The 243,793-nt window shown below is 39.8% G+C and overlaps 1 protein-coding gene across 3 annotated transcripts; it reads right to left on the bottom strand.

Moving 5' to 3' along the window:
- Positions 1-2,302: 2,302 nt before the first annotated feature.
- Positions 2,303-209,598, bottom strand: TMEM132C (transmembrane protein 132C). 3 transcript variants are annotated; one of them, XM_030500747.1, is made up of 9 exons: positions 209,095-209,598; positions 149,934-150,822; positions 96,146-96,292; positions 57,708-57,891; positions 32,316-32,459; positions 15,983-16,188; positions 15,239-15,512; positions 14,000-14,191; positions 2,303-5,336 (listed from the first exon to the last, which is right to left on the bottom strand). In XM_030500747.1, exons 1-9 carry the CDS (start codon positions 209,168-209,170, stop codon positions 4,137-4,139), a joined length of 3,312 nt encoding a protein of 1,103 aa, XP_030356607.1. In that variant the 5' UTR covers positions 209,171-209,598; the 3' UTR covers positions 2,303-4,136. The 3 variants fall into 3 exon arrangements, with proteins under 3 accessions (XP_030356607.1, XP_030356609.1, XP_030356608.1); XM_030500749.1 differs by lacking the exon at positions 209,095-209,598 and adding an exon at positions 174,236-174,252; XM_030500748.1 differs by lacking the exon at positions 96,146-96,292.
- Between the last annotated feature and the right edge of the window lie 34,195 nt (positions 209,599-243,793).

Genomic DNA, 243,793 nt, shown 5'->3' with positions numbered 1-243,793 from the left:
TATATATATTAAAAGTCCAGACTCCTGGGCCTTGTCAATTAGCATGGCTCTATACCAGACGGTTCAATGGAGACACACAGATTTTCAACAGGGGCGGATCTCGACAGAAATGCTGCAGCTGTGACCAACAAAATAGTTGAAGCCTTGGGACTGGAGAGGCTTCCCAAGCCCTCCTCCCCCCAGCCATCACAGGCCTTGTTTTATGTGGGCCTGTTAAAGACATCATGCCCTGTCTGAACATGTTTTCCACATTTCAACTACTATCACATATATGTTACAGAACCTGGAGCAGTGGTTCTTCTTCTTCACTATAGTTTGATGTCATATTACGATAGGCAGTACGTCAGGTGTCTTCCTCTTACAGCTTTAAAACCCCACCGTGTTGCCAATGTGGAGATTAGCTGAAGTCCATTAGTTGATAACTCAGGAACTAAAAGACATCAATAACAGGCATATGTTAGTAAAAAAAAAACACCAGAGAAAACAATTTTATGTGCTTCAGGGATGTTACGTTGCCATTTAATTTGCTTTGGCCAAGTGGCTGCACTGACTGCCCCGAGTCCTGCAGCATTTAAGAAACTGCTGCTTAAGCTTCTCCCTCTGGCCATGCATGTGCTCTTGTTGGCAGTTGTGATTATCAGCGTTTGCAAAGTGATTATTATGATACAAACAAGATACAGAGTAAGTCAGAACTGTAACAAATGTCCATGGTAATCTGCAGCGTGTGTGATACGCTGTATGTATTTGTGAATGCAAGTGTCCAGCCCAGTGTTACAGGCTGCTGCCTACGGACTCTACATGTGCAAGCCTCTGAAACCACCCACTCTGGAGAGACTTGATAGAGACTATATTTTGTAATTTAAATATAATGCCAAAATACTGTCACTGAGAACTGACACATGGCTAATCATCAGTGAAATCTGGCTCCCAAGGAGGCATCAGGGGTATATTGGCCCAGGTCAATATAACAGAGAACTATACATGCAGTCCACAAATAAAAAGTGAAAAATAGTGATCATTTCAGTGAATACTGAAACAATGGGTAAGCTATAACTTTCCTATTCATAACAGAAGAGCTCTGCTCCTCTTTGGGAATGTTGAATCCAATCTGAGTTGCATGAATACAGGAGTGTGTCTTTCAACAAAAATTTACATCACTGCTTCTGAAAAGGAATTGCAAAATAGTTTGTCATGGGAAACTGATTTTCCCCCACTTTTAATTTCAATGAAGACACATTTTTCTTTCTTGAAAAAAAAAACACTTAAGCTTTTGGAGAGGAATAGTGTTTTCATTCACTATGGAATTCTTTTCTTAGATAATGTTGTGAGATAGCAAGACAGACATGCACATCATATTGAAAATACAGAGCAAGATGAATTCTCCTCACAAGGTTTTCTCTCAGTAGCCAACTGTTTATGTTAGATAGAGATACCCTTTTCTCTTGCGATCCTATAAAGCCTCAGCTGCCAAAAGCAAAGAGCAAAGTCACGGTGTATGGACTAGCAACACCGATGTAGTAATTACCCCTTTCCTCTCCAGCCAGTGCTGTACCTGTATCCCAGAAAGTGCTTGGGAGCACTGAGTTACTGGAGATGCCATTCACACGTTCTATAAGACGGGTTATTCAGCACATTACAGCTTTCTTAAAAATGCACTTTGAACAATCATATCCTGTGCTACCATGGTGTATTATTTTTGCTCCATCCTATTTCTCTTGTTCCTCTGCTGTCGTACTTTGCAGCTCCGTGCTGTAAATGCCTTTTTCACCTCAGAGACACCTGCGTTTTCCCAGGAAGATATACTGATCCCTGAGGTGTGGCTGATGCATCACTGTGCTTAGCTTGTAAAGTAGCTTGAGGTCCTCTGGGATACAGGGTGCTTTGTATACGTCAGTTGTGATTCAGTGAAAACTTGCTTCCATCTGAACCTACTGTATCAATCAGAGAAGCAACATAATTAATTATGACTGGGCTGCACCAAAGTTGCACACAGCAGAAGCAAGAGTCCTGGAGTTGTTCGTGCTGATGGCAGGCATGAAGATGAACAAGATGAATAGTGACACTGCCCTGAACTGTGCCTGGCTGCTGTCTTCTCCTGCCATCCATCATCATCACCGCATGTTGGGTGGAAAGGGGAAGCGGTTCACAAAAGAAGGGTCAGAGCAGGGAAAAACCTTCATACACCTCTATTCTCTCTGCAAAAAGTGGCTTAAAGTTTTGTTTCAGCTGTTAGGCAGTGGATGCAGTACTTCAACACCGAAATGACAGAAGGAGCACCCTCCCCTCAGAAAAGAGAGCTTCATTTGTCAAGCCATGTAAAGCATTTTAATTACAATTCGTATAACATGTATAAATAAATATTACATTCTTTCAGTCTACAATGCATACTAGGCATATCTTGTTAAAACGTCCATCTATGTTACTGGGTGGCAGGATTGATTTTGTCCAAGTAAAAAAAAACCGAACTACTGAGTTTAGTAATAAAAAAAAAAAAAAAGAGAAATACATGGTAAAGACAGGACAATGCAAGTGCTTCTGGCTAACAGTCAGAACATAATACTGCTTTCCAAAAGGCTGGATATACCATCTTCCTTTTAGTTACAAAAAGCTTTGGATGACAGTGGCTTCCTTGTATAGATTTTGATCTGTGTCCTCCTTTAGTGTAAACTGGCCCTGAGTCAACACAGTTCTGCCACTTTACACAACGAATCTACGTCTCTATTTTTTATTTGCTTCAGATTTATTACTGCTTTTGTATTTGCTTATTCAAAACATCAGCTTTACAATCTAGTCTAAAATCTGCAGTCTTAGCTGGTCCAATGGCAAAAAAAAAAATTTCTATAAAATAGCTCCAGATATTTCTTGATCTTGCTTCTGCAATATTTCCCTCCCAACAGTCTGTCCAGAGGCCAGCTCTCCCAGGAAAAGGAAATAAAAGTTTGGGGACAATGTCTTTCTGTCCATTCTTCTTCTTGCTTTCAGAGTTTGATGAGAGCTGGTGACATTAGAATAAACAGAAAATTACAGCACAAAATGATGAATTCATGGACTTCGCAATAAAAAGCCCCCCAAATCCAGGCTCTATGTATTTGGCCTGTGATGGTCTCAGTTCCCGGTACATTTAAAATGCACCAGTGGGGCACTCCCATCGGTTGTTGCTTCTAAAAGCTAACATAAACAGCACCTTCTTCCCTTGGTGAAACATGGGAACTTTGGTTGTGGAAATTCAAAACAAACAACTAAATAAACAATCCAAACCTGAAAGTAAAATGAATACTTCTTCCAAACAGAACATATTTCTAGCTAGAGGGAAACAATGGAGGCTTAAACTTTCAGAAGAAACACCACATGGAAATTACTTGTCAATACTTATCCCCTGAATTCTTTAAATGACAGGAGATTACTTATAGCTGATTAAGAAACAAAATATTCTTGGTCCACTGTGAACTTCGTGAATTTAAAATTCTTCTGTTTTCAAGATATTTAAAGGAAAAATACAAGAGCAAAAATTCTTCTGTTTCAATGTACAAGACAAAGAGGAAAGTAAAAATAAAAAGACTGGGTAATTTCTTCCTCCTTCATATGTAATGCCAAAGACACATCTTCTCTTCAAATGAAGAAATAAAAGAAACACCTTGAGTATCAATCTAAAAAGTCTCCTTGTGGGTCATATGTCCATAATTATGATGTTTTATTAGAAATACAGTAAAATTGTTGTTTGTCTGTTGCTCATTCTTTTCATGCTCTTATATTCTCTCTTTTCTTTTTACAAATGTTTTTGGTACTTTGAAGCATTACTACCGTTATCTGTATGACCCATAAAACAATTTTTCACAACCTCATCTTGCCCAGTTCATCATACTGGTCATACCATTTCCTTGTTCCTTTCTATTTATATTCCACTTCCTAAATCCATGAATAGCAGAATAACTGCTGGAAAACAAAACAAAACAGAACAGAACAAAGCGAAACCCAAAACCAAATCATGGACAGTTTGGCAAAATTCTTTCCCTGATTATAAAAACTGCCTCATCATTTCTCCTGGTGATTCCTTCCCCTCCCCATCTTCTGTCCCAATATATACTGTAGAACTGAAGGCATCAAGGTGTGGTTAAACCCAGAAAACCAGCAAGGAGCTACACTTTGTCTTTGAATTTCTCCATGTAGTTTCGTATCTCTTTGGAGTCCCCCAGGTCCATATCCTGGCACACCCACTTAATGTCATCGTCATTGCTACTTAAGATTGAGTTGACAGTAGGACAACCATCGTCAGGGGGGATGGTAGTGAATGTTGTGAATTTTACCCGCTTCCGTTTAGATGTTGGCGAATGTAAAGGTTCAGATTTCTGTTCCTTTCCGTGCTTGCCCCCTGAGTCAGCACATCTGTGAACCTGGCTCTGGATGTTCTTCTGAGCGCTGCCATTGAGGAGCTGGTTGCTCTCCTCGCTACCCGAACCTCGGTCAATAATAGTTGTGTGCTCATCCTGCTGAGGTGATGAATCTGCCGTGTTCTCCAGCAGTTCTGCTTCATTTCCCAGCCAGACCCAGTCATGGGAATGAGTCATGGTGGCCTGTCCTTCCACCAGAACCTGCTTGTGACGGTACTTCAGTGCAAATGTTGCACAGTTTATTAGGAAGACTAGAATTGCCAGGCAGAAGACCCCTAGCAGAGCATACATCCCAATCTCCAAATCACTAAGGCCCCTGGGTGTCTGCACCAGGTCATTTTCCTCCATGCCTGCATTGCCTTTTGGTAGGTCTACTTGAGCAGGGAAGTTGGTGAAGTCTATGGGAATGTTCTGCAGCTGGCTATCATCCGAGAGTTTGCCACCATCCAGCCTACTGTTTTTAATGACTTTATTTTTTATCACGGATTTTGCTGTGGTGCTGGCTTTCCTGATGGCACTTTCCTCTCGCTCTGCTGAAGAGCTACCATAATAGCGTCCATCCTGGCCATACCGCTCCTGATCCAACACTTTGTGCCGCCGGTCACTAGCATGGTTTTCAATCTCATCAGCATCATAATCTCCACCCGTATCGGAGTCTGCATCATTCTGGCCAAACTTGACTTTGATGTTGCCATTCCCCACAGCCAGGACACTTTTCCTCTTGGACTTTTGGCAGGCTTCAGAAATCATCATGTCCACCTTGATTAACATGCCTTGACCTTCACCTTCTGCTGCCACAACTGGCCATTTTAAGGCAGCGTTCTGGTGGACCGAGACAACAGCTTCGTCTAATGATACAGCAGAAAGGGAGAAGTCCTTAGAGTCATAAATGTCCAGCGGAGTAACAGAGCTGTCACTGAACTGAATCCAGGTGCTTACTACAGCTTCCTGAAAGGAGAGGGATATGGTTAAAGACAGGGTCTTAAATAAAACAGCTCAAACCACTGCAGCTCACCAATCTCTCAGCTCTGAACAGCAGCTGGAGGAAATGGAAGACAATGGCTCTGCACTGCATTTAAAGCAAACCAAGCTTCAACTGATGGTGCAGAAAATTGGTCACATTTTTCACTACAGGTTCCACTGCTATCCTTCCTGCTAATGTTTTGCAAAAGAACATATAAAATAATCTATCTGAAATGTCCGTAACACCAAAGTGTACCCATTAACAAGCCACAATTTACATGATTTATAGAGAAAGTCATTCCTGTCATACAAAAGCTGAAAGAGACACACCAGAAAAATTACTACAGCCATTTGACAGAACACTTATTTTCCTCATGTTCTCCATGCACAGGTGTCACAGGGAGCTGCCAAATTAAGCAAGGCATAAATATCTTAGCAGGAATAAGGAGCTACCACAGTATCTTGGAAATGGTTGGAGCAGAAGATTCAACTGAAAAGAAATAGACTCATGGAACAATTACCATTTTGCTGGAGAAAGGTTTATTTTAAGTAAAACACACTTCATTCTGGAGATAATTAAAAAGTCCACCACATTTCTGTGACACAGAGAGGAGGCCGCGGGTTCTGGTATGATGTCTATGATAAAAATACAAATGGCCTAGATTTAATTGGACTGTCTTTGTTCTCTGCAGGTAGCACTGTTAGAAGTCATCATTAGAAGAAAACACAAAGCTAGAGGTCAGCTCTTTGCCATTTGAAATCCCATCCAGATGATATAGATATTTACTTCTCCACGTCTCAGTAGCTTTCTTTGCAGGAGATTTCTTTAGTGTTTCATTTGCTCTATGCCTTGCCTGTTTAGCCAGCAGTCGTGCAGGCAGATTGCCCGAGTGCAACTTCACACAAACCTGAAGTTCTTTTCTTCCCAGACTTAAACTGCAGATGGCCCTAATAACTTTACACTTGGGTACATCAGAACAACTGGGCTGAAAATCACCATTGGGGAAAAACATTGCCACTCTCCTAACAGCCAGTCATAATGCAAATTTACAACCTAATATGGTTTTCAATTGGCTACAATTTGTTATGCTATGGTTATAAACAAAGAGAATTGCTACCCTTCTAGTTAAATTTAAAGCTCTTCAATGAAAACAGCAAGGGGCATTTAGCTGTGCAGAAGGTTGGGCTATACCGAATATTTAATTTACAAAGCGCTATCGGCAAGTTCTTGAGGGACTGAAAGCAGGAAAATAAGTTGGCACAACAGGAAAGAAGGCAAAGTTCTTGGTGATTCAAATGCACTTCAAGCAGCTGAAACAGAGCCAGGGTAGCTCAGAAGCTGTGAAGGGAAGGGTGAACTGTGTAAGGAAATTAAAACTGCTGATCTTTCATTAGAGAAACAACCCTGAAATGGCTGAACAGACAGAAACATAAAGCTGCAGGACACAGCTTAGATTTATATCATAGAAATCTATAGTAGAGCAAACCCAGTCATGGGAAAGTAAAGGATTTTTTTTAATGGATATGTGTAGAGATGCATTTCCTCCGGCAATTCAACACCCTGTTGCCTCCCTTCTCCCTAGAACAAAAGGAGAGCCTTGCACACCACTGGGAAGGTACGTAAGATACACTTGCTTTTCATCAACCTATGGAAGAAAAAACACCGGCATCATTTCAAGCACATATCACAACAGGCTGCATATTGTCTGCCAGCGGTGCTCTCTTCCGAGGAGCAGAATGAGAAAATAAGTGCAGAATTCTGTACAGTTAAGACTGGAAATTACTGAGGCCTGTGCCTCCTCCCATCTCCGCTGGGGGCTTCCATAGTTCCACATCTTTACAAAAGGGTTTACTTTACCAAATCCTTCGTGCATTCTTTAACAGGCAAACACAGCATACCTAGCACTGCAAAGCTCCACTATGGCCCTCCACTATGTAAGAAGGTTTTATTGGTGGTAGAACAGCACCTCTGAGGAATCCAGGGTCCCCACCCAGATCCTGGAGAGGAAGATGCATGAGAAGCCATACATTTTTTCTTGTCTTCAAGATACCCACATCCCTGTTTGGCTTTCTTATCTCGATGCCCTTCTGCTTTAACAGCCCTCATGCACCTTTCACGTTAAGAGGTAGCCAGCATGGAAAAAGTCATCCCAAATGGCTAGAATTTGATGAAGTTGTACGCAACTTCAAAACAACTTTTATTCTTTACACTATTTCTCCACTATTCTGCATTCCTGGTTTTCATACAGCAGAGATAGAGAAAAAAGAAACAGCAAGTCAGCTGAAATCTGCAGGTGTGCGTGTGATTTACTATAGGTAACAGAGGTGTGCAATAGCTTAGCCATTATTTTCAACCAGCATTGACATTTTTTATTTCCAAGAGACCCTTTTTTTTGTAGGAAGAACCAATTTTTTTGTAACACAACACAACATTGTCACACATATATTACGGACAACATTAATTAAAGGGAAAGAAAACAAATGAGAGAAAGAGGGAGAGAATTTCAAATCTTGCCAAAGTATACTGTATCAGCCAAAATATTCTATTTGGCAAGAGATCCCCTCCTCTCATTCACATTGCTAAAGGAAAGCTGAACGCAGGGGAAGGAAGTGAATTTCCCACATGATTATAAATTCTGAAAAGCTGAAAAGAAGAAAAGAAAGAGAAAAGAAATGATTTAGTACCATGTCCTTCAAAGAGCTGTTTCTGCAAATCCTATGTACCGTATCAGTAAATCCCCTCCAAATCTCTGACAAGGTCCTCCAATTACTATCAGCAGATGAAGATGGATTGGAGCCTTCTTACCTGCAAAGTTGTTGCCCCTAGCCTGATGTCCTCAACACTGAGGTGTAAAATAGTTTTGTTCACTAATTATCAAGCATAAACAATTACTTCGAGGGATTATCTGCCTCTCCAGTCTTTCATTCCTCCACTTTTCCTCTCTTTCACATGTGCACACAGACACACACACACACTCAGCTGCACTCTCAGAACAAATGAACCACTATTACCCATTAGTGCCAGTGTCTCTTAGAGAACAGATGGTTTGTATGGTGACTGTGATGATGTGAAGTGAGTCAGATGATGTATATTAAATCATGTTAATGACAGCAAAATCCAGTCCAGAGGAGATGAAGAAACTGATTCCCACAACCACTGTCAATTACCAAATATCATACTTTCCTTATGCACATAAAAAACTTTCTTTATCAAGACACATTTTGTCTACATTTTCCCTTGTGCATTTGCTGTTTTCTTCCTCTCTTCCAGGTATAACTTCAGCAAGTTGGCCAGCTCTTGATCTGTTGCAATTCCACCACCTTTTCTGGCCTTGAATTACATTGCTGCTTATCAGTCCAAATATGCAACTCAATACATTTTCTTGGATGCTGCATTTTGCTTTTTGTTAAAATGCAAACAATATCTCCCTCATTATCCACTTGTTACATTTAGGTGGGTAAAACAAACGGGAAATTACCAGGGTACAGAAGTTACATGGCACTAATGGAAACCAACAGTCCCCAAGGAACTCTGTATTGCCTGACCTGGAATACTTCAAACCCTGCTGTGTGAGTCACCACAAACACTATTGTTTGCTGTCTCTGTCTGTTCCACCTAGATAAAACAAGGAGGCTCACACTCCAAAAGGCAACCTGAATGCAGGAAGCAGAGCTGGTTTGGAAGCTCAGAAGAAAGCCCGTCATACAGAGATCTAACGAGTCCCTTTGTGCTGGGACTCGCACAAGTTGCCTGTGAAAATCCGGGAGCCACAGTGGTGATTATTCTGCCCTCTAAATCACCATACAGCATTTGAAAATCTGCTTGTCCTACAATGTTCCACTGAGCCCATCTGTAGCATCACAGTCAGTGATTACAAAGTGTCCTTCAACACCTCCTCAAAAAAGCGGGGGTCAGCTTGATACCAGGGCATGCTATTTTGTACTCTTCAAGCTAAAAATAGGGGTATAAAGTGTGTAGGACCGGTTGTATTTTAGAGAATTCTGCTGCTTAGAAACACAGATGTGAGGACTTATCAGTATATTTGATTTTATTCCATGCTCAGAATAAAGAGGCCTTTTAATGGTCTTCATTCTCTAAAGCACAAATAAAAGTATTTGTGAATAAGCCCTCAATTGCTGGGGTCAGCTGCAATAGTCCTGGAGTGAGGCAGGACACTGAAGGAAAGAAATGGATGGCTGGATGGCTCTACAGAAAACAAATACATCCCTCTCTTGAATAAAGGCAAGGGAATACTGTTCTCAGCAGCTTCTATTAGACCAGCTCTGATTGTTCTGTCTGGGGACCTGAATGCTGAAATGGGTTTCCCTAACAATTTTGTCACATGAAATATCAAAGTATTACATGTGCATTTATTTTTAAGCCTGTGGGTTGTGTGGCAAAAATTGGGCTTGATCATTATGATGTGGAAATGAAAGGCAGCCAAGACTCAGATCTTAATTCAAACCATGCATTCCCCTACTGTGTATTTCTTTCTCTCCTTTTTGTCCAATCTGCTAATGTGACATTCCTTTCCAGTGGGAATTTGCTTGTATTTGCAAGGGAAGAATTCAGATTCTTATCTAACAATACATCCTTTCTCCCTTTCCCATGCTGCTTAATTCCTTTGTCATCCTTGTGAGCCATTACACCGCCCTGTCAGCTTACAGAAGATATAGATACAATGTAAGTGTAATTTATACTGCCAGAATATGGCAATGAATCCACACCATAAAAATACTCCTAATATCTGTTACTTAACTGTGTGATGCCAGTGAACTCCCAGAACTAGTTTGTGTGAAGAACATAAGCTAAAACAGGACAGTACTGCATCAATCCAAAAGGCAGGGACATGCAAGTAACTCTAGCTTGTCTTCCTGATTCAGGTAATGGTGCTGAGCACCTTCACCTCCTGTCAGAATGAGAGCCGACCTCTTAGAGGACACTCCCTGAGGTTACAGATGACCTCACAAGGTTGGGTTTTGCCACTGATGTCAACAGGAGCTACACATGTGAAAGAGAAGAACTTGGCCTTTAGGAAGCACTAGCATTGCTCTTTTCCCCAAAGAAATGGTCTGCAGTTTTCCAGTAGCACTGAGAGATACATTAATGCACACAGCTGTTTATTTTAGGCTCTATTTTTTCTTTCTTCACTCTCCCATATCAGCTCATTAGACCACATGCAATACCCTACAGTGATGAAAAAGCCATGATATGGCTGTGAGTTTCCCTGCAGAGCCAATTGAAATTTGAGAGTCCTTGAAGCTCACTCAGATCAGAAAACACTTAAACACTAGCTTTCCTTTTATTTACATTTTGGAGAAGCCTTTAGGACAGCAGTGCTGATTATAAGAACCATCAGCAAGCCAAATGGAACAGCTTTCCTACCTGAGCAGACAGACACTAAAAATAAGACTGCTCACGGACGCAGCTTCCAAATTTTCAGGAGATACATCAACTTTGCTATTTAAAAGTTGCTCAACCTGCATGTATTTTTAGGCACTTAAATCACTGATCCACTTTCCAGTGCCAATTGGCTCAAAACAAAAAATAAAAGGAAGTATGGGCTCAGCATCCCTCAAGGTCATCTCAGGTAGTAAGTTGCCCAACTATAGATAAAGTTAACTAACTTATGCAGACATGGTGCGGTCATTATAATCAAGGAACTAATCTAGTCATTAGATTCACTGAAAGAAAGTCACAACAAAAACACTGAATTCATTTCTATGATATTGAAAGATCTGTAATAGCACAATCCGTGAAATGCTTTATGCCTTCCATTGCACTCTACAGATGTCCTGCTTAATCTGCTAGGGACAACACTGTGCCTGCCAGAGTACCCGTTACCCAAGGACATTCACTAATCTGTATTGAAGCGTGGCTATTGAAGGTGCTAAAGTGAAGCCAAGGAAAACATTTGACTAAGAACACATTGACTGTTTTTTTCCATATAGCAGTGCTGAGACATACACAACCATTCCTGAGAAAAATAAAACCTTCAGCTATCTGAACTGTCACGTTGTTTTTCAGTTGCGTTAGTAAGGTTTGCATGAGTTATTTGGGCCTTTTTATAAGCTTGTTTGAGAGTAAAAGACACAAATAATGAAATCCCTGCAACATTCAAGTATATGCTTACTTCTGGGCTGTCTCCTTGGAAAAAATCCTCTTTCAAAAGGGCTTGATTTTCAGCAAACACTCAGCACTTGCCTTCTGAAATTCCAGCTCAGTAAGGATCTCAGCTGATACACTCCAAATCATGAGTCACTTCTTGCAAAATTTAGCCACAAGCATTCCTACACTTGCATTAATTAATCTAAGGGTAAGAGACTTAAATCTTATACCCTTCATTCAAACTGCAGATTAAAAAATGTATGTGACTCTACAAGTGACTCGTGTGCTAACACTGTTTCCTTTGATGCATTTTCCACTGTGAAATCTATTCCTGTCTTATTATTTTGGTGGTGCAAATGCAAAGTCCCTAAGGTCTCTTTTCAATGCCTTTCCTTGGGCAAACCCTGGCTGAGTAAGATTTAGGCCTGAGAACAAATGAGTGTCTTACAATAAGGTAGGAAGTGAATTGTACATTACCTGGGATTACTTCAGGCCTTCGGGATGAAGGCATTGCCAAAGTGCCCCAGTAACTAGGGACTGTGCTCAGGATCCACACTGACCTGGCATAACTAGGATCAAGACTGCAAACACTCAGCGCCTGAGCAGGCACTGACCCTCACAAATTCCCCACAGTAAGGAGTGATGCTCCCAACAAAGCCCTCAGCTGGGAAGCAGGCAGGACACTTCCCTTACTCCTGGTGAAGAGGAGGTGGTGGGAAGACAAGCACAGGCAATGGGGGTGGGCAGGCTCCAGACTGGAGGAGCTAGAAGGAGAGGCAGAGAAAGTGGGATTCCACAAGAACATGCCACTGCTCTGTGCCTGCGAGAAACTGGGACAGAAGGCTCCGTGCATTGAACGAGTGGGAAAAACTGACTAACCTGGGACTAATGCTAACCAATCAGACTTCCCTGGGTGTTCCAGAGCCTGGTGTAGAGAAGGTTTTCCACTGCCTTCTAATAAAGTGTAGTCTCAGAATGACAGCCTGATATGCCCAGACACTTCAGTATCAGAAATGTGCCATTCTGAGGAAACTGAAATCGTCTCGCAACATAGTGCCAGGTTAAAAAAAACCAGTCACTAAAATTGTTCCATAACGCAGATGCTGGGAAAAATAATTCCAAAACAAACCACATTTACACATTTTTACTCTTTTTTATTACTTCATAACTTGCCAATTGTGGTGATACATAATGACAAGTCATATCATATTGCCATGCCACAATACAATAGATGTCATGTTGTGCACTACTGAAATGCCCTGTCATAATATGGCATAACCTGATGTTGATGAATATCTTTGCATACTCGGGACAGATCATCTATAAATCTGAGAAGCTGACAATATATCTGTGCAACCTTTCCAGATTCACAAGCTCTTTTATCTGCAATCAAAGCCATGATTCTTCCAATCATGCTGCAGGACAAATGGTGCCCTGTCCTACATAACAGAATTGGGTTAGGCAGGCCTTAGCTTCTGCTTTTACAGTCTTTGTCTAAAGACAATATGTCAAACATGGTTTCTAAGCCCCGGAGAAGGTTATAAATGGGTTAATTACGTAAGATTCTTATGTTTACAGGATGCAGTAAATGGAACAGATGGGCAGCATGTCCTTCTAGTTTGGACATTTTCCTGTTACTAAGTTATAAAACAGTCTGAATTATTTTTATGTTACAGAAAATTAGGTAGCAATAATAATGAAAATGAGCCATAAAACTTGAGATTTCTTCTATCTATGTGAGATGAAATACAGTTTCTGTGAGAGGAGTAGCTATGGACAGACTTAACTGCATGGTCCCCAGTCCCACTCTTCAAGTTAACTGACTGAAAGAGCAATGAACATATAGCTTGTTCCACTGCTACTGACCCTTGGTTTTAATCTGTTCCAGAACAACTGTTTGCCTTGATCTGTGGGTGTTCTCCAATCTTCTTTTCCATGTGGGTTGTGACCTGAAACATGCTGCTTCAAAGACTCCCTTTACAGATACAGGAATTTGCTGGCTTAAATTAAGTAGGATCGGCACATGAACTGAATGACAACCCCCCCAAAATCCATCTGAAAAATAGGAGAGAGGAGCCTGGCAGTCTGCTGTGGCTCCAGGAGGGAAAAGAAATGTATTTGGCTATCTTCTGCCTCTATTTTATAGCTCTTCAAAATATTAAGTTGTTGTGACACAGAGAGCTCTGTGCTCTCTGGCATGGAAAACAAGGACATGCTCATATAGCAAACAGGGATCACTGTCCAAAGACTGCCTGTGTTGTGAAAATAACAGATGTTGCATCATCTAAAGAAAGGGCATTAAAAATTTAAATAATATAAACTTTGGTGTAGCCAGAAATTTTACTGCAGATTAAGTCCATATCTGAAGGGAAGACATGAGAAGACAACTCCAGGGTACCTCTAGAGGAAAGCAATTGACATGGACATGTATTTTAAGTCTAACTTCTAAACTTCTTATGAATTATCATCTGTACTTCCCATCGATAAAACATTGCCCCATCCCGAAAGACAACAACAGTAAATATGGAGTGTACACTACCTGCTTAGGGGTATGAAGCAACTCTTGGGCAACGGTTGTAGCCACAATAGCCCTATTACTTGATGCACTTGGCTGAAGCAAGAGTGAAAGCCCAGCCACCATCTGGACTCCAAGGTCTGTTATGGTCACTTTGTCATCTAGCACAGTCACTGTCTTCTCTGCCAGGATGGAGTCAGACAGAGGAGACAAAACCTTTGGAGAAACACAAAAGAGTCAACTTAGGAAAATTAAAAACCCCTTTCTGAAGGTCATCATCCCTTCTTGTCTCCAAAGCTTTATGCATAGAAATGAAATGGCAGAACACACTGAAAATGTAGTCTGATTTCATTAGCAGGGTCAGAAACACATTCAGTAGAGAGGTTATGGCCAAGAACATTGCATCCAGTACTGAGAGCTGTACTATCTCAGTTGTGTTATTTGCATCACTTCACTTGAGGAGTCGATTTAAAACTTTCTTCCTCTGTTATTCTGTGTCCAAGTATGGATAAGAACATTCATTTTCAACCATTTCAAATGGAGATTAGCAACATCTAGGATTTGTCCTTCACTTCTCTGCTTGGAAATTCTCATTTCTCTGTCTTTTCTATTTCTGATGGACTATCAAGGTAGTAGGATACCTTTCCCTTTAATGAAACTAAGAGCCATATTGCTGTCTTTAGGAAACTAAGGATAGCCACATGCACATGCTTGTCTTCTCCACCTTCCTCATCTCAGATCTACAGTCTACACTAGCTATGCATTTATGCATTGGCTTTACTAAGGATTCACCAGGGGGAGAACTGAGACATGGTTTTGGCCACTTGTGCCTTTCAGGGTTATTAAGCAGGTTGTATTTTTTTCCCCCAAATTAATGTTTAAATAAATCGAAAGAAACTTGGCACAATCTAAAGATCTCTGTCTCAAAAAGTCAAAATGGTGCCCATCAGCTGACTGGTGGTAACTTGCATCCATGTGGGGCAAGAGTTCTGACTTCTCACTGTGCCTGGAAATGCTGCCCCTCCTTAACTATTCTGAAGGCTTTATGGCTTCCAGCTTTTGGCCATGCTGCATGCCTCGGACTACCTCTAGCTTGGATCACTGTCACTGGGTAATGCTCTGTGTGACACTCTAGAAGATCATGGAGATGCAATGGAAAATTACCCTCTTTCAAGATAGCAGAACATTCTACTGGATTTAGTTATACCCCAGACACTAGTTCTCTACGGGAATGGCGGAATGTGGCAGTTTAGAGCACAGTACCTGCATCGTTGTCATTCCCACTTCCCGTCCAATCAAAATCCTGCCTTCCTGCAGCTTGGCAATGTGAGGATCCTCCAGTTTCATAAAATCCATCACCAGGTCTGTAATGTCAAACTGCCAATCTGAGCCCAGCAGGTAGTTCAGCTGACCCCAAGGGCTAGAATCCTCAGCTACAAATTGTGTGAGGACTCGCACCATGGCATGCTGGTACTGCAGAGTGCATCCTCTTCCTTTCCGCTCATCTTCATCCTCATCATCACTGTCTCTGGTGGGTCTTTTTTCATAAGAAAATGAAGCACAAATAATTGTTTTCAAGAATATTAGTGAAGACTAATATTAAGAGTGCTAATGGAGAGTACCCCGTTAAATAACAGCCCTCCCTCTGTTTTTTTGGACCATTGCTGATTCATGGCTATCTAACATGATGAAGAACCATACAAATGGACTATACCACTGGTATATCCAAACAACAACTACTCTGTAAGTGGACCTTACCAGAGTCCTACACTGTACTCTGTTGCACAGGACAGACACATGAACAGAAGCAAAACTCCCACAGATTTTAAAAGCTTTATTTCATCTGCAGATGTCCAGTGCAAAGCTGGGGATTCAGTACTGCTGTTCCTCAGGGGAAGATGCTGCATTTTGGGTGCAGATGCTGCAGCTGTTCTTGCTTGGTAAGAGTTAAAATCAACTTCATTCATTTTACAAAAACATCCAAGAAATTTAGCAACTCAAACCCACCTTTTGTTGGAAACAACTGGGACTCGCCAGCCTTTTATTTGGCTCAGTTCTGTGTCCGAAATGTCGATCTGAAGCGGCAGGCGTGGAACCCAGACTGTGATTTGCAGAGGAGCACTCAGATACTGATACGTGAAGTTCACAAGTGCATTCACCTTGCCTTTCATTTCTTTGCCATTGACAAAAACATAGTCACATCTGTCAGAAACCTAACGGGGTAAGGGGGAGGAGAGAAAGCAAGAAGAAAGAGTAATCACTGTGGCAAAACAAGCTCAAAGTGTAACCCTGGCATCTCAAAACCCAAACTAAACAAAAAATGCTCCCTTCCTTTTATGCATGTTAATGATGGCCTTTTACAATGGGAGCAGCTGAACACAAAAATCCTTCATTGACTCAGGAGACATAATTATGCTGGAGATGCCTAAAGACTGGATAGTATTTATGAAGCTGGTGTTTGATTTTCTGTTTGTTATGCAGTGAGCCGCTAGCCAATCGTAGTGCTGTGGAATTTATACTGAGCAAGGCTCCTTCATGGCTTGGTCAAGAGGAACCCAACAAACCAAAACGGGTCTCAATAGAGGCAAGCAGCAAATCAAAGCTCTACCCTGATGAGTACCTTCATCAGGGGTGACACTTTCAGTCATCAAGACTAAGCTGGCTCTGGAGTGGATTTCATCCACTGAAGAGTAACAGAATTCTACTCATTTCCTCCACAATAAACATTATCTGTTTATAAATGTTTACATTTTGATTAAAGCTGTAATGTATTTCTGAACACTGCAGCAGATTTATCATTAACATGTAAACGATGTCCTGAAATATAAGCAAGCATTATCATAGTCATGTAAGAGTTATATCCGTAATCACTTCTTTAATCAATGTTGTAATTTACAGACCATTGAGTTTTCTCATTTGTTACGTTACTGAGTACTAGTGATAAAATCACTCCTGAATATATAAATCATTAGGAGAGATGCAGATAGTATGAAGTGACTCCATGTGATAAAGTCATTGTCATATCTATTCCTAAGGGTGTCATAAATGTCTGGGGAAATCCTATGGCACATTAATCATACATTAAGTGGTGCGCAATGAGAGCTGTAACAGTACTAAATGAGCTGGTATGTCTGCAGAAATTAACAGTAAACCCAGCAGATCTCAACTCCTGCTCTTGCTCCCACCCTGTCAGAATTCTATTTCATCACCCATAACGAATATCATTAGTGGTAGCAATGCGTCTCCCCACCTGAACATACATTTATATTATCATCTGCTCCCTTTCATCCCCACTCCCACTCCCAATATAATTTTATTCAAAGTAAGATTATTGGCTGGAAATGCTTATGTCCCCAGGCTAATCAAACAGATGGATGTCCTCTGTGACCACAGACACAGAAGCTAAACTGTTCCCAGTCCCATTTGTATCCTCTGTCAGGTTTAGGCACTGCTCACATTCTGACAAAATATGTGGTGGTGAGATTGCAAAAGGAAACTTCAGAGAACACAACACAGACATTTCTATGACTCATTCCCTAGGAGGGTTATGCTGTAACTAGGCTTTGTTGACTGAAAACAGTACTACGCACTACAATACATGACCCATCTGTCTGGTTAGGTTTCTCCCTCACACCATCTACGACAGGTCTAAAAGTCTGAATGTGGCAGAAATGTCTTCATTTTATCAGCATGAATGGCATGACCTATTTTTACATGTATTAACTTGAATGGCAATACAGAAAAAGGTTTAGTTCACACTAGGCTGTTTAAGAATGACCATTTCATCTCATCTAAAAGTACTATGAAGCAAGGTGCATAATATAATACCATGCAGTAATTCAGAACAGTTTCATAGATGGACTGCTCTTTCTTTCTATGGTGCCATTGCATCAGCTTCACCCTGAGAAAGGAAACATCATGAATATGTTTCTCACAAAAACTCCAACTGCACAGGCAAGCAAGGGCTACATGTCAGGAGTTATAGCCTTGGCTTCCTGATCATGGAGACATTTCTGCCTACAGCAGTATACAGCTGGTAAGACATATCGGGGGCATTCAGCTCCTGTATTTGAGCTGCTGATGTCTAACACATGCCTTGCTGCTGTCTCAGTTGCATGGAAACAGGAATGACCAGGGGGTGATTTTCCTCTCTTGGTGCTTGGCAGTGTCACTACTCTCCCTGAAGCTGCCCATGTTTCTCTACCAGAAATGGAGACCCTACGAACTATCTTAGACCACATACCTAAATCTTAGATGGCTGAAATTACAAAGAATTCACATCTAAATAATACACCACATATGAATGTTACCTATTGCACGACATCCTCAATGAAGGTCAGGTACAAGGAAGTCCTGGCTGACACAGAGTCTAATTTCTGTTTTCCTCTGTAATCTCAGGAAAGCCAATTCAATTTTCTGTCCATCTTCCCCCACTAGTGTAAACAACACAATCCAGGGAGCCTTGGTCAGCAACAGAGAACTGCACTGCACTTGGAGCACAGAACAACTTCTAGAGCCAAATGGGAGGTTGTGAGAAGATCCTATGACTGGAACATTTGACAAAGCAGCTTCAGGTATGGTTCTTCGTTCTTTAGCCCCTCTTCCCCAAAAAGCAGAAGCTTTTTGGAGGCTTGTCAATAAGATCTATTGCTGGTTGGAGCAGCAGCCATTGCCATCCTGCATCGGGGTCCATCCCATTCATTTCTACGGAGTTCATCCCAAAGACAAACGAACCTTCTGAGGTAGTTGTACAAGTTGCTTATTTATGCACATAGTAAACCACAGGCACATACTGATAAAACAACATAACATACTCAGCTTCAGACTGACCAGGTCTGGTCTAGATGTATGATTTAATATTATCTAAAGCCCAATGTTGTCAGAAACAGAACAAATGCAACTGTCAGGGAAAAAAAACCACAATAACAATAGTAGTAAAACTGCAATTCCTAAATGGTTCTGGGCTGAGATCCAATCTCCATCTGTATTTGTAAAGCTGCTATATGCCTTCATGGGTATGTGACAAATAAATAGCTAAACAAATATATACAGCATCCTAAGGAGGTGGCTGCTGTAACTACCATGCAGCCTTTAAAATGACTACAGGTTAATATTTATTACTGGACATGCATCAGCCACAGTGGCAGGTCTTTATGGGTTGCACTGAGAAAAACATTACTCTCTTCCTCAAGTACAAGCATTGCTAATGTCCTTACACATGCTTTCTTCTGTTCCTGTATTTCTAATGAAAAGGTAGCACACAGAGAGTACAGGAGGAGCAAAGCTTGTACTGTATTGTATTGCTGTATGCATTTTAAGTGTTGTGCTTTTGGGTATCCATTCTTGAAGCAACACTGATAGCTTTTGACAAAGAAAGGTAACAGACTTCCCAACTAGTGCTATGCAGGGCATGAAAGGGAGAAAGTATCTCAGTGTCTAATTCAGATTGTGTGTGTGCTCCATATGTACAGGATTAAGGATACTCCTTCTAAAGAAACGTTCAATTGAAGCTTTTCCATAGTCTACAGCTTCTGTAAGCAACACAGCTAAGGTTTGCTATAGCAGGCTAGCAGAATGAGTGCATGTGGGTTTGCTTCCCTTGACCTTGTCTCACACAGTGTCACTTAAAAAATAAATAAAAAGGATTTCTCAGCCTTGGAGAACAAATCCAGATGTACCCATTCTGCTACAACTTTCAACCTCAGCAAGCCACATTTAAGGTCTGATTTGCTACGCAGATGCCCCTCAGAAAAAAAAGGGTAGGGGTTATGTGGTGCAACGACAGCCCCTCTTAGCTCAGATTAACTCAGATGGAAATAACATCACAGCCAACTTGGGTTTGGAGTTATTCAACACAGGCTTGGCAAAACTATTTTGATCTGTTCTCATAGGGGGTAGAAGAGAGAGAAAAAGAGATAGAAACACAGGACTGGTAGGGACAACCTAAACCACAGTCATATGGAATCATGGAGGAAGGACAGAAGGGAGATTAAAAAGAGTAATAAATTAAAATGGATCATATTAGAACTCCAATTCTGTTAATTAAAAAGGTGTATTTGTTTAAGCATTTTTGATAGAGAAAGGTATCTCTGTTTTCCTCCAGGGTTTTGCCAGGCTTCTCAAAGGTCCAGTGACCAGCTCTCACCTGTGAGCCCTGCCCACAACAGTCTAAGGAAGTTTCTAATAGGAGCTGGAGAGCATGAGCAGTGATCTCTCTCCCATCTCCTGTAGTATTTCTGCTTTTACTATGAACACATCTTCCCTCTGAAAGTACTGTTTATCTTTGGCATCAGAAGAAGTGAGAGATGATGAAGGGAAAGCCTGCTTAGCCACCACCTTTAAGTGGTGGTTGTTTTTCTACTCTGCGTAGCAGATCAGCAAGAAGTTTTGCATTTTAAAGAGTTTTCTGATGCTATTTCAGCAGTTTCTTTCATTATTAAGCTGTATTCAGCTACTTCCCCCCTTTTTTCTATTTCCCTAACTTCTCTTGCCAGATTAAAACTAAAATAAAGATGCCAGACAGCAAAAGACAGGACTAAGCACAATTCCCTAGAGGCTTCTTCTTTGTCTTTCTTTTTTTCTGGCATTATATTTTTGTGCCCCTTTGTAACAAAGGCCATTGCCTTTCCAAATGACTTGGATAGGTTCTCTCTGCAACAAATCACATTTTATTGAACTGACAGAGAAAACTACTGCCTGGAAATCAAGAGAGAGTCACTCCTGAATCACTACCTATGACACTATGTGACTTTGTGATCTGGGGAGTGAATGCACCTTTCCATCTGGTAACAAATGGACTAGCTGCAGTGAATATTAAGGAGATTATTAGTACTGTTACCACTTAAAGCAGAACCTCTGGGTCTTTCTTTACTTACTCCTTTCAGATTAAGGTCTTGATCCCACCGTGACCTCTGTATTGCAGAATTGCAAGAAGGGGGTATGAGCTGCTTGAGGTCACCACAAAGGATGTGACAACATAGCGCCTTGGAGTCTGCAGCCATCAAAGGGCTGTTGATATTTCTTTAAGAATCAGTTTTGCTGGGTTAAATTTTACAAGAGATTCCCAAAAAATCTTCATTCAGCTACTGGTGGAGGCAGACAGTTTACAAAAGACAAATTTCATGTCAAATATAAGCTAAGACTGTGTTTCAAAAGATGAACTCTAAACACTGTCTGTTTTGTTTCCTATCTGTTGTACACAGGAGTGGAAAAAACAACAAATATAAGACCTAAAAATAAACGAGTGGTACTGACTGTGTGAGCCTGGTCTAAGCTTGTTTATTCTCCTGGTGGTTTTTCACCTCTGGAGATATCAGCCCAGTCTCTGAAGGACAGTTCAGAAGGACAAAAAGAGAAGTTTTAATATGGCAATCCTGTCAAGTTTATGAACACTGAAAATTGGTGAGGCATCAGTCCATTTTCTAGGTAGAAGTCTATGTGGTTCGCCCTTAATTCAACACCCTGAGGTTTCAAAAGTCTCAGAAATTTAAGACTGAACATAAATGAGGAGATACTATAATGGTAGATGTCCTGCTTGTATCCATCATGTTCAAAATCTTGTATTTTGGTGTGTAAACTCATTTGTTCATTTCTGTTATACAAATGTAAATGTTGCTAAAATAGTCAAAGGTTACATAAATGTTTAAATAATTACAGAAGCACTACTAGGAGCAAAAGGATTTTTTCCAGTATCTCCTAAAGGAATCTCAATTTCAATGAAAAACTTTACAGGATAATTAGTAAAGAATAGTGATGTTCAGCACTTTTCAAATATGAAAATAATCCTAGTATTTCAGCTCAGCATCATCACTCTTACACACCAGAAGGGCAATTGAAGCTCATGGAGGTTAAGATTTGTGAACAAAGTCATTCATTCCATTAAGGAATACAGAACAGTGGAATGACTTATCCACTGAATATACGTAATATATAGAAAATATTAGACAGTGATAATCATTTCACAAGCTTTTTGGACAATCCTTTAGAATTTTGTAATATTCATGTCCTGGCCATAGAATTTCTTCTAAGATTTTTTTTTTTTTCCCAACATCCTCTGTAGAAAGGGAATTATCCTCTATTAAATTCTAGAGGTTTTGAGAGAGACTCTATATAGCTCTCTAGCCTTGATTCCAATTAAACACTATGGTTTTATACATAAAGGAAATCCCATGCTATGTGAACAGCAGGCGATGACAAGGATTTGAAAGCCTGGCTACATAAGCCTGAATAATCAGTAACCTGCTACTGGAAAATGGAAGCTGTTCCAAGGCCCATAAATAACATTATTTCATGTTAAACTGTTTGAGTCTATAAGAGTTAAAGCTTCAGAACTGAGCAATTCCAGGATCTCTGAAATTATATTTACAGCTTTGTGACACTGTTTGAGCAGCCTTTAAAATGGAAGTATCCATTATAAGAGTTGCTAATTGCTAGTGTGACTTGTCTTGCCAGAGTCACCCTTCACTCCCAGTGACTACAACTGGAACTGTACTCAGTGACTTGGAAAGTGAAGCCAAAAGCCCCCCTCACAGGGTGACCATAAAGGTAAATTCAGTAATGCAAACTTAACACTGATAAGACTGTAATCTTAATAAATGAAAGGTTTGATTTTTCACATTAAGTGCAAGAATAACCCTGAGAGTTGTTTTTACCTATCACCCACCAAAAGCAAAAGAATCAATTTGTTTCTTGAACAGTTGAGGAATAATTATTCCCATTCTGGAAGTAGTGATGAGGGAGCAGAGCAGGTATTGCACTTTAATAACTGATTTAAGCCTTATTCTTCCTCGCTTAGACCTAACTGTCCAGAGCTTTCAATGGATAACACAGCTTGTGCGTTGGTGTTGCTTTGTGCTTGTAAACAGCTGCCACATTCCAAATGTGGTTTCAATCCCTGCAATCAGTCCTCAGGCAAAGTTCCCAGCAACCCGCACTAATACCACCGGGATCGAGCCCTGAGTGTTGGAAAACTCTGTAAAATCAGGACCATAGTTTAGAAGCAATTTGGCCTCTCTCTGCTGAGAAGGGTCTGCGTTTTCAGCATCAGCAGCTAGATTAGCAAAACCACGTAGAAAACCCCCAAAGCTAGAGAGCATTTCTTAGGGAAAAGGCTGTACGTTATCTAATCTCATTACAAAGATTTTGCTGGCAGCTTTACAGAGCAGAAGCAATACATTTAACTAACTGAATCTCATTCACTACGACAGAACTGAAAGAGTAAAAGGGGCACAAAATGCCAGCTGAGACTGGAGGGCATCTACTTGCTCCCAAATGACCAGCTTTTGAAGCTGAACTGTAGCTGCACTGAGCCACAGGAGCTCTCTGCAGCTAGCATTATCACGTAAACCAAAATCTGTCTTGTTTTGTGCACTCTCGAGTCAAGTAATTTCTGAAAATGGGTCTGAACAGAGAGTTTGGCTCCTACTCACTAGGGATATGCCAGACTATATATGCAGCATGGTCCTAAATATCTTGCTTGGCAAAGCAGGATAACAGGGTGAATGCAGGGACTTTTAATTCCATCTACACACTTTGGACAGTTAGTTGCACATTTGAGAGCATCACAATGCTTTAATTTTCTAACTTGATATGTATCTACAATATACAAATGCACAATATGTAAATTACAGCTATCAGCAGAAAAGGAAAGAAGTGAACAATTGTTTCTTCTGACTGTGTTACTCCAAAGGTCTGGATAACACTGCTTATCTTCCCATCATATCTATAGCTGTCACAAGACCGATGTTATTTCTTCCATTTACTTTCCCAGTCTTTATCTTGCAGCTTTGAAGCTGATTTTGAAGCACCTTCTGTGGAACTGGGGGCACTGTTCTTGCCACTCCACTTTGATTTTTCATTTGGGGTGTATTGGTTCTCCATACTGACATCAGTAACACAGGTAATGAGCTGGGTGAAGGCATGTGATGATGGGGAAAGAAGTCTGCAAGGATACGGTTTAGAAGTCTCTTTAGCTGCCCTTGAAATTTTTGCATATTATGTGATGGCAAAGTAGTTACAACTTTTATTGCTGAATTTGAGTACCTCAGACCATGCTGATTTTGAGTTTCAATCTCCATAAAGGCTGACTGCTTGAGGAGCAGTGGTATACATTAATGATACATCTTCCAAGAAATCTCCATGTATTGCTGGCCTATACACTGTATTTGCATCTGACAGAAGTGTATGCTAAAGCTTCACTTTTCTAGAGCTCCTCTGAAGTTTTTCCTCTCAACTGATGCATATTGATCCCAGTAAATCACAGGACTATGAAAGTATGGAGGAGTACAAGGAGGTGGACTTTCTACTTGCAATTCTATTCAGCAGGTAACGTAAGCGATTTACCAGAAGAAAAGCCTACAAAGTCACAGGTCTTCAGAACAGCAAAATGATGTAATTTCCATGCTGTCACTTTCTTTCCTGTTTTTAAAGCTTTTCAGTTTCACACAAATCACAGGAACACACAGTATCAGAAGAGGAAAGAGGAGCCATCAGAGAAACAGTTTGCGGGGTATGGACTCACAGAGATACAGCTTTTGCTTTTGAGGGCTTTCAAGGCTATATTGGGGTATGGTGAGTAGGAACTGTATTTGCAGTTTATCAGCTACTGAACATAAACTTCAGGAAGGTAATTTGTGGTGGCCCCGGGGGGTATCTGCACCATGAAGTGGATGTGATAGAGAACCCACGCTTGTTCTGAGCCTGCTAGCCCTGTGCAGAGATCCTGGCTCAGGACCCAAAAGCAGCATAGCTGAGAATGAACACACAGGCGCCTTATGAGTAGTCCAACTTTTCTACATTCCTTCTAGAAAGTTGCACAACTACTTTATTTATTAAAATGAGAGCACTGCTACAATTTTGACTGTGTGGGCTGAAGTATCTGAAAGAAGCATCAACCCTCCACGATTAGCTGCCTGCGTATTACAGTGGAGGAGGACTGGCAGTAGCTGCTGTTGTTTAGATTGACCCCTCATGCTCTCACTGAATCTTGCAGGACTGCCATAAAACCACAGAAGTGAGTATTACATTGGAATGACTGCACAGAATATGGCCTGTCTATTATTAGACCATACTGGATTCCTGGAAACCTGGAAACTTCTCATTTCTTCCTTTGTTTTGTAACATGGTTGAGTTAGGAATGAGACATATTTTAATCAGAAGTTTATCCACTTCCTCATTATTCAGCATGCTCATCTCTACAACAGTTGCACCCAGCTAACAAACTCCAAACAGAGTTTTATTTGACCTAAGTCAGAAATGAGCGATAAATCAACTGCATTATATTCACTGAAGGAGCTTTCTATTGGAAGTTAGTGTTTTTCCTTGATCAAAATAGCTGGTAGAAACAACCAGATCTTTCTAGACAAACCCTTATTTTTATTTTCTCCTATAACCTCCACTAAAAGCATAATATGAAGTCTTAAATCCTCTGAGTCTTGAAGGCTTTGCAGTAAAGCCCCATACAAAGAATATATGTGTATGCTGAGGTGCAGAAATGTGATGCAAGTTTGGACGCTTACCCTGATGTATGCAGCAGGAGTTGAAAGGTATGAGGGAAAACGTAATATGCCTGTGGTATGCCAGGGTTTCTAATGGGATGAGATCTTCTGAAACCCTGCTTCCCCTTGAAATCACCATCTGCATCACACTTCATCACAACCCACCACATCATTATCTACCTCCAGATGCTGCTGGTGAGAAAGGCACAGGGAAGAAACCTTAGACGCCCTGGGAAGGTTTGTTTTGAGCAGACTTAGCTTTCCTGACAGACACTTACGAGATGCCTTATTTTTATATTTGGCCATATCTGCTATAATGTTTTGCTGAATCAAGTACAATTACCTCCAAGCTATGGTTAGGACCAGAAGCATTGATTCTCTACGAGATCAGTTCTGCAATACTCATGTAACATCTTAATTTCAAGAAGAAATGGACCAGATCTTGAATTAGCCCTGTGGAGAGCAACACACCAGATATCTAGGCCCTTCCTTAGCAATCCTGAGCATTTCCATATACTGCAGCACTGCAGTACACCAGGTAAGGACAGACACACCCTGATTCCCATACATCTTCATACAGGTTTTGACAGACCAATGCATTTTGGTGCTAGCACTTTCTTTAACATAACACTTTACACCTTTCCATCATGCCAATGTTTCTGTCATCACCTGTCCCCATCTCACCATTCCCTGGATACCTGTTTTATTCTCTCTTGGTTGCATGTCTGGAAAGTTCAAAGGGATCCGGGGACCAGCTGAGCCCTTCCAGTACGTAGATCAGGAAGCAGAAACTGGTCCTGCAGCAGGGTATTATCACACATCAGTCCACCAGCTGCGGGGAGAAGCCGATCCCCACTCAGGTCAATATATTTACAGAGTGTGGGGACCTCTATCCTTCCTTATGCATGGATAACTGCACTTTTCCAGGCAGGGCTAATACAAATAACAGGCAGGATGGTTTCCCTTAGTGGTGGAAATGTGTTTTTGAATTACAAAGTCTGGCATCCAGCCCTATACCCGGAAAGCAAGTGATCATGTTGCCCAAGTATACAAGTATATAGCCACTGATTCAAGTTATCATCTTTCTATTTGGTGCCTAAACAATACGATGAAAGGACATCCATAGATCTTATTTTTGTTAAGGCTTTTTTTCTGGAATTGCCATAATGAAACATCAAGAAGCCTGAGGGAATCTCCCCATACCATTAAAATTTCAGGGTGAGCTTTCCTGATGGCTTTTAATGAGGGCAGCACTTTAATGAGTGCAGGATTGAGGCTCAAGAGTTCGATTCTTTAATAACTGCCTGTAGCTCGGCAACTCTGCTTGGAGCTGCATTCAACCTATACCAGCAGAAAAATGCATAACTCAACTGTTAATAAAAACACCTATGCATGCTGCTAACTAGTGGTTCCTCTGCTTATCAAAGAGAAAACAGTGCCTCTATATTCAATTTTAAAGTTTTAAGTTTTGCAAGTACTGGAAAGCAAGGAAAAGCAGTGAAATTTCTGCTCTCGTGAGACCTCACTTGGAGTACTGTGTACAGTTCTGGTGTCCTCAACACAAAAAGGACATGGAGCTGTTGGAGCAAGTCCAGAGGAGGGCCACGAGGATGATAAGGGGGCTGGAGCACCTCCCATATGAAGACAGGCTGAGAAAGCTGGGGCTGTTCAGCCTGCAGAAGAGAAGGCTGCGTGGTGACCTCATAGCAGCCTTCCAGTACCTGAAGGGGGCCTATAAAGATGCTGGGGAGGGACTCTTCATTAGGGACTGTAGTGGTAGGACAAGGGGTAATGGCTTCAAACTTAAACAGGGGAAGTTTAGACTGAATATAAGGAAGAAGTTCTTTACAGTGAGGGTGCTGAGGCACTGGAATGGGTTGCCCAAGGAAGTTGTGAATGCTCCATCCCTGGCAGTGTTCAAGGCCAGGTTGGACAGAGCCTTGGGCGACATGGTTTAGTGCAAGGTGTCCCTGCCCAGGACAGGGGGGTTGGAACTAGATGATCTTAAGGTCCTTTCCAACCTGAACTGTTTTATGATTCTATGATTCTTTGTGGTTAAATAAACAACCAAAGAGGTTGAAGCATAGCTATTTGTGTAAGATTACAAATAGCAAAGTAGCATCTAAATAATGAAGTGCTGATGACTTTTCCCTAGTAAACAGGGTATTGTTGTACAGTTCTAGAAACACAATTTCAAAAAGAAATTACTACTATTAGTATCCAACTATTTATTCATCTCTTATGAATATGTCCATATGTTAGCTCCCTTATTGGCAAACTGCAACATTCCTGCATCATGTGTTACACCGCATCCAGACTGACCTTTCATCTGAACAGATTCAAAAATGGACAGCAGACATTTCACCACGAGTATGTGTCTATTTGCTAAGAATTAATTTCATTTCCTAAACTGTTTCCACCACAAATGGCAAAATCTCCGAAATATTTACAAATGCTACAAGACCATTTCATGTGAGCATCTTCCCTGATGTCAGCATACTCACAGTAAAGTTACTCATGTGTGTGAATAATTACTGGATTGGCTCTTTAAACAAGATCTGTAACCTTGACAGGTATCTGTAAGTCCCATCACTATTGCTTTGAAAGTGTTGATTCCAGCAGTAGTTCCAGTCTTTTCTAGCTATTAAGCTAGAGTTCAACCATAAAACCCCCTAGCCAGATTTTCAGCCCCCAACAGTTCACTGTTGCTTTGATCTGGGATTTTGTTTCAAGTTCCTGTGATAAGAGAGGGTCAGCTGTGACACTCTGTCCTGGATCTTAGCTCTTCACAGAAATTCCTACCATTTTTGCAGTGGCCTTTACCTATGGTGAATGTCATCCTTTACTCATCAGTCCTAATGAAACCAAGATCCCACTGTTCATTAACAACTACTGAGGGACATCTGAAACGTAAGATCTGTGGTTCTGTTTCCAGTGACAACCAGAGCAGCTGCATATGTGGACTATTGTTATCTGAATCCATGTTTTCATCTGAATACATCTCAAAGCTGTTAATGCATTTTAAAATGAAAAGAAGCTAGTAAATAAGGTCTTTAGTATGGTTCAAGGCTAATACTCTGAGACTAAGTATCTAGCTTTTAATTTGCCAATCATAAATAACAGCAATACAAGAAGAACACATTACCAGGTACACAGCATCCCCTCACGTAGCAATGGGATAAAAGCTAGTACAAGAATGATGAATTACAAACCCAAAATGTTTACAGTAGCTTCTGAAATACACATAGCACTGAAGATTCCTGATTTTCATTCTCAAGTTAATAAGCAAGAGTTTTCAAACTGGCAACTTCACAAGGTATTGAAAGTCTCCTGAAATCGTCCTCTAATTCAGAGTATGAAACTTCATTTGTCCTAGAAGCCACGTAACCCAGGAACATGGAGCTGCATTTGCTCTTGAGCAAACTGCAAAAAAGCACCAGCAAAAGCAGCCACATTCCACTTGAATTTCCAGGAGATGAAATGCATGCAACTGCAATTACTATTAATGGATCCAGATATATGGGTCCGATTGGTAAATTCGAGCTTAGCCAAGTAAAATTTGGCTGTTGTTTCATTTTTAGTGCCATAATAAATTATGTGTCCATTTTTAAAAGGTTGGACCACTGTGTGAAGGCCTACAGCATTCAAAGACTTTCAAAGTTCATGAAATCAACTGTAAATTTGGAAGCGAAGCATTGAAACTATGAGACAATAAAAAAAGTAAAAAGAGTAGTAGTCAGCAGATTAAGACAGGACACAAACTATGCACTGAGCTGCCTCGAGACCATGCTTATCACTGGGGAAACCATTACCTGTTATTTGCAGATATTTCTTAGGTTTAGACTTCCACTGGGCTCTGTTACTGAGAACAATGTAATTGCAGCCAAACAAGGCACTTTAAAAATTAATATAAATCAGCTTTTATCTGATGGCCATTCAAATTGCTGGGCAAGAAACATTACCTTTAGGCTCTTTACATGAACCATACAAATAGACACTTATTTACTCCACTAACTATAACAAGCCAAGTGCTAATAGGCACCAATCATCTTCAACTTCTAGCCTAATTCTGTTATGTTTGCCTGAATCCAAAGTCATCAGGAGTTCCACACAACTGAAATCTGACACAGATATCTGTGTGAACCCCTAGGTGATAATGAGTCTAAATATTAAATAGCTGTCATCAATAACTCCTTTTTTTTCTTTGTTTGTGGTTTAACTTATTGTACAGGTTTTCATACCTGTAAACATGTTTTGGTTCTGCTGTGACAGCTATGCTTGGGAACATGAACTGGAAACGCATACGAACATTCTTAGTTTAACATAGCATGACCTGCTCCCAACAGATATCATTTACGATGACTGGATTTTAAAACAACAAACCAACCAAAAACCAGAAAGGTTACTTCCAACAAGGTCTCTAAAACTGGTTTTACAAAGGAAGATGATATATATTAAAAGAATTTAACATAAAAGCTTGATGAGGAATTTCAAAATGAATTAAGGATGAAAGGCCTTTGCGTTCCATCTGAGGCTGAGTGCTTTTTAAAATCAAAACCACTATGAACATCCCAATTTGACTTGAACCCCAAACTTCATTTCTCCATGTAAAGAAATCTTCTGGAAATGGGAACATTCTAGATGAAAAAAAAAGCCGTTTTTCCCTCATGATGAGGTGATAAAACCTTTTTGTTCAAAGCATTTCACTGAACTCTATTTTTTAAGTACCTGTACGTTTTATAGCAGTTAGCAGTCATGTCACAGATGCACTCCTCTAGAGATTCTGCATATATTTCTAAATACATGGAAAATAGTTTCTCTATTTATCTGAGTAATTTCAAAACATTTCTGAAGAGAAAGAAATTACACCTGAAAAATTTCTCTATCTGATTCTAATAAACACTGTGTGTTAGCCTCCAGTTATTTGTTTCACTTCAACTTCAGAGTGGCTAGACAGGGAGGCTTCTAGAAGCCACTTAAAAGTGTTCCGCTAGTGCAAAAAGGTTCCATTTTAAGAAACCCTTTTAGTGCAGATAAATTATTTCTGTAGAAAATAAGAGAGGAGCACAGCATGGTCCCAAGTGCTAATCAAAGGACATAGTGCTTCAAGAAAACATTCTTTCCAAACAAATTGTTGGAGAACTGGAATAGTCCAGGCTGTACTGCAATTACTGCAAGAACACTTTCTTTGTAAGGTTTGGGAATTTCACTTCTCCTTGATCAATATGCTCCAGAGCTATGAAACCCAGAAGCCATTTTTGCAAAGGGATTTTTATTTGGGAAATCACTGCGCTGTCACTTTCCATGCATCATCTGGTGATGTATAACAAATGCCCACCAGATATACTTTTTTCCCCCTGAATGGAAGAACTTAACGCTGGTCATTTTCACAGTTGGAAAGAAGGAATTCCCATAGGGCTGGAATGATTTGGTGAAATTCTGTAAGCTGTTTAAGCAAGATGGCTAAACTGGATGATCACAGTAGTTCTTTTCTGAATGTATTTTTTTTAGCTTGTGAATGCTATCTTGAATTTTTTCTTACTTGGGAATGTGGTTTCCAATAACGTTACAATCAGGATGATCCCTAAACTAAATTTCAGCTTCTACTTTGATTTGTAGTTAGGTGGCTCCCTTAGGAAAAAGGTTAACAGGAATTCTTTGAGATTAAAAGCTCTGTAAAGCAGCTGATATATGGGAGCACTTCAAGCTCCAGCAAACTGGAGAGATTTGTTTGGCTCTGAAGGATCCACTGAAAGTAAAAAGCTTTCTGTAAAAGTCTTCTATAATGGCTTCATTAGTTCAAAGTATGACTGTTTTTCCCACCTACTTGGTTACTGGTATAATAAATGCTTCTACACAAATTTTGCAATAGTGCAGCAAACTGTTAGATCCTGCAAATTTACCAGAGTTTTATTGCTTTCCATGAACCTACAAACCAAACTGACTGTAATACATAACACTGCAGCAATAGTATTTGTATACTAGACATCAAGAGAGCTGATGGCATATTAAGGACACCTAAAGAGTATCATCACAAAGCCCACTGTACTATATGCTGTAAAATAATGTAATATAATAAAATCCCTATCCAAAAGAGCTTATAGACCAAGGGTAAAACCATCCTTGCTCAAAGACCACGTACCATGGAAGTCCTGTGTGGAAAGTGCAACAGGATTCATGCAGGGTATTGTCTTTGTACTGATTCCCTGCACAACTGTGAATTTCCTTCAGGGCTTTGACTACATATTTATAGCAGAAAGGGAGCTGTGTTGCCTTAAGACAATACTACCCCAGTGGAGTTTGTTACTATGCAACATTAAGCTGCTGGTGCTAAATTGATGGACTGGTCACGTGAATGCTTTCTAGCCACTTCTGTGCAGAATCAAGTTGTTAATTCAAAACAGCTCTCAGCAGAATGTGAAGTCAACCAGGATGACTTTGCATTGCAGTTGCTGGGGAACACTCGTCCAATCCATTTCACTGCTGCAGCTGTGCAGGTGATAATCACAGCTGGCAAGGTGATAAGAAACATCTGGAGACACAGAACTAACAGAAGAGCTGTTTTTGCAATGAATTAACTCTGTGCACAGAAGACTTGAGGTGACATTACCAAAATCTAGAATTCGGACACAAAAAATAAACACTGAAATGCTACTGAAACTCAGTGTGGTGGCTGTACTGTTGCACCTAACTCTCTCTCTTCTTAAAAACCCCTCTCCTTATGTGTTTGAAACAGTAGTACAATTAATTTGCAGGTGCTGAATTAGTGGTTGTTCCCAGGCTGTTCTCCTTTTGTGTATAAAAAGACATGAAATTTCAGAAGCCAATACATGGCATGAACTTACTTTAATGACGTCTTCATCAGAGGATTTGCACTCAACTGATTCAGAGATGTCTGTCACAGCGCTGTTCTCCTCAATGGAGATCACTTTGATGGGCACTGCCACTGTTTTCCCTGTGAGAATCGCGGTGTTCAGGATTTCCATGTCCTGCACACAAAACAAAGCACAGCACTGTTCAGAGATGGCCAAAGAGATTTCCGAAAGGCAAGCATCAGCTCTTCAACTGGACTTATACTTAAGAAAGATGCATCATTTCTCAGTGGCTGATGACCTAATCTCATCTTCAAATAGGTGAAACTTGGTAAAACATAGTAACCCCAATTCTATTTTATCTGCTACACAAACACAGCTGCATTGCATGCCGTTAGGGAGCAACATGACTGCAACTAAACTCAGTCCAGGCAAGCACACAACACAGGTACCTTCTACATTTTCAGTATGTGGGACTTTTCCCAATATTTACTTTCCAAAACATGAGTTCAGAGTATTTACAAAACTGGATTTGATTGGCAATGTTTGGAACAGGATGCAAAAGCCTCGAAAGTAATATTGCTCTTTGAATCTAAGCCCACTGTAAAAATGGAGCCTCTCTGTGAACTCAGTGTCTGGAACAGTTTCAAGATTGTTTAATTTCCTTTGATATGGCCAATGAAGCAATGTAAGGAGTCCGGAAGGAGTTAGTGATGCTATTAACTGCAGGGAAAATAACAAGGAAATTTGAAGTTTAAACTTGGGCCGTGGCATATAAAAGCCCTTCAAAGCACCATCAACTAAGCTAACTCTTCTTACCCCTGAACTGTTTCAGCATCGCTATATTCCCAAGATTCCAATGCAGGAAGAACTTAGATATTTACTCCAACTTCCAGCTCTATAAAGTGTATAAAATATTCAGCAAAATCCTCAGCACCAAAGCCATGAAGACTGCAGCCACTGATGTCAACAGCAACAAAATGGGGCATGGATGCTTTTGGTACTGTTTTCAATTCAAGTTTAGCGAGTTTGAAATCTGGGTCATATTTTCTTTTCATCTTGAAACTTGTTATTTCATAGGCTCTCCTACAGCTCTCAGAAGAAATCCCTCCAAATCTAAAAAAAACCCCATCCTGTTAGAAAAGTAAAACCCCTAAATAATTCTTATGGCTAATATGAAAACAAAGCTACCCAACATAGTAAATCAGAGCCAGGTTTATAAATAACATTATTGGAAAGCCTAAGGCCAATCTTGGGAACCCCTGATTTTCGAAGGTGGAGACCACCACCAGCCATTCCCCACACAAATCCTGCCAGGTATACAGCATTTCTGAGCAAGGGTGCTGTAGTGAAATGCATGGCTTTTGGAGCCTGTTCCAAAAGTATTTATTTCCATGCATTGGCATTTTGATAAGCCCAGAAAAGGATGCAAAGAAGCAGATCTCAACATTTGTGAAATGAACTCAGTCACAAACCCAACTACTCTTCTCTCTGCAATAAGCATTGAATAACCCACATAAGTTCACTAAAAGCAGGTTTAAAGATACTTTCTGTTGTGTATTTGGCTACTGCAAGTGCTGTATGTCCTTTTAAATTAACCTTCTGCCTCAATCCCTTAAAGCCTTATATTTTGTGACTCTGAGTGTTAAACACTGTGAACTAAGGACTCGAGGGCAAAGGAGCAGCAAGGAAGTTTGTGGAAGTGACAGGGCAGCTTTTCAGGCTATCTTAGCTCTGTTTTGCAATGATTCTATTCAGATCCAATTTTTCCTTTTTTTTTTCAGATCCAATACGTATTACTGATAGAGAAATCTAATTTAAAGGGACAAGTGCAGAGGAAGAGAAATCCTATAAATAGAAACAAGTTTCTGATACAAAACCTACCCTGCGGCTTAGGGATTTACCTATATTTGCATTTAATGGTAATTTATTAAGTTCAAGACAAATTAGAAAATCATGCCCACATGAAACAGAAAAAGAAGCAAGCCCTGTGCCACTGTCAAGAAGATAAAAACAAAGACCTGATTATGCAATGAGGTGAAACTTTTGTGCCACAAGCAGCTGCATAAATTCATCATTCAGGTTTAGCTTGCAACAAACTGCCTGGGAGTCACTAGAACTCCCTCCAGCTCAGCTTCCCTCATGCCTGCAGTGTTGAGAGATCAGTGGCCTCAACATGAAGTGAAATATTAAGAAAAACTGGAGAGAAGACAAGTGGGAAGCCCAGCAGACAAGACCACAAGGCACTCTGGCATGCATGAGGATCCTGCACTCTGGATTTCCCAGCCCTGTGTATCACCAGGACAAGACCAGCTGCTCAATGCGCTCTGGCGTCACCCTAGGTGATGGCGAGACTGCCAGCAGCATCATCTAAATCATGTTTGCTGCACCACCAGCCAAGGCTGCAGCTAAGCTCTCAGGCTACACCACAGCACCACAAGAACACCAGAGGATTAAAATCTGGTACTGGAGATAGGGTTTAAAAAAACAGGACGCAATAATGTTAAATGCAAATTGCTTCTTTTCTGTAGGAAGAGTTGATCTGATAAATACAGGACAGAAAAGATTCAATAGGAAAAGCTGCTCTCAGAAAAGCATTTGGTGAACAATAGTAGATGACAAACTGAACATAAGTGAGCAATTGCATGCTGCTGTGGTTAAAAATCAAAACCAAATCAACCAAAGAACCCTCCTGTGACAAATTGTATAAAGAGGATCATCACCTGTCAGATGCGAGGTGCTCCTAGTCAGCACTAGCAAGGCTGCAGCTAAAAGACTATGTCTGATTCTGAGAACTGTACTGCCAAGAAAAACTTTCTCAAGTGAAAAGAATTAAAAAAGAACAAGGAGAATAAATCAAAGACTAGAAAATAAGATCCATGAGGAATGACTGAAAGAATTGGGATTGTTCAGCCTAGAAAACATTATGGGGAAAGAAGATTACTGTCTCCATATACATAAAAGTCTTCAAAAAATGGAGAAGAATCAATTATTTTCCATGTTCATGTATGGGGCCTGAGGTAATGGTCTTAAACTGCAAAGAAGATTTGTTTGACATTAAGGCAGTCTTTTTTATAAAAATGATAGAGAATTGACAAAATAGGCTGGCTGTGGCAGAAGAAAATGCACAGACTAGCCTACTATCTTCGAAGAACTAGTTATAGACATGGTTCAGAAATAACATAGGTTCCTTGAGTCAGGTAGAAGAGGAAAGGGAACAGATGACCTCTTGTGATTCCCTCCATCCCTTTATATCAGTCTCAATTTTTTCCAAAATTGAATGATAACACGATTACCTATGTATCTTGAATTTGAAATAACCCTATCCTGCTTCTCCCATCCCAAATAAAATGATCCTTCTTCACTGGACAAAATGATCTGTATCTTCAAAATGGAAAAGCCTGGAAGGCAAATGTCACTGATATTCCTGCTTTCTGCACTACACAGGGCACAGCTGATGTACCAATTGTTAAGTAATAATCTCTCACTTCTATTTCTCTCTTTCCAATAGGTCATTATTGCTGTATCTGAATTCTAAGTGGCTTTGGTATAAAGCCATTATTAAAAAGGTTAAGAAACCTTTTCAAATTTCCCAAGACCTTTCTAGAGAGAAGACAGAAAATTTGGCTACTGGCACATTATCAGCAATTAGAAACCTCAGTCTTCTGCCCTTTGCTAATGGTTTCATTAAAGGAAGTAGTATGCATTTGAATGAATTTATTTCAATTAATTACTTCAGAGGTGCATCTCCCCCAAAACTGTAAAAGGCATCGTTGGTCATGATTAAGGGCTACAGAAATTTTACATCCCTTCTCTGTAGCCCGATATGAACTTCAGGAATTTCAAATTCATGACGTGCACAAAGGAGATGGAAACATTGCGGATATTATCCTATAGCCTCATAGCTAGCACCATCACAGTTACTAGAGATCCGCAACACCGGGAAGCAATCAGTAGCCACCCAGCTACAGCTTTGAGCAGAGATGGAAACTTCATATTTCATCTCCACTGAAAGCACTCATAACTCATTGGTACTACACAGATTAAGAAATACTGAAGTATAAACAATTAACATATCACACTATGTTAAAAGCAATCTTCAAATCTATCACTTCCCGTACTTAGTCTGTAAGCGCCCCATGCTATTCAACTGTGATAGGTAAAAATAAAAGCCAAAGAACCAAGTCTTGATTCTATTGTCTTTTTGCTTAGAACTAAAATAGAAAAATGTGTCCCCTATATCCCTGTATATGGAATAGCCTTATGGCACAACTTCTGCCTCCTCTGTGTTTCCTTTATATTGCTGCAATAAAGCCAAAGGCTTTAATGTAACAGAGAATTGACCCATTGTCTGCACCCATACACAAGCTGTTAGGCAGAAAACTCTAAATAATGTATGAAAAGATCCATGGTCCAAGACTCCTCAAAAGCTGAACTGAAAGTCAAAAATAAAAGGAGCTTAAATAGAACTCGATCTGTTTGTCTGCCCTGCAATGCTGAGCTCTCTGAATGTGCACCACAGACAAGAGGGCTCTGATTCAGCACCGAACCCATTTCCCTTGCATTCTGCACCTCCTTTAAGACCCTTGATTATCCACTGATAAGCAGAAACAGTAGTTGAACCTCTAAGGATATGTCAAGCAACATTAGGAAAACAGTTGTTCTCACATTAGAACAGGAAATACAACACGTGATATAGGTGGTGATATTTATGTTTTATTTTTAAACACAACATACTATTCTGTTTGCAAGCTAATTTGGGAGTATACAAACAAGATTACTAAGAAACCTTTGGAGAGACTAACAAGTCATTTAAAATGCAGGTGCTTTTCAAAATCATACTATCTTGGCCATTTCCACGTTCTTTAATTTTTAAAATCCCCCAAGAACTAATCTACTTTCTGTGCAAGCAGCAACTGAAGTTTTAAAATCAAATCTATTTTGTGTGACAAAAGACTGAAAGCATCTGATAGCAATGCTTGGACTTGTTTCCAACAGATTAAAAAATAGGGAAAGTAGTGTAAATTCAAAAAACCCAGAAAGAGGATGAGTTATAAGTCAGCATCAATATCACAGTTGGAAAGAAGTTCCTGTAAGCGTATTACAAACTTAAAAAAGCAAGGGTTGTCATTTCAAGTCAAAATGGAGAACTGATATATAATTCCTATTGACACAGGAGGGAAATTTGAGCTCTGAACTTCTCTGGAAGCCTCAAACTGTCGTTGCATCACAATGACCAAATCCCAACAACATCTGACTCTGATATTGCAGAGACAGCCTTGGTTTTCTTGTATGAAGGACTACCTACTCCTGATTAGAATGATTGTTTCCTGTTACCAGGGCATTCCTTCAATTAATACAGCATATGAAGGAAATAATTACTATTTAAACATATTTAATTAGCAAACAGTAGCACTAAATCTTCTTGTTCCTCTAATGGTTAGAGGAAGACTTTAGAGGTTAGACGTAAGGTTTTAATCAAAGAAGATATTCAAAAGCAAACCATTGAACTGTAAGAAATTAAATTTCTTACTGTAAAGAAATTAAAAGTTTATTGATAAGTTTTAACATCAAGCTAGATCTCACAAACAAAACTGAGTGTCTTTACCCAACATAGCATTTTCCTTATCCACTAACAAAATATCTACTCTTTCCCAGCCAGACAATATTTTGTGTACTAGCTCAAATCAGCACTACATTTGCTTGCTCAAAACACCAACCTTTTGCAATGGACACGAACCATCAGACTCTGCATCGAGGACACAGAATTACACAAACCTTCAGCATGCTTCAGAAATGAAGCCATGAGGCCACAACCTGATACCTACTACAGATAAATAAAAGCTTCTCTGCTGGCATATTTATACAGCAAATGTGGTACTCAATGTTCACAGCAGGAGCAACTTCCACTGCTTATCCACCTTCCCCTGATTAACAGATAAAGAAAGTAAGAGGGCTGGGCAGCTTTCACACCTCTTTATAGCTAAGCATTTGATAAACTGTGACTCAAGTGCAACTAATAAGGACAAAGGGGCATGCCCATTCACCTCCCTGCATTCCTGATTCGGAAAAACAAAACAAAGATTTAAGCAAGAAGCCCACAGGCTAGAACTGGTGAGTTCTATCAGTCTAGTGGTTTGGAACTCCCCTGTGTGTGCCTGTAGCAAGTTACCACCATTACAAATCTTGCTTTTACATTTGAGTAGATCAGGAAAAGAATTAATTGCAATTTCAAAGAAAATGGTGAGACTGGAGTCAGGCAGGGAGTCAGACACTACATTATATCACATTGAGACCTCAGTTCAGTGAGACAGCTATACAGAACTTGATGCAAGTATCACCACTCTACAGGAAGTCTCTGAGCTTTCCTGCTTGGAGTTGATGTTACGATTCAGAGTACCACAAACTTCTGTTCATAGTCTGGTCTTTGTTCTATCAGGGTTAATTTGGATGAAGTCCACTAGCAGTAGTATTGGTCTAAACATTTTCCTCCACAGCTGCACATATTGTGCTACTTCACCAAAAACTCAGCAGAAGTGATTTTCAGAAAAATCAGTACTTTTTTAGAAAGGCAAAATAACACCCATAAAGCTAATGTATTCGAGACAGAGCTGAGGAGAAGCGTGTGCTCACATTTGGTCATTTGAAGTTAGGGAATGCTATGGTTGACTCTGCAGGAATCTCACATTTTATTCCTTCCTTGTTTCAGTCATGGAACTTCCACCGATGCCAGTGGGAGCTCTGTGCAAAGAGCAAGAATAAAGGATACAAGCCTTAGTTGCTTGAATTTAGCTGAAGAGCAAACCTTATGTTCATCCAACCTCTCAGTTGTAAGAAGGCAAGCATTCAGCCATGACTAATTTAGGAACTAATTCAACATTAAATTGCAGCAGAATGAGGAAGCAAAGTGACAGCTGTTTAATTAAACTGTAAATCCGATTAGATGGTGTTATCAAGAGAAATCCATGGGAGCCTGAGGTCATGAGAATGGTCCTGTTTACAGGATGAAAATTCTCCTAGTAGAATCTCATAGAATGATGTTAATCATAGCTTAGCATTGTGATTTCTCCCTCACACAAACACACCGCCCCATGAGTAACAAACTATGCTGTAGACCTGAAGGAGTGACACAGTTATGCCACATATGTTTTAATTTATAAGGAAAGTTTCTTGAAAAAGTTTGTGGAAAAGAGGCAGTTGGGCACTGCCTGCCTTAAAATCAAACCAGTATTTGTCTTAGGGAAAAAGGACAGAAGCAGCAAGTCCTTGCATGCTGCTGACAGCACTTGAATCGGTGGAGACAATGCCTATGCAGGAGAGCTCCAGGAGCTGTACTGTGCTTCCAACTACCGTTCAACCCATCACCCTTGATGAACAGTGACATCTTCGCAACACATTTACAAGAGAAGAAGATGGAGATGTGGGAGATATAGAAAGTAAACTCCACATGCGCCAGTTGCAAACACCATAAATAGTCTACTGATGAGCACTAAGTTATGCATCACAAGTTTCCAGGGCATCCTAGTTAGAGCCATGCACAGAGCTGTACTGCACTGCAGACAACTGTTAATGCTGATTTGTGAGTCTGGTAACACAATGGTTGTAGATTTGAGTTATTAATGCTACTAAGATTACAGCTGATTAACGAAATAACATTGTTAGGCAGCAGACAGTTTATCTACATAATCCTATGATTAAAAGTGAATTATACATTGTGCTTTCTGCCAACTGGATTCTCTGAAACTCCACATTCATGGACAGTATATACAAGAAGGGAAAGAAGCTGACATTCTGTTTTTGAATTCTTAGCACACACTTCAGAAGAACAGGATTGTTTCTACAGACCAAAGAGTCTGCATGATTGAGGACCCCCCCGAGGCAGTCACTCCATAGCAGGCAGTATGGAAAGGCAAAATCTGTTGGTGGGAATTTGATTTGCTCTTCTTTCACTCAAGGTCCTTTCCAACGTTAACTATTCTACAAGTCTATGATTCCAGTGCTACTGGCCCATCACATGTAAATCCTGCTCTGCTTCCTTCATCAACTTATAACATGAGAAATTTTACTTCATGAGTACTATCACATTGCAAAAAAAAAAATGGGATAATGCCGTTAAGCAGTAAAACCAAAGGGGAATAACCTGCTTACTTTATACATCCCTCAATATTCAAACATGGATCTAGATGGAATCCAGGTTACTCCATGACTCTCAGGTTTATATTGCCAAGGAAAATGTAAACTAATGAACAAATCAAACAGTGGTGAAAAATTAGGCCATTCAAAATCTATATAAGAAGCAGACTTATTCAATAGAAGTTGCCGTTTCTGCAGTCTGTTTCTGATGAGGACAGCAGAACAAAGGATCCCAAAGTTTCTTTTGGATGCTAATTCTTTTCGACACATGACAACACTGCAAGGTATCTTCTCTTTATTAAATCTTTGTTAAATGGCCAACAATGTACATGGCACAAAAATTAAGGACAATACCTGCCCTGAAGAACAAATAATGCAGAAGTCAAACACAGATTAAACATCACCCATGGAAAGACCCAAAGGTGGATGTTGGCATTGTTCTGTCCTTAGCATGCACAACATTTGTTTGAAGACCTTGATCAACATGATGTCTGTGGGTCTCAAGGAGTCTTAAAGAAGGTAAATGGAGGAAATGTGGAAACAAGGATATAAGGAAGGGATTCAGACTCAGTTCTCACCTCCCAGAAGAGTGGCTTTGACCATCGCCACTACACAGGTAAAGCCCATCAGTGAACAGCCTAGGCTGGGCCCCTCACCCATTTCTCCTGGGGCTGGACCACTGCAGGGAAAACAGTAGCAGATTCCTGGGGCCAGAAGGAGAGAAAGCAAATGGCACTCAGCTGGCATGGAAATGTCCTGGACCCAGTACAACCTTCCCTGTAGTTTTTGTGAACCATGTAATTTATGACAAAGATCTGAGTGTCTTCGAAATGGGAATTCGGTGTTCTGCAAATGCAGTGTCTTTTTAATCAATGATCTTGTCTCTGTTCAGTCTCCATATTGAGATAAATCTTACATACTGGCCCCCTACATTAGCAACAAACTGTTCCATTTGCTTCCTTGTTTGTGCAGTTTTCAAATACCCTGCTAGTGGAATTTTTGAATTCTGATAAATTATGCTGTGCAGATAGAAAAGGGGGACGTAGAATCTATTAACGGATAGGGATGCAGAAAAATATCTTTGGATTCTTGGATGACTAATCCACACTTTCCTGCAGTGAATCTACCCTGTTAGCATTTAAACGTGCAAAAGGGAACATAGCCAATGATTACTTCAATTTAACAGATGAAGGCTGCATTGCTAAATGTAATTCTATCATCACTCAAAAGTGAGCATCTCTCTTTAAAAAGTAAGGAGAAGCTGAACAGAATTAACCATGCCTTTAATTGCTTTGTTCTGTTTACAGTCTGTAATGCAAAATGATGGAAAAAAGTTACAAAGCTGTTACTCAGATCTGTGTATTGGTACAAAGGCCACATTGACTTAAAGTCAGGTACAGAGGTCTGGGCTCTACCCAGATAATTATGGCAAGAGGATTTCACTTCTTACTGCTTGTGATTTTGAATAAAAAAGTAAAATCTTAGCAGCATAAACTTCCCATTTGCAAAGTCCATGAACAATACTCTGGTTAGCAGAAAAACGAGCAATAGACATACCCTGTTTATAATAAGGATGAACCCTCCAAAAAGGACAGCAAGAAGCATTTTGCTGCAAGCTGCAGGCTAATGAATGCCCTTTCTTCAGAGCTTATGGAAACAGCAATTATACTAACAGACAAGGTAGCTTTCTGTGACCTGCTGAAGAGCGATAACCAGTCTCTTTCTCTTCATTTCCAACGTGTTTGAAACTACGTGGAATGAAGAAACCTTATTAGCTGGTAGGTCCAGAAAGGTGTAACACCCCTGAAGGTCCTGTCACTACTTCTGCTTCTGACCAACTGAGAATCAAATTCAGATTTCTTTAAAAAAAAATTGTTTCTGAACTAAATATTTCCTTTATTGTATTTGTTACACTAAGTTTATCACATCCAGTTCACAATACCAATTCAAAACTTCATGTCAGAGCTGTAATAGTTTGTCACGGGCACTGAGACTAACCAAGAAATCTTATTTCCTCTCCCTTATGGAATCAGGATCCAAGCACTTCCATTAATATTTCTACTAGTAAAGTTCCACTGCCTGAATATTAATGCTACTTGTATTTATTAATTCCCTAAAAGTGACCCCATTCCAGCTCCACATGTAGCTGGATGTCAATATGCTGAGCTGCAACTGTAAAAAGAGACTGTTTCTACCCCAAGGAGGAAAAAAGAGCAACCAGATCAACTGATTCTCAGCATATCTTGGTGAATAACTGATTCTTGTTTTCTGAACAGATCTGGGAATGAGAAAAATCCTTCCCACACCATCTGACGCAGTTTGGGTTTGGTTTTCTTGCTGAATAAAATACTGAAAAAATACTGAAGTGTTCTAGTTTTCTATTTTATTTTCAAAAAAATATTTGGGGAAATATATAGTCCCAATGTTATATATGTGTGTATATATATACACACACACATGTATATGTAAGAAAACCAAAATAAAAAATCAAATTGCTTTTATTTATAAAATATGGACTCTCAAATACCATTTTGGCTAAATGGGTCTTGATTTGATCCCTTATGGCTGTTTTAATTATTTCATAAATAAACCCTTTGTTTTGTCTTATCTTAAAACCTGTCTTTACCTAGCATAAAGCAAGGTGGAATGAGAAACACATGGTCCTTTTCCTACAGAGAGCATCCATGAAGGAGCTTAGCAGATCCAGCCACCTAAATTGTGAGAGACATTCCCTACAGCAGCAACAACCAGCAAGCCTTCTGCAAGGAAAGAGATGTCAGGCAGATTCCCAAGACTGAAGACAGCAAATAGAGTGTCCGAAATTCCTTCTTCCACCTGTCACAAGAACTGCTACCCTGCTTGAACCAAGCAGAGTAACATGCTTAGCTCACACATGATGATGTATTATACCTGCATCAGGTATAATTGGTTGATTATACCATCAACATTCAAAGTGTTGATGTATTCAACACTTTGAATGAGTCAAGTCCTCAAGAAATAACTTCAAACCACCCTAAATTACTCCAACAAGAAATCTTATCAGATAATCTAACCCCCTAGGTGATGGAAAATGCAAATTAGTAAGGACATGAAATAAAATCAACTGAACATTTTCATGCTTGTGTCTTCCTTTACCATCTTAAAAGCAGTAAATGTGCATAGTTTGTCTTTTTTAAGTGTCTGTCGTGATCAATGTGTATCAACAGTGACTGAGCCTCTGGCTGGGGGCCTCTCTGTTTCGTAGAAGCTAGAACACTAAATTCAATTAGGAACAGCTCAGGTATTATGTTAAATCTGTCTCTATTTCCTGTTGACTAGAGCAGATCTGTCAGGATCCAGTGGCCAATATGTATTTTCAAAGAAAGATGGTGTTTCCTGCTGGGTGCAGGAAGAGTCTGTAACTGAAAGTGACTTCAAAATGAACAATTCTGGAACCACTTAAAATGTAGGAAAAGTTTTAAGGACCACTGCAGGAGACAGGAAGCAGGAGCCCACATTTTATCTTTCTATAACCACTTAAAATACAGAATAAGGACATAAAGGTGACTGGAGCAGATGGGAAGCAGAAGCCCACATTTTATTTCTGTATACCTAGACATACATGAAACAAAAAACCTTATATTTTTTAAATATGCATATGTGTAACACAGGAAACTACCTGCTCCTCTTTGTGAAATTTCATTCCTTACTTTCACTATTTGGCTAAATTGACTTAGAAATGAAAGCACTTACATAGGAAACACATTATCTAGAGAGCAAAAATTGTAGTTATGGATTGAAAAGTGAGTGATTACCTGAGATATTCCAACTCCAGCATCACTATCAGTTATTTGGAGCATATAAAATGCAAATAGATGAAAAACTGTAAAGTGACAGGTTAAAAGCCCTTATTCTGAGACAGATATACTTGAGAACCACCACTGCTGTTGCTTCAGAGCATTGCTACTTATGGATATAAGTATACTTACAGATACTTATGAATACATTGACACCTGATGAAGACAAGAAATAAACTGTCCTAAGTTCTCTTGAAAACTAATTTGTTTATACATTTATGCAGTGCATAAATTATACATTTTCATCTGCAGTAGACATACGACATCTACAATACGCAGTCATATGAATCATCTTTTAACTAACAAGCACTCTTAGAAGAGTAGCCACGTGCTTGAAAAATCGAGAGAAACATATTAAGACTATTAGTTCAGTGACTGTAGATACTTACAACATTCCCAGGAAAGGATAAATATTTGCTACAGATACCAAAAGCTATGTCAATAAAATGGCCTCAGAAACTGCAACACATTCTATCCTTTGTAATCACAAAAATAGCTTTTCATTTACTGAAACATCTAAGGAATAATTGACCGAGAAAGCCTTCAGCTATGATGAACACCTCTCATGTTTTCTCCAGTGCTGAACGGTCCTATTAAGTTTATCACAGCTGGGAGTGGGAATATTGGTAAAGCCTGAATGGGAGAGAAAGGCAATAGCCACCTGGTGATCTTGTAATGGAATAGTTCATGGATGCTTAAGCAGCCATGGATGGAGCTGTATAATATTTTCTTGCTGAAATAATTTCATGGCTTACAGTTCTCTTTTGTTGCAAAAGGACTAATATGTGAAATTTGTCAATTCAAGGGGATTTTCTGGGCTCAAGATCAGTCAGTCATTTACTTTTCATGAGTCCAAGGAAGTTATTTGGAAATGGACCCCCAGTTAAATTGGGTTTGCTCCACCATTAGGCGGAACCAGCATAGCTCTGGTGATGTCTCCTGTCTGTGATGACTGTGGGAATATAACTGGTAGTAAAAAGGCAATTTTCATTAGCAATTTGAAATTCTTCCCATGTTCATTTCAATTAAATCTGCGGCCCTGTTATATAGTTGGCTATATATCTGTAATAATATTGCTGTAATAGCTGTAATCAATAGACAGTTGCAGATCAAAAATATACAAGCATATTAGGACATACGCATGGATGCACACACAATTACACACTACATGTATATATGTGAGTAATCTATATGCACACAAATACATACACAATGATAACAGAAATGAGATTTGGAAACATTTCATGTTAATAGAAGCCACATACTTGATTATAGGCCGACAAGGGAAGTACTTTTCATTTTATATATAACTCATTTCTATCCTCAGAAAAACCAGATTGATTTAATTGGCTGTTATGCTAATAAGATATGACAGATACAAAGGGTTTTCCACCACTTAGTGGTGATCTGGATCACACTGATACTTTTGTTGTTGTTTATCCCTTAGCATGTTGCAGATGTTCACTGTGGTCAGTATGAAACCAGCATCATCACTGGCACTGGTGGAGCCTGTAGAGACGTAGTGCACAACGGCAGCACAAAGTCACGCTGGGCAGCAGAGATGGAAATCTTAAAGTGGTTTCTGAATGATGGGAGTCAAGAAAAGCTTAAAGAAGCCTTACAGTGAGGGTCTGATGTTTACGAATAGTTCTGTACACTTTTTACTTGTTTCAGTTTGTAGTGCTGCATTGTTCATCAGTAGCAGTAAAAGCTGTCAAGGAAGCATAGTTTGATAAATTAAACTATATGCTAAAGAGATCCACATAGATGAATTTTTAGGGATGTGCTTCACAACAGATTCAATTCACAATTTGCGGTTCTGGGAAAAGATTGAAGTGCACATGAACAGAGTGCCATTTACATGCTCTGAGGTATCATGCCTGGCCTCCAGATGCTCTTCTGTAAGGGTACAGGTCTCCTGTAGGTCCTGTGTCATACCTGGTAGTTCTGGATGCATGGCTCAGACTCTATAGCATCTTTAATGGAATTAGACACCCGGATCACCGCCTTCTTCCTTCTCCGCGGATTAACTTGTGCAAGTTCAGTTTCCAATCTGCCTTCTTTGTGCTTCTCATTTACAGAGGGGCAACTGTCCTTACTCCATTTGCTTACAGCGGAAGTAGAAACTCAATGAAAATATGGTGCCTACTCCTCGAATTTCAGGTGGACTCCCCAGATTCTATCAAAGTTGAACCAAGTTTTATATAGTGCTACAAGCCTACACTGATGATGAATAAACTGTTCAGTTCAGAAAATCGAAGTAAAATCTTATCTAGCCTCATTGTTTCAAGGGAATGGCACAGTACTGCTCACTGTGTGGGGTGGCATGCAGTGTGTGCACCTATACAGTCTGTAGGTGAAGCAATTTTAAACGCTTTATGGACTTTAAGGATTAAGTCCCAAGGACAATTTCTTTTTTTTAAGAAACTGGGGTACCGCACATGATACACAGATGATTTTTATGGTGCTGTGGAGGCTTGTGAACTTGTTTTATTTGTGTAGATTAATATGTCATGGATTATTAATGAGTTACTTTCTCCTTCTAATAGGCAGTATTCATCTTCTACAAGCTCTGTAAGGTCCTCAGTTTTTGGCTGTAGAGTGCAGATGAGCACTCAGCTCAAGTTTGTGGATATCAGAACTATTTAAACAACAGTGGAGGTGAAGCAGGCAGCTTCTGCTACTTGATTTTGATTTAATTTAGTCTACTTTCAAATCAGGCAGAGAAAATTTCTTCTTGCTCTTTTCTTATTTTGGGAGTAGAGTTTTAATTTTTGATAAGCAAAATGTGTAAGAAAGACACAACAAAGATTCTTAGGGTCTGCTATGGAGAAGTAGTAATAAAAATACAGAAAATAGTCATTATTATTTCCTACCCTTGCTAGAATGTTATTGATTTCACTGACTTCATAGCAGGTCTGCGTAAGCAAAGCACATAGAGGGCAGGAACAAGCTTATTACATTAATGAGAGCAGATGCTGTACAGACATCAGAAACTTAGTACAGTTAAAAAGATGAGAGAGTGACACAGGAAAATTAAATTATTGATCAGACGCATGTCTAACAAGCTAGTGGGCCTTATAATATATAGGAACTAAACCCAGCATATATCTAGAAGGCGGCAAAGTAAATATATAAGGTATATATAACCACAGATTAAATCACTTCCTCCTTACTCAAGAAAAAATATGTTTTACCTTCAGGGGTTGCTTTGCAAGATCATGCTGGCTAGAGGGTTGTGGCTAAAGAAACATCCTTGAAATAGGTTGTTATGATCATTGTATAAGTAAGTCAGTAATATGAAGGACAAAGGGATCAAATCCATTTGTTTAAAGCAGTATTTTATTTTCTAGTATAACCTGGAGCAACCACAGTGACCATTATCTTTATCTGAACATCTCACAGCAACTTACAACACTGAAAGGGCCTTGAAAAAAAATCTGTGTGCTTGAAAGCCTGGCTGCTTTTTCTAACTCTATTGGATAGCCTAATAAAAGACATTACCTCTAGCCACAAACCTTGCTTCACTTACATTTTTACTCTTCTAGACAACATTTTTACTCTTCTAGAACAACATTGCCAGTATTGAGTAGGGGAGACTAGCATTCATGTTTAAGCAGGGAATAGTCCTTTTTAAAGAATCAGCAGCACAGAATGATCCTGTAAGCCAAATAACTTTGGAAATACTAACTACTGTGCCCATTGTAAAGATGAGTGAACTGCTGTGGACCTGAGTATTGCCAAAGATTCAAAAGAGGAGAAACTAACTCCAGACATGTGGCTCCCGGTCCATCAGACAATTCCTATTTTTGCGTATCGGAGTCTCCCAGTGCTTAATGAGCAGTCCATAATTTGAATGAGGTAAGAGCAGTGAGGAGGAATTACTGAGTCTCAAATGACTTATTTATTACCACACGAAGCTCACTCCTGAAGCTTCCAGGCATTCTTAAAACATATGCCGCAGGATACCTCGTGCCAGCTGGCAGCTCCACTGTTAGTCACTGCTTTTCAATGCCTGCAATTGACATTTTGTCCCAGATCCAGCATCTAAAACATAGTCTTCTCTGCTGGCTCAATTGAAGCTTCAAGCCATATAAAAACTTCTTGGTATTGGCAGACAGATGCGTAGTACCCTATACAAGATGATTCCAAAGTACATCCAGGTCTTAGACTGATCGCTTTACTTTCTTCTACTGACATAATATATGCAGCAGGAGGCCTTCTACCTTCTGTTAGCTCTCCAAAATGAGAACTCAAGATCACGAAGAGGTTATAGCAAGCCTTTTGGATTTCATTCAGTTGTGCACTGTTTCAGGACATAAAAGGAAAGGAATTCACCTTTAACTCACACAAGGTGATTTTGTTCCCATGCTCTTTCCCCAGCTAAACCCTGGTAAAATCTGGTTTATGAAAATGAAAATAGAAGTGTTACGCCAAGGTAAAAAATTTCCACATTAAAGAAAAAGAAGAGATCAAGTAGTTCTCCCTGCAATGGCATATTGAGAGTAGAACTCAATAAGGAACCTGAAGGTTTGAACTGTCAAAAGTAGTTTGGGGTAGAAGGTATAGATAAACAGGCTACACTGCAGAACCATATTCCCCGTAAGCACATTATGTGGTGTAGTTACACACACACTGATGTGATTTTCCAATATGGAATTTAAAGGCTAATGTTTCCCTCTATCATTTTCTCGAACTCTCCAGTGAACTTGAATTACTTTTTTACACTTATTTAGTTTAATCGAAATACTAATTCTACCACCTCCAAAACATTCACAGCTCTGGTCCTATAGGGCCTTGGAGAGCAGAGTACAACATAGTCACTAATCCTGGCAGTTGCAGTCACCATTCAATACTCAACTACTGTAATTAGTAAAACTGTGCTGTTGCTATTTTTCAGTAATAGAGGATTTCCAAAAGCAAATTACAGCCATCAATTACATCATTACAGCCTAGATTATTGTTCTGTGAGGTAACAAATCTTGCAGAAAGACAATCAGCTTTGCTAGAGAAAAAAATACAGAGGACAAATCAGATGACTAAGACCTGATTAATGTCAGTGCTACTTCTGGTTCCATTTGCTGCTGAAATTCCCTCTCTCACCAATGTGCTGGCTTGCTGATGCTCATGCTATGGTGCTGGTGCTTTAAATATCAGGCATGATTTGTTTCTGAGTGGAAAACCAATCTTGATAGGCTCACAGTCTGTGCTGATTCACATTGCCAGGCCCTGCAGTTTAACTATGGTCTAAAGCACACACCACAGCAATGGGGCGCTGCCACAGTGTGGAAGTTTTGGTCTGTTAATTCATTTAGCATATGTGCATCAATCTGGGGAGCTCAGGCACTGCAGAAAGACCTCTGAACACAGCCTCTCTAGCTTAGCAAAGTAGACTCTGTTAATAGTCCAAGCTCTGGTACACTCTTTGTACCCTTTTGGTGCTGGGATAATGAACAGTTCAAATCCCATTGCCACTGCTGCTCCCCATGTCCTTATAGCAGCTGCTACACAAAGAGAAAGAGCCAGAAGCACAGTGCTAGCTTTCTCTCCAGGACTGTACTGAGCCCTGTCCTAACTTTTAGTGTTTTATCTCCCTCAAGCAGAACTGCTGAGTTTGAATTAGTGTCCTAATGAATTCCATGACAAACATCCTCCGTGATGAGAGTCTGGCTGGCTAACAGAACGTAAACGGAAAGCAGGGTAAGGCAAACATGCATCTATAGCAAACTGAAGGTGAAAAGTTGCTAGCTTCTTAATGCTTGAGGCAGCTCATTATAACACTGAGGCTTATAAAAGTCCTGGTGATTTTTATTTTCCCCATGCTCACTCATTATCTTCCATTAGAGTAAAGCACCTTCGTGTTGTCTAGACAGGTTCACTGTCCAAGCTGCAGCACCTCAGAACCTCATTAATTAAGAGTCCAGCCTAAACAATTCCTGATTCTGCTAGGTGAGTATTTCACTTGATTGTGAAAAATGAGGTAATCCCCAGAAATAGGGAAATTCTTTATGGATCAAAATCATCATTAGAAGCTGCCAACTACGAGAAACTGCTCCTGTTCTTCAGCATAAGTCACAGCTAACCCACTTAATGCTCAAGCTGGCTGTTTGCAAACATACCTGGTCTGCTCTGGTAGATGTGGTTCAGCCTGTCACTCTTCTAAGTGACAGCATGCGAACGTGGAAACCATTTACTATTTAGTGTAAACAAATGTTTGTTGTCTGGAATAAGTTTGGGCAGTGCCTGGACTTATATTTATCAGTTAAGACAACTGATTGTTAGCTAAAGCTAAAGAGAAAGCACTAGTTCAGATGAAAACTAGGTCTTCCGTAAGTAACCTTCCATAAGACAGGGCATAATCCAGCAACTGAGACTGCTGAGTTCAATTCCCCTTCCAGTTTTGCCAGCGCCTCATGCACAAAGTCGTCAATGTTCTTCCACCTCCCTTCAAGTCCTTCACAGCAGAAGTACGGTGCTGTGGGAGGTTCGGAATCAGGTACAGCATTTGCCCCATTGCTGGCCATGGTCAAAGTCTGAACTGCTTAACGTACACTACAGTCTTACAAATTGGTAACTTCTCTGCCTTGAAATTCCAGTTCTGTTTCAGCTGCAAACTTTTGCAGAATATCAAAATAGATAGCCTCCGAAACTGGTCTCTGCTCCTGCTGAGAAGTGTTCTCTGTCCTCCTCCATCTGATCTGGCAGTGAAGGCAGCAGGAGAGAGCACACAGGGTGAATACAGTCCTTAACAGCTACAGCATCAAAACACACAGCCCTGAAATGTCCCTCTCAAGCACTATCATCTGGGTCCAGAGCTCGCTTTCTGCTGGCTCGTTATTATGGCTCCTCATGGGCTCTGCTCACGTGTGTGGCAGCTGTGAAGTTGCCTTTGTGGTTATGTTAGACAATGACAATTTTAATCAGCTGTCATTTCAAATATAAACTTGTTATTTAAGATGTCTTCTTCTGATGGAGCAGTGTCACAAACCTGAACCAATACTTAAAGCAGTCCAAAATCCTGCCCAAGAAATCACAAGGACAAAAGAATCTCCAGACAATGCAGTGCCATGAACCAATACCAAAATTATCTGCAGCAGAACGTGGACTTGACTCAGGCTAACTTGCAGTGCTGAGAATCAGCATGGAAGCACCTGGCTATCTCCATGCAGCCCTGCACTGTGCCACGCTGTCAGAAGGAAGAGCCCACAACAGTACCCTGCTAACACGCACAAGTGATCAGCATCAAGCATGGACCGGCTGGGGGATCTCATATAACTATGCCCGCTATGTGGGATCCTGTGCTCCAGTGTCAGCTGAGCTGTCCCTTCTTTCCCATTCATGGAGCTCAGCTTCATCCAGCCTTGAACAATGCCTTGACTTTGATCAGCTTGGTTTGCAGACTGAGAATTTTCTAGAGGTTTCTGACTTGTCTGTCATCTGTCTGTGCAGCATTTAGTGCTGTGAGACACTCCTCTTCAAGGGGAGCATTTAGGTATTACCACAACACTAAGCATCCAATAACCGAGTTGCTGGCTGTCTCATGCACATTATCACTGTTCTGTAATTTTGTGTTTGGTTTGCAGGAATTCTCTCCCAACAAGGCTGAGAAGCATATATATTAAGGTTCACATTAATATCTCTCTACTACAGGCAGGAAAATCAGCAAAGAAACCCCAAAGTTTTCTATATGGCAGGGATCTTTAAAAATCTGGAAGCTAGCTGACCCCAGCTCTCCTCAGCACTTTAAAAATCTCAGAATAATCCATTCAACAGCATTGTCAGATATGAAGGATGCTGGAAGAGGAAATTATACATACTGTTGTGCTGCACAGAAAATGACATACAACTCGATCCAATGGAAAAATTAATTCCAGCCAGCTGAGATAGCCTTATTGATCCATTCTCATTTCCTGCGAAAGGTAGGACTAAGTGCGACTGTAGTAAAGAAAAGGAAAACAGAAGCTAGAAGCAAAAGCGCGGGGGTTGTGGAAATGATGAGTGGGACTTAAGGCACTGTTAAATTGAGCCATATTGAATTCTTTATGTTGTCTGCATCTTCTGACCACTTAAAGATCAATGAACAACAGTTTTTTTTTTTTTTTTTTTTTTGCTTTTGTTTCCTGATGGGCAGACAACAAAAAAGCCAATTCTTAACAGATAAGATTAATCAATAAACATTGCTAGTCACAGCTCAACGCACTATGTGAGGCAGCCAATTTATAAGCAGGTGTGCAGGATCCTGAGTTCATCTGGTATAAATATAGTGCAATGACACAAACTTTAGTGAAATTCCAACCACCATAAAACTGAAGGAAGGAATGCTATCCTTATTTAAACAACTGCAACCTGCCATGATGGAAACTGTAGGTATATAAGTGATCTCGGTTACTGCTTCTCCCGTAACATCAGAAGATTGGAACTCTGGTCTTTCATGCAGAGCACTCTGTCTTGTAACTGAACTATAAAACCTCTTGACTTCATGGTATTATTTAGGGCTTCACAGTTCATTTAAATTGTCCCAGTTATTAATAATAATAGCATAGTTTTACATCAAATAAGTTTCCTTCAACTCACAGTGTTTATTTGATGCGATTCATAATTCAATTATCTGACACAATACCTGTCAGCTGAAAAGCTGACATGTAGGCTATCTGTTTGTTTGTTTGTGATAAGCAAATCAGGAAATGGATGGGTTTACATAGCCTCAGCTTTTATCTTCTGGAATGCTCCCAGTGCCTGTTGCACCCTGCTTAATTCGAGATTGAAAGATTAACAGGAGCGAGAATTTTGCACCTCTGTGACCTTGAAACAGATAGAGCTTTACAGTGGGAAGTCAAGAGTGTGCAGGGATAAAAACTATTTATTTAGGTCTGTATTTTAAAACGGTATTACAGGGACTTCATTACAATGAAATACCTTAAAAAATCTTTACCTTAGGGAGTAGGATAAACAAATGTGTATATAAAACAAACATTGCTTTGGGAGCTAAATATTTGATCCTCTGTGTTTTAATGGAAAGCAAGTTAACAAGCATACATAAAAATGTCCAAAAACTGTTTTGGCTGAGTCACAGCTCTGCATCTTTCATGGCATTCGCTCACTTCTGCAGCAGAACTGTCAATACACTGAGTTCTGAATATAAAGAAAGGTACATGGAAACCAAGCACTTGTTTGAAGGACTACTACTTCAGTTTTATATACAGGGACCCAGATGGTCTTGCATAAATATTCAACCATTGATTCCCCATCTTGCTCCCATGAAGGAGTTATCCTTTAATATTAATGTATCTTCCTGGCATCAAACAATGAACTTACACATAGGTATTCTATCTTGTTCTATGCCAAAGCAAAATTTCATAGTATTAAAAATATGTATTATCCATTTAAAGCATGGAATTTCTTGCTAAATTTCCTCAAACACGGTCTCGTGTTGGACACAAACATACAGACTTCTTCAGTGGGATTTGTGTGTGTGCACGTGCTATAAAGGTGAACAATTTTGGGTATGTTTTTTAATCTAGTCAAGTGGTAAAATCAATACAGTTGGCTACACTGCTTGTGACAGGATAGAAACTTGAGGAACATGTGGAAAGCAAGTTAACCTGCCTTGTACACCTTAACTGGCAAGTTCTGAGTTGCTTGTGATTAATTGAGGAGGTTTTCAAAAGCAGCTTAGCAGACGATTAATTAAGTTCCTATGAAAGCACTTTCCTAATTGATCCTGCAGCAAGTAACAGGAACTAAAAAATGCCAGAACAGGGCACAACTCAGACAGTAGATTTTCTCTATTGGAAGATTAAATCTTTGGGGTAGATTTTTCCTGCCAGCAGACAGTGGGATATATTTTCCATTTTGCCTCAAGAAATCTTCTTATTTTCTTATTTAACTCTCATACGTGATGAATTTTACTATCCTCAGTTTCTGTAGCTGTTGTATCTCACACCTGCTATGATTTAAGTGAGTCAAGCAATCTGTAGGAGGGACTGTGTGCCTGAAAGAGCACCCATCTTTCTCCATGTGTATCAGATGGTCTAATAAATGACATTACCTCTTTACAAATCTTGCCTCAGCTAATTATTGCTAGTCAGTGATGGAAATATAACACATAAATCTAATCTTTTAGATCTGTACTTTGAGTGAGACACATAGAATCTGAAACACCCTACATGAAAGAGATACTGAGTGGATGGTTGCACCAAGTGCCATACTCAGGAGTTTGGTAGTGAGAGTACTACATATGTCTGACTAGGATCTATTTTTGATACATCACTCCCCACAGTACTTACTTAACTAAAATATTAGCAGTTAGGAAGCAACAGAATCAGTTAGAATTACATTTTTCTAACTTTTCTATCTCATTTTTCTCCCTAAATACCTTGAAGGGTGAAATGTCCTCCAAAATTACTCAGACTGATTAACTTCCGAGCTCAGGAAAAAAATATACTTACCTCAAGTGTACACCTGTTGTTTTTTTTTCCTGGCAAGAAGTTATTACACTTATTTTCCACCCAGTAGTTTCAATATCTCTTGCTCCTTTTATTTCACAGTGTTCGTTGTAGTAGCATCAATGCATTGTTGTTTCTTGTATACACTATTTAGTGTAGTAGTTGGGAACACAGAATACAGATTTTACTAAAACCCTCTCTTTTGACTGTATGATACATTCCCATTGATACTTCAGCAGCTGCATCCTATCACTTGCTCCACTGATCCAAGTAAGGCTCTTATAAAATTCCAGCTTCACTTCTCACTGACAATGTCAATTCTCTAATATCTTTCATTCCAAAATACTGTAGCAACAATTGCACTAACCTTTTGAAGACCCACTTGTTTTTCATCTTACTACTTTTTTGTAATGTAATCAGGCATAGGGCAGTAAAAGATACACGATCTTTCAAGCTTCATAAGCTTGGAATGGCTCACAAGAGACACGCTTTACTTTGAGAGCCAGAGACAACCTTTATGTTATACTCAAACCAAGCAAACATTTGCTGCTTTCATCCTCAAAAGACTGAGTAGGATACCCGTCAGGCCAATGGCAAGAGACTCAATCAGATCCCTCTATCCCAATATAGTACAATATCTCTGAGCAGCTCCTTCTTTCCCTTTATTTGGCCACGTTTAAAAATTGTGAGTATCAGATCTTACTTTTGATGTTAGCAGTTTTGCTGTAGGAACACTCCCTGCTTAAATCAACAAATCTACTTTACCCTCTAGAGGATTATGAAACACACTTGCTGATAAACGCTGAGATCTAATTTCTGTGCAAAATAATGTGCTGTTGCTTTACAGTGTGTAGTTGAGATAAAAACTGTAGTCTGACTTCTTTTCAGATACAGTATCACCCTCTCTCTTTTCAGTGTGACTCTTGTTTCTGAACAGGAGAACTGCCAGGTAAGCAGCTCAGCCAGAGATTAATGCCTAAATGAAGAAAGCACCCTGGCTGGATATGCCGTGTTAGCTAACAGAAAACTCTGAAAATTCCCTTTATCTACTAATATCCTGCTAGCAAAGCCAATTTTGCATTAGTATCCCATCTGACTGGATTCTGTTAACACAGTATATTTTGGCTCCAGCCAAGTGTTATCACAAGGTACAGAAATGAGATAAACAAACGCAAGAAAGCTTTGCGAAGAGAAAGGTTTAATGATTTCAGTAGTTGAACCCTTTGCACAACCCAGGGGGCCTAATGGTACCTCTGTTGGGAATAAAGGATCTTACCTTACAGGACTTAAACAATGCTAAATTAATTCATTTAGACCTCCAGTTCTTAAAGGAGCCCATGTATGTAGGAGAATTTTATTCTAGAATAGACACAAGTCTGCAAGTAAATCTTGAACCTTCTATGCAAGTGCGAAAGCATTACATCCTGATAGGAGATACTAAAAAAAGTAAATAATCTTGATTCCCTCGGCTATGGAATATGGAGAAGAAGATGTTAAGTCTGCCAGTAGACAGGAGTCGATCATTTGGTACTGGAAGGCACCTATCTCAAAATAACGTCTGACCAGAAAAGCCTTCCTTATGCATGTTCTCAAGTCTGTAGAGGACAGATGCTCAAATATGTATTCCCTGTTCAACTCCACAGGTAATGAAGACAATTATTTCCCTCTCAGATCTACAATGTAGCACAGGCTTTCTGCTGACTTAACAGACTTTGGATCAGGAAATTGATGGGCATGATCTCATTTGATACGAGCAGCAGTTTTACTCTTCAAAGGGAAAGAATATACTGAGACTAGGACTTCCAGGAAATAATACTCATCTAATTATCTGCTGCAAACCACTGAACACTGTTCAAAGAAAAGACTGCCAGAATGCCCCCACCAAGATTATGCACAGCAGAGGCAAAATTCAGAAGCGAGACATGTTTAACTCCTCTTCCAGATCCTGAGCTCTAACATCGACTAATGGTAGCATGCGCAGTTCCTCTATTACTTGCCACTTGGTGATGTTCTAGGCAGATTTGCGCTTCTCCCTTTCCTGAGCTTTGGCAGGACTTCCAAAATAAATGCTCAGTGCCTACTTCACCTGTGAGCATGGAAAAAGTTCCCAGCATGTACCTAAATCCCACAGAAAATAAGATGCCTCCCTAACAGTGCACCTGAGACGTTGGAGACTCCAGTGAAATTTCTTGTTTGTTTGACTCGGAGCAGGAATATAATCCTAGGTTGTTCACTCTTGAGGGGGCCCTAAATACTAAATCTCAGTGCTCCCACTGCCCCAGAGTTGCTTTGCAGAAGTAACTGCATCTTCACTGGGCCAGAGGAAGAAAAGGTGACACTGCTTCCAAAAATCACCTTGTAAAGACAGGCTGTACAATTTCACAGGGAGGTAGGTCTCCCACAACTGGTGCTACAACATTGAGCAGAGCACATATCTAACCCAAGGCATTTTTCCATATGAAAGTCTATACTACATTTTTCTTAAATATATTATTGAGCCTATTATTATTTTCTGTTTTCCTTAAAGCCACAGATTCTTACACTATTAGGGAAACAGCCAGCAAAATTGCTGGCTCCTCAGCCTACTAAGGATCAAGCATCTTAGGCTTTAGCAGAAGGTGCTCCAGGCCCTATAAAGTTTCTCCACAGCTTGCAAGTTCAAGCCATGTAATGTCAATTAGAAATGGGAAGGTAAATCTACTTGAGTTTTTGTTACCAGCTGGTGGCCTGGAGGGAATCAGGGATGTCAGAAATTCAGGATTTGAAAGTCTGAAAGAGATTTTTAAAGTGGTAGCATCCCTTTCCTCTGTGGTAAGTTTATAAGAACTGAAATTACGTGATGTGTACAGACCATTAAATGAGGGAATGATTTTAGCAAGCAGTCCTATACTGCTATAAAATGGAGAGGCAGGGGAGACAGTACTCCTTTGCCAGTCTCTTTGAGGCCTGGTATATGTCTTCTCAGACCACATACAGATCGGATGGAGCAACATGCTGAAACAGTTTCTTACCATTGCCAATGGAACAATTCCAACAAGATCCTTCTGGCAGATGAAGATTTCAGACAAGGTTATGTCTGTTGTCCCCTTCCGAGGGTATTCCACCTGCCAGGTGATGGGCTGCGTTCCAGAGAGGCTGCTGAAACTGGCTATTTCAAAGTTCATCTGCACGACCTCATTGAATAAACTGTTACTTCTGAAAAGAGGAAAACAGGGAAAGGGAAGAGCTATTACTTTCACTGAAGAAGGCAAATGAAGTGAATCATATTAGCTACTGGAAAATGCAGCTATTTATATGCAGATATAACACAAGGCCTTTTCCAATCTACAACTTCTTCAGAGCATACAAACTGGAATTATTCAAAATGAGTCAGCTGCTCTTACTATGAACACTATCTGGAGGGATAAAATCCAGAATATTGTATCAGAGGAAAGCAAAATATACTTATTCCATTACACGTTTTTTATGATTTTGCAAGTATGAGTCAACCCAACTGCAAGGTAGATTTGACCCAAATCAACCAAAGTCCAGTGCAGCTCATGAAGACTGAAGAGCCCAGAATTAGCGCAGCCAAAAAGAAAACCAAGATACATTATGTATATATCCACCATCAAAATCATATAAAGCCTTAGCAATGAAACTCAGCGTAACTGAAGCTCATATATGCTGCATGGAAGCTGTTTAAAAATATTAACACGATTAAATAGCAAAATGACAAGATTAGTCTAAACTTAGAGGTAAGCTCTGGAATTCATAAACCCAGACAGCTGAGACCAACTAGAAAGAACAAAGCTATGGCAGGTAAAATACACTATGAAGTCAGGAGGCATAAGATAATTTGAATAACAAATATGAAAAGAGATGTTGAAATTTCTTTATCAGAAATAAAAAGAATATATGGAAGAAATTGGCCAGACTATCTGCCAGTTTAATTAAAAAAAGCCCAAACATAAAACCCAATGAATTATTTGCATCAGAAATTATACATGGACTTTTCTGGAACTTTCCAAAAGTCTTTCCACAGTGTAGAAAGTCTTAGTATTTCACAGAATATTACTTCAACCTAACTCTACACTGTAGTACTTTTTAAATGAAGAGAAAGACAGGCATCTTCCTAGCTTCAGTAACCCAATCCCAGCTTCATCACACCTTTGGATGCATTCATCATATAACAGCTTCAATTTTCTCTCTTTTTTTATGTACAATACACAAAGGCCCATTTCTGAGAAAATCCATCAAGAACTGATCATGTACAAAGCACTTATATCCTCAAGTGCTAGACTTTCTTTTTACCTCTGAACAGAAATCACCATTTTTTATTACTTAAGACATATTCTGTGCTTTACTTTGCATGATTACTTTGAAAGCAAATGCGTTCCCCTGATAATTATTATTTTGATTATGGGTTTTCATTTGGATGGCTTGCTCTGAAAAGTCTTAATACTGCCTAATGCTTTAAATTTATTTCCTTGCTGTTTTCTTGCTGTGTCAAAAAAAGAGACATAGGAACACATCTGCAATAGTGGTCTACTTCCTCCATGCATTTAAAGAGTGATTCTGTGTAGTGATTTGATAGATGGATGGGTTTAGCAATTCATAACTCAAGACCAGCCTATTCCCATTTGAAGAGTTCCTACTAAATAAATCTTAGAGCTTGTAAATACAAGGCAACTGTGCTAACCGTAGTTTACACGCTTCTGGGACATCTCAAAATGAATACATACTGGATTGAACTTTGCAATTTATTTGAAAGCATGATTATATGCAAAGATACCTGAATCACCTGAGCTACAGTGTTCATTTAGCTGTTAAAGGCACCATTATGCCTCAGATTAATGACACCTGAAATGCCATTATTTTCACCATTTCTAGATCTGATGCTTAGTAACTGACAGAAAGTTTTTACATGTGATTGACTATCTCAGGGCTTTCACTTACGCTAAATAGAGAATATATTTTTGCACATATCAAAGCTGTTCTAAGAGAGACTATATGTCAGGCAAGTTTTCCTGATCAAGAAGTCTACACTTCTCTACATAGGCTCTGAGCAGATGTGAAATGTGCAGCTTTACAACAGAGGCCCCACAACTCTCCTGGCAGGATGAGAGCTCTAGGTGGGAAGCTGAGGCTCATTTCCAGCCAGCCTGCTGATTCCTGATGCTCTGACTTAGGTGAGGACTCATCACTTCCTTCTGGATCCCAGCTCTCGATTCATACCTAATTTTCCCTGGTCCTTCAGACAATTTCTAAGAGTTGCCCAGTGTTCTGCTCATGAGCTGTCCATACTGTTTACCTTCAGCACATGCCTGAGCCTGGCTTTGAGCTACGCAGGGGAAATACCCAGAACAAAATCTCTGGGCATCCTGTTTGTGTGATGCATTTCACAGCACACTTAACTGTGAGACTTTGATTATAGCAATTGCAGAAAATGTCAACATTTTTTCATCTATTACACACACACATACACATTTGGAGAACTTCATGGCAAACTGCACAACTGCAATATAAACCACACTTGACTTCTATTGCCTCAGTTGCACTCTCAGCAATATTATCTTCACTGGAGCCACAAACAACAGCCTGCACCTCTAAGAAGCACTAAACTCCGCCATAAACAAGTCTGACATAAACTGACTTTCTTCCTCCCAAATGCAGAATTATCAGAATCACTCTTCCACCACTGACAGTTACATCTGCCACCGTGTGATCTTCTAGGACTAAAATGAGGGACTTAGTGTCCATGCTCTATTTATATACCATCTGTTCAATGAGGTTTGAGGGTCATCCATTCCTAAATTTCTTCTCTATTCTGCTGTAGACACAGCTATCTCAATTTTGCACATGGGGGCTGAAGGAGAGGCAATGTGACACACAGGAGGTCATATGGAAGACTGGAACAGGGTAAGGAACTGATCTGTGTTTTTCCAAATCTCTTGTTAATCACTGGACCATCATTTTGGTATCGATGGAAATAGGAACCACAGCACTTGGTTCTAGTTTTAAATGGGCCTCAGTGTATCCACCTTAAATTCCAACATCATTCTGCATGAGGCATATTTTGATGAGCTATTCTGTGAAAGAAATCACTGCTATTGCCTTTCACAACACTGCCTCTAAACACCTGCTTAATTCGGATTTCCAGTTCTCACCGAGCGCTTAGTACCACTCACTGAGCTCTTTCAGGCAAGTATCCTTTTGACCCATGACAAAGATAGGCTGCTTCTTCCCAGTGTATCAAGCTGTAGTGCTGGAGAGAAATAAAAAATGGTACCAAAATTCTTTTACAGAATTCTGTATAACATGGCTAAAATATTTCTTCTGTAAAATAAGCGATACAAAAATGTTCAAAACTCTGCATGGTATAAAATAAAGGTTTTACTGGCACTTTTTCAGGATCACCTGCATAATTATTTCAGCGCCTGTATTTGCGAGTAATGCACCCATCTCCCTCCATAGTAATAAAGCCTTTATACAATGTCACACTATCATCAGTTTCCTCCTTCTCTCTTCATACAGAAGAAACAGAGAGATGATCAACAGCTGGGAAAGCATCCACTTGAAAAAAAATATGCCTTCAGAGATGTGTAATGGCTGAGAAAAAAACTTCTCATGAAGCACATTTAATGTTCAGAGCTTGTTCACTGACTGAAACAGCAATTCCTTAATATCTAACATTTAGAACTGCTCAGCTGCTGGAACAGCAAGTAATTATCAAACTTTTCTAAAGAACACAGCACGTAGTGATTACAAATGAAGCTTCATGAAGGCAGGGTTTCTAAGGAATTGCTCTGGGGTGGATATATGAGTCTAATTTTATTGGATTGAGAGTTCCCCATGGCCAGTTCACTCCTTGGATTTATTTTAATTTATAAATATGCTAATCATTCAGGGCTAGATTGGACCATGTGCTTGCACAAGGGAGTAAGGACTCCCTCTGATCTGCTAAACAGCCACTCTGGCTCTGGGTCTGAGCACACAGGCGTAAGTGAGAAGCACTGAACCTGTAGTTACTCCTTTGCTGGAGCAGATGGGCAATGATTAGGAGCTACTTACTGGTTACAGCGGCTGAGCCAGCAAGTTAGTGATGGAGTTAGTAATTTGCTACTGGCGTAGGCTAGCAGTAAATTACTACCCCAGGAGAACGAGGAGGAACTGTGCTGCAGAGCTGTGTGAATGCTTCTGAGGAGCAGTTTTAGAAAAAGAAGGTGGAACAGAAATGTTCTGTTAATGAAAAGATAATAAAAAATGCATAAAAGGCAAAACACAAGTGACAGAGGGAGAAACTGCCATGGAACTCAGCAGCTCTTGCCAACTCTATGGACAGAACACACGCTTTTGATATCAGCTACTGTTAATTTAACCAGGATTTTTAATTTTAGAATATTTTTGAGTATGATATTAAGCATTCCTTTGCAACTACTTATGGATCATGCAAATGTTCAGTGCCTTGAGAAATATTTGCCCTTGGAAGGAGATTTTTCTTATATGGATACCCAGGACTGGCTGTATCAAAAGCTGTACTTAAACCTCTCTTCAACATAGGGGATTTAAAATGTGATATTATGGACACACAATCCACACGTAAGCCCATGGACAGACGCATAATGTGGGTAATACTACGGATGCTAGAACGCAAAATAGATTCTGTTTCTCTGCAGATGTCTAGTAAGAGGTGGAATGACGTTAAACTTGTCAATGCTGAAACGCTTGTGCTGGCCACGCGTGGTCAGGGCTCACCTGAGCCCAGAACAGTGAACCACAGGCCCAGTGCTACAAAGGCTTTCACAGGGTGCAGTGGAGAGGAAGGCAGATAATTACTAAGAAAAGCAGTGCACAGATCTCAGCTGATGCAAGATCCATAAACAAACGGAAATCTTTGTTGAATGCCCGTCTACATGTGTGGACCACTAGTCTCTGATGAGAGATTTCAAAGTGTTGGGTTATTGCTCTGAGTAATAGAGCAGTTTCGACTCTTGAATGAGTGAATCTTAGGACTGCTTCAGGCTAAATCAATAATTTCGATTTATTGCAGTGGCTCTCAAAAGAGAAATTTTAAAAAGCCTAGATTAAAAACATTTTTTAGCCATCCTTTATTCCAACAGATTTTTACTGGAAGTGCCTAGGGATCCAAGAACACTTCGACCTGCTGAAAATTTAGCAACTCTTTTCCTCTTTAATGCTATCCAGTTTGACAGCGACATCTTAATGCAAGATCAGCACTTACTAAATGACATAAAATATTGAAAAGAGGACAAACCCCATTATCCCTCAGTTACACTGCACATCTTATTCTTCACTAAAATTAATGTCTTGATGTGTGTTACTACTATGTACAGAGGCCAACTCTCATCAAAATCCAATGGTCAAACTGAACCCCAGAGAAATGTGTACTTCAGCCCGCTTTAGTTTCATACACCAATGCCTATTCTTATCTTGGAAAAGATTATAATGGGGTACAGGGCGTATGTTCCTCTATTCCTGCTGTTTTCAATTTCTTGGTCCTCCTGCACCTTTTCCTAATCACATTTGATAACTGGGCCATCTTCGAAGGGCACACCCTCAGATCAGGATGAATCACGGCAATTTAAGAAAAATTAGCAAAATACAAGAGATCAGAACCTGATCTGGAAAGTGTGACTGATGATAACTGTAAAAATGATGAAAGTATGTGGGCAGCTCTTTACATCAATTAGCTTACATAGCAGGCACTCAATGCTACCAATGGGTGGGTCATTAGCAACCCAGGTGGCTTTGAATCTGTTACCTAGGAGCTAAATGCTGTAATATCTACCACTGAGACCATTTTTGTTCTGAAACACTTGATCAAATGGAATATAAATGCTTAATATAAGTTTCTTTCAGCAGGTCCTTCATATGAGCTGTTTGTTACCAAGTTAATCTTGTTGGAAAACTGTGGAAAGGATGTAGTAATTAAAGAAGAATGCCAACTACTGGAGACAAAATGCAGTTTAAATTTCTTATTTTGCAGTATTAGCCTAGCTTTCATCTTTCAACCATAAAAACCAGCAGAGGAGAAAGAAAAGGATGATCTATTTTGGCAATTAACAGATAGAGAGGACATAATTTCATGGAAAACTACCACATTGAAAGTATTATGAAGGTCTTCAAATGAAAATATTCAAGGTACAACTTAGCAAACTCTTGAGTAACATAATATACATGTATATCTTCAAAAGGATGATATAATGCTGCACTTGATTTCTTCATACAGTCCAGATGAGAGTTAGATTAGTTAATAAGGTTTCTTAGCTTTCTTGTCATAAGCTGTGATACAAAACATAGCTTTTTGATTAAGGTATTGGACGGAGACAGGAAATCTCATTTCACTTCCCAGCTCTTCTATAGCATCCTTTAATGACCTCAGGCAAGACACGAAGATACAGATCCTAACAGCTAAAATAAAATCAATAAGAATTAGGTATCGTGGAGCTTTAAAAAAAAAAAGCTCTGGTGCCTGTCTACTGCTTTAGGCACCTGAATATGGTACCTTTATCATGTTGGTCCTGAACCCCAGGATGTCTGCTGGGCTCAACCACATGCCATGTAGGAAAGAGTCAAAAGGCCACTCATGGTTCAACTGCTGCATTATGCTGAGAGCTCCCACTTGTGCAGGAAATCCTTAGCTGACAAAATGTGCACTATCTGGGTGGTATAAGGTAGAGAGAGCCTGATCTTTCTGTGCCTTTATTTCCCAGTTGAACAAGGTCAATAACAATTTTTTTTTCTAGTCTCAAAAAAACCCCATAACTGACATTAAAGAGTATGCCATGCCTGACTTCTCTGTACAAGCCTTGCCCATGGATGCTAATCTCAGTGCTATCCTAGAACAAACAGCAAAAGTCATGTTGTTAATTAGAGTACAGAAAAACAGAAATGCTCCTCCCTTGGACAGGCTGAAAGCTGACTGAGATCGTCCCTAAAGGAAGGAGACCTGACTGGGGATTACAATAACTCACCAATTTCTTCATTTTATTCAGAGCATTTTTTTGGAGTCACTAATCACCAATAAATGCTGCAGTCAGGGTAGCAGGCTCATTAGTCTTCTCTGATACTACATCACATCCAGGCGCAAGGCAGATGAAATTGATTTTTCCCTTTTCCCAAAGGAAGCAGGCATGTGACCCTCTGCTTCAGACTGGTGCCATCGTAGAAAGGCTATGTGCAAATCCCAGTACTGAGCTACCATTATCTCCCACCTTTATTTCATTTCCTATTCAGTTTGTGCAAGATATTAGTCTGCTAATGTCTCCATTATAATTTCAGATAACAAAATACATTGGCAGATTGGTCAAGAAATAAGTTTTCACAGTGATTCATCATCTCTTCCTGCCTCTGAGAAGGACATTTTCTACTTAGTATTCATTCAGTGCTGGAATCTCTCCAGAATCACGGCAAGTAAGCAGTATTTTCCTCTTTTGGAGACAGCAAATGTGTAAGCACTGAAAATCTTCCAGGGGACATCACTGGAAAGGAGACTCTGAGCAGAGATTTTCAGAGAGATTCACTCCAAACCCAGTACTTTCAAATGGAGAAAGGAAGTCAGAATCATTCCCATTATCAGCATTAGATTATATGGCTCCTTCAGCCTGCTAAAAGCAGCAAGAGGAGATCAAATACACAAAAGCATGTTTTATCATTCTCTATTAATTGCTTGCTTTAATAGTTTGGGAGCAGCCAGTGAAACAAACATATGCAGAGTCAGGAGAACACCTTTTTAAAAACAGTCTATGTAACAGATTTTCTGATTACAAATATCTGGCATGGATGTTTTATTCCATTTATGAGCAACAGTACCACCGGAATTAATACAGAACAAGGCACTCCATTTGCTAAATCCATTTACGAGCTGGACAGCCTCAGCCTCCTGGGTCTGGTTACTGGAGTAGCCCCAAACAGGCTACCCCTTCCAGTGAAGAGGTGTCAGTTGCTGTTGACATGACCAGTTGATTTCTGTAATAACTGGTAACTAATACTGGGCTGTGCCAGGCATTTGTGGTCTGTTATGCCCTCAAATGACACATTGATCAAAGGAACGGATGCAGTCCAGCTGCAGATTGCTATGCGTAACATCCCTCCAGGTATTGCTCATGTAGAGCTAAGTGTATCAGGCATTTGCACCTGTGTTGAAACAAACTGAAGATGAAACTGCATTATGAATCAGGTGGCAAGACAAATCACGTTTATGTATATGTATTTACTGCATATGGAAATCAGATGTATGATATACCTACAAAGTTAACCATTCACCAGGCATGTAAAGCTGATAAAATATCTGCAGTTTATAGAGGCAATGGATGGAAAGAAAGCACACATGTGATGGCACAATAAAGGGAAAAAAACCAAACATATTAGTAAGTGTTGAATATTGTGATGAATAAAATAACCCAAAGGTGAACTAAAGTAGTTTTTCAAACTTGCTGCCCATGAACAAAGTCCATGGGGCAAAGAAAAGTCAAGTTTCTGGGTGAGAGCCCCATGCTCTCTCCTACATTCCATTTGGGCATGATAGCAGCTTTTCGGGTTCAAGTGCACAAAGCAGTTAATGGGATTTTTCAGATCAGAAGCAAACTGGTTGGTGGCAGCTATCTGAAGAGACCTCCGGTTTAGCTGAAGAGCTTTTCTAGATGTCTGTGAAGCTGCCTGAATAGAGAGTAAAAGACCTTGAAATAAGCTGCATCCTTTGAGAAATAAGCTCAACAGCTGCAATTTCATCACAGAGCAAACTCAGTTTGTGTGGAGTCCCTTGGACTAGAAGCTGCAGAGAATTGAACAGAACTGTGTACAATCTAGAGCGAGAGAATATCAGCCTGGGGGAGGTGGAAAAGTAGTTTTATTTCCAGAAAGTCAATATATTTTTGCAAGCTTCACTAGGAATAGTCTGCAGCAGGACTATATTCCTTTTCCCCAGTCTCAAGTCATATCTCCTGTCTCAGACCATATTATTGCCCTTATTAGTATTTGTAGAACATATGATATACTCTTTTAACCCTGCTCTTTCCTTGTAAATTCTCTTTAATGTTGTATGCTGCTCACACGGTCTTTACTATGCTAAAGTAAAATACAATTAGGGTAAAGCAGAAACCCAAACTAGTCTAAGGAAAAGATAGTATGAGCAGTAACAGCAGGATAAATATTGAGCTCAGCTGAAACTCCATGTAAATGGGAATGACATAGGTGAAAAGTGACAGGAGAGCACAGTCAGCTATAGTAGTCTAATTCAGATCTACTGGTTATTTATTTTCAGGTATACGTACACTTTAGGACACTGCTCTGGGTAATTGTGAAGACTGGTCCACTCTAAACACATATGCCCCAAAGTTATCATCACAATGCTGAGTTTCAGCATTTTGTTCCTTCACAATCTCTGTAAACTGTAACTATTCAGTATGATCTTGCAAGGTCAAACTTGCAACGGAACATTTTACCATCTCTTGGCATAGCTTTGCTGCAGTGCATTGAAGGTTTATAACGTAAAACTGTGACAAGCACTGTAAAATGAAGGCTCTGCATGAGAAGTGTGAAGGACAGGAGAGCAGGGGGAGTTTAGAAAGTGTTGCTCACGTTAAACCTTCCGTCCCTCAACTCACTCTTTTGGCATCATGAGACTGGCCCTTACACGGTGGCCATAAGAAAAACAAGGAAGTTTAGATATCCAGGAAGTACACACATTTAATATCCCTCAATGTACATTATGCATGCAGTTTACCAAATCCGCCCTCAGAAGATATGAAAAATAAACCCAACCCAAAGCCAGAAAAGTAGGATAAGATGCACACTGACTTAAACCAAAAAACTCCACCAAGATGGAATAAACAGTAAGGTAGCACTTCTGACTCTGAGTAACATCCGAATACTCTATCATAAGGAGGGAAGTTTCATAAAGTAAGGTAGAAGCAATATAGATTAGACAGCAATAGAAAAGGAAGTTTGGTCTTCTCTCTGAAGAAGAGTAAAGAGAGAGAGGGAGCTGCAGAGCCATCTTAGACAAAGAATCTCGATTTTGAGTTCACAGTAGAAAATTCTCAAATGCAAGCAGTGGTGGCTGGGATGTTTTATTCCACTTTCCCTTTCCCTTCTTCTTCCCTGTCTGTTTTCCCTTCCCCTTCTTTCTGCGTGTTTAAAACAAAACTGTATGATGGAGCGAGCTGCTGCTAGTGAATATCCTACAGAAATTAGACAAAAATATCACCAACATGTTCAGTCTGCAGTTAGAAACCCAGCTTTTATTCAAATTTACAGATATCATGGACCCCAGGGTGTTCAGCATCTGTAGTTCTGGAAGTCTGATGGACAAACCTTTATTATACAGTTCATAAAGCAAAGCTTAACAACACTGCTTTCCTAATAACATACACAGCTCTCCCTCATTGTAATCTTAAAAAGAAGCTTATTAAAAGCAGAACCAACATAAATATTGAAGGTAGGTCCATTACATTTCATGATACAGTTATTTGGTGGCTAGCTCAGGTAGTTCACTTCTCCTGCTCAAGGATAATAAAAGGAAAAATGTCCCCATGACATTCAGTGGCAGAAATGTCATTGCTGAAGTGCCTATGATGTGCAATTAACATTTTTAAGGAGTCATTTAAAAGGATACTGTCAAGGCTGATAGATTTGAGATTACTCCTACTATCTGTGTTTGGATTCTGCATAATTCAGCATCTCCCTAGCAAGCCCATTTGCTTTCACTTCTGGATATTTATAATTTTCTGTCTCTTCATACCTATTGTATTCAGGGTACCCTATGTACTTATCATTGACTTCTACCCCATTGTGACATTAAAAAGCTCTGTTACACATGCAATCATCAGAGTTTCTATCCAAAAAGTTTTCATTTTTTAATGTTCTGCTTTCCTTTAGCAAGTCCTAAATTTTGTAATTAGAAGTATTTTGGTTTGGAGCAAAAAAGAAAGTTGTGGAGCAAAAGCAATTCAGTGTTAGGGTGGAGTTACAAAAAAAGTCATTCTGTATGGCTAATGAAGACATTGTCACCAGCAGCATGGAGACTTCTAGTCTAGACTCAATGTGTTTGCATGGAGAAAAGAAGTCCTGGATCATTGTTTCTTGGCACTCCTGTCTGACAGTTCTGCTTAATAAAAGGAAAAGGCAGGAAAATATGGAAGATATTTACTATAGTAGAAAAACTGTCTTTAAACAAAACGTTCATCAAAGTTTCTCAGCTACTTTTTAAAGATATCATTGGACGACGACTGAATGTTTGTATTTGCAGCTAAAATGAGCTGATAGGGGACAGCAGTTTTCAGGCAGAGTGCAGACGTTTCTGTCTGACTGTCACGCACATGAAGAGCAATGTGCCCTCAATATTTCAAGAAGACAAATGAAGGAGACACGATCCTAATGTTAAATGGCCTGTGAGAAAAGCAAATGCCTACCCGACTGACAAAACACTTAGAGATAAACTCCAAGAGCAACTTTGAACTGATGACTCTGACATCTCTGGTTCTATCCAAAGCTGGTTTTTCCCTACAGGACCTCAATTAGAAAATAGCTATGTCTGATTTGTTGGGAAGTCTCAGTTTCAAATTTGCTAAACCAGGCCCCAATTCAAAGGAAGAAAACACAATGGTTATTGATGAGGCTTTTGAGAGACATTATGCTTCATAGAGGTGACTTTCCATTGATAGAAAAAGATGTTCATCTTAACTTGACCCCCAGGGAGAGTGGAGGAGTGCTAGAGAGAACCATAGGCTGCATGATATCAGAATACCCTTTAAACAACAGCAAGTTTTTTTATTGCAGAAAGTAATAAGAGTCTAGCACAGAGTCTCTCCATGCACCACAGAGTTACACATTTGTCTCACAGCCCAAAGCAAAGATTTAAAAATCTAGTGTCACTTTTTTCCAAAGAAGCATTACTGCCTTTTTATACCCTTCTTTCTATGTCTTTCTGCACTAGGTGAGTTGAAACAGGTTTCTGTGTAATTACACAAATGACATTTAGGGGACACAGTCAAAAATAAGGAAGAAGTTTCTAAAGAACAAGCCTTCCCTTTGTTATTGAAGTTTTCAGCAATATTAGTCACCACTCCTGCTCTTTGCTGACTTTTTTGGCATTGTTTGATCAGACAAGTGGGATTAGACTGATGAAAGTCCAGCTTTCCAAGGTTCCAAAGAAATGGAAAGCCAACAGCTAAAGCCCATCTGCACACATAGCGTGTGCATGTGGGATGATAGTGGTGCAATGCTCAATGAGAACGATCATAAAGAAGCAGGAGTAATCATTTTCATGAGGAATACACATGTTTAAGATAATGCACCTGTGAGAACGCTTTCTTATGAAACCATAATCTGTGGTCAGCAGGCTGATGGCAGCAGAGGTCTGAAACAGCTAGTTGGAATGCATAGAAAAAGTAGTGGAAATGAAGGATTTGCAGTCATGTGGGGTGAGATTCGCCACTGTGTGGATTTATCCTACCCAAATCCATGTACCAAAGCTGAACTCTGAGAGCTGGACTGCAAGCAAGGAGAACATCTGCTGACTCACTCCTCAATCATGGACAGGCTTCCTTCCGCTGCTTCAATTTAACCAGTAGATAAGTCCAATTAGTTTAATTTCAAAACTAAAATTGAGGGTTATCTTCTCTCTAAGTGAAAATAGAACAGGAAAAAGTAGAAAATCAATCCTACAGGGAATTCCTGACAAAAGTGGACATTATCAGATTCACAGTCCTCTTCTCCTGAAAGGCACTTGCAGGAGGTGATAAAGCTTGACAAGATTTGCAGGATGACAGTGCCACATGCCAGTTTCTAAGGGTGAAGTATATTTTTAAATAACTGCCCATGTCCCACTCTGCACTTTACACTATGGATGGTCTGAAATGGTGTGAGTTTCATACAGAAAGTTTCCTTCATTTTATAAACAAGATTTAATTTGGATGAGTGGGAACTACTTGCTACGGAACTTTCTACTAAACTTCTAGATCTCAAATCCTACCAATTTGTCCATCAGCCATCTCTTGGCCCAATCTGTCCCTCTGTAATGCCGCCTCAACTACTTCTGCAGGAAGCAAAAGCTTGATGCCAGTGGACACTTTATTACAGAATTCAGAATTTAATACAGAATTACAGAAGTCATTAACAATTTCTTCGTTAACCCCAGGTCAGAAGTCTTGGCCTACAAGTGCAAACGGCCACATTTCTGTGGATTGGTGCAGTACCCTGGCTCAGCTAAACCCCAGTAGTTCATCTCAGCAGGCAGTTCAGCTGGGGTAATTCAATTGCATTTACACCTTTGTCTGTATGTTACGAAATCTTCTTACACTTGTTAATTGCTCCTGGATGAGAACACCAGCAGGATTGACTCCACAGCTGTGTGAATGTCAGATAAGAGACAATTCTTGAAGACAACCATTAGACGTCTGTCAGCCCAAGCTGTGCTACACTCTCATCTGAAGTGCCAATGGGAAAATACACTTGTAGCTGTATGCGGAGAAAATCCAAGAACACTGTCATGGATTCTTATTTAATAAAGCAGCCTGCAAGGAGCATTATGAAAAATAGGTTAAAAGGAGGGAAGGATAACAGCCAACTAGACTGGGTGGTCTTGGAAATTAACAGCACAAATATAAAGGAGTTTGCCCCTTCCGGCCTCTTCCCAGCTACAGATCCTTAATGTAGTTCGATTTTCCTGGGGTAGCAATCTGTCAGATGCATCCCCTTCAGAACAAGATTATAAAAGGAGTGAATCACGGACACATTATTATTCCCTTCAGCATGCAGCACTTTTTCTTTAAATAGAGAAACTGTAGTGTGCAGGAAATGATCCATCTATTAAAATCTGTGTCAACATCTCTCAAAATTCTTGAAGCTGTACAGTGAATACTGCTAACCATTCTCCTGCGCCTGAAAAATCAGCATGATGACAACACTGAAATACGTTACACGTGACACTTTGGTCCTGACCTTATTTTCACTCAAGTCAATCGACGTTCTGCTTTTGATTTTGATGGGAGTGGGGCCACTGTTCCATTGTCACCTCACTTGTACCCTCAGGAGCTCTCTCCAGCAGCACTGTCAGCTTAGAGAAGCCAGGGTGATTTCAAAGTATTTTCTGATGCCCAAGGCAAACCAAGAGATGACCTTTTCCACCAGCAGAGCGCTGCTTATAGTCTGCTATTGAATATTCCACCAACTGTAATGCTCTGCTCCCAGAGATGACCTGGCGGCACTCCACAGGAGATGGGTTTCCACAGGAGGTGGGTTTTCCCTCTCCTTCCCCTAATGCAATGAATTAGGGTCATGGTCTGATTCTCCTCTATTTTGCACCTTTGTTATTAGCATTACCTGGGACAAGCCCTATGCTTTAGCATGGCTTAGCAGATTATTCAACATCAGGCTGCAAAGGACCGGACAACAAACAGGAACCCTTTCTTTGCTTGGGGATTATTTCAAGAGAGATTTCAGGAATGCACAAGGCTGAGTGATTGTCCATGCTTGGCTGTGAGAAGTACATGTTTGTGCCCAAAATTTTTTGGTCACAAAATACGGAAACAGTTGTAGCTGAAGTGACCTGAATCATGAGGTGACCTGAATTGTTCAGGTTACCTGGAACACCCATCAATATAATGCCTTGTTATCACAACAGAAATGCAGGTGGTGTTGGTTCAATGGAATTCATGCTAAAATCCCTGAACAAAAGCTTTCACTTCCAGAGATTTTAAATTCGGGCTAATGCAGAGAGAAAACCTCTGTAGAGCAATCTGACATTAAGAGTTGAATTTCCAGGGGTTCAACTCTGTGGCTCTGGTGAGGGAGCAGTGCTAAGCCAACATGGCACATACAGACTGTCAAATATGGATTATACATGGCTACAAATATCCTGCTGTTGCTGACTGCAGAATACACAATTTGCACCAGAAAAAAAGAGGTTGATGTCTTCTGGATGTTCAGCATCTGTTATACTTTCTAAACATGCTCATATCTACATGACATTCAATCTAAAAGATTTTTGAAAATGGACAAATATTTTCTTAATAATTTTCAGCAGCATTGACATCCTTTCCAAGAATTACATTTCACTAGGAAGTTAGCTGTTAGTTTTGCAGATAGGATGACTCTGCTATCCAGTTATTTCTATAAAGAGCCTTGGCCTTTATGACTAATTTAAAGGGTTTCCCAAAGCAGATGGAGTGTTTTGAATACAGAAAAAAGGATTTACAGGAATATTGAGCTCCAAGTACTCAAATATAAAGACAAAAATGCGTCTAAAGTAATACTGTGAAGTAAGAGGTGCTCTAGGCTATTGGAGGTTGTCTCTTCATCCTCAGTAGGTGTCACGTAGTGTAAATTAACATTATTTCCTGACATGAGTGGATTTTTATTTGATTCCTGTTGCCGATGATCTGGTTCACAGAATGAAAATGTCTTGGTGGAATGGACAGAGAAAGGGAAGAGAAAAACCAGAGAATATCTTAGCTGGCTGTATTAAATTATCGTATTCCATTCCATGTCCTACCTATGCCAGCAGACAAAAAAAACAAGCTTCTGGAATCATTGATGTAATTTACTGGCAAGCACAAAAACATCTGTGACAAGCCAAAGAACTGAGAGCAGAACTTGTGAATGAAATGCTGTGTGTATGTGTGTATATATATATATATATACAGCAGGAAGTAATAGAGACGCAAGAAAACATGTTGGACAGGCTGAATTTGTCAAGCTTAAATTACACTTACATCCCTTGCCCATTCTCAGTTCTCAATTTCTACATTAGATTTACGTTACCCTTGGCTAGCCAAGATCTACCGTCAACCTCCCATGATATTAACCACACAGCCTGGGCCCCTTCCATGCAAGGGAACATTGCCAAAGGGGATTCAGAGCAGATCTTCTATTTACAGATAAATTCTCTTGCTCACTTGCTGCCCCTTTCTCTCTCCTTACTTCAAAGCTCTGTAACTGGCCCGCGGTTAAGTGTCAGGAATCTCTGTTAGCTGTGTGCTGCTGGCTTATGAAGTATCACGTGGTCTAGTGTTAAGAGTCTGTGTCAAAGCCCTTTCTGGGGTCATGGACTAACTGTATGATCTCACACCAGTCATTTGTCTTGCCTGTCCTTCTGTTAAAGCCTGTCAAGAGAATTGGCTCAATAGAAGAAAAACAGGAGCTCCTTAAAAATGTATTGGCACATCTGAGTTGAAATTTTTTGAGTGAAGAAGCTACAAAAAATGACTCTGAAGTGAACTTTGAAATATCAATTTGTTAAAGGGGCAGTGATTTCCCTTCCTGAACAATGCCTTTCATGGTGTGAAGCCTTGCAAAGGGAAAATGATGTGCATTTAGAAACATTTTCAGAAATAGTTCTATGCAGGACTGGGTGATGAGAAATGTTTCAAAAACTATTAAGGCTGCCTAAAGAGCTCTTCTCCAGCAAGCCTGAGTTACACGTTAAATCCTGGCAACATATTTATCAATATTTTTATTCCTGCTGCATTTCCTGACATTTATGCTGAAACAAAATTCTGTAAAAGGTCATAACAGGACTCAAGGGTTATTCAGTGTATGATCTAACAAACAAAACAAATGACCTTCATTCACACTTGCCTGATCATTCCATGAACTCACGAACAATAGATCCTGACCACTTGCTCAGACTCAAAGAAATATCCATCTTGGGTGAAATCATCCATATGCAGAGAGTCAGCAGAAGCTTTAAATGCCTCTAACATACTTCAAAGCAGGACTGAATTATGGCTTAGACTCTTTGTAACTATTTTCCTTTCCTTCTCTTTACAGTATTTCGCTGAATACTGGCACACCATTGTGCTAAGTGGTATATTAACACAGTAAAAGATGGTTTCACAGAGCACGAGACCTTGTGACCCACACAGACAAAACAAACAAGAAAAAGAGTGAAAGGGTGTTTATTAGCTGCACATATAAATGGCAAAGTGAGGCCCAGGGAAAATAGAGTGACTTGTTCACAGCAGCAGCTAGAAACTGGACCTTGCCCTCATTACTGAGCCTGGATTGCAAGGGCTGCCCCTTCCTTCCACACTCCCGAGCAGCACTTACAAAGTTAACACAGAAAATCTGTGGGTAATGTGCAAACTGAAGCTCTATCTTCTAAATCCCTGTTTGCTGGCTTTGCCACAAGACTATCCTTTTCCTTCCTTTTCCATGAGTATACTTAACTTCATTTCCCTCACACTGCATCTCAGACTTTTGGGAAATTTCATAATACCATACCAAAAGCTCCCAATAGCAGCCAGAATTGCTTTTACTGCTGTTTAACTCAGTATTGAATTTAAATGGCTAATGTATATGACTCTCTCACACATGAATACAAACTGCTGCATAGCGAACCTTTAATTTATTAAATTAAAATGCACTATAGCACGAATTTATTGTATCAGCGCTCGTAAATGTTTTTATGAATTTGATTTTTTTTTTTTGGTCTTTTATGGTTTTGGCAGTAGATGGAAAGCAATCAAGGTTCCATTTGAAGCAGCCGTGTAAGCAATTCTCATTTAACAGAAGACAATGAAAAATTAATCTAAAATGAGTGTAACTAAGTTTTCAAAGAAACAACAAAACCACTCAGACATTATCATCTTCAACAGCTGTTTACTGTCTTCATTTACAAAATTACCTGTCAAATTCTACTATTTTCTCCAGGAGAAAAAAAAAAGCCAACCCCAAGTGCCTCTCTGAGTTAATAAAATGTTCTGCGTGTAACAGGGATATTAAGGATCCTTTCCTTGCCATCATAATACTTAGCAGGGATGATTGACGTGAAGCAATGTTCAATACTCCCTCTACTGCAGGTTTCAATTCTACACTTTTAACTACAGGAAAAAAATTCAGACTTGGCTGATGGGTAAAAGCCTGGGTATTTTCCTGCCTCCTACTACATGGAACATCTGTCTCCTCTTTTCAATGGGCAAAGCAACATTTGTCATTCCTGGAAAGCTGTTTACTGCAAAACAGTCACAACTTTCTCAACATAAAATGAAAACACTTGAAGGAATTACAAAAAGGGATAATAGTAGAACAGAATATTTTTCTGGTGGAAAGCTTTATCGTCTGTGGATGCATCTCCCAGTATCAGTTTGTTTCAGCGATGAATTTGGCCTGAAGAGTTTGTTTAGCTGGGAGAACACATGCAGTGTAATACTGTGCAATGTGCATGATGGGAAAGATGCCAAATAGATATCAGAAGGAACCAAAGGGAATGTACTGCCTGGCAGCCTGATCCCCTGGCACAGAGGTGCACACTGGATGGTACCTTCGGATACCTGCAGGAGTGGCTGCTTACCCAGCAACAACAAAGTCAGCAGCTTAGCATCTCAGGGAATCACCTAAGAAGACAAATACAAACCATCTGAATTAATTGTCCCTCACATGCATATTCCCAGGGTGAATACTCTCAAAGGCTGTCTCAAGTGCTATTGCTCTGCCTGACTCCAGATTTAGGGGGTGGGAAGGAGTTAATTATTGAAGGGCATCTACAGTGAGCGGGATGCACAGCTCTTATTGACTTCCTTAACGGTGGTAAAATGTGCAAATCCTGTGGACTGTAGCTGAATTTAAATTACAATGATTACAAAATATAAAGCCTAAAAAAGAGGATTTATACATGAGCAGATTTAGTAGAGACACAGACTCCCTCAAGACCTACATTTTGTTTACATGCAAAGTAGACTATGCCTCCTGAATGACTTTAAATCCTGATGACAATTATTTATATATATATACCCACCCTCCTAACACGGTTCTGAACCATAATTCCCGCTGCTAAATGCCTTGGGGAACATCTACTACTTATAGGTTCATCCCTATTTTCTGGCCAATGTCCAGCAAACCACTTTCATTGTGTAAACAGTCCTCCTGCCTTCGGTGGGTCTACTCATGTGACGCATAAGACCATAAAGGACATGTTGCTTAAATAGATACATCAACAACAATAGCAATACCTTTCTCTTACTGCTTTTGGACACAATTTTTATGCACAACTCTTAAAAATACAGTACTATTAGCCTATTTTATGCTATGCAAGCTGGGGAACAGATAAATGAAGTGACTTGCCCAAGGTCATACAGGAGTTCATCAGAGAAATGAGGACACAAACAATAAGTGCATGTTTAAATTGAGTCCTGAGGATTCTGAAGAGCTCTGCGTACTTTGTGAGTGAGGCTTTGATATTCTGACATTGTTATCAAGGAAATTAGTGATGTTATATAGTAGGAATCAAATCTTTTACAAATTATATACATCTACTATTATGTTAACCAGTCCAGATCCATCTTATCCAGAAAGCGTAAGGAATTTTCAATTCATGTTAAAGCTAAGAAATCACAAAACAAAGGCTGTCATATACTCCTGATCCAGCTGCAGGCATAAACTTGAACACTTCCATGGTTCTAAATTCCTTAACAACAATCAATATACAATTATTTATAATGGATTAAAGCAAACAAACAAACCAACCTATAGAAAAAACAAACCATGCAGTGCCCTTTTTAAACAAAAACTAGCAGCTTAAAAAGTTTTAAATGCTGAAAGTAGGAAATATTTCTTCAGAAAATGGCAACACACCCTCACAGCTTCCTACAAAAACATTTCTATCCACAGTCATATCCATATGGATTTTATATTCTCTCTCAACCACACTTACCAAAGACTTTGTATATGGCCAAACTGACTGGTTTGGGAAATGTTAACACGAAAAACTGCTACAATCTGTAGGCAGTAAAATGAACCAGAGGTAGACTCAGACCACCGCTCTGTCTGGCTTCCACTGGCATAGTACTGTAATAAACCTCGGCAACTTGTATCCATGTCCTCTGGATCCAGGAGTAAGAGTGAACTGCAATTTGCCAACTGATTTTTTGTCATTAAAAAATGCAATGGCATCAAATTAGAAATGTTTCCATCAAGCATTACAAGCATATAAAAAAAAAAAAAAAAATCAAAATTATATGGGCTTCCAGTTTTTATGGTCCTTTTGGTCAAGGAAAATCACAGCGGAGGACCAGTAAGAAGCTGCTACTGTTCTTTATGTTTTTGACCAACAAACTACAGTCTCCAAAGCTTTCAAAACAGCCACTTTTCAGTGGCATCAAATTGAAATTGAAATTGAAATTGAAAAAGGAAGGTGACATAATCCTGGAAAGTTATGGATACTGTCCCAAAAAAAATTGAGTATTGAAACATTACAAAGCTAGACAACGGCGCCGAGAGCTCTCATTATGAGCCTCCCCTGATGCTGAATGGCCTGGGGATGGCTGTTCAAATTGCACCGTGTGCCGTTTCCCTGGACTCATTTCCTTCAAGGCACAAAATTAAAGTATGATGGATGGACTACTCTGCTGTTTATTTGGCCCAGTTTCCCAACGTGGCAGTGAGGAACTGTTGAACTCCAGTTAAAACAAAAGAGGTGCAATAAGAAGTTTCTATGAACATCCTTATTGAGCTTAAAGGAAGAGCATATTATTGCTATGTCTCACAGCAGAGAATGAAAGATGAGGACTGTCACCTGCTTATACTAGAAAGGAACAAGAACAATCGTGACTATCGTTTTCACATTCACATTGCTATTTTCAGCTGCTTTCCTGCTTGCTGTTCCCCCTGCTGCCTCAGACAGTGTGGACACCAACCAGGGCAGCCAGCACAGGAGTGATCCACTGCTCCCAGAGCCCTGCTTTCCCCACAGCTCCATGTGGCAGCTCTTGAGTAGGCCCCTGCACCTCTTGTCTTCCTCCATCTGAAAGGCACAGTTACTTCGTGGAGCTTTCCCTGCTTTGACCCATGTAGCTCCATCTCTCATGTATCTCATGGATGCTGCTACCACTTTTCCTAAGCTAGACTTCTAAATCACCTATTCTTTTATGTCCTCTACTCCTCAGTCTCAAGTCTTCTGTCTTCTCTTGTTGTCAAAGTACAAATAGAGCTCTTAATACCCAGTTCTTCCCAGATGATTCTTGCTATCCCTCCCATGCCAGAGCACTGCTCAAAGGCTGGCATGCTCTCTCTATGCTGGACTATAGCCGTATCTGCCTTTCCTGCCTATGTTCAGTTTGAACCACTAACAGAAACAGCTCTGCTGATGCTTCAAACGCCCATGTTTTCAGTCTCAGCTGTGTCTTCCATGAACATTCTCAGAATCTATAGACAAATTTGCAATAGGAGGTTCCTATTATATATGCCACCATTTTACATCTCACTTTTCTACCCTATTTTAAGGAATACTCCTTGCTTTCAGGTTCTGTTGCTGTTGTCAGACGTCTGGTTGGAATGGCAGGTGAAATTTCTGGAAGTACCTTAGCTCCACTTTCAAAAGCGATGGGGTAGCTCTGGGGTTTTCAAAAGCACAAGTTCCTTTTAAACTCTGATTGCGTTCAAACACATCTGCTTTCTCCCAAGCAGTGGGAATTTGAGGCCCCAGAACTTCTGAAAATTCCAATAGGTGTCAGGCTGTTAGAACAATTGCCTTTTTTTTTTTTTTTTAAATTTAGGTACTACAAACTATAGTCATCAAAGTATTTACGCATTGCTTCACTTGGCACTGCAAAGCCTAAGTGAAACAGATGGCCAACTCAGGTTTCCAAAAGTGACTCAGATACTCAGGAGCCCAACTCACACAGGAAGTCAACACCAGTTAATCTTCTAAATGTCAAATGGCACTTTTGAAAACAGCGCTTTCCATTACCAATAAGGACCTGAAACTTTGTGCTTTTTAAATGTTTGCTTTGTACCAAGTAATACCCCAGGCTCCACCTGTCTCTTCGTGTTCAAAGGACAAGTGAATACTTGAGTAATGCAGTCCTTAGGCAGGTCACCAGCAAATCAGCCAGCTCTACAAGCACTATAGATTTTTTTCTTCTAAAGGGCATTTTTAGGCAACAAGCTTAAAAGGTGTGGTGAAGGGGAGAGAGCTAAAGAACATATCTATTTTGAATTAGCAGCACAGCTTTCTTTTGCTTGCCATAGCTTTAGTAGTAGAGTGCAGAGATTGCAACCACCCCACATAAGAGCAAAGTTCTTGCCTATGAGGGCTTAATCAGTGTTCAACAGAAATTTAAGCTGAATGAATTGAAGCTGAATGCGTTAGACAAGCCTGTAATGACAATGGGTCATTAATACATGGGAACTGCTGAGGCTCCTTCTGGATCTCCTGTGACATATAACCCAGCTCTTCTATAGCACAAGACTCCCAGAGCACGGACAGTTTTCTGGTCATCATTCCACAGTGGCAGATGCCATGACTCAGATAGGAGAGGTTAAAACACTAAGAATTAAGAAATGTTTGGATGCTATCCCACAATGCAGCACCTAGGAGAAAGTGCATGGGGTTTAAAGTAAACGTTATGGGTACAAGATATCAACCATTTCCCCCTTGTGACACTATGGACCCTGAGAATGTCACAAGCCAAAGCTCTGCTTGTGATGAAGAGTTCCCATGCATCAGCCATTACATGATCTAGAGGTCACCCAAGCAGCTTCCACGCTGCAAATGGGTAATTAATCAAATCAATGTCTCCCCAGAAATTGACTGAAACTAGAGGGAGGACTGACTTCAGTGGATTTGGCATTTTTAACCTGGAATGTCAAGTGGAGGAATAATGGCCATTATCTCCAGTATATATCTCAGAAGAGGGAGAAGTTAAAGAGGTGATTTCTACCCACATCAGTAAGTGTAAGACAGAGTAAAAAGACAGATGAATGTGAAAACTGGTTTACAGAAGAGACTAGAGGGACGCCAGTCCTACAAAGACTTTGAAGGTTAACCTTACACACTTTCAGGAAGCTCTGGAAAAGCCTTGAAGTTCCAGACTTGCAAAGTTGAGTTTTCATGTATCACCACAATTTATTTCATTTTCAGTGGAAATGGATTGGGGTTTAGATATATACACTCCTTTGTACAAATGTCAAAATACTGTCACTGACTGCAATATGGAAACTTCACTTCCAGAGCCTCGTGGGTAGAAATGCACAGAAGGAAGCCAACACCATAAATGGTATACCATGAACTATAAAGTTATATATTTAAAGTATATATCTTTCTCTAATAACTCAGATCTTTATTCTTTACTTAGCACTAATGTTGATTTTCAGCACAAAGAACCTTATGGTACATGGGGTATTAGACCCAAGGAGAAATGTGACTTCCCTTAAAAAAACCACAGTTTTGGATCTTCCAAGAGTAGTAATTTTAATACCTTCTTCTAAAATTAAAATTACATCTAGTTAGCTAAGAGACAATGTCTTTTGGCATATTTTTTCCACATCTAATAATCACTTCCATGCACTATCTTTGTTCCTACAGAGCATTATTGTCATTAAGCTACTCAGAGTGTGACAATAATTGAGAGGTTTTGGCTATTGGAGTCAGAAGCATTAAGATTTCAGAAAGAGTAACAGAGAGACGTGGAAAACAGAATTTGAAATGCTCACATGATCTACACTTGATTTTAATGAGAGACAGAAAACTTTTAAAGGGTCAGGAGAGATTTGGTCTGGACAAGCACCTCTTCACTCTATCCTACTCACAGTTACAGAGTTCTCCTCCTGCCTTCAGTCCTGCCAAGGCTGACCACCTGGTGACCCAGCTAATTAGCCCCTCATTCTTTATCTCCAATCCTCACTGCTGAAATGAGGTACAGAGGAGCTGGTGACTTAGGGCACAGTTCAGTGCTAATCTGTAGAGCATCTCAGGCTCTGAACTGTGTAAAGCCTTGGGATATGAAGACCCAAGCTCTGAACTCTTAGTTACATGCATGTTTTGCACAGTGAGAAGTAATCCGGGCAGACTGCAAGCAAGTTTCCTGTAAGCTCCATGGGGAGTGTTTCAGAGCTGTCTGTTCCCTGTCTTTGATCCCTCATAATCATTCATGCCCATCTTCCCTCACACAGGTGTTTCTACACATGAGAATTTTGGCTCTTAGACTCCCATAAGAAAATAGATAGCACTTACCCACAAAGAAGGTGTCCACAAGGAGCACACTTCTGCTTTGTACATGTGAAATGAGAGAGCTATGTTGTTGGGAAGAGGGGGTGTTCCCTAACGAAGCACACACCAGGCTGGGGTCCTACAGAAACAAGTTGGTGACTACTATTGGTAGCTGGTAGCTCTTGAGCTTTAGGGGCAAGGACCTCAGCACTTCAGTGCCTAGGAAAATCCCATCTCTTTCCCTGCTTAAGATGAATAACTGGCAGGAACTATACAACTAAATAAAAGGGTTACAGACTTTCCTGAATCTGTCTTCAGGGATATCTGGAATAGTTCTAATAAACATTACTAATTATATGTATAGATGTTTAAATAGCAGCATTCCTAAATCTTGTGGGGTAAAGCTTTCAATTTGCATAGAAAGGAATCCTCAAACCCTCTTTAACATCTTTATTGGAACAAAAGATCTTTCTGTATGCTCTTTGACATTACTCAGGAAACAGCAAATTATCTTATTCAATTTGCTCATGAGTAAAATAGCATGCAGCAACTAACTCTTTAGAAACCAAATCCCTCTAATGAGAGGATTTATTAGAAAAAGTATTCAGCATATAATAAAATCAGAAATACAAGAAATTAAATAGAAATGTTGGGAAAGATAAGAAAAATATAAGATAAGAAAAATATTCTTAAATATAAGAAAAATTTCTCATGCAGGACTGAGCTACTCCGTAGTCATTAACACTACAAAAGGATGAAGTCTCCAACAATCTGAGCAATCTGAACAGTTAAGTCACCCACCACAGCCCACAAAGACGTGGCTTGAAAGTAGGCAGGATTAATAGTTTGCTTCCTGGCAAAATGAACTCATGCTTGTATATATGTGAATAATTTTACAGAATACAGGAACAGCTATAATGGAGCCTGACAAATACTTCAGTCAACTGTTTGCTACAAATAAAGTAGGCTTTTAATCTTGACTGTCACTGAAATTAAGTCTTTTCTCTGGGGAACTCAAAACTGGAACCACAGAACATATGATATTGTTGAATACAAATTATTTACTACACTTTGGTAGTTACAGCAACTGTCCATCGAATGTATGGGTCATGGCCAAACTGTGAGACCTGGAAACACTGTCTTGCTCGCGTGTCTGTGCATGTCCATGACGCACCCTTGCTCCACTTGGGTCAAAGCGTGTGACCCAAGGGAAAATCCTTCCTTCTTCTGTATCCAAGTTTTATGTGGAGTGAGCCAGGCCACAGGACAGAAGGAGTCTATAATGTGCTCCAGCCAGTTACCTCATCTTGCTCATGAGACCCTGGCAAGAGCTGTGTGTGCTTTCTTAGGAAGAGGACCACGTGGGTTCAGATGGTCCCAGAGGAAAGGAATAAAACATTGGGCTCCCATAGCTGGCTAATGATCTCCCCACAGGAGCTGCTGCCAGTGGCTCCTTGGTGCACACTGAGGGCACAACTGGATGCCTGATTTTAATTCAATTCACAGCTAAATTTGCAGAACTGTAGAAAAGAGGAATATCCTTTCTAGCAAGCTTGGGAATTACTTGAGAACTTGGCAAAGGAACAAATAGATCACTGGCATGATGACAAGTTGACATTATAAGCCTTGCAAATACAAATAATAAATATATATATTCAAATGCACAAATATTAAAGCTTCTAATGTGAAAGGCATACTGGTGTATTACTTACATGAGGGGAAACCAACACAAACTCTTCCCCCCTTCCAGGATCCATAATTCCAAACTAAGAGTTGATTAATTCTGCGAAAGAACTCAATGCAAATGTCTAAAAGGACTTGGGTGGGGAAACCTGAAGAAAACAACTGAGAGTTGCTGAAGGATATTTTTTTCATCTTCTGTCCTTTAGGCAGCAATAGCTTGTCCTCAGTGGTGTGCATCATTAGCAGTTGTACTCTTAAACACATTTCAGAACAGTACAAGCTGTTCTAAAGTTGTTCATCAAGAGGAGGACTCAAAACTAATGGACAGTCTTCTCCAAATTTCACTGAATGCTGAATCAGGCTCCAAATTCAAAATGTAGCTATTTCTTTCTGTCCTGATATTTAAGTATTAACTCCTATTGCCAATTACAGACACATCTTTTCAAAACCAATTGCTGAAGTGTTGCACTCAAAGCAAAGCCAGCGAAATCAGTATTCCTCTGGGAGTGGTTAATGGTGAAGAGTTTACACTTTTAAAACCATTTACAAAGCCAGAGCCTGTTTATTCACAACATGGTTAGCAGGATCTGTAAAAACCACTGCCCTCGCATGTCCTGGGTTCTGCTCTAAGTGGAAGCCTGTTCTATGACTCTGGGTATCTTCTGATTTTCCTTTTCAAATAAACCCACATGGTGAATTTATGTGATCCACAGTGAACCACAACAAATCTCTACTGATTTGTATCACTGAAGGATGTGGCAATTATATGATGTTTGATGACTACGTGTTTCATCTCACCTCAGCAATTCTACCAGCCCCAGGAATACCGAAAAGAGCAGGACAGGCTGCCTGTCAAAATAATTAACAGAGTTTTGATTAACAGAACATGGCAACAATCCCCTTCTTGGATGCTTCTGCAAGTAACGATAGGAAAAGCTGAGTTTCCAGCCAATTCTTAGTCATCAAGTCCCCTACACTTACCATGACATTTCTAGGTTAACTTTTCTATGTAAGAGTACTGCTGGGAATAGCTTGTATTTACTATGCATTTAAACAGACTTCATCTGTAATGCATAGGAGTTTACTAGCTTGTCAGGAGGAAATCACAGCAGGTAAAACCAAACTGTGGAACTATGCACGTACAGATAGCAAACAGATATGCAGCAATGAATGAGTTATGTTTTTCAACACTCCTTCCCAGTCAGTCTCATTACATTCCTGAACATTTCTCAAGATAAAAATTGACAAATAGCATCTCCAAGTGGAGAGCCTCATCTTCCTATCACACTTGTCCAGAGATGGCAAAAACACCCTAAGAAATGATAAACAAATACAATTAAACCCTCTAAACCTAGCTGAACAATTGATAAACTAACTAGAGAAATTGTATTCCTTTGAGGATTGTCCATGGTACTTGCTGAGCTCTGATTTGGTTGAAATCTTGAAGTTATAATGGATTATTTCAGGCAAATCAGAAATTTCACCTGCTCAATACATTCCAATGAACATTGCCATACAGAAGAAAACTATTTTGGGTAAGAGAACAGATACAAACATTGAAATTCTTGTTGGCTGGTCTATCATCAGCAACACTCTGGTTGACAGGGCACCTTGCTTTCAAGCCATCTGATGGCACTGCTAAACATGCCAGTCCCATTAAAAATAGTTGAAATAGGAATGAAACCAGTGGCTGAGGTCACTTAAGTACTCTGGCAGAGTCATTATTGAATTTCTAGCAGTGTGATTACAAAGAGTGCATGCTCAGTCCATTAATTTACAACACAGAAACCAAAAATCAATGGGGTGCTACTTTAAACTCCTTTTGTAATAATTACCATCATGGATGCAGGTATACATATGGAAGGGGAGCGTGTCAGCTGTTGTTTGCAGCCTTGAACAGGAAAGAGATTACTTAGTTTTCTGAGCTGTATGTCCAAGAGAAGGAAGGAGAAAAGAGTAAACTTGGGGTGAAATTTTGCCATTTACTTCCGTGAAGCTAAGGTTTCTCCCCTGGAAATTCAACTGGAGATGAAATTCCTGGCAAGCAATCAGGAATTCAGCATTGATTTATCCAAAAGCTCTCAACAAGCAGCATACCAGTTTTCTTTAACAAACTTACTTCCCCATGAAACTACTAGCATGTTGGTAAAGTAATAACAGGAAAGTCGTAGGCGTTTTGTGAATGACAGTGGGACAGACTGGTGTACATTGTTTCAGCAGATTTGCACTGATTTATACCAGTCCTTGACTCCCCTCATTCTGACCATTCAAAGAAATAAGGTCACATCATAGATTTTTCCAGGAAAATGTAACGAACTTCCTCATTTCAGGAAAAAGTACATTGAAAAAACATTGGTAACTTTTGTATAATACTGTTACTCCTATTTCATTTTTCATTCTTAATTTTGGAAGTGTTAGAAAAGAATATGCTTACAGATCTTAATTGTCCAATATCGACAGTCAGAGGAACAGAACCTCAGGGGTCTCATTTAGCCAGGATTTGATGGGATATAACCACTGCCTTTGAGATCTCACAGACCTTTCAAAAGAGCAGCCCACCTCTACCTTGTTCAATTGCCAGGAAATACACAGGATCCCTCAAACACTTCCTATGTCCCCTCTGACCCACAAATTGATGAAACAAAACCCAACTCAAAGCAGGTGACTTGTACAAGCACTTGACAAATCCTACACTTAAGGGACTGTGGCTGCACAGCTCTGAAAAAAAAAGTTGCCTTTTAAAATGTCAGATTTTGCTGATACTCACCAGGAAGTGATAGCGAAAAAACCCAAGACCTTCCTTCACTCCTGGAATGTGAAATACCAGAGGTCTCCCTGCAGCCTGAATTGTAGATAAATTATGACTTGCAAATGATGACTTACAGAAACCAATAGAGTAACTACTCATTCTCATGCAGTTACATGTGGAGAACTGCAAAGATCTCTGATATAAGGTTGTTTTCCAGACTACAGGAGTTACTTTGCCTATAAACAGGCAAAGATTTTTACTTTTTAAGCTTGTAAAAAAGCATATATTGTCTCTACCTACTACGCAAAACGTGCAGAGGGAATTGAATGGAATCCATCATAACAGGATGTGAGGAGTCCATGGTTTTGCTGAGTTACGTCATGTCCAGCTTGAATTACATAAACTGTTGTGTTTGCTGACAGTGCTCATGTGCTGTGAAGTGTCTGCAGAACAATAATGGTGCTGCCTCATTCAGTCTGGAGCACTGGTAACGTGGCCTATTAGTAGCTATGCAACAAATTACTATTATCTCCATATCAGCCTGTAGAAGTTTAAAACATGCTTCAAACCAGGAAATGGATCCATTCAACTATTTTCAGGCAGAGACACAGAACTAACCAGATAAAGCAGCCCAGCTACTGCAGCGAACATTTCTCTAAGAAGATAACTGAGGAAGAGCAAAGTTTCCTGAGCCTGAGATGTGTCTCAAAGACACAAACATACCTAGAGGGATGCACTAACACCACCTGACAGATGAGGTTTGCTATTCAAACCAATATATTTGTAATCACAGAACTGGATACTATGAATGAGTTTAAACAAACATCTTGTGATTGTGTAAGGCTCGATCCTGGTTTAAATTACGAAAGTGAGAATCAGTAGATTAATTTCACTCAATTCAGTGGAGCTAAACTAATGCAAAAATGGTGCTAATGAGACAGGTCTGTCAAGTGTTTGTGAATACCCAACTTCCTCTCTAAACCCTATATCAATCATCTAAGTGATTTTAAGTGATAATTTTAATGTGCTTATAACATCATTTTTTGTTACAACTATCTCTAACTGGAGGATATGCAATGGATGTAATGGCAGAGGCTAACGAAATGCATTTAAACTCATGAATTTTAAAAAAAGAGAAAAAAAAATGCAGTGTGTAAAACCCACCCAAGTTCTGTCTTTCTATTAGTTAGGCCTGGTGGGAGGTACAACAATAAAAGACAGACAATGCGGTCTCTAAATGAAAAAGGCCACAGGAGAATAGTGTTTAACCATCCCTCACTGCAGGTATACAAGTAACATCACTTATTTAATTACATACACAGGTCAACTGGGAACAGAATTTAACAATCTGAACCAAAGTGACAGCCAGGAGTGATGATGGGGGAGAGCTCTGCTACAAGCAGGGAGTAAGAGCCAGCAGCACCACCACCACGCTGTAAAATCCTCCAAGTCGGCAGTTACCAAGGTCTGCTGGTTTTCTCACCACCCTTAACTCATAAGACTTACTACAAAAGACTTAGCATCTGTATAATAATTTTCCACCTGTTTCATAGTCACCTTCACTATATACCAAGAAAGAAATAGAGAAGAGACTTTTATCTGTACTTTAAATAAGCAGTAACATATCAAACTAAAGTAACTTTGAGTGGAAAGGTAAATCTTGGTAAGCCAGTGCAGAAACAAATGGTTTGCGTACCTAATATGCTGTCCTTTGTCTAAGGAAATGTCTTTACATTTCAGATAAACAGTGATACTTCACCACTGTCAGTGGGTTACCTGCTACTGATCTGACAGAGGCAGGAGACTGGAAAAATGTTTAAAATCATCTAATTCTCTTTATGAGATTGTAGCCTATTTTCCAGAGGTCTCTCCTGACCAGTTTTAAGCGTCTTGAATTCAGAGGAGTTTTGTTATCATGAAATTCCTCAAGCAGCAATGGTACAGAGGGCTTAGGTGTGTAAGAAACATATTTCAATTTGCTCTGCCGAATACTAACAAAGATATTATTCACTTTATTCTAGAAAGGTTTGGCTTTTGGCACTTTTTCCTAAATTTTCTTCATTCTTTATTGCCTGACTGATTTATTTCCTCTGCTGTGAAAGTTACAGAGGAAAGCAGAGTTGCTTGGCAGCATGATGTGGTATTGCTGAACTCAGCTGTTTATGGCTTTCAGCAGATATTTCTGCTTCAAAGACAGTGTGAGAAAAAAAATACACATGCACAAATTCCTCCTCCTCAATTCAGCATCTTTTGTCTCTTGTCTTCCACTGCCTCCAAATCGCAAGGAAAGCTACAGTACAATAGCTGCTAAAACGTCCAAACCATGCCAACTGTCACGGATAAAGAAGAGCTGACCTCACCCCAAATTAGAACTCATGATTTAAAGCACAAAGAGAAGAAAGTTAACGGATGTGTGAGTCCATGAATGTGCTGCACCAGAAGGAGATTTTCATGGATAACTTCACTATGAATTACAGCTTATTAACATGGAAAGCAATAGTGATTGTGTGTGCAAGAGGCAAGAACGCAGTGGGACAGAAGCCTTTCCTACTGCATATTCCAGGACCTTTGCAGAAGACATGCTCAGACATAAGTAAAAGGCTCAAGAGGAGACTGTATGTTTCCTAGTCACTCTCTGAGAAATGATTACTTTGTCAGATACCAAAACCAATCTCACCCTGGACATCAGGAATTAGTTGTTATTGAACCTGTCTATCAGTGTGGCATGGATATAAAGCTGTTGTCCCATTACTCCACAAGTGCACATCATATTCTATTTAATGTGTGGGGCTCTGCTCTATTTAGAGACTAATGAAATAAAACAATATATCCAACCTGACTGGAAAGCAGGGAAGGCATCGATGGCAGCTTTCTCAGCAAGGCCGGGTTGCTGCATGCACTGGCTAAGCCTTCTGCATTTGGTTTTGATAAGCATGTGAAAAGCTTTTCCAAACTATACAGATTTGCTGAGCAAACAAATTTGATGCTTTCATCTGGGCAAGAAATACGTAACGAATGACCTTTCTCTTGGTGCTTCAGCCCTTCTGCTTCCCAATAGACCCAGGAACTCCAAAGTAGACAAAAAATATAAAGAATTAATTTGTTGCAGCTGGGCCGGAACCTCTGTAAAGACCACGGATAGATCTCATTTCATGCATTTTGTTATCTCTGTTAATTAGTTTCTTTTCTTGGAGAGAAAACCCACAGGAATGCCTTACACCTTGGCTAATATTACGTTATCTATAAAGACTAATGTATTTTTTGAATGGCCAGGACCGAGTCTAACACTGTTGGTTCTGTTGAAATCCAAAACTCCAACATGAAAATTCATTTCGGTAGTGCCTAACAAGAGGCTTTCAAAACCTCATCTTAGATTATAATATCTTGCTTTGAATTTCAAACAGAAGAGAGAATGTTGCAACATACCTGATAAGAAAGAAAATACTTTCCATTTAGTATCTTCCACAACACTTGTGCAGACCCTGTTGGGTTTCTGACTCAGCCTTTATCTATTAGAAAGCAGGTATTTATGCTGATGACAACTTAACCACAAATTTCTATTGAAAGAATTGACTGATAATAATGTTGTTGGATTATGGTAGGGCTAATGCTGTAGTTATGGATCAAGGCCTTGCCATAGTAGATGCTAGATGAAAACTAGACAGACATATGTTGTTGCCATGACAATTGCTATAGTTATCTCAATTTTGATCTTTCTGAACTTGCATTACTGAAAGAATTGAAAAGAAAGGGTCCTTCAGGCTCAGTGAGAGTCCTTGTCCATGAGGGCTCCCGCGGAATTTGCTTTTCCTTAATGCAAGTGAGGGCTGCCCATTAAGTCGAAACCACTCAGGATTCACAAGGTTCAACAAGTTGCCCCGCTCCCACAAGTACCCGGTAAGACATTAAGGTGTAAGAAACAAATATTCCCTCTCAAGACAGTTTATGCAGACACTTGCTTAGACACTGCGGCAGACAGAGCGAGCGAGGCAACAGCAAGGGAGCATCTGCCTCCTTCCTACTCCTGAAAGAGACACGAGAGACATTCTTCACCCTTCCTCCCTCCCCAGCGCGGGGCTTTGATAAACACTCCTGACATTCAAAGCAGCAAGAGAGGAGCCATATGAAAGGCTCCTTTGGGAAGCAACCTTCTAACCCTAGTCTTCTGTGCCCTAGAAAAGATATTGTTACAAGGCACAGCTGGCTGATCCTCCACCATATGTGCAGATGTCCAGTGTGTCTTTGGCACTTACACCCTACGCTGGAGACATCCGTGCCCTAATTTGACCCGAAACAGGCACCCTAACATACAGCGAAATCTTAAAATGCAAAGACAGCAGGCAGAGACAAATTATTTGGGAAATCAGATAAGAAAGGGTGGAGGGAAAGGGTCTTTAAAGCCATAGGTAGAGGCTTAGCTATATTACTCCTGATACTGTTATTGATAGCTGCATGCATACATTCCCATGTGTCATTTTAAGCAGACAGATGCACATCACAAGAATGACTCACCTTGGAAGCTCTGGGGGTTGTCCTGGTAATCTGCCAGCAGACTAAAAGACTGCAACTAATTTGCACCAAAATACACATAATGCTTAAAACAAAATACTCAGAAGGCCATAAAGATAGAGTTGCTTAGGTTGGGAAAGACCTTTAAAATCATCGAGTTCAACTGTTAACCCAGCACTGCCGAGTCCACCACTAAACCATGCCCCCAAGTGCCACATCTACATGTCTTTTAAATACCTCCAGGGACGGTGACTTCCCTTGGCAGCCTGTTCCAAAGCTCGACAACTCCTTCTGTGAAGATTTTTTCCCTAATATCCAATCTAAACCTCCCCTGGTACAAATTGAGGCCATTTCCTCTTGCGCCATTGCTTGTTACTTAGAGAAGAGACCGACCCCACCTCACTACAATCTCCTTTTAGGCAGTTATAGAGAGCTGTAAGGTCCCTCCTGAGCCTTCTCTTCTCCAGACTAAACAAACCCAGGTCCCTCAGCCATTCCGCATGAAGACTTGTGCTCCAGACCCTTCACCAGCTTTGTTGCCCTTCTCTGGACCCGCTCCAGCACCACAATCTCTCTCTTGCGGTAAGGGGCCCAGCACTGAACACAGGATTTGAGGTGCAGCCTCACCAGTGCCCAGTACAGGGGGATGGATGATCACGCTATTGCTGATATAGGTCAGGATGCCGTTGGCCTTCTTGTCTGCCTGGGCACAAGCTGGCTCATGTTCAGCTGGCTGTAAACCAGCACCAAACCTCTGAGTCCTTGTGAAAATCCTGTCCTCTGCTCAGACTGGAAGGTTTTGAGGTCAGCAGGCAACACTGCCACACTGCTGAGCTCTGCAAACCACTCTGTGCCAGGGAAAGATGACCCAGATTCTAGAGAACTAATAACATATACCCTGCTCATAACGTGTGAATACTCTTTTCTGTGTCCATATACTGGGCGCAGACTGACTGTCTTCAGGTATAGCCAGCCACGCACACTGCACGGCTTACAGTTTTTCAAGTCTGAGCCTGTTGTACACATATGCTTTACTTTTATTTTTCAATCACAAGAGAATTCACTTCACTGACATCCCTTGGCAGCATATGGTGCTGCCAGACAGAGGAGGGACCTGCATGGAATTGTAACAGCTTCGTTGCTTTTCTCCATGCCCCGATGATATGAAACACAACATGGTAAGATCATTAGCTGTCTCCATGTGAATGCAATGATACTCAGAAAGTGTTGAGAAAAAAAAAAAACAAAACAAAAAAACAGCCCCAAAAATGTGTGTGCGTGTGGTGAGGGGGAATAAGTGATTGTGACACAGTCTGATACATAAGCATAACATCGGGAAGCACTCTTCCCCAGTCTGCCTCTTTATCAGACAGATGGCTGGAAAGCTGTAAGCACATGGGCCTCTCGAAAGGTTCAAGACCAAGAGGATAAAGTGCTACATCACAGCAGTTTTCCATTATGTCAGTTTTTCTAAATGCCTTTTTGCTCTCCCACACTCCATTTCTCTACCCAGCTGACAGGAAGCAAAAGCACGGGGTGACTCCATTCCTCTGCAAACAATGTACAACATCCACGGGCAGAAACGTCAGCCTAAGAACAGACTGAAGGCAGCTTGTTCCAGTGCAACTCCAGGTCTGAAGGAGCAAGGGGAGTTAGGCCTAGATTAGCTCCAGTTGCTGTTTCTTAGTTCTTGACACCGCAGTTACAGGATGCTCTGGCTTTAGTAGAGAAGCCGGCCTAACTGATTCTAACCCTCCTTGCTCCTACTCATAATGTGTCTTTCTCATCCCCACAGCTGACAGCATACCAGCTGGTGGAGGTATGCTATTAAAAAAGACAATGAAAATTACTTTGGTTAAAAATAACCCTTACTCTGTGTTGGAACAGCTCCTATACACTGGTAGCAATCCAGAATGAACTACACAGCAAATAGGAGCCCTTTCACCGAAGCTGTTCTCAGGGAAGATGTGGTACACCATAAATCAACCACATAAGCCTTAGGCTGGAACCAAACAGAGGCAATACTAGGAATGGGAATGGTTATAATAAAAACCAAAAATATCTCTTGATCTACCCTGAGGACACATTTCACACCTACCAGCTTTCCCACAGAAATGAGAAAGATCAAGGGAAAACAAGTGACCAAGCAGCAGTCCGAGACTTGTTTTCACTAATCAACACTGTTGTTATCCTCATCAATAGCTACTTGAATCTCAGCACAAATTGCATTCTGAGGCACACAAACATTGCTGATTTCCAGCTGTTTTTAGTTCCTTGCTGTAGTGGTAAAGTCTTCTTGAATAAATCTAAGTTCAGAAGCTATGGCTCTTGGCTTTAGCTGCACAAACTGAAAAGAAAAAGAAGTTACACCTGAATTCTCAAAATGTAATGCTCAACAGTTATGGATGTGACGTATCTAAAATACGTCCCTTGGTTTTTATTGTTTAAATAATGTGAAAGGTATATTAGATGCTAAGTCGTGTAACATTCAGATATAAACTGCTTGTTTCAAAGTGCTTACAATGTAATTATATCCATAGACTACTAAGAGTAGAAATATGCAAGAAAATAAAAGCAACTAGGCAAAGAAAAAGAGTATTTTTGAGTACGGGCATTTGTTTCTAGGATATGAAGGGGAAAGAGTGCAATGATTCCCCATGGTACATCAGGGAAATTACCAAGTAAATAAGAGCAGAAAGAGAAAGGCCAGAATTTCCTTTTCATGTGCTTAACAACTCCACAGGTCACTCTCCCCATTATGACCAGAATGAATCCTGGATGCAGTTTTATCTGGCTACCACAAAATACTTTGTAGGAGGCAGCACTCCAATGCACTGAGAATCTATTATGAATTTAAGTAATATCCTGACTTACTCCACAACCAGCTGGGGACCTGTGACAATTCAAAGCGAGAGCCAAATTACTCCTGTTGGTTGCAACAGAAGAACAGGGCACAGCTATAGAAGATTTTTCATTCTCCTTTCCTAAGCTGATTCTCTGAGCTGTGCTAGACATAGCTGGTCATGTAAAGAAAAATAATGCACCACCACCATCTTAACAAGCTGTGCGAATGTTCATACAGCATTCAAGAACTACAAACTTTCATTTACTTGATTTTCAGAAGCTCCTTTGCAAAGACAGTGGAAAACACCTCCCTCTGCTTAAATTAGCCAAGATATTTATGAGTTGGCTGAGTTTGCTGCAGCGGATTAGCCTGTGTTGATGCTGGAACTCCAGAGCAGTACCTCACACCAACGCTGACCTTGCTACAGAACTGCACATCACCCACATGAACTGCACTGCTAAAGCAGCCTGAAAAAGCTGGTGGCAGCACAGAAAGATCCCGTTAGGGGCCTGCAATTCTCAACCAAATTAAATTAGTTTAATAGAATATTTATGCTCTGCCCAGAGGGCTCCAAGTGACACTTAGAATCTCAGTAACTCTATGCCCACGGCATCTATGCTTTCCCACTGGGATCTCAGTACACACATGCCCAGGTTTCCCTCTCCAGCTCTTCCTTGTACACAAATGTTTCATTCAAACCTAGGTTCGTCATGCTTTCAGAAGACAGCAACTATTTACATACTCAAATGAAAGAAGCATTGAAACATTGACTTTTATTTCTGTAATTAGTACTAAAAACATTTTTATGTGTTAATTAGACTTTATGCAAATTTGATTGAGAAGATTTAATTTGGGGTTTGATAACATATTACAGTTCCGCAGTTGCAAATACACTCAGGGTTACATGCTGTTCTAAAGCTACGTCCTCCCTTTCAAACTGTTCTGTTTTTTACTTTTGGCAGGTTCAAACGGTATGTTTTTCCTTTCCATTCCCACAGGGCGCAGTCAGGAACAGACTGCTCTAGTGTGGATCCCCTGTAGGGTCACAAGCCCAGCAGCAAACCTGCTCCAGTGTGGGCTCCTGTCTCCACGGGCCCACAGGTACCAGAAGCTTGCTCCAGCATGGCCTTCCCATGGTGTCACAGCCTCCTTTGGGCATCCCTTGCTCTGGCATGGGGTCTTCCCTGGGCTGCAGGTGGATATCTGCTCCACCATGGATCTCTATGGGCCGCAGGGGCACAGCCTGCCTCACCCATAGTCTGCACCACGGGTTGCACGGGAATCTCTGCTCTGGCACCTGAAGCACCTCCTTCACTGACCTTGGTGTCTGCAGAGTTGTTCCTCTCACTTATTCTCAATCCCCTCTCTACCTGAATTTCCCACCCTTCCTTCTTAAATACCTTATTCCAGAGGCACTGCCACCATCACTGATGGGCTCAAGCCTTGGCCAGTGTCGAGTCTGTCTTGGAGCAGGCTGGCATTGCCTCTATCACATACGGAGGAAGCTTCTAGCAGCCTCTCGAGAAGCTGCCCCTGTAGCCACCTCACCCCCACTCCCCCTGCTACCAAAACCTTTCCACGCGAAACCGATACGCACCCCTCCCGCAAATTCTCCACTGAAAATCTCACTAACTGCAATGATATCAAGTGTAAATACATCGAATCAGTGAGCTGCTCATGACAGGAGAAATATCTGTACTTTACAGGAGCCTAACATTTCCCAGGCACTCTGACTGCGCACAGAATACAAATGTTAAAATCTGCTCAGGGTTTCTATGCCTGAAGATAGTATAAACCAACTGAATGGGAAAGCAATAACCAACCCAGCATCCACCAAAGATTTTATGATACTCTTCAATGAGCCCAGGTGCGAGGGTAATAATAAGGGAAGCACTGGTCAGATCTGTGCAATGAAAATACTCTGTGTGGACTAACGCAGAGCAGTGTTGTGAGACTTCGTTACAATGATACCCAGCAAGAGCAACACAATTTCCACTGAAAGCAGCAATATACGACTTTACTATGTGCTGTGGAAGACAATACTTACTGAAAAAGCACTGCTTTTATGTCTGGGAAGAACCAGACCAAGTTGCAGTAAAACATATGAAACAGGAAAGCAGGCACTGGCAGGCCAGTTCATACCAGTGCTCCCTGGAGTGCACTGCTCTGCCTCTGACAGTTAACAGCATATGACTTAGCAAAGGAACTTCCATTTCTGGAAGAAGTAACCGTTTGCAAAAGGGGATTCTTCTGTGTTACATATAAGACACTAGATACTGAAAGGTTTGAATTATCCTGTACCAATGCTTGAAAGTTGGAGTGGTTCACTGTGGAAGAATTCATTGCTTGCCTGATGAACCAGCCACAGAGGTTGTGATATGTGCAGAGAAACAAGGTCAAAACTATCAAGCCAAAAAATTAGGTTCAATAGAAGCCTTTAAAATTAAGGATATTCATATTCATGCCAAAATGACACTCCCCCAGTCCCCCCTTCCAATGAAGGCCTATTCTATTCATTTTTTAATTTAAACTAATGAATTTTATTACCTGGAAACTGAGATGCCCTGTTATAGATCAGCAGATGGTACCGTAGTTAACGTAAGTGTCTCCAGATTTCCAGGCTACAGCTTTAATGGCTATGAGTCGTGGTAATATGAGCCCTAAGTCTTGCAACCAATGAATGGTATCATGGATATAAATGAGCTTAATGTGCCGAGAATATGAGGTTTCATACCTGTTCCTTGAACTTGGTGCTATCCTTTGACAAATAACTGTTGTGGTCGAATGCTTTCCACCATTCCCCACCTCTTGTTTCACGTCCCACTGCCGGGGGTCACTTGTCTTTGCACTGAGAATGTTTACACCTTTCTTCACCTTTGCCCTGTTGGAAACAGCAGTTGGAAAAAGTTTACAAGAGAGTCATTCAGGACTGTGATCTTCTGACTCAAGATTCTTTTCTCTATGCTGGCAATAAGTTTCTTCCAAAGAGAAACCTGTCCCAACACAGAAGACTCAAGAAGGTTCTGTTCATCTGTATCAAGGCAAACTTGTGCTTCATCACTGCACGGAGGAATAGTTCACTGCAGTTTTTTAAATAACCCATTTTTATCCCATATGATATCCTTCTGGATATCAATGAACAGGATGTTGCTCTTCTGCCTAGCAATTCCCTCTGGGGATTCCGATGGCAATTTCCATTTGAAATCTCCAGCCTGGAGAGAATACAGCTGTTGGTTAAGACAAGACTTTGTAACTCACAGATGTTCGTATAGGATGCAAATTTCTGCCACTGTTAGTTGTTAAGTCCTGTGGAAAAGTTAACTGTCTATCTAGTGATGCTAATATTGCTATGACATCAGCGATAACTGAATGGAGGATTAATTACAGATAACTTGCTTAATTAAGGAGCATTTGTATAAAGAACTCCCAGCAAAAAAGTTATTTGGGTGCAGAACACTTAACTGCTGATCTTCAGTTCTATTACAAAGTATCAGGAATAAGACATAGAGATACTTCTACAGCTTTTCTCTTCCAAAGACGCTGAGGGACAAAATTCCACCCCCCCACCAGTCACACAGGATGATGAGTATGGGGAAGCAGGATGACAGTTAGGAGCACATGGCTCTGTGAGTAGCTTGGCCTCAGCACTGGATGGTGAAGGCAAAGGGCTGCTTAACTTCATACTGTCAGAGTCCGGTCATCATGGCCTCTATCCAGCAGGAACTGGCTCCACCACAGCAAAAAGGCTAAAGCATGGTGGAAAATCATATTTTTAAAAGTACTTATGCAACACAAAATATTAGTTATTGAGCAGATATCACCATCTAGTTAGATGTCAAGATCTTCTTGACATTTATGAGGACTCAGCACCTAAGTTCCTTGTAAAAAAAGTCTTTTTGTGTCTTTTGACACTAAAACACTTTAAAAATATAGGCATGAATGATTGAGAGTATGTGTCTTCTTGCTGCAGTTTTCCAACAGTGAGATAAAACACAATTAGTAAAAAGCATTGAAAAAGAAAACATTTTTTTCTCAGTATAAAAGTGTAAGTGCTTAATTCTCTCATTTGTAACAGGAAACATCATGGAGCTTCACAGATTACTGTCTTGCTCCAGTAAAACCAGCACAAACCTGATGCCTCTCTAATGCCTTCACTTGAATTACTCAGAAATGAAAACAGAAAAACTAAAAGGAGAATCAAATCCATTACTGAAGGTTCATTAAAGCTTTAAGTTCTATTAAGTTTTCCTGCATATTACAGTTCAAATAAATGAACAATAAATAAACATTTCAGTAACAAGGAAACACTACCACCAAGCTTGAAATCTGTATAAATCCATCAGTATGGTTTTGGTAGTATGTATTTTAGGAGATGTTTGGATGTGTGTTAGGATACTGTTATTTAGCAACTGGAGAGAAGTAAAAACTGATCATTTAGACACTTTGTTCAGCTGTTCCTTGAGATGGGCTCTGAAAAGTCAATGTCAGTCAAAATGAGGTTCCTCATGTTTGGATTTTCAACAGAATTACAACTTTGCCAGCAGCTGCGAACTGCTCTTTCACCATGTAGGTCGACATAGTCAATACCTGGGCTCCTGTTAATTAGGACAGACATTTTGTATAGCCAAGGTTAGTGGTAAAATACACTGCCAGAGGATGAAAGACCATGGCTACAATGCCATTTTGTTAATTAACTACACTATGGGGCATTAAGTTGAGTGGTTTTCACATATGCCATTATATAAAGCCCATTAAAAAAGAAAAAAATCCCTCCATCCCAGAGTAAAGTAAGTTATGTTTAGTGAGAAAAATCAATGTTGTGATTGCACTTAGCACTGGAATTAGGGTATGAACACCCAGAAGATTGAACTTCCTAAATAAATATGCAGAAGCACAATCTGCAACTCTCCCTCTTAAAAGGGCATTGAGTTTTATATAACAAGGTCAATGGATGAATCAGAATTAAGTCAGTACTGAGCCCCATACATTTTTAAAAGCAGTCTGTACACACATGCTACAAATGTTTTCACTTAAATTTTTATTTACTTGGTGTTTGAGTGCTAGCAAGGAAAAGTCTATTTAATTCTTTACCAAAGATTTGTTGACCTTGTTGTATGCTTGTGATTAAATATTAATTTTTGAAATCAATAGTGCCAACTTTGTACATAAAAATTTGCAAGTTATACCACCTCAGTAAACCCAGAGACAGAGGACCTGGAGGCCAAATTACTTGGCAGCCTCCTGTATTTACCCACCTAATCGAGGCAGTATATATGCATCTACCATGTTTGCTTAAGGGAGGCAGGTATGGTGACAATAAAGGGAGATGACAAACATCTGAAGTACTCCAGGTTTCCTTAGCGTGTGGTTCCCCACTCCAACAGGAAAATTGCTCCCCTTCGCCATGTCTGCTTACTCACGAGTAGATGGCTGTCCTCACACAAATGCTTTGCTGCACAGCTCTACAACCTGCAAGTATCCACTGGCTGTAACTTGTCAGCCTGGACTTGAACCCAAAGTGGACTCAAAATCTTCCCCTCATACGTTATTCTAAAAAATTATTGTATTTTCTGTGGGTGTCACTAAACTGCCTGTGTCCCTTGAGCTACGTGCTCTCCACAGTAGTAGTAACTATATCACAGCCCCCTCTCTGCTTCCCAGTAACAAAACCCATCTAAGAATCCTGCTAAGCAAGTCACCTGCATATGCACAAAACCGAAGGCAGCAGCTCATTTATTTCAGTTTGATTGTCTATGTGCTGAAAGTTAAGCACAGTTTTGATCTCCTGACAAAAGCAGACCTTGCAATGGAAAGATGAAGGAGAGACCATCATTAAGAATGGCACAGAATGCCAGAGGTCAGCTTCAATCCCACACTAGATAGAGGACTCCATCTGAACAGGGTTTTGAAGCTTTATGAACACATGCTAGCCAGATCAGTGAAAGACTTTCTTGCTTGAACTTCTAAGGTCATTAATTCAGAACACAGGAAATCTCTGCCTCAGCTTTGTCTCAAAGTAACTGTCTCTCTTTAAAACTCTCAAATGGAGAATTAAAACATCTTGCTGGTATGCAGAACAAGCAGCACCTCAAAGACATTACAGGAAAAGTCTCCAGCAGCACACCTAGAAATCATTACTCATTTTTTTTCAAGACCAAGTAAAAACATTTAATTACACAATCTCACAGCCCTCACAGCAAATGCATTTGTGCAAACGTGCAATTTTCAAGCAAATATTTCATTTGCAAATTGAAGCTTTCAGTTGTGTACAAAGATTTCCATTTAGCACCTTACCTTCCTAACATGTCAAACTTAGAAATGATGCTTCTAATGAATACATTCGGATCAACTACAGATGAAAATCTAGCTGTTCCATTTCACTGTCCTCAAATTACAAGAAATCTCAGCAGCATTTAGACATAATACTACATAGCTGATAAAGACAGTAACTGAAATGCAACTGAATCAACAACAGCCAGAGCTGGAGATGTGATTTATTTCAGGAGTTCAAATTATAGTTTCCTATTTAAATTTAAATTTTAATCTTGCAAAACTGCTATGGCCATGGAAGGGTTCTGCTACCTGCAGCAGTGCTAGAGAAGGGACGGACTGCTGAGTATTCCACACAGTTCTTCACATGCTCTATGATTTTGCTGATGTATGCTAAGCCTAGAGCATCACCTCTCTTATCCCACAGAAAGTCATCCTCAAAGCACAGATCCAAGCGGGGCTGCAATGCCTGGGTATGCTGTGATACAGGTAAGTAATCCACGAGCAAAGGAAGAATCTGAAATTACAGGTAGGCTAACACCACATGAATCTGACTGATTAGGAGCCCCTGGTTCCCTAATTCCCTTTAGCCTGGCACTAACACCAGCTGACTCACTGGGCAGCTAAGTTGGTAGAGTTAATCACTGGATGATTTAGCTTCCTGGATGGCTCACAGCAAGACCAGAGAAGCAGCAATGGCAGTGCCAGGGAAGCGCAGAAGCACGAAGTGAGGGGTGGAAGGGGGACCTTCAGCAGCAGCAGCTATCTCCTATGTCGGGTGAGCAGTATTGTCAAATCTACAGAGCAGCTTGGGTAGACAAGGCTGCATTAAAGAATAAAAAGCTAAATCAATACTGAATTCCTATAATCAGAGAGCTTCATAATATCTGGAATAGTTTTTCAGACACTAAACCTTCTGTTTCCTGTGAGACTGTTTTCAGAGGCTTATACTTAGCTCTGCATCTTCTGTGCTCCTCATAAATGCCATGCTATTGTCAGCAGGCTGCACTTTGATCTGAGAGCAATCTGGTTTTAGATCAGTGACCACTGCTTTGTACAGACAGGCTCTTCAGCTCACATCTGTTGTCCAAGCTGCTGTGTTGGAAGACTTTTCTTTAGGAAGCATTAAAAATGTAAATATTAGAGACAGATGTGGGCTCACTCTCACCAGGGGATGGGCTCCTCTATAAGGTAGTCCCTGGGTCACACAAGCCGAGCGTGGGCATGCTGTCCCTCACCATGCTGGGCAAGGGAAAGGATGCTCGTGCTAAATCCTCTGCATTTCCAAACGTAAATCCTTGTCTGTTTATATTTGTCAAGTTGGTTTTTCAACTTAACAAATACTGACCCCTTTTGGTCAGTCTTCTCTGGAGCCTCAACGTTTCTTGCAACTCTTTGCTAATCCTCCCTTAGTTGCCCAGACTAGTAGAAGCCCTTGACATTACTGACTGTAAAGGTCATGTTGTAAGATATTACTGTATTTCCCGAGCCCAGGCAGCCTCTCCTGGTGGCTGGTTTCTGGGCTGCACTTTACAGTAAGTCTCTAACCCTCCTGAGTTCTGCCAAAAGAATTTCAACTTCTTCCTGCCATGATTTAAGTTCACTCCTTTCCCTCTTTGTTCCCAGAGTAAATCAGGAGATTAAAGCCAGCTGCAGGAACCCATAAAACCCAAGCAGGAGACTAACCACAGCAATTAAGCAAGATTTGTTTTATTAAGTAAATCTTTTTCCTTTCATCTTTCTATGTGAAATGAATTGATAGATCTCACTGCAGCTCTGAATGAACAGGACAAACATCTGCCTGGCAAAACAATACTCATTAGAAGCCTCATTGCTGGCCTTAGTTGAGAAGCCAAAAGCAGAACAGTAAATATGACCTGGTTAGCCAGGCTGACCTTTCAAATATGCTCCTTTAATTTGCAAAATGCATGGACAGCGTAAGTGTGCTTAAGCAGCGATGGGTCTGCTTAGGGAATATGGGGGATCAAGTATCAGCATGACTCTGTATAAGCCCTCAGAGCCCTGTTTGCCTCCGTCCTACTCTAGCAAGCAGATTTCCACCAGTGTGTTATGTGGCCACCTCTTTGCTACAGAGCTTTTCATTTACAAGCCACATGCACAGGTAAGCAGGAAAAGAGAGCCCTGTCCCAACTGGGGAATTTAGGTACTGCTGATAGTAGTATTTCAGATTTGGTTCCCATTAAGGAGCTTAGTCCAAGGGCCATCCATCCAAGACTTTTGTTTTCTTTGATTTCTAGATTTACAACATGGGCTAATCATTAGTAAAAACAAAGACCTTGCCCCTCAGAGCATGCTTTTCTCCTTCAGGCATTTTCTTTCTCACGGAGTACCCAGAAAAGGCCTTTAGGAAACAGCTTTTGTAAAAAAGGGTAAACCCCCTTTAAAATGCCCAAACAGCTCATCTCTAGGTATTTAGTCCTCGCTCTTCACTCCTTCCCCTCTTCCTTTCACTTCTCAGCATGCTGGTCTAGTTGAAACAGCTTCAAAAAAATTCCATGTCAAAACAAAACAAAAAAAATTGAAGTATTTTCCCTTGAAAATGCAGTAACCAAATCCTTAAAAGCCTCCAAAGCAGAACGCTTAAGCTTCTGGAACGTAGGTGTAATTCTGCGAGCAGCTGAGCCAGATTTCAGTATTTCTGAACCCTCCTCTGTCAGCTGAATTGGACTGAATTCAGCTTCCCCAAAACAGCATACTCTGGTGACTTCACTGTCCATCAAAATTACATAAATTCCTTCCACTGCCAGTGAGGAATTCTGGGATTCAAAATTGCGCAGGGGCTGTTCTTTAGTAGTGTTTCTTACATAACTGAAATTCCCTGAGACCCTAGGAAAATCAACTATCTTACATTTCAATGGGAATAGGTGCTTCATATCCCTTAGGAAGCTCTGAAGAGCTCAGCTGCAAGGCACAAGACGGATGCTGTCAGCTGGAATTTTTTTTCCCCCTAAGAAGAAATCCAACGTGCCTTAGGATGTTCCAGTGCCAGTTTGGTTTGGGCTGATTTCTGTGGTTAACTCTTTGTGAGCATTACAGTCCTCTGGAGGTGTCAGGTATTCCATTATGTATTTTAAAAGAAAATGAAAGAGAGAGGTTTTCTGTGAAGCTTGGATACCATTACTTAAGCCACAGAGATAGTCATTTAACCTCCTAATATACCTCATGGCAAAGCTGCTTTCTCCAAGCACTGAATGTTAATAGTTAAGGGATTACAAGAAAAGCAGAAGGAATAAAAACTAAAATATATATATAAATAAAAGCAGGAGGGAACTACAGAACACAGAGAATCTGGATTTGTCTTCCAAGCTGAGAGGAACCTAATCTGAATTTACAACCTGCTAACATTCTGCCTCCAGCAAAGATAAACACTGTAAACTCCTGACGTTCACAGAAGCTGTCACAGTGCTGCTACTGCGTTTAACTCCAGCTCATCCCACTTTCAGAGAAACAATAACATTCCAGCCCAGATATTACTGACGAGTTCTCAAATCCATTGGTTGGGCTGAGTATTTAATCCTGAAGCAGGGTCATAGGAGCTCAAAACATAAAGGAGCTCTTGCAATGGCTACCAGAAGCTCTACCTGCTCTCTGCTCTGGCTAACTGCATTTATGGGGCCACTTAGGTGCCAAACCCACTGTTATCGAGCTCAAATTATCAGAGGAGTTACAAGATAGGAGACAGGATGCCCCAAGGTAGAAAACAGCAAAGTCATGCACCAAATAACTTCAGTTCAGCATACACCTTCCTTTTCTTAACTCCCCAATCCATAGTTTCAAGAATTCCTTTGGACACAGCAGTTGTCACCAACTCCTACAATTTTACATGAAGTATTGCAAGGTTTAGATTTTTTTTTTTTTTAAGCCTTTCATAATTTGAAATTCAAACTAACCAATAGGTACAAGCCAAAGATCCATCTCAAGGACTCTGCAAGGAACTTAAAGAAGTTGATCCATAATCACATCTAGGTAGAGTCCCTGAAAAGTCTTTGCTACAAGATCAGTATCTGAGTGTACACTCATTCCTAAATCCCTCATATGAAGAAACATTAGACACCATGCTGTCTGCTTTGCTGTCTGTTGAGAAGGGAGTTGGAACAAGCATCTGTCTCACACCAACACATGCTTGCAGAGAGAGGCATAAGAGAGAGACGGCGATGGGTGTTGAGTAAACAAAAAACGTGCCAGGGTGAATCCAGAGCGCAGATTCAGCTGCACATGCTAAACACAAGCGGATCTCCTCCACACATCTATTTTATAGGACCAGAGACACTTTTTAGATAAGTAAATGCTTTGAGATTATATTCCCTGCTACATGCAGTTTCTATTCTTACAAAAAAGAAATCTCTAAACTGCATATTTGTGACATTCCCGCAGCTGGCACAGCAGTAGCAGTGCTGAGGAAAACGCTTACTGTTTGCAGTGGTTATTAGGATTATTACTTAGACCCCAAGTGACGTTCCGAAGTAATCTTCCCGTGCAGTCCCTTTGTGGTTTTAATCCCATTCGCACTCTCCTTTCAGCAGCTGTCATGAATACAATTTTGCCATATGAGAGTTGTGTTTCCTTTTCCCTTACAGAAATATAATACTGCTGAGATCAACTGCTAGAGAGAGGAAGGGGCAAATGTCATTAAAACATCAAGAAAAAGAGAAGCCATTCAGTCAAATAATTGTTTCAAATGGACTACAGTAGGTATTTGTACAAGCAATGAAAGAAAAGACTGATTATCGGGTGGTTCATCCCAAAGATGCAGCGCTGTCTCTTTTATACTCTAATTAGTCTAACTTGACTCAAGAATGGAGCACGTTACCATTTCCCCGGAGAGAGCTCCTTCCAGACAGTTGGGAGTTTGCTGACCCTATAGGTGCTATAACAACATGTGCTTCCATTCATTTAGTCCAGCCTCCTCTCCCTCTCTGAAGCACAGAGCAGCATCGACCAGGGGCAACGGTTTAGCATAGAGGAGTGCCAGAACTGCAATCAACAAAGCAGAAAGACAGCTAAGAAAGGTAACTGTAGAATAAAATAAGAATTATGGCAATATGATTCCTTTATATCACTCATACCGTGACTCCAATGTTTGGTAAATATTCTTGCTTTGCTCATCATAATCCTCACACTTGTATTTAGTCACTTTGAGGCACATTAACACTGCTGCTATTCTGGACTTTGTTTCAGAGCAAGCACACCTTGTGTCGTAATCTGTATGCAAGAGTGTGATAGAAATGCTACAAAGATGGTCTAGGGGATACAGCAGACAGAACTGCTAGCTTTTATGTTTGAATTGAGTCTTAATCTAGTAAATGCTGGCAGTGATCTGTACTACAGCTTCCAAATTGGGTTCTTTCATGCTTTAAGTGTACCCAGCAATAGCACAAATCCTTGTGCCCTGAGGCAGCTGCTGGTAGTTTGTGGATTTAGGTAGAGATCTGAAGCCCCTGAGACTTCAGTAAGTCAGCAAAAACACTCCTGCTGAACTCAAGGGCCTTGGATGAGATTACATGAAGCACACATGGGTTTCCATGGGGTCACCACCTGGCCTGCTGGAGCCGGTGGGCACTGGCAGCAGGCAGGGCACTTGGTGGAACCTCTTGTGGCTCAGGAGCAAGAAAGGAAGGCTAATAATTACAGATGGGATATGGCTCAGGGACTTGGGATTATGTAAAAAACCACTATCATCCTCCTGCCACTTCTGTTATAATTTAAACAAATACTTATATTTTTTCCAGAAGTGACTGAATAGAGACACAGATATAATTTTCTGTTTATTAAGAAATACCTCAAAACCTGGTGGCTTTACCTTACATATACCTTGTATGTATATGTCTACACTTGTTCACAGACACAGAGAGTATCTCACACACAAGGTTGTCTTATTTCTCTCCACTTGATTTTCCCATGTCTGTCCCTCCACATTTCTTTCTCTTGGCTTTCTATACCTCTGCATCTCCTCTTGTAATGCTCCTTTTTCACTTCTCTCACATCTATTTTCACCTTCCTCTTTCACTTAGAAATGTGACTAAACCAGCTGAGTCACCACTGAGTTACAGTTCTAATTCCAACCCATCTATCCTTGCTGTCCTTTAGCATGATTGAAAGGACACCCTGAATCCAGTCCTAGATCTTCAGCTTCTCATTTGTCTGACCTCGGTTTGCAGTTATGCCACATTATAGTGCAAAGGCATTAGTTTTATTTTGTTCTCCAAAAGAAACATAATGCCAAAAAATGATGCCGTTTCCAATAAGCATGGTCTCATGGCCAGATGATATCTGAGGCTGCCAGATCATAAAAACACAGACAATGAGGACAACACAGAGAATAAGGGGTCCTCTTTAGACTGGCAAGTTTTCATGTCCAAAAGCATTTGCTGAGTTAAATAAGTAATTTCTCTCAACCCCTATACAATTCCTTATTGGAGAAACTATGTCTCCACCTCATGATTACACCTCCCTCAGTTACCTGCTCCCCTTCAGGACACCTTGTTTCTGGCTTTGGGATACACTGGCACAAAGCTGACTTGTGTTGGCTGGATCTAAATAGCCTTGACTAATGTATCCCAACAAAGGGAGTCCCTTAAAGTCTTTCCACATTAGGTAAGTGGTGTCCAATTCCTGTTATAGAAAACCAGGAATAAATATCGACTATAGGAGAAATGAGCCTGAACAGCTGTAGGACTGTTATGCTAAAGGATTAGGTACAAGAGCTGGGACAGCAATTCACTTGGAAGTTGCTTTCCCTTTTGTCTGGTTGGTTTGTCTTACTCCAAGTATCTGATTGTAACAGCAATTACTGCTGCAGAGCATCTCAACCAGCTCTGCCTTCTCTGCCCACAGAGGGCTGTCAAAGCCATCTTTAATAGTAATTACAGACTATCAAAGAAAGGGTCTTTCCTATGGAAATTTTTGAGAAAGAAAGGGAATAACAACTGCCATCAAAATAAAGTGTGACTTGACACTTTTTTAAACAAGGTACTGTTTGCCCTTTTCAAAAAGCTGAAAAGTTTTTGCATGGAGATGGGGTTGCCTTAGGAGTGAGCAGGCAGAGGTCCACGCATTAGAAACCACAAGCCTTCTCTTTACTGCTGTACAGTTGCAGGACCAGGTTTTACACCTTCAATTTGCCAGGCCTGGATTAGGTCATCGATATTATCTCAACAACCATTGCTGGACATGCCCAAGGGCAACAGTTCCCTTGGGCTATCATCAGCCATTTCAACAGGACCTTTTAAGGACCCTTTTGAGGCTGAGCCTGCTCTTGAAGCCATAATGAACAGAGTGAAGTCTTGAGAGGTCAACAAACTGCTGAGCTCCTTTGACATATTGCAGGAATCAGCGAGAAGATTCTGGGATGTATCAAAAGAAAACCAGCTGTCGGTGAAAGCCAGGGGCAACAGCGTGTTCCTGGATGCAGATATTAAGGTCATGATACACTTCAAACACAAAAAACCACCCACGAGATAAAATAGATCAATACATTCGTAACTCTCATTGTGCTTATTCCTTTTCTTGGTGAGGATTATAAACCAGAATAAGCCACATTCCCTTTATCATCTCCTGGGGAGTCTTTTATTTCCTTTCCTCTCGATGACTCTCCCCAAAAGTCATTTCAATTCATCCAAATGCAGCCAGCTACTGACTGCAGGGATGAAAATCATTTTGTTTCAGCTTGATGCAGCAGAAACGCACTAGACCTAAATAGCATATGACAGGGCACAATACAAGCACCTGATTTAGGACTGCATAGGCTTCAGCAGCAGCAAAGGATTTGCTTGCTGAAAATGCTGAAGCAGCTACTCCCAACACCGTCTGTATCAGACTAGTAACATTCCGACTGAAACACTGGGTAAACAAGCGCAGGCACGGATAGGTGAATACACACACAGAGCATCCCTGCAATCAGACTTGAAGTGCTGCTACAGAACCTCAATCTTAACTTCTTCAACCTCCTATGCAGATTCTAAAGCCGTCTCTGGAGACAAGAGTCTTATCTGGAGATAAGGTTGGAAATGTCATGAGTACATTATAATGGTTCAAACAGCAGTCACTGAACAGAAAGAGCACTAATATATATCATTATACACCCTCCTGCTGCTCCCTTCTAATTCAGGGCAACTGATTCATAACTTTCAGATGCTCAAAGTTGCTGCACATTCTTTTTTTGGGCCAAAGACCAAAGAAGAGCAGTGGGGGCTTGCAGTGATCCTCCACTCCATTTCTGTGCTATTGTACTGAATACTTCCAGAAGCAGGTGAGAAAAACTTGGTCTACAGGCCTCCTCTTGTTATAGTAACAAGAAGCCTGTTGTAAAGGATGTTTTAGCACTGATCCCTGTCTACCAGAAAGCTGATGGGGTTGCTCAGCAGCCATGGAGGGTGGTATTACTGGACCTGCAGATTCCATATGCCAGTCTCGGTGATGCCTTCGCAATCTTCTGCTCACCTCCCAAGCCATTCACTTCCTTCTTTGAAAGGCCTTCGGTAAAACCAGTAAGAGTTATGGGGTATACAACCACCAAGGATATAGAGAAATGACAAGTACAAAGGGAGGAATATGAATAATATAGAGAAGAGGCCATTATTCTATGTGCTGAGGGAAAATGTTTCTGCTCCGTACAAAAGGAAGGATTTATCTTCCACTGGATCAGAGGTGACAAAGCTGGAATGTTAATGCTACAAAAACACAGGAAGGGCAGGAAGAAGGCTGCCAGCAATTTCACTTTGATTTCATCGGCCGATCATACAATTATACATTTACTTTTTTGTGAGCAGCAGACACTTTCACACTTGGAGTATCCCAGAGGGCAGACAAATTGCTAAGTCTCACAGATCTTTCTACAAAACTCCACACGTATTTCAGCCAAGCAAGACATCAGTGTTCTCGGTCTCCTGTCCTTTAGGCCTGACACAGCTCGTGGTACTGACTTTAAAGCAGACAAGATTGGTCATCAGGTACTAAGTCTTCTCTCAGCAACTGAAGTTTCATGCAGATATAATTCAGGGCCAGCTCTGATTCTACCTTGCTGCGGATGATAATCAGGTCAGGCCTGTAGTACCTAAGCTCCCTTAAAATTATAGTACCTTGTCTCTATCTATCATTAGGTCTTCTACTCCCCTGCTCCAGCCCGTATGTCCCTGTGAACTCGCAGCAGGGGATGCTTACTAGAAAGCCGTCTCCCAGGCACCGCTATATGCTCTGCCCTAATGCTCACAGTGCCGAGTTTAATGTAAATGCAACCATGTCAGTGTGAAGATATTTCCAGCAAACACAGAGGTGATAAGGCAACCCAAATGAGACTGGAGATTTGACCATATCATTATTGTTAGCAGGAATAGCAGCTTCAGAAGAAAAACTAAAAGCTCTGCTATGCTGTCATACTAATGCACTATTGGAGTTTGTAGCCCAAATGCGTTTGTTAAAGGGAAAAATTCACACCATCAATTGCTGAACAAACCCTGATTTTGGATTAAACTACTTAAGGTCCAGATATCACCTATTTGCACATGGAGCTCAAAATTTATCACAATCCCATAAACCTGTTGTTTCTGTCACTGGCAGGGAAAGCGAGTGCTAATTTTCAGCATGGAGAACCACTAGCCTGAATAAATATTAACAGTACAACTGCATTATATGGAGCAAAGCTGTCACGCAGTTAATATGCAGAGAGTGTGCCAGCCTTGCAATAAAACAATATTGCTATGTTGTAATCCTGAACTAGCCACAGCAATGGGCTGGTCCACAAGATCATTTGTGACTTCATTTTATGGCATATGCTGGGAGGCCATTTTCTGCCTTTTTATGATATTTTAAGGCCATCCTTTCAGCATATGAAGAGTAGCAAAAGAAGATGAGACAGACTATTACAGATGTTTAATTATTGTTACTGAAAAGTAGTAGTGGAAAGTAGCTGAAAAATGTCTCCAAATTAACACCGGAGTAAGTACTTAAATTGGGCATGTAAATTTAGGACATCCTCCCTAGCACCAAGTGGATGTACCTGAGATACAGGGCTGGACTGCAGGATTGGCTTCTTCATCAGCCAGCTGAAATACAGCCACTAAAGCATGCTTTTAGTTGTCATCTAATTTAGTCTTTCATTAGCAATCTGCTCTCCCAATCTAACTTCACTAATTTTTAAGAACCTTTGCCCTCCTAATCCTATTACATTGGTGATTTTAAAACAGACTTTGCAGCAAGTGATGCAGAAAACAACCCCTACCCCTGCCACCTGCTTCTACTCCTTCCCCCCTCAAAATGATGACTTTCCACAGTGACCCCCAAAAACTCTTCAGTACTTTGGAATTTCTTTGAAAACAGATGCTTAGTTTTGCCTTTCTGTTAAAGCCCTTCTAGATGGAATTTCCCCGTCTCTGTTTGCAAGGGTGACATTTGAAAGACCAATGACCTATCTTTTATTTTTCATTTATACACCTGCTATTCCCAAAGCTTAAAGCTCCAGGATGAATGTATCTTCCCCAGATCCTCTATTAGCTAATGACTATTGTCTAAAGCTTGTGGTAAAAACAAGGACTGCGAGTGAGTAGCAGTAATACCAAGCGTAATGTGAGGTTCACAAAAGCAATAAATCCATCATCTGAACGGTACTGGGGAGGTTTACTTTTTAGGGACAAGGCAGAGAATTGAGAACTGGGAGATTATGAAATCACTGCTGGATGAGAGAGGGCTTTAAAGGAACAAAATAGTTGTATTTCTACATTTCTATTAGAACTTTTACAAATAGAGCTGAATGAGGGAAGAAAAGCAGGGAAATAGTGGTATAAGCTTCCCATAGCTGAATATTCATAGTATATTTTAATTATTAGGATTTTCCTTCTATAAACATGTTAAATGATGCTTTGTGGCAGCAGTAAATGATGTGAACCTTACAAAAACATGAAGTCACCTTGCAGAGGTGGAACAAAGCGTGTGAGCTGATCTGTGCCTTCTGCATTGTGATTTCCATACGAGAATGAAAAGCTGTTTTCAGAGCCAAGGCTGAGGCCTACGGGCTCACAGCCTGAAAAGTAACACCACCTTTTCATTTGTAATCTGAACAAATTTAATGTAGGAGCTATTGATGGAAAATGAACTTGGAACCTCACATTTCTATTTTTTCCAGGGTAGAACTGCACTTTAAGTCACAGGCTTTATTAATGGAATAAGTGCATTTGTCTCTTGCAGGCCTGAAAAATAAAGCACTGAGAAGTAACATATGGAATATGCCTCGGGCGAGAAATTTTCTTCTGGTATTGCTGTTTTTCTAATAAAACTGAAATCATGGCATGAGTGCACATGTTCCTGTGAAGCGTTTCACAGGGGCTGGCCTAAAATAGAGGCACCCAAAAACCACAGACATGTTTCATAATATTGCTAATCTCAACTGTTCAAAACACAATGATCCGGGATCCCTAAACCCATGAGATGTGGTGTGCTTTTTATTTCCTTCCAAGTTCTCCACTTCTGAGTCTGATCTTCAAGTCAGATTCTTGGGGAAATTTTTCTGAGTTTCCTCTGTAAATATAAGGGCTCAAATCTTCATTTTATAATGGGAAGATGCAATCCTCCTGCCATCCCACAACTGTAGCAGGGGATGCTCCTATTACAATAATCACTGAGATTGAATTCCTTAGGAACTTGTGAAAATTAGCAACATTGATGTTAAAAATCATGGTGGGTGCAGACTTGGAAAGCTACAAATTCAACTGAGTTTGTTTCCAGACACATTAGAGTGGTTCTTTGGCTATTATCACTGCACAGACAAGTGGACCCCAGCCTAGACGCACACATCCCAGCCTGTATCAGTTCAAAGCTTCCCACTAGCACCTCTTAGGCCTTTGAACCTTTGGTCTAAGATTCAAAGATACAGAGCTATTGGTATCTCTTCTGCTTTAGGCAGTTCTCTGCCTTCATTCTCCCCATGTTCCTAGAGTCAGAGTTTCACTACCTGACCTCAGAGCTGCATTGCAGTCTTTCAGTCAGTATTAGTAAAGAGCTTTAGGGCAGAGGAGTGATAAGCCCTGTAAGCACAAGGACTACAGAAGGGTATCAGGCACTGAGGTTACCTTCACTTTTGAATATCACTGATGCAAGGTCCTGGATAAGCAACATGGATGTTTTATGCTCAGTAAAAATGAATGTTCTTCTATTCTTGTCCAAATATCTAGCTAAGCCTAAAACTGAACTACCTGGAAAAAACTATCCCAGTGAGAAAGTTGTGACATTTCCTCTTGAAAACAGCAGTACAATGGGTCTGCCGGGTTAAAAAAATGCCCAAGCAAACCATTTAACTTCCATTGAGTCTATTTCGATTTCAAACTCACAGTGTCAACAGTTCCAAGGGAAAGTGCTTTCTGGTTTCTTGTTTCACACTTACGGAGTGGCTAACTGAAAGCCTAGGCAGGGAGAGAACTGGGAGTCTCTGAAATGCTGTAGAACAGGAATGTTTTGCAACGGCCTGACAAAACATCAAACCACTTAGAACTGCAGTATCCATCACCAGCTCTTGTTTTAGTTCTTTACACACAGCGATGCACAGGCCCTAGAATTGTAGCATATCTGTGCAGATTTGCCCTCCCACTCTGAACAGAGAGTTATTCCTAGGTACACTGTTGCATTGATACTTAAGTTCAGTTTTCAGTGTCTGAAAACATGCATAAAAATGTACTGAGCAGAGACAGAAAAGACAGGGGTTTGGAACTGTTCAGTGCCCAGGAAGAAAAAAGGAGGTTTCATGAAGAAATACCAGATATAATAACACTGTCATATTTATGATAGTTAAGAGAATGCCATCTAGCACCAGTAAAATCCAAGCATTATCCAACACTGAGAAAGAATATTTGTCTGTGCTGATGCATAACCTGCAAGAGAACAATTTAACTAATGAGCAGAAAAGCTGGAATGAAAGTTTTGCCCCTCGAGGTTTTAAAACTCCTTGTTCTAATAAAATAAAGTGTGGTTTTTGCTTCCTTTTCACCGGTTCTAATAAAAATATAGAAAAGTGCTTCCCCCCTGCCCATCTTCACACTACTAGCATCAGGTTCCTCAGGAAATATCTAACTTATTTGATGATTCCCATGTACTAAGCATCAGGAGGTTGAGTTTATACCACATGCGTATGTGGGGGTACCTTATGTAGAATAGTTAGCATCAGCAAACACATCTTGTGAACTGCAAAGCACAAAAATACTCTATTCTGTAAATGTTGTGGCAGTAAAATATGTTTTGCATAAACTCCAGATTCCAGAGGTACATATCACTATCTGAAAGAACACGTGCAGTTCTTTTGCATCTGAAGCAGAAATATAATTAATTATACTGAGGAGGTGATGAAGAACAAACTTTAACAAGCCCAGTTGCAATTAATGTCCTCTTCTCTTCTGAGAATTTAGGTAATGAATCTGATTTTACACTTCATGTTTTCAATAGTATCTGCAGAGATAAAGTAATGGAATGTCCATTACTCTGGTGTAAGATTGACATATTCTCATAAAATGCTTTGTGATTGTATAAATAGCATGGGACAAGCAAAAATCAAGACCATGTAGCATGTATAAAACGTCCATAGACACCTCAATTTTTTCTATTCAGCAGGAAGCAGCAATGCAAGCAGAGAACTGGAAGGTATATTAAAAGGCATTTGTGCATTTCAGCATTTCTGCTTCACCTGAAGGTGCTTGAAAAATCCAATGGATATAAATAAAAAGGAGAGGGAATGGAGTACAGGCGATCCGCGGTGCTGATGCTGACTCTTCATCGCTAAGGTTCTAAATTCAAATATGGTCCATATTAATATTATTTATAACTGATTATCAAAGGTGTAGCACTTGCAGGCCGGAAAAGCATTTTTGTTTATGATCCAAGCCATGCTAACACTGTTTCATAGAGGGCAGGCAGCTCAAAAAGGTTGACGGACTTACCCAAGGTCACACACTGACTAAATTGAAAATAAAGGAACAGAACACCTAACACCTGATTTCCTATCACATCCTGTCTTCAACACCATGAAGTCTAACAATATCAAGTGGCTGGTTTGTATATTTGAGTTGGGAGTCTGTCCACTTACAGCAGGAAACATCCCCTGTTTATTGGACTCTCCAAGCAAAGGTCAAAGAGCAAATGAATGACAGAGTTAAAGCAAGACCATTCCACTTCAGCTATGAAATGCCTGGGTGAAATAGTGATTAAATTTAAAGCTTTCCTTCATCACACTCCATGTAAACAGATAAAGGATTCCAGGTCAGAGGCATTTCCCAAACCAGTTGTGCAAACCCAGACACAAACAAACAGTGAAAGCTGAGCTTTGTGGTAGCTCTATCAGTCCAGAATATTTTCCTGGGTTTTGGTTACAAGTGCTACTGACATGGTAATTCTCTCTCTCATTCTGCAAGTAACTATTTAGGAAACTGTCAGTCCTTCATGGCACCCGCAGCAACTTCTATAAGATGGAAATCAAAACTTTTTAGGATGTCAACATCAAATATATTGTGAATGTAGGTGGATGATGTGGCATTTCCAAAAAAAGCTTTAGAAATTGTGCAAACAGTTCCCATTTCAAGATGGGATAAGCTTAACAAACAGTACAGAATTTCTATAGAATAAGCCCAGCTTGTTCCAGATGAGACTTTAACTCACCTAGAGTGAAATTCATTCCCTTACACACCACCAGCCTGAAGCCTATTCACAATTTAAGTCTTCAAAATAGGATTAGGGGATTTAAGTAGTACAGAAGCTTTGCATTTTCCATTTAGTTCCTTAATGAATTTTCGTATTAATGGAGTGAGAATTACAGCCATGCATTTAAGTTTCTCAACAGGGCTGTGCCAAGCCTTTGCAGCAGACAGCTCTAACCACAGAGAATGCACAACCTCTCCAATGTTGAGCAGCAGAATGTTTGCTTTTGTGCTGAGACAGGATATGAACTCAGATACACTATTATAAGAGATTCTTTAGCTAGCTGTGTTTGAGTTGGTACTCGAAGCCAGTCTTGAATATCTTACTACATATTATCCTTTAAACAGATCTAACTTAGAAGCAGTTCTTGACAGTCTCAGCAACCCACATCACATAAACAAAGGTTTTTCAGAGAGAAAAATGAACAGCCCACATTAATTAGCAGCTATTTACTCCTTTTAATAAGCAGACACATAAAAATGAAAACTGGAAGCCACCCCATCATCAGAAACCATGGTAAAGTCAGATATCCTGCTACACAAAAGTTTACGAACTACATTTCTTGGCACTTCATGCATGCATGTAGGCGGACTTTTATCTAGGGATCTGAACACAGTGTACAAGCATTAGCTAATTAGATTTCTTGCAACTACTATAATATGAGAAGCCTTTAGAAGAGAGATAAAGGTAGGGTTAAACCACAGACCCAGGCCTCATGAGACCTCCATATCAAATGGAGCTCTACCACAGGCTGCCCACACAACTGCTGGACTTCTGTGTATCAGCTCCATCACAGCATTTTTTCCAGCTTTCATCAGAAGGTTTTTTGTTCTGCAGTATTATACATCCAGAGGCACCAGTCACACTCAGAACACTAGACAAACTGGTAGGAGAAGAAATTTCTACCTGCACATCAGGGTGACAAGGCTAAAAGATAGAGAGTGCTGTGCCATGGCCAGAGAGATGAACTGCTTTGTCTAACTTGCCCAAATCTGCAGGAGAAATGCAAACTGCACTCCATTTCCTGTGTCCTTACGTGCAACATCAAAGAATCTGGAATGCCTTGGATTTGCCATACGTACACAAATTACCTGTGCAAGTACATCCTAAATCTGGTACAGACGTGTCTGTTGACGTGTATGCATGATGTAAAATCTGCACACACAGAGTAACTGTTTACCTAGGGTGCGTGAAAAGCTATTAGGAACTACCTCTTACCATTCATACAATGAAATCTCCTAGATGGCTCCTTAATGCTTGGATGGGAGTAGAATGGCAAGGAAAGTAGTAGGTACATGGAAACCCGTAAAACCATTAGCCTTCCACTCCCAACTACTTGAGATGAATTGTACATCTAATCCCTTAAGTGCAGTATCAGTTTATTGTCATTATTTCCAATTTGTAAAGTGTCAGGAAATACTCTTTTAGGAGCTAAAATGTAAGTACAAGCAAGTCTCACTAATTTGCAATTCACTGAAGATGAGACATCAAAACAAGAGACGTGAAGGGAAGGGACAGCTAGGAATGGAATGAGGCTGTCCTAGTTCTCCTCTTCACGGAACATTTGAGAAGAAGAAAGAAGAAATGCAGCACGAGCATAAGGATATGGAGGTCTAGTCTCCAAACCAGACATACGCCTGCCTCTCATTAGAGTTCCTGGGAGATGTAAGCAAGCATCTGTCAGGAGAACCAGACCCTATGAAAAAGTAGAATCCCAGATCGCTTCAGAGAGGCAATAAAAACAATATGGAAAATTTACAACAATCCAGCGTAATTGTTCAAAGGTAACTGCTTCAAGGACTCTTATGAGGCTTGTAAAGGTTTTTCAACTGATAAAAAAGGTACACCACTTTTAGGATGGGATAATTTAAAGCACTATTCAGCACAGCTTTGCACGAAAATAGCATACTGAAGAGCATGTATTGCTTGCTGACCTTCTAATGTAAATTTAAAGAGAAACCATTCTTGCTAATAAGATCCTATGATATTTAATTTTGCACAAAGCATTTTTAAACAGTAGATCCCTTCAATACCTTTCAAATTTGATAGTTAAACACTGAAAAATAAGCTTGCAAATCCTAGACTGACAGCTTGGTTTGGTTGGGTGCAAGAGGACATCTACTGCCTCCATCTATGACATTTTCAGAGCTTTATGCAAGAAAGGTGTGACACAAATCCTTATCTGAGTACTGCAATGAAAGCATAGCTTGGCATGTTTATAGGTCAGGAAAGCTCATCTTTGATCATACAGGTCAGGGAAGCTTCACATTTGACAGTTGGAGCCAGGGTCTGTGAATGATGTGCTCTGTCCTTTCTCTGCTATTTACTCACCCTGCAACCAAGTTGTTTCACCTTTTTATGCATTGGTCTATCCTTTAAGTAGAACATGCATGAACATAACTTTAAATACTGCAGAGATGCACTGCTAAGAATTAAAACATTTATTTTTTAATCAAAAGTCCCTATAATGCTGCCTAACAAAAAAGAAAAAGAATCAAAAATTATCACTATTTGCAAAGAGTCCAACCTGTTTGGAATTCTCCTACGTGCTTCAAAACTGTATTACCACCTGAAAAGTAGTTTTACAGGTCTATTTTATAGGTTATATAAAAAATAATTCCTAGCTTCAGGAGATTTAAGACACTATTTTTCCCTTGAAAGTACTAATTTCCCTCTGAATACTTTCTTAGTCTATTCAATTACCTCAGAATTTTTCTCTGTTATTAACAATGCATCATTTAGCCTCATTTTTGTTTTAATCATAACAGAATCAGGCCAGGTGTCTGTGCCTTTATCTGATAAACGTCTTGCTTCAAGATGTGAGTATATAAATATTAGCAGAAACCAGCACAACAACTATCTATATTCAAAAAGAAGTAGTAAATATTGTAGGCTAAAATATCCCTCACTGGAAAGGAACATCGATATTGAAGGCATAAACCATACAATGGGTCTTTTACAGCATGTTTCTTTGCAATAATATAGTTGTCACGTTTACTTGTTTATGCCTCCTTTGAATATTCTGAAATTACTGCTGGAAAATGTTAAAGCCAAAAAGGTAATTACAATCACCAGACCTTGCCATCAATGATTCAAAGAAATGGAGCAGACCTGTAAATTAGAACAGCTTAAATCAAGCTCAAGCCATGAGGAGTAGCATAAACTACAATTATACTCCTTGGCCAAGCCACAAGGACGGGGAAGCAAGACAAGTGCTCTCTGCAAAAGGGCCGGTGTGCTGCAAATAGGTGTTAAGGTGTGCACACATTTTGGTGAGCCTTTACCAGCATCCTTTGCTGCCCAGTGAGCAAGGACAAGAATAATGTGCAGGGGGTGTTATGTGTGGGCACTGGTGCCAGCTTTGGGAATTGACAGTATGAATACAAAAATCATGCAGGTGCAGAGTCACCATGGAAATTAAGGGAGCCTTTGTCTCTCCACCAGCACAGGATACTGCTGTGGTCATAGCCATGCACTTATCTCTTCACCAGGGATGCAGCCCAGATTTACTGGCCTCCTCTTAACCTATGCTGGGAACCAGAACTCCTGTGTGATGGATTAAGTCCTGGATAGCTAAGGACCAACATCCCAAGGGAATGCGCAGGGAGACAAAAGCCTGTCACTTTCCTGCTGCAAAATAAGTCTTTTATGTGCTGCAAATATCGGGTTTTAGACTGAACTACTTAAAATTAGAAACACAGAAAGCCAGAGAAAAGACACTTAGATCATTAAATCTTTATAGGTACATTAAAATTCTATTGACAAGAAGTAACAGAGATTAAAAAGAAAGTATGGAAATGTGGTAGCCAACAGCCACTGCATCACAGTTAGAAACCAAGAAAGGGTCAGAACTATTTGCAAAAGTCATTAGTAATTCCTGGTCTGACTTTACTTACTGATCTAATTTTCATACTAATTGGCAAAAGAAAAGATGATGCATTAAGATAGATAATACTTAAGTGATCCATGTTTTATTATAGTTAGCTTTATGCTCTCTTATTGATTCTGTACATATATACTCACATTCCCCTTCAACCTTCTCCAGAACTCCTTTCTCATTAGCATTCACTCCATCACACATCACACAACAATATGGGTTAAGGGACCTTGGGAGACATCAAGTTCAGTCCCCTCCTCCAAGCAGGGTCAACACTGAATTCAGACTGGTACTGCTGGATTTTTAAATCCTCCAAGGACAGAAATTCTACAGCCTCTTCAGGCTTCCTTTAGAATCCTTCCTCTTCTCCAGGCCACACAAGCCTGGGGCTGCCATGCTCTCCTCTCAGAGCTGCTGCACAGGAAACTGATTTTCAATACCCTCCAGCTAGAGCCTTATTTCCTTATCTCTTCTGGTCTTTTGCTTTAATGCCTACGGAAAGTATGAAGACACAGCAATGTAGCCAGATCAGAAAAACTCAGTGACATTATATACGGAAAATGCTGATGAGGACTCTTAGCCTGCTGACATGCATCAGAAATAGAGTGGCATGCTGTATTTGAAACACACTGGTTTGAAAAACTCTGGAAGCAGCACTGTAAATAAATAACTGCCTTGCCTGCACACAAGACATCTGATCATAGACTATGTTTGAAAAGTGAGCACTAAGGTTGAGATCAGCTTTTTGACTCTGTCTAGATGAATCATTGCGTTGTCCACTTCTGAAATGAAATCAACCAGTAGCACATCAACGTTGTCTTCCAAACGTGAACTGAAATATCCGAGTCCCCCTGGGAAGGCAATTTTTTCTTGACTCAACATTTGGCCGTCTAACCTTGAAATGCTAGATGGTGTAAATATGATATACTGCTGCTATAAAAGTGGGGGAAAGTGTCTGAAATTCAAAATGAGAAGGCAGTAGGAGGAGGATTTCCCCAACCTTACTGCTATATCATTCTAATACTCAAAAATAAAATCCCCAAACTTGATTTTGCAGTACAGAAGTAGTCACTGGTACCTATTTGAAATTGCCAGAGTCGTCATATAATGCTATTCTTCCAGTCATAGTACATTTCACATCCCTTTTGCCCAGATGTAAAAGTATTAGTGAAAACTTGCTGCAATCAATGGCCATCCAGTTGATTGTGGAAGCCTTGAGCAGCAGAGGTATTCTGCGAAGAAAAGGCTTCTCTGGATACATCTGAGAGAAGCAGAAATTCATCAGTTTGGGATTCTTCTTTCACATTTCATATCAACAGGGTATTGTAGCATAATCGATAAACCTAGTGCAGGCTTCTTTTGTTAGCAGCTCACCTCTCAGAGCAGTGGAAAGTCTGTGCAGCTCCTATACTGAGCTTCCCTCCCTAAGAGTTCAATGCCTTACAAGATATGCATGAAATCAGAAAACAGCTGATGGTGCTGGGCTTGTCCTCTTGATGTTTCCAGTCTTTGAGGCAGACACTAACAGAAATGGCTACACATTTGTAAATGTAGGGTGATGGGTTTCTGTGCCTTTATTAAGAGATACTTCAAAATAAATTATGGTTAGACCTTTTTCCTTGAAAGCCTGTAAAAACACTCAAAGTAAGTCCTTGAAAATATCATGTCAATCATTCTGCATTACACTGACTAAATCGCAACATTACATCCATGAAGAGAGTTTGGTTTCTAATAACAAAAACAGATCTTTGTGCTTTTTTATTATTTATCTGATATTCAGGTTAGTGATGAGGGAGTTTGACCTGAGCTATTAACTAGTACTCATCATATCCTCAGAGTGTTAGAATTCAAGGTAATGTCCTTTATAAATGAAAGGAAAAATTCCATCTTCCCAACAGGAAGCAACTGACAGATGTTTTTATTGACCTGCCAGGTGTCAGTTAATACAGACACTCTCAAACAAATGAAGATTTAACTGGTCCAATCCAGGGCAACTCACTGTCTGATTCCAGAGATCCTTTGCTTATGTGTTTCTTTGTGATTCACTTTTTCCTGTTTGTAATCTGCTAATAAACATATTAATCCTTCTGTGAAATGGTTCGAGAAGAAAAGACTCAAACCAGTGACAGGAAGGAGACGTGTTGCTACTTAGGCCATTTCTAATCTTGATTCCAGCCTTCCTGTCACAATTCCCTGAGATCCTACATGATGTTCAGTGCAGAACAGTTGTTACTTTAGGTATTATCAGCCCCAGGTGTTTGTTACCACCCCAGTACTGGACACTGGGTGCTCTTCTGTAGGATCTTGAGGAAACCAAAGTCACCACGTGCTTCTAATGCAAGCCCTATTAGTCTCACTCTCTTCCCAAATTGAGCCCACCAATGAATGACAGAAAAAGACATTTAATGACCTTCAGATAACACCTCAGTTAAGTCAAGAGAATAATGGACATATTTGGGCCATCTGTTTAGAATGACTGATCACAAACTAAAAAGCCATATTTGTTTGCCAATTCAGGGCAACAGATGGAGAGGCCAACTGAGAGGCACATTCCTCTGTAGCACAAGAAAGGGTGAAGAAGCACTGTCCTATCTAAGCATAAAATTGAGCATAGTACAGGGAATACAGTAAAAAAGGGGGGGCATACTAAACCCTTCATTTCCTCAAGAGTGCAGGTAACCTCCTTGAAAAAGCTTTCTATAAAAGAGCTTGAGTTATTCTCAATGGTGCTTTACTTGCAGTTGTGGCAGCTGCTGCTCAGGGCCATGACTTGCTTTGATGATAGTTTAGGAGGAGAGTTTGTCATTTTCTGTTGTAGGCAGTAAGATTATGGGTAGTATTGATGAGTCACTGATCAGCATTATGTAATACCTGGTGCCTTCCTCAATACACTAGAAACACTGTATGAATATACCAGAACACCAGCTGTAATTCTGAAAATACATTTCTAATCCTCATAATTGGGCAGACAGTCCTTGAGCATGTAAAATTCATGTATTCCAAAGAAAAACCCAAATCCAAATACCCAGTGTTAAAAAATTATCCTCAGGCCAATTTCATGATTTTGGAGGGTCTGAGAACTTTGTTCAGAAATGCCTGAACAGGTATTAATGTATCATACTCTGAATGGGAATCAGATGAAGGTAAGTAGAACAACTGCCGAGGTGAAATACTACGTGCCATCATGGCAGGAGAATTTGCTGTTTCAAACGCCTACAGAATTGCCAAGGTTTCCTCCTACTGAGGAGACCCAAGGATTCAGAACCACACTGCCTTAATGAGATTCAAATGCTCCTGAATTTTCCTTATATAATCTATATATTCTCCTGTTCAACTACTAAAGGCTGCCTCTTCCTTTCCTCCCCCGCTCTGTTATCACAAATGCTGAAAGCAAAGGAGGGAAAGCAACAGAGAGATCTGCCCTGAGTTTTTAGAATATGGTTTTATTTCAAAATGTTTGCTTTAGGATAGCAGAGAGATTCAAAGCCCAACTTTAAAAAGAGTCCCTGGGGAACACTGCAGACAGTGTGAATTTGCACAACTCACTTCCAGTTAACCTCATTAATACAGAATTATCTCAGTGGAACCAGTAAAGGCTGATACAGAAATTTATGGAATTTCAGACAAAAGAAATCCATTCTGTTTCTAACTACTGATTCTGTCTACAAAGCACAGAGCAAAAAAGAAGATGAACCAGGACAAAGAGGCGAGCTTTAAACCACCCTACCCCAAATGCAGGCACGCAACCCCCTTTATTGTCAGAATTACTTCAGTTTCTAAACTTCTCATACTTCTCCTCCCTTTATTGCACAAACTCAGGATAATTCTCAACTATCAAAGAAACTGCTATGGCTGTGGTGAGCTGCAATTAGCAGAATTCTCAAGATTTATTGAAATAGGATAGGTTATATCACTGGTGTACTCCCAGCTGTCCTCTTTGTTCAACTCTGCTTATTTTTAATCTCTTCCCCCTTTTTATACTGGTCCATGAACACAGATACACATACATGTGCTTATAAAACGGCTGAAATCTTCCCTACAGCAAAAGAGTGAGAACAGTTTGACTGAACATGAGCTGGTTAATCATATGATACACTCTCAAACCTCCCAGAGCCAGAAGATACTCACAAAACAAGGGAAGATACTCAAAGGAAACTGATGGTCATTCCCAGAGCAAGATAAGCCATCTATTACAGCACTGGTCTGCTAGAATGCCAGCTTGCACGTGTTTGCAAAGCTTGCTGGAAATCACAGGCAGCTTAAAAAAGGAGCAGAAAAATCCCTTCTAAAATATACTGCTTGCAGAAAAATCCCTTCTAAAATATACTGCTCCTTTACTTTAATGTTTCCTTGCAAGTTGTGGATTCTGCACTACACATATTAAAAGTTGAGGAACAAATAGAAAGTTCAGTGGAAAATGGGTTAGCAATAGAACGGCCAGCGTGTCAGAGCTGAAGAGGTAGCAGGAAAGCCAATATGAATATAAGAAAGTTTGGTTTACTGCCATAGGTCTTGCCAGTGTCAAATCCTGGAAGAGCAACTACATTCTCTAATCCTTGGCCTAATTCCAAAGCAGTAACAAATTAGCCATAACAGTGACTTTATATGGGCCTTATCACCACAATCAGCAATAGATTCAGTCTCATTAAATAGTTTAGTGCTGTCATATTAAGAGACAAACCCATGAAGAATAAAGGCACTCAAGAGATTTGTTAATTATAGCATACAAGTCAGTAAGTAGCAAGACAGGAAAATAAGATAAACTCTCAAATTCCAGGCAGGTCCCAGATGATTCCTTCACCCCATCTCTGAGTCCAGTGGGGAGAAGGGAGGGCAGAGGGCTCACACACCGTCCACAGGCCACAGAGCTGTAACCAATGTTAGATGTTTCCCAATAGAAGCAACTGCAGTGCTAAGGAACTGCAGTTCCAGTTTTGCTGATTTAATCCAACTACATCTGTTTGTACCTTACGATCATTTGTAAATGGACAGGAAGCTGATGTGGAAACCAACAAACCTGCTGTATTACCAGGTTGTTTTCTTGTTTATGAGTTGTTCTGGAACTTGGCCTGAACGTCTGACTTTAAAAGATGTCCCAACTGAGAAGAATTGAGGTAACAGACAGATGAAGAACTGTTGGAAAACTTACCCTGGTGAAGCTCAACCATGTCTACAAATATTTAATTAAAAAAAAAAAGAAAAAAAAAAAAGGAGGGGAAGGGCTTATTTGAGACAGAACAGAAAATCAGTCACGCAAAAAATGATCATAAAATAGCATAAAGTAATTGGGAGGGAAAGAAAACCCCAACTTTCTTTTCCATGTCTGCATAAGCAGGCAGATAGCAGCACTGTCAAAGGAGACAGAACAGCAGAATTCCTTACTGGTCCCAAACCATCCACATGATTTGATCTTTTGACTTGTGCTCCAGTGCTGAGATCCATAAACAGGCAGAAGTGACTGCTTGTGCTGCTCTATCCAGCCCTTGAACGGGAATTTCTGATGCTGGATCCAAAATTAAAGTAAAACTGCTTAACCTCTGTATTTTACTACCTGACCTTCAAAGCTGATACAAGCATATTTTTCCCTTGAAAAGAAATAAAGCCATTAGGGAGCCAGGAAGTGCTTTATCTTCATCTCATGACTCCCATCCAAAAGCTTGCATTACGGTTTATTTCTCATTTGTGCCAGTTTGGTAATGTGATTAAGGGATGGCATTACTGGCTCAAGCATGGCCACAACACAAAACAGCAGACACTTGCCCTGCCTTCCAAAAATGACATTGGTCTGAAGACTCAAAGGGAGATTTTGTAGAGGTTTTACATCAGTATGTGCCAATATAACGGTGCTGAAGTAACAGCATTTACATTTTTTTCCATGCATAAGAATCAAGACAATTCTCTTACAGACTAATTGCATGGTGCCAGCTTTAATATGATTCATATACAAAAGCAGTTTCTTTCATAATAGGTTGTATTTTGTACACTCACACGTTACAAAAGCAGATATGAATGCCTTCAATAAGTAAATCTTACATTTAATTAAAAGTTTGTAATTGTGTAGGGGAAAGTAGAAGGGTTTAGACTTCCAAATGGTTGTGTTTAATAGAGAAAAATCACTTGCTTTAAGGAGAGGGTGTAATTTGCTGTGGAACAACCTACCTCCTGCCATTCCAGAGCTATCACCTTATTTCACTGCCCACCAAAGGCCTATAAAGAGAAATCAATTTTGTAGGAAAAACAGAGTCAGAAAACTATTAGAAGAGTTTGGGTAAGTTGAATCGATGAAGCAGAGATGGTTTATTTAATCTTTAATTAAAGGAAATGCCCACTCATCAGGAAGATCAACAGGAATCTAAAAATACTCTCTCAATGACCACAATACATTGTGCAACACACACACACTGAGTTCTGTAACGTCCTGGTCCTCAAGAACAACAGCCTAATCCTGCGCATTTCTAATACTCTCCTTTTTGGACATGGAAAGTCATCAACCCTCACCAGTGGCAGAACAAATCATGTCCATGTGACACAACTGGCCACTGGGAGTAAAGAAGCCTCTGCTGGAAGCAAGATAATATTTTCTAGTTTATGCATTTCTTGAACATCTTAATCTCTAACTCCTTCAGAAGGTTTCAAGGCAATGCCTCACGTAGCATTTCTAAACCCTCCCTCATCATGAGTTAGTATTCATTAATTTTAAAGATTCTTTGTCTTGCTAAGAAGTTTCAACCAGAATATAAAGCTTGCATTCTACTCAGGTTTCTGCTTAATGCTGGTCATTAAGTAAGGCAAGGTTACAAAAATGCAGGTTTATCACTGGACTTTTTCCATCTCTTCTATGTTTAGATTATCTGTGCTGCTACAATCTCAAATGCTGAATGCTCTTTGCAGCTGCATAATGCAGCACAGATGCACAGTAAGCTCCTCTCTATATAGGACATTGTGACACAGCACAGTGCAGTGGATAGGAAGCTATTCCTGGATATGATACCAACTTCTTGTGTGACATTGGACGAGGCCTCTTAACCTCTCTGCTCCTCATTCTTCTTCTCTGAAATGCTGATGATAATATAAACCCATTTGATTGCTAAGAACTTTCAAATCAAAGGAGGAAATTTCAAAAGAAATGCTATTTATTTCTCTACTAAAACATGCACATCTGTGATGAAAGACACTTATCTCCCTATCTCTGTATCCACCACCCAGCACTGAGATACTGGGGTTTTTCCACCTCAATTTTCTCTCCAGCTCTCTCACTTCCTTCATCTCTCCAAGTATTGATATGGACTTTAAGAAAAACATTAGGGCCAAATTTCACAAAGCTGTATGAACATCTGGCATAAAATCTGCAACTTCAGTAAACATTGGACCCCACTTACCACTCTACTTTTTAGACCAGTAACCTGATTTAATCCAGAATCTGCTATACTTATCACATTCATTGCTAATATGTCTGATACACAAAAGCCTCTTCCAAAGCTCTTCAAAGTCTGTAATAGCAAAGCATGCACAAAGAAATCAGAATCTGCCCTCCGGTGATGCTGGAGAATGAAATTTTGACCGGAGTGCACAGCAGTTCAGTTGGAAGACCATAAAGCAGAAACACTTCCAGTTACTGTGATGCTGCCCCAGAGCCACGCACAACTTTTCCCTCTGTCCTGGGAAGAGTACCAACCCCATAAATAGTACATAATACTCCAAAGCCCACTTAAACCAAGGAAACATGACCATTTGAATGACTCCCCTGCCTTCTAAACAAAGCCCTTAAAAAAAGAGGATCCTATCAAAGATCTATCACTCTTCCCAATTCATACAAAGTATCTCCCACCTACATTCCACAGGACATCACTCAGGTATTCAAAATAGTTAAAAAAAGAATTACATGGACCTTTACAAAGAGACTGTCCTGTAATTTCTCTTCTTAGGACATCTGAGTTTTCTCTACTTTAGTAGAGAAAGTGGCTTTGGCTGCCTCGGTAAGCACCCTTGTCAAGAACTCTGACCAAGAAAGAATCAAAATACTACTTTAGATTTCACATAATCTCACTCAGGAAAATGTATGTAAAGGCACCTGGATATTTTTAACATTCCATACTACTCTGAAACTCATTCAATATCACAGAACAGAACTCATATGGGTCTACTACACAAGTTCAGACATGACAACACTGAAAGGTAATGGCCACCTGAGGAGAAAACCCTGCTTGTCAGCTAGGCACTCTGGTCAAGATATATTTCAATAGCCTGTGCAGGTGTAAAAGGGTAATTCTCCATCTAACCAGCCACTGCTGCATACAAGTATCAGATAACCAAAATACGCAGGTAAAAATCTAATAACTGGTTACCTTGCAACTCCACCAATATTTAAGAAGATGGACAACTACATGAAAATAATTCTTTAAAGTCACTGGGATTTGTAAGTGAAAGTATGGGAAAACGAAAAATAAAACGTGCTCAGTAACGATAAAGAAACAGAGTAACTTTTCCCAGCCATAATCAATGAGAACCTGGCACAGCCAGGGGCTTCTGGGCCAAATTATGTCTGCATATCAACCCTGGAATGGTGTCCCTCACGTTTCAGTCTAGTTCCGTGATAAACATGAAATGGAGCAGACTTCTCTGACTTTCTTCAAAGTCTTGGTAATCCTGTCTTCCCTATTCAAGGTCTGTTGGTTTCCACCACACTTAGAAACTGCTTTCTGGCAACAGGAAGTGACTTGGAAAAAAACCTCAGTGTGTAAGACTTACATTCTGGTAACAGCAGGAATACAACTGCAAAGACAGTGGTTGCCCCAGTAGGGTACTTTAAATTGCAATAAAAACCTCACAGTATTGTTAAAGGATATTAAAAAGTAAAAGCTCAGAAATAGAACTTCACGAGTAATTGATTTGGGGTTTGCTGGTCACACTAAACCACTAACAAAGGTGAAAATATTACTGTCAACATAGAATGGATTTGGGGGTTGTTGCTTACCAGAAAGAGGAAAAAAAATGTTACTGAAATGATTTTATTTTCCCCCTTTTTTAATAAACTGAAAGGCTCTGCTTCATTTTCAGGTTGTTTGGCTCTTTCTTAAATTAAAATTTGACATTTTAATTTCTTTGGCTGCCTCAAAGTTGTATTCTACACCGAACACATCGTTTTGCCAAGAATTTCAGCCAAACCCGGCTCCTAATAATCCTGAACTATAAACACCACAACAGTGAATTTTTTTTCCATTACTGGAAAGAGGGAACTATATAGCATTTCATAGAAATAGTATTAGAGATGAGAACAGAACTGTTTATAGAATTGTACCTACAGAAAGGATTTGGAGAAGATACAAGATCTGAGGTATCATAGACAATATGACATTAACACATTATGTCTGTAAAGAAGCAAGAAAGAGCTTTTAAACAGCCATAGCTAGTGAGGCTTTAGATTGCATATCACCTAAAAATCAGCCCCTCTCATAAAAATTAGTCATTTAAATATACTTAGAGGAAAGAGGTCTCTCTCATGATGCTCATATATGGTAGAAGACTCACTCATCTACTCAAGTAGACCAACCATATCTCATTCTATTCATCGTAAGGCAGAGAGTGCTCAGACTTACTTTTAAATTCTCTGTTCCCATTTACAATGCCAGCCTCCACTTTTTTTTGCTTCCGTGGTAGACTAAGAACTGTCCTAGGAATGGTATTGCAAAATGATAAATACTTGGATCTGGCATTATGTATCACCCTTTGCTACAAACAGAATAGTTTTCTGTGATTGTGAAATACATTGCTGCAATCTAGCAGACATGGTCATTTGTTCAGTTCAAAGCTGCTAATAAAATATTCATACTTTCTATCTTTTATGTTGATGGTGTCTGAACTAATCCAATTTTCATCCTATCTATGCCCTATGAAACAAAACTAGTCTTTAGACACATGAATTTCCAGCCAAGATTTTTCCAACCTAAAAACACGGATTCACAGCCCAAACACTTTAGTTGGCACTATGCTGCCTTAAAATGAAGTTTGGATTGTAGTTTACAACCATGTTAAAAACTGTACATAGATACAGGTTTCATATTGGACTCAAAACACAGGATCCTGCTCAGTCCTAAAAGGCAACATCACTTTATTCTTAGTGTTCATGCAGATGCGATTTTGATGATTTAATTATTTTTGTTTAGATTTTGATGACATGACTATTCATAGACTGACTTTATAGGGTGACTGTTGGCAAAATTCAGCTCAGAATTGTCTTTTGCTGACCTGGAATTAGAACAACTGGTGGTAACATGCAGGTTGCTCTCACACATCCATCATTTTCTCTGTGACTTTCTACCTGCTTCTGCATTGCTGGTTTTTGCAACAGCATTTCAGAGCAGTTTCCTACTTGAAGGAAAATAGAAGCTTTTCAAATGACTTCTAACTGAGCAATGGGAAAATTAGTTCTAGCCAGAGGAGCAACACTGACCATTTGGGGCATGACACAAAATTCTATTGCTCACAGAAGGAAAGTAATTTTTGCAATGAGTGGGGAAAAGACAGTCCTGACTTTTCTATCATCATCAGACTAATCAAGGTATAAAAGCAGGTTTCAGTTCTGAGCTCACGCATTTGAATAGCAATTTTGCAAGATAGACATGGCAACTATTTCATAGTAATTTAAGAAAAGACCAGTTTTCAGCAGTGACGATGCACAGGGATACCTAACCTGAAACTCCTCCTGTGGGAAAAAGTTAGACATGAGGGAAGAGATGCTACAATGCTGGATTACCTTTAAGTATGTCTGATGTTAAAAAGAGAGATAAACGTGCCAAGACTATACTCTGGGAGTAGTTGTACCTCTACTTAGCAACTTCTTCCACATCAGTTCTGCCAGGGACCTTGCTACCTCTGACCTTAAGTGTAAGGCAGTACTCCACACCCTTCTATCTTATTCTTCTATTTGTACTTACAGATTTTTAAGAGTGCTTTTACCCGTGGGGAAGAGAAGTAGGAAGGGGCCAGCAATGTAATTTTATGTGGCTCCTACTCTGAATGGCATGTTCATTTGTCTTTTGTTACTATGGAAATCACTGCATAAAGACATTGTGCATGGGCGGCCAATTAAAATGTCAATAAAAGTAAATACATTTAAAGAGGTCATGTCCACACATTATGCAATGAGGAAAAAAAAAGGCTTCTATTTGTATCATGCTAATTAAATTGACATGGTTATTGCAAATCATTTTGTTTCACCTGGAGCTGTAATTAAGCAACACCACTTAATGAGAAGGATCCAGTGCTGACTGAACATGCTTCTGTAGTAAAGCTCCTCTGACAATGAAGGATGTTTCTGTTTACATCTCTCATCATTCTCATTCCCAAATGCCAATGTCTTTCCGGTGAGGTAAACACTGTTTTTTAAAATAAACCATTATGGGCACATGTAATTGTGGGCAGCCTTTAACTAAGCTTTTCGCTGGCTATTTTGCATCCTGGAAAATCTATGGTGCTATTTCTCCTAAAGACAGATTTTAAAAAGCAAAGCATCAAAGTAATCAACACAAAAATTAAAGTCATAATTGCCTTCCCAGTATGATTCATTTAATCTGGACATACTAGGCCAAATTATGTTCTTTTTCATGGCGATTTTACTGGGATTATTCCACATTTAGGACAGATTTCTACCTCAGATTAGCCCCAGAACTTCCAAAAGCAGATAGTGTAGTCAGAAATTCAAAATCATTTGTAGTAACAGCTTATATAGTATACAGAGACAAGACAGAGATACTAATGAAGATCACCCTTACTATTTCTTTCTACCGATACCTCTGTTTTAAGCTACAGCCTTTCACCTGAACACAGAACACACACCAAGTTTATTTTAAGGTGCCGCAGCAGCTTCTGCTGACATCTCCTGCCACTATGTGGAAGTGTGATGGATGGCGATAAGGCGACATATAAATGAGGCTTCAAAGGATTTTGCTGGCATCAGCCACACCAACCATATGTCCCTGATTTGCATAGCCAAACTTGGCAGAATTCTTTTATTACGGTTCATTTTGTGGTCTCTGCAGATCCCATAAATATTTTCCTACACAGAGAAGCCTTGCCACATTAATTATAATAGGATTGCTTTGCTAGGCAAATGGGAACACTGCCAGGATCTAATAATTTGGCATCTTGGTGCTTAATACTCAGAACAACTCAAATACGAGATGGATCTGGAATGCCTACTGGATCTTTCAAGCGCACCATCAAATTCGGATCTCCAATGGTTTGGTTTTTTTTATGCTTTAAAACTTGAAAGTGAATTCAGTGCTTTTAGAAAAGAAGGATAAATAGAAATGCTCTGAGCCAGGAAGACTGTTGGCAGGGTCTGTGAAAACTCTTTCACCCATTTCTGTGAGAAGGATACTATTTTTATCCTGGGCTGTGCTTTAAAAAAGCTCATCCTTCAGGTTTAGTGTGTAATGCAGTCAGAACAGGACTCAGAAGGGAGTCTGACAGCTTTGAAATTATTACAGAAATCATATTTCCTAAGCAAAATCTAGATATGTCTGGAGAGAAGTCTCACTAGAAAAAGGCTCATTACAATGCTTCATTCTCTTTATTATTGCTCCTAGAGGTAGCTCAGAATCTCTTCATATCTCTATGTTAGCAGGAATGAATTTTCTTAAATCTGTCTTTAGCTGAAAGGCTGAAAACCAATACTGACAAAATGAAGTTGTTATGACTGTTATGACACCAAGATGTATATATCTGAACTAAAGTGAACAAAGATGAGACTCAACTCTAAGGAACCCTAAAAGCGAATTCGCTCTTAGGGAAGAAACCTGATTTCCATCACTCAAGGTAATAAAAATCTCAAATACAGATAATACTTGTGCCATTTTGGACCCTGAGAGCTCAGGGGATGCCAAGATCTGTAAAACCGAAGTCCAGCACTCTCCAAATGCAATAAAGACATTCTCCATTTTACATGAGATCTGCACACAGACATTGCCCCCATGGCAGACTACTGCATCTTTCAGCCCTTATCAGTCACCCAAAATCATGGATATAGTCCTGCAAACATAACAAAGACAAGATTAGATTTTAGGCCCTCCAGTGCACCAGGAGCCCCACAGTGGATGCATACCTTGTTTAACTTGATTAGGAGTCACTTCATATCTGCTTACAACATGGCACTGTCAAAAGTCAGAACAGTGAGATTCAGTCACTTCATTACCAAAGGTGGGTAACCAGTGTTCTCACAAGACAGGCAGTCACTGTCTTGAGATCTGTCACTGGCACTACATACTAATAAGTGCTCAGAACCATCCATCTTCACAGGCAGGTCTGTCTGCTGTCTGCAAATCACTAAGCAAACTGGCAAGTAGCCAAAGCCTCTGCTCTTTCTCTCCCTCCCTTTTTTTGGGCCAGAGAAAGAAAACAATGCCAAGACAACCTTGGCAATTCTCCCTGTGTTTGTCACTACTATCTCCTGTTTCAGCTATTCAAGTATTGCAACATACATACACAGCCAAGAGCAGCATCTGCATGGAGATGAAGGCAAATGATTTGATCCATAAGCCCTATTCTTTGCCTAAATCCAGTTCCAAGCACTAGACAGCGTGTTGATAGGGGGATCCGAAAGTGATGTCTGAGGAACACATATCAGCCTTTTATGTACTTACATTAAGAGTCCACTTTCGGTGCTTCTAAAAAAAATATATATATATATGTATACAAGTATATACATTCATTTTAGTAAGCAGCAAGATAAGAATAATACAGACAAGGCGACTGAAACCATTCCATTGCAGTCTAGAGGCTATTATTCTAGCCATAAGCTTGCCCATTTTTTTACACCACAGCTTTCAAAGGTTTGTATCAACTCTGTTGACTGTAATCCCCTGATGACAGTCACAATCAGTGTTTTAAATGCACTTAACTTGATTAGGTCTCAGTGGATTGTTTGCTTTTCCAACTACCATACGCTTAGCAAGAGTGGAATATAAGCCTGGCCAGCTCTCAGGCATTCCTTTATTGATCCCGGCTTTCTCATCCTGAAGGCAGTGAAGCTCCCACCGACATCAATGAGAGCTCTTTGCCTGTGTGAGAGAAGAGTGTGCCATATGTTTATTTAAAAATAAACAAAGTGAACTGAATCAAAGAGACTGGTGGGTGTTCAGCATCGCTATTTGAATAAAAACCTGAGCTTTATTCCAGCCCATGGAAGGCACCAGAACAAGAACAGTTCAGTGCCAAGGGTCTGATTTCATCCTACCCCACCTTCAAATTTCAACTCTGCTAATGGATATTTTTTGGAAAGCACAGCCAGAAAGGATTCTTAAGTTACTGCTACCCAAATGTTATCTGTAATAGCCAACCAGTTTTAATAATGACTTTCAATAACTACAAACCTCAGGTGGTTTCAAGCCCACTGCTCCCTACAGAAAGTTTTTACAGTATAGCCTGTCACCAGTGCTCCTGCTCCTACATTTAGCAGAACCACTGAAGAAAATGTCTTCCAATTGCCTTGTCCTTCTTTCTCTAAAAAAGCAATAACATTTTTTTAATTAACAATCTCATTTTAAGCTTAAAATACAGCCAATAGGAGAAAATAACTACAAAAGGCAACAATTAGAAGTCACACGGCTGAAACTAATAGAAACCATATTTATGTAAGTATGTGTATCTAAGTGTTTCAGGTTTAGGATAAGAACCCCTTTGCCAAAAATGTGGCAGCTATATTTGCTAGTCTCCATGGGAAATTTTATAAAGAATCAAAAGCAAACAAATTTTCCTTTCAAATAAACTTGACCCGTATGTTTTAGACATATGTTTCCCTTTGAATCCTTGTCCTTCTTTGATGGTGCTACATACTTTTCCCTCTTTAAGAGCAAATACTTTGTTGTTACAGCAATACTTTCCCACAATTCTACTATGAGGGCCTCCCTAGTTTCTGAAGCCAGAGCTTGAAAATCATCTTCACTCCTCGCACACATCAGCTCCAGACAGGATGCCCCAAGCCCTTTCTTACAACTCTGCATGCAAACTTCAGCTGCATCACTGCCACCACAGCAACTGGGAAAGAGAAAAAGCTTAGTGGCATATAACTCAGTGTAGAGGGAAATAGGATTCGCTTCCAGATTTTCCATGATCCTTTGTACTTTTCTGTTCTCCCTTCTTGCACACTAATAAATGCATTTTCTCCCTCTTTCTCCCAAGCTCTTTTTGTGGAATTAGCTCCTGTTTTAGCTAGGATGAGAATTTCTTCAGGTATCTGAAAAAAGAAAATCTTGTCTCATTCTTGTTGGTTCAGAAATGAACCCACTCAAACAAACACACTGGGCAACAGGTTGCCAAAGCACCACACTGGACTGCCCAGCAGGACTGAACGCAAGACCTCCGAATCCCAGAGTAGGAAATTACAACTGCAAAAGGGCTTTTACCCATTGCTTATGAGCAACAACAAATTTAGGCTTCGCTCTAAGGCCCACCCACCACAGGGAGCTAAAGGCTCTCTCCAATGTACACCAGAACTGTAATCACTTATTCCATGTATTTTCTGCTAATATATTTATGGATCTCTACTAATATCCAATTAACAAAAACCTTATGGGGGTGCTTTCCCTAGTTATTGCTCTATCAGATCTCTCTCGTCTCTTTTCGGCCTCACTGTACTTCTGCCCTCATAAGCACTCTTGTATGAACAACTCCATGGGAAGTCTGGCACTTTGGAATTTACTTCCCCTTCTGCACATGTCTTGTTTTACTTATCTGCTTTTAACAGTATGACTAATTGCTGAAAGAGGAAAGTGTGATAATCAAGAGTCAGAGTGTGGTGTTACGGGCTACTAGTCCTTAGCACAAGTACTCAGTTATCAACCTGATCATGTCAATGGAAGCTTTGACACGAATTTAAACTGCCACAGGATCAGATTTTGGGTGAATTTGAGATCTGTGTCATTAACTGCAACCTTTACATAGCATTTACATGCATCAGTAGTTGAAATTTATGGTAGTATCACAACACTCCAAAAAAATCCTGGGTCAGAAATGGGTGAGGTCATTAGCCTGAAATAATTCCTACCAATATCTACAGTAAGAATTTATCACTGACTGCAAAAGGACTAACACAGAGCATGTGGCAAAAGTGATTTTTATAAAGAACCAAGTTGATTACACTTAATGAAACACAGTTTTTCTCCTCCACCCCCAACACTTTATCTGTTTAGAGTTCTGCCAACTCACATCTGGGAATTTCATGGTTTCCCAGAAGGCCAACTGTATCCTGGGCTGCATCAAAAGAAGTGTGACCTGCAGGCTGAGGGAGGCCATTCTGCCCCTCTACTCTGCTCTCCTGAGACCCCACCTGGAGTACTGTGTTGGCGCCCTCAGCACAGGAAAGACATGGACCTGTTGGAGAAGGCCCAGACAAGGACCACAAAAATTATCAGAGGGACGGAACACTTGCCTTCCCATCTATTTACACTGTAATCTCAAGGAAGAGGGTTCCTTGGGAATGATGATGATGCCCTCTGCATGCAGGACAGCCAAGACAACCAACAGATAGGATTCAAGTATGAACACTGGCCCTGGAAAAGAAAACATTAGCTCTTGTTATCTCTGCTAGATCTGTCCTCTACTTCTGCATTCTTATTTGAGTCTCAAGATTTGTTCAAGTATTTTATACTTCAGCTATAATTAAATATATGAAGTATATACGTTACACAATATCTCTTATATTCATACTGTATACAGAAATATCTTAACATTAGGCTGTCTGGCCAGTCATTTACTCTTTGGCTGAATTTTCATTCAATAGGCAAACAAAAGCAGAAAACCCCAGGAAAACCTCACTGATAAATGTGCCTGCTCACAGGGCTTTCATTAGCTGAGTTCAGAATGACAAATGAAAGACTTCAGATCCATTTTTTTATTTCAATAAAAATCTTGTTTAACACTGTCATGAACATTCATGTGTTTGGCACAGCTCCAGATTAAGCAAACCAAACAAGAAAACAACAGTCCACTTGGCTCCACAAAAGGATGCACTGGATTTTGTGTGCTAAAGCACGTGCTTAAAGAAAAGTACAAATCAAACTTTGCTGTGACTGTGCTCAAAGGGAAATAAAATCCCCTGACACCAAAAGCAACCTCTTAGCATGCAAAACCAAGAGTGCTGGGCAGTAGCTCCTAACTGACGCAAAGCCCACTGACATTGGTCATGTGTTGCATATTTACATCACAGGAGTGCAAAGGTTGAGGAGCTGCTGCTCCGCAGCTGCTGCTCCTGATGGCAGTGGTGGCCGAGGTGACCCAAAGCAGCAGCTTCTGGAGGCCCTTTTGGCTACAACAGCTGCGTGGCCTCTGGCAGTGCTGCAGAGCAGTCTGGAAGGTGCTGCCTGCGGATCCCCAACTCCCTGGTGCAGGGAACAGCGTTGTAAATTGTGCTTTCTTGGGGCAGCCTAACAGCTGTCTGTGGTGGCCTCAACCAGTCGTCCTATTTGGGTAGGTCAAGGACTGCATTCGCAACTAAACCTGGTGCAACAGTAGAAAAGAAAAAGCACATTGGGTTTTTTTCCTCTGAAGTCTTTGTATACTTGCGTGGCAGAGCCACAACCCCTCTTAAAAGAATCACCAGATCTGTTGTGAGTTCAGTTTACGTCCCAGTATGCTGATGGATGCGAGACATGAAAGGATCAACTGAGTGACAAAAAACTGCAGTCTCATTTAGCGGCTCTGGGGATTGCATCTTACTCCATGACCTACTGCTTTACCCATTACATAGTACCACTTGCACCAAGGGAGTATACTTTTACATATATATTTATGTAGTAAGCATGTAACACACTTCATTACAATCAAGGATAGGAGAGAACTTGTCTAGAAGATTATTATTTGAGAAGTCAGAGTCATGCTCACTATTATTATTTTCAAGTCTGACCACATGGAAATTTAATATACAAACACTGAAACTGTAATAACATTTTGTCCCCTCATCACATACTTGTAAGATATTATTACTCCTGTGTAAGACAGCCCAAGCAGTATCATATCAAATGCAAGTCTCACATTGTGTTTAATCAGACAAGAGAAATTACAGCTCCAATCTCCATATATCTCTATCCAGTGAGAAAGTAAGGAGTGGAAGGTGTAGATAAAGCAGAAAAATGAATAAGTTGCTTAAAGGGAAAGAAAAAGACAGACCTAGCCACACAGTTGGGCATTCATGCAATGTAGATCTGAAGTTCTAGTGCAACCAACACTTACTCACTTACTTTAACTAGAAGTTAAACAGAAGAATTAAGGTTCGACTTAGGAAAAGCTGGAAAGCATCATCCTGTCCCTAGAGTGTGGAAAAAAGCATACATTTTACAGCTGCTGTTTCCCAATCTCTGCTCCACACAGCCACAGTTACACTCTGCAATGACATCATACTTGTGTCTATAAGAAAATCTGTTCCAAATACACTTCACAGCAGGGCAGGGGTCCCAGCAAATGTTGCTCGGGGACTTGTGGTAAGTCTGTTTCAAGCACACACACATGGTCAGTGAAGCCATTTGCCAGGTTTGAGTGGTCAGAAGGCAGCAGCACACACTGCCTTGCTGAGGCAGCAGTGCAGAGACAGCCTTCATGCACATCCATGTTTTAAGCCTTAGATAACATACTTGAAAGATGTAAGAAGCATAAACAGTCAGATTTAATAATTCTCTACCAAAAGCAATCCAGATTCCAACTTTCTCCAAAATACCTATCTAGAATGAATTCCCGCGCAGGGCTCTTTTCTACTCTGAATGATGAAGCTCTAAAACTGTACAGAGAGTTTTGCCTTTCCCCTTCCGGACCCGCCAAATCATAAAAATATGCTCAAATTGAGTTGAACTCCATTTGTGTTTCTTATTTTTCTTTATTTATAGAAAAGAGAAATAAAAAGTAAAAACAGTTATCCATTGGACAAACACTTGAGTACATGTATATTTCAGAGCAGCAACTGTGATTTTTAGTACAACTGATTTTCTTGTGTTTGTAAAGACTCAATTACTACAACCCTATTGCATTTTCCCCATTCTTTTATATTTCTGAATCTGAATCAGTTGAGTATTTGGTGAAAAGGCAAGTCATAGAGCAAACGTAACAAGCCCAGACGGCCCCCTAAGCACCATTTAAACAATTATCAAAGTAACATTCTTATCCATTGAGACTTTTCTTGAGCAGAGAAGGACACAGGGATGTTCACTTGCTTTTGCCATGAATCTGTTAAATTTCCTCCATGAATAGCTAGGACTTAAATAAAAAGACATAATAGAAATGAGTAGCAGTGGGATATGTGGAGGCGGATATAATTATGCAACACAACAGGGCAATCATTGCCTTTCTGAACAATAAGAGCTTCCTAGAACAAGAAGTTCTTGACCATTTCCCATTCCCAGGAATCGCTCTTACATCCAGCCGAGATCGAGCCATGACTCACTCTCATTTAGCACTATGAGAACAACAGAGTTGTTGTGACTCTTTCTATTGAGTCCTCTTACCTAATACATGTACTGTATAACATTAGGCAAGGCATTCCCCAAAATGACACCTTCTGCTATTAGTTTTACTAACATGGAAGAAAGCAGTACTATCTCTAAACCAGAATAATGAGCATTATTTAAAACGTACTTAACTATATGATTCACGTTAAATAACTCTGCAGAACTAGGAAAGCATCATCTAATTCACATCAAACAGGTAAGCAATTAGACCCTTTCAACCATATTCATTGCAGTACAAAACACACTCCCATCTGCAGGATTAAAGAGCATTTCATAAGGCATAATCTTGATTTTAAAGGTTACTGCACATGTTTAACTTTGGCCACAGCACACACAGGTAAGTGTCTGAACAGTCTTTTTGCAGAACCAGGGCTTACAGGTTCTATCCTGTGAACATTTCATCCATAGCATTTTTAATGTCATCATTCCCAATAGAATGGTCTATCAGACTAATTTGTGCTTGATTTTAGTGCAAGGTGGTACAGAGTTATTCCCTCATGGGAAATCCCTTTAATAGTTAACAGATATGAACCTAAGAGGGCTGTAAAGATGTTTAATGAGGATCCAAGTCACTCCAAAACTGTATAGAATATAACACAGACCATGCAAGCTTCTTCTTGTAGACAAAAACTAAGATATGTTTTTATTTTTAAACTCCAAACCAAAAAGATAATTGCTACATTTATAAGAGAACTGGGATGGGGAGAAGGGACAACCCTAGAACACACTTGCGGATGGACCTTCCAACAGCATTTTTCTGTTCAAGAGCCAAACTGCAGAGCTGTCCCCAGTGGGGTAGCACAGGGGCTGCTGGCTGTGCAAACTGAAAGCAAATCACCTCCGTACTGCGAGGGAGGAACTGTTAACACTTCCTTTTGCATCTGCACCACTCCACACAGGTTTTGAGGAACCACAGTCTGAAGGGAACCACGTCGCAGAGCCTTGTGGAGGGGTGCCACAGATTCATACTGCTTTTCATCAGACATTTGAAGGGTTTAAGGCAATGAAATAGAAGTACTAACGCAGGAAAAGTACTGCTACTCCCACCATTACCGGTCGGGAAAAGGATAGGGATTTTGAACAACTGCCAAAAGTTCATGGGATCAATTCAACTTCAAAATGAAGCTGTTTAAGCGCAAAACCAAAGTTAGCATGCCTCATCTGCTATTAGATCTCATTTTCCTTAAGCATTCACCAACACACAGTCAGGGATTGTTTCCACCCTGAAGTATTCGAAATCTAATTAAACATGGGTAGGAGTAAAAACAGAGTTGAAGTAGCTGACATGAAATTATGTGTGTGTTGAAAGGTTATATAGTAGGGCACTAGACTTTCAAGTTTATTGCTCTCTATCCACTACAATCATGACATATTTGCACAGCTATGGCATCCATTAGGTATACACGATGAATAAAAGAACACTTTACAGTGGGGTTTGTGTCAATGTTTACTTTGAGTAAGAAATCAAACCAACTGTTACCATAGCAATGGACAAAGCACCCATCACCTGAGGTGCTATGGAGATTAAAGAATGCAAAGTATAGATGACAGCACAGACATACTTTAGTAACATGGAGAGGTGAGGCACATTAATTTCTCAGCAACTATTCAGGATTTCTTTAAAGAGCTTTCAGAAAATATTAAAATCAACCAGCTGTCACTATCTGCAAGCAGCGGATAAAATCTTCACTCAACAATGACAGTATTTGTGCCCAGTGTTAATTACAATAGCATTGTCTCAGGCAGAGAAGAGAAAAACTCTTAAGCAGTACCCTAGAGTCTTAGAAAATGGAGATTACACGTCACCTTCACACCAGATTGCCACCTGCAATATCCTTGCTAGGGCTTTGAACAGCTTGATTTGAGATACTAACACTTCAGCATGAAAGTCGCTAGGGAATTGCTTTGAAGCTCAATGTCATCCAGCTCAGACCCTAATGGACCTAAGCCACAGGGTTGCTGCTACTCCCTTCAGTGACTCTGTTGGGAAGTTGAGCTTGTTAGGTCTGGAATTGCCACCTTAATGTGTCATCATGAGCACAGCAGCACCCACCAGTAAATCAAAGCCCAGCATCAAGAACACAAGTCACAATACTTGAATGCTGCCATGATGTTACCCGCAAGGTTGTGCGACCCTCCTGACACTAGAGCTGACTTGTGTAACACTGCCTGCTCTCTGTTCTTCTCTTTGCCCTGAGCCTCTCTGTTCAGACCAGCTCTGTTCCCTTCACCAGGTAGTAGACAAATGAATTCAAACTTTAGCACCATCCTTTCATCATCTGCTGTCTCAGAAAACAACATTACAATGTAAGCGTACACTGTCCACTGTCATCATCATACACCAACAGCAGCTAAGTACATATAAAAAACAAAAGTTTGGTCATTCCCTTCTAGTGGAAAACTGTAATCAGGCAGCTATGGAAGCGAAAAGCAGAAGCTAGTGCTAACATGGTCTCTCATGAATGTCTCTAATCCAGAGGGACTAAAAGCAGCCTAAAGCCTGTGAATATTCTCATTACTTTCAACAGGACTAAAATCAGGTATGTTCCTAAATGACAGGCTCCTACTGTGGGCTGGTGTTTCCTTTCCATAGGAAGAACTCTCTGTGCAATCAGGGCTTTCTCTAAGCTAGACATAACCTCAAGCAGAAAAATATTTTTGTTGCTACTGGTGCTATTTCTACAACCTGCTGAGCCCAGGCACATCAAATGACTCAGTGACTCCAGCAATTAGCATCACAGCACCTCATTTTTCACAAGCTACAGCAAAGCTCAGCCTCCTCTCTAAGCAACCATGCAATCCATAGGAAAAATTAGTTTCCTCAACATAGGATCCACAAATGTCCAATATGGCAAATAAGAAACCCCCTTAAGCTGGTCAGCAACAATATTTGTGCCTTAATGATCACCTTGAAGGGCTGAACTGCGGTCCTCAGCACTCACGGGGGGAGAGTGAAAGACTAAGTATGACATTATGGTCTAGTATGTCAGGCACTCTCATCTACAAAACCAAGTTGTGATTCATAATCCATAACTGTTTATGTTACTGTTTAACGACTAACCAGGGAGGTTGAGGAATCGAGCTCTAGACTGTGGTGTGTGTACCACGTATTCCCTTTAATGAGCCTGTCCCTTGCACAAAGAGCTCAGTCTCACAGCACTTTGGAAATCAAGGCTTACATCTTAGAGCCAGAGCTTGTAAGAAAAAGCAAATCTTTTTAAGCAGCCTGACAGCTGAGAATGCAGAGGGCTGTGCCTGAAATGCCTCTCCCCATTTGTCTTTTTCTTTCTTTTTTCCTCAGATAGACACTATTTCTCAAGCCTTCTTTTCTCTAGTCTTGCTGATCTAAGCAGCAATATGAAAACCTAAAATGATGTTGTTGGAGATGATTAGGCTGTTAGTGCAAATTAACCCCCTGGCAGCTTTGCTAATAGAGACATTTTGTAAAACACCAGGAACCAGACAAACAAACATAAAAGATGCTGAATTCCTTTTTAACCCAGTCTTATCTAAACTATGAATTAAACAGCTTTTCTGTGCACTGAAAACTGTATAGAAATGCAACTTTCTTTTCAAAAGGATGCCACACAGAGCAGCACACATCTCTCTCTGAAGAGACAGCACATACACTGCAGGGTGGGATTTCAAGGAAATACAGAGCACCCCAATGAGGTCCTGAAGGTAACAGCTCCTGACAAAAACTGGAGTCAAACACCCTGTACCTTTTAGGAAAGCTCAACATTGTGTAGAAATTCTCTCAAGTGCAGAGCAGCACTTCCCACCATCCCCATGCCTTCTGTGGAAGTTTCAACTGTGAAGTGCCATAAGAACATATAAACAATTTAAGTTCTTTGTGTATGTGCTGTCATGAGTGAGGAGCAGCAGTCTGCCCAAATAGAAACTTCAATCAATCCAGCAGTTTCTGTCTTAAATAATGAGCCCCTCAAGAACCAATAAAACAATACAGATATAACTGATTTTACAGCTCTCCTCGGCCAGGTACCTACTCATCGATTACCCCCCATACTTCCACCCCAACCTATGACTTTCTGTTGTCCCTCCCAGCATCATTCCAGCAAGTCGCTACTGCTTTCACAGCTTTAACAGATGCACTAGGTTTTGAAGCTTTGTCATACAATTTTCTCAGGGATCCTAACTTCCATTCAGACTTACAGGCTCACACAGTTTCTTGCTTACAGTGGCCTTGGAACCCAACAGCTTGTCAGCTAATCACACTGAGAATTCCCAGGAGATTCCCTAATGCATCAGATCACAGCCTTTTTCAGATAGCCAGAAAACACCTATCTTGGTTCAACTAAAATCTACTCCCAGTAGCACGAAGTTTCCCTCCCTACTGCTGGTTTGGGAGGACTGGGGTGTACATGGCATGATCTTTTAATGAGCCACTATTGTTTCTAATTAGGCAGGTAACCAGGGATTTAATTAACTGTGGTAACTTGAGTCACACAAATGGCTAATAGTCTAAACAGAAATTAAGTAGAGGTGCCTCATCTCATCTCTAAGCAGCCTTGCACATGCACAGGCTTTTGCAATGGTCAGGCAGAGCGGAAGCTAGCGGGAGACAACTGCACCTCAGAGCAGGATTTCAAAACAGAAGGATGAGCCAGAGGCACCAGTGAGCATTTAGCAACACGTGCTGCAGCATAGCTGGAAAAGAAGCCAGGAATGACTTCACTAGTTTGCAGAGACTAAAGGGGATGGGAGGGGAAACTACTTACAAGGGGAAATTTTAACAAGATACCTCAATATGAAGTTTCTGAAACTAATATACACATGCATTTGCCAAAAGTTAACCAAAACCTTCAGCTCCAGCAGCTGAAGCAGCATTGGGAGCTAGCAATTCCCTGGCTGACTGCTAATGCACTGATTTTGTTCTCTTCCATTTATGGCCAACCCCTTTGTGATACAAAGAACATTTCTACAAGTATTACACCACTGAGTTAGTTAATTGTAAGACTTCTGCATGATGTGATTTACACTTCACAGGCAGCTGACTGGGGTGTTAGGGATAACATTTTCAAAAGGGAGGCTATAACTTCTCATCCTCAGTGTGAGTACCCTATGCACATCAGCACCATAAAACTTTAATGCTCAGCTCCTGAACATGTCATGGTCTGAAGCCTCTTCCTGGTTTAACGGTTGCAAAGCTGTGCTTCAATGATTCACTCACAGTCAATCTGCAAATGACTTCCAAAACAAGCAACACAGACTCAGCCTTCTAACAACAAATCCATAGCCTATTTTCAGTACTAAGGAGTTACACTGCATTAGAGATGTCAGTGGAATTGTTCAGGTTTCTCAAGCACCACATTTTGTAAAGGCTTTTAGAGAGGGTCAGAGGAAGAGCACCTGTTTTCCCTTCTTATAGGCAGCTTCAATTTCAAGTTAGTAATCAGTTCCTTTTAAAACATTACCAATCCTGACTCACTGCTACCATAGACTCCAGCAATCTCTACACATGTTCACTTGTTCTGGTAAGAAGCACCTTTTCTCAGTCTCTGTTTAAGGACACCCTCACCAGCTTAGCATTTTGAGGATGAGTCATTTGTTCGGAGGACCCAGCTGTTCTGGTACAACAGTGATGTCCATGAAGAGTGCTTGCTAAGAGCTAATGAAATTAACCTAACTGGAGTGTGATGCCATCCTCTCAAAACAGTATTAACACATTCTCTCAAAATGCTTTGAGGAAGCATTTTTTACGTCACAAATGCTTTTTAAAGTTATATGGGAAATAGTTACCCTTTTACTGTTAGTCTGTCATATTCTCTAGTAAATGACAATTAGGAGTACTTCAACAGACTATCTGCCCACTGCTTACTGAAGCAGAGCATAAGAAATGATAGCATGATTGCTATGAATTTTTAACCACACTTTTACTTTGGAGTAATCTTGAAGCACTTGCAAGGTGCTACTACACTTTGTTACTTGCAAAAAACAGAATCCCCACAGTGTAACAACTTTTGTATGATTTACTGTCACTTGTATTATGTAAGACACAGATTGCCCTGTGGGGACCAGAGACTTGCTATACTGAACGGTGCACAGAGAGCACAGCCCAGTCCCTCCCCTGAATGAAGATGAAGGCAGGAATAAAGTGATCAGCCTAAAGTAACACAGTGAGTCCTGAATAGAAAAAGGAAGAGAACTTCCTAATTAGTGTACAATAAGGACCAGACCACTACCTCTCTTTCATTAACCTGCTCCTCTGTACCCCTGTAGCTGAATTGTTACTAAACCCCAGTAAGAATTAAAAGTTTCAGAAGACTTAAGACAATGAAATATAGAAACCCTTCATCAATGCAGTATATAAAGCCCCTTCAAGCCAGAATTCACAGCTCTGAATACTTTTGCAAACCACCTCTGGCCTAGCACCTGCCTTTATGGGTCCTACCAACACCATAAAACAAGTGGGAAACTCCTTTGATGGGTTGGAAGACTGGGGAAGAGTTTCTCCAGTTCCTCTGAACCCCAACTAAAGGTTCCTACGCAAGCAAATTTCTTCTACTTTCCAGTCTTGACTTAACAATTGACTTTACTGAAAAGAGATACAAAGAAAAATGAGAGCAGAACACTGACTCAGTCAGCAGGTTTACATTTTGTTTATTCAAGATGGAAACATGAATGAAGAAACTGTATCTCAGGTGAGAACAAACAGCACTTTGCTCTCCCGACTGCCTGTCATACATGCTTTATTTTTATATAGTGTAAGTACAAATTAGCCACTGAAAGTTTTATCTGTACCTCAGGATACAAGATGTATGTCTAAAGAGAAGGTTTAAGGCCCTATATAAAAGGCAATCTAGCTTTCAGAGACAATACCTGTGATATTTTTTACAAATATTAAGAGGTAAAACTAGGGGTCTGAATTTTTGAAGACAAGACCTTCTTTGGAACCAAAAATGCACCATAAGGAGGCAAAAACCAAGTGTGAGGGCTTCAAACTCCTCTCCCTTCACATTTCAACAGACATGCTTTTGTGCAGTGAAATCACTTTTAAATATTTAAGTAATGCAAAGCTGCATAGGAAATGAAAAAATGTTTTGTTGCAGTTCACATCTGGAGCCACAAATGCACGCCCAGAAGAGCATCCCACCAAATCGTTGTGTCTCTCTTCATTTCACTCAGCTGCATTAGTTTTAAAATATGAGGCAGCATTACAAAAGTGCACACTTCATTTCACAGTCGGAAATCAGCATTCCATTTACTCTGGAAAATAGGTACTTGGGATATTATGTTCCATGTTATGGGTTGACACAAAACATAGAGTGAACTCAGCTCTGGTTTTGGTTTCGTATAGTCTGGTTAACTTCAGTTTTAGTTGGTCTTTACAATGTCACTTGTGTTTGCAGTGATGCTACCACACTGTAGCATTAAAAACTGACAAACTAACAGTTAAGCACAGGTAAATTTCAGGGTACTAAAGGTTAATCTCACCTATATGATGAAATAAAATGTCAGTACCTAAAATTGAACAGTAATTGCTTGAAAATGTTATTACTTTTGTTTCTTTTACATACAGCAGGTAAAACAGCTGAGGGCAGTGCCAAGCACAGACTGCTCCTCTTGAGTGGTTTACTCCCTAAGAAGGCTCCAATAGGTCTTCCATGCAAACCAGGCAGAATTAGTGCTGGAGATACCCCTGTTTCACGGCCAGTTGCTCCAAAACGGCTATTTATGGCCAGATAACAAAATCCAGTCTTCAAAATACTGGGATTTACAAGTAGGCAGTACCCAGATGTTATAACTACTTTTTCTAGCTATGGGTATTCTGTAGAGCTATCCCATGTGTGCATCTTCCTCTTGGTTTTTAGCTGTTCTCAATACTACACAACATAGCACTGCTGTCAATACTCATTAGGAACTCACATATAAAGCTGCCTCAGCTGATGGGCTTAATAGCTTTCCTCACTGCATTTATCCTTTATCCCTCTTCTAACCTGTAGATTTATTATCACTACTAATTATCCATTGTCTTGGGTTGATTTAGTTTGCAGGACAAAGGTAATCCAGTACCACTGTTTACAACCTACAGCCCTTCAGATGCAATGAGGTGCATTGCAAAATCTGTAATAAGAAGCCTGAGGGGAAAAAAAAGTACCAGTGTCTTTCACTTATTTTCTCTAATCAGGACAGATAACAACTTCATCCCTTTTCTCTTTACTTATCCTGCTCAATACCTCCTGTAAATCGGGTTATCTGGTGGTTCAGCACCTTCTAGAGTGAGTTAGAGATTAGCTGCTGCCCAGCAAAGTAACATAAAACACTTAGCACTCCCACACCTTTAGCTTTGGCCCTGTGCTGAACAGTGCTCTGCCAGATCAAATGTGGCATGTCACGCCATGGAAAACAAATGGAAGGATCCTTTAACGGTGTAGTAGCTGGAAAAGTATTTAGAGCTACAGAACAAACACAGTGATGCACACAGGCCAACCTTTTCAAACTGCCTAGTACACTCAGCTCACCAACTCCCCAGTACTACAAATGGAAATTGAGTGCCCAGTTTCCTGCTTACCTTCAAATATCTCAGCATACACACGCAGCTACGTGTTACTTTCTGAAAGTCAACCTCACAAGAATAGCTTACTTTCAGTATAGTTTATTATTTTTTCCCTTATTTGTAGCCTGCTGGGTGCGAGGGCAGCTCATAAAAGCATTCAAGAACAGGGTCTTGCCCTAAGGATTTTCCTTTCTAATCCTCACAGACAATACACCCAAAAGAATAAGTAGATTACAAAAGTGCATGTACACAGCGACAATCAATCATGGCAGCTCTGCTGAAGCCAATGGTGTTAATTTATAACAGCTCTGGGAAGTGCACAGAACACCTAAATGATCTTTAAATATTGCTAGGTTTTTTTGCTTTTCTGTCCTATACTGATGCTACTTCTGTTCATAGTTTACCCAACTGCTAGAGGAGGCATCAGTAATTTCCCCTTCTGAGCAGCCAGCAGTAAGTGTAATTCATCTCTCTTTTGGAGGCCTAGAAATCCTTCCCCATGGTAGGAATGCAGTGAAATATTCTCTTCCCCACCCTCTCTATTTCTTTAGCTCTTTAATCAAGACTTTCTCATTCATTACTGTTGATAATATATGGCAAACCTGCAACCCCTTCCCATCAAAGTCTTTTAGGAGCAGGTCTGAAAACAGATTTCCCACTCCTGAGAGTGATGCTGACCAACTATTCTCATTTTCTATTTTGCACATAGAAAATGCCTGTAAAGACTTATCAGAGGCAACACAGCAGGACAGGACCTGTAGCCTGTAACCCATTAGTATTGTTTGAACTGCTTTCACAATAGCCCTGTGCTTGACTAGTTGCAAGAAAAGATGATCTGTGTTTATTCAGACAGTGCTCCTACTGCGCTAATGTACTATCATGCATAATTTGCTTCACTCCCTGTCATATTAGTCATTCTCTTTGACTTTACTGGTGTTCTTGGGCTGATAAATTTATAGATACAGTAACAGGATTCTGAATTAAGACCCAACTTAAGAACATGGTTTCAATTGCCATGATTTGTGGGTATGAGGTCATTGAGACCAGTCTACTTTCCTTTTGCCAGAGAAAATTTGTAGCTATTATTCCCTCTCCCCCACCCCAGCAATGATCACACGCTGTTTGCTTCAGCACTGGATGTTGCAATACTTCAATGAATAATATACAAGAAGCAGAAAATAAACCAACCCACTGTGCCTGGGGACAATGTGTGGTGTGTTTTACTTTAGCATGATTAAATGTGAATGCATGTCATAGGATGTAGGGATTGCTCTGCTGGGAACCCGTGAGCATGAGAGTATTCAGCCTCCCATCTAACCAGGCAATGGCCACAGAGAAGGTTAAAGGAGCCCGTAGGCAAACCCAGCATATGCACTGGCTACTCCCTGGCTTCTATATTTGCTTGGCTTTTTTTTTACCTGTAAGATGTAGGCACTTCATAGATTCCTGAGTCAAATTCCATGCTCTTTCACACCTAGGAATTTTCACTGAAGACAATGGATTTCCACCACAGAACTTAAGTCGGCTTTGCCAGCCTTTCACCAGCCCTCAGCCATGAAAACTATGAAAGAAACCTTCACAGCCCACAGAATGAGCCACACAGTTCAGGATTCACAGGATGGTCCCACATGACTTTTGCAGTGGGGCTCAGCTGCCCCTTCCTATTGAAGTGCCAAGAAAACAGTTAAAACTATTTCCGCCTCTTTTATGTGTAATTACCCTCCTGGATACCCTGAGCAAAGCTTCCATCTGATGCCTTAACAACTGCACAGATCAGTGTCTTTGGTAGATACAAGAGACTAACAGACCTGCAAGACAATGTTTTCAAACCCAAGATTGCTCTGGACTATCTCACGTTGATTTTCTTGCCTTTGGCTGTGGAGAGGAGGAAGCACACTGAACAGCCCTGATTTTCAGAACATGAGTCAGTCTATACTACATCTCAAGACAATGACCACCTCCACAGCCCCACCAGAAGCAAGCAAAAGCCATTTTAAAAATAATCTTGGTCTCTTCAGCCTCATGTTCCTGTGTTTGGTTCAAAGTAATTTTACATAAAAATGCAAACCTTCTTTTCTCCAAATGGGTGTTTCAGCAAGAGAATGTGGCCTGAGCTCTGCACAGAACCACCAATCTATCGACAAATGTCAGATTATTCACTTCAAATAAATGTCACCTATTCTCAAAACCAAACCAAAGCCAATCCATTTTGTCCATAGCAGCAAGTCACACAGGCTACTACTGATGTCCAACATTAGTATCTTCTACCTATTGCACCTCTCAGCATGCAAATGATATTGTTTGCCTTGGCAGTGTCAGACTCATTTCTGAGCAAAGAAATATATCAGCAGATTTCAACAAGCTTGTTGATCTTCAGCTCACTTCTCAGGAAAATAAAGACCGTGACACAGACCTTCAAAGGGTGATCCCCTCTCCCATCCACCCAGCAAATACCCAGTTCATTGCCTTTGGATTTCTTCTTTCACCACAGCTACGCCTGTTATGTGGAAAACTATTCTGTTTCTAATACTTTGTGAAAAAGGATTTTCAATAAAAGATAAGCAACAACGTCAGGAAAAAAAGACTTCTATAACGGAGGTTTCACTCAGCAAACAGGTGTCTGAGAGATTATCTCGCCAATTTAACCAAAGCTGCAAACATCAGAACGATTCTGGGATGACTAAAATCCCTCTTTTTTAAAATAGAAGCCTTTTATCTGCCAAGCGACACTTCCTGTTCTAAAGGCTATTCTCCTCGGTAGTTGTCAACTATGTATTAATCTAATTCATATAAGCCTTAGAAATAAATACTTTCATGTGCAGAATCTTCCAGGAAACTCCGATTCCCTGAGGCTTTAAAGAGCAATTGTTGCTTATCACCGTGGAAATTTCCCTTGAATTTAAAGCCTGGTAACAAGGAAAAAAGATACATAAAATATTTCAGTGATTAACAAGTTTCCCAGTCTTTGTCATCTTCAAAGGATTTTCATCTGATCAGTAGGGAAACTGCTAAAGAAGAAAATAAAAGGGAAGTGATCTGACCCAGTAAGGCAGTGCTTGTGTTCCCAGGTCCTGTATTCACCACTCCTGCCCAAAATAATGGCACTCACTTCTAACAGTCCCTTACAATCAACAGCAATATCAAACACATTAGGCCTTAAAGGGTGTAAGTAGTGTTTCTCTTTGCCAACACACAACTACAAGCAGATAGTTAAAACCCCTCCCTAAAGAGGTCTCATAACAAAACCACTCTGTGTGGGAGAGGCCTCTGTCAGAGCACTTAATGAAAAGCAGGTAATTGAAGTTTTGCTATGTTTAAACTCCATGCCTGTGCAATAGAAGCCTGATTTTAAAAGCCATGTAAAGCAGAGAACTTTCCTGGTGCCTTACTGCCCATCACTGTGCAGACATGGCCCCACTAAAGCAGTCAATTGCTGTGTTTTGGACATGGTTGCACAATGTGGGCATGTGACGAAGAGCATGGCATACGTGTTAAAAGCTTCCTAGTGATGGAGGCTTTCAATCCTCTTTGTAGTGTTCAAGGGGGAAAATAAGGTATTTCAGTGGCAAGGAGCAACTTTCAGTGTGGATTTACCATCGAGTTGGTTGAGATTCATACCACGTCCCCAACATCTTTGTGTGCTAGCACATTAGAAGCATGCAGAAACAACCTACTATACCTGAGTATAAACTGATCCACTGTAGAATTGTTGGCAATTGTCACGTAAACGTTTACCACCTCCCCTTGCTTGACAGGCTTTGAGGGCAACCAGACAACAATATTACTATCCAGCCATAGTTCCGTTAGCTGAGAAGTCTCCTGGCCTCGATAGAGGCTGACAGATCCAATCCTCTGTAAGTGGGACATGGTTTCATCCATGCCATCTTTTCCTGGCCGGATAGCATTCCCCTTCCTTATATCCTCAGCGGTACACTCTCCCTTCTCATCTCCCGGTTGAATAGTATAGTAAAGCTCCACAGGGCTCCCATCAAATTGATCTGGTGGCTTCTTACGGCCCGTGACAACCACGGGAGAGTTAAACCAGCTTGGCAGGAGCTCCAGCTCTGCCACACACAGCCCCAGGTCCCCTTTCAGCCTGCAGCTGCCTCTGACTTCCCGCGTCTCTCGGAAGGCGAACACCCGCAGGCAGGGCAGCCGCTCCGTGGTGCTATAGTCATCCCAGTCCCTGCCCACGATGTAGAACAGCACCTGCACTTTGGGCTTGCTCAGGTAAATTTTGTTGCTCATTATGTAGGCCTGAAGTTTCCAGTTATAAGTAAACTTGCTGGCAGATCCAAAAAAGTTGGAAGTTAACATTAGGTCCTGGGGCACAACTTGTTCAACAGAAAAAGGTCCATAGCTGGCGTTTAATACAGGTGGTCTCTTGGCTTTATATGGGAAAAACGATTCCACCCTGGACTGCAAACTGGAATTTCTCATGAAGTCCTGGTTGGCTTCTTTGAGAAAGAAAGATGTCTCCGCACTGAAGATCCGATAGCTCACAGGTAGGTATGTTGGTAATGAAGAAAATCTCTGGTTATTGTTCAAGACCCCTCGACACTCGGTCACTGTTAAGAGAAAAGGTGATAGGAATTAGATCAAATCTGCTTATAGGTTCAAAGGGACTACAGCTTTAGTGGAGCTACTTGGTAAGTTAGGGACAAGAATTATTCCATGCAAAAAATATTTACAGTGTAGCTGCATGTTCAGATGTAGCCAACTTTTTATTTTGCATTACATTCACAAAAGACAAAAAAATGCAGGCTCTAATACTGCTTTGCATTTATCTATGACAAATGTTTAGTCACACAGGTGATGTACAAAGGGTTGTCTACAGCACAATCAATCATTCATGCTCCCAGAGGGAGTAAGAAGAGGAAGGTTCACAAAGCAGAAACAATGCTTGTCCCAATAGCCATTGGACATGGCTGAACTGAGCTGCAGCAGTGCTTTGCTAATATGCAGCAGATCTGGAAAATGTTCATTGAATACTTTGACTATCACCTGGATGAGAAATAAACAGGTTACTTGTCACTCCTATGCAGTGTCTCGCCTCCCTAACAAAATGTCAAGCTAACGTGTGTAAGTTTGCACACACCAATTCTCTTAAGGACTTGTCACAAATCAAAGTCACTCTTCCAAAAGCAATTCTGTAAGTAAACAGGGTGTCTTTTAAACCACCCACGTGCTCACCTTCCCCACTCTTTTTCTGCTTATACCACCCCCTTCTAAACTTTCCACCCACTTAGGAACTTCCCTCCTGCCTTTCTAATCCTTCTGTTCAGTTACAGCATGCATAAGGCATTCGGTACGTCAGTACGGTCCAGTGAACCACAGCTCCCAGAGGACTGCTAATCACCAGCCCTGCAGGAACACTGGCTAGGAGATCAAAGATAGGTTCTGCTCTACAGCCAAAGAAAGAAACTGCTTTTCTAATAAGTGACACACGCACTATTTCACATTCTTCCTCTGTCAAGAACCCTTGCTCTTGCATTACTGTTTCTAGCACTATGGTCTATGACTCCATAATTTAACATTGACAGCTTTCTAAGTAATTTAAATGCAGATGCACATCACAGGCTAGAAATATTTCAAAGAGTACTAATACAGAAGATGCACACAGAGATAAATTAGTACATACTGGCTGATTTTAAGTTTCAGCTGAATATCAGATCCTGCTATAAAGATTAACAACACATACTGTCAAAAGGTTAAATTTGTTACCTAAATTAGAGTAGATAACATTGGAGAACAGTTAAAGCATGTTGATTACCTAATACTACTCATTACACTCTTCCTAACTCATATTAAAAGAGATTAACTATAGGTACAGAAGGTAGATGAATGCATCTACTAGGGAGATGATGCATCTAGTGATAGACTGTCTTTAGTATTTAAAAACAGACCTTGCTCTCAGACATATGTCAGTTCCAATGTCCTTGGGGAATCCTATCAGAGTCAGGACTTATGGTTCTGTGTAAGTTCAGCTCTTTAAGGAAGAAAGCCAACCTTAAGGGCAATGCATAATGCACAGATTCAGCTGAAACTCAGGAACACCTGAAGATCTCTAGAAAGCCCTACAGAGACAGACTCTTATCAGCTTTCTCAGAGGTCTGCAGCTTGAGGATTTTTGCTTATAACAGATTCATTGTCCTTCAGGCATGCTAATTATGCAGCCAAATTTAATTAAATGTTTTCAAGTAATAAAAAATCAGTAGCTATCATTACACCACATGACTGCTGCTGACAGACACCACCTCAATCCTGTTGAGTGTGCACACAGGTAGTGCGCAGGGAGAGCGAAGAGCTCTGGAAGGCAGGTGTTTGGCAATTAAGGAAAAAGGAAAGCAACAAACGTGGAGGAGGAGGAGGAAATCAGAGTTTTCAAAGGACAGCAGCCATAAATTTGAAAAAGGAATTAAGATCTGTTCACTCATGTTTAATTCATGCACCACCACTGGATGAATTAGTTCTCATAAAAGAAAAATGCCATGACTGAGCAAAAATGAAAATAAAATTAAGAAATAAAAGGCAAAAAAAGAAAAAGAGGCCTGTCAATGAAAACACCAGCACAGTGAATTACCAGCACCACAGCCTCTCTGCCAAGCAGATTCACATTTAAAATACAACATCAGTTTAGCACACTGTTACAATCCTGGAAGGCTCCAATCTGCCATCTCCAATGGCATACATTTTAATTCTACAGGAAAGGAGTCTACAGATGCCATCCCCTGAGCTGACAGATTTCCCCTTAGCTGAATCAAAATATTAATCTGTTGGGGTTACATTCCAAAGTGCTGTAACAAATGAGGAGTGCAAACAAGATCCACATTGGACCATGGACCTTTCAAGAAAACGGCAAAATCTACATATTTCTTCTGGTCCAGGAGCAGAACAAGAACTTGGTTCACTGAAACAGCAGCATTTGGTCCCACTTTCCTCTCTAAATCCCTTCACTTGCCCTGAATGATCCTGCTGAGATTTGGTCAGCAGCCTGCAGCCCCTTGCAAAGAGCAGTCGTGTGCATTTACATGACAGGTAGCAGCATTCTTTTAAAAACACCTGGTTTGGTACACAAGTCAGCTTCTTACTGCTCGGTTTGGCTACTGAATTTAGCTTCACAAATCGTGAGCATTTCTTTATTAGGCATCCTCTTGTCTCAGGTCGAGAGCCTTGGTATATTAGAGGGCAGCAAGCTCTAGTTAAAGCACGTAAGCACGTCCATGAATGGTGGCATTACTTGACTTAAGCACACCGGTACATTTTGCTGAAGTTTTCAATAAAAGTAAACCAAACCAAAACCCAAACAGAAATAAAACTCAGCAGGCTGCAGAGATAAGTGAAATCCTGTGATTTCAAAGGGTTGTTCATCAGGATCCATGCTTGAAACTTAGCAGCTGTTTCTCTGCAATTCCCAGGACTTTTGCTGTAGCATGTTATCCTCAGACAGACAGTGGTCCCATTTTTGCAGGCACTCCATTTATCCCGGATCAGTCCCATGGATGAGGTATGTAGGACTTGGCCCAATAGTAAGAAAAACAGCCATGCAAGTCCTGCTTTAATAAGGCAAGCAGCAAAACCTCTGTGGTCAGACTGACAGCAGAAAGAAGAAAAAGCTTTGCTTTTCTGTTGAAGTCTGAAGATTTCCACCCACTTTCATACCACACATAATGGAGTGCTATATTTCCATAGTGATGGCTGTACTTTAGACAATTTATTTAAGCACTTTAAGCCTTTTACTGATAAACCAGTAGTTAAAATTGTCTATTTTATTTTAGTATCTCAACAATGTGACCAACAACTACAGGCCATCACTTAAGGGATTTGTTCTATACTCCTCATCTCTACCCAGTAACCTTCATGCCCTGGCATAATTAATTATATGTTTCTGGAGAGCATTTCTGTATGCTCCATCAGCTCAACCACAAAGTTCTTTATTTTATCAGAGAATTCAAACAAGAGGCCACATTTTTTCTGAGCTTAACATCACAAGTTATTATTTTAAATAATCATTAAGCACAAAATTACTTTGTCTATCTCCATTTCAAACTTTTTTCTGCCCAACCACTGAAACACTTTTCCAGAGGTTCATGTTAAAGCAAGGTGTAAATTTAGGTGTTTTATCCCTATGACAGCATAAGTTGTGGGAGCAGTATTTCACTGCCAGTTCAGCCTCTAACACAGTCACAGTTGTATTAGTGAAATGGATCTCGGTCTCTGGGACAGGAGTGCTCTAAGCACAGTTATACACATAAAACTTACATGATGGAAGTTGAACTTCCTCACTTTAGCTAAAAGGTATAAACATCCCGAGAAAACCCGGGATAATTCATTCAAGACTCCTGATCCTTAAAGAAAGATGCTTGTTGGTCTCCCAAGTGGGCTTAAACAAGTGAAACTCTCCTTTCATGGGCACCCTTACAAACTGAAATGGAAATCAAAAATACAGCCAAGGGTGAGAAAGGATATGCAGAAACAGAGGGTCTGTACTGCTGACTAACTGATTACAGCAGGCCTGACTTACAAGTAGGCAGTAAGTGCTTTATCCTTCTACATTATCAAACAAGAGTTACAACTTGTCTAGAGATGAAGTCCAGTATGGAAAAGATTAAGAGCCATCAAACAAAGCTAGTATTAGCCAAGAACAAAAGTTAAGGCTTACAAGTAATTACTCCTCCTTTCTAACAGCCTGGTGACTTTTTAATCCTTCTTCTGGCATCATATGCTTCTGCAGCACTTCATCTGAGCCCAAACGGGCATCTGTTAAGCACATCACCGGCTCCATTGTGACAGACCAGCTCAAATTCCTATAACCTAGCAAGTTTGTTTTTGGAGCTGGATATGAAACAGCAAATTCTGATCTGTATTATTATTTTTTGGATTCCAGTGTAAGAGGAATTTTCTTTGAGGGGAAATTCATACTGAGCTGAAGCCCTGGGCGCTAGATTCACTGTAAGTCATAAAAGCTGAATATTTTTAAGCCATTCTTTTATGACGTTGGTTTGAAACAACTCTTTTGGACTGGGAATTAAGGGTTTAGACCGTGGGTGGGAGATTACTGGCCAATGGCCATTATCTTCACTGACTGATGTTTGATGAGCCACTGAGCCTTCAAGGAAACCATCTGCCTGTCCCCTCAGCCAGGAGGCTCCTAGCCAGAGAAAGCCAGCGAGAAGCAGAAGACATCTGCCTATGCAAAGCAGGAGTAATGTGAGAAGCTTTCTCTGCACCTTGTATGGCCCTCACAAAGGCACATTTATAATTACTCCTTCCAGGAAACAAACCATCTGAAAAGTGGTAGACAAATTTCTATCCCTCTGTTCTCCTGTTACCCTAAGCACATCAGTACAGCTGAAGCTGCCATCAAGAACCCTGTAACTTTTAACACAGGATTGTCTTCTTACTTTGTGTAAGAGCTTTACTCCCTGCCTTGGTCCTCCATTCCTAAATGTAGCTAGAATGAATGCTGTACCATAATGATTTTTGTTCCAAATTCCATGCCACTGGTGTTCTAAGTGTTTTAACTAAAGAAAAACCCAAACCCACAACCACAAAACCCCTAATATTTTTTATAGCACCAGCACCTAATATCCTGCAAATCCTGTAAATATCATCCCCCCTCCATATATGGACTCCCATTCCCACGCTGCCCCTGCACCCAGAGAGGCTACATGTACTATAAGCACATTATACACACCATCCTTTCACAAACGTCCCCACCCTTGAATTCTCTTCTGTGACTCCACCTTCTACTACAAACCTGTCCTGCTCTTGCAGAGCAAACCACATACTCCAGCTCAGGAAATACAGAGTAGGGAAAGAATAAAAGTAGAAAAGATGCACTTGTATTAGCACAGATGTTTCCTTTTGCCAGAAAATGTCAACAGTTATGTTTTCTGGTTGATTTTCCCTTCATTTTCTATACCAGCACCACATTTAGTGACTTCAGAGTGTTGAAAATCATAGTAGCATGAATTTTGCCTAGAAATAGAGCTCAGCAATTATATTCATTTAGACCTCAAAACAACCTTAGTTGTACTCTCATTCCCTCTTCTTAACATCTAGAAAAGAGAATTTTGCTGTTAGAAAGGCTGAATGGAACTTAAAACCAAATAAGCTCAAATTCATAACATGGAACATTTTTAACTGTGAGGTTGAGTATCTGTTCAACAACAGGAGCAATGGCTTGTTTGTGTCTCCACAGCAAGGCTGGATTCCTTTCTGATAGGCACTTTTTTCTCAGCACAAGTTACTGTTTAAGTACAGGGATAACTGGAGCCTCATACTTCCTTCTGGCTTAAAATCTATAGCTCTATGATCATTCCAAAAAAACATTCTGGGAAAACCTACATTACAGGGTAATTGCAGAACCCACGTTTTCTATTCCTCGTGCTTGCCCTTCAGATATGCCTTCTCATCCAGTGAGAGAACAGAGAGACTCTTTGACTAATTGCACATCGGCAATGTCAAGTGTCAAGTGCTTATGGTGAATGCTTGAGACCAATTTGTGAAGTTAAAAATAAACTGTGGAAAAAAAAAAGCTGCCAAAGAAATCCACACAGCAAAAATATGAGGGAAACTGAAGCCTGTTCTCAAATATCTGTGAGGACCCAATGAGGGCAAGTTTGTCACAAAAATGATTCTAACAAAATTATTTTCTCAGTTCTTTTTAGAATCCAGGTTTCATTAAACTGAGACCTGAAGTGCAAACATGTTTCTAATTGCAGTGTTCTGTTGATTGACCTGGGATGGTATGTTCCTATTCACATAGGAGTACACACCAGCCTTTTTTTAAGCCCAGATGTAGATGGACCCTTTTTAGCCTAGATCAGAGTTCAGTTAAACCACACCACATACAGATTGTCAGGATATGCTATACCCAGTTATTTTTTAACAAATTCCCTATTTTATTTCAGTGGGACAGATTAACTTATTTCATGCAGTATTTGTTAAAATAAAAGCTGCAACAATGATTTATTAAATAGGCTTCTCTCACACACTGAGAGCATATCCTTAATGAAATTTTTGTTTGTATATTACTGCAGCCAAAATCTTCACTAAATCTCAACAGACATTTGTGGATTTAGTACAGAACTGAATGCTTCCCCCCTCCTTCTCTAGCAGAGGCAGAACACAGCCCTTTCAGAACTGCCAGGAGAATAAGAGCATGTAAACCAACGAATGAACAAAGGTACACCAGAACTTCTGCACTTCAAACCAAGCAAACAGTGGGGCAGTCACTAAAACTGAACAATGGGAATTTAAAGTGGATTAAAAAACCATTTCATACAGTGTGTGATTAGATGATAGAGCTCAATGCCAGGGAGAAAGGCACAGTGGCCAAGAACTTACCCGGACTTACACTGGTGATTTGAATGTTTGGAAAGATACACAGTCCATTTAGAGTAATGTCATTAACTACATGTAAAACTGCGTGCTTTAGTAGTTATCTATGAGAAACCAGGATTAGACCTCTGCATTATAAAGCATTATCCAACATCTGTCAGGTTGTTCCATTTTCCTCAGGATTACTGACACGATAGACACATGTGTATAAGCCACAAAGGGCTGTTTGGTGATGTACAGCCTTTCCACAAACAGAAAAGAGAATCTATAAAGTCTAATTTGGAAACACAAGAAAAACCTTCAGAAAACTACACATTAGAAATGCATTTCTAATCTTTTAATGATAGAGCACAAAGCTCTGATTTTTGATGGCCACAGTTCTATATATCTCACCCTTTGACTGCAGAAGTTCCAAAATATCCTCCTATTACAAACCTATCTTCTCTATCGCTCTCAATTCCTTTAACTGAGATGTGTTAGTCAAAGACCGGCTGACATTCAGGACTGAAATCTATAAACCATTTCTCAGACTGGTTGATGACCTTAAAAGTCTGTAAAACAACAGTGTATATGCAAAGGTCAGTGAAGATTTCAGAAATCACTCCTGCTCCCGGTGCTGACATTACCCATTGTCTGTGCTGCTGAGCCCACCTGACATATTTAAGCTGGTTCACTGTTTAGAGTAGAAGATAAATATCCAGAACTCGAATTTCTGCTAATGAAAGCTTTCGTTAAGAGATAAGGTTTGGAAAACTTCTATATAGACACCATTCAGGTACTCAGGCTTTCTTCCCCTTGCCAGAAGCTGCAAATGTCAGTGTCCTGTGAGCAACACACAGTAGGTAAAATGTCATATAATGGCCTTTCGTTCCATTGCTGTTTGTCTCATTGTGGTAAACTCCATGGATTCTGCATTCATTCATTGTGTCAGCACTACAAGTCCAAAGGAAATAACACCTAAGCTGATTCTATCTGATAGCTGTAGAGAAGAGGAGATGTATTTAGCACACCACAGTTTATTCACAGCTCCATCAAAAACATATGGCAGCCATAGGAAACTTCTGCAACCCAGTTTCTTTAGCAATGAAATGAGAGAAGCTGTCACTAAGTTTGATTGACTTGTGATTAAAAAAACACTGAGTTCATCAGACAAAGACTATAGACTAGGTAAAACAGATTTGTTCTGGGGTTTTTTTGGTCCTTAAATCAGGCAAAAATAACCCAGCGGAAGTCACAGAGTGAGGAATAAGTAGATAACACGGCAATATGGTTAGGATTTTCTAACTTAACCAGTAACTTTTCAGATTTGGATTATCTCCCATTGAAGACACTCTGCTGAAAAGACCTTATTTTCACAGGAGCACAGTCGTGTTAAAGACAGGTCTCTGCAGAGGATGTTGCAAATTTATCCCTACAAGATGGCTCACAAAAAACCCCAGGGAATTTTAAGCCTAGGCCAGAATGTCACAGTGATCACTTACATGAATATCACAGTTAGATTTGACTTTTATGTGTCATAAAAATGGGGACATGTAAAATATAAGTTACAAACAAGAAACAAATAGTTCTGGCCTTGGCAATGTATCAATTCCTTGATCTGTGTCTATTTTTTAATAGCACTGTGCTTTCCTCTGCTGTTTAAGTCTTTGTTAGATGCTGATAGTACTCACTCCTCTGTTTAGACATTAAATTGCTTTGCACAGGGTCCTTGTTTTAAAACAGATTAGGGTCCTAAAGCATGAATGGTGCGATTGGCTCAGCACTCTCCACTGCCACAAAAATCAACAAAAACCAGGAGTACAGAGCTCAGCACGAATAGTGCTGAGATCCGTGCAGGATGGAGCTTTACATTTATAGGTGTAAAAAAGGACACAAAGGACTCGAACTAATTACAAAGCTTTTCCCCTTAACAGCATGTATGAAGAAAGGAGAATAGTTTTTTCTTGTAAATAGGTACATTGAGAAGTTAACTAAAAATAAAGCCAACCTAGCTAATTTTAAGGTCCTTTCCAACCCTAACCATTCTATGACAGAAACAAGAGGACTTTGTGTTACATTAGTGCCGAACAGCCTACACTGAGATTCAGCCTGCACCATGCTCTGCATTACACAAGTATAAGGGACATGATTCAAAGAGCAGGGTAGAACTGGCAGTGAATAATGCCGAGGCTGGTCATGATCATCAGATCTGAACCAGGCTTTCCCTAGGGTTTATAATATACTTTTAGCATATACCTTAACATGTTCATAACAGGCATCTCATGTTTCAGGGCCTGTATTCTCAGGGTCCTGGATTGTACCATGAAATAAACCCCTTCAGACCTATCGTTTCACCTCAGCAATTAAATACCCAACAGATGGAAAAAAACTTCCCACCATCCAGATAGGGAACTGACACAGTGTAACTAAATAAGAGTTTTCCAGGAGTTTCTATCACAGCTAAGCACCGAAGTCAGACATCTTCGGGCTCGTTTGCTGTCATTATCCACAAATCCAATCCTTCCATTTCCAAACCTCCTTTACAGGTAGATTGATAACAAGCATTTCAGAAGTGGCATGAAATTTTTAGAGGTTGTGCAATTTAAACTTCCTCCCATATAAGCCCGTGGGAAAACTGCAGCAACAGGAATTCCTGACCTGTGAAGAGAGCTGCAGATTTGGGCATCACATCTGGGAAGGAACTGATTTCAAGATCATGTATTTAAAACACACCGTGAAGCCCCACATCACTGGAAATACTGAAATAAGCTTTTAGCATCATGCAGCCTATTCCTTAACACAAGCATCCTATGTTTTAAAGGTGATCCAAGTTATCTTTAGGCCCAATAGCATACCAACTGCCACATGGATTCTCTGAGATACCTGTGGCAGAGCAAAACCCCTCCTGGAGAGCAGTTTCATTTCTTCAATAGCACTTTCCCTAGAGCTATCATCATAATGAGAATGTTTACACAAGAGCACTGATAACTGACTGAAGCGCTATGTGACTTGGATTAAGAGTTGTTTTAAACAAATGCCTTCAGTAAACCTTTCAGCTTCGCATATTATGGTCTTGAGGGAGTTCTACTTTTCAGAAGAAGAAAAACTTTATTAGCAAAAACTATTTTCATCATCCTACCCAGTACTTGTAGAATCCCTTGTTTTGTTTGCCTTAATTTAGGTCTAGAATCTGCAAAGCTCGAGCTTGACAGCAGACCCCTCAATGTACCCTTCAGTGTATAAAATCTACACACAGAGTCACACAGAAAAGATTTTGATGACTGCCTAAGGTAGTGTCACACCACATGACAATTGTGCTGTTTTGCATTCTGGGGAGGTGTAACACAGCAGATCACAGCTAAACCCAACAAGCTATATGCTTCCAAGATTAGACTTCATCAGCTTTTCCAAGCAGTAACTAAATGCCTCAATCTTCACTACCTGGGATCTCTAGGATCTATGCAAATTTGGTGTAAAGTATCTACTTTAAAAAGACCATTGAGGTACTGACTTAGATCAGCTTTAACTGTTGCAGAATTTCATCCTTAGAAAAGTTTCACTGCTGGTATAAACCAATCAAGTTCCATAAAAGTCAGAAATCACTCTGTGCTATCCCAGCAGTGCCCCAGCCCCAAAGATTTTTTCTAATTGCTTCCTGGGGAAAAAAAGAAGTTTATTATTTATATGAAAATCTAATTTAAGAGTGAAGAGAGACACTTACCCTTCTTCACTCTCTTCTCCTCCTCCATGGAGGAATCTGGAACAGTTACAGACATAATGCATGCACATTTTTAATACCTGCATGCATTAAATACTTGCATGCATGCATGCTGTGATTTAAAACGTGCCAGAATATCCCAATATCCTGGCTCCAACCCTGCTAATCATCTCCATTTCAAAAATGGAATGAGGATTTATGAGGAGATTAATTGAGAAATGAGGCTGAGGGGGTGGGGGACAGCCTTGCCCATTTGGGAAATGAACCCAATGTCACCTTTAACCTCCAAGTAATTCTTTGTCACAGAGCACAAAGCAACTCATCATACCAGAACAGCAGCAGGACAGAAACCAAGCGGAAACCTATCTGGTTAAACACCTTCTTTCCCAGGGATTAATTAAATGGCATGGTTAGAGCACTGCTGTTATTGTGGTCATAGCACCACTAAGGGCTTGTTTTAAGGTGATATCTCCTAAAAGATGACCTAGCTCCTGCTGCTAATAGAGCAAAGGCCAGTGGATACCAGGGTGAGCAGCTACTCCCCAAAGCTTGAATTGCTACTTCTCCCAGGTATCCTGGCCTGACTCAAAAGCTTTGTGGCAGCCTCCCAGCTCTCCATAGCAGCCACTGGCTGATCTGTTTGGGGATTGCTGGTACTGAGGGGCAGAAGCAGGAAGGAAGAGGGTGCTTATGCCCCAATCCCCACAGTAGCTGAACCGTGGCTATTCTGTAATATCTCCTCTCCAGTTTACCTGCAACAGAGGAGTGAGTGACGAAATGACAGGAAGAACAGAGCAGTACAGTGGTTGTGGTGTTAGTACTGGGTATGAGAAAGCCAGAACTACAAAAGGAAGAATAAGATCCAGAAGAAGGAATCCTCCAGAGGGCACAAGCAGACCTGACAGAATACCTAATCATAGTGAGGAAGTGCAGAAGAATTATGTACATGTGGTTTTAATTCTGTTTTTACTGTTTAAGGCAGAGAAAATGATTTAGAAGTCCCTCTCTAAAGTCTCTTTCATTTGCTTTAATTGTCTCGTTATAATCTGCCTAGAAAGGGTCAAACCAAAGAGCACCATCTGTGCCATACCTGAAGAAAGTATCTGGGACAAGACATCTGGCGATTCCAGTTTTGGAATTAGGATGCAGAGGCCAATGAGATCAAGTTCCTCTTTCCAAGACAAAGTTTGTAGCAAATTAATAAATTCAGAAGTCAAAAAACAAGGCATGCCTAAGATGAAGATACCCAACAAGAACCTGGATCCAGTGTACAAAGCAGAGCAACAGCCTGGTGAGTCTTCAAGAAGGAATGATAGATTGCATTAATGGAAGAGGCAAAGTTGGCCTGCATACCTCTGGAGGTACAAGAGAGTAAATCTGTATTTTCTGGGGCTGGTAGAAAATGGACTCCATTGCTAAGAATCCTACCTTAGTGCTGCTTCCCAAATGTCCTTAAAGTCATTGCTGAAGGCAAATGACAGTAATGGATGCAAGTTTGCTATGCTGAGTGCCACAAAATTGCACAGAGCAAATTACTTGTACCATCTTTGTAAGAGGTTGAATGTGTCATGCTCCTAAAGTGCTGTTGTTCAAGAATCAGCGAGACCTCCCTGCAAATCAATGAAATAGAGCCCTGCTATACATTTTGCAAGTTCTATTTTTGTCCTTTCCTCATATAACTTCCAAACCTTTCTCCTCCCCCACGCCCATGCCACAGATCCCTAATTCACAGAGCTAAAAGCACAGAGCACCTCCAATTTTTCTTCCAACAGATGCAGTCCTTAAGATGAAATTAATTTTTCCCTTTCTTTGAAAACCATCTTCATTCAGCCAGGCTCCTAAGGGAAATTAATGAGCGCTCACTGAATATGTTTACATAAGATCTCCTCAGGATTTATGCTATTAAGCGTTAGGCGTGTTTTAATCTGCCCTCTAAGGGACAGAGAAGCTGATGTGGGTGGCTAAAGATGTCTCGATACAAGGAATACTGTCTGCTCACTACTGGCAACATTGCACATGCCAACACGCTGTTGGCTTTGCAGCGGGCAACCACAGAGACTAGCAGCAGAGGAGGGGGTTACAGCTGAATAAAACCTACTGATTTAATCAGAAGTGTTCAGGGGTCTATTGTCAGCAAGATGCCACAAGACCAAGATATACTCACAGTGCAAAAGGCTACTGTAAGAGCCTGGCCTTCAGCACAGCTCTCACCCCCCTGAGCCACCACTAATGGCTGTCCCCACTGCCAGCAGTGGTGACTCTCTATGCTATCGAATAGGAGGGAGGCCTCTTGCACTCCTCCAGTAACACACAAACAAGCCTGTTGCATGCTTCTGCCTACCCAAACGTATTTTCTCCCATTGCTCTACACTGGACCCCAACTGCTCATTCCCAGGCAGTGTTTCTCAGAAGTCTCACTGCCATAGAAATTTTATCAGACTGTTAATTCAAGTTCTTAGTGGGCTCCACAACCAGAGTTTGGCCTATGATACAGGCTTCTCTGGAAGTAAAACCATTCTTCTGCTAGTTCTTATTTACATAAAAGAAATCATACAGTTCTTTATGGGACAACAATAGTATGTATCATCATAGTGAAAAATGTAGATGTGCAAACATACATGCAATATGTATTGGTGCACACATACATACACTTCATTTTATATGATAAACTGTAAACTCGGTTCTTGAACTAACTCTCAGACCGATTGGTTATATCATGTCTCAGCAAGCAAAAAACCAGATACCTTCTCTCTGTTGTAACTTTACTAAAGCCAGATGTCTTGCATCAGTAAAGACTGTGGTCTAGCATGGCTGTTGGATCAAGACAATACAATTCCAGCAATGATTAAAGATGCCTGTGGCTTCTGGGCACACAGGAACAAAGGAAACCCCTCTGTTAGAAGAGGGGTTACATAAAATTCACTGCTGCCTCCACATCTGCAGTTTTGTCTTCTTAGTTACAAAATAATAGAATCAGATTAATGAAAAGAAAAAGGGAACTATTACTATACTGACCAGTTTACAAAGCCTATCCTGCAGCTCCTTTTGACTCCTTGTTTCCCCAAGTAAAGCTAGCCAGCTAAAGCAGAGCGGTACAAAAGCCACTAGGTCATGCAAATTCAAGAGCCAAAACTTAACTGGGTATCATTTTTGTTTTCAATAAATAAATATAAAGCCAATGCCACCCTGAAGTCCAGGAGTACTGTATTAACACTCTTGCCAGCTGTAGGGCTTTTGGACTGCTATATATTTTTTTTTTCTTTTATAAGTCTATTTAAACCTGTCTGTATTTCAGTTTGCTAAGGCTGTTTAGCCACGTATGAACTCCATTCATGGGCAGCTGTAATAAATGTCACATACTGTAATCCAAGCAGGCAGTTGTGCTGGTTTTCTGGAGATCCTCATTCAGAAAAAAAGAACAAGAGTAGTTTTAAGATGCTGTAAATGCTGAGCTGCTCACTGTGAAAATGCATGGTACTTGCTCTCCACAGAAAGCAAGGCTTGCAAGTGGGGTAGGGAGGAAGTCTGTTTACACCAGCCCTCTCTGAGCTGACAACTTATTTGTGATGTTTTAGTTTACAGGCAATATCATGCATTTCGTTTAAAAGACAGATATAAACATCTTATAGCCCTGATGGATACAGAGCAGACTATGTAAAACTCCTGCCCTGTGGGCTGCATGGTAAAGAGCAGAACAAGTTTCTTCTTGGTATAAATTTAAAGGGAGGACCTACAATATGGAGAAATCTTCAAAGGCCAGTCAAGTTTCCAGTCCAACAACCCTGCCAAGTGTTCCTTTAATCCTTTATTTACCAGTAAATCTGCCGCTCTGTTCAGCAGGCTTTTACTGGTATTGGGTTTCAGCTTGAAACCCAAAAGCTGTAAGCATATGCTGTGTAGCCCTAATGAGAAACTCAATCTATTAATGAGCAGACCTTCTCCACAGGACCAGGTCTTGGCAACATGAGTCAGTTCCTGAACTTTCACCTCCCACTTGGCAGCATACCAGACTAACTCCACATCTCTCAGCTGGCTTACATTATCAGCTCATTATTAACATACATCAGGGCCAGATCTCTTTTACATGCACCCAGCAAACAGGAAACTACACAAGGGGAGGGCTCCTCAGTTTTGTCTGACTCTGGAGCTCATAAAAATGACTAATTAGAACCAGCCACAGCAGAGGCACTCTGCAGATTTGCTCCCATGTTCCCTGCCTGTGCACGCTAGTCCTGACTTGGGATAAACACCATGAAATGCTATGGTAGTCCCTGTCTGAAATAATCAGGCATCCCTTCCCTCTGCCACAGTATCTTAAAGTTCTAATCACTGAGAGCTTGTAAGAAGCAGAGATGTGCCATTCTCCTTATTTTACAGCAAAGGAATCATGATGCAAACGGAGTAAATAACTTGCCTAATGTCACACAAAGTCTACTGCAAAGAAAGCTGGGTTTCTTGAAATCAGCTCCTCTATATGGACTCCCCCCTGCAGTAAAGAGAACTGTGGGAACTCTGTGCAGCCAATTTCGAAAAGGAATGGTGTATATTTTAGATCTACACGCTTGCATGGGTTCAGAGACCTAGGTTCAGAGTTTCACTTTGAAGTGGCCTGCAAACCACCAGCAATGTACACACCGCACTTCGGGAAAGCATTATAGGGAGTCTCTCATGGTGAGAGATGTCTCTCATCAAGCATGGAAGATGATTCTCTTGCATAGTAAGCACTATCCTTAATGACCTGCTACTATTTGTTATGAGTTGTCTCTTTTTCCTTACACAGTTGGTATTCTTTACTTTTGTTCTCTAGCCCCCATTCCTCACCAGCCAGCCTCATGTTCAGAAGATCTGGCAAAACAAAAGAGATTTTCTTTCCTCCAGATGCCTGGTTCAAATCCAGTCCAGCCAGGCAGTAACCAAAAGTTGCATTAGGTTGATAACTGTGTCCATACCATCTGAGCACAGACGCCAGCGCACAATCAGTGCCCACATCAGAAAGTGTAATTGGAGACACAGAGAGCAAGAAAGGTCAGAAAAGTCTCCTCAGGTCAGAAAGGGAGTATTAGTAATGTGGATTACACTAATGCTGTTACACAGCATTCTGTACCTGGAGTCATCTTTGGTTAAGGTACGTATCTCTTCTTAACACACAGAGCTATTACCTGTTTTGAAACAATCTTTCAAGAAAGCTAGCCTTCACATGAATCAATAGAAAATCTGGCAAAATCTCAGAGCCTACACTAGCCCCTAATTTTCTTTGGCTGCTCAAAAGGTAGCAATTTATATTCCCTTTTTAAAATTAGCTATGGTTAGTATTATTTTTTGGAGCTGATCTCATCTTGTAACTAGCCTCCTGCTCAGACTGAATCTATGCACAGATGCTCAGAGCCAAAAATCTGTTCCCGTTTAATCCACAGCAGAACAGGTAAAGAGTAAATATATTCCACATAGGGTCTTGTCTTGCTGATTCAACCTCTCATAGCACTGCAGTAGGCAAAAATGAACTAGGTAGCTGCCAATGACCTGCTGTTGCAAGAGGTTTTTGTCACTTCTGCCCCTCTGAAAGTTTTCACACTGATAACTAGAGGAGAACTAATACAAAATATTCTTATGGGACCAAAGATGTTCCAAACGCAAAGGAGCGAGAAATAGATTTTAACTATGTAAAATGCACCATCTTTTCCAAAACCATAGTTGAGAAACCCACAGTTATCCAAAGCTAAGTGACACTTTGTGGAAGCAATGGTGATCAGAAAAACAGAATGCTTTGGATCAAGCAGTCAAGAATAAACTACACAAGTATTCACTTGTAATTATGTTAAGATGGTAAACTCTGAATTCAGATGAAAGTTTTGATATCCACAATAATGTTAAGGTAATCCCACAAGAGAGGCACCAAATTCTCCTAGAACTGCGCTACCATAGGCCACTGATTTCTAGGTACATGGAGACCCCAAGAGTTCTTTTACAGAAATAAAAGCCTGGGGCCTCAACTAGTTCTCAGAAAATGGTGTGGGACCTTTGAGAGGGCGATTATGTAATGGAAGGTGGTGTTATTAAAATTATAAACTCCAAGATATTAATGTGTATCAGTATATTATGGTGAACTCGAAGACAAAATGTATATTTAAACGTTTTCATAAAACTTTAATTCATTCATATTGTTCAACATGACGAGGGATGCCAACATTAATAAGGATGTGAAGAAGAGACACTAAAATTTGTTAGATATTCAATACCAGCCTCATTACAAACAGTTGAGTAATTTCATTTTCAATAATGTTTTATAGTAGTTAAAGAAAGTCTTACTCCTGTTAAGAATACAGGTATGATACTAATCCAGATAAGCCGATGTACTTACTCCTGACATTCTTGCTATGTGGGACTGACCTGTGAAAATCTAGGCAAGATAAAAACAAAACTCTTCTAATACAAGTGACACCTTCTCATAAAAAATAATCTGTATTCCAGCAGCATTTTAAACTATTTCCCCAAGATCACTATGCAAATGCAACTCATGCGCCCCATGGTAGGCACCTACACCTAAGAATAGGGCTAGCCTCTATTTTGTCTTAAATAGATGCTCAGGCAACCTGGTTTCAGAGATGCGAAGGTCCCTCAAGTCTCAGCAAAATTAGATCCATTAGGGAACAAATTACAGTCTGGTGCCTACATATGGATTTAGCAATTCCACTTTAGATTACCCAATTAGAAAAACACTGGCTCTTTTCCTTCCCTAAATGCTTTCAAATTAATGAAAAAAAAAAACCCCAAAACCCAAAAACCAACAACCAAACCCCACACAGCAATGGCTGAACAAAGATTGGTACTGCAGGGAATGTGGATGTAAATCTGCCAAGATTCAATTTTAAGTAGAAGCAAACTTAAGCAAGGTGTTTACTGCTCAGCATTCCAAATTGCCACACCAGCCTTATCTTACATTTAAAGGTTTTAGAGGCATCAATACTACTTTTCATTAGTATATATGGTGTTTTCAGTTTGAAAGCTATAAATGCTGCTTTTTGCTGAACAAGCTACCAAACATCATTATCAAAACTAACTGCCCTAACCCCAAAGCCAAATACAGCAAACGAGGTGCTGACTCACGGCTGTCCTGTTACCGTTATCTCCTCAGTCTATCTTAGACCTTCCCACTGCACATTCACTTCTGACACTGAAATGGCAAACAGACAGCTGGTTTTGCAGCCAAGAATCTGTCCTGCGCTGGCTATCAGCCAGCAGAGAAGCCCTTTGAGTAACTCAATCAGCAACTTCCCTGCAACACCAAGGTTGCCTCTCCAGCAGGCCACATGGCAAAATAAGTTGATCGGTCCACTTCCATACCTCTGAATCAAACAAGTCAAAAGGAAAACGAACAAGTCTTGACTGTAGCTAAGCAGAAAGTGTGAGAAAATAAACATTAATCAACTTATTTCCAATACTATATTCTTTTTCCAGGGTTGGAAATGTAATGAATAACCTACATGCAAGTCTTAAACACATGAATCTTACTCAGCAAGTCCAAATTGAGTAAGTATGTTACTGATTTCTAGAAGATTAATGGCCATTGTCAGAGCTACCTCCAAACTTCCAGTACTTATAGACAAACTGGAGCTGTATTTCCTGAAAACTTCTACCAACCTCATCCGTGCACAGCGCAGATGACTCTTCCTCCTCGGTCATTCCATTCATCTAGAGCGCAGAAAGAATCCTGGTTCCTGTCGGTGCTGTATCAGACAATGTGTGTGCTTGGAATGACAGGAATACACCTACTGATTATTTTCTGGCAAATCTCTCTGTTCCATAGCTGCAGTTACAGGATCAGCTCTTAGCTATTACATAAACCAGCATCTGAATCTGATGTGGGCTAGGAACATTTTCTAAGGTTTAGCTTCATTTCCTTCAAGGAAAACAACTCTCCCAATTTTCCTTCAAGCTGATGTACTTGATGTACTTGTTGCTTAAGCAGCAACAAACCACAGTCGCAAAAGATTTATGAAACATTAGCGGCACTATTCAAATAAATAAATGGTTTTCTGATAGAGTTTTAAATGTTACTAATACAACAGCATAAATAAGCCCCCTTGATGGAATATTAGCATTGTAAGTTGGCAGGAATCCATCTGATATAGTCAAGTAGGGAACTTCCTGAACATACTTAACTGGCAAATAATCGCCAACAAACAACTTGGTCCTGTTAAATCTCCTTCTGCTCTACATTTTCCATTAATTTCCTTCCAGCCTCAACACTACCACCAATTCAAAGAGCTTCTACTGAACCATAAGAAACCTCACAAAAAAACCCTCAGGAACTAAAGATAAGTGTTCCTTTGGCTTTTTAAACTTCTACAGTTCTCATTAGAAATGCTGCCAATTGAAACAAATCACTAAAAGATGAGCACAGTCCCATGGTCAGAAACTCTTTCCATGACTGACATGTAGCAAACAACAAGTTTCCTGCTGACATGAGATAATACCCATCTTAGTCATAGCTTCATTCATGCTTTCAGCATGCTGCAGGAAAGAGAGCAGACACACACACAGCACTTCTTCAGTCCTTTAGAACAGCCTTTCCAATTGAAAAAATATGCATTCTCAGCAGGAAACTATCAGATCTAAACATTTCGCCCAGTTAATTTTTCTTTCTAAATCCCCTTAAATCCCACATTTTACATATAAATCCTCATTCCCATCTCCCAGAATTCCCTTGCATCCCCTTTCTACTGTGAAAGCATCCTGAAACACTTGGGGGAACAAAGCAAAACAGTTGATCAAAATCATGATTAAACCAGCATGTTTCCACAGTAGGTTTAGATTTGCCTAGGTTCTTGTGACTACAGATAGGAGAGGGATTACCAGGTGTGTCAGACCTTACCAGATGTGACAATAGCAAAGGAGAAGAGTTTAAGAAGCAAAAAGACAATTGCTTCAAGAAAACTGAAACCCAGCCCCATAAGCAGAGAGAATGAACTCGCAGCGTGCCTCCTTTTTCAATGTGTTTGTGAGGTTGAATAAGACTTTAAATGAAGAATATGTTTCTGTTACTGTACATCTACCAAAGAATTTCTGAGAAATAAGCATTAAGTATTTCCTTACTTAAGCATCTGAAAAGTAAATGACAGTAGAACCTTCCCACTATGTACTAAAAAGATTTAACTGCTAGACTGACACCAAAGTTAAAACCCTACATAGTACTCCAACATATTAAAACTAAATCAGTGGTTTTTTCACTTCTGCTAGATGGAGAGAACAACATGAACTGCTTTCCAGAATCACTCTCAGACTTAATATACATAGCAAAAAAAAAAAAATGCAGATTCATTCTAGAACAGGAAATAATACATGCTTTTCTTTTTTCTGGGTTTTCATTATTTACATCATCTGTCCAAGCTCTACACATGGCCACTGTGACATATCATGTTGACATAAACGCATTGGTATTTATTTACAAGTGCTGTTAATCACGCTGTTTAAATTTCAGTCATTTGCATTGTACTATTAGATACATCAGCTATACTTAAGAACTGCAGACCTGATGCAAATACCTGTTATAACTTCAGGATTGCTTCCCTCCCCAGCAGAAGTTAGTTTCCACAGTTTTACAGGTGGTGAAACTGGGGAACAGATGAAAACTTGCCCAACCCATGGCAGCAACAAGACCAAAATCTATTAGAAGCACAGGATGGAAGCACTGTCACAGCAATTGCACAAGACATCAGACACATCAGGAAGAAAAATACTGTTTTGATCAGGTTTTCTGTTATGTGAAGGACAATTATATTCATACATATCAGAAGAACTTCATTCATTTTAGATGTATCACAAGAAAACTTCCCTATGGTTTAGGACTATCTAGAGGTTAACAGGCAGATTGAAAAACTAAATCCCATCCCAATTATTTACACAATTTCCCTATTTCTTTCTTTAAAGATATGAGATTATTGCTGCTCTAGTTCTTGCCCTCACCAGAAACTTAGCTAAATTCCGTCTTCTGGGTATGTAATCACTGAACATTAATGTGCCAGTGTAAAAGAAGGCTGTTCTGGTGTTAAATTCCCTAGTTACTCAGATAACTGCTTTCTCTGTTCATTTGCTAGTTGCTAGGAATCTGAAGGTTCAGTGGTAATTGCAGTGGTTAAGACTTCAGTGTTATTGGAAATGAACCAAAGTCTCTGAAGTGCAGCAGGAGGTGCAGACTGTCCCAGTGTATTCACTGCTTGTGCTGACAGTTCCCTCCCATCATTAATGACTTTTTTTTGATTTATTTATTTTAATGGCAAAGTGTTTGCCTGGAAATTTTTAAGTGATCCCAGAAAACACAATAGCCTCTTGCTTCAGTAAGACACGCTCAGGAGATCTGCAGAAAAGAAATATCCTGAGGGTAGAAAGTAATACCTTTGAACTCAAGGATGATATAGTGATTAGAAGGAAAAGAGCATAACACATCATTCATTTTACTGCTTATTTCTTATTATTTGTATTACACCAGATTCAAATAGGAAAAGCCAGTCTCTCTGCAGATTTCTAATGCATAAAATGGCACGAAAATGAACCTTCCCACCACTTTTAAAGTCCTTTCTCCTCAGAGCATGAAGGTTTTGAAGAGTCTCAATGAAAATATATTTATAAAAGGCTATCAGATTAAACAGTTTTCCTCCAATTTCTTCCTCAAACTGAATAGTTTTCACTCTTCCAAATGTAAAATTCGTCCCAGAGACAAACTGAAACTGGTACAGAAAATTTCATTTCCAACTCTGATGTATTTATAGAGAAAAAAGGCCTAATAATAAGAAATGCCAGGCAGCCTCAACTCTAGATGGCGTTGCCAGCTCCTCTTAGAACTCATTAGCTTGCTCCAAGGTATCAAAATCATTGCAGAAGGAAGAGAAATCATGCATACCTGGCCACTCAGGTGGGTATGAACAAGATCTGATGACCTTTCTTTCTGTCTGGAGGAGAGTTTTGTAATGCTGTCCCTTGCACAACAATGCCTCTGCTACTACATTAAAATGCTGCTTAAGTCTGCTTCTGTGACAACTCTTTATTTCAAATGCTTGTTTATGAAATTTAATAGCAGCATTTCATTCCTGGGTGATGGTGTCTTTGACACAGAACGCTTAAAGTGAAATGTGAGTGGCATTTTAGTATGGCTCCTGCGCTAAATATGATGGCATCCCTGGCTAATTAAAGTGCAAATGAGCTGTCATTAGGTCTGTGTGAGCTAATTGCCCTTCTCAGGGACCAAAATTAAAGTTGCAACACATCTAGGGTGCAATCTTGCAGGCATTAACTTGTATTACTACACTTGGAGTCTAGTAGCAGCCAGGACCCAGAGGCACTAATTCTGAAACTCAACTTGAAGGGCTCTAGAAAGATGGTCATTTCTCCCCACATTTACCTGAGGGCTGAGCTCTTTTGAAAATGTGGTCTCTGGGATTGAAGCAAAATCCAGTCTGTAGTGTGACCTTCCTATCTGGCAGTTGAAAGTTGATGTCAATGATTCCATATACAGAACAAGCAACTGACATCCAGGAAGTCTGTTATTTCTAACCTTACTTGATTTTGCCGTATCACTCACTATTCATTTACCAGTTTAGACAAAAAGAGCTCAGAAATACTGTAAATTCTTTACCCAGACCTAAAATCCAAGCCTGAAACCTTTTTCTTGGGAACAGCTTGGTTACCCAAGTCTGGTAAAAAATTGCATGTTTTGTTCCTAATCTAGATGAGAAGCGTAAAACCATCCATGAGAAAAAGCTAAGGAAAAAAATCATCCCTCCAGTACCAACAATCAGACCCCAATCAGCAGCAAAGTAGGAAGAACCAGCTGCAACAGAATGCAATTGTAAAATGGTCATGTTGTGACCATTTACAAGAAGTGCCCAACTCTCCCCTGCTCTCCGTCCCCTAGACCTTTTCACTTGCTCCTTTCTGAGTGAGAGTCTCTCACTAATTATACCCACAGAAAAAAAATAAAATCATTAAATCACTGCTGCAGTTGTTCAGGGTTTGGGCAAAGACAGGCATTTCAGAGAAATTATAGACATGAAGATAGTTAACTGACTTCATGCTGATGGTGGTTTCTGGATTATGTGGGCCTTTAAAACAAAACAAAAACCTCCTTTCTTTCCGTATTAAGCACCTTTTCCCTTGATTTGGGTGCTTACAGGATATACCAAGTCAGAGAGAAACACACAGATGCCTGACTGTTGGCATTAGCCTTTGTAAGCTGCATTGAGTGTCACCTATTCGCTGCCACTTTCAGTGGAAGTTTAATACATTCATCCGCAGCTAAACCCACTTGGCTAGATTCATTCATTTACTTTTAGTTTTGCCTTTAAGCATCTCTCTAGATGTCTGAAAAGAAAGAGATAAAGCAATTACTTGATTTCATCCGTAGGATTTTAGCTCTCAGCCTCGGCATGGTGCCTCTTTAGTGCTTGATTAGTGTCTAAATTCTCTACAGATTAGAGAGGGTTGCCTTCTTTCTCTGTGCATTATACACATGGAAGAGAAAAGAAAAATCAAAGGGGTCCAAACTTCAGCAGGTATAAATCAGCTCCATTTCTGTCAGCTCTGGAGTCGCTGTGCCAATTTACACATGATAAAGATCTATTTTAAAATATTTTTCAAGCAGATATATACATTTAAGTATGCTATAAAACCTTAGCTATGATTTTAGCGTCTGAATTAATTCCATAATAAATAGCCTCTTTTAAAGACATAAATGTGCTCTCATCAAGTCAGCTTCTAGAATAAACTCTGCAGGATGTTTTGAATTGGTGCCCCAGAGATCATTGACTATAAATTGGAAGAGGAGAAATGGTTTGCTCAATACATGAAGTAGGGCTGAGAACAGAAAAATAATTGGAGAAAGCTACTGTTGTAGATCTCCAGTTTATTTCTCTCTCAAAGTCCTTGAATAATGACCCAAAACATACCAGTAGTGATTACTGTTTCCCAGTGATTAATCAGCTGCAAAGTCATCGTCTTTCTTCTTCTTCATCATCTCCCTGAGAACAGAGAAGGAAGCTGTGCAGTGGCTTTTTGAAATGAAGCACTTTGTTCAGCTGCTCTGTATGAATCGCACACGAGGGCCAGGCATTTCAGACTTCAGCTCCTCTTTCTGCTCTGAAATCCTTAATCTGTGGATTATTTGTACAAATGGGAATTAAGAAGAATTTGCCCTTTTCCCCCAATCTCTTCAGAGTCTGCATTTTTAAGACAGCTTTCAGAAGCACTTCTTTTCTGCTCTGTAAAATATATACAACAAATGCAACAAAACTTAGGTGTGGGAGGGAAGAGCACAGATAACTCTCCTCAACAAATTCCAGTCTCACAAGAGAGATCAGAGCTGACCCCTCCAGCTATTTTCAGATCTCCCTTCGTCAGAGGGCTGTGGTTTAAGTATTTCCATGAAATACTGAGGACCCAACACTTACAGGGCCCAATAGGACTGGTTCAAAGAACTCCCTAACTTACAACTATTTAATCACAGATTATAGTACTAAGTTCAGACGTTCTTTCTTTTCTATGACTCTAAGTACCCACTTATCCTGCTATAGTTATTAACATTTTAACCTAGTATCAAGGAATCAGATATATATGTAGGTACACTAATAGAAAGCAACTATCCAGTCTGAAGTTTGTAACTATTCTATCACATCGATTCAAAAGTGGCTTTTCTTTTTTCAGTTTCTGCTGTGAATATAGTTCCACACCTCTTTTAGAAAGCCCACAAATGAAATGAGATTATACAGGAAGATGATTGATCTAAGTGATAAATGCAGCAATTGAATACCTAATAAAATGCAGAAAAGCTAAGTTTCCAATTCATTTTACTTAATAAGGAGTATTGTAAATGAACTTAGACTGTATTTTTCATTTGATAATTTATCAAATGGGATCTTACTGATGGTACACTAAGATGCACTGGGTGAACTTTTATTACAGGAACTGGGGAGACAGTTCTAACAGCATTCCTACCTAGAAACACCCTTCAGCCCATACTTATGAAGCCTTTGCTCTTACAAACAAGAGAATTTCCACTGATCAAAGCCTTGTAGTGTTTTCTGAATGGCTGTTAAATTAAGAGGCTATAAATTCAAACTATAAAATCCTTATCTGCCATACAGTTTCAGATAGATAATGTGAATACCTGTCAGAGCTCAACCCTTTGCTTTGATGCCAACAGCACAGGCACACCATCAAAATAATAATAAAGCAAACTGTTACCTTAAAAGCACATCTCTGACAAAACCACTCAAAACCACCCCTAAAGCACTGGCATTTAGTACTCTGCCCACGAGTAAGTCATGTGTTAAACAGAACAAGCACAAAGTTAATGCCAAAAAGCAAAAAATCCAGACCTGAACCTTATGAGGAAAAACACAGGATGTAGATTTCAAGAATGAGAGCTGCAAGAGAAGCCCGAGAATCATTTCTAGCTCCACAGTGCAGCGTTACCTGATGTTTGCCATTTCTTACAATAATGGCTGCACTTAACACATTCCAGCTGGGAATTAGTAGTAACGTGATGTTCAAAAACTCAGATTTTGATGCCCTGGTGAAAAAGATCTTGGATTTCTTTCTACATTTGCAAACCACCTTTACCGAGCACTGTTAGGTCCTGTAATCAGTCAGTCCTTTTGGTCATTCCCAGCTGGGACCAGAATTATGTGGCTACAGGATAACTCCCCTCTGATGCCTGGAAATGCAAAAACCAATAAAGGTAGAATGTATGCTTAAAAAGAAAAAGATGGAAAACCAAGGATTTAAAAATGTATTTGTAAAATAATAACTAGAGTTCTAGTTCAGCAGCTCTGTTATTAAAGTATATTATTTTGGAGGAAAGTTAGAGGAGGAATCATTTACAACACCCACATTAACTGCCTTACAAACGTTCAGAGGTGTTGTACGTTGTAATTTGAAACACACATTTCAGCTTGCTATTCATGTCCCCGAAACTGTGATCAAAACTGCAAAACAAGAGTCTTCTGGTTAGCTGTTGACAGGGTTTTGTTTTCAAGACAGACATAAAAATCATAGCAAACTTCTGTGCTTGTCTCCCTTCCTAACACAACTTGACCAGAGAATTCAAAGGGGTCAGACCACACAAATACATGAATCACGTTTGATCCTGGTTTATATAAGTCAATGGAGTCATACCACAGATGGCCTTTAAATCTGCTCTGACCTGAAGGACTGATCAAATAGACTGGTTGAAGTGCACTGGATATTTTTTTGCTACTGTCACCATTATATTTTAATCTTGAACGTGATTAGTTTCAAAGCACCCCTATGAGGCTGTATTATCCCTTCTCGTATCAGGTGAACACAGGCATGATTTGCCCAAGGTTACACAGCTTGTGGTGGCAGAGCAGGGGAGTTATCTACATCTTCTAATTTTACATTACATTTACAAATGTAACGCCAGCAGAGGTAGGTAAGACACAGTTTTTCTTACTCATAGTAGTGATCCTCTATTCATAAAAATTGCTCACTGGCATCATACAGATAATCTAAAGATCATGATCGTGAGTGTACAGACAGGCTCAAGAGCACAGAATTTCTCATGTTCTTAACGTGAGTCCATATGACAGTTTTTATCTAATATAACCTTAGGAAGGACTGCTCCGAACTCTGTAATTAGGATCTCCAATTCCAATTTTTAAGTACTCATTTAGGACAAAGTAAACACAAGTGTATTAATGAGGTAAAAATGTTATTCTGCATCATGAAACTCAGCCCAAAAGAGAACTAACCTAAGAAAGATCAGAAACAATGTAATTTAAATTCAGAGCCACAAACTCAGATCAGATGCTTTTATACCTTACGGGTAGTCCAAGTTGGAAACTTGCGATGAAACTCAAAACCAGGGAAAGTCCTGTGTGCTGCTGCCAATGGAGTAAGGAGAAGAGAAAGCCACAGAAACTATTGTGCATTTTAAATAGAAAACAATATCATGGTTCTAGAACTGTATCAGCATCTGCCCTTTCAGAAAGAAAAATCCATGTGAAAGCTGCTGAACCAAAAACTAAAAAATGAGGCCATGGGGGGAACTGAAAACATCTGATGAAAGAAAACGAAATCAATTACAGGACAAAATTGTTTTGGTGTCACCCCCACCCCAACCCCCAGTTTTAAGCAATAGGGCAGGTCCATCAGCTTTCACCCCCATCTTCTCTACAGATTCATCTACACAGGTTACAAATGAATTACACCAAAGATTTTGCCCTTCTTCAGTGTCTTTACTGAAGAAAGTATATATTCTTGAACTGCCCTCACCCCATTTTCTATTGCACTGGAAACTGGGGAACAAAAAAACCCAACCCTCAAAACAAACCCAGAAAAACCTCAGTTTAGCTTTCCCTTTTTAAATCCACATCTTTCCTCCCTGCACTCAGCAATGGGAAACAGACTCAGCCTTAAAACACTATCTCAGCAACAAAGCATGCAATGTGCTCCATCTCATCTCTCCACTCCAACTGAGTTTACAGCAGTGGGTGGTTTTCAAACCTAACATTTGATCAAAATGAAAACCCGGGCATTCCTTTCACCCCATGACAGGCAGGCTGATATAAATCACAGCCTTCTCAGCAAGGGTTCTTCCACAGACAATGAGTTGTGGCAGTGTCTCAAAGCTCAGCCCTGGCCATTGTAAGAGAAAGTTTCAGGTTTTTAAAGCAGGCCTGGGCTTTTTACAACAGTACTAAAACCAAAAGAGGGGGAAAATTCATGGTATGGTTGTTTGAAGGGTGAAGAAGGTGGTGTTTCCCCCTCAGAAGTTGTATTTTCAGTGCATTGCCCTGGATAGGTTTGTGCCAATTTCTGCTTTTATTACTTGTATTTCAAAAGCCCTAAAGTCTCCAAACTGGGGCAGCCTCACAGCATTTTACACACACACACACACACACACACACACACACACACGCATCCACAAAGTTATAGGGAAAGACAGAGCTCATGCATTGCTCCTTCATTGTTTCATCAGTAAAACAGAACTGCTCCGTTAGTCACCACTGCTGGGCAAAACTCTCAGAGGTCTCCTGCTCCTCCTTTAGTAGCTCCTCCTGCTCAAGGAGACCGCATCACAGACACCCTCTGCTTCTCATTTAGTAACACGGACAGAGTAGTAAGCATTAAGTAGTAACTATTAAATTCATATGTGTGTGTGTGTGCACAACACTAAAATATCTGATCAAAGCAGAGCTGATACCATCCACAGTACCATTGTTTTTCCTTGCTAACCCGGTAACCTATTAGAAATGGTCTCCGGTCTCAACAATTTTAAGCCTTGACTTCAAAGATCAGCTTATCCTTCAAGGGCTAAGCTGACTGACAGGTGGGGGTCAGGAAGAAATCCAGCCCCTTCCCTCCAGCCCAGTCGTACAGAGCTGCACAATCGGCTCGGCACATTAGGGGGTTACTTCTGCATTCCTCAGAGACATTTGAAAAAGGCCACCTCCAGAGCTCGGACATCATGTTTGATGGACCACTCGTCTGTTCCTCTATCCCAGCTTTGTGTAACAATAGCTACGTTTACATGAGGCTGTACTACGAAGAGGCAAGAAGTTGGCGCTATCATAGAAGCTCGCTATTATATCATACAAGGGAGCTATAGCAATCTCACTGCCTTTAGAGACCTACATACCTGCCAGAAGTGTAGGATATAAGTGGGCTTTGAGCAGCACTGTGTGTATCAGCTGGTCCCACTTAAACAGATGCTTTCACAAACCCTTGGGGAATCCAGCAAGTATTCAAAAGGATGTCTATCCTAAAAATTAACTTTGCCATAGAGCAGTAAGCACTAATAGCAGTAAAAGTACAATGAGTATAATGAATGCAGATTAAAAGAGGAATGAAGAAAAGGCAGACAGCTTAAGAACACACACTGAGGAAAGACGAGGCAATAGGAGGGGAAAAAGAAAAATAGAGTGCACACGGAGAATAGGGGGAAAAGAGGAGGCACACGTGCTCTCAGTGCAAAGAGGTTTTACAGCCATGCAGAGGTGCACACGGAGAGGCACTCAAAGGTTTTCCCCTTAGGGTATATGTATCTGTGATCAAAAGGCAAAGAACTACTGCAACAGACACTATGGTACAACTGTCTATCATGCTCACCCCAGACGGAGAGTCATGAGCTTTATGCTCTACAGCTTTGTAATGCAGATGACAGAAATCACACCTGGTCAGCAGTATTTTTTCAAAAGCATGCAAATACCCTTCCACCAAGAGGCTCTAATTGTACTTTCCCCCATACACTCTTCCTAAAACGAGGGAAAAATAGGACAGGACAAAAATCTCAAAGGGTTGGAGACTTCCATGCGCCAAGTTGATTCATCCATACTGAGTTTCTGAGTGCTCCTTTCTACCAATGATATTTTTTCTACCCGCAAGCGCATCAGTCAACTTGAAGCGCTTTGCTGACTAAGCAGAAGCCAGGGTTATATTCCAGCAACACAGGAGTTGTTCCCATCAGCTGGGAACACACTCCACTGTACCTCATCAGTTTTGGCTATGTTACTTGCATTCAAGTAACCCATTCTCATGTGAATAATTTGCACTGCAAATTATAAGAGACGCAATAGTAGATATACACCTCAAAGTCATTTTCCCCTACAAATTGAATGTTAAATTTCTCTTCATAAACTTTGGGACCCAAGCCAGGCAAAACAAGGCTAATAGTTACCTAATGAACATACAGTGTTGTTTCTCTGACACTAGAATCCATGGCACAGAAGCTGGGAAACCAGCTTGTCCATCTTTAGAGATATACATAAAACTGGCTTTAAAAGCATTTTCCTGTTTTCAGCCATGAATTTGAATTTCTGCAGCCCACTGCTACCTAAATTAGGCCTCAGCTTCAAATTCAATAGCCAATCCAGCAGTACCAGAACTTTCCAGTCACTGAACTTCAGCAGTGTGTCAATTCTGTGAAGTCTCAGTGTTAACTAATGCAGGAATATATAAGCACAAGTCTTGGAGCAGCAAGTTTAGTGTCCTGCAATCACTGGCAGCTGAGCTGGAATTCTCAGGTCCACAGAACATCATTCATAATCATTGCACATCACCATACATATCTAATAAGTGATTTTTCATTTATGAAAAATAAGCATGATGAGCCACAAGAGGAGAGCAGGAAAAGAACAGAGGCATATGACAAAACCAGCTGATCAATTTAAGTTGCGTGATTGTCAGTATTTTAAGACTTAAGGAACAAATATGCCAGGCTCCCTGAAAATTCATGGTAATAAGAGAAGAAAGAATCCTTGTCTGTACTCAGATTTAACTACATGTTAAAATAATATTTCCTTTCTCTTATCAGCTTCATGTCAATACAATCTGGTGTGTGAACTCATGCTGATACACAGGACCAGATCCTCAGCTGATTTACATCACTAACTTTAAATAACAATGCATGAATAGACAAGCGTCTGTTTTATAGCATCCTCCCTTTCAGCTTTTCCCTTGTCTCAGTTCATTTCCCCGTGGCATGCTTTGTTCTTAAAGCAGTCTTAACCACTCATACATCAAAATATTTAATCAACATTTCTTAGTCAGAAAATAATCCTGCTTTAGACCGATTCAGTGGGAGACTCTGCAGTGGACTCAACATAAAAAAGGGTCAGGATGCATTTCCGAGGGTGCTTTAGAAAAATCAATGCTGACATGTTTTTAATGAAAATCAATAAGTGACATTAGATAATGAAACGAACATGCAGCGGCATTGCAGGCAGGCCATTTAGGCAATCCGTTTCAGGAGCAAGCAGTGAGATATAGCACTTGAGTGTGCAAGTAACATGTGCTTAAATAAAGTACTACTTTTTTTTTTAATGAGAATTTTCAAATCTGTTTCCTGTGAACAATGACTCAAGGGCTTACAATTTCCCTTCTCCCTGTTCCCTCACTCACCCCCAACTCCAAGTAAATCAGCCTTAGGAACCAGTGTCACGGTTCCTCTAACACTGTCTCTCCATTGGGAACCACTGACCCGTGGAGCCGCCGCGAATGCTTTGACAAGCTGCAGTGCAGCCTCAGCAGGGGAGAGAGATCCATTAAAAGCTGAAGTTGTGAAACTCTTTAGAAGAGGCCTGTCCCTTCTCAGAGTAATTAATTCTTTGACTGCCACACTGAGATGCAATGAATGAACACATACTCTCAGGAGTAACAACTATGCTAATGGGGAGAAGCTGTGCAGACAAAGAATACAAGTGCTCACTTGAATTAGGTTAGACTCTCTATATGTAAACCAATGGTGCTATACACATGCCTGAAAACCAACAAAACTCCATCGAAACCTACCTCATAGACCAGTATTTACCATGGAGATCAGCTTACACTCACATATTCTTTATCTAACCCATGTGGGAGCCACCAACACCACTTCCACACAACTGATAATGATCTTTGCATCAGTTTGTAACCTACAAAGTACATTCCCAAAATTTTGGATGTAGGCACATACAAGGTCTCTCCCAGCCACAAAGGATGGTCATCTCAGTGGGACTACAACATAGCCACCACTCCAAACTGCATGACTTGTATGCAGACTTGCTGACTGAAGCAATGTGCTTGAAGAACATTGCTCAGGCCACTGCAGGACTCATTGCAGCATATAAGTGCAACAGTATTGGTCTCACATGTTTTTCCTGTAGGGGAGTAGGAATTCCATTTACTTAGGCTCTGTGCATTTGATTAGGACCTGAATAAGTCATTCACAATAACAAACATTCTCTGAACTCAGTTAATATCTTCCTGGATCTAACTGTACCCATGCAAAACTGCATGTTCTGAGTGGAAGTTTTAAACTAGCACTGAAATGAAATAAAAACAAACAACAACAACAAAAATCAACCAACTTGGTAGCAGAAAATAAATCAATCTGGGGAAAAAAACCACTAATCGGAACACAGAAATAAGTGCTCATTATTAAATGACCTGCCAAGAAACCAGGGGCTGCAAGAATAAACATTTCCGCCCAGAGATACACAGCAAACCCTCACCTCTGTGTTAGTTCTCTGTCTGACTCGTAGCTGAAAAAAACAACTCAAAAAAGAAAACTAAACTGTAAAATATAAACAGCTCCAGTCAGTTCAACTGTTTTAAATCCCACTGTTCCAAAACCAACAAGGAAACAAATAAACAAATTTCCCTCAAGGGTATGAAGCATTCACACTTTCCAGGAAAGTTAGCAAATTGCATAAACCCAAGCACAACTGTAGGATGCATTGTATGTTTCAATGAAAGCTAGCAATATTTGAGGACAGATTTGGAACAAAAGCCTACCCACGGAGTCAACAAGACGACTGCAAGATTCATTACAAAGTCAGACATGGAGTTTTGGCTTCTGGCTGGACAGAAGGCTGTAGCATTAACACATGGTTCATTACAACAGAATTAGAGCCTGGTTATTCAGTACTGCAGAAATTAGGGATGGTACACATCAAACGGATTTTCCCATGAAAACAGAGGGCCTCCAGACCAGCCCTAGAAAAATCACTAATTATGGTGCAGAACCTATTTACATTCACAGAATACAACTTCTGTTTGGCAGTTCTTTGTCTTGATTTTTTCCACTGCAAAGGATTTCAAAGTTATCTTCATGAAAAGATGTGATTGGATTTTTTTTTTTATATTACAGCAGAAATTTGAACAGAAGATAAAAAAATAGACAACAACATTAATTTAGTATTTTCTCCTAGCAAGTGTGCAACAGTGTTTTATTAGCAAGATGAATTACTTGCACCTCATAAGCAATGACTGTTACATTAAATTATTGTCACAATTCAGACAGTTACATGTAATCAATCAAAGAAGATTTTAAGTTGTTGCTACTTACTGGCTAATTCCTCAAAACACAAAGTATGTGAGTTCCTGCAATCAGCCTCCTACAGAGTGAAAGTAATGAAGATGTTGCAAAATAAGTAAATGTTTGAAAGTAAAGAAACCCAAAGGTCTTGGGAGGAAAAAGATACTTTTAATATCTTTATTAATATGTTAATAAAACACTTTCAAAATACTCCTGAGTACAGTATTTTATATTGATTTCTACTGAAGCTCTCATAAAACACGTTATGCAGTATAGTGAACACTGCAACCTCAGTCAGCAAGTTAGGATGCATTTGAAGAGTTTTTACTGAAAACAGGCCCAAGTCACCAAGAGCAGAAAACAAAGCTGTATGAAAGTGTCCATTTTCTTAACCACTATTCATAGCTGCTGACAACATTTAAATACCAGCAATGAGAAAAAAAGGTTTCTTGCACTAAAAAAAGAAAAAAAAGCATTAAAAACACCCAGCTTTTAAGGATCTTCCTTATTAACAGTCTTTTATATAACATCAGATTCTCAATTGGTATAAGTCAAAGGACTCCTTCAATATTAACAGAGAGATCATATTTTTTCCTCCAGCTAAACTCTCCTGGCATTTTAATTACACACAAGGTTTTACCGAAGATACAGATAAATGAGGCAGTGTCTCAATAGTTTACATCTCTTGTTCCCCATTTCCTTCTGAAAAGAAATGGATCCTGCGTTTGATGCAGCTAGGAGCCCAGTTTTTGTAATTCAGTTTCCAGTGAGCTCATGAGGCCATTTCTGAGTGCCGCTCTCCTTAGCTTGGAAATTCTCACCCACCTCCTGCTCCTCATTGACTGCACTGTGAGCTGGCCTGGATCCTCACTAACAAAAGTGGGATAAAAAAAAAGAGGTAAGGGATACAAATACAGGTGTTTCCATGATCCACTCATGAAAGTATCTGGAGGTTACTTTGCACTCATAAGCCTTTAAAGAAGGGGAGAAGCAGGCAATAAGGAGGGATGATTAACAGTATAGAAAACAATATGAAAGGAAGCAATATGGGAGGAGCCGGGAAGAAGTGGACTTAAACCCAATATATAAGTCTTAACCCTTCCAAATCAATCAACAGACAGGTATTAATATGAAGATGTAACCACACTGCTAAGTGTTTATAATTTGAAATTACATACTCAGGAAAAATACTAGTTATTTTATTTGTTGTCACCAATTGTTTCTCTTTTGCGTGGGCTACTTTATCTAGCAGCTTAGTCAGTTCTCTTCTTGACACTTGCTAAACTAATCTGATTAACTAAATGAATCCCCAGAAGCAGCTAGCACATTTTCTAAATGGCTGGCTAGCTGGAAGGTTTCTCCTGCCTCATAGCTACAGCTGACTCAGCTGGATGGATGGCTGACTCTCCCCAGAGGACAGCCAAATGAATGGCTTTATAGCCCTCGTTCCCCTGGCAATCTGTCATCAAGTTCAAAAGCAACCTTCCGATTTCTCATCCCTACTGGTTATACACCAGTGCATCATCAAGCAAACAAACCTGAAGTAACATCCCTGCCAACTTTCAATACACAAATTTGTGCATGCCAAATTCAAGTCAGAAATAGCAGCAGTTCGCCAAGATTGTTACATGTATTTTTACACACATACGTATTTTGAATAGACACACAAATTTTCTTTGCAGGAAAGGAAGGAACAAAGGGAAAAGTCAGGAATACAGTTTGAGTATGTATTTTTAGTATAAAAAATGCCCAACAGCTAAATTAATATACTGGTTTCTCTGACATAATGTATCTTGACTATAGTAGAGACAAATGAAGCCTCATCCTCTTACACAAGGGAGAGACTGCTATAGCAAATTTACCTACTTCAGTGCAACACTTAAAGCATGCTCAGTCAATTTTCAGTTTAGGTTTTACTTTATTTTCAAGTATCAGGAAGGGAATGGCCCAATTATAATAAAACTTACTCCAAAGCATCACTTGGTGCCAGTCTCTCACCCACAGGCCCAAGTGCAATTCTGACCCTCTTTGATCCAGGGTTCCTGAGGTCAGACCCCCCTCAAAGCTCACTACTTTTCAGTATCAACCCCAAAGCTCTACAAATTCATTATCAGCTTTGCAGCTCTACTATTTGCCAGCCTGGTGCTATATTCCAAGTGATTTTATTAAGCAGTAGCAAACACTTTATTACACAAGAATGATAAAAAATATATATGGTTGAGCAGGAGAAAGGAGAAGTCTTGAGAGATTTTCCCTCTTCCCTCCTACTCCTTAATAACATGACTCTGTTTCATAAAAGATCAAGAGGGACTTTATACGTCAATCTGTACTAACAAAAGTATAATGGAAAAGTCACTTCCTGAGTTACTGTGAGGGAACATAGATGAATTCCACAAAGGAACAACTAAAAGCAATCAGATTCACTTTCTGCACAGTTGGGGAAAATGCAATGCTCTTCAGAAAAAAAGGATTTAAAAATCAAACAAAAAAAAAAACCCCAAAACACAAAAACCACACTAAAATTTGCTTTCTTCAGAACCAGCAATCCATCTGAATGAAGACAGCCCACCTTTCAACTACAAATTGGCAGAAGTAGTGAATCACCACAGCAAATATTGTGCCCTTCAAAGGTACTATAGAAACATCCTCTAGGCTTTTCAGAGGTAGAACTCCTTGCACATCTTCAACAACCAACACAGTCCTTTATCCACCGCACACCACTGCCCTTGCTTACTTGCTGTGGCTGGACAGAGGTCACAACGAAGCACATTGAAAACTAGATGCTCAGATTATATCCTGCCTCAGGACTACAGTTATTTGCCCAATTTTCTTGCAAGTGGCATTTGAGAGAAACCTCCCTGACAACATCCTGCATCATGTGTCTGGTCATATCACACCATACATCTGTTCCACAGTTTAAGGTATATGAATAGTTGATTCTCAGTGAAGGCATCTCTACACTCACTACTGAGTATAGCCCAAAGAGCCCTTCTAAACAATTCCACAAGTGCTCTTTTAAGGCCTTTCTGTATTGGGCAGTTTGGCCAGAGGTGGATACTCAGCCTCCCTTTCAAACTCAGCAGAATACAAAAGCCCTGCCTCACATGGCATGAAAACACCTGTCAGGAAGGGCTGGCTGAGAGGCAAAAGGCAAATAGCTGCACTGTTTGGCTACTACTAATTCAATTAGCCTGAAGCAATTCACCCAACCTCTTCACCCTCTCGAGTCACCATGTGGAAGAGCCAATAAGAAAAATACATCTGTAAAGCAATTAAACAGTCTTCACTGACAATGACTGATACCTTGTCTGGGGCATACAGGATATGACAATTGTGTTATCCAGTCTAGTCAAACTGGCAAGCTGCCTAGATACCCTAATACCTTCATACCATAAAGGTACTGAAAACCAAGGAATATAGACTTTTCTTAGAACTGCATCAAAGCATGCTCCTTGATGCATAAACTTCTGAAAGAGGAGTTGAAGGTCAAGGAATAACTAGAATCCATTTAGCATAGACGAAACCCTCAGCCTAGCTACACGTGTAACCATGAAAAGCACTCGCTAATGAAATACTCCAAGGGAACAGAGTAGGCCAAGTCAGTCCTTCCCACTCTGCATTCAGACTTCACTAATGAATGCATTACACCTGGGACTGTAAAGAGTAAATCCCAGGCTGAGTGAGCTTCTCACCTTGACTGAATAGTTCCTAGTTACAACACTGTCACAGATGGCAAATAGAATCATGAGAGGAAAAGCATTGAGCAGTCATTTTTAAAGACAGTGCTGCAATGCTTTCACCAAGAACCACGATAACTTTATACTAGGCACACTGGGATGGCAAGCTAGCCCAACCAAGTGAAAATGACTCAACTAAGTAGCAATGCTATATTTTCAGAGGCCTTACAAACAACGCACCAACTGTCTTCTCATAGTTTGAGCCATAGGCCAGGCACCTAGGAAAGAATTGGAAGGAACTGGACATAACTGAGTAGAAGCCTGGTTTGAGTCAGCCGTAGGCAGACATAAAGATAAAATATCTAATCCCCACACAACTGTTACTATATCTCACATGCAAACAAAGAAGCTACTCAACTATACATAAGTTTCTGTAAGCAGCTACCAAAATCCTATCATGTAGATTTTGACCTTCAGTTGGTGGCAGGTATCTGCAGATGGGATTAGACTACCCTGTTTGTTTCTCTGGTCTTCATCTCCTTGCCCCATGCAAAGCTGTGCCATGCTCAGCTATAGGAAGGATCACTGCCCATGTCAAGGTGCTCCCTCAGGTTATAAGGTTACCACCATTATTGCAGGTACCCCCAGAAAAATAGCAGGAGTGTTTTAAGTGGCAGCTCATACACGGATATAGAAGAGGAGTAAGTAGATTCTGCCAGGAGAAAAGAATGGAGCTGGAGGAGGGGAGAGGATTTCCAATAGAGGGGGTTAGCAAGATAAAGTGGATTAGCAAAGCTCCAATTCTGAGCTGTTAGAAGTGAAGGGATCTGTTCCTTCAGGGATATCCATAAGAACACTGGTGATGAACAGGGAATGATGTGCTGCACAATGATTAGATACACTTCTCCCCCTTGCACATTGCCTTCTTCCATCCCCATATACCTGGCAGTATTCCCTAGATGCTCTCCAACTGCTGGAAGAGAGAATACCAACTCTGTGCAATCTGAAGGGGGGAGAGGAGAAAAAGGGAGGGAGCAAAAGAGAGACCAGAATTACTTTTCCATCCTAATGTGAAAACCCAGATATGCATGGGTACAAGTAAGGGCAGAATAAAGCCTTAAATATTTGGTCTCTCTGAATCTTTCACACTAAATCACTTAAACCAACCAAGCATCCTAAAAATCCACACAATACTCTAAAGCCTTTCTGTTAAGATAGTTCTAAGGATACGATCAGTTCCTCTCCTGCCCTGACATCACACAAAGTGACTCAGGCAGCAGCTAATAAATCTAAGCCCCCGTGACAGATTTCATCTTCCACAGAAAAAAAAAAAAAAGTTGGAAAGGAAATAAAAAAATAAGAGAGGATCTGAGGAAAATCTATTCGTTGATCAGGGGAATGAGAGTACTAAATTCAGTTGGCAAACAGCAGCCTGGCAAAGGACTCATCAAGACCACTTCCGAGTGTACTGTCACAGCTTTGTCCTGTATTGTATGAACTCAGTGAGAAACGCAGCATGGTTTTATATGCACCCATCCAGCACTGCAATAGTCAGAACCTTTGAGATCTAACTTTTCTTTATCCATTCAAAACATCACTATACTGAGCAAATCCAGACAGAGATTCTAAAATTTCTCAATACCAAAAATGTGTCATCTGCAATTGGCATATTGCAGTGGAGAAATCCTCATGTTCCATAACAAAAGCAGTCGCACAAAGAGAAAGATCTTTTCACTGATCTCTCTCTAAACCAATTCACAGTAATTCCACATCTAAAAAAAAAAAAAATATGTATTTAGAAGTCATAAAGCAAGGCAGCCTTTCCCCTCTTCTATGGAGGATTACGCATCAATTCAAGCACAGATATGAAGAGTGGAAGGGGTTAAAATCTGTAGAGAATGGGAAAGAAGGCTAAAAAGCATTACTACAGTTAATGTTAAAAACACTTATTTCAGTCCATTTGTGCATTCAGAGGCATTCTGGTTTGCATTTCTTCACTGAAACTAGGTGTCTTCACTGATCATCAGAACTCATACTACAGCGTGTAGTAGTACAAGCCCAGCTTGTCCTGGGCTCAAGCTACAGCACGCTTTGTGGCTACAATGCATCTGAAGAAAATAGCCAACTCAGAGTGGAAGCAGCTAAATGCATAACCTGATGATTACCCAGAAACACAGCTTTCAATGTTGAAATTAGGAGGGAGGGAATGGGAAAGGACAACTGCAGTTATGAATCCTGAGCAGTGTCAAAGTATGAAGACAACTGGGGAAAAAAAAAAAAAGTATGTAATTAAGAGACAAGGTTTCACAAGGAATTAATGCCATATAGTTGCTCTGTCATTGTATATAACCAAATAGATGTTATAATACTGAGACAGCATGTTACAGAGACAGTTACAATAATGAGAGCTTTAACAAGCTCTAACATAAATGCTACAACATGGCAGTATCATGATCATCTTAACTCTCAAGCTGTCCAACTGAGAAGGGAGGTTGTGCTTATATTAGCTTATATTGGCACACCACTTATCTCGTTTCTAAAAGCAGAATTAAAACCTTCTGCCGTGTGCTGACACCTGGCTGCTGTCCAAACTCATACTTCATTTAGTATTATCACTGAAAAATGGAAGGCTTAAGCAAAACTGGAGGGAGATGAGCAAAAAGACAGTTGCCCATTACTGTCAGTCCATTCCATATGCCCATTCCTACAGCCTTCAGGAGACAGGAATCCTCCAGAAGTCACATGTCAAGAAAAAAGAAGTTTACTAAACTCACCAATTTAGGCTATTGGTCCCCCTTTTTGCCCCCAAAAACTTAATACAATATCAGTCCTGCGCAAGCAGCTTGGATGTAAACTTAATCTCAATGATGACTTTTCTGGGTCTGTAACATGAGTTGTGCATAACCAACATTCTTACAACGCATTTCCTGACTTCAGAAAACAAGATGAGCATTTTCTGGAAATGTTAAGTCCCACATGTAGGCTTCGCATAAAGTTTCAAACATTGTTTTTCACCAACTCCTGAAACACTAGTTCAGTGCTATTCTTAGCACAGAGGCAAGTTTTCAGCTCTATCCCAGCTCCATCCAGCGATACAATGGGAATTGTTCACTCTAGACCACACTGGTGCAGTAGCTCAGTGACAAGTAATGGTTTCTAGCTCCAATAGCTTCCCCCCCCCAACCACAGCATATCTGCTTCATCCCTCTTTTCCCTATATTCCCAGGAATGGGGGAAATGAAGTGGTAGAAGAATTACCATTTAACTAATTTGTGAGCCTCCAGCAGCCCTCTTTTCCACATTGCAGAAGTTCCCAGGACCTTGCCAGAGCAGCAGTGTTTTACATGCTAAGCCTAGCTAGAAAACAGAAACATGAATATGGTGATTTGCTCATCAATTTGCATACATATCCAATAAGGATCATATGAAAAAAGTAATGAACAAAGTAACAGCAGCCCATAAAAGACAAAGCAAATGAAAGATCGAGCAGGCAGGGTCATGTATTTCAGCAAAGTTCCCTACCTATTTATTAATTGAGACAGCTTTTCAGAAACCTTATAGCAACAGGGGTTCTCATTTATTCAACATGAGCACAATTTAACTGCTGCAGATCTCTTCCTGTCATAAGTGCATGTAATGGTCCTTCACCAAGGGAAAGAAATCTCTTCCACTGTCAGCTCTACACTATCTGACCTGCTGGATAACTTAGTCCATGAAGCTATCACTTTGCAGTGGCCATTCCCATATCCTTAAAGATTCATGTAAGAGCAGAATCTGCAAGGTACATACACATGAATACCTTTTTCCATAAGAAATGCCATTCATGGAGAAAGGAAAAATAATAATAGCCAGGACTTACGGTTTATCATTCTTTTGACAGACAAAGTAAGCTTGAAGTGCACTCCTTTTATCCAGTCCCACCCTTTCTCTCATGGGGTCTGGGTAATTAAAGTATTTTACTACCTGACTGACAGCCCAGTGCTCCATGAGCTACAAGGCTATTAACAGCCATGTCTATTCTAGCAGGAATGTAAACAGAGCCACAGCAAAATATTCACCAGTAACCTATATCAGCATTCTGAAAAATCAGGACACACTCTGCAGAACTTCTTTTCACCCCGTCCATTGATTTTCATATTAAAAAAATCAAATCCAGTCTCAAGTGAACAAAGATAAGACCATGAACGTTCTCATTTTCCTCTAAGCATTCAATTTGCTAACGCATTTTAGCTAAAATTCCTGCTTAGTCACGCCTGACACAATCTAGTCTTTTAGGCAAACATTCCCTCCATTCTATGTGCTATGGCTGCCAGCCAGTTTTCAGTTGATGTACCCAGTGTTTTTCTGCTTGTGTCCAAGCACAGCGAGATCTCTTAAACCTGCTCTCACACAGCAGTTTTATCCTTGCATACGCTCTCCATTTATAAACAAAGCATATGCATATTTATGTATAGGCAGGTCTAAGTATGTGCACATTAATTTGAGAGATATCAAACAGAAAAACGTCAGATCCTCTAACTCAGGCTACACACAAGAAATATAACAACTGTCTGTCCTGAAACAAATCTTTCTACAAAAAGCAAGTGGACACTATTCTTCACCCTGGAATTAAAGCTCTGTTGCAGGTTGATTTAAACAAAAGGCCCTGCCTCTATGGAAAAATATCAACAGAAAGTATAATAATCATTATTTAAAAACCCCCACTAACTGATCACCATTCTCACGACCAGCTCCTGCTTAATTTAGCTAACTATTTAGTTTTGGTACTAAGGGCAAGAGTGGGCTAAGCATGTTCAGAAAGAAAGGATAATTTAATTTTTTTTCCCCCTGTTACCTGCAACAGTGGATGGTGGGTGGCAAAACAGCTTCCAAAACAACTCTGCCACATCCACATAGGCAGGAGGGAATTGGAAAGCAAGGGCAGAAAGTCCAAGTCCAACTTGCAACCCACCCTCACTGATGCTGAAATGAAAAATCATTAGATCTCAGTTCTCTTCCTGTGCTATTCTTAGGTTTCTGGTGCCTGAAGCTGCAAGCATATCAAGTTCCCTTAGGTTGAAAGAGCACTAGGAATGTCTCCCAACATTCAAATCTTTCTTCTCTTCAAAAGAGAAGCAAGTCCTCTCTTCAATTGTGCCTGCTCAAGGTTTTTCCAGAAATGCAGCAGAATAGCTCCTGCTCTGGAAACTGTTAACTGTTCCCCAAAATATGATTAATTTCTGAGTGATTGTTTTAAGATAGTTGGTCTGTTGCCTCAGCTCTAATCACATTTCTCATGTCAATTAATTAAAACCATGCTAAATGAAATGCCAGCTTTTATTTAAAGTTTAGGGGGGAAAAAAATCATGGGATACAATTAGATGTTACCAGACGTGATCTCAGCAGGTTTTCAATTATTCTATGTATAATAGGTCCCTAATTCAATACAAAGCTGTAATTAAGAATGTAATTAACTTGTGGCATTCTACTGATGTCATACACCACAAGAACACATAATGAGCTACAGTTTTTAGTGCAGAATTCTTAATGGATTGGTCTGTTTCATTGAGAATGAATTAGGTACATAAAAATAATTTACTATGGGAACCTGGCCAACATAATGGCCACATTTAAAAAACAAGTGAAATATAAAACAAGAGCCAATAAACTTTGTCCTGTCAAGGACAATCTGGCCAGAACCCAAATCTACACCTGGTACTCATGGCATGGAACCGGTGGACTTGCCTTCATAACTAACAGAGCGCTTCATGGCTGTGTCTATGAAGGGACTGGGAAGAAGCACAGCATGTTTGCAGATGTATCTACTTATAATCTGGATGTGGGCAGCCTGTCTGAATAGGAATAGAAGCAAATTAAGCTGCCTGATGTTGTTTTGGTGATGTACTGAGCTGTCTATGTACACAGCAGACAGAGTCCCATGTGCTTTACAGATCATCTCCCAGACTTGAATGAAGCAGAGCTTCTGAGTTCACAGTCTGCATTAAAATTCTGGATTTCAGTCTGGGTTTTGTAAGCTACCATGATGCATCCAATCTCTGTGCTATCACAGCACTCACTGAACTTACGAGAAACCCTCCAGGTCACTTCTGCTTATTAAAGGAAAGCTTGTACTTCTGAAACACAGACTGTACTGCTGTACTGTCCAAAACAAACCTTCTGGTTCTCAGATATCATTATTTGAACACCACCAGCTCCTTGGATTTTTTATTTTTAATAGACAACACTTAAGGGGAAAAAAGTGAGAGAATAAGAAAAGTTTCCTGAGGAAACTAAAACAGGTTCCAAAACCAGGCCATAAGAACTAGAAATTACTGGTCTATGTTCACGCAGTGAAAACAAAAAAGTCTACAAAACACTCATTTTTCATCCAAGTAAGCCCTCTTGCAAGAGGGGTAGGAGGATAAAAGCCTGATTTATCAGCTAAGGAATCTCCTGCACTATAGTTCGTTGGTGATGTGTAAGTAAAGAGATGAAAATATAATCATGTAATGCACTGACAGGCACTCTAGGAAATATCCAGAACTTTATAGCCATTGAATAGGGTTCTCCAAGTCTTTAAAAGAAGAGACCTCTTTTTCACTTTCTCTCTAAACACTTACTATTTTACTGTCTTATGGAAACAAAAATGAAGTAATTAATGAAGTGTCTTATTACCCTATTTCTGCAACCCACCAAAGGAAATTACCACTTTGATATTCAAAAAACAAAGTTTTATTTTGTATGCTGACTATAAGGAACTTCTTCATACAAGAGACAAAGCTATTTTCAAAACATTAACCACTAAATTCCAAAGTATGTAAATAGATTCTCCCAACTCCACTCTTAACAGCTTTAGCAGGAATATATACACAGATCTTACAGGACGTCTGACTGCTTGCTTTGGAGGAGCCTATAAAAAAAAGTTTAAATGCAGACCTAAAAACTGCATCACATTAAAAACAGGGAGAGGCTCTTGTAGTATTCTGATCAATCACACAGGTTAGTCCCATTCTTGACCATGAACATGCTCAGCCTTTTTTGCAGTGCGTTGAATCCTCATTCCCTGACAGCTGCAAAGAACTTTTAGGGGACTCTCCAGCACCTGGACTCTGGTGGGGGGAAAAACTTTTCTTCTGCATGCAGCCTGACAAAATGGAATGCAATGAAGTGGGAAATGATAAATGCCTGCACAGATTAATTCCATTAAATCTATGCATTTCAGTTAGGTTCTTCTTCAGCTCTTCCCATAATAAAGGAAGAAACAAGGATGCTTCCAGACAAAGTCAAGTCAGATTGCAATCACTACCCTCTTTTCCTAAATAAGGTAGCTCTGTAATAACACACCTCAGGTACTGACTACAATCAGCCAGAAAGAATCCACTAAGTGACCTGCTCAGAGATCACTAAGAATTACTACAGAACAGCAGCATTAATTGAACTTACAGTTAGTAAGTAACAGCCACTGAACTTTATTAGCTCAAGTCCAGTATCACGGTCACTGACTATGGTAAGATCAAGCCTTGAGCTGCAACTTCAACATTTGTGTTGCCACAGGATCCAATTCCATTCAATCCTGGCTTCTCAGGCTATGCCCATGAGAAGCCATTATCACTTTTCTTGCAGGTCAGTAAAGTTACACAGGGAAGAGACAAAGTTTTATCATTTATTTGTGTACAGTTTCTACTGCTCTATCTGACCACAAAACTACTGATAGCCATCTTATAAAAGCATTCCCAAATCAGAGATACTTCTGAAACAATTCAGAGCACAATACAGCAAGTCATAAACATGGCCACCTGACTAGTTCATAGGGAAATATCACTTCCTTGTTCTTTTTTTTCCTGCAGCCTGTTGTTCAAAGATCTAATTAAAAGAAGGCAAAAAGTCACAGGTTCTTCTCCCCATGACCTCTATGGATGGTAAATATTCAAAACATGCAGTACTCTGAGCTGGTTGCATTGTGGGTCCACCACCATCCCCTACACGTGTGCCAGGTATTCTAACATCCCTCTACTGAGCCCTTCACTTCCATTTTCTTTTCTTTCCTCACTACTTCATTCTCCTGCGATGAACTGTCACCTAGTGAAATGGAAACACACACTGACCTATCCTACACCGGGATATTAATCACGTGAATGCCACTAATATCAAAGTGTTCTTGAGCTCATCTACTCATGGAGGATTTTTTCTCTAACTAGTTATCACATAGAGACAGGTTCAAATGTTACCAAAGAAACCTTTTAGTTTCCTAAAATATCATTCCAATAAACCCAATCCAGATGCTGTCTTTATGCATTTTGCTAATGCTGTCAGTTTTTAATCAAAATGGAACTGACTGAATTAATGGCCTTAATTAACAGCAAAAAGTTCTTTGAATCACAAGATGTCTCTTTCAGATCAAAGTGGCACAGAAAGAGTCTGAGTTCAAATTTATTCCCATGTATCCAGGGTCTTTCTTCAGGATTCTTACTCTTTTTCCACAGCTCAAGATGTTGGCACTTCATGAATCAATCTCAAAGGATATTAAAAGCAGCAGGAATAGCCTACAATGAGCCAGAAGGTTCCTTCACAAAAAAGAATGTTAAGTTTGCCAAGGAAAGCACTAAAAAAGTAATAAGAAAATCCAGACTTAAACTTAATTCATCCCCACATACATATGCATTAAGATACAGCCTTTAATGACATATTATTTCTTCCAGAGAACTTCTGCCTAAGGCTGACAGAACGGACAGCTGCTCACCATTTCTTTAGCATTATGTATAACCCTACGCCTTAATTCAAGACACAATATTTAAGTGTTGCACTGAATTCTTAAAATTCTGATAAACTTTTTATGCAGCTTATCACGGTACTATACACCCCACTTCAGAAACATGAATACATTTCCTTACACAACACTCTCCTGCAACAGAATTTTCTGTAATTTTAAAAGGGTGAACTGCAGCACAGCAAAATTAGTAACTACACTCTCAGAAGCATCTGCTAATACAGATGCCTAATTTAGAAAAACTGTGGCCTGATTTTCTGATGAATACAGTATTAAGTGTAAGTTCCGAGCAAATCTCTTGCTTATGTTAGGGACAGCTATAAAAAAAAATGAAGGCATAACAAAAATCTGCCTTTTTTTTTTTTCAAGCATAGTGCTAACTCTGTGGCAGGAACAAGAACAAAGTATCATTCCCCAGAGTGTTATTAAACTCCTTTTTATCTTTCTATGATCTTTGTTCCTTCCATGAGATTCAAGTCAACCTCCAAACTTCTCCAGCCTGTCTAGCTACAGTGAGTAAAAATAAAGGAGGGATTCAGAAAATGGAGTCCTGAATGCCAAGGGAAGTTTAAGAGGTAACATAAGATGCTTAGAACCAGATATCCTCTATCTAGCTTCCTTCTGTAGCTTGCATTTGGCTCATGAGGACAGTTTGTGGTCTTTGAAGAGCTACTTAAAAATACGTTCTAGGATGCTCTCACCAACACACAGCATGAAAAACAGTGACAGCCACAGAGAACGTTTATACTCAAAAATGCCGAAGTTCTCCTCTATATAGATTCAGAAGTTAAATCCACACTGAGACTGTTACGCCTACACACCTTCCAGCTTCCGTAACAAATGAAGCAGAAGTCCACAGACAATAACCTCCTTCAGTACAAAAACTGGGATTTTTTTTTTTTCCAGGAAGCTATCCATCCTGTGTACGAAATGAGACAGCCGTCCTGTAGATAACCACCTGTTCCTTAACCCTTGTCATGCCCTGAGATTGCTTCCTCCTCCTTTTCTGCATGAAACAGAATAGAGGACAGAGGCATTCTGACAGTGTGTGAGAGCCTCCGTGGCTCTGCAGCTTTTGCCCTGGAAACTGGGCCCATGATGGCTTATGACAGTTAAAGAGGAAAGTACCCAAGAAAATCCAGATGCAGCTCTGGTATCTGAGATGCAGTGTGCTCCACAAAGACAAGATTCTCAGAATAACACTGCTGCCACCCTCTCAATTCTGCATTAAGAATAGTCTAAACCCAATTTTCAGACTTAGAAGTCTGGCATCTTTGAATAGATCTTTCATGGAATTAGACCAAGAGCTATACAGCTTCAAAAATATTTTTATCCCCTTTTTTATGTGTCTTTTTTTAATTCAGGGTCATGTTTGCAGGAATTATCTGCAGTCATGAATCTTAGTAAAAATGAATGTTAGCATTCATACGTCATCATCACTTCAGAATGAGAGATTAAGGAAAACACCATCTATCTTTGCCTGTAACAGTAAAAATCACAGGATCTAACTCAGCTAGTACTGCTCATGGAAATGATTCTAGCTGGCTAGAACTTCGGATTTATAGCTGGCTTTGTTCTCAGAAACAACTGAATCACTTCACAGAAACTTCTCCAAATCAGTCAGAACATACACGGCATGGAAAACTTCAGCTAAAACTGTTAGAGCTTGAGAAAGTCCCATTTTAAAAGGGTATTACAGTGGAAAGTGTTGAACAGTTAATCTGGATGTGAATTCCAACATACAGATATCCGCCACTTTTTAGATAGAAAAATTGTGATTAAACTCATTTCTCAAACTACCAATTCTAACAAACACACACACACACACCCCCAGTTTACTGCACTTCCCAGACTTCTTTTTTAATAAAACACCTATCCATTAGGAAATATCACATATGCAACGAATTAGACCACAGACCTTTCATCTCAAACTGCTTTGAAATGCTGCTCAGTAAACCCACTAGAGTTTGTTTTTCCAATGAAGAAAGATTTCTTCACTAAGTCTTCACATTGTGAGTGTGCCATGTGGTTTGCATTTGCTATTTCTTCAAAACAGTTTCCCCAAAGCTCACACTGTTTGATTTCATTTTCAGTTAAGAGGGGCTAAAATCCAAAATGTGGTGAGACAAATTTAAAATTACAAGGGAAAGGGGGATGTCATATTCACCCTGTACTTACGTAGAGTTCTATTCACTTTTGTGCCATGTTAATCTCACCCATGAAGGATGCTGAAACAGAACTATTTGAACTGCACCTATCACTTATAAACATAGATCAATTAACAGAGGAGAGAGAGATTTCCAAAATCATTTCAACTCTGACAGGGTCTAGTAGTGCCAAATTATATCTGGCATCCTGAACTAGTTCTTTCAGCAAAGGAATATGTAAATGCTATTAAAGAAGAATTCATACAAAACTATTCTTTGCCTGTGAATAACACTATGAATGTCCCCTTAATCAAATCTGTTTCCCTTCATAGGAAGGGAAATTGCGTGATAAAATGAGGTAGATTGAAGACACTTTACCAAGCAACCATGAATCCTTTTACATACATATGCACATACACATATATATATACTGAACAACATATATATGGGGGTTGAAATCTTGATGAATTGCAAAACCCCTACTGAAATAAGTAGAACAAGGATTTCACTTGCAATATGCAGGGCATCACAGAGTTTGCACAGGGCAGAATTTGCTTCATTATGAAAGAGCTAGAACTTGGTCAGCCAACAGCTTATGCCAGTGTCTTGGCAGTTATTCATGTACAAGTTCCAACACTAAAATCTCATCTTTAATTTCAGAGAAGTCCACAGTCATAAAATGATGCACTACAAAAAGTCAAGAGAAACTAATAAGCATTGGGGACCCAGGGCTTCAATCTGACATATTCTTATTAAGTGATAAATGAAGAGAGTAGGTGCAAGAGCCTCAAAGTAAAAAAAGGTCAGAACATTCCTAAAGTTTAAGTGGGTTTGAGCCACTGTTTGTTTGATTTAATATGAACCCATGACAAAGCTGAGAGATCTATTCAGGGTCTGGATCAGCATCCAAAATTCTGTAGGCACTCAGAACTGTAGATGCAAATCCAAACTTACACATCTGTGCTACTGACAAAAGTGGATTCTTTTCCTCTCCCCAGATAAAACAAAAACATTCTAAGTACTCTTCAAATAAGTTATTTGCATTTTGTGACTTCCCTGAACAATACTGCCTAAAGGCATGATTTTTACCTCAAACCAGTTCTGACATTACTGCACTACATGATCGTGTTTAAATGTCATCTGATGATTTCTATTAAAGTGTCACAGTTTCATCACTCAGCTAATTTAATTCTAAATGAATTTGCAAAACCAAGACTAAAGTTCAATGGAAGCCTGAAGCTTTGAGGACTTGTGAAGCTTTGAGCCTGAAATACAGAGATACCCAACTTTAATCCGTGAAATAACTAAGGCAACACCATGAATCTACAGTTCTTTGAATAAATGTATAACGTAATAAGGTAAGACCTTCCAGATGGGCATTGCACTGTAGGTGTTTCCAGATCAGCATTTGTCTTTCAAGACCAGTCAGCAGCATCCTTTCATCTCCACACTGCTTGTGACATTCCAAAGGAGAAAAAGAGAAAATACTAATTCCATTATGTTACACACAATTCCTTCTACTAGTTTGCTGACATTCTAAAGCACAACACATTAGCTTATGGAATCAATATGAAAATATGACTAATGAGCACCTGCAGGTAATTGCCAAGTACCATCACGCGATACTGATTTTTTATCAGCGTGTTTTTTCCCCTGGGTAAAAATGAAACAGTAGTAATTCACATCACTGTCTAATCAGCTGCAGATATTATTTAAAAAAGAACTTGCAAAGAAGAAATCTTTTTTCTACCTACATCATAACAAAAAGGTAATCAAGCGCTATAGTTGTTCCCATTTTACAGATGAACAAATTCAATCTGAGAGGTTACCTAAGCGTTCACATCTGCACATAGAGCCAGAGAGAAAATTAAAGAAAAGAGGAAACCCTACTTAGAATTTCTTGCTCTTCCCACTAAAATATCCCTTTTCTTGCTGAGATCTGACAAGAGGGCATGCTAAACAAATACATGGGAGAGAGTTGCGTATTTCTGAATTTTTTAATAAACTTCCTTCTGGAATTGTCGATGGGATGATTATGAACAACAGAAGCACAAAGACATTTAAAGTATGAGCTCAACAGCATCTCTCACAAAAGAGTGTCTTTTTGAACACCTACAAAAGATGGAAAATATGACAGTCACTCTGCCAAAGAAAACACGATTTATTGTTTGGTGGTTTTTTTTTTTTAATAGCAAGCTTTGTCATCTAAAAGACTAAGCTTTGAAGATATGCAATGAAGACATCCCAGGATAGACACAAGAGACCTAGTCAAGAATAATCACAAACTCATGTAATGTCACATCAGCTTTTCCAAGAGGCACAAGCTTTAAATGTGTGTTAGCCATGTGCAGCTCTCTGGCTATTAGTGCCAAAGTGTGTCACATAGAAATCCACTGAACAAGCATTTATAGCACTGACGCCGTCTCCAGAAAACGTGGATCCTTTTCTAGTTGTGCTACCCATATGCTGGATGACTCAAGTCCAAATCCCAAATTAAAGCCACACATAGGGAAGCATCTTCTCCATCTAAATAGTTCAATACTGCACACCTGGAGGTATGAAAGACATCATCGAGATTCAGAGTACCCATCAGAAGAGCAAAGCAGATAAGAAACAAATCCTAAATTAAACTCATTATTAAAAATGCAGATATGTGAGGAACAACAATATATAGTTATGAGGAAGTATGAAAGGTGTAATACAAATTGCTACTCTACACATTTTTACCTAAATCTGTTGCAAAACTGAAACGCTCCTGAGTTTTCAGGATAATATTATTCACAAGCAGGTATTCACCCTCACTAAGGGGCAGCCAAATTCAATCTCCCTCTTCCCTGATGTTCTGATCAGTGAAAATTAACAGGTACTGAGAAGTCAATACTGTATTACCTTCCCCACAGTAGTTACTTATTATATTTGCTACTCTATTTCATGCCAGCAGAGTGATAGGTCATTTGATTCTACAGAGCAAAAACATACATTCTGTCTCTCTCTACAGAGATATGAAATTAAAAAGAGAAAACCACCACATCAAGTGGCGCAAAAGGAATCAGGTTTAAAAAAAATAAAAGATGGATACAGCATGATTACTTTCTCTATCAGCACATACACACCACACATTAAGCAAATGCTGGAGGTGTTTGTAACAAACATGCTGTAACAGCCCAATAAATACAGGCCAGTGCTCAGTTAGGTTTCACTGTCTCAATACAAGTCTAATGGTGTTGTACAATGATAGACAGAATAATTCTGCTGCAGAAAACAAGATTAAAATAATTAATTCAGAAAACAGTTGGACCTGACTCTCTACCCACTGACGGCAATAGGAAGGTTCTACCTGGTTACAATGGGCATTGGAGCAGGAGACATTACACTAGGCCTGCACCCCTCCCATCCACCTCTATTTCTCCTTCATGCACAACGCATCACTACTGTAGGAACGCACTCTGCATCCCAGGCTCTGACCAAAACACCCACACTTTAGCAGCTATGTACTTCTATACCCATTTTGCTCACGCCTGAATCCTTTTTTTTCCAATCAACACATGACTGAAATCACAAGGATTTCACACTGGACAAAGACGGACACCATCCCTACCCACAGCTCTTATGCTTTACCCAGGTCAGACTTCTGCAGTGAAGACCTGTAATTGCAAGGAAAGTAGAGCTCACCATGACATGACATATGCCCACTGCATAGCAATTTTCATAAAATTTAGTTGTAAGGACACATCAAGTCTTTCCTTGTCATAAGCAAATATATCCTTTCAAACATTGCTAACTTGACATCCCATCAGATCAACCATGGACTATTTTCTCAGCAATCTCACAAGTCTCCTCCTGCCAAGTTTCATCGGTGTATCTTCTCAAAGAAGAGGTCAGCAACTCTATTTAAACAAAGGAAAATCCACAGCTTCCCCCCCCTCCACCAGCTCTGTTCTTGTAAACCACTGAACTCTTGGCTGAAGTTCTGGAAAAGAAAAAAAGTATTCAATCTGAGGCAGATGCTTGGCATGGAGTATTTTAGCTGAAACAGTTAATGGAAGGGTTGGGGAATTTGTAAGAAACTAAACCCAAACTCTTTTAATGGCAATTCTAATAAGAAGCAGTGCTACCAGTCCTGTTTGTAATAATAGTGCAAGAAAGTTGGGGGTTTGGGTGCTTTTTTATTGGGCGGTGGTGGGTGGGGGTTGAGGTGGCAATGTGTATTTGGTTTGAGTTCAGAAGAAGAGTTTTATCTTAGGCATCAAAAAGTGCATTCTACCTGGAGTGCATTCTACCATGAGGAAATGACAACACATTAATGTAAGCTTCACTTTTATGTGTTCAAAATGGTACAGAATCAGCAGAATAAGAAAAACACACCCAATACAGAAATCAAAGCTGCATCATTTACGAAGTGCTTCTCATGTTCTCTAACCTCTCAGTGTTTAATATCCTGCATTGGATATATGATGTAAGCAACTCCCATAACAATCTTTTTTTACTGTAGTGTCCCAGGAACAAATTAAAGCCATACCACTGCAAGTGCTAGGCTGCAGTACAGTACTTGTTTAAGCTGTCCCTCCCCCAGTGGGCCCATCTTCTTTTTTGCTTATACAAGCAGTAAGTTGATCTCAAGGTGATACAAACTTACCCTTTATAAAATAATTTAAAAAATAAAGTATTTTATGTGCTTTATCTGCCTGAAGCTGCTTACAGAGGAATTAGAAGCATGCCAGAGTTGGCAGAAAACGAGTGTTGCTCGGTTTGGGAGAGGGCAGAAACCTGGCAGCATCAACTTACATTGGCTCAAGCTGGTAAGGAACTGCACCCTCAGGCAATACAACTGGTTGGAAAATGGAATTTCACAAAGACAGAAACTAACATTTTAAAGTTTACTTTCATTCTTAATCAGAAGGAAAAAAAAATGTTACATAATGTTAAAATGCTTTTCAAAAGTCATTTGGAATGACAAATCTTTTCACAGCAGTTACAAAGAGCTGGTTCATTTTTGAAAGATCCAAACAATATTATAGAAAAATACTAATGACGTGCTCTATCAAGTATCTACACTTTTATCATTTTGTATTTGAATACATCTACCTGAAGTCAAAGTGATAAAATCCATGCGAAAGTTAACTTCACAAAATATATTAACTTGGTAAATTTTAGATGCAAGCACAATTTTAAAAGTAAATAGTTTTGTAAAATATACCAGTTTCAAAAATATTTTCAAATTAAGACCTGCTTAGTTGAAAAATTTTACCAAGCAGAAAAGCACAGCAATTATGTAAGTAATACAACATCAGATGTATTGGTGGATATATTTCAACATCTATACTCTGTGATTACACATTGCAGTTAACAAGCAGAATCTAATGGACCAACCCCTTTGTTGCATCAGTATCACTGGATATCAGCTTTCCTTTTATTTACCTCAGATTTCCTCTTCATGCACAAAGAACTGACTTTTAGATGTGCTCAGGACACTGTTAAGTCTTTTTTTAATATCCAAAAGCATAAACTCTTTTCAAAGTCTTTTTTTCATAACGAAGCAAGCTTTCCCACCTTTACATTCTTATTTAACTTCAAAGTTTCCATATAAAAGTCAAATTCCTAACCACTGTTTTAGGGCTTAGCATTTGCTTCATAGCACTGAAAGGGGCAATTCATTGCAGTCTCCCCTTGCAGCAGGTTTGTGTTTCCTGATCTTAAAGAGGAACATACAACTAAAAAGCACCAAATGCAGAAATTCTGGTAGCAACAGATATTAATGTATTTTTGATAAAAATATTAAAAACTTCACATCATCCTTCTATAAAATTACAGAAACTTTATAACAACTGTAGAAGAAAATGGAAAATACTCTGTGAGAAGAAACAAGTAACCTAAAAGGTGCTTGACCTTATACATGACACTTGTAACACTAGCAGATGGTAGAATCAGATTAAATTCGTACTGCAGTATAAATAAAAGAAGTGTCCACTTAAGGAGACTTGTCTAGCTATTTATGTCTGTCAACCTGCTAAAGCTGCACGGTTGTAAATGAATGCTTTTGATAATGACAGTGCAACTACGATTAGTATGATCTGTGTTAGTCAAGCAAAAGAAGTGCCAAAAAAGGTTGTTTCCAAGCACAAAGTTACTGACCCAAGATGTGAGTGATGCAATAGTAAGACATTAGCACACTTCTTAAGTGTAGTGGCAAAGAACCACTTAGTCAAGATGTACTTCCCTAGAGAAAAGTTCGCCTAATTGACCAGTGCTGAAAAGATGCCTGTAATTTCAGTGATGGGGATGACACTTTATTTATGGAATTCAAGCCCAACAGATTAATATGCTTTGGAATAGCAAAGAAAATAGAAGAGTAGACTCACTGGGTCATTTCACTAGATACAGTTGAAAAGAAAAATGGTGACCTAAGGCTGTGTATTGACCCAAAAAAATGTGAACAAATAGATAGAGTATTTCCATTTGCTAACTAAAACAGACACACAGGCACTACTGGACTGAAATTATTTCCAAAGCTAGATGCATCCGCAGGCTTTTACCAGATACCTCTAAGTGAGGAGACTGCAGAAGCTATGAACTTTGAATGCACCATTTGTCCGTCCCTGTTTCAAAGGGGTCACATCTGTCACTAGAGCCTGAGCCAGTCCACAGAACACAAAACAGTACAACTGCTTGAAGAGCTGAACACTGTGAAACTGTTTTGCTAGAGTACTGAGTCTGTAAGGAAGACTGAATAAAATATAAAGGACTCAGGCCTGTAAGAGCAAGTCAGGACAAGAGTTTGAGCTAGACAAAAGCAAGTTTTCTGGCCAGAAAGTTATTGCTTATCACTATGAAGGACAGAGCACTCAAATTTCAGCCAAACACCTTAAAAGTTAACACCTTACAGCATCACAAAATATTGCTTGTATTTGTATCACTGCGGTGTTTAGGTACTAAGCAAACAAAAAGGTCCCACTGGATTAAGAGGTCAAACCAGGATCAAGTCTCTCACCAACAAAATGACAATCATAATGAATGAGACAGGGACAGAAAGAAGGAAACGACTGATGAAAACAGCAAGACAGTAATATTCCTGGCAGAAGAAACAAGGTCCAATTCCCGCTACAAAGCTTTCCTTTCACTATATCTACTTTCCATCTTTTTATCCTAGGTATCAAACCTACCTAGGATACAGTAAATGCCTCCTTCAAACTAATGGAGAAGTATTATTTTAAGTCACCCAAAATATGTGTTTGCTTTCTCTTACATCCTCTTATCTTTTTAACATCCATAGTAGATGCTTTTCAATTACTGTCTTTACATACTTTAGTTCTCTCAACTTGCTGCCCTTTCACTTTTACATCTTTTAACATAATATGCTTTTTTGTCTCTCTCAAAATAGCTAGGACACATCTAGCGGAGCCTGCCAGATGCGAACTACTGCCAAAAATCTCAGTGTGGCAGCACAAACTTGCATGCAGCATCTGAGTAAATCAAAGGGTTTACCAAAGCCTTGAAGAAAACTGGGATTCAGAACAACAAATCTCTGACACCTCTTCAATGGCATGATCATAATCTGAAGATTTCAAACTTTCATTTACTTATTCGTCTCTTGATTAACTGTCTTACATAGGCATGACTCTAACCACAGGTACTAACCACAGCTCAGAGAGATTTACTGCAGAGGGGCATTACCTTGAAAACTCTACCCAGGAAAGTTTTAATACTAACACTGCTAGCAAATCTCCCATTATTGATAGAGTTTGAGCTATTCCTTACAAGCCACCTTTCCAGTGGTGCTGAACTAGTGATTTCACAGCACAGTTTAAGAAGAAAAATGCAGAACTAAATCCCAATTCTCAATAAAATCCCCATCCCTTCATCTCAATGAAAATAGTTTGTCAATACTAATATTCAGCCATTTAAGAAAACATAATGGTGTGCTGTTTATTACTTCATTTCATACAAATACTTAGTTCCCCAATTCAAGAACCAGAAGCATATCCATGCAGTAGAAAGGCAATTACAGGTATGATGTTTTATATCAGAATCATGCATTTAGAAGCATGCTTGAACAGCCATTTATAATACAACTGCTGGGTATTTTACTAGGTAAGTACAGTGTCTAATAAACTTTAAGATCTGCTACCAAATATGTAAAAAAGTAAATTAGAATATTAATAACACAATCTCCATTTTGAAAGTGTTATATCCAAAAGAGATTAGCCACTTAAAAAACTCCATGTAGTTATAATTTCACATAATGCAGGTCCCTGCTGTGTTCTTAGCTAGCACTAACAGGATGAAATGAAGAAAGAGAAAAATGAGGACGTTTTCCCTAACACTAGGGTATGCCATGATATTGAACTGTCACAATAAGATACAAAAAACCTAATTTCATTGCTTAAACAATTTAAAACTGGAATGAAATTATATTCAAAATAAAGAGTCTCAATCAGTTTCCACATCGGTGTATCTAAAACAAGGACGTAAGGCGTGATTGTGGCACAAAAGAGCATAACCAAAGCAGGTGCTATACCAACCTATGGATGCACAACTGTGTTTGCATTTGTGTTCAAACACTACTTCAGTACCTAAAATTCTGGTAACTCCATACACCTTTATCATCTGCTCATGTTCAATACTTTCTTGCACATACGTACACCTTGTGCAAACAAATTAATCCTTTAGCTGAGCATCCTTAAACACTTTTTTGGGATTCTGCACTTCCAGTTTCTACGATTCTTGTTATAGTTCACAGCCAATCTGACACTGAGGATTCCCAGTTATTCGTGCACTACACAATAAAGTAAATCTGTACACTTGTGCTCGCATTTATGCTTTGATTCAAGAAAATAATTAAAAAAAAAAATCTCACTTCGAGCTCATGAATACTTCCTATTGGCTATAAAGAGGCTTAAGCACATTCATTAGCACTTTGCTGAAAAGAGGTCATTTCCTGAAAGGAAGATATATACACTTGGGATTTACTTATGTAAATATGATTTCACACACACACTCTCCACCTAGGGAACAGGCATCCAATAACTGGTATGTGAAACATGTGCTTACACCTAAATGCAAAAGCACTTTTGCACACTGACTTTTTATACACCCTGGTCTGACTAGAGGCATGGCTTAAATTAAATGCCAAGCTTCTTTCTTGAGATTGAATGAATTAACATTATTGGCCAGATAATAACCACAGCATAATGGCACACTGAAGCCTAAGGCAACATTTCAGGAGAATTTTCTTAGAAATTCAGGCCTGATAGGAGATGCTAATGAGTTCCGAGAAGTAAATATAGCTCTTTAAATAGCAAATGACAACTTGTCTATAATAGTAAGTTTCTCAGCACATTTACAAACGTTTTCGCTTGCGAGCTATAAAGTGACTTTCATTTAGTTGGACTTTAGCTCTCAAGAACAATCACTATCCTAACATGCCAACAAAAAGAGTGCAAATACACAAGGGAAACACAAATGAAATGCTTGTTAAGGCCTCACAAGGAAACCATACAAACACCTTATTAAATAAGTTTAATTAACCAGCTCTTTTCAAAATCATACTGTGCCCAGCAATGCTGAGAGGCAAATTCCCTGCTCAGAAGCTCTGCTTTTCTTCCCTGAAGTAATATTTTCTCTTTTATTCTCGTAGAGCATAGCCCAGAACCCCCCAGCAGCTGCTGCTAGCAGTGGCACCACTACTGACTTTTTTTTACAGTCTGAGTCAATGCTGACCCAGGTTCCAGCAGTGAGAAAGGGCTTAATGAGGTTCGGTTGTTTATAACCTCTCGCTGTAGCACTTTCTCCCACCTTAAGCAGCAGCATAACCTATGTACTCCTCTTCTAAAAATATTTTCATATAGAAAATGTCCATATATCAGTGCCTAACTCAATATATTGAGTCTAACGCAAACGCTTAATGGAGAAGATGCATTTGTGACTGTCAAAGCTGCATGGCACACAAGACACGCTGCCCCAGAAAAACGCCAGACCCTCTTTACAAATCTTAATCTTGTGGAGTCTCTGAAGGTGAGCACAAAGCTAATATAATTCTCACCTCCAGGCTGCAGCAATCAAAACAGAAATCTGTATTTTACACTTCTCAAATCAGCACTTTCAGAGCACGTAGAGTCACTGGGATGTCCATTAATTTTAATGTACTATATTGAAATGATCGGCATTAAGAGGCCATGCAATTTTCTGCCAAGTACTTTGTTTTCCCTACCAATCAGGGTGGGAAAAGTCCCTTTATGGATTGCTACTGATTCTGCCCTTGATTCACTCTTGAGATACTTCTGTATATCTCACACCTGCCTCTACAATCAACTACCCTGGGAGAGAGGTTGGCAGGACTGACCAAACTAAACAATGAAGAGTCTTTTATTAGTACAGACAGTCAAACAGCACCACTAATACCAGCTGGATAAAAAGCAAATTTATTTTTTTTTTTTTTTATTACTAGGGATGGCAACACAGAAGGAATTGCAGAGAGCTTAACAAGTTTCCAGCCCCCACTCCCCAAAGGGGAAGAAGGGCATGTTTTTAGAAAATACCCACAACTATCATGGTCTCAGCAAAAAAACAAGAAGTGTTGAGAATGACAGTCACCTACTATTCTGCACAGAAATCCCTGTTTGGATCATGCACGATTTGCACCCCTGAGTCACTTTAAATAAGATCTGCCTTTGTCAAAGGGACTCTTTGATCAGAGAAGTTCAGCGATGAGAAAAAACAGCAGACTGTTCAAATGACCTCTCTGCTAAGACAAACCTGTTCCTCAACTCTCCCTTTAATCAAGATAACAAGCATCTTGTCCAGTCCAGGTAATAGGGCTTCTATCCAGCCTCTAGAGCTACCACCGCACAACTCCAATATAATTTAAAGGACGGTATTCCTAAACACTGTCACTGTATTCCTGGTGCCTCTTACAGCTTTCACCACTCCCCATATTCCGTTCCAAGCCGGGACTGGGACATCCTTCTCCCACAGAGAAGATCCTTTTAACACAACGCAGTAATTAAGATGCATTTGCAAATACCATCATTGTTGAGGCAGAAAGAAAGGAAACTTTCCCCGTTTCTCATTTTAGTTCATGCAAGCTTGCGAGGTTTCCTACCATTCAAATAAACAGGAGAGGAAAAATAAAAAGGGGGGGTGGGGGAGGAGATGATTTTAAAACGGCAGAGACAGACAGCGGCAGGATTTAAAAGAAAAGACAACGGGGAAAGAAGGAGACAGGAGTACTTCACACGCCGCTACGGTGGAAAACAAGACGCTTGCTTCGGAATGAGTTCCAGAGTTGCAGTCGCAGCCTGAAGCTGCAGAGCAGCCCAGCGCGATCCGCCCGCGATCAACTGGTGACTCCGCTCCTCGCCCCAGCTCAGCGCCGGCCGCCCCCCGCCCGCAGCCCCGCCAGCGCCCGGCGACAAGTGCTTACCTCCGCACAGCAGGGCTCCGAGCAGCAGGCTGACAGCCGGGCAGCGGGGCCCGCCGCCGCGGGCAGCCCCCGCCATGCCGAGGAGACGGGGACAGGTCCCGGGCGCGGCTCCGGGGCGCTCCGCCGATGCCGCTAGCTCTCCCTGTCCGCCGCCCGCTGCGGCCGCGCCATCGCCGAGCTTAACACGCAACACCTCGCTCCGGAGCGCCGCTCAGCCCCGCGGCGGGCTCCTGCCCATGCCGGCTCCGCTCCTTCCCCTCAGCACCGCACGCCCGCGTCTTCTTCCCTCAGCGCCCTGCCCTAGCGCCGGCGGACCGGGGGAGCAGCGCCCATGGCGGGCGGAGGCTGAGGGGTGCCCCAGCACCGCCGCGCTCCCCGGGCAAAACTTTTCGAGCGGGCGGGGAAAGGTCCGGGAGCCGGCGGGGCTAGCTCGCCCGCCCGGCTCAACCCGAGCGCCCTCCGCTGCGGCTCCAGCCCGCTGCGGCTCCGCTTCCCGGTGCCTTTATCTCGGGGCCGGCAGCAGACGCGCGCACACACACACACTTTCCCCTCAGAGGAGGGCGGGAGGGAAGGGGGAGTGAGGGGGGGGGGGACCGCTGAGCGCGAGCCGCGGCCGTTGGCGCTCGCGCAAGAGAGGGAGCGCGGGCGGGGGGAGCCCTACCTACGGCCGCCCTCAGCGCGGGGCGGGAAAGCGCTGAGGGGACGGGCTGACCCCGGCGAGGCGGGGAGCGGGACCCGCGGGAGGAGGCTGAGGAGGTGAGACACCCGCTCTGGAGCGCCGGGGATGGGAAGGGAGGAAGGACTGTGGTCAAGCCGATATGGCAGGAGAGAGGGGAGCCCTGGTGTGGGGTGCGAGCTAGCCAGGTTGGGGGTGGAGATCGGGACTGGGGCGCGGGAGCGAAGGAACGGCTGGCCCTGAGGAGGAATCCCTCCCCGACATGAGGAACCATCACTGAGCCTACCACCCGCTTCTGCACTCCCGCTCTCTTAAGTCTTCCTGTAGAGAAACACGTATTAAAAACAGAAAACCAAAATAAGAGAGCCTTACTGAAACACAAGACTTTATTGTGTGCAAATGCTTCCCTCCAGAGAGAGGGAAACCTACTGCAAGCCCTAAAATGAAGAAAATAGCTTCACCCACCTGTATTTCACTCAGCTCCAGCCCTGTCATTGCCTGCTCATCCTCTTGGTTTTTCTCTTCCTTTTGCACGGTTCTTTGGTTCCAGCTTCCAAACATAATTCAAAGGCCATATTAGTAACCCTATTCATTTAATTTGATACTTTCACATAGGTATCCTGTATAACTTCAGCTGGCATTCCTTCCTGCTTCTTGTGGCAAAAAAGTGCACATATTTGTGGCCCAATAGTAAGCATACTTTCAACAAGCTTTGGCATACAGCAAGCAAAGTGCAGTTTAGTATTGAGTATTTGAAGTATTTTAGCGTAAAAAGTACTGAGTGCAGAAACCAAATAAACAGAGAAACAACCCTTACTCTGACAAAGCAACACCTTAAAATGGTGACTTGTTTTACAACCTGCTGCTTTTATCCTGAGAAATTAGTCTCTGATTCTTCAGGCAAATACAGCCAGTTCTCAATGGATGGCTAATCAACCAAAGTTAGTGAGGGTGTTACTTAATCTGTGGTGTTACTGAAACAGGTGTCAACGTTTATCATTACATATTACCTAAATAAAAGGAGTAAAACAGTTTGGCTGACTTTAAGAACATCATGCAAGAAGTTATTCTCAGTTTGATAGGCTAGGTCAAGAAAGGCTGCTCTAACACAGAGATTTCTTAGGAGGAACTTTGCGAGGAATATGTTTTGTACTGTGCTGGTTTACTGGATTTTACTGGTAGTAGCAGCTAAATGTTGAAAAAGTAGAAAGAGGATATCATATGGATGTGATTTTAACATATTTTTTCCTCACAAAAGTGTAAAGGAGCAATTCTCAGTGAAAAGCTCATTCAGAAATGTGTAACAGCTTTAGTCTCTTCTGCTTGATTGTTAATTCTGCTAGACACCACAGATACTTGTTAGATGAGCTAAAATATAAAAATTCAGCAGTCAACAGTGAAATGCAGCATCTAACAAACATTTATATCCTGCACTTGAATTTTTTGATAATGTGTGTATACGATTTGTCTGATTTATAAGAGAAAGCAGATACAGTGGAGACAAATGCTATTTCTTTCCAAGGCAACTTTTACTAAGGGACCAAAACCCAATCCTATCACCATTTGTAAGCTACCAACATTTGTCTACTTTGAATTGTGAAGAAAATTTCAATATGATCTAAGTTAGATGGGATAGGAGATTATTGGGAGATCCTTTGAAGTAGGTTATGTCCTATTCATCAAATCTGAACTGGAACGTCTATTATTTCTGTAACATGCTCTGAAGAAAGTTTTGGAAGTTGCATGTAGAATCCATTGGCAAAGACTTTCATGGATAAGAGATAGAAATCAGATAACAAGCTAATAAATATGGTAAAGAAGTCTGTACAGAATAGGTGATGCTATAGCTATTTTTATTCATTTGAAATTTTATTTGTAGTCATTGTAGGTACAATATTTCAGTACCAGAATTTTCAATAGAAGCTATGCCCATGGTTTGCTTAGGCTGGCATTTTTGAAGGAAACCAAAGGAGTTAAATGTAGAAATCACACTCACATTCAAAGAACCCAGCTTAATTTATTTCTAAATACATTTATAATGGAAATATGGGTTGCTGTGAACAATTTATAACAACAGCCTAAGTAACACCAAGCACAAAATCAGAGGAGTGTGTCTGAAGGCAAGGGAGAGTATATATGGAGTCCGGAAAAAGGAAACTGCAACACTGAGATTAAAAAAATATGGAAAATGTCATTACCTACCTTTGATAAAATCCAACTTATCTGTATATTTTAAATTATGTGTAATCCTGAATCAATTTGGATTTCTGTGATGTTTTATTGTTCCAGCATAATTTTCTATGTTTAAAGTTAGGTTCTGTCATTTTATTCATGTTGATTATTATGCTACTCCTCAGATTATACAGTTGAAGTAAAAAAAGTTAATTTGCAGAAACTATATAACATCAGTGAATATGGATTTAGTCCTAAGAGTTCAATTCTGTTATCACTGAAGTTTATGGAAATTTCATTTCCAAGACCAAGTCTTACTTCAATAAAGGGTTACTCGTGTGAGCAGGGGTAATCAGTTAGGTATTCTTGTTTCTGGTGATTTTTAGCAGTAATTTAACCCTACAGTTCAGCACATACTAAAAATAATATGTCAAGGTATTTGTCTTGAATATAATGAATGAACAGTACGAACTTCATTTTGAATAGCGTGTAACTTAATTTTTTATAGATTTTGTCACAATTTTTTTGTTGGTTTTCATTTTTACTTGTAGTAAGTATTTCACCAACAGGTACTTTTAATGTAGATACATGACTTTGTTTCTCTGAAGGAATCTCAGGAGTTTAAGTTTTGAAGTCTTTATAGGCTTTTGTGACTTGTAATAGGCAAAACTGAAATTTGCGGTCGTACATGTAGCATCCGTGCAGTAAGTGTAAGGAAATAAGGAACATGATCAGAAACAAATAGAGTGACAGTAGGCCAAAGCTGACATCTTGGCATCAGCCACCTTCCTAAAATTTTCAAAAGTACCATACAGTGTACGTTAGGCTGAAAATGCAACCCACATTGAAGTTTCTCACACCACCACCCGCAGCGTTGAGGTCACATGACACAATTATCTGACCCAATGTTAAAAAATTAAAGCAGAAAAAAATCCATCAACTCAAAGCTCATATCGGTGTGTGCAGATAGCAATTGATAGTGGAACTTTCCAACCTGTATGCAGGCATTGAGGTCTTTTGTACAATTTGTATTTTGTCAATGCACATATTGCATCCATGTAGAAGTTCTGTATGGCAAATATATCTCACCAGCATTTCTCGGATGAAAACATGATCAGATACTTTGAGGAATAACATATTGTGTAGGTGATTGAGTGTTACAACAGGTACTTACAGGTATCCAAATTGCTATTTCTTTGTTAGAGAATGAAAAGCTATAAAGTTGTCTTATACTGAGCATGATGATGTATAACATTCATCACAAAATGGAAATTAGTTGAAGTGCAAGATTTTACACATTTTTTTCTTAATGTGAAAATGTGGGGGTTTTGGGGGCAAAAAATGACCAAATTTTGTGCTATGTAGACTTTCAGTAACAAAAGAAAATCAAAAATCTGTCAACCAGCCCTAAGACTGGACTGGAAGCGTAAGTGTGTCAGAAGGAATAATCTGATAGAACTTTAGGAAACAGATGTTGGGATGTTGCCAGCAGTTTAGCACTCATGACATAAGTGAGTATAATAGACGTTGCAGCCTGTAATCTTGATTTTAATAATTTTGTAATGCAAACTAGTATTTGACCACTACTCTCTAATTTAGCCCAAACCATAGATTGTCCTTGATACATGCAAGCTGTTTTGAATGTGATCATTTAACACTATGTCTACTACGCAGAGGTCCATTTAACTTGTTCTCTGTTGTAGCTTGCCATGTATTGTTATCCTTGGCACTATATCATATAAATGACTCTGGCTTTCAGTGCAACCTTAAACAAGTCACCTCCTCGATCCCTCAATGTCTTTATATGTATAATGGGATAATGACACCAAATAGTTTCATCAAGTACATGGAAAAAACCTACATATATATTCTACCATACTATAAAATTAATAAGACTAGCTGAATAAGTAGCTTTCTCATTTAATGTATGCCTCTCTGCTCACTCATTTGTAATTATTCAGAATTATACTTTTCTTAACCCATTTTCTTCAAATATAGAATTTAAAATCCTTGGAATGTGATCACGGCCAGTTCAGAGTATCTGTACCAAAACTGTGTTCTGTACTGTTCTGTGTATATGGAGCAATATTCCATATTCCAAGATTCCAAGAGACAGAACGGGAGAGTGGTGCACCCCAAATCCTGCCAGAAATCTGAGGTCACGTAAAGGAATAGAGTGAAAAAAATGTTCAACATTCAGTTTTGTGCCACCCTTGTACCTGGGTGAATTATCGTCTCTCTTCTGTCTTCTATTCTTTGTTTTGCAGTTAGGAGTATTGCCATTTAAAGTGATTTTATTATGCTTCACTGTCAGCATTTATCCTTGAAATAGAGATATAACTTGCATCTCTTAGTTATTTATTTGTGCTGCATGCAGACAGCATGGCATGGGTTTATATTCAGTACCTCCAAAATTAATTTTTCTGCCATAGTGCCTGCCATTGTCATCTTCTTGGTTGACATTTTTAACAAGGACTTAGGATCACGAGATACCATTATTTGCAAAGGAGCCAGCTCACCTAGTCACTGTGGTCTTCCCTAGTTTCTATACTCATGACTGTAAGCAAAGATACACAGTATGTATCTATTGCATGGATCAAATATTTGTATACCCTTCAGATTTAGATCTGAAGATATGGCTTTTTGACCAGAAGACCGCTTCTCAAAATACAACTGAGTACATAAAAAACCCAGTTATGATATTCAAATCACTGATATCAAAGGGATTAAATATATGGCCTTCTGTCCTACCATTCAACACTGCTGTCAAAATGAAGTTTAGTGACATATGGGAAGTATCTTTCCTTCAACTCCTCCCTTTGCCAAATTTGTCAGTGAGAAGCTTCTTGGAAACAGATCCAGGAAAGCAACTACAAGGTAAAGGGCATATCATTTAAAATGGGGCATTTGATAAAAAGCATATAGGGATCTGTAAATCTTTTCAACATTTTACTTTCTGGTTGCAAAGGCTTCACCTGGCACATCAGCTATAGAAAAGTCATGCCATTGGCCAGATGCAAATTTAATTTTCTGCACTTACATTAAAAAAAACCCCAAAAAACTCTATGTGCATACAAAAGCTTTTCCAAAATTTTCAATGACTGAAATTTTTTAAGAATCAGATCTTTCTTCCTCAATTTGCTAAGAATTTCTATAATAATACTAGCTGCACTGAATCAGACCAAAGTTTCACCTAGATTGTTTCTGTCAGTGGCCAAAACTGGATGCCTTGGGAAGAGTACAAGAGGGCAAGTGTGCCGTGATAGTCCTTTCCCAGGGTTTGAAGATTTGAAGCTCAGAGAATTCCAGAGTCAACAATTGTATTGTTGTCTGTGGTGGATTTTTCTCCCCTGAATTTCTCCAGTTGTTTTTGAAGCCATCTACAATTTCGAGCATCCACAAATCTGGTGTCTATTCTAAGGCCAAATACCAGTGTTTTTATACATAAACAATGATGACATGTTCCTTATCTTTTTAAATTCCAAAACTGTGATGACTATAATTGTAATATTTTCAAGATGTCCACACTCGTAGAAAATATTCTAATTACCAGCAGCATTTGGGACTATTCGCTTCCAGAGACATAAAATGCAAATATAAGTTCATCATTTTTGGGAAGCAAATGTGAGCAGAATTTGAACAGAGCCAAGACTAAGTATTTGTTTTCATATAACAAACACTGAAATCCCTGATTTTTCCATCTGTAATGTTTATTCTCTTTGTTTCTCTGTTTTATCCAAGTATTATGACCTGATGCTACATACTCTTAGGAAGGACCATGATGGGCTAATTATGATCTCTAGTTTCTATTGCCATAGAAGTCTGTAAACAATAATGCCTGTGTCTTACACAGTGTTTTTCACATGTATGTACTGTAGCATTTACTTATATGAATAACTTCTGGAACAATTCATCCACAAGTGTTCCTGATCTTTCTTATTCCTTCTCTCATATCTGTATGGATAAAGTGAAGTAAATCAAGATGTCTTGATAAGCTTTAAATATGTGTATCATGAATCGCTCTAGTATTTTTTCTGTAGTGTGAATTAGTTGTCTTAATATGTATGTACTTACAAAACAAAAATTTTCTCAGATACAATGCATTTCAAAGGTATTTGTCACTTACTGCATATTTTGATTTGCTTGAAGTTAAAGCTTTGAAATACCCAAGACACATCTGTTGCAGGTTGCATTCTGAAAAGGGATAGCTACTTCAAAGTGCTGTGCCCAGGATAAATTGCTAATCCCGGTGAACCCTGTGACACTTAACTTGAGTTCAACCATTACTTTAAACATGTGGTAACAATTATTAGACCCTAGAGTTGTATTCTACTTACCAGATCTGTATACCAGATCTGTTGTGACTGTACATGCAAATATAGTATTAATCTATGTTCTCGGGCAATTGTAACTGAGTTACAGCATCTGAACAGGAGTTAAGAGAAATAACTTTTAAGCTCTGAGTTCTTGTGAGTGAGGTTTGTTGTAAGGTTTGGAATCCCAGGGAGCTTTTCCAGCCTTCCTCTGGCTTTGTGAAAGGCCAGTGGTTGCGTTTGCAGTGCGAGCAGTGCCCCCTCGCGCATCAGCCGCCGCTTCCAGCGTCGCGCCGAAGGGAGCAGCCAGAGCAGAAGATAGGCTTGCGATTTCTTCCAGTGCATCTGGTACTCAAGAGCAATATGAAAGCGCTAAGTCTCGTTAATGTAGCATACAGATAAACAATTTTCGGATCATTCTCTGATCATGACGGATTATTTGGTCATAACAAGCATATTATCCTTGCTTAATGAATGGAACATGCCATTTCTTCCTAGCCATTGTCAGTCTTTGATGCAGTACAATTAGCAGAGGTTCTCATTTAATTACCTAGCATAATAGGACCTGAAATGCTGAAATTCAATCTTTCATACAACTACTGCTTTTCAACAGTCCCCTAGGCTAATGAGGATAATGTTCCAACCTAATGCATATATATTACTTATAAAGAAAACGTTGCAAAACGAATACAGTCTTACAGGAGTCTAATACGTCAGATTGCTTTAGGAGCTGTTTGATTACTGTGTCCAATGTTGTAAATCAGTGAAGATGCAATTAAATGTCCTGCTTAAAAATTAATAATGATCTAGCAAGGAATAGGAATTTTTAGATGTTACTTCTGCCTGTTTGTTTTTTTTTTTCTTTCCCAATCAAATCAATTTGACAACAAATAGGTTTGTCACAACATTTTAGATAAAGCTGTCATTTTAGTAATAATGCTGAATGCTGACTCTCCTTTGTGTTAGGACAGATTATATTAAAAAAAAAAATACAAAACCCAGAAAACAAAAAAATCCCAAACACAAACAAACAAGAAACCCCAACAGAACTAGAGAAGCATTAAAAAAGGCAGTTTAGGTACCTAACAGATCAAGATAGTAAAAATTTCTTCACCAAAATGGTGATCAGGTATTGGAACAGGCTGCCCAGGGAAGTGGTGGAATCAACATCTCTGGGAAGTGTTCAAAAACCGTGTAGATAAGACACTTAGTGACGTGGTTTAGTGATGGACTTGGCAATGCTGGGGTAAAGGTTGGAATTGATTATCTTAAAGGTCTTTTCCAACCTGATTGATTCTATGATTCTATACCCATCTAAACAGGTTTTGAGGAACATACGCACGTGCTGCAGAAACTGTTGCAGCCTCTGGGCACTTCTGAAGATTCTACAGACCTTCTTCTATATTTTGATTTACCTATTTACTTTCATATACTTCCTCCAAGTCCCTAAATTATCATAAAATGAAACATTTTACAAGTAAGTCATAACTTATGACTGCCTCCAGAAAATGAAAAATTTTCAAAATTCACTTCCCTATACAGTGTTCACTGTGCAGCCTTTTTATTTGTCCTGGTTTTGTCTGGGATAGTTATTTTTCTTCTTAGTAGCCAGTACAATGCTGTGTTTTGGCTTTACGATGAGAATAATGTTGATAACACACTGATGTTTTAGTTGTTGCTGAGCAGTGCTTACTCTAAATGAAGGACTTTTCAGCTTCTCATGGCTTGCCAGTGAGGAGGGGCACAGAAGCCAGGAGGGAGTACAGCCGGGACAGCTGACCTGGGCTGGCCAAAAGGATATTCCATTCCACAGAACATCATGCTCAGTATAGAAACTGGGGGGAGTTGGCTGGAAGGGGCCGATCGCTGCTTGGGAATGGTCTGGGCATCAGTCAGCGGATGGTGAGCAATTGTATTGTGCATCGCAATACAATACAATGCAAGGTGTTCTTTTTCTTGGGTTTTATTCCTCTCTCTCTCCCCTTTTCTTCATGATGATGTTATTATCATCATTATTATCATTATTATTATTATTATATTTTACTTTATTTCAATTATTAAACTGTTCTTATGTCACAGCTGGGGTTAAACCACAACATTATTGTACATTAATTGATTACTAGGCATGCAATAGGCTACAAAGTTCTTATACCAGGGCATTCCAGTTCTCTGCAGAAACAGTGGAACCACCTTAGATAAGACTCTTATATCTCAGGGGCTTGTGTTAGATGGCCTCCAGAGGTCTCTTTCAAACTTAATTACTTCATGATTCTATCTCATTATTTATGTGAACCTGAAAATCACCAAGTTACTTTATAAGAAGAAGCAGAAAAGAGTGATAATCGTCCATGCTGAGCCCTCAGTAAATATGTCTCCAGACTCATTTACATGAACACCAGGGCAGAAATAGAAGGAACGCTGTTGTATTTTGATTTCGAAGTGTCACCAGTCCCTTAGAAATCACTGGCGTTGAGGGTAGGGGGTTAAAGTGACGGAAGAACTTAACCCAAGAAGCTTTAGAGAACCAGTTCATTGGATCAATGGACTACAATCAGCCCTGAACATTTCTTGCAGAAACCACCATCATTGTCACCATGAGACTTTTAATTAAAAATGAAAGGCAATATGACTCTACAGATGAGCCACAGACTATTTATTAGTTTCCATTAAATATTTGTGGTCTGAAGACCACAGTTCAGCAGCCTCTGACATCCACAGTTATGACATATGCTTCATAACATCCCTTGAGATCAATAGAAACTCATGAGGGAGTGTGTAGGTCCGTCTGCACTTCCCTCCTTAGTAGCAGATACATCAGACTTTGTGGTTACGAAAAGCAGCTCAATTTCCTGAAGTCATGTGTTTTATTTAGATTAAGCAGATCAAGGCAGAAAGCTCTCCACATAACTCTTCTGTCAGTGTTCCCTGCTTTTTTGAACACCTTTGCCAGCAGGAGTTAGTTAGTAAAAAAAGAAACTTAAAGATGCCCAGAGAGAAAGAGATTGAACTTCTAGCTCTATGGCTAATCTTTGATGCTCTAGGCTGCATCTATTCAGCAAATTGTAAGACTTCTAATTGATAGTTTAATAGGGCCATGCGTGAAGCAGACATACTTGTTTAACCCTTGAATGTCAAAGATAAATCACACTGTCAGAACATGAGGACTTTTGTCAGTAGAACCAAGATGGAAATTTGGCATTTTAGGCTGAGAATTGTCTTTCCATTGAACTATGGCTCCCACATTTAATGCCAGAAATAGATTGTACATGAAGTGTTTTCTATCTGCTAACCCAAAAAGCACCCTTATAAAGACTCATGGATGAGCTTTTTTAAGCTTCCTTGATTTTACTTTCTGCTTAGAAATTTAGACTTCAGGTGACATAATGATTTATATTGTATCAGGAGTGTTGTTCCCCTTCCCCTCCTATATACATATTGCACTGGCATCTACAGGTTGATGACATACCATATTTGTCCTAGGTGGGTTATAAAACAGTATTTGATAAGTCTTGGACACAAAAACTTGCAATCAGCAGCGTAGGAATCAGACTTTGACTTCTCTGTAATTTTCTGTTAAGATGGCATCTGTTGTACCTTCAAACCATTCGGTGTTCTGATTTCAAGTATCAACTGCATTTTCTTGTCCAAAACACAGTAACTTTCATTCAGAGGAAACAAGATCAACTACATACTCATAACATGTCTAGAAATAACATAGACAATAAATATCTTTTGTGCAGGTCTTTTCTCTTTCTGTGCTGTGGGATGTTTTTCTTGGCATAGAAATTTTCAATGCCCCTTTCTTTCTTCTTAGAATGTGTCAGGCTCGATCATGTTCTCTAAAACTTCGATAAAAGCCACCTTCTGACTTACAAGGATAGTAGCAGGTCTGAAGTGTTCACCATTTTTTAGAATATTAGTTAGCAGACATTTGTCATTTAATTCACATAAGGTTACAGTGTTCTTTGCTTCTGATTGGTGACAATGATTTAAGCATCATGTTCTGCTGAATTTCCTATGCTCACTGCTTGGATGAGGAAACCAAACCAGTCATTGATCTTGCTGGTTTATTGCTTTGTCCACTATTTTTAGCTCCTCAAGTTCTGTTAATTGGAAAGGTTTGATAAAAAGAAAGCTTAAAAAATATTTCAGCATCTTTGCTCCTTTTTGATACCAAATTAAAAGAACCTGGAGTTTAGTTTCTCAGTGAAACAGTTCTCTACATTATAGGAAACAGTAGCTTTTCCTTATGCTGTCAGATACTGCAGATTTTGTTGTGAAGCTCGCAGGTACTATAGCAGTTAGAGCTCCTTATAATCCTCAGAATTTCACTGAAGAAACAATGAGAAGAGAGCATGATTACCTTTAATCATCTTCCAGTTTCCTTTCTCAGCCTTAGCAATTGTCAACGCTAGAGAGAGTAATTTAAAAATTCTGCACATGCATTGTTCCAAGACCACTGTTCAGTCCTGTTATGAAGTAGGAGGTTTATTTAATGCAGATTGAATTTGAAGTGCTAGGAACACCAGAACTGTATTTCAGTGAACAAATTGAATGTATTTGATATTAACAGAAGAGGGGGAAAAAATAAAATCACTGCTTATGCTATCAGTATGTACTCTGAGCATTTAGATAGCTGCTTAATGTAAATAACACCAATCCCATAAAATAGCCATATGAGAAAAAGGAAATTTGATTTGGTTTAATTTATGATAGTGAAAAGTGCCTATACCTTTTAACACATTCCAACTGAGGTTAATATTACCTACGGTGCCTTACTAAGAAGCTTAATGGCAATTCAAAGTGAGAAGCTATTCAGACTTAGCGGTAGTTAAGTACTTTCTTCCACGTCAGACTTTTAATTGGCTCTAACTGTGGAAAAAAAGGTTGGAGGAGTATAAAGAGAGAGGAAGAGTTTTGGTGCATTGACTCAGTGACTAGACAGAGCAATATTTTAATATGCAAAAATAAAAGCATAGGTTTACACTGGAGATTGTAGGAGGTGGTGAGGTATCTGTAGGGAAACAAGTTTCTCAGCTTTATACAACCTGTATGAATAAAGGGAAGACTAATGAAGTCTGCAGTGACTGGTGTTCCTTCATATCAGGAAGATTATGACAATCTCCTGCATTTCAGACCTATAGAGTTACTGTATTATCTAAGGCAAAGGATGCTTAGTCAAAGTATGTCTTTAGTTTGCCTTCACTAGAGGTTGTTAACGTGTACAGTACTATGCCTTTCCTCTGTGAGATCCTGACACCCACTAAAGCTGCTAACATGGCTGGTTCAAAGCAGAGCAACTGCCTAGAGCCACAAAGCAGGCAACTGCTTTTAGCGATGGATTGCTGGTTGCTGGAGGTGCAGCAAAAGGCCCCAGCCCAGACACCTTCTTTGGCCATACAGCTGTTGCTACAGCAGGAGGAAAGCTCAGGCTGGGTTGGTGGTGGGACCTTGTTCCAGGAAAGAGGGCAGAAGTGTTGGCTCCTCCTTGAAGCTGCAGCAGTCGCTGTCTCCTCTCCTCACATCTTCCAGAACAGCAAGTCTTACACCCCACAGCTTTGTTTCCAACCATATTTCTGTACCAGCCTCACTGCTTTCCTTCACCTCCGTGCTGCATGTTCCTGCTGGTTCCTTGCACTCAGGTTGGTGTTCAGTGGCCCCCCACTAAAATGATTCAGCTCACACGAGCAGCAGGAAAAAAAAAAAAAAAAACCTGATAAAGAAAATGCAAATACTTTTCTGCTTGGCTGACAAATTAAAGCAGTTCAGTGAAGATTCCAAAAATGCACCACAGCCAGTGTGAGAGACACAGCTGTGAGCAGGCAGATGAGAAGGTGGAAGCAGAGAAGGAAAGAAGAAGCAGGTCTGTCCCTTTCAGGTACAGCAGGTTGTTAGGCTGCCTCAGCAGTACTGTGGAACTGTACCCCAGGGCACAGAAGAGGTCAAAAGAGTCCTTTCTGCAACTGCTATAATGGATTAATGTAGCTGTTGGCAGCAGTATATCAACAGTTCACAAATACAGAAGAACAGCAAATTAGTTATGATACTAATTGTCAATTTTTTTTTTCAGAGTTCCTGTTCTTTTTCTTGCTTCAGACTTAAGTGAGAGAAATGTTTTCATCTCTCTTAATTGGATTCAGAACAGGAGCTGAAGCGAGAGAAGTTTCCTCTTAGGAGGGATCTTCTTACTGTGCATTCCAGGTGCCTGTTCGTTTTTCTTTTGATCATGTGAATGTTTTACTTCAACTTTCATAAACAAACATTTGCCTTAGATAATATAAAGAAGCCTTCCAGTATTATAAAGGAACATTCCAGCACTACAGAGCACTGTGAATGGTCACATTTACAAGGTCAAGCATTCTTGCCAAAAGACCAAAGAGACATATATTATTTAAACAGAGAAACAAAGGGTGAAAGAGCTCAGGCCATTGAAAAGGCTATTGTCTCTCTTTCAAGGGACTGTGGAGTTCAGTTTATGAAACAGAAATCAGATCAGACTGTGATCAAGCCAGATGGCTTTGCTACCTGACAAGGTTAGGTGATCTGTCTGACCTTGTTAGGAACCCAGAGTGAGTGGTAAATAATGCCCACTTGCCACTTGCTCCTAAAAAGGTTTTTAAACAATACTGAAAACTTGACATGTCAATTATGCAGCTTACACTGCTAGAACTAATGGGAGGATAATTTTACTAACCTGCTATATTTATTCCATTATTACCATGAATTGCACGGCAGAGGGCCCTGTAGTACAGCTGCAGATTAAGAATGATATTTTATAAAGCTCCATTCATTTTCTGATGCTAACTGAGATTGTTGTTTCAAGCAACTGGAGGCTTGCTTGTATTTGTCCATATGCAGTTGTTTTCTGTCATTTCGGAAACACCAGCCATTAGTAAAATGATGAGCAAGTGCAGTTTTATTATATTAAAATTCATTACTCTGTTGAAAAAATAATATTTTCTGGCTGTGAGAATTCAAACTAAGAGCGGCTTCTCTAATCATTCATGTAGTCTTTTACACCAATGCAGAATATAGTGTTTTACAAAGTCAGAATAGTGATATTATTCCATCTTACCCCATGGTATAAAAAGATACAAAGAGGATAGAGGTTTTGGAGTAACAGTGATAAATCAAAAGTGGGCTGGAAGAGCTAGAAAAGCATTTTTACAAAAAAACATGCAAACATATAAACTAATTTATCAAATATTGTATCTGAAACAACTTCTGACTTGTGTCCCAAGACTGGAATTTTACAAAGCTTATGACTATCAGAGAGGTTACAAAATATTGTTTCATGTATTAACAGGAGAAATGCAGAGACTAAAATGGTCCAAATCTGAGGTTTCAAGAGTTGTTTTGGAACACTGATTCCCAAAGTTTCCATGCCATGTTCCTCTTGCTACAACCAAAATATATTCAGGGACCATTTTTGTTCAGCCACACAGAGCCGTCATGGTCATGTGAGCCCTTGCTGTAGTCTCTGGGGTGAAAGACTGTTAACTTGGGGCTGTTGTGTACATTTTTTATGGAGAAGGGAAAGGAAAAAGGAAATGTGGGAATAGGAGCTAGATGAAAAGGGTTACTGCTCCTCCCACCTACCCAGGGTAACAGCTTAGACTTACTCTTATCTGGACTTTAAAGGTTCTGGGTGTATTTTTAACCTGAACACCTGGGAAATGACCTCATACTGTTCCAGTTAACCCTTGGTACATGCAAATGAACTCAAAGGTAGTGTGTAAAGTTCCGATAACCAGTTGCTCCTCGGTGAATGAGCATTTTTTATCTGTGTTTCTCTTTTTCTCTTCCTTGCAATTTCCTTTTTTTTGTTGTTGCACGAACAGAAATTTTTCTTTTGGATTTCTTTTCCAGCTCTTCCTTTCCAGCTATAGATAGCTACCACATTCCAGATTTCTTGTTTGTGTTAGCATCTCAGTTTGCAGTTTATCTCCTAACTGTGATGCATTATTTTGATGCACTCACCACCCCACTGTCTGATTCACTGCATGTAATTGCATTCACAGGCTTAGCTCTACTGCCTTTAGTGTCATCATACTGTTATCTCTATGAATTTGTATTAAAGAAACACAGAAACTTCCATATGCATCTGGCAACAGAAGAAAAGTATGACTTTAGTAAATACGGACATGATCTTTCTTCCTGATGAAGTTTCGGAAGCTGCAGTAAGAAAAATCTGTAACTGTAAGTCAACAAGACGAAATCCATTACATTGTATCCAAGTGCTCGTGCACAAAGAGTGTGTCAAACAAGCTGAAAATACTGGTGTTAATGTTCTGCTACTGTGGGACAAAGTAACAAGGAAGCTTCCATTGTAATATTGAATATATTTTTGATACAGTAAGTGGTAGACTTCATTAAAAATTACAGTCTTTGGATGGTGGGGAAAGGACAAAAACAATTTCATTGTTGCATTACAAATTATTTAAGATTTTTGTACTAATACATTTCCACTCTTAAAGGTGTTTGTTTGGGATTTAAGAAAATGAGGTTACTAGAAGGTTAGGATCTGTACTGTGTGAGCAGGTATGGTAGAATTAAGTTGTACGAACATCTCTTATTTTCTTATACTATGACTAATAGTCCTGATCAAGACTGAGGTCCCACTTTAGCTGACAAGTTGAGTTTACAGTTATGTCCTGAGTTCAGCTGTAGCAGTTATTTTTCTCCTTCCTAGTAGCTGGTGCAGTGCTGTGTTTTCAACTTCAGTCTGAGAACAATGCTGAACCCAGAACAAGTTAAAAGATGTGAAACATAGAAGAGAAACAGGGAAGTAAAGTACCTTCTACAGGATTACAGAGTATGTCAGATAAATCTGGTGAGAAGCTTGATCTTGTTTCTAAGTGCAAGGATGCAGCCAAAAGTCTGGCTTGCCCCCTTGGAGCAAAGATGAATGGAGATCTGAAAAGATGTATGTTTTTTCTTGGTGAATGTGAGATTATGATTACTTACTAGTTTGGAGCTGGAAATGGCTTCTTGTATGCTGTTCTCTTCACTGCTGGAGAACAGGTTGTTTGCTCAGACCTTTTAGAAAAGTAGCGGTTGCTGAAGAAAAGTCTTCAAATAATGAATTGTGGAATTTTGTTCGATAAGCACTGAAAAACCCTAAAAGGTTGGGACAGAGTTCACTTAATGGATGGAAGACTTCTCATTGACTTTCAAAAACAGTAGATCAGGTCTGTAACTGGCATCAAAATTCATCCCTTGAATGCATATCTAAGTTGATGTGCATCTGGATTCTAATATACTTTTCATTATGCAAATTTGAATGGCAAGATGTATAAATTTGCAGATGGAAATAAATAGATTCTAGGCTATTATTTGTTAAACCTTTGCTCATAACACTGCAGCTTAGCTGCTTTTATACAGAGCTACAGCTGCAGAGAGGCCAGAAGAATTCAGCAATCAGATAACATAAGAAGAGTGATTTCCAAATCATCACTGTAGATGCCCATTTTACTAATTTTCTTTCCTTGTATCTTCCACTAGCAAGAGCAGCAGTGGGCTTGGATTGGATTCCTCTCTCCACCTCCAGAGGAAATGGGACTGGTAAAACCAGTATGGCCATCCCTTCACATTTTTCAAAAGCTAAATTTGTCATTGATTTGTGGAGAACAAATCTGCAGATTTGCTTGCACTTTGCTTGCCTAGGGCCATTGCTATTCCCACTCTTACAAAGTTTCAATACTGGATATGGGAAGCTGGTGGGTTGAGTTGTCCACTTCATATTGGTACAGCAGCATGTTTTGCAGAAGCGCTCCTCTGTGCTTTTATCAACATGTCAACTCTTCTAGGATTGGAAGGATCTCTTCCAGATGAAACAAAAAAAATACACTCTTCCTTCAGTTCTTGCTTTTTAAGCCTGGTACCTTTATTGTCAGTTCCTAAATGTGATTTTTCTGATATGGAAACTCTTTATAGGTTATCAGGATGTGCCCAAAGCACATCACAGCCAAAAAAAAAAAATCTTTTTTTACATTGTACTGCATGGACCATGGATCAGTTTCCTGGAAAACAGATACTCCCAGATAATTCCACATTGACAGAAAAAGTTGCTGGCCTCTATTATTTTCATGTTATGTCTGGAAGCGTTTCTGCAAGTGGTTTTGCATGAAGAAGTGCTTTGCAGATATTGCAGTATTGGTATTACCTGAAGCTCTAGTCACTCTAGAAAAGACATCTCATTTTGTAATCCAGAAATTACTTTATAAAAAAGTCAGTAATTGCCAGAGACATGGATAATGTCTGAGATGTCGCTGTCACCAGTTATTCTGAGCACACTGTTGTTTAGTTCATAGCATACTGAGAGCTCACAAGCTAACAGCTCAGGCAAATCACCCAAAGTACAAGCTTAAAGATCTCCCTTGCCTTCTGATCCTATCCTACAGCTGTCCACAGCTGGTGAGCACTGGTAAATTATTGTGTGCAGAGTACAATGACATTGGTGGTATGTGAACAAGAAAAGAAACACTTACAAATTGTGCGCTGGCTTGAAAAATATATCTTAGCCATCAGAAGGAGGCTTGTGATCCTTTGTACTTCAAAGACATGAAGATAAATCTCACTTTCTAAGGATTACACCTAAGTATCTTATGGATACCAGGGACAATAGGTCAGGGGATTAAAAAAAAAAAAAAAAGAAAAAAAAAAAAGGCACCAAAACAAGGAATTACTGTTATGAATCATTAAACAAAATTCTAGTTATGTTTTATGTACTGTTGAATAAAGAGCTCATTGTTTTTTATTAAACTACCATCATTACCTGGTAAACTGTTAGAAGAGGATGGATTTATTATTGTTCCTGTACAACTAAAAGGTTAACATCCTTCTGACTGCAAAATAATACACTTTCAGCTAATGGGAGCATTTAGCATTGAATAGAGCTGTGAAAAATGTCCTTGATATTTATAAATAAACCAATGCAATTTTCTAGGGCCAGCTCCTAAAATCTTCAGACACTGAGATGATATTTAAAGCTTTTCTCAGTTAGTTTATCTCGAGTATTCTACTTGCAAATATTAATATATTAAAAAATACAAAAAAAAGTATGGGCTCATATTGTTTCAAAATTTCTTTCAGTGGAATTATAAACAACAGATCAAGTTGAAAAACTCACTCTCTGTTCCTACAGGTTTTTTCTGTTACTACTTTTTATACAAATGGTATGTGAGGTGTCATAGCAATGATGAAACTACCAGTGTTACTCTTTAGAGAATCACTGAGTGGCCAGGGGGAGGACAATGGACCATTTACTGTGACTTAATGCCATTCTAATAAAAAAGCAGCTGAAGGAGAGGTGAATAAAGCTATCTTCAGAATGTTCACCTGTCTGTCAGTGGGGACTCCAGCCAAATACAGCAACAACATCTTGAACTACTATTTCAGGCATAACACAGTGATCTCAGTGAATGGACTATAGGGACTGTTTTATCAGAAGGAAGATTTAAGAATTCCTCTGATAACAACTGTAAAGAGTGAAAAAGAAATATTAATGACATAACTATTTTATTTACATCCTCTGGGTAAGACCACTGAGATAACCAGGTCTGTCCAGAGCAGTGAGACTTCCTGCTCTTACTAATTCAAGAGCAATGGGTGTACCTCCTGTGGAACTGAAATTCTCAGCCTAAAATTATTCATCCTTACATTAGAATTCAGTTATTAGAAGTGATCAGTGTCACTTCTCCTGCACTGTCTTGCCCAGTGTTGTCCGCTGATACATAGCAGCCTGTGAGGTATATCAAGTAGCCTCACAAACATTCTGCTTTCCTTTTATGAAACAGTCAACAAATTTCCTACATAGGCAATGGATAGAAGTAGCTGTGTCTTTTCTACAAAATGAGTTCGTATGCAGGACCCTGGAAATACAATTCTAAATGTGAAATGCTTTGACATCAACAGTTCCAGAATCAGTATCTATTTTCTTTGTTTCTTTGTTATGGAAATTAGTTAGATATAGTGAGTATTTTTCGGTAGTAGACCACATGTTGATGGAGTACAGATATCTCCTGGTAGGTATGGAAATGTTTAAGAAGAAAATGTGATAAAATATGCATATTCTTTCTGTAGAAGAAAGAAACAAAGAAAGAAAGAAGAGTCTGTCTGGAAGGATTTTTACTGTCCTTCAAGTTAAAGGAAAGGTACATTACTTGAGCCCTTTCTCCTGCAGCCTTCTTTAGAGGCTTAGAAGATGAAAGTAGGATCTCTTTGAACATGAAAAACCTTCAAGTTAAACACGATTGTTTGGTATTTAGTAAAAGAATTTAATGAACTCTTACTAGTGCATTCCTCATGTATCTTCATTTGAAGCACTTGCATTATATCCTAATATATCTAGAAAAAAGTACTACATGTGTTCAAAGAAAACTGCTTTCCACTTTGTACTTTTGTATGTAAATTAAATTGCCCAGGTCATTAACATATTGGAGAAAACATTGGAGAAGATAGATAGTTTTAAGTTGCAAATATTACTTCGTTCCCATAGCCATTTCACTGAAGCCTTTTAGTCAGTTAAAACCAGGGGCTTGGATACCGTGTATTTCTGTTCTTGTTTAAAATTCTAGTCTCAATTAGGAAAAAATGTGTTTCCTATGTACTCTACATTCTTTTGTTACTGCAACAGTATTAACCATAAATAAAACAAATATGTATTTGCTAGAGGTAGAGTTAGCATCTGATACAGATCATGCGTTAAGTATGACATGATATGGTATCCAGTTGGAGGGAGCTAATTAAATATAGGACAATACTGCAGAAATTATTCAGGTACTTAGTGAAATCAGTGAAACATTTTATCTACATACTACAAGAAAGTTTGGCCCTGTGATTTGCTAATCCCTCGTGGATTTCTGATACAATCTCAGAACGAAGATACTACATTGGATGGAAGCCCTGCTGAGAAGAGATGTCGGTTAGGTATAGGGGGAACACCAGTGAGGCTAAAAAAGCTATTCTGGGCAAGAAAGACGCTTGCCAAGTAGTTGTCTTTTTGAGAGGCGTGAGGCCCAAATTGAATTAAGAGTGTTCTGTACAATTGAGGTAGTTCTCTGGTTAAAACCCTGGTGATTTCCCTTTCCTTAGACAGTAAAATACACTACTTTTTTCTGAAGCTATCTTTATAAGAGAGACATTCTGCTGGAGTTATTCCATGCAGAAAGTAGATATTCTGTCATCTTTACCTAGCCCCGGAGGTAAATGTTGAACTCAACCACTGTAGAAGTTTCAGACAGTTGTTTCATAACTAACATGCTTATTCCATAGACGGAAGAAAACATGTCAGAACCAAGACAGTGTGGTAACTAAAACTGTACTGAAAAGTCAATTAGTGACAGAAAGCCATTTTCTTCACGACTAGCCACCATGATGATGACAGTAATTTGCCATTCACTCAGCCTCCTGTCCGAGCCTTGTACAGGGAAGGACACATTCATCAAAAAAGGAGCATATTTAATCAGTTTGTGCTATCTTCCACATTCTACTTGATGTAATGCTTTAACATTATGGTGTAACATAGTCACATCCGTCCATATAATAATTATTGAATAATTTATTTTCCATAGTGGCAGCCGTAAAAAGTCAATGGGCCTCAATGTGCAATAAAAGCAAAGACATAAAATGATATATAAAATTTCCCAGAAAGAGAACTGATCCTGAATTTGTTTAAGCTACTGGCAAAATTACCTTGATATAAAGTAAAATAATATTTAATATTTGATTCTAATAGAGAAAATGTTTATGCCTATTCCTAGCATCAATATACACACCAAAATGCATTACAAAGATTACTAAACATTGTTATCTTTTTTATGTTATATATAACAAGTTATCTATATAGATATATAGATATATGTATTATGACAAGATAATATGTATTATCTTGTTTTATTTTCTAGATAGGAAATCCCTTTTACAAGCAGTGAAGTAATTCCATCTTTATTTTTCTGCAGGAATGAAGCCATGGATGTTTATGCCAAAAACTATGAGGTAGAAGAAGAACTCTTTGATTTGGAGACAGTAGAAGACTTAACGTTCTTTCCAGTGAAGACAGAGGTATTCCACTATATTACGTATACCTTTTAGCTACTATGTCACAGCAGTATATCAGCTCCATTACAACAAAGCAATTGCTAATCAGGGTTTTCACTCCTGCACTAATCACTAGAGTGAGCAATAGATAAAATGAGAACCAGGAGTCCCCAGCAGGTCTTTGGCCAACTTTGAATGAATTTTTACTGCCAAGTAAGCAGCTCACAAATCCTCTCTATGTTTAGACAACTTTAAGAAAAGACAGTAAAGCAGAAGTTTTAGAAGTGAATTGCTGACTCCTTTGAAGGTGATGCCTCCTGACATCATAACATAGGAGACTTGTTTTGATGCTATTCGTATTTTTTTTTAAATGTTTACTTCTAACTTAATACAAATGCTTCTGCAATTATTGTCACATAAACTGGATGCTGCTTCACCTTTGGAACAGTAATCCTGTAGGTATTTCACATACAGCTCAACACATAATACAGTGAGGAATATTTATCTATACAGTTTCGAACACAAATTTTAATTTCTCCATTTTTCTTTTGCTATTATATTGTATTGTATTGAATTATATTGTATTTATATTAATTATTAATTATATTGAATTGTATTGAATTATATTGTATTAATTCTCTTGGCTAAGAAATCATTTGTCTTTTATGAGTGCAAATATTTATAAAGAGTCAATCGTTCATTCTCCCACAGGTGAAATTCACTTGAGGTGTGGGGAAAGGTACAAAAGGGCTAAATCTCTCCTACATTGAGACTAATCTTATTACTCAAACAAGAAAATATAAATGAAGAAGGTATTCAGTCATCTCTACTCATTGCCAGTTTTCAGATTTTCATGTGAGATCTACTCAGTGTATATTTTAGTTTGAGATTTAAGTATTTCTGTTATTCTGGTCTAAAGTTTGTTAAGATTGCCTTTTACAGGTTACTGTGGCTTTTTTGGTTATAGATTTTATTTTGCTTTTACGATTTTAGTAGGTCTGCCTAAACCTCTATTCCCTTTATGGTTTTACATGGTCTGTTTTCATTTTTTCTGGAGTGAAAATACCAAAACTTTTCACATTTCTAGATCTTAGGCTACAATACTGAGATATCAAGCATGCCTACGAAATATATGGCTGGACACATTTCTGGTTCTTCCATTTTGGGGCTTGTCATCAGTGGTCATTTTTTGGACTGTAGGTTTGGTCTCATCTGTAAGAAGCTCAATAACACCAGATGTCAAATTCCCAAAATAAAGATATCTGCTGAAGAACCCCATGGCTCATTTTTGGATCACATGCTCAAGTTTCCCTTCCAAAAAGCTGGGAGCTAGAGGCAGTGTTTGTCCAGGTCTCATGCTGCCATCAAGTTGGGATGTTCCTGGGATGTTTCCACTGTCCAGACTGCTATTTCAAGGTAGAGGCATGGCCATTGTGACCATTTAAACATCAAAGTCTTCATTTTACTAACAGGAATAAACCATGCAAAGAAAAAACCAGCAGTCTATGTTCATAATTATTTTGCTGAAATTTAGTATAGTGCATTGACCTAAGTTCTTCAGGCATTTTGTTGCTTTTCTGTGTTAGTCTGAGCTGCTGAAATAGCTTCTCTACAGCTGTTCCTCAGTGAAAAAAATAGGGGGAAGGAAAGAATTGAACCCAGTTGCAATCTCTTAGTTCTCGTTAACTCAAGGAATTTTTCCTCAGTATGTCTGAAAAAATGGAATAGTCTCAGCAATGTACTGAGTAAGACTTCAGAGCAAGTTCTGCTACAGTCTTGTAAGCTCCAGTGGTTTGCTTAAGACTGCCTTCTTCGGAGCCATTTTCCTTCACCTCTTCTCAACTGTTTCTTTTGGTTCATAGAATCATAGAATCACAGAATCACAGATCATATAATATGATTCTATGATACATGAATAAGTGTCCTGAGTTGTTTACAAAGTGTCATTCTGATAGTTCAACTGTCTTGCCTAAGACCAGTGTCCAGAAAGAATAGTATTGTCAGTGTCTATTTTACTTCCCTGTTTTATGGCAGTTTAGCTTTCTTATCTCATCAAATATCAACAAAATAGCTTTTCAGTCTCTTTGAGTTTCCTACATCTACTCTTTCTTAAATGACCTGTGATAAAGCACTGTACCCAACACCAACTTGTCACATTTTGGAATGTACCATATAAACTGCACTGCCTGTTGTCTAAATTAGTCTTCATCATAAAGCATTGTTCATTTAAACTTCTGCCATGAAGAACACGTCACTACAAAACTCACAGTATCCCATTTCAGACTTCATTAGATAAGGAGCAGTGCCTGCCTGTGACTTTTGAACTTTTTGAAGTCAATAATGGACACTTTGAAAATATTTATAAACCCTCTGGCTCATATTTAATTTTAATCAGACGAAATCTGTGAAAATAACTGATGTTTCTTGTAGTTAATTTATCTTGAAGAACAACAGTGACAAAATATCAGATCTTGTTATAGATACACTAGTGCCTTCTTCTCAACTGAAGTGAACATTGCAAATTGCTGCAGTCGCTTAGAGATTTTCAATGGTGTTTTCAGAATACCTGAACATTGTCTGAAATTTTCTTCTATGGACTTTTAGGGTTGATTTTAATTGGAGTGGAGGGAAGGCAGGTGACGTTCAGATCTATTAAAATCAGACATTATTCTTGTTCTTGCGGAGTCTTTCTCTTCCCTGTGGCTGTTTTGCTGACCTGCTTGGGTTTTCAGTATGAGAAGGTTGCCTGAGCAAGGGCTGCATGCAGTCTTCACAACTGAATCCAATAAAAAACTCACTAGAATTCCTGATCCTGATTTACAGAACTGTTGGGATTTGGGGAGGAAATTTACTCATTAATGATTTATATATGATTATGGCTTTATGAGAATCTTACAATATTTTAAGAGGGACCACAGAATTTGACCACACATGTATGTATGCAGAGAAAAGAAAACCAAAGGGTCTTACTCTGGTCTTGTAGCTCACATGCACACATCTGTCTAATCTCAGCCCTAGTCCAATTTAATGGAAATCATTAAGCACTCCCACCTACCTATCTGATTTCATCATTACACAGGGAAGATGAAACAGGTGTTGGAAAAAAGAAAACATGATTTTCTCATCTGGAATACATCTTGTGTGTTAAGCTGGTTCATTCCTGCTATAAATGTTTCCCTATTCGTTTCAATATTGCTTCCTGCCTGCATAGAGAGAGTTAAATCAAAGCAGACTATAAAGGGGTTGTTAGAGAACCAAAGAGGAAATGTAAAACAATGACAAAGATAAGAATAGCTTCAGATACATGGCTTCAAAGTAGTTAAGATAATAATGTCTGGGTCATCACTTGGAGAAAAGCTAATGAGCTGGCTCCATCTAGACTAGAATGGGTACTCTTCCCAAGGCTAAGTAGGGGATCAAAGAAGCCTAAAACCTCAAATAACTAGAAAAGGGAGGGAGCTTTGGGTGAGCCAAGAGAGGTTTCCCAGAATGTGTCAATTACAGAGCTGACAGGCTGGGAAGACTCACACACAGAAAGAATGTGCTGTAAGCAATGTAGGCTGTTCCTCCTGAGAGGGAGACTAATCTGGATTTATGTAAATTATAGAGTGAGGAAATTTAGACTGGGAACATGCATATAAAAGAAAAAAACACTATTTTGTGAGTCAACACCTGAGCCTGCAATCTTTGTTTCTTTGAATTAGTGGACAAATAATATTTTGCTATTAAATAAGCGTGGCTTGGATCTTTCTAATTAGCCTCTCTAGCAAAAGTTCTTCAGTAACTAAACCCCGGTTGAACTTACTGAAGTAATCCTGATGGTTACCCAGGAACTGTTACCCAGCTACGAAAGGGCGTACTGCCAAATTTCTGCTTAGGAAAGTAAGTACCCTGGGCCTGACACCACTGTAGGGACATGGCCTTGAGAAGGAACAACATTCAGTAACTATGAGGCTTTCTAACAATAATGGACCAAAATGTGCTATGAATTTCTAAGAAATCGTCTATGAATGAAAAACAGTTCTACAGTAAGGGATGGTGATAGCCCAGCATTGATGTACGGGTATGTCTTGTTAGGCACACACAGAGAATTTATTCAAGATACTTAAAATTTTTCATGGGGATTTTTATCTCACATTCACCACATCTTTTAAAGTACCTGAGACATCAGTGTAGATAAAAGATAATTGTGAGTTTCTTCCAAAGGCTAAATGATGACCATGGAAGGATCAGTGAACATAGCACGGATGTAGGTATTCAGCGGGCCATTTCAGTGAAGCATTGTTAATTTCACAAATACTTTCAACTAGAAAGAAGCAAATAGTATCATTTGAAGAGAAAGAAATCTCTGAGGAGAATTGTTTATGTGATCAGACTACAGAGAAGAACAGGGGCATTTTAAAGATCTCTGTGTGGTAAAACCCCCCATACTTTGTGTTACCATCATACCTTACGGGGGATCAACAAAGTCTTTTGTAGTTTAGCACTGACAACATACTAAACTACAATCTTACGGTGCCAAAATGCAATAATGCCATGACAATGCCAGCTAAAATATGCCGCTGCTCTCTCCATGTTTGCTTTTTGAGAATCCAGTGCAGTCTGTTGATACAAACTAGCACTTGGATGGAGACTTGCCAGCACAGCACATGGCTCAAGTGAAACAAATGAGCATTGAAGGACATCAAAATGCAGAAAATTACTTTTTAGACTTGTTGTGCTATTCCTTGTATGCTTTTAAGCTTTGCTCTTAAGTAACCTATTTAGAGAATCCCAAGTATGACTGATATAATTATACAGCCAATGTGAGATCAGATAAAACAAACATCAGTGATTTAGTCATTATTACATGATTTTTTTAAGCTGTCATTGAATCTACTGAATTATGCCATTATAGAAGCATCTGTTTTCCTGGATACAAGACTTTCCTTCTATAGATCACTCTTTTTGACTGGAAGCTTTTTGTAAATGGCAGTGACTCTGACTTCATGCATCTTTTTTTCTAAGTGGATTTTATTTAGTATTGTTATTATAAGCTTCTGTAGAGATAATGTTTTTAATAGTCTATTCTATTTTAGCTGCATAGCCCGTGCCTCAATTCTGTTAGAAAAGGGTCTACAGAGTCACCAGAGTATAAAAATCTGATTAGAAAACTCAGTGCACTTCTTTTTAAAAAGTATCTTTGTGTTATCCATAGCAGAGGAAAATTAACTATCCAGTGAAGTTATAACTCATGAAACCAATTCAAAATTGGAGTGACTACTCAGTTACTGAAATGGCTATCCCTAGAGAGAAGAATTGAGCAAACTGGTTATAGGTAGTCTTATGATAATATCCTTATATTCCTGCAGTGTCTTTCTTGACAAGATATTTTACAAGTACATACAACCTGAGGGTTGTGGAAATGTAAATTATTTTAGCCCAAATAACACTGCTTTCGGTGGGACAAGCAAGACTAAATGACAGGGAGAAAAATTACCTTTATTTTGTGAACCTGCAGTGGGAGTTAGACAGAGAAGGTAAGGAAATTCAACAAAGCAGTTGAGGTTTCCACATCTTCCTTAACAAAGTGCTCTGAAGAATTTTTTGACCGTAGATGATAAAGGTTTTGTTATATGTCTCACCCAGAAGGCTTCTTATTGCAGCACGGTACCCACAACTTGAAGACCTTGCAATGACTGTACTAGTCTGGCTTCCTCTAGCCTCAGAGACGATCTTGTAGGGAAACCATATGAATTGGGAGCAAGACAACCAGGAGTTGTAAGTTAGACGTCAAGAGATGCTGTGAGGAAGACAAGTGTCTCACTGTCTTCTATGGGAGGGAAGATTTCAATGTACAGCTGTTTGGCCCAGGGTGCATAGAGGGCCCTGGTGTTCACCTGCATTTTGTGTTTTACAAGAATGTTCAGCAAATGCAGACAGTCTGAGCTTTCTGACTAACTGATGCATAATTAAACTATGAATCTATCACTGGTTGCTGCAAAATAATAGCCCAGGAGAGTCTCAGCCTAATATAACATAACAGATCTACAGAGACTGAAAGGGTGACCATCAGTACAACAAACTGGGAGGAAACTGTGTACAAGCATCTGTTGTCCTCAATGGTTAAATTTATCAAGTGACAAGCAAGTTAGATAAAAATATATATTCCCCACGAGCAGTATCATTTCCCTGTAACTTGCTCCTAGAAAGAGAAGCCACACACTATGTACAGTCTTACCTCCTTGCTTGCTAGAGCAATTTTTTGAATGTTTCTTTCTGCCACCTTTCCTTCCACAGTTTCAGTTACCATATTCCTGAGCACTGAAATATCTTCTGTCCGGGAAGCCAGGGTTCAATTTTTCCTTCTGTTTTTTTTTTCCCAGGCTTTAGCATAGACTTGACATTGCTTATCCTAAAGTCACATTTCTGGTTGACTGACAAATACAGCTGTGAGAGACACAAATCGGGCTAACTCAATTCTTTGTTCTAGGAAGTAATGCCCATTTTCTCTAGTTTCTGATCTTCTATGCTAATTTCTGAGATGAATGAAATGAAAGGTTTACAATTCTTACATCTTACACAATCTTAGGCAGATCTAATTATCGTGGAATTACCATTGATTTACTAAAAAAACCCCAATCTATTGCAGTATTGTACTGTCCAAAAAGTATTAAGAAGCTGGCCACTCTATTACAACACTTGTAATTGTTGGCATGTTAGCCTTCAGCACTACATGTACAAGCTATTGGCTGAGTGAGTCAGTGGCTGAATAATAACTTGTTTAATAATCTTTTGCCAACTGTAGTATCTCATCTGGAGGGTTATCATAATAAAGACAGTAATTGTTTCTTCAAAGTAGCCATTAGAGAATTCTGTATCTGCTACTATTCCAATTAGAGCATTCAAGATTAATTTCAAGAGCAGCGTTCCCTAAAAGTTCAGTCACACTCATTTAGAAAGAAACAACGTTGTTGTCCATATTTATAAAGGCTGGTCCCCATTAGATGTGTTACACGCTTAATAAAGCAGAATAGCAAGTCGAGACAAATAAAGTACTGAGCTCACTTTTCCAAGGCCATTGGTCTGTCTGGGAACTGAAGAATTATTTTCTTAGCATTGTTCTATGTCCAGTTCACTAAGATCTGCTGCATTTCATCTGTGCAGCCTTTGAGGAAAACACTTCTTTATATTCTGAGAGTGCAAGGACTGCAGGTGCACCCTCTGGGAAAGAGCCAAGCATGAGAGTGGGTGACAGGCAACTATTCCAGATGTACCTGGTATAGGCTGATCAGAAACCTGCTTAACGTATGAAGACTGATTTGAAAAGGCAGTTTCCTTATTTTTCTCATGCAGGCCAAGTTTAATTGCATGGAAAAAGATATAAATCAGCTTCCTTTTGAAAACAAAGCAAACCCTAAAATCATCAGATGTGGACAACTGTGATATCACAGGGAAAGAAACAAGTGGCATCATTTGTTCATGGTGAAGAGTTGGGAGAGAGTAGCAGAAATGACAGGACATGACTGTTTCATACTGGGTTAATTTCTGCGTACTAACTTCTTTAATCTGCTACACTTACCATAACTATAAAATCACTGAGGGACACCAGATGGTGCTATTGTAAATGGTCTTGCTACTTTTGATGACCTGCTGATATGACAGTTTGCTTTTGGAGGAACGTTTATGGTCAGCTGCGCTGCATTCAGTTTTGGAAGCTGAGCATGCTACCAACAGTAGTCTGCTTTGTACTCATCAGTGACAGAACACTTCTTAACTGGAGCAATGGCCTAGGAGCCCAAATGAAATTCCTGACTTCAGATTCCAAAGGGAAGCTGAGATCCGTGTTTCGATCTGAAGCTTACTGAAAGAAACCTTTCTGCCTGATATGATTCAGGACAATGTAATATGTCCATAAAGCCAAGTGAATTCCAAAAGCTGCAAAACTGGTTGCCTTCTGCTAGCTGAGCAAGTATTCTAAATGCTTTTATAGTTTTAGGACTGTGCAGACATTGTATATGCCACCATTTTAAAGTCAACATGCAAAGCATTTGAGCAGCTTGTGGCTGCACATAAGCTTTGGTGTGTTCCTATCACACTGCACATCGCTGGAATACAATAAATACTATCCACTGAGAAATAAATATTTTTATACCAGCAAGTGTACAAGCTAAATACATAGTGATCCTCTTCAGAGTGCTGGCAAATTGTGCTTTATCATGCATGGAGGTGTTCATATTACTGCTCACCGTACAGCTCATTTAAAACAGCCTTATTCTTCTCGATAGCTCTTAATTTTCAGTTTAAATGCAGAAGACATTCACACTAGTACTACATAAAGTTTTCTACATGTGCTGTGCTGATATGCTGCCAGGTCCCATTGCCTGAATATTAATCCCTTTTTTGATGTGTGAAATTTTGCATTTCAATCAGAGGCTCTTACTTCCTCTATGACCAAAGTTCTCACAGTATTCACTACTGCTTGTGGTTGATTCTTCCATTGGTGTTGATTCTTCCATTTTATTTGTGAATTCATTAAACTCATACTTCACCTTGTTTCTTGCTTACTGTCCCACACCCCTGTAACCTGCTATAATTCTAGTATATTCAGTGAGGTAACTTGTCAGCTGAAGAGGGCACTGCCAAAAGTATCACATTATACCTCTCTAGAACTGTTATCTTCTGATAGATGAGCCATTTCAGCCAAGTTACTATCAACAGGAAAGGAGGAATCTCCATTGCATAAGTTTTTATTTTAACGTCTTCCTATTCTAGCAATGGAAATATCCTCTCTCTGGGAACATTATTTTTTTGTGTGTGTGTAAATCATTAAATGAGCCATAAGTCAGAAAAAATATAAAATTTCAGAAGTACTGGAAAACAACACAATCATAGGGTTATGTAGCTTCTTTCCACTGTCTGATCTCACAGCATAGCAGGAAATAGGAAATATAGTTGAAGATGATTCATCACATACCCAAAACAGATGTTCCTCAATTTGAAACGTATCATCTTAGCCAGGCAAAGAGAACTACAGTGGATGTCAGACACAGTTGCATTTGCCTGACAGATACGCCACGCTTTGGAATAACATTACTGCTAATGATAGCCTACTGTGGATGTGTAGTTCTTTGTTTTGTTGTTGATATAGAGCAGTCAGGTCTGCTCGGTGCATCCATTAGCAATAAAGCTTTGTGTGTGTGTGTGTGGTATTGCTAAATTGAATTATAATGCAAAACACAGACAGCATCCTCACTTCATTTTTCAAGTGTTGCCTGTGCAGTCTCAAAAACAACAGTTAATAAAGCAAGTTACTCTCATCCATAGAGTTAAACCACCTGATTTATTTCCCTTTAGGATAGCAACTTCCTGTGACTGACCTTTAAGCAGAGCTGAAGTTACATCCCCACGCAACAGGACAGCCTTTGTGTGTGCCTACATCCCTGTCAGATGGCTGGTGCCAGTACTAACTGTACTAGGGCCAGCAGCCACTGTCACATCTCAGAGCTGTAAAGATTAGTTGCTCAGGATACAAAATGATAAAATGCCAACCTCCAATTGCTCCTTCACAAAAATGCAAGTGGAGCTTTGTGTATTTCCTCAAAGGGATTTGATTTCTGCTCTAAAATAAAAACCCCTTATCATTAAGTTAAAGTACTTATTTTCACAGCAAGCAACAGAGTGGATGTAAAAGCCTGGATGCTGGACAGTTACATAGATGCTAAGATTCCTCAGGACAGTTGTCCAAAACTGGAGGGAGTTAAAACCCAAGATTGAAGATTTATACTGGAAAATGCTTAATAGGGGTTTTATGAGGATAAAAGACAGGGAGCACACAGGAGCTCCACCTTCTTCTTCCTTGCTTGATGGGCAAAGTTTGGTCAACATCTTTCTTCCTGTTGGCTGTTAATTCTCAGACTGACTTGAGCGAAAGTGCTGCAAGTATTTACTATGAGTTATAGGCCAAAATTACAGCTTCGCCATTGCTCTCCATGTTAATAATAGTATGTAGGAGTGCACATAGCTGAAGTTAGAGAAGTGGTGAATCAGGAAGTTTTGGCTTCATTTAGGATTATTTACCTCGCAAGGCAATATGAAAAGGTCGTGGGGGTTTTGTAGGGGTTTTCCTGTTTCTCTATAGGAATACTTGCGAATCTTCCTGGGAGATTCCTTTAAAGAAATTCTGCTGTTTGCTATGGGAGTTGAAAGAGTGCAAATGCAATTAAAAAAGAAGCATTTTATTACATTTTTTAAGAACTTACGTAGTTAAACATCAAATGTTGAAAATTTTCTGTCATCATTCATCCTTGAAGAAAACATATTTATACTGGCTAGCAAAATTGACTTCTACTGTGGATGAGCAGTATGTAGAATTATAAAGGTGACTGACAGCCAGAGGAAATGAAAAGGACACACGTATTGTCAAACTGCTTTCTTTAGCAACAGATAACTGCATTAAGAGTAGCCTAAAGGCATGGGTTGGCTTGTTTTGATTAGGCATAGCAATTTGCTATCTTACATAGGGCTCTAATCACTTCTAACTGCAAATAGACTGATTTGCAAAACATACTGATGGCAACAGCCAAAGTGAATGTTGAGACATTGTCAGCTTCAAATCAGCTTCTGGAAGTAGGGAAGTTGCCACTTGTAAGTTGCACCTTCTTTCTTATGTGCACGCATACATGTGCCTTCCAGCTAATATAATGAATGCATTAAAGCAGATCAGAGAAACTTGAAGAGCATTGTGTTTCTCATGGGAGGACCTGTATGTTCAGTTCTTCATAACAGCTGAAATGAAAATGACTCAATGTTCCTGTAAACTGAAAAGTCTCATGAAAGACTTTAAATGGGGTTAAAATGAAGCTAAGGGGAAAAAAATGAAATCTTTTTTTTTTTTCCTAACCATAAAAGGAACTTCAACGCATCGAGGAATAACATTTGAAAATGCCTGCTTGACAGTTTAACATAAACAATTCCAGTGATGAAAGCACAATATGGGGATAATTATCTGTTCTAATAAATCTGCTCCATGCTAATGAGCATTTGAACAATCCATTAAGCAGCCAGTTTTTTTCAGTGCAATTTTCTTTGGTAAGCAAAAATGACACATCCAAACTTTTATTAAGTATACAATTTCCTCTCTGTATCTTCCTATTTTTTCCAAGAACACGTTTCATCTCCAGCAGAAAGGACACAGAACTTATTCCCACATAACAGCTTGACACAGTGACAGCTGCTAGAGCTAAAAATCAGTTCAGAAATGACCCAGTGCTTCACACTGTTGTTGCAGTTTGCAAATGTAGTAGTGGGGGAGAGACCACAGAGCCCTTCTGTGGAGGTTTTATCCTGGTGAATGAAGCAGTCCTGTATGACTGTGCAGTAATTTAACTAGCTAGCAGGAATCTCACAATGAGTGGACCTCTGTCTCTTCCTTCATCCAGTCCTGCTCTACTCTATTTTCTACTAACTTGTCCTCTTACATGTGATCAGTGAATTCTCTCTGAGAGAATGTCCACAGCCACAACAGTAAAAGCTGCCCTCAAATCCAAGAAGTATTGAGCAGTTCAATCACTGGCTGTGAAACATGAGGGTAAGAGCTGAGAAGAAAGTAATTTTTCATGGAAGTGTGCTCCTGGTATCTGTTCTTAAAATACGGCAACCCAAAATACCCAGAATTCAGAGGGCGTCAATCAGACTTAAATGGTGTTTAACTACATATTGCAAATATCAGGCCATTTCATTCCATTTGTCCGTCTTCTGATAAATTGCCTTTGAAGCCCTCAGTTTCAGAACCTGTGGCAATGGCAGTCGAGTGCTCAGAAGTATGTGCCCAAAGAGGATTTTTTGACCGGTTGGTTTTCTCTTTTCTTCAGACAAAACAGAAATTTTAACTAAACAGTCAAAGACATAGAAACAATAAACCATTATTCAGGGAACCAGTTACATAGGGATATGATAGAAAGTGTGACAATAATTCATATAATATCCAAACTCCCAAATAAATTGCTATGCATATTAAGCATACAGTAATTGGGACTGGACTGCACATGATTTCTGGGCCAGGAGAGGACTGTATTCAGAGTTGTGCCTTCCTGTATGGCATTTCACGCTCACATAGGATAGGGATTTGCTTACCATATGAATACCATACCGTAGCACCTTCCTTACCTTCAAAACTGTACACAGGCGAGTTCCTGCCTTGGAGGGTACAAGTTTTTCTGCAGAGTCTTGGTACATACTGTCACCAGGTAATCCTGTAAAGCATGGGTTTTCTTCTGGGTACAAAAAGAATTGGTTGCATTGTAAAGCAACCTTCAAAAATTATGTTAATATCCCTATTTTGGAAAAGCCCTTTCCTTAGGCAATGCCAGGTGCTGTGGTGCTAAATGCTTGTTTGGCCCCTGCTTGGATTTAATATTGTCTGTTATTCCACAAATAAAATGGCTGCAGTACCTGCTGTTGAGTTAGGAGAGGGTGGACTATTAATTAGCTGGTACTCCTTCTTTCTGGTCACCTGAGACTTCTGCTGTAAGAACCTTTGGAAAATGATTTATTAATTCACTCTATGCAACTTCAAAAAATGGAAAAATCAATTCCAAAATTATCAGTGCAATTAATACAATTTCCATGAGCGCTAGTTATGGAAAGTAAAAACCCTAACATGGGAGCATCTCATAGCTAATTCTTTGGGAGAGAAAGAGAAGTTATGAGGCTAAAGATCATAAAAGCAGCAATATACATGTTGGAAGACAAACAGAACAGGCATGGATTTTAGTGAACCAAGGATTGTAAAGGGGATGGTGTTAATGGGAACACGATAAAGCATTAAAATGGAAAGGGGTGGGGGAAGCATGCTGTGTCTATTTTTACATGCAAGTGATAAAACAGTGCCAGGGCCGTTGTGTTCCCTTCAAGAGCGGAAGGGTTATCGGTTCCTTTAGAGAGGCTGATTGCCACAGGCAGTTATGCAGCTGGCTGTTGAGAGAGTTGGCAAGCAGGAATGGTGGCATCTCACCCCAAGTTTGCTGTTCTTATTTATTTTTCCAAATACTGCTCTAACTTGGAGGCGGTATTCACTGATTTTAAGCACGCAGTAGCATAATGATCAGAGTGGCTCTCCTGACTTCAGTGGAGTTCTACCAGCAGACAGAATGGAGGGGAAGGAGGATTGAGCATGAAGAATTATTCACAATTAAAAAAATACACTGGTTTCTTACCCATCTTACAGATGAAAATCTGTATTTTGTTTATCAGCCCAGAAAGCTAAAGCTTGCATTTGGCTCACAGATGGTCACTTGAATGCATGTTTGTAACTACTGCCAGTATAAATCCATTTATGTTCCAGTACTTGGACACACACTTCCGTAGCCATATATTCAGACTACATGAAGCCTTATTTTAAAAAATGCTCTTTCTGGGAGCAACACAATTCAGCACTTCCCCAAATAGTATGTGGCATCTTCCAAGTGGATTCAGATGAGATTATGGTAGCAAAAGCACCCCTTTGATGCTCAAGAAG

This window comes from Strigops habroptila, chromosome 11 (genome assembly GCF_004027225.2).
Source record: "Strigops habroptila isolate Jane chromosome 11, bStrHab1.2.pri, whole genome shotgun sequence".
NCBI classification, from domain to species: Eukaryota; Metazoa; Chordata; class Aves; order Psittaciformes; family Psittacidae; genus Strigops; species Strigops habroptila.
Note: the sequence above shows the minus strand (reverse complement) of the source record. Positions and strands in the feature narration are given on the sequence as shown.

Coding starts and splice junctions, on each gene's coding strand:
- TMEM132C (XM_030500747.1), bottom strand. CDS start 209,170: ATGGCGGGGGCTGCCCGCGGCGGCGGGCCCCGCTGCCCGGCTGTCAGC. Junction 96,293..149,933: donor GTGGATCAGTTTATACTCAG/GTATAGTAGGTT, acceptor TGTTTCCAACAG/GGCAAAGGTGAAGAAAGGTG. Junction 16,189..32,315: donor CTGATGAAGACGTCATTAAA/GTAAGTTCATGC, acceptor TTACCCCGTTAG/GTTTCTGACAGATGTGACTA.